Raw genomic sequence first — 288,358 nt, 5'->3', positions numbered from 1 at the left:
CAAGTCTGCTGCAGAAGAAGGAGAGAATTCCAAGGAAGAACAGAAGACTACAATGCAGTTTGGTTTCCAGCAATTTCCTAAAAGACTCTGAGAAGTCCATTGTGTCAATTCATCTCATCTCCTGTCTCTGAGGAGGGCCTGCTAGAGTTGCTTCTTGGTGCCGCCTGAAGAGGTTGGACTGTGTGCCAGTTTTGGTGCAGCGTATCTCATCTGCTGTTTTCTTCAGGAGTGGGCAAGTAATCTGCCTGGGTGTTTTTTTTGACTGTAACAGAGCTCTGATCCAAAAATCCCTTTTTTTTTTGGTTAACTGGTATACATATATGTGTGTGTGCATGATTGTGAGATGCTAAGGTAAAAAGGAACTTTAAAGTTTGGCTAAAGTAAAAAGGGAACTTTTAAAATTTAATATAATGTATTATTCAGTTCTGATGAAAGGTCACTGACCTGAAACGTTAACTCTGTTTCTCTCTCCACAGATGCTGCCAGACCTGCTGAGTATTTCCAGCATTTCTTGCTTTATTTCAGATTACCTGCAGTATTTTACTTTTATTTTAAAATGTAATGTTGGGATTCTCAAAAAATGTAATCTGTATATTTATGTTTTACTTCATTACTAGTTAAGACTTGTTTTATAATAAACTGACAATTTTGTTATTCAGTAAACAAACCTGGTTCGTGTGTTCTATTCTGGGTAAAATAGAGTATATGATTGACCGTTTGGATAAAATACATTGTGACCTGTGGAGAGGTGCGACTGAATTAACAGTGCACTCTCCCCACCTTGGTCATAACACTTTCAAAAGCATTTGCTAGAAGTACCTCATAATGGATTTCTTCAGACAATAGAAGCACATGACATTAAAGGGACGGTAGTAACTTGGATATGAAATTGACTAAAGGATAGGAAACAGAGAGTAGTGGTGAATGACTGTTGTTCTGCCTGGAGAGAATCCCCTGAGGTTGGTATTAGGACCTCTTGTTTCTTGTCATATATAAATAACCTGAACTTTGTTATAGGGAGTACAATTTTGAAGTTTGTGGGTGATACAAAACTTGGCAATGTAGTAAACAGTGAGCAGGATGGTGGCAGACTTCAGGAGGATACAGACGGACTGGTGAAATGGCAAATTTAATGCAGATAAGTGTGAAGTGATGTACTTTGGAAAAACAACACGCAGAGGCAGTATAATCTAAAAGTATTCTATTTTGAGTAGAGTTGAAAGAATGGTTGGGGAGATTTAAACTAAATTGGAAGGGGGATGGGCACCAGCATATAAAAGTATAAAAGAGTAGTGCAGTCTCAATCAATGGATGGGAATCAGAGAGTTTCCAATCAAATCTGGAGTCAGACAGGGCTATCCTCTCTCCCCTGTCTTGTTTGTTTGCTTTATCGAACACTTTGCTGAGTCCATTAGATTAGATTAGAGATACAGCACTGAAACAGGCCCTTCGGCCCACCGAGTCTGTGCCGACCATCAACCACCCATTTATACTAATCCTACACTAATCCCATATTCCTACCAAACATCCCCACCTGTCCCTATATTTCCCTACCACCTACCTATACTAGTGACAATTTATAATGGCCAATTTACCTACCAACCTGCAAGTCTTTTGGCTTGTGGGAGGAAACCGGAGCACCCGGAGAAAACCCACGCAGACACAGGGAGAACTTGCAAACTCCACACAGGCAGTACCCAGAATCGAACCCGGGTCCCTGGAGCTGTGAGGCTGCGGTGCTAACCACTGCGCCACTGTGCCGCCCAGGAAGGATGCAAGCATAAGAGGGGTGACAATCCCAGGCAGCGGAGGCACTCAGGTCAAAGCCTCCCTGGTACATGGACGACATCGCTGGCTTCTGCTCAGATCCGCCGTCCATAGGCAGGCTGATGAGCATCTGTGACCGGTTCGAACTGGCCTCAGGAGCCAAAGAAAATCGTGGCAAGAGTGAGGCCATGTTCTTTGGGAACTGGGCTGACCAATCCTTTGTCCCCTTCACTGTCAGGTCAGACTACCTGAAGGTGCTGGGGATATGGTTTGGCATGCGCCAAAACCCGGAAGGAGGGAGTAGCCAGGGTACACCCTAAACTGAGCATGTGGGAGCAGCGTTCTCTCTCCATTGTGGGTAGGAACCTGGTCATCATGCGCAAGGCGCTCACGCTGTTGCTATATGTGGCGCAGGTCTGGCCCATACCCCACTCCTGCACCATGGCGTTCAAACGAGGCTTTTTCTGCTTTATCTGGAGATCCAAAATGGACTGTGTCCGGAGGGACACGATGTTCAAACCTCTCGATAAAGGGGGAGAAAACGTACCCAATGTCGCCCTCATCCTGATGGCCACCTTAGTGTGTGGCTGCATCAAGCTGTGTGTAGAACCCCAGTACGCCAACACCAAGTGTCACTACATGCTAAGGTTCGATCTGTCCCCGGGTGTTGCGTAGGATGGGACTGGCTATATTGCCACGGAACGCTCCATTCAGTTGGACGATGCCATTCCACCTATCCTTCATGGAAAAATGTGTGCAGAAAAACACCTTTGACCACCAATCCATTAGGCAGTGGTCTGCATGGAATGTCCTCAAGGCCCTAGGGGAAAAGGAGATGGTGGATCCTGTCGGATGGTTCCCCGAACAGACTACCAAAGCCATTTGGCAAAATGCCTCATCACCAGAACTTTCAAACAAGCACCAAGACGTAGCTTGGCTGGTCAGATCCTTCCTGCACGCCCGCAATCTCACCACCTCCGTATGCTGCCCTTGAGGTGGCTGTGGTGGGGAAGAGACAGTTGCCCACCTCCTTCTGGAATATACATTTGCAAAGCAGGTGTGGAAAGAGATGCAGTGGTTTTTGTTGAGGTTCATCCCGAGCAGCTCTGTAACACAGGAGTCTATGCTTTACGGACTGTTCCCCGGCACACCGAGATAAACATCAACTGCTGCTGGAGGACCATCAACTCTGTGAAAGACGCTCTATGATCTGCCCGAAACTTGCTGGTAATCCAGTGCAAAGAGTTGTCCACGACTGAGTCTTGCAGACTGGCACATTCCAAGGTCCAGGATTATGTGCTGAGGGACGCACTAAAGCTTGGGGCCAGCGCCGCAAAGGCTCAATGGGGAAAGGCCCTGGTGTCAGGCCCTCCCATCATAATGAAACGTAGGGCTGGAACCTGTGTAAAACCCCTCAAGCTGTATTCACCAAAATATAGTTTTGCTGTGTAATGCAAATGAACATTGCGTGTAAAATGGAATAGAAGGGTTGTGAGGCAACTCACGTTCTGTATTGAAGAAAACTGATTTCTTTTGCACTTTCTGGAATGTCAATTTGGAACTGTTTTGAACTGTTTCATAATTATTTTTTATGAATAAAATATATTTTTCAAAAAAAAGGGCAGCCCAGACATCATCACCCTCATTTACAAGCGGAAGGGGGAGAGGGCGGAAATCAGAAATTGGCGGCCTATCTCACTGCTTAATGTTGACCACAAGATTCTGTCCAAAGTCATTGCCAGTCGGGTCAAGTCTTCTCTGGAGTTGGTGATTTGCCCTGACCAGACCTGTACTGCACCTGGCAGGAAGATCTCTCATATCCTGCGCTACTCAGGGATACGATCACCTATGTATGGGACAGGAGGGTGGACACCTCATCAGCTTGGACCAGGAGAAGGATTTTGACAGGATATCGCACACATGCATGATGGACGTGCTCTCCAAAATGGGGTTTGCGGAGGGAATCCGCAATTGGGTTAAACTGCTCTGCACAAACATCAGTAGCGCAGTCTCAATCAATGGGTGGGAGTCAGAAAATTTCCCGATCAAATCTGGGGTCAGACAAGGCTGTCCTCTCTCCCCGTCTTATTTGTTTGCTGCATCAAATCTTTTGCTGAGTCCATTAGGAAGGATGTGGCATAAGACGGGTGACAATCCCAGGCAGTGGAGGCACTCAGGTCAAAGCCTTCCTGTACATGGACGACGTCGCCGTCTTCTACTTGGATCTGCTGTCCATTCACAGGCTGATGAACTGGCCTCAGGAACCAAAGTAAATCGTGGCAGGAGCGAGGCCATGTTCTTTGGGAACTGGGCTGACCGATCCTTTGTTCCCTTCGCCATCAGGTTAGACTACCTGAAGATGCTGGGGATATGGTTCGGAGGGGCTGGGGTGTGTGCCAAAACCTGGAAGGAGCGAGTAGCCAGGGTACACCATAAACTAAGCATGTGGGAGCAGCGTTCTCTCTCCATTGTGGGTAAGAACCTGGTCATCAGGTGCGAGGCACTCACATTGTTGCTGTATGTGGTGTAGGTCTGGCCCATACCCCACTCCTGCGCCATGGTGGTTAGCCAAGCCATCTTTTGCTTTATCTGGAGATTCAAAATGGGCCGTGTCTGGAGGGACACGATGTTCAAACCTCTAAATAAAGGGACAGATAACGTACCCAATGTTGCCCTCATCCTGATGACCACCTTTGCGTGCGGCTGCATCAAGCTGTGCGTAAAACCCCAGTATGCCAACACCAAGTGTCACTACGTGCTGAGGTTCTGTCTGTCCCTGGTGTTGTAAAGGAAGGGTCTGGTCACATTGCCGTGAAACACACCATTCAGTTGGAATGTGTTGTACCACCTATCCTTCGTGGAAAAGCTTATGCAGAAAAACACCTTTGACCACCAGTCCACCAGGCAGTGGTCTGCACAGAATGTCCTCAAGGTCCTACGGGAAAAGGAGCTGGTGGATCCTGTCGAATGGTCGAGCAGACTGCCAAAGTCATTTCGTAAAATGCCTCATTATCAGAACTTTCAAACAAGCACTGTTATGACCAGGTGAGAAAGGTATCTAGGGTTCCCTCTCAGCCTTCACCTGGTCTTACTGTAACAGGGTTTAATTTTGAACACACAGTGTTTTTAGCTCCCCCTTGGTGAACCCTTGTTCACCGCTTTCCAATTATAAGGCGAAGAAACCAGCACAAACAAGTTTTTTGAGTTTTAAAGAAGAAAGATTGAAATTTATTAAACAGAACTTAAACTCTAATTCAGTTGACACCTATGGATACATGACATGCAAATAGAGGAAGAAAAGAGCAGCAGAAATAAAGTGGAAAAGTTTGAGGCAATATCTGAAGAGTTTTTGTTACGGTTCTTTGAGCTCACTGCAGAGTTCTTGATTGTAGGTAGATCTTGCTTTTCGTTGGGGCCCAGTATTATTCTTAAACCTTGTTCGTGTAGGATACTTTTATCTCATGGAGTTCATGTGTCTTCAGTGGAAACAGAGGCTTGTGAGAAAGAGATGGGAGCAGACAGGAGAGATCTTCTCAGTCCAGGAGCAAACAGACACTCTCAGTTCAAGCTGTTTGTAGAATTCAGAAAAACCCAGGTTGCCAGGCAGGGTAGTCATGTGGCTAACTGGTCTTCACATGTCTTGGATTGTATCACCTTAGTAGTCTCTGGAATGCTCCTCTTACACACAATACCTGGTGATCAAAGTCTATTGTGGGTTGAATGTGTCAAGGAACGTTTCTTTGTCCTTCCAATCACTGTCTGTTAATATGCAAATGTCTTTCCCAGCCACGACTGATCTGTTTAACAAGTCCTTTCTTCATTCCAGTAACAGTTTAAAATCAATGTCATGACAAAATTAATGTGCCTCATTCTTGGCAGGTGGGGCCTAGCATGACAAGCACCACGATGTAGCTTGGCTGGTGGTGAGAAGGGTCCTCCCCGTCAGATTCTTCCTGCATGCCCGCAATCTCACCATCTCCGCACACTGTCCTCGGGGTGTCTGTGGTGGGGAAGAGACAGTTGCCCACCTCCTTCTGGAATGTGCCTTTGCAAAGCAGGTGAGGAAAGAGATCTAGTGGTTTTGTCGAGGTTCATCCTCTGTAATACAGGACTCTGTGCTCTACGGTCTGTTCCCAGGGATACATACCGAGATAAAAATCAACTGCTGTTGGAGGACCATCAATTCTGTGAAAGATCCTCTTTGGTCTGCCCGAAACCTGCTGGTCTTCCAGTGCAAAGAGTTGTCCATGACCAAGTGTTGCAGACTGGCACATTCCAAGGTCCAGGACTACGTGCTGAGGGACGCACTAAAGCTTGGGGGTAGCCGCCACAAAAACTCAATGGGGAAAAGGCCACTGTGTAAGGTCCTCCAGCCATAGTGAACCGAGGGGCTGGAACCAGTGTAAAACCCTCGGTCTGTATGCACCAAAAGCGTTTTTGGTGTGTAATGCAAATGTACATTGTATACAAATGGAATGGCAAGAGTTGTGAGGCAACTCACGTTCTGTATCGAAGGAATCTGATCTCTATTGTTCTTTCTGAAATGTCAAATTTGAACTGTTGTGTAATGTATTTTTTACAAATTTTTATGTATATTTTTGGAAAAAGAAGTTTTGTGAGGAAGGGCAACTAGTTAATGTAATTGTTATTGGGAAGTGGGAAAGGGGCGTTAGAATTATATTTGAGAACTTTTGGTGGGGTGTAGCTTTAAAATTTAATTTTGCTGGCAGGCTGGCTGCCCTTTAAAAATGCTGCCAGCACCTGCACACAGGCAGCTGATGCCATTGCTGGCATTGGACAGCCTTCCCCCTCCATGTGATTGGGTAGGGTGGGCCGCCCTGGCTATTTAAGTTAGCCGCCTCGCGAGTGATTGTGGCAGCTCTTTGGCGTGCGTCCCACATGCGCGGGCCATTTTTTGAGCTTGCCGCCGGGATTGGCAGCGGGCTCTTAAAATCCAGCCCTATATGTTTTGCAGAATCAAGAATTTTCCTGACTGAGTAGAAATGCATGCTTAGAACTGCATTTGATCAAGAAGATTGATGAAGTCAAGCAAACACAGGTAAAAATCGCTTGGAAGACTAAAGACGGGAGTACTGAATCACACTTAAGGAAAGGGCCAGGCCAGAGTGTATTTTCACGCCCAGGAAGATTCCCCGTCCATTATTAAACCAAGTTCAAGACCAATTGGAGGAGATGACAAGAATGAGAGAAAAGATTCTCTCTTCTGTAACAAAACCAATAGTATTCGGCCATGGTTCCTGTTGCAACAAAAAATGGAACTCTGCGTATATGTGTGGATTTAACACAGCTCAGCAAGGCAGTAGCACGTGATGTTCACCTAATGTCCACATTTGATGACAGCTTAGCAAACTTCTCTCAGAGCACCATGTTTACAAAACTCAATGCCAATAGTGGGTTTTGGCTGGTACCCCTAGATAAGACCTCAAGATAACTGATTATGTTTATAATGCCTTTCGAGAGATTTTGTTTCAATAGGTTACGATTTGGAATAACTTCCGCACCAGAGATCTTTCAAAGGTCTATGTCTAACATCTTAGAAGGGCTCTTGGATGACATCCTGATACATGGGCAGTCAGTAACAGAACATGACCAAAAACTTCGAATAGTTTTACAATGATTTCAAGAAGCAGGACTTACTCTGAACGAGAAGTGCGAATTTTCCAAAAAAATCAGTTTGTTTCTTGGGACACATAGTGAGCAGTCAAGTGTAACGGCAGATCCACAGAAGACACGGCCGTTGCAGAATTTCCTACTCCTACTACCATTCAGCAGCTCCAGAGATTCCTGGGAACGGTAAATCAACTATCAAAGTTTCTACCTCACTTAGCACAGATAACTGATCCACTGAGACAACTTCACAGAAAACAGCAGGCATGGTGTTGGAATTCCCACCAAGAACAAGCATTCCAGAAGATTAAAGAGATACTTATATCACCGGACATCTTGACACACTACAATCCTACACTACCTACAACAATACCAGCAGATGCCTCCTCAACTGGATTAGGAGCTTTTTTTTTTCAGGAGCAACATGATGGTTTCCGTAGATGGATATTCTATGCATCAAGAGCTTTGTCAGACACAGAGACATGGTATGCATTTTAGAAAAAGAAGCCCTAGTCATCACATGGGCATGTGAAAAACTTTTTGACTACATAATTGGATTGAGTGTCGTCATTGAGACAGACCATAAACCTTTGGTATCTTCGTTAGATGAAAAGGAGATTGCAAAAATGCCTCCATGTATACAAAGATTTCGTTTAAGGTTAATGAGGCATACACATGAGACAGTTTACATCCAAGGGAAGTTGCAGACGGCAGCTGATGCACTATCAAGGGCAACCATCCAACACAGCAAGATGTGAATTTGACTGCGAGATCGAATCATATTCACAACATATAGCTCAAAATTGGCCAGCAAGCATACTGATGTTGCAAGAAATATGCCAAGCCCAAAAAAAGCAATGAGGAACACATCTGCATAAGGCAGTATTGCACACAAGGGTGGCCAAAAGAATGTCCAGGTGGGAGAACAATGAAAACGTTCTATGAGTATAGGAAATACTTTACCATTATCGCCGACATGTTAGTTTACAATGACAGACTAGTCATTCCTAGTTCACTGAGATCAGAGATCTTAGATCATCTACAACAAGGCCAGTTGGGTACAACCAAGTGCAGAGCATGGGCACAATCTTCTGTATGGTGGCCTGGAATATCTAAGGACTCAGAGAATGTAATCCAGAACTGTCAGAATTGTGCAATACAGAGGCCAGAACAGCATGAACCTCTCTTAACCACACAGTTTCAAGCCAAACCTTGTCAAAGGTTAGGTCTGGATTTAATCATGTTCGGTGGGAAGTCATACATACTCATCATTGATTACTTCTCAAGGTGGAAAGAAGTACAAAGATTGCATTCTATGACAACAGAAGCAGCTATCAGAATTCTTCAAGACATCTTTGCGACTTATGATATCCCAGATGAAATATCAGATAACAGACCTCAGTTCACGAATGAATATTTTGCTCATTTTGCGCCGAAGATGTGATTTCTACATCTCACAAGTTCACCGAGGTATCCATAGTCAAATGGTGAGGCGGAAAAAGGTGTAAGAACCATAAAGTCCTTACTGAAGAAGAATGAAGATCTTCCAACCTCACTTCTAATTTATCAATCTAAATTGTTGATGTGTGGATTATCACCTGCAAGATTACTGATGGGTAGGAAGACAAGAACAACAACAAAATTGCTTCCAGGATTGAATGTCCAAGATAATGAGAAAGTAAGAGATAGGGAAAACTCTTATAGAAGGCAACAAACCCAAAATTATAATAGAAGATTTTGAGCCAGAAGACTACCCAAATGATTAAGAGTCAGAGAGTATGGATACGTGACCTAGAAAGTGAATGTATAGTAATCTACAGACATGAGAACTACCAAGGATCGTAGTTGATACACACAACTGAAGGAAACATACAATAGAAATTTGAGGAATATCATTCCTATTCCCCAAAACAAAAGTCAATCATTCATTTGGAAGATCCAAATGAAGATGAACAATCCCAAACTGAAGAGAAGGCTACAATCTGTAATAAAGATCAACTAAGTCAGTGATCCAGACTTACAGGAAAGACTACTGATTGTCCCAGTCAGACTACAACCAGATCGGGGAGAGTTATCAAACCTCCTAATAGACTAAATCTGTGAAGTCAGGGACTTGGGGGAAGAGAGGGTAGTAGATAAGTCAAGTATGTAAATATGTTTTATAAAATGTTGGATAAAGACTTGGGGGGAGATGTAGTATAAGGATGTAAAGGGTTAATGATGAAGACAGTGAGAACAACCCCTCCCACTGCAAGAGTACCGATGCCATAGTCCCATGAGATTAAGTTTGGGAGAAGAGAGAGCAACACAAAGGATGCTAGCTTAGGTGGCTTGATGAAAGTGTATATAGTTTTATGTAAATAATAAAGGGTTCTTAGTTGACCTTATCCTGAGCCCAAGACTTTCTCCACAATGTCCAAGCAATGCAACTAAATATAACAACAACACGCAACAAATAATTCTTAGAATGATTTAAAATTGATTAGAGATAGGCTAGCTGTACTTAAAGTTGATAAGGCACCAGGACTGGATGAGATGGATCCAAGGATACTGAGGGAAGTGAGAATGGAAATTGCACAGGCACTGGCCATAATTTTCCAGTCTTCCTTAGCTTCAGGGGTGGTGCCAGAGGACTTGAAAATTGCAAATGTTACACCCTTGTTCAAAAAAGGGTGTAACGATAAGCCCAGCAACTATAAGCCAGTCAGTTTAACCTCGGTGGTGGGGAATCTTCGAGAAATTATAATTTCGGACAAAATTAATAGTCACCTGGGCAAATGCGGGTTAATAAGAGAAAGCCAGCAAGGATTTGTGAAAGGCACATTGTGTTTAACTAACTTGCTGGGGTTTTTTGTTAAGGTAATAGAGAAGGTTAATGGGGGTAATGCAGTTGATGTGTACATGGACTTCCTAAAAGCATTTGATAAAGTGCTACACAACAGACTTGTGAACAAAGTTATAGCTCATGGAATAAAAGGGACAGAAGCAACATGGATACGAAATTGGCTGAAAGACAGGAAACAGACTGTAGTGTTTAATGGATGGTTTTCGAACTGGAGGAAGGTTTGTAGTGGAGTTCCCCAAGGGGGTCAGTGTTAGGACCCTTGCTGTTTCTGATATATATTAATAACCTAGACCTTGGTGTACAGGGCACAATTTCAAAATTTGCGATGATACAAAACTTGGAAACATTGTGAACTGTGAGGAGGATGGTGTAGAATTTCAAAAGGACATAGAGAAGTTGGTGGAGTGGGTGGACAAGTGGCTGATGAAATTTAATGGAGAGAAGTGTGAAGTGATTCATTTTGGTAGGAAGAACGCTGAGAGACAATATAAAATAAAGGGTGCAATTCTAAAGGGGGTGCAGGAGCAGAGGGGCCTGGATGTATATGTGCATAAATAATTGAAGGTGGCAGGACAAGTTGAGAGAGCAATTAATAGAGCATACCACATCCTAGGCATCATTAATAGGGGCATAGAGTACAAAGGTAAGGAAGTTACATTAAACCTGTATAGAATACTGGTTCAGCCTCAACAGGAGTATTGTGTCCAGTTCTGGGTGCCACACGTTATGAAAGATGTGAAGGCATTAGAGAGAGTGCAGAAGAGATTCATGAGAATGGTTCCAGGGAGGAGGAACTTCAGTTATGAAGATAGATTGGAGAAGTTGGGACAGCTTTCCATGGAAAAGAGAAGGCTGAGAGGAGATTTGATCGAGGTATTCAAAATTATGAGGGGTCTGGACAGAGTAGATAGAGAGAAACAGTTCCCATTGGTGGAAGGATCGAGAACGAGAGGGCACAGATTTAATTGGCAAAAGATGCAATGGTGGCATGAGGAAAACTTTTTCATGGAGCCAGTGGTTTGGATCTGGAATGCACTGTCTGAAAGTGTGGTGGAGGCAGGTTCAATCGAGGCATTCAAGAGGGAATTGGATTGTTATCTGAAAAGGAAGAATGTGCAGGATTACGGGAAGAAGGCGGGGGAGTGGCATTAGGTAAATTGCACTTTCAGAGAGACAGTGCAGACACAGCGGGCTGAATGACCTCCTTCTGTGCTGTAACAATTCTGTGATTCTGTGATGCATTTGGCCTTTCAAGCCTGCTCCACCATTCAATAAGATCATGATTAATCTTCGACTTCAACTCCACCTTCCCGCACTATTCCCATATCCCTTGATTCCCTTATTATCCAAACATCTTTTGACCTCTGTCTTGAATATACTCAATGACTGAACATCCACAGTCCTCTGGGGTAGAGAATTTCAAAGGTTCACAACTGTTTAGTTGAAGCAATTTCTCCTCATCTCAATCCTAAATGGTTGACCCCTTTTATGAGACTGTGACTCCCCAGTTCTAAACTCCCCAGCCACCCTCTGAGTATCTACACTGTCAAGCCCCTTAAAAATGTTAATTGAGGTCACCTCTCGTTCTTCTAAAGTCTAAGGAATATAGGTCTAGTCTACTCAATCCCTCCTCAAAGGATGATCCCTTCATCCCAGGTATTAGTTGTGAACCTTTGTTGCACTCCAACTCAGGCAGAAAGGTAAGGAGAATAAAACTGTGCACAGTACTCCAGGTATGGTCTCACCAAGACCCTATCTAATTGCACTAAGGCCTCTTTACTCTTATACTCAAATTCCTTTGTAATAAAGGCTAATATATCATTTACTTTCCCAATTACTTGCTGTACCTGCATGTTAACTTTCTGTAATTCATGTAGAAGCATACTTAAATCCCTCTGGATACCAACATTTCCCAGTCTTTCATCATGTAAAAATATTCTGCTTTTCCATTCTTCTAACCAAAATGAATAACTTCACGCTTCTCCACATCATATTCCTTCTGCCATGTTCTTGCCCACTCACTTAACCTGTCTGTATCTGTGTCCTCCCCACCTAACTTGTACGTTTGGTAAACACTTTCATCAAAAAGGGTCTCTTTAACAAGTTGGAGATATGATAATCATATTACTGGGAGCATACCACTCTTGTCTTTCAGTGTTTGACAAAAAAATATATGGGGGCAAATCACCATCTTTAATGTTGTCAGCACGCACCGTTCTGTGCCGGGAATATGGAAGACAAAAGCTGGTCCCATGGGGATACGGGGTAACTAATGACCGCTTACTTGTAACTAACTTGTTTAGTGATCAGAATTGCTATGAATTTCTTGATTGGAAGGTGTAATGTTGTGGAAGAGCAGCAGAAATCCTGTTTATTTGTTTAGCGGAGTTTTCCACTGATTTTCCACTGCAGTTGCAGTAGCTGATTGAGAAGTACTTAAATTTCCCTTTTCCAAAGTGAATGGCTCCATCTCGTGGGGAAACTGTCTGTTACAAATACCTCTTTGATGAGTTGAGCACATGGTGATCTTGTGCAGAATCCAAAGAAATAATTGTAAACCAGCCAGTTACAACAAAGTAGCTCATGTAGGTATATGGTAGTTTACCATAGATTTTGCCCCTCACCACCCCAATTCTGGAACACATTATAAGTGTCTCATGAACACAGTTCCAAAACATTAGTTTGTCCAGATTGAGAGCCTGGTTTAAAAAAAATTCTTGTGCACTTTGATATAATTATCTTGCACTATCTTAGGAAGGTTAGAGTATTATAGCAATCAACTAAGGTAACAATGGTAAAATTCTACATTACCAAGTTTTACATGATCAAATATCATGTGATCAAATGTCAAGCGATTGAATGTTGCAGGATCAAATGTCACACAAGCAAACCTCCATAAATCTGTCCTGCCAGAATTGGCAACCCCAATTCAACTTCAAACATCACCATAAAATATAGCTAAACAATAAGAACTTCAACTGAACACATGTAGAAAAATAATCTCTCCACACAACCCAATACCAAGCATTTGGAAAGCATTCTGCTTCCCCTAAATAATTTTGGATGAAATGGAAAGAAGAATATGCAAAATTAATTCACAAAGTAATTAGTCATAACCTCTCAAAATACCTAAATACTTGACAGACTAAGACAACAAAAGAAGGTTTCAGACATAATTGAGTCCGAGAGTAACATAGGTCAAGGCAAAATGGACTGAAATTTTGTTCTGGGATCACCCCCTGATGCGGGTGAATTTCTGGGTCGCGACCCTGCACTGCAACAGAACCAGACGCCTGATGCAATTTTTGAAGCGCAGGCTCATTGGTGGTCAGGGTATGTGCTCGCCATCCAATTAAGGGCTCTCGAGGATGGAGGGCCAATAAGGGGCCCTCCAACACTCACAGATTGGCAGCCCCAGCGTCAGAAGGAGGTGCTGTCAATACAGGTAGGAGAGAGAGAAGGTGCCTCAAGATTGAGGTGCCCTCTGAAGAGAGTTTGAAAATTTTTAACATTAAACTCCTCCACTGGATGGTCAATAGCTGCAGATGTGGCCCTGTGGCTGTGGCGGATGCAGGGGTGGATAGGGGGGGAGGACGAGGGTTTCCTTGTAGGATGGAGGGCTGGCCCCTGGTCTGCTGCTGAGAGAGTGCTTCCATCCCTTGGCTCTACTCTATCTGTAAGCATACCAGCAGAGAAGACTGAAGCATTTACTGCCATCTTCAGCTAGAAATGCCGAGTGGATGATCCATCTCAGCCTCCTCCTGAAGTCCCCAGCATTACATTCCAGTCTTCAGCCAATTTGATTCACTCCATATGGTAATTTATCCTCTTATCAAAGTGAGCAATGTCATTGCTGGGCATGGCAACTTCTTTCCCACTTTTCTCAACAAACACTCACTAGGCAGGTATAGTAGGAACAGACACAGGGTAGAGTTCCCTTCCAAATCCAACAATGTGCCACTGGTACATCCCCACTTCTGTCCTTATGATGAAGCAGCTGAAGATGGTTGGCTCAGGACACCACCCTGAGGAACTCCAAGAACAACAGCCATCTTCCTTTGTGCCAGGTATGACTCCAACTAGTGGAGAGTTGTCCCCCTGATTTGCATTGACTTTAATTTTGCTAGGGCTCCTTGATGCCATACTTGGTCAAATGCTGCCTTAATATCAAGGGCAATCACTCTCACCTCACCTTTTGAGTTCAGTTCTTTTGTCATGTTTGGGCCAAGGCTGTAATGAGGTCTGGAGCTGAGCGGCCCTGGCAGAACCCAAACTGAGCATTAGTGAGCAGGTTGTTGCCAAGTAAGTGCTGAGTAACTTGATAGCACTGTCAAAGACACCTTCTATCACTTTGGTGATAATCGAATGGTGGTAATTGGCTGGATTGGATTTGACCTGCTTTTTGTCACAGGACGCACCTGGGCAATTTTCCACATTGCCAGGTAGATGCCAGTGTTGTAACTGTACTGGAACAGCTTGGCTACGGGCGTGGCTAGTTCTGCAGCACAAGTCTTCAGTACTACAGCCGGAATGTTGCCAGGACCCATAGCCTTTGCAGTATCTTTGTACTTTGCATCAGTATTCACCAAAGAGAAGGACTTGGTGGATGATGAGCCTAAGGAAGGGAGTGTAGATAGTCTCAGTCATCTCATTATCAAAAAGGAGGAGGTGTTGGGTGTCTTGCAAAGCATTAAAGTAGATAAGTCCCCAGGGCCTGATGGGATCTACCCCAGAATACTGAGGGAGGCAAGGGAAGAAATTGCTGGGGCCTTGACAGAAATCTTTGCATCCTCATTGGCTACAGGTGAGGTCCCAGAGGACTGGAGAATAGCCAATGTTGTTCCTTTGTTTAAGAAGGGTAGCAAGGATAATTCAGGAAATTATAGGCCGGTGAGCCTTGCATCAGTGGTAGGGAAATTATTAGAGAGGATTCTTTGGGACAGGATTTACTCCCATTTGGAAACAAACAAACTTATTAGCAAGAGGCAGCATGGTTTTGTGAAGGGGAGGTCGTGTCTCACTAATTTGATTGAGTTTTTTGAGGAAGTGACAAAGATGAGTGATGAAGGAAGGGCAGTGGATGTTATCTATATGGACTTCAGTAAAGCCTTTGACAAGGTCCCTCATGGCAGACTGGTACAAAAGGTGAAGTCACACGGGATCAGAGGTGAGCTGGTAAGATGGATACAGAACTGGCTCTGTCATAGAAGACAGAGGGTAGCAGTGGAAGGGTGATTTTCTGAATGGAGGGATGTGACTCGTGGTGTTCCACAGGGATCAGTGCTGGGACCTTTGCTGTTTGTAGTATATATAAATGATTTGGAGGAAAATGTAGCTGGTCTGATTAGTAAGTTTGCGGACGACACAAAGGTTGGTGGAGTTGCGGATAGTGATGAGGATTGTCAGAGGATACAGCAGGATATAGATCGGTTGGAGACTTGGGCGGAGAAATGGCAGATGGAGTTTAATCCGGACAAATGTGAGGTAATGCATTTTGGAAGGTCTAATGTAGGTGGGAAGTATACAGTAAATGGCAGAACCCTTAGGGGTATTGGCAGGCAGAGAGATCTGGACGCACAGGTCCACAGGTCACTGAAAGTGGCAACGCAGGTGGATAAGGTAGACAAGAAGGCATATGGCATGCTTGCCTTCATCGGCCGGGGCATAGAGTATAAAAATTGGCAAGTCATGCTGCAGCTGTACAGAACTTTAGTTAGGCCACACTTAGAATATTGCATGCAATTCTGGTCGCCACACTACCAGAAGGACGTGGAGGCTTTGGAGAGGGTACAGAAGAGGTTTACCAGGATGTTGCATGGTCTGGAGGGCATTAGCTATGAGGAGAGGTTGGATAAACTCGGATTGTTTTCACTGGAACGATGGAGGTGGAGGGGTGACATGATAGAGGTTTACAAAGTTATGAGCGGCATGGACGGAGTGGAGTCAGAAGCTTTTTCCCAGGATGGAAGAGTCAGTTACTAGGGGGCATAGGTTTAAGGTGCGAGGGGCAAAGTTTAGAGGGGATGTGCGAGGCAAGTTCTTTACACAGAGGGTGGTGAGTGCCTGGAACTTGCTGCCGGGGGAGGTGGTGGAAGCAGGTATGACAGTGATGTTTAAGAGGCATCTTGACAAATACATGAATAGGATGGGAATAGAGGGATACGGTCCCCGGAAGTGCAGAAGGTTTTAGTTTAGGCAGGCATCAAGATCGGCACAGGCTTGGAGGGCCGAATGGCCTGTTCCTGTGCTGTACTGTTCTTTGTTCTTTGTTCTATCCAGTACCTTCAGCCATTTCTTGAAATCATATGGAGTGAATCAAATTGGCTGAAGACTGGAATGTGATGCTGGGGACTTCAGGAGGAGACTGAGATGGATCATCCACTCGGTATTTCTAGCTGAAGATGGCAGTAAATGCTTCAGTCTTTTCTCTGCTTGTATACTTACAGATAGAGAAGAGCTGCTGCTTGCACAGCTTCAGCAAAAGCAGGAGGAGAGGATGAGCTACTCCACGAAAGTGACGAGGAAGCACAATCACCTGATCTTACACTTGCAGCCACTAGCTCAGATACTGGCACTGCAAGGACCTTGGAGGGTAGTATAGGGTTGCAGTCTGCACATGGTGAATCCTCGGGCACAAGTGGGCTGCAGCCAGGCTGGGGAAAGGGCAGCTCGTGTACCAGCAACACAGAGGGTGAGGTCTGCTGCAGGGGACACAGATGAGGACTTTAAAGGGATGGCCTACAGGTGAAGATCGATGAACATGCACACTGAGATGCGTGGGGCATTGGAAGACCTGCCAGACAGCCTCCTGTCACTGTTTAGGAGCATGGAGGAGTCTGGTTCCTTTGTGGTAGAGGGCACTGTGCAGAGCTTGGAGCCTGTCCTTTGCACTATGGAAGTGGTGGCCAACTCCACGAGAGCGCTGGTGGATTGACCCATGATGGAACTCTCTGAGCTTCCACTGCAGCATGGGTGGAATCCTCCTGATGTTTCAGTGCTGCAGTGGAAGTTCAGACAGAGGCCATGAGATCCATGCTGTTTTTGTGGATGTGGATCTCGCGGATGTGGCTCTGTGGGGCATGAGCCTGCTGTCCTCTCTCGGAATGATCGCATTCGTGCTCCCACCATTGCAACTCTGCCAATATCCTTGCGGTTGCCTTTCAGCCAGCCAGCCCATACTGCTGCCGCCCATGCTGAGATGGTGCAGTGTGAAGCCAAGCCTTCTCAGCCCAGAGTTGCTGGAGGCCATTCTGCAAGGCCACCTGCAAGTCTCCCCTAGTGAAAGTCAGCAACTTTCCACCAGCCATGCTGCTGCTAGAGGGGTATCACTATATAGGAGCACTAGGGAAGGACAAGCACAACGGGAATGAATTAGGGTGAATTGTTAAAACGTCAGGGTGTTAACGTTTCAGGTCACTGCACTTGGTCCCTCGATGTGGTTTCCCCAGAGCTTTCCCCAGAGCTTTCTGCTTTGCTGCCACATACTTACCCTGCTGTTTCCCAGTGTCCTGTGAAGTTGCGATCCTCTTCTCCCACTCAAGTGTTACATTGCTTCGTGTAGGCATGCCACACCGAGGTGAATAATCTTAATTTTGCACATTCCAGGACGTGAGTCTTAAATGTACCATAAAAGGCAAATACACAACAGAAATAAAACCATAATTGAAGAATATTTACATACTATGGGCTTCTAATCACCTGACTATGAAAAGCCACAGACTAATATGCATTTGGAAACTGTATTTATTTCTCTGCTATTATGTGAAAATACATTTTTAAATTTTTTTTATTTAGAGATACAGCACTGAAACAGGCCCTTTGGCCCACCGAGTCTGTGCCGACCAACAACCACCCATTTTATACTAATCCTACATTGACCCCATATTCTCTACCACATCCCCACCATTCTCCTACCACCTAGCTACACTAGGGGCAATTTACAATGGCCAATTTACCTATCAACCTGCAAGTCTTTGGCTGTGGGAGGAAACCGGAGCACCCGGCAGAAACCCACGCAGACACAGGGAGAACTTGCAAACTCCGCACAGGCAGTACCCAGAATTGAACCCGGGTCCCTGGAGCTGTGAGGCTGCAGTGCTAACCACTGCACCACTGTGCCACCCATAAATGTAACTGTAATTAAACGATCTTTGTTAGAAAAACAGGAACATATGTTAATATTCTAGCTGCGTTGCCAACTAGAAATATTACACCAATAAATATGATCAGCTGCTGCAGAAGCAAAGTGTTGGTGAACATGTGGCGCAGTGGTTAGCACCGCAGCCTCGCAGCTCCAGGGACCCGGGTTCGATTCCGGGTACTGCCTGTGTGGAGTTTGTAAGTTCTCCCTGTGTCTGCGTGGGTTTTCTCCGGGTGCTCCGGTTTCCTCCCACAAGCCAAAAGACTTGCAGGTTGATAGGTAAATTGGCCATTATAAATTGTCACTAGTATAGGTAGGTGGTAGGGAAATATAGGAACAGGTGGGGATGTTTGGTAGGAATATGGGATTAGTATAGGATTAGTATAAATGGGTGGTTGATGTTCGGCACAGACTCGGTGGGCCGAAGGGCCTGTTTCAGTGCTGTATCTCTAATCTAATCTAATCTAATGTGTCGATGTGTAATAGTTGAAAAACCATGACAACAGCACAGACTTCCTCACTAGTCCTGCATTGGTTTTCAAACATGTGCAAGACAAACCTTGCAGCCAGAAGTTAGAGCAGTTACATGGTGGAGTCACCTCTGCATTTAAAGGACCACATCAAAAGCCGAGGATGGCAGAGGGGTGCTCTGGAGTGGCCCCACAGTTCAGCGAAGCCTCCCTGCTTACTCTCCTCCAGGCTGTGTGGGCAAGGTGGGAGGTCCTTTTCACCAGAGGTGGTAAGAAGAGGCCCTCCCACCTGAACAAGGCCATCTGGCTGGAGATGGCAGAGGGGGTGAGTACCTGTGGCGCTATCCAGAATCAAAGGGTCCAATGCTGGAAGAGGATGAATGAACACTCCCCCAACCAGCCAGGGCCCTCTAGAACTCATGTGCACAGGGTACGAGTGCCAAAGTCATCCACAGCCAAAGGGCAATCAGATCAGAAGCCTTCCTCCAGTCAGGCTGCTAGCACAGAGGTTGCAACGAGAAGGGGCACTCGCAAGCGTTTACAAAGAACACACTGACACAAATGGGAATGCACGGCTGTCACAGCAATGTAAATACGTCTTTCACTAAATGTTCCTCACCAACATGTGTGTCCTTTTCCCTGTGTGAATGATGTGTGCCAGCATGTAGTGCCAATGTCACATCCCTTTGCACTGTTGTCCCTTCAGGAGAGCCAACATATGCAATAATATCATTGCCATGCCACCATTACTCATGAGCGTCTCCAAGGATACAGCGACATGGACATTGGCTCAGTCAGCTGCTGCCTCTAATGGTTTACACAGGGATGCTGCAGATGTGGACTGGTGCACAGCAGGTGAGCGAGGGTGATGTGTGGCTTGCAGAGCTCATGCCGGTTCCGATGGAGCAGACAGCTTTTGTCTGATAAGCCACTGCCGTACATCCCTAACTCACTGCTAGCCCTGCATGCAGAGCCTGGGTGCCGTCTGCCTTCCCATGCACCTTTCATATTGTAGGTCCTCAGCGTCTTCATGGCCCGAGGAGGAATCCCTGTTGACGTCTCTCCTCATCATGCCAAGCCTGCCCCCTAATGGGTGCGTAGTTGTGCCGAGCACAGCAAACAGCAAAGAAAGGAGCTGGCCTTTTCGGCCCCTAGTACGGGGCTCACCCTATCCAGACATTGGAAACGCTGTTTCAGCATGCTGATCGCCTACTCAATGGTGGCTCTTGTAGCTCAGTGGCTGGCATTGTATCTCTCCTCTGCAGCAGTGGTGGGGTCTCTCAATGGTGTCAGGAGCCATGTCTGCAAGGGATAGCCCTTGTCTCCAAGACGCCACCCCTCCATCTGAGCCAGTTCACTGAAAAGCAGTGGCAGCTGGGTCTGGTGCAGGAAACAGGTGTCATGGTAGCTGCCTGAGAAGCGGGCACAGATTTGCATGAAGCATCTCCAGTGATTACTTACCAGCTGCACCTCGATTGAGAGGATTCCTTTAATTGCAAGATCTGCAGGTGGTAGCCTGGCACAAGGCCTGATGGCTACATGAGTGCAGTCTATGAACCCTAAAACCTATAGTTCTCCGGCAATGGTGCCGAGACCGATGGCCCTTGGGCCTGGCTGGAACAGTCCATCCTGAAGCGAACATACTCACTGGCCTTCTGGTGCAGGGCATTGGTGACCTCCCTGCTGACTGTGTGACCCCACAAAGGTCTGCGGTGAGCCCCTGAAATGCTGCACAGGCATCAAGCTTAAGAACTGGTGCCACTATGAGGGCCACAGGCATAGGATGACTACAGAAACCCATGAGCTGCAAGTTGTTGAGCAGGGCACGGAGACATGTCACCACACTCTCTACATGCACAATCGCCTCTGAAACTGGTGCTCTGACATCCGATGGCATGTCATGTGAGGCCTGTAGATGCACGGCAACTGTAATAGTGAGCTCCCCTTGGGGGCTGCTGCTCACGGCCGGGGGCCTTTATGTGGACCACACCTGTTGATTTTGGCTCTGGCCTATACGGATCCTAGGGTGCAGAGGATCACACAATGTAGGATAAGCCATACCTACTACCATGTGATAAATAAAGTTGAACCCTTCATTTATTCGAAGGTTCCAAACAGGGCAGGGATGGGTGTTGACGGGTACATCAGGTCTTTCATGGATCAACTATATGGCTTGGCATGGCATCGCCCATCTTGGCCAACACTCAGAGTGGCACAGCATGACCACATCAAGATCCTACCAGCTGCATCGATTGCCCCCACCATCCATATAACCTCAACGTTCCTACCCTTTCTGGCACCCTACCCACACATAGGGTGACTAGAGTGCCATTGTGCCTTCACACACACAAATAAACACAGAGCATACACTGTTAATGGAGGGAGGCTACATTGTACCTCCCTTCATGCTTTCCATCCAGTAATCACACCCCCCCTCCCTCCTCCATTATAGAATGCAGAGTGAGACCCCTGAATATCACCCTCCCTTCTCCCTTGGAGTATGCAGAGTGAAACCCCTGAATATCTGAACTTACCATCGCTAGCGAAAACTTCTGCCTCTGATAGAAACATAGAAAAATAGGAGCAGGAGTAGGCCATTCAGCCCCTCGAGCCCGCTCCGCCATTCAATACAATCATGGCTGATCATCCAAACTCCCTATTCCCGCTTTCTCACCGTATCCCTTGATCCCTTTAGCCCTAAGAACTATATCTGACTCTTTCTTGAATATATTTAATGATTTGGCCTCAACTGCTTTCCGTGGTAGAGAATTCCACAGGTTCTCCACTCTCTGGATGAAGAAATCCCTCCTCATCTCAGTCCTAAATGGCTTACCCCTTATCCTTAGACTGTGGTCCCTGGTCCTGGACTCCCCCACTGTCGGGATGCATCCAGTCTGTCCAGTCCTGTCAGAATTTTGTAGGTTTCTATGAGATCCCCTCTCATTCTTCTAAACTCTAGCGAATAGAAGCCTAATCGACCCAATCTCTCTTCATACGTCAGTCCTGCCATCCCAGGAATCAGTCTGGTGAACCTTCGCTGCAATCCCTCCATATCAAGAACATCCTTCCTCAGATAAGGAGACTAAAACTGCACACAATACTCCAGATGTGGTCTCACCAAGGCCTTGTATAATTGCAGGAAGACATCCTTGCTCCTGTAATTGAATCCTCTTGCTATTAAGGCCTACATACCATTTGCCTTTTTAACTGCCTGCTGCACCTTCATTCTTACTTTCATCGACTGGTGCACAAGGCCACCCAAGTCTCGCTGCACCTCCCCTTTCCCAATCTATCGCTGTTCAGATAATAATCTGCTTTTTTTCCACAAAAGTGGATAACCTCACATTTATCCACATTATACGGCATCTGCCATGTATTTGCCCACTCACTCAACCTGTCCACATCGCACTGGAGCCTCTCTGCATCCTCCTCCCACTCCCACCCAGCTTTGTGTCGTCTGCAAACTTGGATATATAACATTTAATTCCCTCATCTATATCATTAACATATATTGTGAATAGCTGGGGTCCTAGCACTGATCCCTGTGGTACCCCACTAGTCACTGCCTGCCACTCGGAAAAAGACCCATTTATTCCTACTCTTTGTTTCCTGTCTGTCAACCAGTTCTCTATCCATGTCAGTACCTTGCCTCCAATCCCATATGCTTTAATTTTGCATGCTAATCTCTTATGTGGGCCCTTATCGAAAGCCTTCTGAAAGTCCAAATACACCACATCTAAGGGTTCTCCCTTATCTATTTTACTAGTTACATCGTCAAAAATTCCAGTAGATTTGTCAAGCATGATTTCCCTTTCGTAAATCCATGTTGACTTTGTCGGATCCTGTCACTGTTTTCCAAGTGCTCTGCTATTACATCTTTTATAATGGACTCCAGCATTTTCCCCACTACTGATGCCAGGCTAACCAGTTTATAATTCCCTATTTTCTCTCTACCTCCTTTTTTAAATAGTGGCGTAACATTACTACTCTCCAATCCATTGGAACTGTTCCAGAGTCTATAGAGTTTTGAAAAATGACCAGCAATGCACCTATTATTTCTTGGGCCACTTCCTTAAGTACTCTAGGATGTTGATTATCAGGCCCTGGGGTGTTATTGGCTTTCGATCCCGTCAATTTCCCTAGCACCATTTCCTTACTCACTCTGATTTCATACAGTTCCTCCTTCTCACAAGACCCTATGTTCCCCAACATTTCTGGGAGGTAATTTATGTCCTCCTTTGTGAAGACAGAACCAATGTATTTCATTGGTCTGCCATTTCTTTGTGTCCCATCATAAATTCCCCTGTTTCTGACTGTAAGGGACCCACATTTGTTTTCACTAATCTTTTTCTCTTCACATATCTATAGAAGCTTTTACAGTCAGTTTTTATGTTCTCTGCAAGTTTACTCTCATAGTCCATTTTCCCCTTCTTAATCAATCCCTTGGTCCTCCTTTGCTGAATTCTAAACTGCTCCCAATCCTCAGGTTTGCTGCTTGTTCTGGCCATTTTATATTTCTCCTCCTTGGATCTAATACAATCCCTAATTTCTTTCATAAGCCACAGTTGAGCCATCCTTCTTTAGATTAGATTAGATTAGAGATACAGCACTGAAACAGGCCCTTCGGCCCACCTAGTCTGTGCCGAACATCAACCACCCATTTATACTAATCCTACACTAAATCCCATATTCCTACCAAACATCCCCACCTGTCCCTATATTTCCCTACCACCTACCTATACTAGTGACAATTTATAATGGCCAATTTACCTGTCAACCTGCAAGTCTTTTGGCTTGTGGGAGGAAACCGGAGCACCCGGAGAAAACCCACGCAGACACAGGGAGAACTTGCAAACTCCACACAGGCAGTACCCGGAATCGAACCCGGGTCCCTGGAGCTGTGAGGCTGCGGTGCTAACCACTGCGCCACTGTGCCGCCCTTCTTGTTTATTTTTGCACCAGACAGGAATGAACAATTTTTGTAATTCATCCATGCGCTCTTTAAATGCTAGCCATTGCCTATCCACTGTCAACCCTTTAAGTAACGTTCCCCAATCTATCATAGCCAACTTGCACCTCATACCTTCATTGTTTCCTTTAATTAGATTCAGGACCCTAGTCTCAGAATCAACTCTCTCACTCTCCAGCTTAATGAAGAATTCTATCATGTTATGGTCGCTCTTCCCCAAGGGACCCCGCACAACAAGATTGTTAACTAATCCTTTCTCATTACACAATACCCAGTCTAGGATGGCCTGTTCTCTAGTTGGTTCCTCAATGTATTGGTCCAAACAACCATCACATACACACTCCAGGAATTCTTCCTCTGCAGTATTATTGCTAATTTGGTTTGCCCGATCTATATGTAGATCAAACTCACCCATAATTACAGTTGCACCTTTATTGCATGTGTCTCTAATTTTCTGTTTAATGCCATCCTCTACATCACCACTGCTGTTTAAGGGTCTATATATAATCCCCACCAACGTTTTCTGCCCCTTGGTGTTTCTTAGCTCCACCCATACAGATTCCACATCAGGATGCCCTGAGCTAATATCCTTCCTCACTATTGTATTGATTTACTCTTTTACTAACAACACTACTCCACCTCCTTTCCCTTTTTGCCTGTCCTTTCTAAATATTGAATACCCCTGGATGTTCAGTTCCCATCCTTGGTCCCCCTGTAGCCATGTCTCTGTAATCGCAACTATATTGTATCCATTTACATCTATTTGCATGGTTAATTCACCTACCTTAATGTGAATACTCCACGCATTGAGACACAATGCATTTAGGCTTGTCTTTTTAACATTCTTAGTTATCTTAGCATTATTTCGCACGATGGCCCTATTTGTTTCTTGCCCTTGACTTCTATGCCTCCCACCTTTGCCTTTTTGTTTCCTGTCTTTTGTTTCTATCCTTGTTTCCTCCTCCTCAGTCTCCCTGCTCAGGTACCCATCCCCCTGTCATTCTACTTTAAATCCTCCCCAACAGCACTAGCAAACCCCACTGCGAGAACATCAGTTCCAGACCTGCCTGGGTGTAACCCGTCCGGCTTGTACCAGTCCCACCTGCCTCAGAACTGGTCCCGATGTCCTAGGAATCTAAATCCCTCCCTCCTGCACCATTTCTTCAGCCATTTATTCATCTGGTCTATTCTCCTGTTCCTATACTCACTAACATGTGGCACAGGAAGTAATCCTGAGATTATTACCATTGAGATCCCGCCTTTTAATTTAGCTCCTAACTCCTTAAATTCATCTTGCAGGACCTCATCCCTTTTTCTACCTATGTCATTGGTACCGACATGTACCACGATCACTGGCTGTTCACCCTCCCCCTTCAGAATGTCCTGCAGCCACTCCAAGACATCTTTGACCCTAGCACCAGGGAGGTAATGTACCTTCCTGGAGTCTAATTTGTGGCCACAGAAATGCCTGTCTGTTCCCCTTATAATTGAATCTCCTATCACTATGGCTCTCCCACTCTTTTTCCTCCCCTCCCATGCAGCAGAGACATCCGTGGTGCCATGAACTTGGCTGTTGCTGCTTTCCCCTGGGAGGCCATCCCCCCCCCCCCGACCCCCAACAGTATTCAAAGTGATATATCTGTTTGAGAGGGGGATAGCCAAGGTGGACTCCTGCACTACCTGCCTGCGCCTACTACTCCACCTGGTGGTCATTCGTCCCTTTTCTGCCTGTTCAGCCATTACTTGCGGTGTGATCACTTCGCTAAATGTGCTATCCACGACATCCTCAGCATTGCGGATGCTCCACAGTGAATCCACCTGCAGCTCCAGCTCCGTAAGGCAGGTAGCCAGTAGCTGCAGATGGATACACTTCCTGCACACATGATGACCCACCGGCTTTTCTGTTTGAGAACGGGACAGCACATGATGTCCGCCCGTTCAACATAAAATCCGGAAGTGTGTATCGAGAGGTGGCGGGCTGCATAATCTGCAGAGGTAAGTACCGTTTTGAATATGGTAATGGGGTACGCTGGTATTATGTGGTGGGCCCTTCTCGACGTCAGGGTTCAAGGTGGGCCTCTCCCCACAGAATTTTACCGATCCCCCTGCCGCAACCCACGGCGTCGAAGGGCTGGTAAAATTCAGTCCTATGTGTTAGAAAAGTACTTAAGGACTAAATGATAGACAGGGAGCAATGAACTGCAGCACAGCGACAGTTGGTGTGGCATTAGTTCAACTATTACAGCTCTGACTAGACACGTCTATTCATTATCAGTTGGAGTAAGGATAAGTCCAACAGTAAGGAATGGCCCTTTCGGTGTGTCCCTTGCAATCATATCCATAATCATACTGTGCATTACCCGTCGTGTGACTAGATCTGCCACTTGTGCAATATTTCTTTCACTGCACATATTATTTTTAACTATCTGCTTGACAGAGAAGATTTGCAATAAGTTCCATGATACAGAGGAAAATGCTAGGCCTTTGCTGTCTTTATTCTCCACAACATTTCAATTTATTTATTTTTCATTTTTCAAATGGATACAAGGGTGTTGCATGCTATTAAGCTGCTGCCTCCATTATCCTAAACAAACTTAAGGCTAGGGAGATAGGCTTTCTGACAGAGTGCCAGAAATAAAAGAATGAATGGTTTCAGTTCTGAAGAACTGCATTGTCACAGTTAAAGCCCTGGTTACAGCCTGAAAAGTTGTAATAATCAGTGTTGCACTTGTATGACTTTGTTTCAAGGCATCTCCATAAACTGCAGAAAATTGTTAGTAAATGGATCAATGATGGAACTTGAAAAAATGTCTCCCAAGGAGGGTAAAGAGGATCCCTAGGGATTGGCCTCTCCAAACAACATTATTTCAAATATGTAGAATATATAGATGGATTGATAAGTGCAAGCAGGGCCACTGCACTGTTTCTTATTTTTTAAACTTTGAATATTTTAGAGTTTTGAACCCCTGGATCAGTTATATCAACACCCATAGGGTGGCTGGCAATATGATCAAAGTGAAGAAGGTAGCAGTGAGAAGGGCAGACATACAGAACCAGGTACCAACCATCTTTTACTCCCCACACAATGAGTTACTGAACAGATAAGCTGTTCCCTGAGAAGGACATCATTATCTAATTGCTCTGAGATGCTTGCTGTAAAATATCTCCAATTGTTCCCAGAAATTAAACTCTTAAAAGCATTTTGAACACTATCTAAATATCTGTTTTCAACTGCTTAATATTAAGCACAAGATAAATACCCAGCGATTATTGTATTAAACATGACCCCTTTACAATTCTTTTAACAAGTCTACGTTTTTAAATAGGGCACTTTAGCAAATCCTCAATGAGGAGCCTCCCATTATCCTTTTCATGCTGGGGGACAAGTGCAGTTAGTTGCAGTAAAGACCACAAAAGAGCATTTGTAATGAACTATTAAAGACTAAAGCCCCGATTTCCCTGACATTGCAAAATTAAGGTTATGGTCATGGGTCCAAGTAATGGAACATTCCTGTGATGAGCCCGACATTGATTCTGGTGCTGGCATCAGCTACATTGTATCTGTGCTGTACAGCAATATGAGATGTTCTAACTAGGGTTCAACAGTTTCCAGTTTCCTGGCCCTCACTGTCTCCTTTTCACCCTGGATATCCAACCCCTCTACACCTTCATCGCCCACCAGGATGGTCTGAGGGCTGACAACTTCTTCCTGGAACAGAAGCCCAACTAGTCCCCATCTACCACCACCTTCCCCAGCCTGGCTGAACTTGTTCTCACATTAAACAACTCCACTCACTTCCTCCAAAAAAATATGTTTCTATGGGTACCCACATGGCTCCTAGCTTGCCTGCCTTTTTTGTGGAATATGTGGAACTTTCTTTGCTCCGGTCCTACTCAAGCCCCTTCCTTCACCTCTTTTTCCAATACATTGATGTCTGCTTTGGTGCCGTTTCCTGCTCTCGCCTTGAACTGGAAAATTTAATCGACTTTGAATCCAAGTTCCACCCTTCTCTCACCTTAACATGGTCCATCTCCGACTCTTCCCTTTCCTTCCTTGACTTCTCTTTCTCCATGTCTGGGGATAGGTTATCAACCAATATTCACTACAAGCCTTCTGTCTCCCACAGCTATCTTGACTACACTTCCTCACACCACAATTCCTGTAAGGACTCTATCCCATTCTTCTAGTTTCTCTATCTTTGCCACATCTGTTCTGAAGATGCAACATTCTATACTAGCGCTTCCTTTATCCTCAACCAAAGAATCCCCCCCGGCCCCCACAGCCATGGTTGACAGGGCCCTCGACCGTGTCTGTTCCATTTCATGCAATTCTGCTCTCACACCTTCCCCTCTCTCTGAGAACCATGATAGGATTCTCCTTGTCCTCATTTTCCAGCCATTAGCCTTTGTATTCAATGGATCAACCTCCACCATTTCCGCCACCTCGATGGTCCTGCCACCACTAAACATATCTTCCCCACCCTTTCATCATTCCAATGGCACGATTCTCTCTGCGACATGCTGGTTCACTCTTCAGTCACCCACAACAACCTCTCACCTTCCCACGGCACCTTCCCATGCAAGTGCAGGAGATGCAACACCTGCCCTTTTATCTCCTCCCTTATCACTGTCCAAGGCCCCCAAACACTCCTTCCAGGTGAAACAGTGATTCACTTGTACTGCTTTCAATTTAGTATACTGTATTCACTGCTTACGATGTGGTGTCCACTATATTGGGGAAACCAAACACATATTGGGTGACTGCTTTGCGGAACACCTCCATTCAGTCCTCAAGCACGACCCCAAGCTTCCTGTCGCCTGTCATTTTATTTCTTCACCTTTTTCCCACACTGACCTCTCTGTCCTTGGCCTGCTGCAGTGTTCTAATGAAGCTCAACACAAGCTCAAGGAATAGAACCTTATCTTTCGACTGGGCACTTTAGAGTCTTCTGGATTCAATCATTTTAAATCGTAATGCCTGCCCCCTATTTTGTTTCCTTTTTCTTTGCTGTATCTTTTTCTCCCTTTTTTTCTTTTTCTTTGCTTTCAGATGGCAGCTATTCAGGATCCTGCCTTTCACACCTCCTCTAGACACATCTTTTGTTTCTTTACTTGTCCCATTATCACTCCCTTTGGCCCTGTACCAATAATCCTTTTGTCTTTTAATCTCTCCTGCCTTCCACACTATCACAGACTTTCCTTTTTGTTCTTTTTCCCACCCTCCCCCCTTTCACTTGCTCAAAACCTACTACATTTTGAACTGTTACCAATTCTAATGAGAGGTTATAGATCTGAAATGTTAAATCTGTTTCTCTTTCTACAGATACTCCCAAACTTGCCGAGTATTTCCAGCATTTTCTGTTTTTATTTCTAATTAGGGTTATCGGCCACAACTGCAAAGGGGAGTCGTGGATTCCCAATAACTTTCAATAATGCAGGTACCAAGCCATCTGGGTGCTCATTGGATAATAGTAAATAGTATCAGAAACCACCTATGGGAAGGAGTGGAGCTCCTTTTTATTGATGTAATCATTGGGGGTTGCTATTCCAAGTCCTAAAGATCAGATAGGTTCTATACATAATGCCCACACTCTTACATAATCGGGATTGAACTACAGAATCGCTTATCTTGATGATGTCCCTTGCGGTGACCTGGATAGTTGCTGATGTATAGAAGCTTAGTATCTCGGTGACCTCGGGAACTTCAGGAAAAGCCAATCCAGTCCTCGATGTTGTCTGTAAGTCAGTCAATAGCAGATGACATAGCTCAATCACTGTCTCTGTAGTGAAATGGAGATGTGAAAGACAGGTTTCCACTGATAGGCCCAAGTAGGAATGGCGTATGTCTATAAATATGGATCCGTGGCTATTGCAAAGAGCAAGCATACCATCTTTTGACCTGAAGATGTTGTCCACTTATGAATTGATCCTGATCCAAATCATACAATATTGTGGGAGTGAACAATGACCTAAAATTTATGATTGGCAGGCTGCACTAGCATGGCCATTCACACCCTAATGAACTCTGCAGGATTTCGTTTGTTGAAAGAAAGAATTGCATTGATAAGGTACTTTTCACAATCACCAGACATCTCAAAGTGCTTAACAGCCAATGAAGTGTAGTTACTGTTGTAATGTCGGAAATGCGGCAGCCTATTTGCACACAGCAATGCGAAATTAACCAGATAATCTGTTTTTTGTGATGTTGATTCAGGGATAAATATTGGCCACGTCACTGGGGATAACTCCCCTGCTCTTCAATATCATGCCATGGGATCTTCTACATCTATCCAAGCAGACAGATGGGGCTTTGATTTTTAGGCTCAGGCCCTGGAGTGGGACTTGGACCCCAAACTTCATGACTCAACAATAAGAGTACTACCCACTGAGCCACAGCTGACACAATAATAGCCAAGGCATACTCCTAGCACCATTAACACTCTCTATTAGAACCTTGCATCTGGAAGATCGCATAACACTTCTGGTGATCTCTATTTTCAGACTTATCTCTCCTTCATTTGATCTCTTGGCGAGAACATATGGAAGACAAGAATCCAACTAGCAACCAAGTTCATATTGTTCAACTATTTTTTACCCCTGACTTCACATATGGAGCAGAAACATGGGCTTTTACAGTTTGTGACCAAACAAGACTGATGGCCCCAATATTTACAGGGAGGGAGCAAGGCAAATTTTAGCAGCTGGGAAACCTGGAAATATGGGCAGAGCGGAGGTCCTGCTGAATTTTTCTTCTCCATTTTCCACTTGGCAGTTGGCCAGCTGAAAGGCTGGATAGTTATCAGGTGGGGAAGGCCTGTGGGAGGAGACCACAGCCTGGGATTAGAGAGGAGGGAGGGAGAGATTGCAGGGTTGGAGGGGAAAGAGAGATTGGGTGACAGTGGGGGGAGCTGTAGATCACCTCGTAGGGGTGTCAGCTGATTGTGGGGAAGGAGGCCAATCACAGCAGGTAAGTTTGAAGGACTGGGGGAAGAACACCTGCTCCTTCTGGCCCACAAGTATTGCTACATCTGGCATTCCTTGCCTCCCTTCTGCTATTGGGCTTCTCCAGTCCTGGGAAACCCAGCCCACAGCTGTTAAATCCAAATGGATGCTAAAATCTGAGGCACCTAGTTTTTGTTTAAACATTAAAATTCCTGACCCACTTTTTGAGACCTGGTTGTTCGCTCGATTCCCCACCCCCCACTTCCCCGGTTAAACTGGTCACACCATTCATCTTTTTTTGTCCTTTCAACTCCCACAGCACATATAATCTGTCATCATAATATACTGTGAACCCTTCATATATCTTCAAACTGCTGCTCAATTACCACCACTTACCCCTCGTTGTGACAACATTTTGATCTCTTTTAAAGGTTCATTTATGCGCTCCCGTCTGTGTGGCTCACAGAATTGCGTGTCACCTGCAAAAGGGGCACTCTCCCTTTTCTTGTTCATAACTTATGGAGGGGTGCAGGGGGAAATCGCAGACAGAAAAATTGCCCCCATTAGATTAAAGTTGAGCAGTCCACCACAAGTAAATCACCATATAGAAACAGGGAGCCCAGTTTAAAATTGATTGTTGCTGCATGGGTTTCCCAGGGGTTAGTAAACCCAGCAAAGAAAGGGCGGTGGAAGCGGTTGGCTCCACAAGGTAAATTACTTTTTCAGCACATCTTGTGGGCCAGGAGAATAGGAGTGCTCCCCTGGCCCCTCAAGGAAGCCTTTGGCTTCCCCCAGCCTGGATTGCCAGCTTCCCCTCTGGTTGATCTCTCTTCCCCCTTCCTGATTGTGGCCTCTCTGCCTCCTCTGGATTGCAGCCTCTCTCCTGCCTACTGATTGCCGATCTCCCTCATCCCAATTGCCAGGTTGTCTTCTGCTTTCCCGTTAAGTTCAGCAGGATCTCTGCCTTTCTGGCCTTGCTGGGTCCTTTGACCACTTTTGGTCTTCCTCGCACCCTCCCCACCTCTCTGTAAATCGCAGGACCAAAGTATATGATTTTAGGGGAGATGATGGCGTAGTGGTAAAGTTACTGAACTAGTAATCCAGAGGCCCAGGCTAATGCCTTGGGAAGACGGGTTCAAATCCCACCATGGCAGCTGGTGGAATTTAAATTCAATTAATTAATAAGAGTCTGGAATTGAAAGCCAGTCTCAGTAATGGTACCATGAAACTATCAATGATTGTTGTAAAACCCAACTGGTTCACTAATGTCCTATAGGAAAGGAAATCTGCTGTCTTTACCCAGTATGGCCTACATGTGATTCCAGACCCACAGCAAAGTGGTTGACTGCCCTCTGAAATGGCCTAGCGAGCCACTTAGTTGTCGAGGGAAATTAGGGATGGGCAACAAATGCTGGCCTTGCCAGCATAGCCCACATAGAAGGTGAACCTGCCATGAATGTATAATGAAGGTGTCCTGAGGAAAATTAGGTGGATTCTTAGCACTAACACCAACAGGTATAATAATAATTCAAATACATTTCCAGTGGTAAATCTGTTGAAGAAAATACAATACTGGGTTTACACCCCAAATATTATCGCATTTCCTTCTTTTCCACCCCTCAACTTCTATACTCCCTTTATACTGACAGCCTCGCACCACATCACAAGCACTCCTGCTCCAAAGAAAATGAAGGAGGTAGCTAAGATCTGAAGTTCCTAAACTCAATGTTCAGATGAGAGAGCTGCAGAGTACTCAGGAGAAAGGTGACATACTGGGCAACATTTCCTGAGAATCCATGCCACCAGCAATGGCTGGCACACAAGGAAGATATAAGCATGCATTGCCACTGGCTTTGCACCCATTAATATCAGTGGATACAAAATCAAGAAGGTGGGGGAAGCAATGCAGCCGCAATTTGCCAAGAAGCCACCCATGTGTGAGGCAATGGATCTCAGACAATCTTTGTTCACTTCCTGAAGCCTGCACTGGACTTGATTGGAGGTCTTTAAGAGGCCAAAGACAGAAAGGCCAGAGTGAGTATGGAAGGGGGAGTTAATGTGGTGAGCCACAGACAGCTCAGGTTCATACTTTGTACAGAAAGAAGGTGATTATCAAAGGGGTCACCGAATCTGCATTTGGTCTCCCTGCTTTAGAGAAAACAACACCAAAAGCAGTGAATGCTTTTTATTAGAAGAAGGAGTGTTTGGGGCCCTGGCCATCAGTGTGGGAGGCGGTAATGAAAAAGGAAGAATGAAAGAGGAAGGTGCCAGAGGAAGAATAGCTGAAAGTAGGGGTGGTTGAAGGACACCACCAGAGAGCCAAAGAGGTCAGAGGAAGGGAAAATGTGCTGGAATCGCAGGTGATGGAAATGACAGAAGTTGATCTGGAGAATGAGGTGGCAGGTGAGGATAAAAAGGACACTGCTGTTATGAGAGCAGGAGGAGTTCACAAGAACAGAGGCCCCGTAAAAGGGGTGGACATTTTTTTATTTCCAAAATATACTTTATTCATAAAAATCTGTAAAAAATACATTCCCAAACAGTTTAAAACAGCATCAAGTCAAAAAATACAAACAGTGCAAAGGTGATCAGTTTCCTTCAATACAATCATGAGTTGCCTAAAAGGGGTGGACATGATCAAGGGTCAATTCTATGGAAGAGAAACCTTAGCTGAGAAAAAGAACAATTTCGAAGCTATGGTGTGGGAAGTGGCGTCATCAAAGTCAATGTGATGGAGATAGAAAAGTGATCTATTATGTTCTTTATGGCTCCTAATTGTACTTGTCCCCCAGCATGAAAAGGATAATGGGAGGCTTCCTACTGAGGATTTTCTAAATAGCCTATTTCAAAATCTATGATTGTTAAAGGAATTATAAAGAAGTTAGGTTTAATACAATAATACTGGGGTACTTAACTTTAGATGTTTAATATGTTTTTGTCCTTAGCTAATTTGTAAATTTGTAGGAAAGGTTGGGGATAATTACTAAACATGCTTATTGAATGATTAACATAATACCATCCTTCTCAGGAAACAGAATAAAAAGCTGGCTCCCAGTGTATCTCTTCAGTCACTTGTTGTATACAGAGTGAGAGATGGCAGGTATCTGGCTCTGTGTGTGCGCCCTTCTTTCAGCTGCTTTCTTCACCTCAACCTCGGCCTCAGCACCTCCCAACGAAAGTCCTATTGGTCAGCGTGTGAAAGCGGAGGTGAATGATTCAGGTGTTCAAAGTGCTGCTATGTTTGCTGTTGAAAATGTCAGTGAGGAATTGAACGCCATCCTTAATTTAGTCCAAATAACGAAAGCTGAAGTGCAGGTAACAGTGCAGTGGGCCATGCCTACATCTATTATTTATCTATTTCTCTCTTTCTGCTTACTTCAGCCAGTATGGGGATGTGTGGGGATGTTTAGTACGAGGGACTTTCCTTATCCTCCTTAGTAAGCATAGGCTGGAGTCAACCAACAATTTTCCAAGGTTTATGAAAATTCCTTGAAAGCTGTGACAATGCTAGTCCCAAACTTTCACTGAGACTAGAATTCTCCAGAACTGAAATGATTAATTATTTTTGGATGCCAGAAAGTCCACTGTACAAGTCTTAAGTCTGCTAGGCTTAAGGTAATAATGTGCTGACTTGGATCCTCTGTATGGGCACATCATGGAAAAGCATGGAACCACATTGAGTTCACTCCCTTCAACAGTCCATACATGATTAGCAGGAGCTACTGGTTTCCATTTTCACGGAAAAGGGACAGAATGTCAGAAAACAATGCCCAAACCACGAGTAAAAATCTGGGAATGTCATCTATCAATGTCATTGTCTTATATTTGACTTTATTACCGTAAACCAGTAGCCCTAAGGATTAATGTTACTAAGAATTAGTCTCAATTTATTTAATCTTGTGAGGATGGTAAATAACTACAGATAACTGGAAATGTCCCTTCATGGTAATTGAGTAAAATCCAGGCTGATACAAGGTGAGGCTAATGCAGCTTAAATGTAAATAACAAATGTTACCTTAGTACTGTCACCTCTGAAGTAGGCAGTTGTGGGTTCAAACCAACAAATTGAGGCAGTGCTGCACTTTCTGATGAGATATTAAACCAAACTCTGCCTGCCTGTATAGGTGAATGTGAATGATCCCAAGATATTATTCAAAGAAATTCTCTTGGTGTCTTGGCCAACAAGATCAACATAATTACAGATTAGCTCGTCATTTATCTCATTGCTGTTTGTTGGATCCTGATGTGCACAAAATGCTTACTGTGTTTCCTACATGACAACAGTGACTACACTTTAAATCAATTTGTTGGCTGTAATGCACATTCTGACATCCTGAAGACATAATAGACAATATGCGGGTTTTTATCTTTAACCTGTTATATTGTTGCCTCTTCTATGTTTGTCAGTACTTATCCCTAGAAACTTAGACTTTGTTATTAACCAGATTCATCCAGGTTCGGATTCTCTGAAGTCCTAAAGAGACCCAATTTGGTAGTTTGTACATTTTTAGCTCAATTTTAAAATTCTCATCTCCTTGTTCAAATCCCACCCTGGCCTCACTCTTCCCTATCTCTGTAACCTCCTCCAGTCCTACAAGAGCTCTTTGTTCCTTTCCAATTTCCTTCAGCCGGTTAGTGCCTAAGCTCTGGAATTCCCTCCCCAAACCTCTTTGCCTCTTTACCTCTCTCCTCCTCCTCCTTTAAGATACTGCTTAAAATCTACCTCTTTGATCAAGCATTTGGCATTTAACCTAATATCTCCTTCTTTGGTCCATGTCAATTCCTGTTTGATAATGCATCTGTGAGGAGTATTGGAATATTTTACTATGCTAAAGGCACTATATAAATGCAAGTTCTTGTTGTTGCACAACACCAAACATATTCCAGGAACAATACAAAGGTCATTTTCAAACATCCTGAAGAACCTAATCCACACGATTCAGGCCTCGGTTTATCATTATCATTTTCAATTACTGAAGAACACTATCAGTTGCAATATTCATTATGATTCTTTGGGCTAATTTGAACTTATCAGAAGATTTAATAATACAGTAGTGTTATTGATCCATTAAGATTAAAAGATTAAATTTGTAAAGTTGGCTAATGTTCAATGTGTTTACTGCTATCAGGTTGTTGCTGGATTGAAATATTATTTATCGGCGAAGATTGAATTTCAAGGGAAAGGATCATTGCCAAACACAATGAAAGTAAGAAACGTTTTCCAGTATTACAAACCACATTGAGCAGGGGCTCAGATTTTTGTTGTACATGCATTTCCGACATGCTGGGACTTGCACCCGCGACAAAAATGCACTCCTGATCCTGTCCCAGTTAATCTTCTACATCAGGGTCATTTTATTGGTTTTTTGGAAGTTACCCAGCCTGTGCTAAGAAGTTTGATGGTGGTAGGGGTGGAGGTTTGTGGCGGCTGGGCTTGAGAAGTGACTGCAGCTGAGCACTGCTGACAACCACTGCAATGCAGATGATAAAGAAATCAATTGCACAGGTTTCCCAGCTTATAAACGTAACCCCCATCCCCAGACAATTTGATTGAGATTGCATATAATGCAATGGATAATATATATTTTAGTGTGAGTAGTATGTAGGGTCATTATACTCTATCCGGAGCAGTTTATTTTTGGTAGCACCAGGTCTCCTAATACACGCAGTGAACTAAATAAAAAACGCACTGGTTGACAATGATGTCCTCATTGAAGGATTAACGAAGTGAATTGAGAGGATGAGTGGCACCATATGTTGACCCAGATTTCAATCAAATCAGAGCAGTGGGATAAAATCTCTTTCCTGTAAAGGATGTGAGAGCCCTAACCTATATGAATAGTCTCAATCCAGTTTGCAGAGGATCCTAAGCACAGATATCCACAACTCGATACGAATTGGAAATGTCAGTTAGAAAAGTCATTGGTCTGGATTTTGTGTTGGAGGCGGGGTTCCCGACACCAGGCCAAAAAGGCGGGGTCAGCCTTTTCACACCCCTTCTCCCCAGAGCAATCATTTAAATCAACGTTTCACGAGCCGGTCCCGGTCCCTTTAAAGACGGGGATCCCGCCTCCAGGAGCTCCCGGCCAATCAGAGGGCAGGCAGCTCAGCAGTATCAGCAGTGCCACCAGGAGGCAGACCCAGCACTGGAAGCCCAGACAAGAGGTCAGTGAAATGGGGTCGCTGGGGTCAGTCTGGAAGGCCCTGACGAGTGGGATGGAGGGTGGTTGTGCAGTCCAGGGGAAAGGAGGGTCCTGGGGGGGTAAACTGGTTCCCGCTGAGGGTCCTCCATGGGCCACAGATTGCCCACAGAGGAGGGACCCCCCCCCCCCCCCCCCAAGCCTGCAGGGCGATTGTCTTGTGTTACAAGGCGACCTCCTAGTGTGGTGGAGTTCTCCCCCCCGCCCCTGGGAAGATCACTTGGTGACAGGGTGGTGACAGGGAGGTGACGGGTCTTCCGTGCCCCCTCTCCCCGCCACCTTTCATGATACTCTGTGCCACCCCCATCTCTGACCCCTCCTTTGTGCGGTGGGGGGGGGGGGGGAGCCCACAAAATCCCAGCCCTTATGTTGGCTGGTTTAAACAGTAAAAAAAATTCACATTGCTGCAGCATCTCCAAGAGTCGCACATTGTTGGGTCTGTTCATACCTGTCTAGCAAGTGTTGAGAAAAGTGGGAAAGATGTTACCATTCCCAGCAATGATATCCCTCACTTTGATAAGAGGATGGTTGGTTGGCATTCTTCCATCTACGGAAGATGATGGACATGCAGCAAACAACCCATTTAAATGGGGTGTCTTCTCGGCGCATCTTTGCTGATGGCTGTGAAGGCCAATCCTGAGAAGGAGTTTCTGCCACAAGTGCTGCACCTGAAGCTGCCAAATGACGTTGTGGGTTGTTGTTTTTGATGTTGGCGCCTGTTGCCAAGCTGCTGTAGCAACTGGTCATCGTGGTAGCGCACACCAGTCCACAGGATGTGTCGCCATTTCCCTCTTTCACCAGTTAGTGACTCCCAAGTGCTATAGTCGACATTTAGGGCCTTCATGTCACGCTTGCCAAAAAGAAGATAAAATTACAACATTTTATCTGGGCGACTGGGGTCTTGACCACCAGTAAAAGCGCCACAAGAGCCTTGTGTCGCCTCCTCTGGGGAAGGCCAATCAGAGGGCGGCAGCTCTTTAACTGAGCTGCGCCACGGCAGAGGCGGTGGCAGCTGCAGGTACAGCTTTCAACTAAGGCTCTGGAACCAGGCCACGGATAAGTCTCAGTGGGAGGGGTTTCGCGGGGTGTGGGCCGCGGGACAGGGTGTAGAGGGGTTGGCAGCAACGGCAGAAATGTGGCTGTTAGTGGGCCGTCTCCTTCCCGATGCCGGGTCCCTCATTCCACCACTGTTCCTTTTAAAGAGGGACCCCCCTCCCCCACCTCCCGGACCTGCAAGCAACCCGCACAGGTTTGCTTGACGTGCTCCCCGTGCGGTGACAGGCCCTCCGGCTGCTGGGCTACTTCCAGCAGCAGTGGGATGAGGCCCATAATTGGGTATTAATTGCCCACTTAAGGGTCTCAATTGGCAGCAGGGCCGACAGGCTGTTTACTGGCCTCCCCGCCTCAGACTTAATTTATGTGGAGGCGGGAAGGTGCTGTGGTCCCCGCCAGCCACCATCCTGCCCGATTACATGCTCCCCCTGCCCCCAAACGCGATGCGGGGGGGGAGAGCAAGAAATTCCACTCAGTGTGTTTCTGGAGTATTAAGTCAAAGGTTGATTACTGAGAAACAACACAAAGTAGATATTACATATTTTAGTTCTCAGAGTGTTAACATCGCTAGTGTTATAATTTGGATTTATCAGCAACAATGTTATATTTCACATTTCAAAACGTTTTGCAAATGTTTTTCTTTCCTTTCAGGGCTGTGATTTTCAGGTGTATGATCGCCCTTGGGTTCCTGAAAAGTTTCTTTTAAACTACGCCTGCTTGCTTGAGGAGTGAACAGCAGAATTCCTCATCAACTAAAGTACTTTTGATGGTAACAATGTTATAGTGTAAAGCTCCCCATGTAGTTCCTATTGTGCTCTTGTCCAGCTCTCATGCAATGTTGGTTATTCATGAAGCATTGGCATCTTGATTACAGTTAAAAATGCAATAAACATTTTCCCAAGCAAATGCTTTTCTTATTTGTCCTGAACACTGCCTAACTCTTACTAACAAATATACAGCTTCTATCAGCGCTCTTTATGAAGATGGCACCAATATCCTTTAAGTAGGTAAGAACCAGTCAAGGAATAAAATTCCAGCTTCCAATTTGAAGTGCTATTATATTTACCTATTCAAGATCGGGTCCCCTGTAGTTGAGTGCCTTTGCTCACTACGAGCTAAAGATATGTTTTTTCTCAGTGGCAGGGGTGGACTAGATATCGTGAAATTAGAGTTGTGCTCTCTGCTCTCGCATCAGCACTTTCTTTACACATTCTGTCTGACTTGCTGAGTGTTTTCTGTTTTTTTTGGTGATTGTTAGCATTTACAGTATTTTGTTATTTTTCTTTGGAATTTAAGTTGACTAAAGGAAACCTGCAATAAAAATAAGGCACATTTAAACAGGATTTAGTTGAGTTTTACTCTCAACCATGCAATTTAACTCCTTTTTAGACTAAAAACATTTAAAAATGCATCAGACAATAAAATCTAAAAAAAAGTAGAATCTGCTTGTAATGTTCACCAATTGTAGCAAGAACCAGAAGTAATGCTCAATTTTAAAATGTAAAAAAGACATTTGATTCAATACTGATTTTGTATACCCTCAACTCAAAACTAGGAAGGAAAACCATTTTCAGGATATTATTGGGTGGTCTCTGAGGAGGAGCTTTCTTTAATCCTAGAAAACTTACTGTCAACATATTTACATTTTTGATGTGGATCTGTCTGTGCATTTTGCTACAGCTTCCAGTTCTGAAACCTGAGAGAGAAGCAGTGGTACAAACACAGCAGGGATGTATCACTGGGCTCTTCAGAGGGTACAAGGTGCTTTTGCCTCCACTGTGATGGACAAGTTGTGATCGCACTATGGAATGTTGGAAGTAGCAGTTTCAGGAGCCAATTATTGCCATTAAAGCGTAGAAAATTTACTATGCTTGAATGGCCTTTTTTTCATTCATTCATGGGATGTGGGCATCGCTGGCTGTGCCAGCATTTATTGCCCATCCCTAATTGCCCTTGAGAAGGTGGTGATGAGCCGCCTTCGTGAACCGCTGCAGTCCATCTGGTGCAGGTACACCACAGTGCTGTTAGGAAAGGAGTTCCAGGATTTTGACCCAGTGACAGTGAAGCAACGGCCATATAGTTCCAAGTCAGGATGGTGTGTGGCTTGGAGGAGAACTTGCAGGTGATGATGTTCCCATGCATCTGCTGCCCTTGTTCTTCTAGGTGGTAGAGGTCGTGGGTTTGGAAGGTGCTGTTGGAGGAGCCTTGGTGAGTTGCTGCAGTGCATCTTGTAGATGGTACGCAGTACTGCCACTGTGCGTCAGTGGTGAAGGGAGTGAATGTTTAAAGTGGTGGATGGGGTGCTGATCAAGCGGGTTGCTTTGTCCTGGATGGTGTTGAGCTTCTTGAGTGTAGTTGGAGCTGCACCCATCCAGGTAAGTGGATAGTATTACATCACATTTCTGATTGTGCCTTGTAGATGGTGGACAGGCTTTTGGGAGTCAGGAGGTGAGTTACTTGTCACAGAATTCCCAGCCTCTGACCTGCTCTTGTAGCCACAGCATTTATGTGACTGGTCCGGTTAAGTTCTGGACAATGGTAACTCCCAGGATGTTGATGGTAGGAGAGTCAGTGATAGTAATGCCATTGAACACCAAGGAGAGATGATTGGATTCTCTCTTGTTTGAGATGGTCATTGCCTGGCACTTGTGTGGCACAAATGTTACTTGCCACTCATCAGCCCAAGCCTGGATGTTGTCCAGGTCTTGCTGCTCGCGGGCACGGACTGCTTCAGTGTCTGAGAAGTTATAAATGGTACTGAGCATTGTACAATGATCAGTGAACATCCTCACGTCTGACCTCATGTTGGAGGGGAGGTCATTGATGAAGCAGCTGAAGATGGTTGGACCTAGGACATCACCCTGTGGAACTCCTGCAGTGATGTCCTGGAGCTGAGATGATTGACCTCCAACAACCACAAGCATCTTCCTTTGTGCTCAGTATGACTCCAACCAGTGGCGACTTTTCTCCCTGATTCCCATTCCCAATTTTACTAGGGCTTCTCGATGCCACACTCAGTCAAATGCTGCCCTGATATCAAGGGCAGTCACTCTCACTCTCACCTCACCTCTGGAATTCAACTCTTTTGTCCATGTATGGACCAAGGTTGTAACCTCTATGTAACAATTCCTAAGAATTAATTGGTCTCTCCAGGAGTGGGAATTGCTGTAATTAGGCATCTTCATTGATCAGAGAGGGAGTAAGAGCTGAGGGTTGCTTGCAGCTGGACTTTTAGTCCATTGAGTGTGGGAGAGACAGAGACAAACAGACCAAGGCAACAATGCACAGTGGCGCAGTGGTTAGCACCGCAGCCTCACAGCTCCAGAGACCCGGGTTCGATTACGGGTACTGCCTGTGTGGAGTTTGCAAGTTCTCCCTGTGTCTGCGTGGGTTTTCTCCGGGTGCTCCGGTTTCCTCCCACAAGCCAAAAGACTTGCAGGTTGATAGGTAAATTGGCCATTATAAATTGTCACTCGTATAGGTAGGTGGTAGGGAAATATAGGGACAGGTGGGGATGTTTGGTAGGAAGATGGGATTAGTGTAGGATTAGTATAAATGGGTGGTTGATGTTCGGCACAGACTCGGTGGGCCGAAGGGCCTGTTTCAGTGCTGTATCTCTAATCTAATCTAAATGCACCTCATGTATTTACTCATAGGCTGTGGACTGCAAACTCTTATTTTCTCCCAAGTTTCTCACAGCTGTGTCTGGGAGATTAATCTTTCATTTTTGGAGACTCCAGACAACCTGGGACCCCCACAACCACTCACAACCACCAACCATGCACACATAGGCACTGGGAGCTGAAGGGTGGGAATTCAAAGCATCAATTTATACTCTGCAAATGAAAAATGACGGGGAGAGAAATAGTTTTGGGGAGGCAGGGGTGGGGAAAGTCCAGCAATGCTTTCAAAGCACCTTCATCCCCAAAATAAGTTGATAGTACAGTGGCCACCCTCATTCATCAGCATGTTACTGCTATGTCTAAAATACAAGCTCTTATTATTTGGGAATTATATTAACTTACAGTGTTCACACAAGCACGAGTGTAGCTTGTCTCACGTATAGACCCTACCCTCACCCTGTGCCAAGTGACCTTCACACCGTCCCATCAAAGTAGCTCTGCCACCTCTCATGATGCAATAGCACTGCCCAACAACTTTACTTTCTTATTTTCTCCTGCGTTGCAGATTCAACTGTCATTCTAGAAGATTCCCAGCCAATCTGTGACCCTGACAATGCTAATGCCGAGTTACTTGTTCTCACAGCTCAGCAATTTACCTTGTTGCCACCACCACCAACCCCCCCCAACTCTATCCCCTCCATGCCAATATACTCACAGCCTGCAATCTCCTCTCTGCCTCCCTGATATCCTCCACCACCCTCCACAAAGTCCCACTGACTCACCATCCCTCCTTTCTTTACACAAACCAGCTGCGGCTTGGTGTTCAAAGCCTTTCCACCCGATAGTCAGCCAACCTTAGGCTGTGAACTGGAAAAAATGGGGCAGGATTTTCCATTTTGGGTCAGGACCCCAACGTCGATCAACGTCAACTGTAGATCCTGACCACAAACCATGTTGGGAGCAGTCACCTGACATCAATATTGCCTTGATTGGCCAATTAGTGGTGAGACAGCAAACTCACTGTTCAATTAAGGATGGCGGTTGGGCTCTTGATACTAGAGGACTAATAGGAGGGCCTTCAGCATGGAAGGAGCTGCAGCCTGCTGTTTCAGGCAAGAAAATCAGAGGGAGCCTCCATCTTAAGGCATCCTGTCAGCACTTTTAAAAGATTTGAACGAAATAGTGGCCACAGTGGCTGGACCAGGTAGGCAGGGGAGGCCTCAGAGTCACCCCAGAGGACTGACCCCTCAGTCTGGCAGCTGCTGTGTTGCTGAGGTGCCCACAGGCCAAGTAGAAAATTCCAATTGGCTTCTGATCCATGGCTTTAATTGGCCTTTTAGTCATCTTAACAAGCGTTCTGTCCTGACTTGACCTTCCTGAAAATGGCTCGGGGGGTGGGATGGTGCTGGTAAACTTGAACACTAGCCGATGGTGTGAAATTACATGCTGGCCCACCTCCATTCCCGCCCCTATATCGGGGCAAATATTCTGCCCATGGTCAAGTAAATTTAAAAGAGGTTCTGCCGTTAAATTCGGCCACTGCGCTTCCCCCAGAGACTCACTGCTCCCTGGGAAAAGGAGGACAACTTGCATGTTAATGTTTAGTCACTTTGTATGTTAGCATTAAAGGAACATTGTTAATTTTGCCTATGCTCTTAAAATTTCTCCTTGGAGTATTCTGATTTAATGCCCACTCAAAACCTGATATTTGAACTACTTCGGACTTCTTCAGCACCAGTTAATGATTGTGCAATTATACTACTACCAGAGTGATAACCCACTTAAGGATTTAATGATTTGTTTTTTTTGGTGGGTTGTCCTAGAGAGAGCACTTATTCCTGCTCATACGCCAAACTGCAGATCCATATCAGTAAATCAATATTTACATCTTTTACACTGATACTGCTTTTACTCAGAAACACATACATTCTCAGTGGCTAGACTGTCCCACAGTACAGCCTTCACAACAGTGAAGTATCTGTTTAGTTAATTGAGTAACAGTAGCCCATTTACGTTTGGATTGGTCAGTCACTGGCAGAAAGCAGGCAGGTGAATAATAATAATCGACTGGGTGACTTAACCAAAGATGTACCACCTGGATCCCGTCATCTCCAATTATAACATGCCCTTCTCAGGGGCAACAGAGGCACCTGCCTCAACCTGGCAGATTGGGATCTGATGATATTATCAGGCCGGACTATGATTTTAACTCCAATCTAAATGACAAAGCCACTCCAGTTTTCTTGCAAGGTAAAGCCAAGTGAGAAGAGAATTGGAAGCAGGAGGCTATTCAAGGGAGTGATGGTGATGTAGTGGTAATGTCACTGAACTAGTAATTCAGAAGCTCAGGCTGAATATCCCTGGGGACACAGGTTCAAATCCCATCATGGTAGCTGGTGGAATTTAAGTTCAATTGTCAATTAAATCAACTGGAATAAAAAGCTAGTCACAGTAATGGTGACCATGAAACTACCAGATTGTCACAAAAGCCCATCTGGCTCACCTAATCCCCTTTAGGGAAGGAAATCTGCCATCCTTGCCTTGTCTGGCCTACATGTGACTCCAGACCCACAGTAATATGGTTGACTCTTAACTGCCCTCTGAAATGGCCTAGCAAGCCATTCAGTTCTCATGGGCAATTAGGGTTGGGCAACAAATGCTGGCCTTGCCAGTGATGCCCACATCACATGAAAGAATAAAAAAAATAGTATTTTTTCACTATCCTTTGTAGGCACATGATGAGAAATATTTCTCTGTACCCCACAAGGAAAGTTTAGGTCTCCTCTGCCTCAGACTTTCTGCCCCTTTCAGAACTCCAGCCCCCCCCCCCCACCACCCCCCACCCGCCCTGGGTCCCTGATCCCCACACTGACCTAAGTACCGCTGGGCTGCCAAGGGCTGCCCAAATTTCCAAAGGTTGGTAACTGCTTCCCGCCCACTTGTTGCTCATTCCAGGTGGGAAGTCAGCCAGTGGTATGTAAATGAAGCTCAGTGGCTGAAATCACCATGGCCTCACTCTACCATGGGCAGGTGGAGACTAACTGAAGCCAGTGGCTTCTCACCAGAAATCCACAGGGAGTTAAAATCCCACTTTAGTTTTAGCACACGTTAAAAGAAAGTGCATAGAGCGCTCCTGAAAATGCAATAATCAAATGGGAAATACAACACCTCCAGATGAGATCACAGGCCTAAAATTAGACATAATTCAAAATCAAAGACAAAGGATGGGAATGGAAAGGTCATGTGTTCTATAGCAAGCGACATTTGCAAATAAACATCTTATCCTCTAACCAGTGCTTTGGGCTAATGGCACTATCCAAAGGTTTCAAAGCTTATATTATCAGTAACAAAGACAGTGGGCCACCTTGTCCTATGCCCCTACCCAATTTAACTGCAGCGGTGATGTTTTAATTTAATGTAGTTCCTGTTTACCTAATGAACCCCAGAGAGGAAACAAGAATTCAAAATTTCTATAGTCCCGTTTCTCCGGTGGCGATGAGGCTTAATTGTACCAATGCTGAAGACTCTGAACTCACCCCAAATGTGTGCCAGAAATCATCAGCTCCAAAGGAGCTATTCTCGTGCTTCTGGAATCTAATCACTCCTCAGAATTAGTTATCTTTCTCATCTAAAGGCTTGTAGCCTTTTCCCCAGCTCTCAACAGAACTCATGTCAGCTCTTCACTCTGCCCCCAGCCACAGTATTGTATTGAATTCTGGGCACTACATTTTAAGAAGAAATTGAGGCTTTAGAGAGGATACAGAGGAGACTTTCTAGAATGGCTCCAGGGATGAGAGATTACAGACACGTTGAGAGACGGGAGAAATTAGGGTGATTCTCCTAGGAGCAAAGAAGGCTAAGAGAAGATTTGATAGAGGTGTTTAAAATCATGAATGGTTTAGATAGAGTAGATAAGAAGAAACTGTTTTCAATGGCCGGAGGACACAGATTTAAGGTGATTGGTAAAATAACCAGAGCGACATGAGGAAAAGCTTTTTGATGTAACAAGTGGTTAGGATTTAGAATGTACTGCCTGAGAGGGTTGGGGAAACAGATTCAATAGTAGCTTTTGGAAGGGAATTGGGTAAATACTCAAAGGAGTAAAAATTGCAAGGACATGGAGAAAGAGCTGGGGAGTGGGACTAGCTAGATTGCACTTCGAAAGAGCAGTGCAAACCCCATGGACTGAATGGCCTCCTTCTGTGCTGTATTATTCTATGATTCTAAATATTCTGCTGAGGCATTTTGAAGGTGGAGAGAGGGATTTTACAGGGCAGCTTGAAAACTGTCCCAGACACACACCCTTAGGGTGAGGGAGGTGCAGGAACAGGATCCATTCATTATCCTCAATGGAAAATGGCAGAACCAGAAACATAGAAAAGAATCCAGGTGCAACTTGATTTCATCACTGATCAGGCAATCGGACAGGGTCTGATCGGAATTTCAGGCCCCACATTTCTCTAGGCACTTAAATAGGTACTTTAATTTGATTCTGTCACATGCCAACATCTTTCAAAATGGCCATAATGGGCCACTTGTAATATGAGGAAGTGTGTAAGTTTCTTCAGGGTGTTGGACCTTTTGGAGATCTCACCCGACCACTGTGCATGATCTGTGGAGACACCATTTCCACTTGGCATGTGACCACCTTTGGCAATTAACATTTTAAAGCTCCTGCAGTGGGTGTGGTCCTTCCCTTTTATGGTCTGCATTGATGCCCTACTGTGTGTACAGTTGAAAAGCTCTCAGTAATGCATCTCCAACATGGACAGTAATTTGTGGTAGAGCACTACTATATACTTATATTAGTCCTAGGGCTTAGCCCCTTTCCACTTCAGATAGTTTATGGGTCACTCCAAACATAGAACATAGAACATAGAACAGTACAGCACAGTACAGGCCCTTCGGCCCACGATGTTGTGCCGAACCTTTAACCTACTCTAAGATCAAACTAACTACCTACCCTTCATTCTACTATCATCCATGTACCTATCCAAGAGTCGCTTAAATGTCCCTAATGTATTTGCTTCTACTACCACCGCTGGCAGTGCATTCCACGCACCCACCACTCTCTGTGTAAAGAACCTACCTCTGACATCTCCCCGAAACCTTCCTCCAATCACCTTAAAATTATGCCCCCTGGTGATAGCCCTTTCCACCCTAGGAAAAAGTCTCTGACTTTCCACTCTATCTATGCCTCTCATCATCTTGTACACCTCTATCAAGTCACCTCTCATCCTTCTTTGCTCCAATGAGAAAAGCCCTAGCTCCCTCAACATTTCTTCGTAAGACATGCCCTCCAGTCTAGGCAGCATCCTGGTAAATCTCCTCTGCACCCTCTCTAAAGCTTCCACATCCTTCCGATAATGAGGCGACCAGAACTGAACACAATATTCCAAGTGTGGTCGAACCAGAGCCTTAAAGAGCTGCAGCATAACCTCGCGGCTCTAAAACTCAATCCTCCTGTTAATGAAAGCCAACACACCATACGCTTTCTTAACAATCCTATCAACTTGGGTGGCAACTTTGAGCGATCTATGGACATGGACCCCAAGATCCCTCTGTTCCTCCACACTACCAAGAATCCTGTCTTTAAGCCTGTATTCTGCATTCAAATTCGACCTTCCAAAATGAATCACTTCACACTTTTCCAGGTTGAACTCCATCTGCCACTTCTCAGCCCAGCTCTGCATCCTGTCAATGTCCCGTTGCAACCTACAACAGCCTTCCACACTATCCACAACTCCAGCAACCTTCGTGTCATCGGCAAACTTGCTAACCCAGCCTTCCACTTCCTCATCCAAGTCATTTATAAAAATTACAAAGAGCAGAGGTCCCAGAACAGATCCCTGCGGAACACCACTGGTCACCGAGCTCCATGCTGAATACTTTCCATCTACTACCACCCTCTGTCTTCTATGGGCCAGCCAATTCTGTATCCAGACAGCCAACTTTCCCTGTATCCCATGCCTCCTTACTTTCTGAATGAGCCTACCATGGGGAACCTTATGAAACGCCTTGCTAAAATCCACATACACTACATCCACTGCTCTTCCTTCATCAATGTGTTTTGTCACATCTTCAAAGAATTCAATAAGGCTTGTGAGGCATGACCTGCCCCTTACAAAGCCATGTTGACTGTCTCTAATCAAACAATGCTTTTCCAAATAATCATAAATCCTGTCTCTCAGAATCCTCTCCAATAATTTGCCCACTACCGACGTAAGACTGACTGGTCTATAATTCCCAGGGTTATCCCTATTCCCTTTCTTGAACAAGGGAATAACATTTGTCACCCTCCAATCATCTGGTACTACTCCAGTGGACAGTGAGGACGCAAAGATCATTGCCAAAGGCGCGGCAATCTCTTCCCTCGCTTCCCTTAATATCCTTGGGTATATCCCGTCTGGCCCCGGGGACTTATCTGTCCTCATGTCTTTCAAAATTTCCAGCACATCCTCCCTCTTAACATCAACCTGTTCGAGCATATCAGCTGTTCCATGCTGTCCTCACAAACGACCAGGTCCCTCTCACTAGTGAATACCTCCTTCGACTCCAGGCACAAGTTCCCTCCAATATCCATGATCGGCCCTACCCTCACTGTGGCCATCCTCTTGTTCCTCACATAAGTGTAGAACGCCTTGGGATTTTCCTTAATCCTACCTGCCAAGACTTTTTCATGTCCCCTTCTAGCTCTCCTAAGTCCATTCTTCAGTTCCTTCCTGGCTACCTTGTAACCCTCTAGAGCCCTGTCTGATCCTTGCTTCCTCAACCTTAAGTAAGCTTCCTTCTTCCTCTTGATTAGCTGTTCCACATCTCTTGTCATCCAAGGTTCCTTCACCCTACCATCCCTTTCTTGCCTCATTGGGACAAAGCTACCCAGCAGTCGCAGCAAGTGCTCCCTAAACAACCTCCACATTTCTGTCGTGCATTTCCCTGAGAACATCTGTTCCCAATTTATGCTCCCCAGTTCCTGCCTAATAGCATTGTAATTTCCCCTCCCCCAATTAAATATTTTCCCATCCCGTCTGCTCCTGTCCCTCTGCATGACTATAGTAAAGGTCAGGGAGTTGTGATCACTATCACCGAAATGCTCTCCCACCGAGAGATCTGCCACCTGGCTTGGTTCGTTGCCAAGCACCAAATCCAACATAGCCTCCCCTCTCGTCGGCCTATCTACATATTGAGTCAGGAAACCTTCCTGGACACACCTGACAAAAACTGCTCCATCCAAACTATTTGCACTAAGGAGGTTCCAATCAATATTAGGGAAGTTGAAGTCACCCATGGCAACAACCCTGTTACTTCTGCACCTTTCCCAATCTGTTCCTCCGTGTTTCTGTTGCTATTGGGGGGTCTATAGAAAACTCCCAATAAAGTGACTGCTCCTTTCCTGTTTCTGACTTCCACCCATAATGACTCAGTAGACAAACCCTCCTCGACGACCTCCCTTTCTGCAGCTGCGATACTATCCCTGATTAGCAATGCCACTCCCCCACCTCTTTTACCTCCCTCCCTATTCCTTTTGAAACATCTAAACCCCAGAACATCCAACATCCATTCCTGCCCCTGTGATATCCAAGTCTCCGTAATGGCCACAACATCGTAGCTCCAAGTACTGATCCATGCTCTAAGTTCATCACCCTTATTCCTGACACTTTTGCATTAAAATAGACACACTTCAACCCATCATACTGGCTGCAACTTTGCCCTGTCAACTGTCTAACCTTCCTCACAGATTCTCTGCACTGTGTATCTGCCTGTTCAACAGCTACCCCATCCACTGATCCGTAGCTCCGGTTCCCATCCCCTTGCCAAACTAGTTTAAACCCTCCCGAAGAGCTCTAGCAAACCTCCCACCCAGGATATTGGTGCCCCTCCAGTTCAGATGCAACCCGTCCTTCTTGTACAGGTCCCACCTTCCCCAGAAGGTATCCCAATGATCCACATATCTGAAGCCGTCCCTCCTACACCAGCTCTGTAGCCACGTGTTCAGCTGCACTCGCTCTCTGTTTCTCGCCTCACTAGCACATGGCACCGGTATCAATCCTGAGATTACTATCCTGCTCGTCCTGTCTTTTAGCTTCCAACCTAACTCCCTATATTCGCTTTTCAGGTCCTCATCCCTTTTCCTAGCTATGTCATTGGTACCGATGTGTACCACGACTTCTGGCTGCTCCCCCTCCCACTTAAGAATCCCTTGGACTCGATCCGAGACATCCCTGACCCTGGCACCAGGGAGGCAACATGCCATCCGGTATTGGCAAAGTGATTGTTCCAGGAATCAGGATCTTAAGACTAAAAAAACCATCTCACTCAGAGGCTGCTGCTTAGGATCCTGATTGATACACCAGCCGATAAAACGAATTACAAGTCTTGTGATTTTAAGTGGGATCTGCCTTTAGTTCCTCCACCATATTCCCAATTAGAGATTGCTCTACCTGTTCTCCCTGATTTAGTTGTTTGCATAGTAATTTCCAAGCTTTTACCTCCAGAGTAAAGAAACTGATGCCCATCTGAAAATAGTATGAATCCAGTTTGTTTCTTTAGTAAAGAGTTAAGTGATGAGTAAGGTACCTCAGCACAATCAAGGACTTGGAATATATACCCTTTATATAGGTAGTAATAAGAAAATTCAAAGATAACACTATCCCAAAATCTGCTTAATGCCACACTTAGTTCTTCACCCTCTCTGTTTTGGTCTGTGTGCGTTTTGAATCGAGAGGACACATTTATTTAGCACCTTTCACATCCTGAAGACATCCCAAATAGCTATTGTTGAAGTGCTCGCCACTGTTGTTAAGTTGGTAAACACAACAGTCAATCTGCCCACAGGAAACAGCAATAAAATGTAAACCAGTTCATCTCTTTTTCTGTGGCGTGGTGAGGAAAAATAATCTACCAGTAAATTGTGAGGATTCTCCTGTTCTTCTTCAAATAATGTCATTTGATCTGCCACATCCAGCTATGCAGGTATATGAGAAAATACATTTTGAAAAAGTAAGACTTGCATTTATATAGTGCCTTCACAATCTCAGGACACCACAAAATTCTTCACAGCCAATGAAGTACTTTTAAAGTGTAGTCACTGTTGTAATGGATAAAGTACAGTAGCTAATTTATGCACAGCAAGGTCCCTCAAACAGTAATGTGACAATGACCAGCTAATCTGTTTTACTGATGTTGCTTGAGGAATACATATTGATTAGGATATCAGGATACCAGGGAAAGTGCTTGCTTTTCTTTGAAATAGTGCAATGGGATCTTTTCCATCCACCTGAGAGGCCAACGGGCCTTGGCTTAATATTTCATCTGAAAGGTGACGTCTCCAACAGTCCAGCACTCCCTCAGTACTGCACTAAGGCATGAACCTAGATTATGTGCTCAAGTCTCTGGACTAGGACTTGAATCTATAACCTGCTGAATTAGAGCCACTCATGACAAGCTGAATGGACTAGATATGATATTCAAGGCTGATTTCACTAACTTCTTATAAGAACTTAATATGATTTTGATTTGTAGCTTACCTTCTGGCAATGCAAATCGATGCCTTGTTTCTTAATATATGGATTATTTTTAGTTACTGTGTCAAAAAGGAAGGAAATATTCCTGGCTGTGGTGAAGTCATTTACTGTTCAGCACATATGGTAGAATAGATTTGTTTGCGAACTGAAATGGTTGCTGCCATCTATAAACCTGACTAGACAACCAATTGCATCCATGCTGATGTGGAAGACACTAGCTCTCTGAGATCCTCTGCCAGAAACCAAGATTCAGCCAGATAGGTACTCACAGAGATGTAACTCTGCTAGCTGGTGAGGTTGTTCACAAGCCCCTGATCACCATTCAAAGGATAGGCCATGGCCTAGGCTAATGACTTTGATTGTCAATTATTTTTGAGGTATTTGAGTGGAGGGAAAGGCCTTTGATTGGATGGAACTCTATGATTGACAACTTGGTGAGCAGAGACTTTTGGGCTAAAACTCCTGGGTTAGGGAAGGCGAAAAAGGTGACTTCTACATTCCAGAGAATTCCAGCCAGCACACGCTCTGATAGTTCCAGCTAACAGCTGGCATAGATCTCATACTGAGCCTGAGGAAGAGGCAATCAATCACCTTTAAAATGCTGGCACTTGGCTCTTTGAGGGTTCTATAGAAAAATTGGTTGCTATCTTTAGACTTTCTTAGACCTTGAATTCCCCATCAGAATGGCAGCATAATGGGGCAGGTATCTTTGATGTACCTTGCAGACATGGGCCACTTCCATGATATGGGATGGGGTCTATAATTCTGCTATGAGAACAGAAAGTGCTGGAAATACTCAGCAGTTCTGGCAGCATTTGTCTAAAGAGAAACAGAGTTAACATTTCAGGTTGTGACCTTTCATCAGAACTGGCAAAAGTTAGAAATGTAATCGGCTTTGAGCAAATGGTTGGGGGGTGGTGCGGAAGAAGAAGAACAAAAGGGGAAATCTGCAATAGGACAGAGGGTAGGAGAGATAAAATGACAGAGATTTCATGAAATAGAAGGAAATGGAGTGCTAAATAGTTGTAGCAAAAGACAAAGCATTTGTCCAGAGAGAGTGCTAATGGCAAAATAATGAACAGCTCTGTCTGAAAGCAAGAACATGAAAAACAACTTTATGGCTAGCACGTGGTTAAAAAATAAGTAATAAAATAAACTTTAAAATAAATAAATAAAAATAATGGGGCTCATGGTCTAAAATTATTGAACTCAATATTGAGTCCAGAAGGCTATAAGTGCCTAATCAGAAGATGAGGTACTGTTCCTCAAACTTGCAATGAGCTTCAGTGGAACATTGCAGCAGACTGAGGACAGAAATGTGGGTGTGAGAGCAGGTAGGTGAATTAAAATGACAAGCAACCGGAAGCTCGGGCTTCAGTTTTGATTATTGGTGGGTGGGAGTCTTGCTCCATTGCACACCCAGTAGCAGAGCTAGGGCCCTGAAATTTTGCAACCTTCATCTTGTAAATGTATATTTACGATTCACTGGCAGTCTAGAGAGAAGGAAAATTCACCAGGTGCGTTTGAAAGTCACATTTGCCTGCTGAAATGATAGCCCCTGGCTAGCTGGAAGGACGTAGGCTGGAGAAAGTTTACAGTAAAGGTCTGCTGTATAAGGGTCCAAGGTTAGAAAGAAAGTGAATTGCAGCTTTGTTGTTTCATATATCAATGGATACAACAATAACATAGTTATATAGTGCCTTTAACGTCTTAAAACATCCCAAGGTTCTTCACGGGAGCTTTATAAAGCAAAATTAGACACCGAGCCACATAAGGCAATATTAGGGCAGGTGACAAAAAGCTTGGTCAGACAGGTGGGTTTTAAGGAGTCTCTTAAAGGGAGAAAGCGAGGCAGAGAGGTGGAGAGATTTAGGGAGGGAATTCCAGAGCTTAGGGCCTAGACAGCTGAAGGCACGGCCATCAATTCTGGAGCGATTAAAATTGGGGATGCTCAAGAGGCCACAATTAGATGAGCTCAGATATCTCAGAGGGTTGTGGGGTTGGAGGGGACTACAGAGATAGGGAGGGGCGAGGCAATGGAGAATGCAGAGTACAACTGTGTTAAGCTATCTGCTATTTGTTCATATGTCTTACATAAATAAAACCACTTACTGGTTCAAAATTTGTGTCGCAAATTGGTTAAGGTGCTTATCCAGTCTACTGTTTGGAGAGAAAGGTAAATTCACATGGTGGTATATGATATGATCTAATAGTTGGCATAGAGAGTAGGCGTTCTCTGTTACAATCGCTGGGTTAGATTCCTGCTATTGTTTATATTGATATATAGATATTGGGTGAAAACATCACATTTGAGTGTGTAGGGGACACAGACTTGTTTACAGGAGTGGTATCTAACACTGAGCATAAGGAAACTATGAGTAAAACCTAAAAATATCATGCTCTTTGTGTCTACATGGGTGACTTACGGTCTAAGGGTATAATAATGGGCAGTCTAAGCATTTGAATAGAAAAGTGAATCATTTTGCAGTTTTTTGGCCAGATACTTTCTCAGATTCAGTGTCACTGGTTATTCCTCTATGCAGACCTCATGGGCTGGATTTTAAGCTGCCTTCGATGTCGAGATCTGTGGCGGTTGGGGGTGGGGCCTGAAGATGGCTCCAGATGAGGCCATGACCTCGGGCCCAGCCCGATCCACCCAGCGGTGGTGAGGCACTGTGGTGGCCCACCTGCCACTCGGCAATGGGACCACAATCACCATATTCAAATTAATAAAATTAATGCATTTACATACACTTACGTCAGATCTTAAGGGCCCACCGTGATCTTTGGCATGGCGGACAGCACTCCTGCACCTTTGATCTCCAACTGGGGAAACGAGGTGCCACACTGGTGGGGAGGGGGGAGGAGGTAGGTTTTTCAGTGCGGGGGTGAGGGGTTGGTGGAACGGGGTCAAATAAACGGCATGGGTGTAGGGGATGGTGGGAAGGGTTGCACTTTAAACTTTGTGCAGTTGGGGGGGGGAAGGTCAGATGTTAAAGGTAAGTGTTTTACGGGTGTACCATGGGCACATTGAGGCCCAATTTCAGAGACTAACATTCTCTGCCCCAAAGACACCTGAGAAATGTCCAACCTGAAATTGGATTGTGACATTTTTCAGTCATCTGGCAAGAATGCCTAAAACAGTTGTTTGGCCCCTTTCATATGTTCATGAGGGGATTAACGCCTGTTGTAAGACTTTTCAGGACAATTGAGCTGTCCGGTGTATAGCTGGTGCCAGGCTTTCCAGATGTGGATGCAGCCTACCCAATGGTCACCACTGAAAGGTAAGTAAATGTTTTATTCTTTTAAATTCACATAGAGTTAGGAGCAGCAGGAGTGGGCTTCTGGGCTCTCCACAACACTGGTAGTATCAATCAGTCCCCTTCCACTGTTCTCCCTCCCCTTCTCCAATCACCCACCACATCCCCTCAACATTTACCAGAGGCTGCTGATGAGGCAAACCATCTGAAATTCTTTCTCTGAGATTGGGGAGTGGCCTGTGGAGACACTTTCCAACTCAACATAAAATTCTATCATATTATGGTCATTCTTCACCAGAAGCTCCTTTACTAAAAGGTTATCAATTAACTTTTTCTCACTGCACAATACAAGATCTAAAATAGCCTGTTCCTAGTTGGTTCCTTGACATACTGATCTAGAAAAATATCTTGTATATATTTCATGAACTCATCCTCCACACTATTACTGCAAATTTGGTTTGCCAGTCTAGTGAGGATTAATGTCCCCCATGATTATTGTATTACCCTTGTTACATGTGCCTCTAAATTCCCGATTTATGTTCCACCCAACACTATGGTTACTATTAGGGGACTTATGAATCCAAAAATTATCAATCTTTTCTGACCCTTGCTGTTTCTTAGCTGCACCCAAACTGATTGTACATCCTGATTTTCTGAGCTCAGATCCTCTCTCTTTCTGTTTTCCCATCTTTTATTATCACAGCTGCCCCTTACCTTCCCATTTTGCTGATTGTAGTGTTGTAGTGTTTTGAGATTGCATTGTGCATTGTACATATTTGGGGCTGTTGTGGAACACACATGCTAGCAAAGGGAAAGTGAAAGTAAAACAGAATAAAGAAGACTCCAATATGTTCAAGAGCTGACTGCTGCAATCTCAGACTTTGCCTCACATATTTTATGCTAAACTTGGCTAAACCTCATTCAGGTCTCAAGAGACATCATAATGCCGATGAGGTCAAAAATAAAGGATGGTGAACAACAGGAAACATTGCTTTCAGGTATGACATTTTTGGAAGGTTTTTGTCTACTTTTACAGACAGCATTTTACGTTGCAGACTGTGTGTTAGAGTGGCACACAGGAAACTTGAACAGTGTATAAACACACACTGATCTCTCCAAAATAACTATCCAATCAAAAAAAATATAGAATCTCGGATCATTGTAGAGAAGTTTCCTTTGAAAGGAGTGTGATCCCAGATCCTTTATCACTGCATTGCTGATTGATATGTTGTTGTCTATGCCCAACCTATCACCTTTGGATGTACATTCAGAGCCATCACCTGCATCCCTATGTTGGCATGCGATGTTTCAAAGGTGCGACAACAGGTTTCGCAATCACAGACGGCACAAGGCAAAAGACCTTACTTCTACACTATGGAGGTGAAAAATTAGAGGATATCTTTGAGACACTTATGCCTGAGCAAAATGACTACAACACAGCAAAAAATGCACTGACGATCCACTTTACACCCAAGAAAAATATCATATATGAAACTATTGTCTTCTGAGGCACTAAGCAAGAAGCGAATGAGACAATTGACCAATATTGCATGTAATTGAGGCAACTAGCAACCAAATGTGACTTTGGTGATGTTGAACATGCCGAATGGGAAATGAAAGCATAAATAGTCGAATGCTGTCTCTCTGGTCAGCTATGCTGAAAAGCACTCAAGAAAGACAGAAAACTGTCAGAGCTGCTGGAGTTAGTAAGATCACTATTGCTCTCAGAGTCCAGAGCTACTGAAGTTGAGAGTGCTAATAGTAACTACCACACTCCAAGTTCAACTCCTGTGAACAATATTCATCACTCAAGTGCCTGGAAACCGCCAGCAAAGCAACAATAGCCATCTCACAAACAGAGCTGCCACTTATCCAAAGAATGTTTCTATTTTGACGGTGCTTACTCATACTGGACAGAGTGTCCTGCTACCAGTAAACAGTGTAAAGCCTGTGGAAAACACAACCATTTTGCTCGTGTTGGTCGGTCATCAGCAAAATCAACTACGGAGACCAATACCAACAGAAGGGTGCCACATATGCATACCACAGTAAAAAGGCAAGAGAATATAGCTAATGTAGAGGTGGTTGATCCTGAACATACTTTTGTCCTCTCTCTCAGACACAGCAAAAAGCGACGTGTGACAGAGACTATTGGCTGCTCGTAAATAGATGCTCTCATAGACGCAGGAGCATTTGTCAATGTCACAGGAGACAAAACATTAAAACAACTTCAGGATTGTCCCATTCTCTGCAAACCAGGAAACGTGAACAGTGTATAAACACACACTGATCGCTCCAAAATATTTTCCCTTACAACAGTGACAAACCGCAGAAAATTCTCAGGACTTTTGAAACGCCAGTTTCATTCAAAGACACTAGAATGAAAACTCTATTCTACATTATAATTGGAGAATGTAACACACTTATCAGTTTCTACACAGCATCAGATCTGCACGTGATTGCAGTCACAAGTGCAATTCCTTCGCACAACAAAAACATTCTCAAACTATATGCTGATCGCTTCACTGGTATCAGCAAGCTGAAAGGTGTTACATGCAAGCTGCAGGTAGAACCCTAACGTGCTCCCAGTTGCACATCAATGGCGACGAATACCATTTCATGTCAGAAACTGACAGAGAAGAAACTTCAACACCCACTTGATTTTGACATGATTGAGAAGATTGGGAATATTGGGAAGGGTGTTAGCGCGAAGGGTGTTAGCGTGTTAGCAGGGAGCACGGACCTGAAGTATGGAGAAGAGGCAGATCTTAATGTCAAGCAGTATGTAACACCGATTTGGTGCCAGCACTGCCATTTTGGAGCTCAGTGCTCCAGCTAGCACTTGCTCTTAACATGCACACAGCTGAAAATGTACTCAGCAGTAGGAAGGACCTCCCACCAGCACTATTTAAAGGAATCATCAACTATTTTCACGTTATTTGCCAACTGATTGCTACTGGCATTTGCTGAGTTTGTAGAAGTGTTTGGTGGCTTGTACTGTTATTTCAACTTTGTAACCCCTTTGGCCTGCTGCTTGACAGAGAGAATGAGCAGAGGTGACACAGAGGAGAACAAGCTGCTGGAAGAGGGAGGAAGGAGAGGACGGCTGTCAGCAGGAGGCCTTTTCTGCCTAGGGTGCTCAGGGAGGAATTCACCCACCTCAACCTCAGTGAGTAATAGTGGGCCAGATTTCTCTGCTTCACTAATGAGGTCATCGCTGAAATTTGCTAAGTGTTACAGCTGAACTTTAGCCTCAGAGCAGGGTAAGGACAGCATTGCCAGTGGCTGTGAAGGTGACCACGGCCATGAACTTTTATGCATCTGGCTCCTTTCAGGCTACAGTAGGTGATATTTGCAACATCTTGCAATTTGCCATCCACTGCTGCAAAGGGGAGGTCACTGAGGCTTTGGATGCAAAGACAGCTGAATACATTTCATTTTCTACTACCAAAGAGAAGCAGCAGAATGAGCAGGTGGCTTTGTGAGGATTGCAGGCTTTCCCATGGTGCAGAGTGATCTAAGGGTACTGCATGTCAATTCTGAGGTACACTGCAACCGGAAGGGATTCCAGTCCCTCAATGTCCAGGTAATGTGTAATCATACTCAATACATCATGCAGGCCAATACTTGGTCTTCTGACAGCAGTCATGATGCCTTTATTCTGTGGCAGTCCACTGTACCATCTGCACTGGAGCCACCATGACAAACCAGAGGGTAGCTTCTAGGCGACATGAGCTATCTGCGGACCCCTGGCTCATGACTTTGGTGCGCAACCCACACACAAGTGGGCATCGTAATTATAACAAAAGCCATGCTGTCACATGAAAAATAATTGAGCAGACCATTGGGGTGCTTGAACAATGTTTCCATTGCCTGGACTCAATTTGTATACCTCAATCATGTCCCCCCTCAGCCTTCTCTGCTCCAAGGAAAACAACCCTAGCCTTTTCAGTCTTTCTTCATAGCTGAAACGCTCCAGCCCAGGCAACATCCTGGTGAATCTCCTCTGCACCTTCTCCAATGCAATCACATCCTTCCTATAATGTGGTGCCCAGAACTGTACACAATACTCCAGCTGTGGCCTAACTAGCGTTTTATACAGCTCCATCATAACCTCCCTGCTCTTCTATTCTATGCCTCGGCTAATAAAGGCAAGTATCCCATATGCCTTCCTAACCACCTTATCTACCTGTGCTGCTGCCTTCAGTGATCTATGGACCAGTACTCTGCTCCGCCCATCTTACCAGCCCATCTATATCGTCCTGTAATCTAAGGCTGTCCTCCTCACTATTTACGACACCACCAATTTTTGTGTCATCTGCGAACTTACTGATCATAGCTCCTATATTCACATCTAAATCATTAATGTACACTACAAACAGCAAGGGTCCCAGCACCGATCCCTGTGGTGCACCACTGGTCACTATTCATCAACATCCCACACCTCACCTTCCCTCTGTCACTGACCATTACAGTGTCCTCTTGGCAACAATGCAAAAAGTGAAGCCACCACAAACCAAACATTTTAAGCCAAATTTGTAAATCAAACCATCCAATATTCCATAATAAAGGCAACTAATCACCCATGTGCATTCCCTTAGTGCCGGTGTGCAATGTACCTTTGCCTGGCCTAGTGCTCCTATGCAGTGCTACCCATTAGCTGCAGCATGGCTGGTGGAAGGCTGTGCACCACTGGGGTAGACTGCAGATGCCATCGAGCAGCTTTGGGCTTTGAGGGCCCGACTTTGGACTGCATCACCTTGGCATGAGCAGCAGTAGTCTGGGCTGGCTGACTGACAAACAACAGCAATGACACTGGCAGACTGGCAGTGGTGGGAAGACAAATGCTGTCATTCTGAGAGAGGACAGCAGGTTCGTGCTCCACGGTGCCACTGCCAGTCCCATGGGGTGGCACCTCAGCAATCCTCATAGTCTGTTGGAGCACAGATTGCGGGATTTCTGTGACACCTTGCAAGCCCCTTTGAAGACTGGTATCCGCAGTGATGATGGCAGCAGTCTGAGCTTGTGTGGCAGCAAGCTGAGATTTGCATGTCTTCAGTTTGAACTTCCACTGCAGCACCAAATTTTGGGTGGCTTTTGCTGCAATTGAAGCTGAGACATCAGCTATCAGATGCTGCATCAAGGATGGGCCCACGAGTGTTCTCATGGAATTGGTCAGCTCTGTGGACTGTCCTCTGCCAAGTTGGTGCCAGATTCCTCTATGCTCCTTGATGTTAACTGCAGACCTTCTGGCAGCCTGACAACGTATCAAACGTTTCACTGTGCATACCCATTAGCCTTCTTCTGTTGGCCTCCCCATTGAAGTCCTCATCTGAGTCCTGTGCAGCAGAACTCGTGTGCAATCTCGCCATCTGGCGAGCTGGCATCTGTGCTACCCTTGTTCCCTGCCCTAACTGCAGCCCACTCATGCTCGGTGTTTCACTACATGCAGATCCCACCTCTAAACTATCCTTTGAAGTACACATCGGGTTGAAATTTCTGGTGGGCGCAGGGTCTCATATTTCAGCACTCCCGCCAGCGCAACCTTCTGGGAGGGGGGGGGGGGGGGGTGGTGGCGTTGCTCCAATGTTAGTAAAATACCGGCAAAATGGCCCCTGAGTGAGGCCTTAATTGTCCTAATTGGCTGTACGCCTCTGTGGAGCACACAGCCAATCAGGTTTCCAGTCTGCCCTTCCTTGAGGCGGGAATGAGTCGGGTGCCGTTATGATGTGGCTGCCCTCTATTTTCCCGGCCACCCCCTGCCGTCTCCAACCACATCTCCACATGGCCAGGAAAATTCAGTCCACAGTGTCAGTGTCTGAGCTGGTTGCTGTGAGTGCAAGATTGAATGATGGTGTCTCTTCATATCTTTGTCTTCCTGCACTTCCACCTCTTTGTTTTCTCTGTCTGGCTAGGTTGAGGTTCTTGGGTATCTGAAAGGAGAAAGGCCCAAGGATAAGGTTATGTTTTGGGGACAGCCACTTCTAGCACCTGTTTCAGCCAAAATGCACCTCCCTTTTAAGAGATGCAGGCTGACTTTAAGTGGTACTGGTTTTGCACGAATTTGGTCCCCATGCTGAGGTGTGCAGCCACTCAAAAGTGCGTTTAGCACTGAGCTGCATGGTACAATCTTTTAAATGAGCAGGAAGCAATGAGCATGGGTGAATTGAGCATCGCAACCCCTATATTCAATTTTCTCCCCTAAGTTATTAATCAACTTATATTTTTAGGGTTTTTTTGTGTTCATTCCTGGGATGTGTGCATCGCTGACAAGGTGAGCATTTATTGCCCATCGCTAGTTGTCCTTGAGAAGGTGGTGATAAGCTGTCTTCTTGAATCACTGCAGTCCATGTGGTGCAAGTACATCCACAGTGCTGTTAGGAAGGGAGTTCCAGATTTTTGACCCAGCGACAGTGAAGGAACGGTGATATATTTCCAAGTCAGGATGGTGTGTGGCTTGGTGGGGAACTTGCAGGTGGTGGTGTTCCCATGCGTCTGCTGTCCTTGTCCTTCTAGGTGGTACAGGTCATGGGTTTGGAAGGTTCTGTCGCAGGAGGCTTGGTGAGTTGCTGCAGTGCATGTTGTAGATGATACACACTGCTGCCACTGTGTGTCAGTGGTGGAGGGAGTGAATGTTCAAGGTGGTGGATGTGGTGCCAGTCAAGCAGCTGCTTTGTGCTGAATGGTGTTGACCTTCTTGAGTGTTGTTAGAACTGCATTCATCCAGGCAAATGGAGTAGTTCTTTAACTAATTACTTGATCTAGTTTAAATTATTGGTAGATTAAGTTAAATATTTGCCTGTAAATTAACCCCACCACCTCTCTTTGTGCAGGGACGTCACTTGTTGATTTTTCTCCCTTGCGCTCCCAGACTCACAGACTGCCCTTTTCAATGCTCCACTCTCGGATTGACTTGTGGGTTAATGTAACCATAAACACTGCAATGGGGGTGGAGTAGGATCTGCTCCTGTTACCTTGCACAGAGCATTCTACTACAATAGCATCAGTGGCATGCAGTTCCTGTTAGGGCTGCAATTAGCAAAGTTTATCCAGAATGCACTTAACACTGCATTGGTTTTGCAGAAATTAAGTTGTGCTCAAGTGTCTGTGCAAACTCATTAGTTTAAGCGCAAATGTAAAATCTCCCATGTTAGCATAATTGATCATAATTGATTTGTGACTGGAATAAGGCATTCTCCAGCATCACAAAGGGGTGGGATTGCCAGGAAATGAGCTATTCTTCAAATGGCTAATTAATGCTCTTGGTTTTACTTTTTAATTGTTTTCATGCTGACCTGGGGGCATGACCAGTTTTGCAGGCGGCGACTGCTTCGACCAAATGAACTTTTGAACCAGTATAAAAGATCACAGATAGTCAGGTGTAAACAGATCATTGGAGCAACTTACTCACATTTAAAATCCTGCAGTCTTTTGCAATGTTTCTTTGCATTCTGCCCAGATTCCACCATTACCTGAGTGAAAATCATGTGGAAACACCGTTCCATTGTGTCCTGATTTATTTTAGAGAAATGAATTTCCACAGAATTCTGCGTCCAAATTAATACAGATACAAAAACAATGGTGTAATATTTTGTTAGTAAAATGAATACATTTAATTTTAACATGCACAAAATGCTTCCCTTTGTGTTGCTTTTCTCCATTTTGATGCCTTTAAATGTTTCACTTTCCTTTTTGATTAATTTGCCTTTTAAATTTTTTTTGATTTGAGAACCTTTTCATTGATTCTTTCTCACCAGCTATTTTCCTTACCGAAACATGAAGCACTGTCATTTTAAAACATACTACTGTCATTTTTTCATTGGGTTCTTTTTCTACTTGAGAAATTGTTAAACTTGATAATTAAATTTGATGTGCTCAGTAGTGTTATAGGTCGGAATTTACATTAATCATTAATGTTTATCATATTAGTCATAGCAACCAATCCATAATTGCTCATTTTTAGAATAAATCACAACAGGCTTCCATTTGATACAATAAAAAGTGGAAAATTATGCCTATTACTCCTTCAATTTTCTTTTTGCGTGAAACTCTAACAGCAAAATGAAGCTAATTGGTTGAAATATGATTGAAAAGTAAGGTTTCTTTTAAAGCCCCGATTTAGAACCCAACCACGCGATCTGGCATAACAAGGCCCTGCTTCTTTCTCCGATATGTTTCTTTTCATTATCTAGGTTGAAATGCGGAGGTTGATCATCTCTTTGCATTCATCTTGGTCATATTCATAAAGCCTGTAGATACAAAGTGGAACAGAATATGAACTAGTCGTCGCAGTTTGAAAGGAGCACAGCAACTAGCTCAGTATAGGCTCCAATTAATTACCGCATAATGTTTTCCACATCATCGACCGTTTCAGGTAATCTCGTGCCCTTTGTTTCAGGCAAAAGCTGCACCAAACCACCAGCTACCAGAGAAAGAGCACCTAGAGAAAAATGGAGACCAATTACAATGCACACTATTTGCCACAGTATTCTCCACTGTTTGACTTATGCAGAGTCTCCAACTGGTCAGGTCTAGGTTAGGAAACTTGCTTCATTGATTGACAAGTTGAATGCATAGAAAATGCCAACCTAACCTTGGCCGTCACAGGTAAAATAAAGTATAGATTGCAAGTCACATGGAAAATGTTAGAATTGGCTAACATGGTTGACTGTTAACTTCCCTGTGAAGTGGCCTAGCAAGTTGGACAGTTGTAACAAAACAACTACCTTTTCAGGGCAACTAGGGATGGGCAATAAATACCAGCCTTGCCAGTGACGCCCACGTTCCAAGAATGAATAATGAAAAATATGCAGCATCTGGTTTGTGTGGAACCCTTCTGTGTTCCTGACACATTAACCATTAGCCACAAAAGAACAAAATACAACACCACTATGGGTTATCTCCTTTCTAGATACTGTCTGGCATGTTGTACCTTTCCACTATTTTCTGCTTTTATTTCAGATTTCCAAAATCAACCATTTTTATTTTGTAAATCTTCTATTTTTATTATTTGTTTTGCTTTAGACCATACTGTTGGGATTCTGTGTTGTACTGTTGATGTGAGATGAAGCTTTCTCCTGGTATATTCCAACCTGTGTATTCAGGATATGAAATGGATGGAGATGGAGAAGGAAGAGATGTGTTAGCCCATACTGTTCATTCCTGTAGAGTAGCTATTACTGAAGGACTGGGTCAGCAGACAGGCAGAGGGAGTTCGGCCCCATGAGCTTGGTCTGCCATTCAATAAGATCATGGCTGATCTATATCTTAACCATCCGCCCGCCTTGCCTCCATAACCCTTAATGCCCTTTGCTAGCAAAAATCTATTGATTTCAGATTTAGGATTATTAACCGAGTTAGTATCTACTGCTTTTTGTGGGAGAGAGTTACACACTATTGACCACTGGGTCAAAATCCTGGAACTCCCTTCCTAACAGCACTGTGGATGTACCTACCTCACATGGACTGCAGCGGTTCAAGAAGGCAGCTCAGCACCACCTTCTCATGGGCAATTAGGGATGGGCAATAAATGCTGGTCTGGCCAATGATGCCCACATCCCATGAAATGAATTAAAAAAATTACTACCCTTTGTGTGAAAAAGCACTTCCTAACTTTTCTCCTGAATGGCCTGGCTCTGACTTTAAGGTTTGGTGCTCTTTTCTTAGATTTTCCCACCAAGAGAAAAGTCTTTCTCTCTCCACTCCTTCGATTCCTTTCAAAATCCTAAAAACCTTAATCAAATCACCCCTTGACCTTCTATGTTCCAGGGAGTATAAACCTAGTTTATGTAACCTTTCCTCATAATTTAACCTTTGTCGCCCTGGTAACATTCTGCTGAATAGACTCTACACTCTTTCCAGGCCAATATATCTTTTCTAAGGTGTGGTGCTCAAAACTGTATACAGTACTCCAGATATGATCTAACCAGGATGTTGTACAGCTTCCTTCCCTTTACATTCGATCCCTTTAAGGTGTAACGGCCAACGTTCCATTGGCCTTTCTGATTATTTTTTGTACCTGCCGACATCCTTTGAGTGTTTTGTGTATGTGAACCCCTAAAGTTCTTTTGACTATTCCTAGCTTTTCACTATTTAAAAAAATACTGATCTATCCTTTATTGGTCCAAAATGGATGAACTCATATTGTGTTGAAATCCATCTGCCACATTTCTGCCCCCTTACTTAATCTATCAATGTTCCTTTGTAATTTTATGCTCCTGTCTACAATAAATACCATTTCACCAATTTTTGTGGCTTCAGCAATCTTGGATATATGGTTCTCTATTGCACTAACTAAGTTATTAATAAATATAGTGAATAGTTTGAGTCCCTAGCACCGATTCTTGTGGAACGCCACCAGTTGCTTCCTTCCAATTCGAGTACCTAACCATTATCGCTTACTTTCTGTCTTCTATTTCCTAACTAATCTCCTAAAAAATGCCTTCTAGAAGTCCATATAAATTATATCCACAAACATTTCCCTAAACCACTTTAGTTACTTCCTCAAAAAAGGCAATTATGTTCACGAGACATGACCTACCCTGTACAAATCCTTGTTAGCTCTTTCTAATCAGCTCAAATTTCTCTAATTGCTCAATCCCTCTGCCCTTATAGGTTCCAATAATTTCCCCACCATAGATATTAGACGAAGAGGTCTATAATTTCCTGGTTTCTCACTCATGTTTGTTAAATAATGCAGTCATAGTTGCAACTTTCCATTCAAAAGGGACAATAACTTCACTGAGTTCCAGCTCTTGATTCATTAAGAATTTCTCTGGAATGTCAGGTATATTATTCTCTTCCTGTACTGTGAAGAGTAACACAAAATAATTATTCAAGTCCGTCATTACCTTAACATCATTTGCAATGTTACACGTGTCAGTTTTTAAAGAGCCCACATTACCCATTACTATCCTCTGTTCTAATATGATTGTAAAACCTTTGTGTTAATCTTGATATCCCTCAAGTTTCATTTTCTATTCTCCTTTTTCTGCTCTCACTATCTGTTTTTATCTTCCTTTGCTGTTCTTTATATTTCTCCTAGTCCCCTTGATCTACACTGTTCTTTGCACTTCTATATGCACTTCCCTTTTGTTTTATGTTATCCCTCACCTCATTGCTCAACCAGTTTTATTTGGTCAGTAGAGCTCTTGCCCCCCAGGGGTATATACACTGGTCCTGCATTAAGCTAAATTATTTTTTGAACACCTCTCACTTAGTTTTACCTGATAACAATTCTGATCAGTTTGTTGTTTTCAGTCTCTGTCTCATTCCATTAAAATGAGCCTTATCAAAATCTAGAATCTGAGTAACTGTGTTATGTTCCTGCTTTTCAAACTGATATTAAATTTGATCGAATTATGGTCACTGTTATATAAATGTTTGCTTACTGTTAGATTATAACCTAAATCTGGTTCATGACTAAATGCAGGGCAAGAGCACTGACATACGTTCTCATTTGGGGTACTTTGCATGATGCAGTGAAAGTAAAAATAAGGGAGAAAGTGAAGGAAATGAATTCTTTAAAATTCAATTTTTTTAATGTATCGTGGATTGTGCCCCACATAAGCATGTGTTCAAATACAGTAGCCATCTGTAATATTAACATTGTGACATACCAAAATGACAGAAACTTTAAGAGTCTGATGGGAATTGAAGTGAATGGACACAATTCAACAAGAAGTCATTTTCACCCTCACTCGGCCTTTACAGAACCCGCCTGATATTGTTCCATTGAGGCCAAGCGGGTGGATTCTACAATGGTCAGTTGATCCACTCCGCTAGGGTACTGCCCAGGCATTGAAAATTACCACCAGCAGCATTGATCGAATAAAACTGCCTGGTTACTATACAGATAAAGCTTATAAAATCTGAATAAAATCACAAATGCTACAGGGATTTAGGCCACAGAATTGGGGCTCTGTAGCTCTGCTGCTGCCAATGCCACTGAAGACCCAAACTCAAAACATGGTGGCCAGGATGCTTCCACCCACTTCCGGTGCAAACCACATGGCACACCCTAACTGACAGGGCACTAGCGCTGGCGTGCTGCACATGTGCCGGAATCATGCAGAGTTGAGGGATCATGACGTCAAACAGCCTCTAACACTGATGTGGTGCACGACTTGCCATTTCGGACCTCGCAGGTCCTGGTAACAGTCTTTCTTAAACACTCCCAGTTGAACATTCGTTCAGATGCACAAGAGACCCCTCCCTGCCACCCACCCCCCTTCCCCCCTCCACTGCCACGAGGGTTATTTAAAGGGCTAACCACACAACCTTCAGATGAGGTACATTTGACTTTCTTTCACTGATGCAGAGGCAGTGGAAGTGCTGTGTTGTATTGAAGGAGTTTTGCAATCTTTTTGGATTTACAAGGGAGTGGTTCTGGATCTTGACAAGGAGGTCAGTGGAGTTGGAAGGCCTGTCAGGAGAAAGCCTGCTTCAGTGATGGGGGCTATAGTTGCAGTACATCTTGGGTTGCAACAAGACTTGGGAATGAAGCACAGGCAGCAGAGCGGGGAAGCTCTGTGCAGGGGGAGGAGCAGGAGGGCTCTCAGCAGAAGGCCCTACCCATCAAGGGTCTTTAGGGAACACTTCTCCTACCTCCACCTCAGCCAGGACATGTCTGCATTTCACCAACAAGGTGGTCACTGAACTGTTCCACCTCCTGCAACCAGACCTGCAGCTTCACGGCAGGCATGGATGGTGCTACCAGTGGCGGTCACAGTCACCGTTGCCCTCAATATCTATGCCAGTGGATCCTTGCAGACAGAAGCAGGGGACATTAGCAAAATCTCACAGTTTGCTGTTCATCACTGCATCAGGGAGGTGACAGAGGCCCTTCCTAGAAGGACAGGGGTTTTCATTGTCTTCTCACTAACTTGAGAGAAGCAAGAGGAGAGAACACATGGATTTGTCAGGCTGGCGGGATTCCCAATGGTACAGGGTATAAATGATATGTTAACAAGGAGATTGTATGCAACCTCAAAGGCTAACATGCTATTAACGTCCACTTGGTATGCTACCTTGCCTAGAAGATCTTTTCAGTGAATGGCCGCTATCCTGGCAGGAACCACAATGCTTTCATCCTCTGGCAGTCAGCCATATCTGCCATCTTTGGTCCACCACACAAAGAACCAGTGACTAGTTGCTGGGTAACAACGGATACCCACTTTACACCTGGCTAATGTCTCGCCTCTGCCACCTAACCATACATGGACTGTGCGCCTATAATGAGAACCATGTGGCCACCAGAATGTTGTGGAGCAAGCCATCAGAGTGTGGAAGCAATGGGTCTGTGGCCTGGACAGCTCGGAGAAGCCTTCCAGTACTCACTGGAGTGTGTGTCCAAGTTTGTGGTGGTCAGATGTGTCCTCCATAATCTTGTTATCATGAGGGCTCAGGCCATGCCACCAGGCATATAGAGGACACCTCAGGAGGAGGAGGAGGAAGGGAGGAGGCATCTAGGAGCCCTTCGCTCAGACTCCAGTTCCCCTGAAATGTCATCCCCACACAATTGCTTCACAATTCACCGCATATCTATCTATCTGCTATGTACCATCACAACATCCTCTTGACCAAAACCCTGAAATAAAACCATTCTATAACAACTTTATCCAACAAGACTTACAATAATACACACAAGCTAAACTATTCAACTTAGTGTATTCCTTTGTCTGTTTTACAGGTGCCTTTGTCTGTCCTATGCAGTGCTATCCTTGTGGCTGCAGCATGGCTGGGGGGAGGCTGCTGATTTTCACTGGGGGAAACTGCAGATAGCCTTACAGGACAACATCATGCAGCTCTGGGCCTTGAGGGCCCAGTTTCAGACTGCAGCATTTCAGCATGGATGGCAGTAGACTGGGCTGGCTGGCTGAGAGGCAACAGCAAGGGCACTGGTGGGGCTGGATGTAATGGGCCCCCCAGAGACGGGCTATGAGGTGGGGGAGGCTCATACAATTGCAACGGGAGGTGGAGGCGGAGGGTCTGTCACCTTCCCATCACACCCCAATTTAATCATGGGCGGGATAGGCCGACGATGGTCTTCCTGTCCAGAGGCCAATTGAGGCCCTTAAGAGGCTTATTATCAGCCACTTAAGGGCCTTTTTCCACTACCGCTGGTATTAAGCCAGTGGGGTTGGGGGGGATCTCCGCCACATGGGGAGGTTGCCTAGTCAACTGAGGGCTTGTGGGGAGCCCTCCTCCATGGTCAATCTGTAGCCCATTGAGGGCCTCCACCAGCAAACAACCCACCTCCCTGAACCACCCCTCCTTCTGCACTCAACACACACCCTCCCTTCCCTCATCACTGGGGCCAGTCCAGCAGGCCCCAGTGGCCCTATCTCACTTATCTGGGGTCCTGGTCTCCAGCGCTGAGTCTAGTTGCCAGGCCTTCTGCATTATTGGCAGTGGCCACTGTTCTCAGTGGCACTATCAATAATACTGAGCTGCCAGCCTTCTGATTGGCTGACAGTTCTTGAAGGTGAGAGCTCCATCTTTAAAGGGACAGGGATCCTAGCACTGGGCAGTTAATTGCATGAGCGCCATTAAATAGAGCCGGGGTGTGAGGTGGAAGGGGAGGGGTGGATCCGAATGGCCGAGGCCCATTTCTCACCTCCTTTTCGGCCCAGTGCCAGGAGCCCCGCCAGCTCCACTAAATTCAGCCCATGGAGTGGAGTATTGGGGCGTGAATACTGTCATCATGAGAGGACAGCACATTTGTGCTCCATGGAATCTTTGCCACTCCACCAGGCGGTACCTCAGCAATGCTAATAATCTGCTGGAGGACAGAGCATTAGTATCTGTAGCCATGATGACAGCTGTCTGAGCCTGCATGGCACCATGCAGTCTGAGCTTCCACTGCGGCATTGAAACACTAGGTGCTTTTTACCTCTGCTGCAATGGAAGCTGAGACATCGGCCACCAGACACTGCTTCACGGGTGGGTCTGCAGATGTTGTCAAGGAGTTGGCCACCACTTCCATGCAAGGAAGGATGAGTCCCAAGCTCTGTGCTAAGCCCTGTGCCATGTTGGAGCCAGACTCCTCCATGTCCCTTGATAGTGGCAAGAAGCTCTGTGGCAGGCATCTGTGCGCATGCCCATCAACATTCTTCTGTACGCCACTCCATCGAATCCTCCTCTGAGTTCCCTGCAGAAGAACTCATGTGCAGCCTCACCTTCTGGTGAGCTGGCACACAAACTATCCTTTCCCCCCCCTGGCCTGGTTGCAGCCCTCTCACCCCTGGTGACTCACCATGTGCTGTCCTCCAAGGTACCTGCAGTGCCAGTATCAGAGCTGGTGGCTATGAGTGTCAGATCAAGTGAAGGTGCTTCTTCAGAGGTCTAGTGTAGCTCGCGCCCTTCATGGTGAGCCTGCACTGGCAGGCCAGGTCGCAGGTCTTGGGCATCTGAAAGTAGAAATGCAGAAGGGGAGGGTTGAGGTGAGGGAAGTGGAGTGGGGTGGAAAGTAAGAGGTTCATGGTCACACCATGATCTGCCAGACAGCAGGATGAGCATGAAGTGGGATTTGAGAAGAGACATAGATAGGAACATAGCCTTATACTGAAGGTTCTCGGTGACACCAGATGCAACGGCCTCAGTAATAAGCAGCCCCATGTTGCCCCATGTCTCCTCCAGAGGGCTCAGTCAATGCAGGCATGCCTGTTCTTGCTGGTAGCTGCTGCTCACTGTGGTTATGTGTGATCTTATCCCGCAAAGGAGGGGGAAGAATGACAGTGAGTGTGTTGCAATATGTTTGGGTTTGTGCCTCCCATAGCTAAATAACTAGAGGTATGTGGAAGCAGTGAGAATTGGTTGAGAGGCTCACAGCATTGGTAAGTGTGTGAGAGTAAGGTCGAGTATCTGAATGCTATATATGAGTCCTGATTGCTGATGGATGAACGATGAGAGTGTGTTTCATTGAGCAGCATGTGAGGTTGGTGGTGCAGTTGACAGGAAATGTCATTTGAAGATGCTAACGTTGACCTTGATCAACCGCGTGAAATATTTTGGCACTGCAGCCAGGTTCTCGAGGCCAGACTTATACTGACCTCCGTGGCTACCTGCTCCCATTCCCTTTTCAGGATGTGCTCTGAAGGCAAATTTGGGAAGGTGGCATCTCTCCCCCTTTCCATCTCCATCAGCAATGCCTCCGACACTACATCAGAAAACCTGGGATGCCTTTTCCTAGCATCATGCTCCATTTGCTGTGCTTTTACTTCTAGCCAAGCATTCCACAAACAGTCATGAGTGCAGCTCCCCTTTAAGAGGGGCAGACCGTCTTTAAAAGGCTCAGGATAGCTGTGTGTTCTTCTAGCCACACACACTGCTGGTCCAGTTGTCGAGTGTACAGCCAGTCAGTAGTGTGTTCCATGCTGGGATGCACATTGAAATAACTTAGATGAGGAGGCAGCACAATGTTTACATGCTGCCTGCCTCAACAGGACTGATAGTTGCGCATTGCGATCCTCGTACCTGAATATTGGCCCTATCCGATTTTTTCCCACTTAATCTTTATAAATATTGCTCCCTTAGTGTTGGGCTAGCACTGTGTGCTTTAAAAGCTGGGATGAAACACAGTCCAGCAGGTACAAGGCTGTAATGTGCCCAGACTGAAATTTCAGCCCTCTCCCCCCCACACCAATTACAAAGGAACAGGAGGAGGCCATTCAGCCCCTCAAGTCTGTTCCGCCATTCAGTTAGATCATGGCTGATCTATGTCTTAATTTTATCTACCCGCCTTGGTTCCATAACCCTTAATCGATCAATCTTGGTTTCAAAGCTTTCAATTGACTGAGCCTCAGCAGTTTCTTTTAGGATATCTCAGTGCTGTTTCTTAAAATATAACTCGTCAGGAAAAAAATGACTCAACAGTACTATTCTCCAATGAATGGATAAAATATATTTATTCATTTAAGTGCTTCTAAAAACTCACCAAAAGTTACCAGAGGAAGTTCACTCCAAATTGTTTCTAATCTGAAGAGCACAAATGGTGCTGCAATTCCACCAATGCCACTCAGGGATGAACATACTGAAACGCCAAAATTCCTGGGGGTTTTTAAACAAAAATGATTAGTTCACGAACTGGCACCCACACCATACACTGAGAAAAGAGCGAGCAAACAAAAGAACAAAACCAGAGAGAGAGAGAAGAAAATAGACAGAGATTGAAGTAAAAGGTTGCAGAGAGACAAGCAGAAGAGGAGAGACAGAAAAAAACAGAAGAGGAAAGAGAACCAGCAACTTAAAGATGGCAGAGACTGATGAAGGCAAAGAGCATATAGCTTGGAGTTACCATAAACAAAACAGGCCCTCTTTAAAACAAAGTTAATCTATTATATTCAGCTTTTTAATATTCCAAAAACAGCACTGCTGCCTTATTTCATTTTTTTTTGCCCTGAAAAATCTCGACATCTTCCCTTGCCAACCCTGCCATCCCCACTTCTCCCCCATGTCCCCCACCCCCACTGACTCTCTGATTTATTCTGAGAAGATCCAACAGTTACAAATAATACTATGTCATTCTGCCCCCGGCACAAATATGCTTTGAACACATCCATTTTGTTGCATTTACTGTTCTCTTTTTATCTCAGACGTTACATGGTGTTGATTCACTTCAGTTATGTGGAAAGACCTGAGGAACTGGGATTGTTCTCCTTCGAGCAGTGAGTGTTAAGGGGAGATTTAATAGAGGTGTTCAAATGTTCAATAGAGTAGATAGGAAGATAAGATTACACTAGCAGGAGGTTCAGTAACCAAAGGAAACAGATGTAAATTAATTGGCAAAATAACCAGGAGAAAATGAGGAGGGTCTTTTCACACACAGCGAGTTATTATGATTTGTAATACATGCCTGAAAGGATTCAGCCAGCAAGTTCAATAGTATCTTTCATAAGGGAAGTGGAGATGTTGATAAGGAAACCTTTACAATGCTACAGGAAAAGAGCAGGGGAGTGGGACTAATTGGATAGCTCTTACAAAGAGCTGGTGCAGGGCCAAAGGGCTGAATGGCCTCTTTCTACGCTGTAGGATTTTATGATTCTTGCCAATAAACGACCATCATTCTGATATCAGCTTGTTGGTGCTGGGTTCCTGGGAGTAATTACCAGCTATCCTTCATACTGGGATGCTCCATCCATCCTTTCAACATATAAGTTAAGATCATTGAAAAGGTTTTATTAGTTACCTTATTGATGTCGGCTGCAGCTCATTGGTCACAAGGAAAAGTATACTGAGTGACACAGTTATTCCAAACCTGCCCAACGTTGCGACAGCAGTTTTGAGCCAGTGCATATCTTTGAGATGAGAAAGGAAAGCTGAAGTAAGGTCCAGTTATTCAGAATAACAACACAGGAGAGCAGTCAGTGGAATCTGGCACGAGATTTACACAAAATATTAAACACACCCTTTAAATCAAGACACACCTTTAAGTGGATGCCCATAGACTGGGCAGTCAATAAATTCCTAAAAGGTAAACCAACCATCAAAATATCTGATTTTTAAAACAGTAATCAATTTTCTCCCCACTTACTTTGTGTTGCATGTAATGGAGAAATTGATCACTCAGGTTTTTGATGAATTTTCATCAGCAGCAAAGATGACAGGAAGTCACGCAACCCAACCCTAATCTGCTTTCTCCCGTGCTTTGGATTTAGCAGAATACGGCAATTCTAGGTCCAACAATGGCCTTTCCTTGGAGTTTTCCTTCAGGAAATAGATTCATGATTTACTGTTCTCTTTTTATCACAGATCTTACATGCTGTTGATTCACTTCAGTTACATGGGGAGAATCTTGTACTTTGACAGTTACAAGAGACTGAAATAGCAGGTGTTGAGATAAGTTGATAGCAGGTGTTGGGCTCATCAATTTAGCACTGGGCTGGGAGTGTGCAGTTTGCCGATGGATGTGTACTCCCAGCATGTACCGATCTGGCTTTGCCCACTAACAACTAGAATTCACTTTCTCTCAGTACACTTATATAACAGCCACGTTCTATATTGATACATTTTAGAGAATTTTGTCCAAGTGATTTCCGAAAAGCTGATTTCGACTAAGAAGTCGAAGTTTCCCATTCAGACCAAACCTTCAACAGAAAAATACGACAGTGAGACTGACATCTGCCTGTGAGATGTGAGTTGACCCCAATAGAGATCCTAGTGTAAACCAAATTAACATAATAACAGCAGACACCCAATATCAGGAACTCACTGCTTGGTTTGGGGAATGGTGGAGAGATTGTTGGGTGAGGGAGTGAGATCCGGCCTGCTGCTTAAGGGGGCTGCATGCCAAAGATCTGGGAGCTGAAAGTTTTGCAGAGAACTACAGTACAGCAGCAAGGCTATAGAAACACATCTCAATACAGTTAGGCAAAGGAGGGGCATATTGTTTGGAAACCTGCAATGTCATCCTGCAAGGAAAGCAGCCAGCATCAGTGGCATGAAGGTGACCAGGGCAGACAGTGCTGACCCTACAACCCCAGCCACCAGCAACTCAGTGCTGGAAAGAGTTTAATCACCTTACCCGATCTGGCACAGGAAGAGGAGTCAGCCATGCTTTCCAAGAATGCATGGAACTAAGCATGCCAGTCATTGCAGCCACCTCCCCCTTGTTGTGTTAAAATGTTCAAGGATGTTTAACCGTCAATGACAATGAGGTAACACAAGACCTTTACAGACCAGCCTTCACCTGCAAGTAAGTATTCCCTTACTCACATCCTTATATACTTTGACTGCACTAAAAGTTTTACATGAAATGCAGTTGATTAGTTCCCACACTGGCCAGCATCCCCATTATAACTTGCTTGTTGGCACCTAATTGGCAACGAGGGGTTATTCTCACTTTTTATGTTTCTTTCAACAAGGAAAAGGCAACCCAAACCAGCAAAAGGCAATTGACTTCTGTTTGTGGGGCCCTAAAACTCTGCCCTCTTACATCTGGAGGAGAAAGGATTGCTGCTCCTTAGGAGAGAGGCCCTAGGTAGAGTCAGAGACAGAGAGGTAGGAGGGAAGGTGCTAGTTGCAGGTTCATGATGATATTCTGGTTCTATCCCTTCTCATCTTACTGTACATGACATTACTTCAACACATGATATCATGAAACCTTCATGTCAGTCTGAGTGTAGATATGAACTTTGCTCCTCATCAATTCATTTTAATCTCTCCTTTCCTTCTCTAAATGTGCCCAGGGGAGAAGGAGAGAAGGAAGACAAACTAAGCCCCTCAGATCCAGATCTGCCAACACTTCATTGCACAGTCATCAATCTCACACTGTCCCAAAGTGAGTCAAAGGTCAGTGCACTGGGTGACATACAGAGCACGAGTGGGCAGGAGGAACTTGTGATGTCTCTCGGGACTGGAGTGAGGTTTACCTGGGTTTGATATAAGATATGTGAGACGGAGACTGAGACAGAAGCAGCAAGCTGTTGAACATAATGGAGTCTTTATTCTGTCTTACTTTCACTTTCCCTTTGCTGGCTCATGTGTTTTCTACAGCTGCCCCAAGTGTACACATTGCACAATGCAATTGCTAAACACTACAACACTACAGAACTGGATGTAGATTATAAGGAAGCAGACATTGGTGAACGGAATGTCAGGATGCGTCACCTCTCAACTGAAGAAGTCAGCAACGGCTGATCGTGCATGTCATGCTTTTAAAAGGATATTAGCAGAGCATCATGCAAGTAAAGTAAGGTAATTGGCAGAAGCACAAATAAACCCCCCAAAACATCCAAAATTGGTGGAAGGATCTATGTTTGGCTCTTTAAGTTTACATCCACCCTAGCAACCGTGGATGTCCATTCATTTTGGGCAAAATGTAGCTGAACGTAAACAAGGTGGTAATAATGGAAAATGAGAGGATGAAATAAAAACAGAAAATGCTGGAAATACTTGTAATGTGCTCTTTATGTTGGCTTGTGCAACTTAAATGAGATGCATGGAGTCCAGTTCATTGAAGATCTCTGACAGGTTTATTAACAGCTAAACTAGTATGTACAGTACAAACTATTTACAGAACCTTCATCCTGGTGCTACAGTTGCAGAATGACTACGGCTTGTAGTCACATGACTACATCCTGGTACTTAGCTCATTAGCGTACTAAGATCTTAAAGGGACATCACTCTTAAGGCGATCATACAATATCCCCTTTTTTTTCCAAAGATAAGTCTCGTATGCTACAAGTAAAACCACATAAAATTAGATAACATCAAAATTATTTACACAGGTATAGAGATGATGAACTTTACACATGCAGAAGCTTAAGAGTCCATATATCATTTTGCTGGTTTGACAACTCTTGCTGAGAATTTACATCGCATCTTTTGCTGTTTTTTCTGAAGTTTCTCCCTCTCTGCATTCAGTTTCTGTTGCTCTGCCTTCAGCCTGCTGTTGCTTTTCTCAAGATGACCACTTTTGAGGTCTTGTCATTCTCGGAAAGTTCCAGCACGTCATCTCAAAGAGCCAACAGACAATGCTTCAACTCATTCCTCCTCTGCCTCCTCAGGACATTGCGTGTCTTTCGCCTCTCCTCTTCCTCCATGTCTGAAGGCCTGGGGTTCAGGGTCGAGGACTTGTTCGGGAAGGAGTCTTTGGTCTTATGGAGGTATCTGTCCGTTTTGGTTCATTTTGGTGCTGGCGTATCTCTGGATAGCAGAGGTGAAAACGCAGCATAGTTGTGTTGTTGCTGGATTTCCAGACTGCACTGTTTGATGCTGGCCAGACTGTACGAGCAGGGTCTGGTCCTTGGAGATTTCCCCTTGGCAATGCGCCCCACTGCCAGCCTTTGCTTCTCAATGGTTACAATGTCAATCTCTTCTGAGTTGCTGGAGCATGAGGAAACACTGCCTGTTGACAAAGAACTTTCACCATCTGAATTTGGATCTTCATTCCCTTGGTGTGGCGTCTCTGAGAACTTTTCAAACATGAACCACTGCGATCCTGGAGGAACTGTGACTCAGTGCAGGTATTCTTGGTCTCTTCTGCTGTAATTGGTACCTTGGTGACCTTGTGGATAGTTATGATGTTGATGTTATGATGCTGGTAGTCCTGCCACTGATGGGGCAGCCACTAATTTTTTAAATACTTTTTATGTTTTTGCATTTTACTTTGCTTTTGATTTTTAAAAAAAACTGTATTAAACCTGTAGTGACTTTTTAAAGGTTACTTTGTAGACATTAATAGTGATTGTACTCTGAATAAATCAAGTAATTAATCAATTATGCAATCAATGGCAATCAATAGCATGAACTTGTTTTTCCCCCAAGAACTTTTTCTTTTTGTTTTCATGCTGGTCAGGGTAGGCCATGCCCAGCTGTTGTTTTGTCTAAACTACTGTTTATCGCTTCTTGAAAATAACCATTGCTTTACCATTGTTTAAACAGAGGTCAGTTCTTAAGATATTCGATGACCCTTGAAGTACGAGCCACGACAATGGATAACCTTGCACATGGGGTGGTCCACTGTAGTGTGGTGTCAGAAGATGGAGTTTAATTGATGGCAGGTGAGAGACACCATTAAAGGTTATGTAAACAGTCTGGCAGCTTCATAGTGCCTGTGAGAAGAATTTGATAAGGACTCTTGGTTGTCAGACTCTTGTTTTGAGAAAGTCTGACAGATGCCTTGGAAAGCTGGAATGGAGCCAGAAATTGGACTTAGTTTAGTTTAGTTTAGAGATACAGCACTGAAACAGGCCCTTCGGCCCACCGAGTCTGTGCCGACCATCAACCACCCATTTATACTAATCCTACACTAATTCCATATTCCTACCACATCCCCACCTGTCCCTATATTTTCCCTACCACCTACCTATACTAGGGGCAATTTCTAATGGCCAATTTACCTATCAACCTGCAAGTTTTTGGCATGTGGGAGGAAACCGGAGCACCCGGAGGAAACCCACGCAGACACAGGGAGAACTTGCAAACTCCACACAGGCAGTACCCGGAATTGAACCCAGGTCACTGGAGCTGTGAGGCTGCGGTGCTAACCACTGCGCCACTGTGCCGCCCTGGACTTAAAGGGGCACAGCATCCAACGTTTGAGGCTGCAGCCGGAGTGGACTAGTCATCCACTGAAGACTACAGAGGAAGGGATGTCAACGGAGTGACTGACCAGTGCACCCCCTTGCAAGGTTCTCCAGAGACTTAGTGATGTATGTACCCCAGAGGGGAACGGTACCATTTTAGGGAGCTGTCATGAACAGGCAAATTTGGGGTTATAGTGGTGTGCTATATTTTTTTGTCTTTCTATACTTTTTTCTTTCCTTTTGAATAAAGTTATCCTTATTTCCTTTCTTATTAATAATTGTTAATTACTTAATAATTACTCAATAAAATTACTGTTTTAACACATTATTTGGTGTTGAGTCACTCATTCCTATTATGTCCAGAGTTCAGCTCTGAACCTAAGTGAGACTCCGCAGGGAACTCACACGTCCTACATCATGCCGACTTGCCATAGCTGCATGGCATTGTTACTGTGCCACTGCAAGGGATGGATGACCCATTGTATGTAGATAACTTTGCACTTGTCGGTTGTATCATTAATTTCCAATGACTCCGGTACGTATCCTTCAAGATTCGGACTAGTGGGATAATTGCATTAGCTCCCGTGTCAATCTTAACCCTGAGTGTGTGTTTGCGGACTTTCTTTGGGCACGTGATGTTAATTGTAGCAAAAGCTTCCAGTTGTTTGACTTCATCAACACAAGGAGATTGATTTTAAGAGCCCACTGCCGATCTTGCGGCAGCTCATTTAAATGGGTGGGCGGCCTGCATCCCCTCTACCCAATCACATGGAGGAGGAGGGCTGTCCATCCCTGGCAATGGCATCAGCTGCCTGTGCACAGGCGCTGGCACCATTTTTAAAGAACAGCTAGCCCTGCCGGTCAATTTGAATTTTTAAAGCAGTATCCCCCCAAAATCTATCCAATAAATTTCTAACTCCCCTTTCCCACCCACCTCCAATAACAATTACATGAACTGTTTGCCATTCCCCCCCAATAAACTTAACTTTTAAATCTGACCTTCACCGCCCCCCCCACAAACTGCACAAAGTTTAAAATTCACCCCTTCCCACCATCCCTTACACCCATTACGTTTGTTTGAACCCATTCCCCCAGCTCCCGCACTGAAAGTCTTAATTCCTCCCCCCTCCCCACCAGTGTCACACCGGCTTTCCCCAGATGGGGAATTGAAGGGACAGGGGTGCCAGCCATCGTGCCGGAGATCGCGGCGGGCCTGGAAGATTTCGGGTAAGTTTATTTAACTTTATTCATGTTATTCATTTAAATATTGAAATGCTTTTCCCATCGCTCAGTGACGGGGGTGGGGGAGCCGTCACAGAGTCTCGGCACTGCTGGGTGGATTGGGCCAGGCTCTTCTGGCGTCTGCCTCCATGGCGGGTCATTGCCGGACCCATATTCTGCCCTCCACCCCCCACCCCCCCACCACGGATGACAATGTTGTGGGCTTGGTAAAATCCAGCCCAATGTGTCAGGTTTACAATGTGAAATGCCTGCTTGTCTTCTGGCTGAGAATCACTCCTCTCTGAGTCTTGTCTCAGGTCTGTTTTGCTGTGGACTTCATGTATTGGCTTGCGTTCCGCAGGTCTCTGGCACTCTCCTTGCTGCTATTGCCCTGTAACTGCACCTGTCCTCTGTTTGTTTGTGTCCTGCTGTGACTTCTACCTGCCTCTTTGGAGCCAGATTTCTTGCATAGGCGGGCCCAGTGTCCTTTTGCACCGCGCGCCTTGCACAGGTCTTGGCTGTGAGTGGGAACAACTACACTTACCACACAGCTTTCTTGCTCTTTTCGACCTGGTTATCATGCTGATACTGTCAGCTGCACCTAGTGCTTGCAGATGCTGTTGTCCAGCTACAATGGATTCATATTTCCTGCCATCTTCTAGCAGCACATGAATGCTGTGACCTTTCTTGTCCCCAAGTGGTCTTTCTGAAATTCTTCAATGGGTGTTGAGACAATCACAAGCTGAATTATTCAGTCTGACAGTTCAGCTTCTGAGAAATCACACTTGCCCTTACAATGGCACCTACTGATGAACTGGTCTATTGATTCCTGTGGCTGTTGCCTGTAGGACATCAATTCCAGGTGGTGAATTCAAAAATCCACTCTTAACCAGAGCTGATCTTCTTGCACTTTCCATATCTTTGAGGGATCTTTCTGGTCCTCTTCAGATCAGCCAGAGGCATTGATTCTATGTAACCCCTCATTTCCAACTGCTATTAGTATTTGCACAGCCTGTTCTCTAGTTCTACAGTCATTTGGTCTGTGAAGCATAAAGTTTGAACTCGGATAGGATGTCAATGGCCTTCCAGTTTATGCTGAGAAATTTGGTATCCATCTTTCTGCTGTTATTTTGATTTCTGCTCTATATTTAACTGTGTTCCATTCACTCTGCGCTGTTTTCCCTTTAAGAAATTCTCTGTTGTTTAGACTGGCAACTTGGATGGAGAGTAACAGGTGTTTGACAGTGTTTTCTTTTTATCTTGCTTGCAGCATTAAAGCTTGTCTGTTTACACAGCTGTTCAAAAGGGAGTTCAATTGCTCTTTTTGCTAGAGTTTCTTTACGTTCTTCACACTTGAGTGGTTTAATGGTTTTAAAAAAAAACTTTGGCTGCATGAAGACTCTTTTTCACACTCAATTGGTTTAATAAATTTTTAAATTTGGCTGTGTGAAAGGGGTCTCTGCAGTGTTTGGAGGATTCCCACGCTTTTCCTATCAGATGCCACCTGTAATGGCCCCGACCTCGATCATCTTGAGAAAGGAATTGGGTCTTCCCCAGTTTGTTTTTAGGGAGCCTTGAAAAAAAATCAACTTTCTAAGCACTGCAAAGCTTTTTTTAAAACTGGGATTTCTTGACCATTGGCATAATGACTCACCCAATCGCAGGAATTTATTTGCAGCCTGTCGTTCAGCGCTCTGTCTTCTATAGCTAGAGGTAAGTTCTTTTTTCTGTCCACTGTTTGGGCCTGTATTTCTGTTGAACTTTTTCTCTTTTGGCTGTGGGAGGGCTCATTTTCAAAGCTGTTTTACCCGTGGTCCTCAAACTTAGACTTTTCACCACAGCTGACACCATGTAATGTGTTCTTTATGTCATTTAATGCAACATAAATGAGATGCGTTGAGTCCAGTTTGTTGACAGTCTCTAACAGGTTTATTAACAGCTAAACTAGTATGTACAGTACAGAGCAAACTATTTAAAGAACCATCATCTGGGTGTTACAGTTGCAGAGTGACTATGACTTGTAGTCACATGACTACATCTTGGTACTTAGCTCATAGCATCTTCTTCTTCTTTGGCCGCCTTGTCTCAAGAGACAATGGGTAAGTGACTGGAGGTGGTCAGTGGTTTGTGGAACAGTGCCTGGAGTGGCTATAAAGGCCAATATTAGAGTAACAGACTCTTCCACAGGTGGTGCAGAAAAAATTATTTGTCGGGGCTGTTACACAGTTGGCTCTCCCCTTGCGCTTCTGTCTTTTTTCCTGCCAACTGCTAAGTCTCTTCGACTCGCCACACTTTAGCCCCGCCTTTACGGCTGCCCGCCAGCTCTGGCAATCGCTGGCAACTGACTCACACGACTTGTGATCAATGTCACAGGACTTCATGTCGCGTTTGCAGACGTCTTTAAAGCGGAGACATGGACGGCCGGTGGGTCTGATACCAGTGGCGAGCCCGCCGTACAATGTGTCTTTGGGGATCCTGCCATCTTCCATGTGGCTCACATGGCCAAGCCATCTTAAGCGCCGCTGACTCAGTAGGGTGTATAAGCTGGGGATGTTGGCCGCCTCGAGGACTTCTGTGTTGGAGATACGGTCCTGCCACCTGGTTCCAAGGATTCTCCGGAGGCAGCGAAGATGGAATGAATTGAGACATTGCTCTTGGCTGACGTATGTTGTCCAGGTTTCGCTGCCATAGAGCAAGGTACTGAGGACACAGGCTTGATACACTCGGACTTTTGTGTTCCATGTCAGTGCGCCATTTTCCCACACTCTCTTGGCCAGTCTGGACATAGCAGTGGAAGCCTTTCCCATGCGCTTGTTGATTTCTGCACCAGAGACAAGTTACTGGTGATAGTTGAGCCCAGGTAGGTGCACTCTTGAACCACTTCCAGAGCGTGGTCACCGATATTGATGGATGGAGCATTTCTGACGTCCTGTCCCATGATGTTCGTTTTCTTGAGGCTGATGGTTAGGCCAAATTCGCTGCAGGCAGCCGCAAACCTGTCGATGAGACTCTGCAGACACTCTTCAGTGTGAGATGTTAATGCAGCATCGTCAGCAAAGAGGAGTTCCCTGATGAGGACTTTCCGTACTTTGGTCTTTGCTCTTAAACGGGCAAGGTTGAACAACCTGCCACCTGATCTTGTGTGGAGGAAAATTCCTTCTTCTGAAGACTTGGACGCATGTGAGAGCAGCAGGGAGAAGAAAATCCCAAAGAGCGTGGGTGCGAGAACACAGCCTTGTTTCACGCCACTCAGGATAGGAAAGGGCTCTGATGAGGTGCCGCTATGCTGAATTATGCCTTTCATATTGTCATGGAATGAGGTGATGATACTTAGTATCTTTGGTGGACATCCGATCTTTTCTAATAGTCTGAAGAGACCATGTCTGCTGACGAGGTCAAAGGCCTTGGTGAGATCAATGAAAGCAATGTAGAGGGGCATCTGTTGTTCACGGCATTTCTCCTGTATCTGGCGAAGGGAGAACAGCATGTCAATGGTCGATCTCTCTGCTCGAAAGCCACACTGTGCCTCAGGGTAGACGCGCTCGGCCAGCTTCTGGAGCCTGTTTAAAGCAACTCGAGCAAAGACTTTCCCCACTATGCAGAGCAGGGAGATTCCACGGTAGTTGTTACAGTCACCGCGGTCACCTTTGTTTTTACAGAGGGTGATGATATTGGCATCGTGCATGTCCTGAGGTACTGCTCCCTCGTCCCAGTACAGGCAAAGCAGTTCATGGAGTGCTGAGAGTATAGCAGGCTTGGCACTCTTGATTATTTCAGGGGTAATGCCGTCCTTCCCAGGGGCTTTTCCGCTGGCTAGAGAATCAATGGCATCACTGAGTTCCGAATTTGTTGGCTGTACGTCCAGCTCATCCATAACTGGTCGAGGCTGGGCTGCAGTGAGGGCAGTCTCAGTGACAACATTCTCCCAGGAGTACAGTTTTAGGTAGTGGTCCACCCAGCGGTCCATTTGCTTGCGTTGGTCAGTGATTGTGTCCCCTGATTTAGATTTGAGTGGGGCGATCTTCTTGATGGTTGGCCCAAAAGCTCTCTTAAAGCCATCATACATTCCTCTGATGTTTCCGGTGTCTGAGGCCAGCTGAATATGACTGCATAGGTGTTGCCAGTAGTCATTTGCGCAGCACCTGGCTGTTCTTTGTGCAGTGCTTCTGGCTGCTTTAAGTGCTACGGATGTTAACTCACTGGGGGCTTTCTTGTAGTTCAACAGTGCAATGCGCTTAGCGGCTATGATAGGTTCCAGCTCTTCAAAATGAGATTGAAACCAGTCTGCATTTCTCTTCACATGTTTGCCATGACGACATGACTACATCTTGGTACTTAGCTCCTAGCATACTAAGATATTAAAGGGACATCACTCTTAAGGTGATCATACACAATACTCAGCAAGTCTGGCAGCATCTGTAGAGACAGACACAGAGTTAATGTTTCGTGTTGATGACCTTTCGTCAGAACTGAAATGTTAATTCTGTTTTGCTCTCCACATATGTTGCCAAACCTGCTGAGTATTTACAGCATTTTCTGTTTTTATTTCAGATTTCCAGCATCCGTAGTATTTTGTTTTTGTATTGATGGAAGGATGACATTGCCATGTGATGACTGCTTCATTTAGATAAGTGTATCCATTTAACGGTGTTATGACCGAAGCTGGAGGAGTGCACAGTCTTTCTCTAGTTTCACTTCTCCACAGGTCACAACATATATTTAAATGTTTACCCAGTTACCGATATGGCCAATGATATACTCTATTTTTATTTCAGAATAAAATCCACCAACCAGTTTTCTGTAATAAACAATAAAATTATCAACTTATTATAAAACAAGACTTATTCAGTAAAGATGCAAAGCATTAACACACAGATTGAAATATGAAAGTTCCCTTCCTACTTGGCCCAATGTACACACACACACAAACACACACGCATGCACAAAATAAAGACATTTTCTCTGCAGAGATCTCTTTACAAAAAAGACAAAAAAAACTTTGTCCAAATACTTGTTAATTCTTAATTGTTGAAGGAAAAGGAGAAGATATCAGTTGTCCCTTTATTCCGGCATTCCAAATACGCGTAGATGGCTGTAACTGGGATCTTTTTGGAGCAGTTCTTTACAGGTAACATCGAGGATTAGTCTGGCAGGCTTTCCAGGAGAAATGCAGCATCAGTTTCTCTATTTCTCACACTGGATTCTCTGTGTTTCTCAGAGAGGTGGAGAGAGGATGAGAACCATAGAACCATAGAAAAATTACAGCATAGAAGGAGGCCATTTAGCCCCTCGTGTCCGTGCCAACCAAAGAAAAACTAGCCGCCCAATCTAATCTCAATTTCCAACACCTGATCCATAGCCTTGCAGGTTACAGCACTTCAGGTACATGTCCAGGTACCATTTAAAAGAATTGAGGGTTTCTGCCTCCACCACCGACCTGGACAGTGAATTCCAGACACCCACCACCCTCTGGGTGAAAAGGTTTTTCCTCATGTCCCCTCTAATCCTTCTATCAATCACCTTAAATCTGTGCCCCCTGGTAATTGACCTTTCCACTAGGGGAAACAGGTCCTTCCTGCCTACTCTATCTTGGCTCCTTATAACTTTGTACACCTCCATTAAGTCACCCCTCAGTCTCCTCTGTTCTAAGGAAAACAACCTAGCCGATACAATCTTTCCTCATAGCTGCAACTTTCGAGCCCTGGCAACATTCTTGTAAATCTCTTCTGTACTCTCTCCAAAGCAATTATGTCCTTTCTGTAAAGTGGTGACCAGAACTGTACGCAATTCTCCAACTGTGGCCTCACCAGCGTTTTATACAGTTCCAGCATTACATCCCTGCTTTTGAATTCTATACCTCGGCCAATAAAGGAAAGCATTCATATGCCTTCTTCACGACTCTATCTACCTGTCCTGCCACCTTCAGGGACCTGTGGACAAACACTCCAAGGTCTCTCACTTCTTCTACCCCTTTCAATATCCTCCCGTTTATTGTGTATTCCCTCGCTTTATTTGCCCTCCCCAAATGCTTTACCTCATACTTTTCTGGATTGAATTTCATTTGCCACTTTTCCGCCCACTCAACCAAACCATTGATATCTTTACGGAGTCTACAGCTATCCTCTTCACTATCAATTACACGGCCAATTTTTGTGTCATCTTCAAATTTCCCAATCATGCCTCCCACATTTCAGTCCAAATCATTAATATATACCACAAACAGCATGGGACCCAACACTGAGCCCTGTGGAATGCCACTGGAAACAGCTTTCCATTCACAAAAACATCCATCGACTACTACCCTTTGTTTCCTGTCCCTGAGCCAATTCTGGATCCAACCTGCCACATTCTCCTGTATCCCAGGGGCTTTCATTTTACTGACCAGTCTGCCATGTGGGACCTTGTCAAATGCCTTATTAAAATCCATGTAGACCATATCCACTGCACTTCCCTCATCAATCCTTCTTGTTACTTCCTCAAAAAACTCAATTAAGTTAATAAGACATGACCTTCACTTAACAAATCCATGCTGACTATCCCTGATTAAGCCGTGCCTTTCTATGTGGCAGTTTATTCTGTCCCTCAGAATAGATTCTAACAATTTACCCACCACCGAGGTCAGACTGACCGGCCTATAATTATTTGGCCTACCCCTCGCACCCTTTTTAAACAATGGTACAATGTTCGCAGACCTCCAATTGTCTGGTACCTCTCCTGTATCTAGTGAGGATTTGAAGATGATCCTCAGCGCATCCACCATTTCCCCCCTGGCTTCCTTTAACAACCTGGGGTGCAATCCATCCAGCTCTGGCGATTTATCCACCTTCAAGGATGTCAGACCCTCCAGTACTTCCTCTCTCATTATGCTTATCATATCTAATATTTCACACTCCTCCTCTTTCACTACAATGTCTACATCAACCCTCTCCTTTGTGAAGACGAGACAAAAAACTCATTAAGAACCCTGCCCACATCCTTTGCATCCAGGCATATGTTCCCTTGTACATCTCTGATAGACCCTCCCTTTTCCTTAGTTATCCTCTTGCTCTTAATGTACTGATAAAACATCCTCAGGTTTTCCTTGATTTCACCTGCCATTAATTTTTCATGTCCTCTCTTTGCTTTTGTAATTTCCTTTTTTACTTCAGTCCTGCACCTTCTATACTCCTCTTGGTTTTCTAAAGTATTAAGATTTTTGTGATTGTCATAAGCTTTCTTTTTCTGCTTTAACTTATCTTGTAAGCTCCTAAATAACCAGGGGGCTCTAGATTTGGCAGTACCGCCCTTTATCTTAGTGGGGACATGCCTACACTGTGCCTGTAGTATCTCGCTTTTGAATGCCTCCCACTGGTTTACCACTGATTTTCCTTCAAGTAGCTGTATCCAGTCCACTTTCGCCAGGTGACCTCTCAGTTTTTTAAAATTTGCTTTCCCCCAATTTAGAACTTTTACTCCTGTTTTATCTTTGTCCTTTTCCATGATTATGCTAAAACTAACTGTATTATGGTCACTATCTCCAAAATGGTCACCCACTGTTATTTCCTCTACTTGCCCAGCTTCATTACTGAAGACTAAATCTCGAATGGCTTGTTACTTGCTGGCTAAAAAAGTTCCCTCTGTGCCCTTCACACTGTTTGCATCCCAGTTGATATTGGGGTAGTTGAAATCCCCAACTATTATTGCGCTATAGTTTTTGCACTCAGAAATTGCTGGGTGCCTCTCTCAGCAGGCTGCCATCCCAACTGACTCAAAACGATATCCAAAACAAAATCAACTCTTGACCGCTATAAATTTTGGCATGTCACTTCTCTGTAAACAGAAGACACCTACCGTTTACTTAGCTGAAGACATGTGACTTCCAGTAAGAGTGTTTCTAAACAAGGTTCCCCAAGTCTTTCCAGTGACCTCTTCTAAAAAAGAACAAAGTGCAGCAGCTATGGAATCTCTTCAGTTCCAATGAATCCAATTCCACACTCTTCAAACACGAGTCCTCAAAAAAATATTTTAAAAATGGAAGCACTTTCATAACACCAGGAGGGGCTTTTATTCTGCCATTGCCAAAAATGATGGTGGAAAATTTGACAATGATCATGGGAAAATCTAGGCTATAGTCAGAATGGTCTTAGTAACAGTAATACAATGAAGGCTTGTCAACTCTGAGTCTCACTGTTTGAGTGTAATTATGATTTAAGCACAGGAAGTGTAAGGTTCTGCACCAGCAGGGATCCTTGCAATTTCTGGCCTAACTGTTTAAGGCATGAAACAGATTTCACTCTAAGAATAAGACAAAGGTAGATGACAGTTTCTACCTCGCAGAAAAGACAGGATTTCAAAGAAAGAGTGAAGGACAAAGTGCAGATTGAAACTGAGTTTTTCAACATTTCTCCCACGGGTTACATAGATAAGTTTTCCTACATAGAATAGTTCAGCACATACCTTCTGAAATACATGCTGCCAATAGACAAAATGTTCCTGCCAGTATGTTGGAGACCACAAAGGGACTGTGCCGTCCTGCACGATCAACCACCAGAACACTAAGAATTGTTGCTGGCAGTTCTACTGCTCCAGCTACGAAAATGTCAATATAACTGTCACCTCTCTGGATTCCTAAACGCAAGAAAAGCCCAAGGTACACCACATTGTTTGTGAACCTGAAAGAAAGGAAACAGTCAAATAACTGCTAAATCCCTATAGCAATTGCTGCTTTGAACCCATGACTCTCATTATGCCCAGGTTACACATAGATCACCCTACATATTTTTCATTCACCTGACATCTTCACTGTGCTGAAATCAAAATTCAGCTCATACGGGTGATTTTTATCTCTTTAAAGTCCCAGTTACACTCAATAACAAGGGATGGCAGACAGACAATTAAGAGACTTTGTCCTGCGCATTTATCACTGTTTTTGTAGCTCCCTATACTTAGAAGCTCGTTAATGCTCTGGAGGTGTGGGGTGGATGGGTAGGGAAATTCAGCAGTATTGCAATGTTGAAAATGTTGCAGATTAGAGGGGCACACTTTTTTGACACGAAGCAGCAGAACAATGCCACATGAGTGAGGAAGGAGGAGTATTGGGGGCACAGCAGTAGGATTTACTGAAGTTTTGTTGGAAATCTTATAGCAGAAATAAGGTTCAGAATAGAAAGACTCCTGGGCACTGAGGCAGGAAGCCCCATAAGAGGGTGGTCCAGATTTTATAGAGGAAGGTGGCCAAGGCTGTTAGTGCAATCTCCAACACCTGAAGAACTGGCGCATGATGTGGAAAGTGGGCGAATATCCTTCCAACGTTGGCCAAGGTAAGTGAAGATACAGTTCACCATGGACTTCCTGTAGGAAGGAAAGACACACTCATCTCCTAATCTCTCATGTCCTGGGGTGCACTGGTCATATGGGAAATCAGGAGATCTCCCAGTACCCTCTGTGCATGGCTCCAAAGCACTCGACTATTGGCATGCCCCTTTTACTGTGAGAATCCCACAGAAACCTGTGCTCCCCTGCTCATGCCCACTTGGTGTCATTACCTGGGTGGCAAAATGATGAACCTATTCACAGGAAAGCTCTCGAAACAACAGTGCGTTATGTTAACTCAAGCCGCTGTGAAAACATTCACTGCCATGAGGTGGTAGCACTACTGTGGAATGAGAGACGTGTAATGGGAGAAACACCTGTAAACATTAAAATTAGGGAATGCATGCAGACACCTAGTGAAAAGAAGTGTGAATGGCAGTCAGATTCCTTGAACACTATTCACAAAGGAAAAGGTCATGCTTAAGCAGCTCCAAAGAACTACAATTAGAGGAGAAACTTTAGCTGGAAATAGTGACAGCATTGTTGTGTATGCATAGTTTTATGTAGAAAGCTTTGATAGGAACAAGTATAATCTTCAAAATTTTGAGTACGCACAATGAGGAAGGTTTTTCAACTTGCAGGCAGACAAACAGCCAGTGGGGGAAGAGGCACAGTGCCAAGATTAGGTTGGTAAGAACAGGGCAAGGGGGAGGAGAGACCATTTCAACTTCATGTGGATTGTCAAAGCAGAGCAATGGCCATGCTTTCTCTCAACCGCTATTTCTTCAAGAAGCCTTTTAAGTCATTAACACAAATAAATAAGCTTTTATGATTTTGAAATACAAGATTTTTTTCCAAAAATATACTTTCTTCATAAAAATCTGTAAAAAATACATTACAAAACAGATCCAAGTTGACACACCAAAACATGCAAAAGAAGGCGGCACAGTGGCGCAGTGGTTAGCACCGCAGCCTCACAGCTCCAGCGACCCGGGTTCAATTCTGGGTACTACCTGTGCGCAGTTTGCAAGTTCTCCCTGTGACCGTGTGGGTTTCCGCCGGGTGCTCCGGTTTCCTCCCACAGCCAAAGACTTGCAGGTTGATAGGTAAATTGGCAATTATAAATTGCCCCTAGTATAGGTAGGTGGGGATGTGGTAGGAATATGGGATTAATGTAGGATTGGTATAAATGGGTGGTTGATGGTCGGCACAGACTCGGTGGGCCGAAGGGCCTGTTTCAGTGCTGTATCTCTAAATAAAAATCAGTTTTCTGCAATACAGAACGTGAGTTGCCTCACAACCCTTCCATTCTATTTTACATGCATAGAAAATAGGAGCAGGAGAAGGCCATTCGGCCACTCGAGCCTGCTCTACCATTCATTATGATCATGGCTGATCATCCAACTCAGTAGCCTGTTCCCGCTTTCGCCCCATACCCTTTGATCCCTTTAGACCCAAGAGCTATATCTAACTCCTTCTTGAAAACATACAATGTTTTGTCTCAACTGCTTTCTGTGGTAGCGAATTCCACGGGCTCACCACTCTCTGGGTGAAGAAATTTCTCCTCATCTCAGTCCTGAAAGGTTTACCCCGTATCCTTAGACTATGACCCCTGGTTCTGGACTCCCCCACCATCGGGAACATCCTGTCAAGTCCTGTTAGAATTTTATAGATTTCTATGAAATCCCCCCTTACTCTTCTAAACTCCAGCGAATACAATCCTAACCGACTCAATTTCTCCTCATACGTCAGTCCCACCATCCCAGGAATCAGTCAGGTAAACTTTCGCTGCACTCCCTCTATAGCAAGAACATCCTTCCTCAGATAAGGAGACTAAAACTGCACACAATATTCGAGGTGTGGCCTCATAAAGGCCCTGTATAATTGCAGCAAGACATCCTTGCTCCTGTACTCGAATCCTCATGCGATGAAGGCCAACATACCATTTGCCTTTTTTACTGCCTGTTGGACCTGCATGCTTACTTTCAGTGACTTGTGTACAAGAACACCCAGGCCTCGCTGCATATTCCCCTCTCTCAGTTTATAGCCATTCAGATAATAATCTGCCTTCCTGTTTTTGCTACCAAAGTGGATAACCTCACATTTATCCACATTATACTGCATCTGCCATGCATTAGCCCACTCACTCAACTTGTCCAAATCACCCTGAAGCCTCTCTGCATCCTCCTCACAACTTACCCTCCCACCCAATTTTGTGTAATCTGCAAATTTGGAGATATTACATTTAGTTCCCTCATCTAAATCATTAATATATGTTGTGAATAGCTGGGGTCCTAGCACCGATCCCTGCGGTACCTCACTAGTCACTGCCTGCCATTTGGAAAAAGACCCATTTATCTCGACTCTTTGTTTACTGCCTGCCAACCAATTTTCTATCCATCACAATACACTACCCCAATCCCATGCGCTTTAATTTTACATGCTAATCTCTTATGTGGGACTTTGTCGAAAGCCTTCTGAAAGTCCAAATAAACCACATCCACTGGCTCCCCCTCATCAACTCTACAAGTTACATCCTCGAAGAATTCTAGTAGATTTGTCAAGCACGATTTCCCTTTCGTAAATCCATGCTGACTCTGCCCGATTCTACCACTGTTCTCTAAGTGCTCTGCTATTAAATCTTTGATAATGGACTCTATAACTTTCCCCACTACCGATATCAGGCTGACTGATCTATAATTCCCTGCTTTCTCTCCACCTCCCTTTTTAAATAGTGGGGTTACATTAGCTACCCTTCAATCTGAAAGGAACTGTTCCAGAGTCTATAGAATCTTGGAAGATGACCACCAATGTATCCAGATTTCTAGGGCCACTAAGTACTCTGGGATGCATAACATTAGGCCCCGGGGATTTATCGGCCTTCAATCCCATCAATTTCCCCAACACCATTTCTCTATTAATACTGATTTCCTTCAGTTCCTCCCTCTCACTAAACCCTGTGTTTCCCAACATTTCTGGTATGATATTTGTGTCCTCCTTTTTGAAGACAGAACCAAAATTTGCATTTAGTTGGTCAGCCATTTCTTTGTTCCCCATAATAAATTTCCCTGTTTCTGACGTAAGGGAGCTAAATTTGTCTTCACCAATCTTTTTCTCTTCACATACCTATGGAAACTTTTACAGTCAGATTTTATATTCCCCGCAAGCTTGCTCTCATACTCTATTTTCCCTTCTTAATCAATCCCTTGGTCCTCCTTTGCTGAATTCTAAACTGCTGCCAATCCTCAGGTCTGTTGTTTTTTCTGGCAAATTTATATGCTTCTTCCTTGGATCCAATACTATCTCTAATTTCCCTTGTAAGCCATGGTTTGGCTACCTTTCCCATTTTACTTTTGTGCCAGACAGGGATAAACAATTGTTGCAGTTCATCCATGTTGTCTTTAAATATTTGCCATTGCCTATCAACAGTAAGTAACGTTTCCCAATCCATCATAGCAAACTCGTGCCTCATACCTTCGTAGTTTCCTTTACTAAGATTCAGGACCCTAGTCTCAGAATCAACTACATCACTCTCCATGTTGAGGAAGAATTCTACCATAATTCTACCATATTATGGTCACTCATCCCCAAGGGGTCTCGCACCACTAGATTGTCAATTATTCCTCTCTCATTACACAATACCCAGTCTAGGATGGCCTGTTCTCTACTTGGTTCCTCAACGTATTGGTCCAGAAAACCATCCCTTACACACTCCAAGAATTCCTCCTCTACGGTATTATGACTAATTTGATTTGCCCAATCTATATGCAGATTAAAGTCACCCATAATTACAGATGTTCCTTTCTCACATGCGTCTCTAATTTCCTGTTTAATGCCATTCCCAACATCACCACAACAGTTTGGGGGTCTATATACAACCACCACTAACGTTTTTTGCCCCTTAGTGTTTCTCAGCTCTACCCATACAGATTCCACATCGTCAGAGCTAATATCTTTCCTCACTATTGCGTTAATTTCCTCTTTAAACAGCAATGCAACTCCACCGCCTTTTGCTTTTTGTGCATGCAATGTACATTTGCATTACACAGCAAAACCATATTTTGATGCATACAGTCTTTTGAAATCCAAGATGATTTCTTAGAGGAAGAGGCAAATCACCCAGAGGAACAGCTGTGCTCACCCAGATCCACGACACTTGTCTCATCCTCACCAACTTGTTCATGGCATCTTAGCTGCCTCAGCAGCAGCCCAGGTACACCCTTCCACGATGAAGTAGTTAATAGGTCAGGAGGGTTTTCTTTGGGTGAACCATCAAGCACTAGTCAAAATGAGGACCTGGGCCCTTTTTAAATTATTCGTTTATGGGATGTGGGATTTGCTGGCTAGGCCAGCATTTATTGCTCATCCCTAATTGTCCTTGAGAAGGTGTTGGTGAGCTGCCTTCTTGAACCGCTACAGTCCATGTGGGGTAGGTACACCCACAGTGCGTTAGGAAGGGAGTTCCAGGATTTTGACCCAGCGACAGTGAAGGAACAGTGATATATATTTCCAAGTCAGGATGGTGTGTGACTTGGAGGGGAACTTGCAGGTGGTGATGTTCCCATTCATCTGCTGCTCTTGTCCTTCAAGGTGGTAGAGGCCACGGGTTTGAAAGGTGCTGTCAAAGGACCTTTGCCAAGTTGCTGTAGTGCATCTTGTATGTGGTACACGCTGCTGCCACTGTGCGCCTGTGGTGGGGTGCCAATCAAGCAGGCTGCTTTGTCCTGGATGAGGTCGAGCTTCTAGAGTGTTGTTGGAGCTGCATTTATCCAGGCAAGTGGAGAGTATTCCATCACACTCCTGACATGTGCCTTGTAGATGATGGACAGGCTTTGGGGAATCAGGAAGTGGGTTACTCACTGCAGAATACCCAATCTCTGACCCGCTGCTGCAGTCACACTATTTATATGGCTGGGCCAGTTAAGTTTCTAGTAAATGGTAACCCCCAGGATGTTGATGGAGGGGGATTCTGCAATGGTAATGCCATTGAATGTCAAGGTAAGATAGTTAGATTCTCTCTTGTTGGAGATGGTCATTGTCTGGAACTTGTGTGGTACAAATGTTACCTGCCACTTATTAGCTCAAGCCTGAATGTTATCCGGGTCTTGTTACATGCAGGCACGGACTGCTTCAGTATCTGAGGAGTTGTGAATGGTGCTGAACATTGCAATCATCGGTGAACATCCCGACTCTGACCTTATGATGGAGGGAATGTCATTGATGAAACAGCTGAAGATGGTTGGGCCGAGGACACTACCCTGAGGAACTCCTGGAGTGATGTCCTGGGACTGAGATGATTGGCCTCCAACAACCATAATCATCTTCCTTTGCACTAAGTATGACTCCAACTAATGGAGAGTTTTCCTCCTAATTCCTATTGACCTCAGTTTTGCTAGAGCTGCTTGATGCCACACTTGGTCAAATGCGGCCCTGAAGTCAAGGGTAGTCACTCACACCTCACCTCTGGAGTTCAGCTCTTTTGTCCATGTTTGAACCAAGGCTGTAATGAGGTCAGGAGTTGAGTGGCCCTGGTGGAACCCAAACTGAGCGTCACTGAGTAGGTTATTGCTGAGCAAGTGCTGCTTGATAGTACTGTCAATGACATCTTCCATCACTTTACTGATGATTACAAATAGACTGACGGGGCTGTAACTGGCCAGATTGGATTTTTCCTGTTTTTTTGTGTACAGGACATACCTGGGCAATTTTGCACATTGTTGGGTAGGTGCCAGTGTTGTAACTGCAGTGGAACAGCTTGGCTAGGGGCACTGCAAGTTCTGGAGCACATGGCTTCAGTACTGCAGCCGGGTTGTTGCCAGGGCCCAGAGCCTTTGCAGTATACAGTGCCTTCAGCCATTTCTTGATATCACGTGAAGTGAATCGAAGGGCTGAATTTTGTTAGCCTCTCGGAGGTCCCAGCAGCAGCACCAGAAGCGGGTGCCATCATCACATGTCATATTCTAAGATATACTGCTGTAATATTGTCGAGGTTTAAATTTTGGATTCTTTTTAGAAATAGGATTATGTTTTAAATCTCTGAGCAATCTTTGATATTGTAGTATACTTATCCACTTAAAAGTGTATTGCATGTTAAATTCTTTAATAAATATATAAAAGTTAATAAATCGTCTCATGTAGCATTCTGTATACAACTACAAGAACTCCCTCTCTGTGTCTCTTTAAGTGGAGAGATACATATTGAATAGTTTCCTAGACCCTTATAATATCTGGGATATTTATGACTTAGCCATAATTATTTTAAAAATAGGCTATCTGAAAGATGGTATTATTCTCTGTTAGTTTTCTTTCTTTGAGGGAAAATTAGTTCAATTCTTTGGACCTAAATAAGTGTCTATAAGAGTTTGTCTGGTTTGAACATAATTAAATAATTAAACATAACATAATTAAAGGAGATTCATAGGGAAATATGAATAGGCGGGGTAGGCGGTGGCGTAGTGGTATTATCACTGGACTAGTAACCCAGAGACCCAGGTATTGCTCTGGAGACAAGGGTTCGAACCCCACCACAGCAGAAGGTGGAATTTGAATTTAATTAATAAATCTGGAATTAAATGCTAGTCTAATGATGGCCATGAAACCATTGTCGATTGTTGTAAAAACCCAAATGGTTCACTAATGTCCTTTAGGGAAGGAAATCTGCTGTCCTTACCTGGTCTGGCCTACATGTGACTCCAGACCCACAGCAATGTGGTTAACTCTTACATGCCCTCTGCAATGGCCTAGCAAGCCACTCAGTTGTACCTAACCGCTACGAAGTCAATAAAAAGGAATGAAACCGGACGGACCACCCAGCATCGAACTAGGCACCGGAAACGACAACGGCAAACCCAGCCCTGTCGACCCTGCAAAGTCCTCCTTACTAACATCTGGGGGCTTGTGCCAAAGTTGGGAGAGCTGTCCCACAGACTGGTCAAGCAACAGCCTGACATAGTCATACTCACGGAATCATACCTGACAGACAATGTCCCAGACACTGCCATCACCATCCCCGGGTATGTCCTGTCCCACCGGCAGGACAGACTCACCAGAGGTGGCGGGACAGTGGTATACAGTAGGGAGGGAGTTGCCCCTGGGAGTCCTCAATATCGACTCCGGACCCCATGAAGTCTCATGGCATCAGGTCAAACGTGGGCAAGGTAACCTCCTACTGATTACCACCTACCGCCCTCCCTCAGCTGATGACTCAGTACTCCACCATGTTGAACACCACTTGGAGGAAGCACTGAGGGTAGCAAGGGCACAAAATGTACTCTGGGTGGGGGACTTCAATGTCCATCACCAAGAGTGGCTCAGTAGCACCTCTACTGCAGGATTTCTAGCCTCTGACCTGCTCTTGTAGCCACGGTATTTATATGGCTACTCCAGTTCAGTTTCTGTTCAATGGTAGCCCCTAGGATGTTGATAGTGGGGGATTCAGCGATGGTAATACCATTGAATGTCAAGGGGAGATGGTTTGATTCTCTCTTGTTGGAGATGGTCATTGCCTGGCACTTGTGTGGCGCAAGTGCTACTTGCCACTTATCAGCCCAAGCCTGGATAGTGTCCAGGTCTTGCTGCATTTCTACACGGACTGCTTCAGTATTTGAGGAGTCACGAATGGTGCTGAACATTGTGCAATCATCAGCGAACATTCCCACTTCTGACCTTATGATTGAAGGAAGGTCATTGATGAAGCAGCTGAAGATGGTTGGGCCTAGGACACTACCCTGAGGAACTCCTGCAGTGATGTCCTGGAGCTCAGATGATAGACCTCCAACAACCACTGCCATCTTCCTTTGCGCTAGGTAGGACTCCAACCAATAGAGAATTTTACCCCTGATTCCCATTGACTCCAGTTTTGCTAGGGCTCCTTGATGCTATACTCGGTCAAATGCTGCCTTGATGTCAAGGGCAGTCACTTTCACCTCACCTCTGGAGTTCAGCTCTTTTGTCCATGTTTGAAGCTGAGTGGCCCTGGCGGAACCCAAACTGAGCGTCACTGAGCAGGTTATTGCTAAGCAAGTGCTGCTTGATGGGCACTATTGATGACACCCTCCATCACTTTACTGATGATTGAGAGTAGACTGATGGGGCGGTAATTGGCCGGGTTGGACTTGTCCTGCTTTTTGTGTACAGGACATACCTGGGCAATTTTCCACAATGCCGGGTAGATGCCAGTGTTGTAGCTATATTGGAACAGTTTGGCTAGCAGTGTGGCAAGGTCTGGAGCACAGGTCTTCAGTGCTATTGCCGGAATATACAGGTGTGGGTAGGCATGTCTGTAATGGGTAGTCCTTATCCCTGAGAATCCATCTCTGAAGGCGAGCGGGCGGCCTGAAAAGTTGTGGTACCTGAGACAGTCAAAATATGCAGGCATCATGGCTGCTTCCTGGGAGGTCATTCTAATAGAAGACTTTCACAGAACTTCCAAGACTTTACTTGGGACTATTTGGTCTGTAGTGACACTGACCAGTAGCATATCTGTGCCTGTGCTCTACAGTAGTGGGCTGCAATGAGTGGCAACAGATGTCATTGCTTCTCATAACAATGACAATAAGCCCACTTCCTTCAGCTGCTGACCTGGGCCTAACACCCATTGACAGAAGCAGATCACTCAGGAACAGAAGTTTAATTAAGACAAGAGTTACCTCAGTCCTCAAAGGCTCTAGAGGAATCTTCCGAGCCACCCACTTCTTAATCTTATATCACTCATGGAACACCTCTGCAAAAGAGAGGTTTGGAGCAAGAGCAAATAAGGAGCTGGCACAAAGGGTTGACATGGTGATAAGAAATATTTGCAGTTAGATTGCAGGAAATTATTGGAATCCTTTACTGAATTTGGTTCTGGACATATGCTTCAGTATTTATTTCTGGAGATGTTTGAAATTTAATGGGCTTGGATGATGACTTGGCTTCTGTCGTATAGAGGCAAGCTACAGAAACCTTTGGGAATGCAGATCTTTGTGTAACAGTTGGAAATGGGGGAGGAACAGCGGGGGTGGGTGGAAATATTTGGTTCGTCAATGGTTATTTACTGATAGCACTGGGATATAAATTCTCGGTTCCTTTTTCTGGTTTCAGGTTGATGACTCTCTTGTTTCACCTCCTCTCCTTTCCCCGCATCTTCCTCCTGATGTGGGCATCGACGACAATATCCATCTTCATCAGCAGCATTATCTTTCTGAGATTCCTGCGTAATGATATTATGGGCTAAATTTTACGGGCCCCCTGAGGTGGGGCTGGAGCCAGTGGCAGGGGGGTGGGGGGTGGGGTCACAGCGAATCGCAAAGCGTGGTGGGGGGCAGAGGGCCCGTTGCCTCCCTGTCGCCAAGCGATCTTCCCAGGCGTGATAGGCCAACATTGGCCTTGCCACCCCATGGCCAATTGAGGCCCTTAAGTGACCTATTAACGGCCAATTAAGAACCTCCTCCCCCCACTGCTGGGATCTTACGACAACCACCTTGCAGGCTTGGCAGGGGTCCCTCCTTTGTGGGCAATCTGTGGCCCACGGAGGATCCCCAATAGGAACCACTTCACCCCCCCAGACCCCCTCACTGGTGCCTTCCGTACTGGCCCTGGCGACCCAGCCTCACCTACCTCTGGTCAGAGGTTCCAGCACTGGGCCTGGGTCTGAGCCCTCTGCAGTACCGGCAGTTGCCATTGCTCCCAATGGCACTGCCGATACTGCTGAGCTACCAGCCCTCTGTTTGGTCGGCAGCTCATGGAGGCGATGGGGGTCCGGGCTCCTGAAACTTTGATAGGAAAAGATCGCTCTGGGGAGTAGAAAAAAGGCACAGGCAGAGTTCTCCCCGACTTTTCAGCCAGTTGCCGGGAAGCCCGCATCCAGCACAAAATCCAGCCCTGTGTAGTGTAATATAATGTACATAAGCTGCTGCTGGGTAGATTATGTATATAGACTTTAAGCATCATCGCAGGATGTGATATCACGAGTTTGTGTGCTGCTCAGTCAGTGTTCATGCAGATACCCCAGTAAGAAGAATGAATGTTTCTGGTGCAAGAGAAGGGGGCACTTTTAGTTGGTCTGTCCCAGCAGAAAACAAATGCTGCAGAGGGTTAAAAGATAAAGGAAATAGAAAAGGGACAGACAATTAATTCTCCCTTCCTAAGAGAAATACAGGGAACAAAATGAAGATTGCTGGAAGCAGAAATTCTAGTGGGAGGAAATAAAACTACTTTTAAATTGAATACAGGAGCAACGGTTTCTATCCTGTCTGATCAAAAACCTTGGCTGATGAAAGAAAGGCTTTGGAAAAACAACAAAATATTATACGGGCCAGGAAGAATTCAGTTGAAGGTTCTGGGAGAAATGTAGACAACCTTAACAGACAGAAGCAACACGATCCCAGAAACCCTATATATCATTAGGAACCAAGCCTGTCCAATCATGAGTAAAAAACATGCCCGGCCTTAGAGATGTTATGCAGGGTGGAAGAGATCAAGGAACAGGAGAAACAGCTCAGTGATTTAAGTCCAGAGTTCCTCAAACTATTTGAAGGCTTAGGGAAATTAAAAAGGGAGTTCCATATTACCCTCAATAAAGAGGCAGAATCGGTATGTTTATTCACACTGAGAAAGGTCCCACACACCCTCCACACTAAATCTCTGCAGTGACAAAACCCATTAGGTGGTGCTCTGGGATTGTTCTGGTAAAGAAACCAAATAGGTCTATTAGGATTTGTGTGGACCTTACCCAACTCAATAAAGTGGTACAGAGGGAAATTCACCCGATGGCATCAGTCGACAACAGCCTTATGAAATTGGGAAAAAGCTCCATATTCACAAGTTAAATAGTTAAATGCAAATAGCAGGTTCTGGCAGTTACCTTTAGATGAGATGGTTCCGCCAGGGCCACTCAGCTCCTGACCTCATTATAGCCTTGATCCAGAAATGGACAAAAGAGCTGAACTCCAGAGGTGAGGTGAGAATGACTGCACTTGACATCAAGGCAGCATTTGACTGAATATGGCATCAAGGAGCCCTAGCAAAACTGGAGTCAATGGGAATCAGGGGGGAAACTCTCCACTTGAGTCATCCTAGCTCAAAGGAAGATGGCAGTGGTTGTTGGAGGTCAATCATCTCAGTCCAGGACATCACTGCAGGAGTTCCTCAGGGTAGTGTCCTAGGCCCAACCATCTTCAGCTGCTTCATCAATGACCTTCTCTCCATCATAAGGTGAGAAGTGGGGATGTTCGCTGATTGCACAGTCTTCAGTACAATTCACAACTCCTCAGATACTGAAGCAGCTCATGTCCATATGCAGCAAGACCTGGACAACATCCAGGCTTGGACTGATAAGTGGCAAGTAACATGCTAACCACACAAGTGCCAGGCAATGACCATCTCAAACAAGAGAGAATCTAACCATCTCTCCTTGATGTTCAATGGTATCATTATCACTGAATTCCCTCACTATTAACATCCAGGGGGTTGCCAGAAACTGAACTGGACCAGCCGTATAAATACTGTGGCTACAAGAGCAGATCAGAGGCTCGAAATTCTGCAGTGAGTAACTCACCTCCTGTCTCCCCAGAGCCTGTCCACCATCTACAAGGCACAAGTCAGAAGTGTGATGGAATACCCTTCACTTGCCTGGATGAGGGCAGCTCCAACAACAGTCAAGCAGCTCGACACCATCTAGGACAAAGCAGCCCGCTTGATTGACACCCCATCCACCACCTTCAACATTCACTCACTCCACCACTGATGCACAGTGGCAGCAGTGCGTACCATCTACAAGATGCACTGCAACAACTCACCAAGGCTCCTCCGACAGCAGCTTCCAAACCCGTGACCTCTACCAACTAGAAGGACAAGGGCAGCAAATGCATGGGAACACCACGACCTGCAAGTTCCCCTCCAAACCACACACCATCCTGACGTGGAACTATATCGTCATTCCTTCACTGTCATTGGGTCAAAATCCTGGAACTCCCTTCCTAACGGCACTGTGGGTGTACCTACCCCACATGGACTGCAGCGGTTCAAGAAGGCAGCTCATCACCACCTTCTCAAGGGCAATTAGGGATAGGCAATAAATGCTGGCCTAGCCAGCGATGCCCACATCCCACGAATGAATGAAAATAAATGAGGAGTCTAAATTATTAACCACTTTTATCACACCCTTCGGCAGATTCTGCTTCAACAGATTTCCATTCGCTATTGAGTTGGCATCAGAGATATTCCTGCAGACGATGTCAGCAATCCTAGAAGGCTTGGAGGGAATCATCTGCCACATGGATGATGTTTTGACTCATGGGCCAAACCAAGAAGAGCATAATGCAACGGTAAGAGTGGTATTACACAGATTACAAGAGACAGGGCTCACATCAAATGACAACTGCAGATTCTCAGAGTTGACAGTGAGGTCCCTTGGCCACATAATTGATAGATTTGGAATCACAAAGGCAATAAAAGATTTCCTAGAGCCAAGGAATATAACAGATCTACAGTGATTCATGGGTATGGTTAACCAGGTAGGGAAATTCCCACCAAATCTAGCAACTATTAACGAGTCTCTACAACAAATGCTCAAGAACAGCAATGCCTGGTCCTGGGGAGACAGCCAGAAAAATTCTTTCAAGAAGATCAAGGAAATGTTGACTTCACCAAAAGTTTTGGCACATTCTGATCCGGAACTTGTGACCATTATTGCAGCAGATGCATTGTTAACAGGATTAGGTGCAGTCCTGTTCCAGATTCAAATAGATGGACATGCAGGCTGGTGTATCTTGCCTCTCGTTCGCTGTCAGAGACAGAAAGAAGGTACGCAGTGATTGAAAAGGAAGCATTAGTAGCAACAAGGGCGTGCGAGAATTATTCAGACTACGTACTGGGCCTCAAGGTCAAGATTGAAACTGATCACAAGCCACTAATAATGTTGCTTAGTTCCAAGGAGTTAGCAAAATTACCCCCAAGGGTACAGAGATTTTTCGACTACAACTTATTCAGTTCTTGTGTTATATCTGACATGTCCCAGAGAAGCAAGAGGTGACAGCTGCCGCATTATCAAGCACATCAAGCAATCTACCTGAACTGGGAGATGTCGCATTCCTGGAGGAAGTGGAAGTCTTTGCTTTAGCTATAACCAAAGATTTGCCAGCAACTGCTCAAAGGTTATGCCAAATTAGAAACCTACAGAAAGAGGACAAAGTCTGCGAGAAAGTAAGACAGTTTTGCCAAGAGGGTTGGCCAGAACATAAGCCAAATAACACAATCCTGAGAAAGTATTAAGAGCAGCGAAACCACCTTACTATTGTTGATGACCTACTAGTCTATGATGAAAGACTAGTTATTCCAAAGGCTTCAAGATTAGACATCCTAGAGAAACTACATCAAGGGCACAGGAATCACCAAGTGTAGAGGAACCTCATATGGTGGCCAGGGGTTTCCAAAGGGATCAAAGACATGATCTTCAATTACATTACATGTGCTACTACTAGACAGGACTCCAGAGAGCCATTGATGTCATCTTCATTTCCGTCTAGGCCATGGGAGCATCTAGGCATGGATTTCTTTGAATAATGAGGGAAGACTTTCCTCATTGTTGTGGATTACACTCTTGATGGGTTTAAGTCAAACCACTACATGACCAGAGTTCTGAAGCAGTAATAAAGTCACTGAAAGAGATTTTTGCCATACATGGCATTCCAGACCTAGTGATCTCTGATAATGGTCCACAATTTGCGAATGAAGCGTTCCAACATTTCGCAGAAACATATGGGTTTGCCCATGTTACAAGTTCACCGAGGTACCCCCAGGGCAATGGAGAAGCAGAGAGAGGCGTTCGAACCATGAAAATGCTACTGAAAAAGAGTCATGAAGATTTTCAGCTGGCACTGTTAAATTACCGATCAACACCACTCCTGAATCGGCTGGTTCCATGTGAGTTGCTACTGCGTTGAGGACACAATTATCCACATTCCCAAGCACCCATTAGCCACAAGTTGGTGCTGAGAACTGGGAAAGGGTGAGGGTGAGAGAAGGGAAAGAAAGGTCATCTAAAATGGAGAAACATGATAGACGTTACAGAGCAAAGAACCAAACAGACCAACGACCTGGAGATTTGGTTTAGATTAAAGACCAGGGTCGATATGGGGAAGTGATGGAGAAATCGTCATACATAGTTCAGAGAGACCAAGGATGGATAAGGAGAAATAGAAGATCTTTGGTACTGGCATATCTGAATAAAGAATTGATGAAAAATCAAGAGAATCAGCTACCAGAGGGAGATGATGACCCGGTGATACAACCAACAACAGGTCACTCAGATAACAGTGAAGACAGAGAACATGAGTCATCCAACAGTTTCACTCACCACAGGAAAGTAAGGGAAAAGAACTGAAAGACTCAATCTCCCAAAGAAGTGAAAGGAGAACATGCTATGGCAGGGTCATGAGAACCCCACAGCGTTACAGACCTAATGAATGAAGTCAGAGGGGAGAGATGTAGCATAATGATCACAAGCTATTGCTGGGTAGGTTATGTATATTGTTATGATCCTGTAGTTTTTTTTTTCAGGAAGAATGCAGTGTGCCTTTAAGGCTGGAAAAGGAGCCGTACTGCTTTAAGAAGGCTTTAGGCTTTAGTAAGCCTCCGGAGTTAGAGAAAGTGCATTTTGGTTGCCGTTGGATACAACCATATGGAGAAGGAACCAACCAGCTTCAAAGAATGCATTCTGGTTACCCGGCGACAGACATTCAGAGACCATAGACCGGATATACAATATGCTGGAACCACTCAGCAGGTCTGGCAGCATCTGTGAAAAGAGAAGCAGAGTTAACGTTTCGGGTCAGTGACCCTTCTTCGGAACTAACAAATATTAGAAAAGTCACAGGTTATAAGCAAGTGAGGTGGGGGTGGGGCAAAAGGTAACAAAGGAGAAGCTGTAGATTGGACAAGGCCACATAGCTGACCAAGAGGTCATGGAGCAAAGGCAAACAATATGTTAATGGTGTGTTGAAAGACAAAGCATTAGTACAGATTAGGTGTTAACGGACTGAATATTGAACAGCAGCAAGAGCAAACCTGAAAAAAAAAACTGGGTAAGCAAGCTGAACAAACTAAGATGAAATGAAACAAATGCAAAAAAAAAATTGTAAAAAATGTAAAAAAGAAAAAAAGAAAAAATAACAAAAAATGAAAGTAAAATGGGGGGCTGTCATGCTCTGAAATTATTGAACTCAGTGTTCAGTCCGGCAGGCTGTAGTGTGCCTAATCGGTAGATGGAATGCTGTTCCTCGAGCTTGCGTTTTTTGAAATCTTAGTTTGTTCAGCTTGCTTACCCACTGTTTTGTTTCAGGTTTGTACTTGCTGCTGTTCAATATTCAGTCCATTAACACCTAATCTGTACTAATGCTTTGTCTTTCAACACACCATTAACATATTGTTTGCCTTTGCTCCATGACCTTTTGGTCAGCTATGTGGCCTTGTCCAATCTACACCTTCTCCTTTGTTATCTCTTGCCCCACCCCCACCTCACTTGCTTATAACCTGTGACTTTTCTAATATTTGTCAGTTCCGAAGAAGGGTCACTGACCCAAAACGCTAACTCTGCTTCTCTTTTCACAGATGCTGCCAGACCTGCTGAGTGGTTTTCTTGTTTTTATTTCAGATTTCCAGCATCCGCAGTATTTTGCTTTTATTTTACCGGATATACAATGTTGCAATTATCTTTTGAACTGGCTTTTTAGTTGAAACAGACTGTTCTAACTGAGAAACAGGCAGACAGTGGTGAGTTAGCACCTGAAGGAGTGCTCTCAGACCATTTAAACTGAAGGAAGAGCGTTTAGTCTGTTTATTTATCATTCTCTCTCAAAATTCTAAAAAGTCAAGCCAAAACAGAGATCTCTGATATTTTAAACTGACGGAAGTTAGTTTGCAATTGAAACGCCATAGCATACAAGGCTACGGGCCAAATGCTGGAAAATGGGATTAGAATAAATAGGCGCTTGATGGCCAGCACAGACATGATGGGCTGAAGGGCCTGTTTCAGTACTGTATAACTCTATGAATAGACTGGCAATCTTTTATCACTTAAAAAAAACTCTAAAGCCAAACTGATTCATTAAAAAGTGTTTGCAAGTTTTTAATTGTTGAAATTCATCACTGGAAAAGGAGCAACTATTTTAACTTCTGAATTAGACTACGGACTGTTCTACTATTGAAGAACCTTTTATCCCCCATCAGACGGCTCTGAGGACTTCAAGCAACCTTGTACTGTTCCACATCCGGCAGGAACGTAAATCTGCAAGGACTTTAATTTTTTTCTATTTTAAATGTTGTTTATATCTTAAGTGTTTAAGAATTTAGTTTTTCCAATTAAACAGTTAATTTTTTGATTTAAAGACCCCTGGTTTGGTTAGCGTCATTCGGGGGGTAATAGATGGTACAATTTGGCTGGGTCTTTTTTTAATTTGGAAAGTTTAAAATTATATGTTAGGCAATCTGTGGAGGGATGGGTTTGAAATAACAGTGTGTTTCTCCTACCACAATCAGAATCGTATATTTTGATTGGGGGCTTTGACTGCAGCGGTCAGTCATAACAATAATGGGCAGCACAGTGGCGCAGTGGTAAGCACCGCAGCCTCACAGCTCCAGGGACCCGGGTTCGATTCTGGGTACTGCCTGTGCGGAGTTTGCAAGTTCTCCCTGTGTCTGCGTGGGTTTTCGCCGGGTGCTCCGGTTTCCTCCCACATCCAAAGACTTGCAGGTGATAGGTAAATTGGCTGTTGTAAATTGCCCCTAGTGTAGGGAGGTGATAGGAAATATGGAATTACTGTAGGGTTAGTATAAATGGGTGGTTGTTGGTCAGCACAGACTTGGTGGGCTGGAGGGCCTGTTTCAGTGCTGTATCTCTAAAAAAAAAGCATCATCACAGGATGTGATGTCACAAGTCTGTACCTCATGCTGCTCAGTTCTCAAGTAGATACCCTAATAAGGCATGAAGAAGTATCATGACAGCTTCCAAGGCATTAACATGTATGATAAAGTTAATATATTCCCAGCATAGCTGGGCATTTATTGAATAAAAGCCTTGCTTGTTCATGAAATTGATGGGTTGTTATATGAAGCTTTCAATGCCACATGTCATAGAATCATAGACTATAACAACACAGAGGAGGTCATTGGGCCCATGTATCTGCATCGACTCTTTTGAAGAGCATTCCCCATATCCCTGCAACTTTTTCTTCTTCAGGGATGACAATCCCAGGCAGCGGAGGCACTCAGGTCAAAACCTCCCTGTACATGGATGACGTCGCCGTTTTCTGCTCGGATCCGCTGTCCGTGCGCAGACAGATGAGCATCTGCGACCAGTTCGAACTGGCCTCGGGAGCCAAAGTCAACCACGGCAAGAGCGAGGCCATGTTCTTTGGCAACTGGGCTGACCGATCCTTTGGCCCCTTCACCGTCAGGTCAGGTTACCTGAAGGTGCTGGGGATATGGTTCGGAAGGGCCGGGGCGTGCACCAAAACATGGGAGGAGCGAGTAGCCAAGGTACGACAAAAGTTGGGCATGTGGGGGCAGCGATCTCTCTCCATTGTGGGTAAGAACCTGGTCATCAGGTGCGAGGCGCTCACGTTGTTGCTCTACGTGGCGCAGGTCTGGCCCATACCCCACTCCTGCGCCGTGGCAGTCACCCGAGCCATTTTCCGCTTCGTCTGGGGATGTAAAATGGACCGGGTCCGGAGGGACACGATGTTCAAATCTCTGGACAAGGGCGGGAAAAATGTACCCAACGTGGCCCTCATCCTGATGACCACCTTCGTGTGCGGCTGCATCAAGCTGTGTGTAGATCCCCAGTACGCAAACTCCAAGTGTCACTACGTGCTGAGGTTCTATCTGTCCCCGGTGTTGCGAAGGATGGGCCTGGTCACATTGCCGCGGAACGCTCCGTGCAGTTGGGCGGTGCCGTACCACCTATCCTTCGTGGAGCAGTTTCTGCGGGAAAACACCTTTGACCACCGGTCCATCAGGCAGTGGTCTGCACGGAATGTCCTCAAGGCCCTATGGGAAAAGGAAACGGTGGATCCTGTCGGATGGTTCCCCGAGCAGACCGTCAAAGTCATTTGGCGGAATGCCTCATCACCAGAACTTTCAAACAAGCACCAAGGCGTAGCTTGGCTGGTGGTGAGAAGGGCCCTCCCCGTCAGATCCTTCATGCACACCCGAAGTCTCGCCCCCTCCGCACAGTGCCCCCGCGTTGGCTGTGGTGGGGAAGAGACGGTCGCCCACCTCCTCCTGGAATGTGCCTTTGCAAAGCAGGTGTGGAAAGAGATGCAGTGGTTTTTGTCAAGGTTCATCCCAAGCAGCTCTGTAACACAGGAGTCTGTGCTCTACGGGCTGTTCCCAGGGACGCACACTGAGACAAACATCAACTGCTGCTGGAGGACTATCAATTCGGTGAAAGACGCCCTTTGGTCTGCCCGAAACTTGCTGGTCTTCCAGCGCAAAGAGTTGTCCACCACCGAATGTTGCAGACTGGCACATTCCAAGGTCCAGGACTACGTGCTGAGGGACGCACTAAAGCTTGGGGCAGCCGCAGCAAAGGCTCAATGGGGAAAGACCACAGTGTAAGGTTCCCCCACCAAGCTGGACTGAGGGGCTGAATCCATGGGAAACCCCTCGAACTGTATCGTTAATATTCTCAATTGCTGTAAATGTAAAACTGTAATTGACATGACAATTGTGAAACGGAAGGGTTGGGAAGAAACTCATGACAGTCTTGAAGGAAACTGATCTCCCTTGCAATGTTTGTATTTTTTGGTGCTGTTTGGAAACTGTTTGGCAATGTAATTTTTACAGATTTTTATGAATAAAGTATATTTTGGAAATAAAATTTAAAAAAAAAATTCTTCCAATTCCCTTTTGAAGGCTACAATTGAATCTGTTTCCACCAGCCTATCAGACAGTGCATTCAAAATGCTGATTACTCATTGTTAAGATAATTTTTCCTCATGTTGCCTCTGGTTCTCAACTCTTTAGCCACTGGAAACAGTTTCTTTCCTATGGTGTGGTGACCAGGATTTGACACAATACTCCAGCTGGGGCCAAACTAGTGTTTTGTATAAATTTAGCATAATTTCCTGGCTTTTGTATTGTACGCATCTATTTATATAGCCCAGGATCCCATTGGCTTTATTAACTGCTTTGTTAACCTGTCCTGCCACTTTAAAGCTGTGTCCACAAACACCTCCAAGTCTCTATATTCTTGCACTACCTTTAAAATTATACAATTTAGCTTGTATTGTCTCTCCTTATTCTTCCTACCAAAATGTGTTACACTTTTCTGTGTTAAATTTCATCTGCCATATGTCCACCCATTCCACCAGCCTTTCTATGTCCTTTTGTGTTCTATCAATTGCTGTCAGAGATGCGGGAATGCTGCTCACTGTCTTTGTTTTGCATGTTCGACGAGACTTGCCTAGATAGACCTTCTATATGTCATACTGTGTTGCTGCTTAACTGATGTAGAGGTCCTCCAAGACAATCTGGAAGGAACTAGTGACTAATAATAAATCAAAGCAGTGGTCACATTCACTTCTATTGACAGTGCTGCTTTCATAATGGAAAGGGGTTTTAGGTCTTCAGCCAGAGCCAGTCTAACTCTCCAATAGCTCCTGGGGAAAACATAGCCATCCGCACTGTAAGAACAGAGAAAGCTAAATAAGATCCCTAGGTCTATAAAACCTGTGAAGTAGATATTTTTATGTTGGAAATAAATTTCTTCTGTGATGCCTCACTCTAATTTCTCTAATCAATCTTCTTCAATGCTTTCCCCTTCATAACACAGGAAGAGAGGTAGTCCCATTGAGATGGTATTTTCCCTGTCAAAAATTAGGTTTTTTTTGTTTGTGGAATGTGGACTTCACTGGCTAGGCCAGCATTTATTGCCCATCCCTAATTGCCCTTGAACTGAGTGGCTTGCTGGACCATTTCAGAGAGCATTTAAGAATCAACCACATTGCTGTGGGTCTGGAGTCACATGTAGGCCAGACCAGGTAAGGATGGCAGATTTCCTTCCCGAAAGGACATTAGTGAACTAGAAAGGTTTTTTACAACAATCAACAATGGTTTCATGGTCTCCATTAATTGAATGCAAATTTCACCATGTACCAAGGTGGGAATCAAACCCATGTCCCCAGAGCATTAGCCTGGGATCTGGATTACTAGTCCAGTGGCATTACCACGACACCATCGCCTCCCCCCAGTACTTACTGTGAATGGCAGAAGCCTTCTGAGATGCTCGAAAGCACCAGGCAGCAAAAATCAACGTCGACACAAAACTTCAGAAAGGTTGATCATAATCAAGATCATTTCCTCAATGTGGCATCTTCCTCAGGGATGCCAGTGTGCTGTTTATATAGTCTCTTATGTAGTGACAGTGTTGTTAGAGGTCAGTTTGTGAGGCACTGATTGGCAGTAATGATCCAGAGAACAAAGCTATGCTCAGTCGCGGCTGGGTGGATGCTAACTGGCAGTTTTTCATCAGGAGAATTCTGGTGTAACACTCTTTGGGGCTAGATCATGGCTATATGCCACACCATTCCATTTTGCCTTTACCTTAACCAGCAGATAACTGAGTGGCAAAAAGAGTTAAAGTGTAGTAGACCACATAGGTATCATCCAATAACATCTGAATAAGTAAATGGTTTCCAGTAACAGACTGTACTCTTATACATGATATGCAAATTACCTGCTTACTTATTGTAATTGAATTATCTGTACAAATACTTCTGCATGCGTGATTGAGATACATCTTCATTTGTTCATATTGAATTATAGTATTCCTCCTGCCCCATTTATTTAATTTCATCGATACTGTTTGGACTCCAATCAAATCTGCATGGATATGTTCTGACATTAACACAATTGGTCATTCACCACAGCTCGATCCTATCCTCCCCACCATCCACACACCAGGCTGAATTTTATTATTGCCGGGAGCGGCCGCAGGCGAACAAAATGGCGGCCCATACACATCAGCCGTACGCCGCAATGCCGCCATGATCTTCCTCGCGGTGGCCCATGTTAATGACCCAGCCGAGCTGCCCCCTCCCCTCCCCAATCACGTGGAGGGGGCGGGCTCTCTGACACCACTAATGGTGTCAGCTGCCTGTGCGCAGACGCTGGCACCATTTTTAAAGGGCAACAGGCTAATTTAAATTTTCAAAGTTATATCCCCCCCCTGTATTGATTAAAAATCTGCTGCCCTTTTCCCCAAACCCCCAATAACAATAAAATTCATTATTTGCCCACTCCACCACCCCCCCCACAAAACACTTACCTTCCACACTTGACCTTCCCAACCCTCAAACTGAACAAAGTGCACAGGTCACCCCTTCCCACCATCCCCTACACTAATGATGCAAATTTGACGCCGCCCACCAACCCCCCATCTTACGTACCCCTCCCTTCCCCACCACTGCCGCGCCTGCTTTCCCCAGACGGGAAAGTGAAGGCACATGAGTGCCGGCTGCCACTCAGAATATCGCAGGTGTTCATTTAAATGTATGTATTTTGGTTATTTAAATATTCAAAGCCAGGTCCCGTCACCCAGCAGTGGGGGGACCGCCACGGAGCCTCACCGCCAGTGGGAGAATCGGGCCGGGCACTCCTGGCGTCGGGCACCGTGGCGGGCCTCTGCCAGAACCATCTTCCAGCACTCCCCTGCCACGGAGACTGACAGCAGGAGCTCAACAAAATTCAGCCCATGCACTTCCAATGGGAGTGATTGTTTAATGGTCAAGGGTAGGGACTGGCTGATTTTCCACTAGCTAACCTAAGAGCTTGTAGTGCTTGTAGAACCTAAGATCCTTCTACAATGGTTAACTGAGCACAGCCTTGGAGCTGAACCTGTGATCTTCCTGGTCTGTATGGATTTCTTATTCAATGGTGTTCAAAGTGACCCAAGTCCAAGGGTCATGCAAATATTTCTACATACGTGCTTGAGATACTTCTTCAGATTGAACAATATTGTAGTTAAGAGATCAAAGGTACCTTATTCATTCAGTAATACATTCAAGTTAACCACATACAGTCTCAATTTGTGATCTTACCAGGTGTACATTAAAATAAGTGTGCGCTTTCTCATTTGTGGCGTCCTAAACAAATCCAGTAAGGAAGGATTGTTTATCTCTTCAGAACTGTTCTCTCCGATTATCATCTGAAAAACACCAGTAAATCACATCATTGGAATAAAAGTTAATTTTACATAGGGCGAGCGATTTGTGGATGTGTGGTTAAGTGAGACTAATCCCACAAAATTCCATACTTATGTCCACCTTGCAGCCCAACTACCGTAGATTTACATCACAATTTTCAGAGGTGGCAAAATGCCAGGTCTGAGTAGATCTGAATGATAATAAAATATTCTGATTTAAATCAGCAAGATGTTTTCTTGCACCAGCTATATTATCAAAGCATACATTTTGCTCCTTCAGTTGTGCAGTTACTGAACATTTTAGCATGTCCATCGGATTCCTGGTAAACTAGGGGAAAAGAACAGCTCAGGGTATGGTACACACATAGCTTTAGATTTTCTGCATCTCAACTTAGCAGATATTGACCGATTGGCTCATAAATGCTGCAGGGCTTCTGACAATCTCCTGCCATATCTCTGTGGTAGAATCCCTTAAAAATGGCAGAAATACAACATAAATAGGTTGCCCTATGTCTTTGCTTTTGGGGGGATCTTCCAATCTTTTTTTTATTCATTCATGGGATGTGGGAGTCACTGGCCAGGCCAGCATTTGTTGCCCATCCCTAACTTCCCTTGAAAAGGTGGTGGTGAGCCACATTCCTGAACTGCTGTAGCTGGTGTGGTGTAGGTACACCCACAGTGCTGTTAGGAAGGTAGTTACAGCATTTTGACCCAGCAGCAGTGAAGAAATGGCAATATAGTTCCAAATCAGGATGGTGTGCAAGTTGGAGGGAAAGTTACAGGTGGTGGTGTTCCCATGCCCCTGCTGCCCTTTGACCTTATAGGTGGTAGAGATCGTGGGTTTGGAAGGTGCTGTCCATGGAGCCTTGGTGAGTTGCTGCAATGCATCTTGTAGATGGTACACACTGCTGCTACAGTGTGCCAGTAGAGGAGAGAGTGAATGTTTAAGGGTGGATGGGGTGCCAATCAAGCGGGCTTCTTTGTCCTGGAGAGTGTCAGGCTTCTTGAGTGTTGTTGGAGCTACAGTCATCCAGGTAAATGGAGAATATTTCAACACACTCCTGACTTGTGCCTTGTAGATGGTGGGCAGGCTTTGGGAAGTTAGAAGGTGAGTTGCTCGCCACAGAATTCTCAGACTCTGACCTGCTCTTATAGCCACGGTATTTATATGGCTACTCCAGTTCAGTTTCTGGTCAATGGTAACCCCCAGGATGTTGATGGTAGGGAATTCAGGATGGTAATGCCATTGAATATCAAGGCGAGGTAGTTAGATTCTCTCTTGTTGGAAATGGTCATTGCCTGGCACTGTGTCGCACGAACGTTACTTGCCATGCATCAGCCCAAGCCTAAATGTTGTCCAGGTCTTGCTGCGTGCAGGCACAGACAGCTTCGGTATCTGAGGAGCTATGAATGGTACTGCACACTGTGCAATCATCAGTGAACATCCCCACTTCTGACCTTATAATGAGAAGTTCATTGATAAAGCAGCTGAAGATGGTTGGGCCTAGGACACTACCCTGAGGAATTTATGCAGCAATGTTCTGGGGCTGAGATGTTTGGCCTCCAACTACCACAACCATCTTCCTTTGTGCTCGGGATGGCTCCAACCAGTGGAGAGACTTCCCTCTCAGTCTCATTGATTTCAACTTTATGAGGAGCTATGGTGTTTTGGAGTTATGGTGGAAGACTGAGAGAACCCCCATGGAAATGCAGGGCTATTGCAACAGTGACTCACCCAACCCATTGCCTCCTTTCTCTACAAGCATGGTTTCACTTAGTGGTGGCACTCTTGCTTCTAAATTAGGAGGATTTAGCTCCAAACCACACTCCAGAGACTTGACCACTTAATCTAGGCTGACACTCAGTGCAATACTGCAAGGGTGCTGCATTGCCAGAGGTAAAAATCATAGAATCGTACAGCACATGAGGAGATCTGTTGGGCCATCATTCCTGTGCCAACTCTCTGAAAAAGCTATCAATTAGTCTTCCTCCCTTCTCTTTCCCCATAGCAACATTTCTTCTAACTTCTGCTTGCTGTGTGTGGTTGGTTGTTGCACTGCACGATCCCTGATGCAAAGCCGTGTACGCGCGCATCTTAAAGTGAATGTTGCATGTGTGTTGCCTGTTTGTTCCCTGTGCAGTACATTCCCCAATTGCTGTGCAGCCATGCACCTACACAGCTTAGAGGGCGCATTGCCCCATAGCCTTGCAAATTGTTCATTTTTAAGTACATTTCCAATTTCCTTTTGAAATTTGAAATTGCTTCCACCACTCTTTTAGGTAACACATTCCACATTATGACAACTCACTGATCAAAAACAATTCTGCTCATCTCCGCCTTTGCTTTTTAATGAACTATGTTAAATCTATGCCCTCTGGTTAAGAACCCTCCTGCCAGTGGAAACAGTTTCTCCCTATCTACTCAATAATTTTAAACACCTCTATTAAATCTTCCCTGCTCTAATGAAAAGAAAAAGACTTGCATTGATATAGTGCCTTTCACGACATTGGGAAGTCCCAAAGCACTTTATCGCTAATGTAGTATTTTTGAAGTGTAGTTCCTGTTATAATGTAGGAAATGCAGCAGCCAATTTGCACACAGCAAGGTCCCACAAATAACAATGTTAAAATGGGCAGACAATGTATTTTTGTGATGTTGGTTGAGGGATAAATATTGGCCAGGAAACCAGGGATAACTCCCCTGCTGCTTTTGAGCATAGTGCCATGGGATCTTTTACATCCACCTGAGGGGGCAGATGGGGCCTCAGTTTAACTTCTCATCTAAAAGACAGCACCTCGAACAATGCAGCACTGGCTTGTCAGCCCATACTTTTGTGCTTAAGTCTCTGGGGTAGGACTTGAACCCACAACCAACTATTTCAGAGGTGAGAATGCTACCAAACGTATCTCAGCTAACACTATAGAGAATAATCACATGTTCTTTAGTGTCTCCATATAACTGAATTCTCACATCCCTGGTACTTCACCTTTGTTCTCTATCCAAGGCCTTGACATCCTTTCTAAGGCGTGCAGCCCAGAATTGGACACAACTGCAATTTTGTACTTTATGACTCTATTTATAAAGTTAAGGATCCCATATGTTTTTTTAATAGCTTTAGAAACTTGTCTTGCCATCTTCAAAGATGTTGTCCCTAAGGTAAGATGTTAGACTGAGGCCTGGGCAGTCTAATCAGGTGGATGTAAAAAATCCCATCGCATTTTTTTTTTGAAGAAGAACAGGAGAATTCTTTCAATTTCCTGGTCGACATTCTATCTCTCAATCAACACACCAAAAATGGATGAATTGGTCATTTACATAATTTTACGATTGTGGCATCTTTTTGTGAGCAGGGTACAAGGTATGCATACAAAGTGGCAATGACAACATCTTGAAAGTAATCCTTTGGCTATGTTTTGGGATGGCTTGAAGATGTGATAGTCACAATATAAATGTAAATTCTCCCTTTCCTTTTCTTGCTCTTTATGCAGCACAGATTAGGGTGAAAACTCAGCTCAGTCCCATAACATGCATTTTGTTTAATTGAGGCATGTGTGAACAGCTTCCTAGAATATTTCAGTTATAGACACCGATGAATTTTATGAACTATGAATTAATTGAGAAAGCAACACATTGCCATAATGGCCCGGAGCTTGTAGTCAGCAGTGAAGCAAGAGTGTTCACCGCTGCTAGCCTCGAAGTAAGCCTCACTGAAAAACCTAGCAGGCTCTCTGGCAAGTATTTCATCTCTATCTCTGTGCAATGGTACTGCAACTGATTGCAGCGTTCGTTACTGGGGATTTCCCAGCGTCCAGTGGAGTAATGTTGTCAAGCTGCCAAGCAGCCAATCACAATAAAGGATTTTCACCGACACCCAAACAGGAAAAAAAAAGCAGTAAAATAAAATCAAGAGAAGAGAACACAAAACACCAGGGAGAGGCAGAAAACCAGAGGTGGCCCTCCAGTCATGTTCATCTTGATAGCTGCATTGGAGGAGGTGACGAAGGTAAGCTGGGTCTCCATATATCCTTGATGCTCATATGGTGACAAAATTAAATATAACACAACTCCATGGTATACAACATTCACTCATGTTAACTTGATGTCAGCAGCCACTGAAATATGATAAGCTGTGCTATGATGACTTAAAACCCTCTCATCTTGTCAGTTCTGCTTCATGTCTTTTATCTCCCACAGGTTTCAAGTATCCCTCAGGATCTGGTGCCAGAGGAGGATGCAGACCTCTCAGGAGATCATCCATTCTGAGGGTGCACTGTCACAGGACTCATGCACACCCTTCACCAGCTTAAACACACATACAATCAGTAGGTAGCTGGGTTGTCATATGTGAAGCACACATCACAAGTGAGCAGGAGCAGGTGGTGGAGACATACAGCAGTAGAAACAGATACAGCAGTGGAGCATCCCTGTCAGAAGGCACAGGACACTCCGAGCACTGCCATGATGTCTCAGGCATTTGCGCTGATGTCTACGTCCATGGAAAGACTGGCCACCGGCATTGAGCATTAGACGTGGCAGTCAACTGAGTGCATGCTGACCCTCAGCAATGGCCTGCACTCTCAGAAAGCTACCTTATTGAGGAATAGGGATGAAGGATTTTTTTTTGAGGAGAGGGATGATGACGGAAGATTTGAAGGACACGGCAACAGAACCTGAGGAGAAAGAACCATTAACAATATCAGAAAACATGGGAACTAGGAAGGAAAGTTGTGTGGTTGGCAGTTCAGTGGGAATAGGGTTGAGGCACAGGAGATGGTGCTTATGGACAAGATGAGCTCGGAGTGGGCATGAGGGGAGATAGGAGATAAACTAGAAAAAGATGCGAGTTCAGGACTAGAGCGGGGGGAGCTTTCGAGGGGGTTTGATCCTGTAAGGAGTTTTCTTCCTTGCTCAAAGACACGCCACCCCCACACACTCAAATTTGTGATACCAGAATTACAAATGTATGACTTGAACAGAATAATAAGCGAGGCAAGGTTCTTCTGATAACTCATAACGCAAATGTCAACGACCACCTGATGGGAAAATCAGAGCTTCCTGAGGCACTGCTGCTCAGTCATGTCCAGGAAGCTTATCCTCTGCCTGTATAACCTGTGTTGGAGGGGTGGAGGGCTGCATATTGCCTTTTGCAAGATAGAGCTCTGTGCTCATCCCCTCTGCCCTGGGGAGAGGTAGTTGATCGAGTAGAAGGCTGCTGGTGCTGCTCTTCCTGCTGGTGCTGCTCCTCCTGCTGGTGCTGCTCCTCCTGCTGGTGCTCCTCTTGTTCCTCATCTAAGGTTCAAGGTAGAGCCATATAAGTGGCTCCCATGCTGCTGTGAAGGCTGACAGTAGGGAAGTGAAGATCAAAGGCAAAAAACTCCAAGCTTACAATTCCTGCAGTCCTCTCACTTTGCTTTCCTTGGCGTGCTCCGAAGCTTAGGAAATCCGTGGGCACAGAGTTCAGGTCAGTTAATGATCAAATAATGTATTAAATGGCAGTCCCACCTGTCCCATGGTGGTTTTCCACGTGCTGAAGAAGACTTCAGTTTAAAAGTAGAAGTTGGCATGTTCCTGCTGGCTTCCCGACTCAACAGCAGTTTCAGCTTCTGCCCATGTGGATAGGTTAAAATGACCCTTTATGGCTCTACTGTCTCCCCTCCTTTGTCCTCTCCCTCTAACCGTGCCCCGATACTCCTCCTTTTCCACATTCCTTCTCAGTACAAAGCTCTGATTCCCCAAACAGTGTCAGTTGTACATACATCGGAGTCAGCTGCCCAGCACCCTGCATGTGTCTCCCCTTACTCTCTCAACATACTTCCAAGCCTTTATTCCTACACATTTGTGTGTTTAAGTATACTCTCTTGCCCATATTGCATGTCTGTGACTTACCTTGCTCATTCATTCTTCATGATTTAAAGTTTCCCATCACGTTTCCTCTTTGTGACCTAGAACGTCTCAATCCACTCTTGCTCAAAGGTTTTCCATCCTTTCTGTTCTATGTGGCTTGATGGAAGACAGAATGCAGGGAACTGTGGGATTGGGCTCAACCCAACCCTAGAGGGACACATAAAGGGATGATTTTCAATGTAACTCAGTGGGGCAGTGGGCAGGATGTGTCCTAAAGGAGCCAACCTGAAGCCTGAGCCATTTTTGTGTTCGGTCCTCGTTAACCTGGTGAGCTGCTAGTGTGAAAATCATTCCTTATATCAGCGTGCTGATCTGGGATGGGAAATCTGATTTTGATAGCCCTGCAGCAGCACCTTATAAGGAATGGAAACATTGAAAGGGAACAACAGAATTGAGTACCAGACAAACTCCTTGTTGCACCTACAGCAACAAGAAGATGAAATATCGGAAGTCTTCAAAGCTCAAAACTAACGACTACAGTAAATTAAGTCCCAAACCTATTTGCAGCTTTATCTGACTGCTCTTTAATGGATACTCAAAAATGCTGCTTCCCAACTTCAACCGCTCATATTTGTCGAGTGGGAGCAGAAACTAATGGAAGCCACTCAGAGACAGGTCTGGCATCAGGCTTCATAACTACATCATCAGCAGTGATGGCCAAATATTTATGAGATTCGTGCCTGGTTCCAAATTGAACTCAGCATCTAGATTGAAGTCACCCAAAAATTGAACCGGTGGGTGGGGGGTTGGTCACGGAATGGTAAATGAGTGCTTCAACTCTACTTGCTTTTTTCGTCCCATTTCTGATCATTTTTAGGTGAAAACAGCAGTAGCGAAGTGTATTCAGGACTAGACATGTCCATGCTGAAAGGTTCATTCAGTGCTGGGTTTGCCTTTATATATTATAAGTATATATATTATATGTGATATTATTTCCTAATTGGATACAAGAGCCTTTTCTCATTCAAACTCATATTTCCTAATTCAAAAAGCATACAGAGGTAAACTTTTTATTTTACATGTGTCCCCAAAATCTTTAACCTTTTGCATAGTTCAGGCTCTATACAGCATCAAGGTTGGGGCATTTGAAATTCAGTGATGGCTTTCCAATCTTCCTAGTGTTAAAGCACAATCTATTACCTCTTTGTAAGTTGATGGGAGACTCTTGCCATTCTGTTCTGCAATATCCTGGGAGATTTTCAATGCTTCTTTGATTCTCTTGCGGGATAACAACCACCGAGGAGATTCTGGGATTAAGCTAAAAGGGGAAAGGGTCAAAAATGTAAAATTAATTCCATCATGCAGTATGTGATTATTGTACAATATTAATTAATGGGAAAGTTTTCTGTAAATTCAAATTACCAGCAGTAAAGCAGCAAAACCAAGTTTGGGACTGTAATGGCCATTTGGATTCCTTTCCAAGATTTAATCAAGTATGCAAAACCAGGGAGTAACATTATACCCAACGAGAAAACTGCCTGTGTTACAACTATAACAACTCTTCTGTATCTTGGTCCAACCAGTTCTGTGGCTGAAAGAGATAAGAATATAATTTGCTCTGAAGATTATAATTCAATGTACACAATAAAACATTACATTTATATGGTTATTTGCATTTAACTATAACTGAGGAGGGTTGGCCTTAAAGCTGCCAATGACAGAAGCATGGCATAAGAACCCTGGTCATGGCAGTGCATCGAAGGAATGAGTTAGGCTAATGCACCAACAGGAGGGATTTGTGCATGGAAAATGCAGCACTTTTGTGTCATGCTAGGCCACCACCTGCCAAGAATGAGGCACATTAATTTTTTCAGGAACATTGATTTTAAACTTTTACTGGAGTGAGGGGAGGACTTGTTGAACAGATCAGCCGTGACTGGAAAAGATATTTGCATATTAACAGACGGTGTTTGGAAGGACAAAGCAGCCATTCCCTGACATTCAACCCACAATGTACTTTTGATCACCAGACGTTGAAGGTGGGGGAGCTCGTATTCCAGGTTGACTGCTAAGATGGCCGAATACACAAACGGACATGGTCAAACCAGCTAATCTCATGACTAACCTGCTGGGCAACCTGTGTTTTTTAAATTTTGTACAAACAGTTTGGACAGAAAGCTGTTTGCTCCTGGACTGAGAAGATCTCTGTCCTGTCTGTTCCCATCTCTTTCTCACAAGCCTTTGAATCCACTGAAGACACATGAACCCCAAGAGAGAAAAGTCTCCTACAACAAACAAGGTTTAAGAAGAATACTGGGCCACAACGAAAAGCAAGATTTACCTACAATCAAGGACTCTACAGTGAGCTCAAAGAACTGTAAGTAAAACTCTTCAGATATTGCCTCAAACCTTTCCACTTTATTTCTTCTGCTCTGTTCTGTCTCTATCTGCATGTGTGTATCATGTATGCATGCCAGCGTGGGCGTGTCATGTATCCATAGGCATCAACTGAATTAGAGTTTAAGTTTAAGTTTAATAAATTTCAACTTTTCTTCTTTAAATCTAAGATAGCCTGTTTGTGCTGGTTTCTTTGCCGTACAATTGGAAAGCGATAAACAAGAATTCACCAAGGGGGAGCTAAAAACAGGGTGTGTTTAAAATTAAACCCTGTGACAGTAAGACCAGATGAAGCCTGAGAGGGACCCCGAGACACCTTTCTCACCTGGTCGTAACATTTGATACATTTAGAAAAACCCTGTTCAAAGCTACAGCATCATTACAATTCCTGGTGTTAATATCATACATCAAAATTTAGTGATGTTAATATCATATAATTGAATTCATGGGCGTTCATATATATGAGAATACATAGACATTAATAGCATATACTAGAATTCATGGAGTTAGTATCATATAGTAGCATGTATAGATGTTAATATCAATATACAACATTTATGGGGGTCTTAATATATTCCATCTGACCATCCCTCTCCCTGGTCACATTTTGAGACTGAACTACACGTTCACAACCTTGATGTCCTATTTAAACCTGAGATGAGTTTCCGACCCCATATCCACTCCATCACCAAGACTGGCTACTTCCACCTACACTATATCATCTGACTCCCCACTGCCTCAGCCCATCTGCTGCTGAAACCTTGATCCATGCCTTTGTTGCATTTAGACTTAACTATTCCAATGCTCTCCTGGCCAGCCTCCCACCTTGCACCGATCTCTGTGACATCCGATAGCCCTCCAAGTTTTCTGCACTCCTACAATTCTGGCCTCTTGTATATCCCTGATTTTCAAGTGCCAGCCATGCTGTCAACTGTTTGGATCCTAAGTCTTGGATCTAGGCATACCCTGATAGCTTCATCCTTCTTCAGAGAGCATGTAATTGAGCTGTACCAGGCTGTGTGATGATGCACACGATGGATGATGCCATTGCGTTCCACGTCATCCAACTCACGCTTAAGCTTTTCTTGAATGTGCACGCTGTACTTTCTGGGAGGGTCGATTGACGAAATTGCAACCTCTCTGAGGGGCAGTACGACATCACCTTTGAAATTTCCTATGGCGTTAAACCTGTCTGGGTACGTTTGTTGTAGGTTGTGGACTGTCTCAATGCGGGTACCCTTAGTTTCTTCTGCTGTATCGGGTACCTTGGTGACCTCATGGATGGCCACGATATTGAGATCCTTACACGTCGGTAGTCCTGCTACTGCCAGTCCACTTGTATCTACCGGGTAAAATATTTGTGGTATCCGTGCTGACTTATCATAGCTGCATTGCATTGTCAGTGTGCCACTGCAAGGGATGGGTGACTCATTGTATGCAGATAACTTGGTAGTTGTCAGTTGTATCCTTGATTTCCAACGACTCCGGTACATATCCTTCAGAATTTGGACTGGTAGGATATTTGCACTAGCCCTGGTGTCAATCTTTACCCTAAGTGTATGTTTGCCAGCTTTCTTTGGGCAGGTGATGTTAATGGTAACAAAAGCTTCCAGTTGTTTGACTTCATCAACGTGATGGGCTGGATGTTATGAGCGGCGGCTCATTTAAATAGCCGGGGCTGCCTGCACCCACCCCCACCAAATCACGTGGAGTGGGTGGGCTGTTTGTCCCCAGCAATGGCGTCTATTACCTATGGACAGGCACTGACGCCATATTTAAAGGCCAGCCAGTCCTGCCGGGGTATTTAAATATATATACCTCAAAATTAAATAAAGTTCCAATGCACCTTTCCCACACCCCCAATAACAATGACATTACCCATTCGCCCTTCCCCCCGCAAACTGACTTTCTGATGATCTGACTTTCCCCCACGCTCCCAAATGGCACAAAGTTTAAAGTACAACCCTTCCCACCATCCACTACACCCATTACATTGATTTGACCCCGTTCCCCACCCACCCCCGGCACTGAAATTCTTACCTCCTCCCCATTCACCACCAGTGTCGCGCCTTATTTCCCTGGACGGGGATCTGAAGGTATAGGAGTGCCAGCCACCACAGGCCCTCAAGATATGAGGTAAGTATATGTAAACGTATTAATTTAAATATGTTTATTGTGGTCATGTTGCCCAGTGGAAGGGGGGACCGCAGAGAGCCTCGCTGCCACCGGGAGGATTGGGCCGGGACCTGCCGGTGTCAAGGTCCACAGCGGGCCTCTTCCAGAGTTATCTTCTGGTATCCCGCCCCATAACAGATCACAATGTCATGTGCTTCTTAAAATCCAGCCCGAGGGAGAAAATCCGGAGGGCGGAGTTCTGGAGCGGTAAGTATAAAAACCTTACCTCGGGGATTTGTGGCCTACATCCAGGGAGAAGACTCGGAGGGCGGAGTTCCGGAGCGGTAAGTATAAACACCTTACCTCGGGGATTTGCGGCCTACATCCAGGGAGAAGACTCGGAGGGCGGAGTTCCGGAGCGGTAAGTATAAAAACCTTACCTCGGGGATTTGCAGCCTACATCCAGGGAGAAGACTCGGAGGGCGGAGTTCCGGAGCGGTAAGTATAAAAACCTTACCTCGGGGATTTGCGGCCTACATCCAGGGAGAAGACTCGGAGGGCGGAGTTCCGGAGCGGTAAGTATGAAAACCTTACCTCGGGGATTCGCGGCCTACATCCAGGGAGAAGACTCGGAGGGCGGAGTTCCAGACCGGTACGGTTACCTCGGGTAAAAAAAAACTGAAAAAAAACTTTAAAAAAAACCTGAAAAAGTGACAGGAAAGCTGTGACCTGATTGGCTGGTAGGGAATCTGTACTGAATTTGAAAATAAAACATTGATTAAAACCCTAATTAACTAATTAATTAATAAGTAGAGGAGTAACTAAACCGGAGGGAGGAGATTACTATATTTAGCATTTAATATTTATTGTAGAAATCTAGCACGAGGGACCCTATAGTTAATTATAACTTAATTTAGGAAGGATTTAAGTAATTATTTTAAATTAATTTATTAATTAGTGCTAGAAATGTCAGTTAGAGGGGTAAAGTGCTTCATCTGTGAGATGTGGGAGGTCCGTGTTGCTTCCAGCGTTCCGGAGGACTACATCTGCAGGATGTGTACCCAGTTCCAGCTCCTCACAGACCGCACGGATCGGTTGGAGCAGCAACTGGATGCACTTAGGAGCATGCAGGTTGTAGAAAGCGTCATACACAGGAGTTTTAGAGAAGTGGTTACACCCAAGGTGTAGGCAGATGGATGGGTGACCGCTAGAAGGGGCAGGCAGTCAGTGCAGGAATCCCCTGTGGCTATCCCTCTCTCTCACAAGTACACCGTTTTGGATACTGTTGTGGGGGGGGGGAGGGGGGGGTGGGATGGCCTATCAGGGGAAAACAACAGCAGCAGCCAGAGCAGTGGCACCACAGCTGGCTCTGTTGTTCAGCAGGGAGGGGCAAAGCGCAGAAGAGCAATAGTTATAGGCGACTCTATAGTCAGGGGCACAGATAGGCGCATATGTGGATGTGAAAGAGACTCCAGGATGGTATGTTGCCTCCCTGGTGCCAGGGTCAAGGATGTCTCTGAATGGACAGGGGGCATTCTGAAGGGGGAGGGTGAACAGCCAGAGGTTGTGATACACCAACAACATAGGCAGGAAGAGTGACGAGGTCCTGCAGGGGGAGTTTAGGGAGTTAGGTAGAAAGTTAAAAGGCAGGACCTCTAGGGTAGTAATCTCGGGATTACTCCCTGTGCCATGTGCCAGTGAGGCTCGAAATAGGAAGATAGTGCAGCTAAACATGTGTCCAAACAACTGGTGTAGGAGGGAGGGTTTCAGATATCTGGATCATTGGGATCTCTTCAGGGACAGGTGGGACCTGTACAAGAAGGACGGGTTGCATCTAAACTGGAGGGGCACAAATATCCTGGCTGCGAGGTTTGCTAGCATCACTCGGAAGGGTTTAAACTAGTGTAGCAGGGGGGTGAGAACCAGAGCAGTAGGTCAGCAGGTGAAATAACCGAAGGGGAACTAGTAAATAAGGCCAGTAAGACTAAGAGGAAGAGCAGACAGGGAGATGTTGCTGAGCACAGCGGGACTGGTGGTCTGAAGTGCATTTGTTTCAATGCGAGAATTATAACAGGTAAGGCAGATGAACTTAGAGCTTGGATTAGTACTTGGAACTATGATGTTGTTGCTATTACAGAGACTTGGTTGAGGGAAGGATAGGATTGGCAGCTAAATGTTCAGGTATTTAGAAGCTTCAGGCGGGATAGAGGGGGATGTAAAAGGGGTGGGAGAGTTGCATTACTGGTTAAGAAGAATATCACAGCTGTACTGCGGGAGGATACCTCGGAGGGGTCATGCAGCAAGGCAATATGGGTAGAGCTCAGGAATAGGAAGGGTGCAGTCACAATGTTGGGGGTTTACTACAGGCCTCCCAATAGCCAGCGGGAGGTAGAGGAGCAGATATGTAGACAGATTCTGGAAAGATGTAAAAGCAACAGGGTTGTAGTGGTGGGTGATTTTAACTTCCCCTATATTGACTGGGACTCACTTAGTGCTTGGATGGGGCAGAATTTGTGAGGAGCATCCAGGAGGGCTTCTTGAAACAATATGTAGATAGTCCAACTAGGGAAGGGTCCCTACTAGACCTGGTATTGGGGAATGAGCCCGGCCAGGTGGTCAAACTCTCAGTCGGGGAGCATTTCGGGAACAGTGACCATAATTCCGTAAGTTTTAAGGTACTTGTGGATCAGGATAAGAGTAGTCCTCGAGTGAAGGTGCTAAATTGGGGGAAGACTAATTATAACAATATTAGGCAGGAACTGAAGAATTTAAATTGGGGGCAGCTGTTTGAGGGTAAATCAACATCTGACATGTGGGAGTCTTTCAAATGTCAGTTGATTAGAATCCAGGACTGGCATGTTCCTGTGAGGAAGATGGATAAGTTTGGCAGGTTTCGGGAACCTTAGATAACGCGGGATATTGTGAGCCTAGTCAAAAAGAAAAGGGAAGCATTCGTAAGGGCTAGAAGGCTGGGAACAGATGAAGCCCTTGAGGAATATAAAGAAAGTAGGAAGGAACTTAAGCAAGGAGTCAGGAGGGCTAAAAGGGGTCATGAAAAGTCATCGACAAACAGGGTTAAGGAGAATCCCAAGGCTTTTTATACGTATATAAAGAGCAAGAGGGTAGCCAGGGAAAGGGTTGGCCCACTCAAGGACAGAGGAGGGAATCTACGCGTGGAGCTGAGGAAATGGGCGAGGTACTAAATGAGTACTTTGCATCAGTATTCACCAAAGAGAATGACTTGGTGGATGATGAGTCTAGGGAAGGGAGTGTATATAGTCTGGGTCATGTCGCTATCAAAAAGGAGGAGGTGTTGGGCGTCTTGCAAAGCATTAAGGTAGATAAGTCCCCAGGGCCTGATGGGATCTACCCCAGAATACTGAGGGAGGCAAGGGAAGAAATTGCTGGGGCCTTGACAGAAATCTTTGTATCCTCATTGGCTACAGATGAGGTCCCAGAGGACTGGGGAATAGCCAATGTTGTTCCTTTGTTTAAGAAGGGTGGCAAGGATAATCCAGGAAATTATAGGCTGATGAGCCTTATGTCAGTGGTAGGGAAATTATTAGAGAGGATTCTTCGGGACAGGATTTACTCCCACTTGGAAACAAATGGACTTATTAGCGAGAGGCAGCATGGTTTTGTGAAGGGGAGATGATTGATGAAAGAAGGGTGTGGATGTTGTCTACATGGACTTCAGTAAAGCCTTTGACAAGGTCCGTCATGGCAGACTGGTACAAATGCTGAAGTCACACAGGATCAGAGGTGAGCTGGCGAGATGGATAAAGAACTGGCTCGGTCATAGAAGACAGAGGGTAGCAGTGGAAGGGTGCTTTTCTGAATGGAGGGCTGTGACTAGTAGTGTTCCGCAGAGATCGGTGCTGGGACCTTTGCTGTTTGTAGTATATATAAATGATTTGGAGGAAAATGTAGCTGGTCTGATTAGTAAGTTTGCGAACGTCACAAAGGTTGGTGGAGTTGCGGATAGTGATGAGGATTGTCAGAGTATACAGCAGGATATAGATTGTTTGGAGACTTGGGCAGAGAAATGGCAGATGGAGTTTAATCCAGACAAATGTGAGGTGATGCATTTTGGAAGATCTAATGCAGGTGGGAAGCAAATGGCAGAACCCTTAGGAGTATTGACAGGCAGAGAGATCTGGGCGTACAGGTCCACAGGTCACTGAAAGTGGCAATGCATGTGGATAAGGTAGTCAAGAAGGCATACGGCATGCTTGCCTTCATCGGTCAGGGCATAGAGTATAAAAATTGGCAAGTCATGCTGCAGCTGTACAGAACTTTAGTTAGGCCACACTTAGAATATTACATGCAATTCTGGTCGCCACACTACCAGAAGGACGTGGAGGCTTTGGAGAGGGTACGGAAGAGGTTTACCAGGATGTTGCCTGGTCAGGAGGGTAGTAGCTATGAGGAGAGGCTGGATAAACTCGGATTGTTTTCACTGGAATGACGAAGGTGGAGGGGCGACATAATAGAGGTCTACAAAGTTATGAGTGGCATGGACAGAGTGGATAGTCAGAAGCTTTTTCCCAGGATGGAAGAGTCAGTTACTAGGGGACATAGGTTTAAGGTGCGAGGGGCAAAGTTTAGAGGGAATGTGCGAGGCAAGTTCTTTGCACAGAGGGTGGTGAGTACCTGGAACTTGCTGTCAGGGGAAGTGGTGGAAGCAGGTACGATAGTGACGTTTAAGGGCATTTTGACAAATACATGAATAGGATGGGAATAGAGGGATACAGACCCCGGAAGTGCAGAAGGTTTTAGTTTAGACAGGCATCAAGATCGGCGCAGGCTTGGAGGGCCAAATGGCCTGTTCCTGTGCTGTACTGTTCTTTGTTCTTTGTTAGGATCACAACGTGGAACACCTGCTCATCTTTTGGCTGAGAATTGCTTCTCTCTGAATCTTGTCTCATGTTTGTTCTGCTGTGGACTTCGTGTATCGGCTTGCATTTATGCAGGTCTCTGGCACTCTCCTTGCTGCTGTTGCCATATTGCTGCACCTGTCTTCTGTTTGCTTGTGTCCTACAGTGACTTCTGGCTGCATCTTTGGAGCCAAATTTCTTGCATAGGTGGGCTCAGTGTCCTTTTGCACTGCACGCCTTGCACAGGTCTTGAAATGCAGGACAACTTTGCAGTGAGTGGGACAGATTGCACTTACCACACAGATTGCCGATAATGTTGGCTGCAACTAGAGCTTGCAGATGCTGTTGTCCAGCTACAATAGCTACATATTTCCTACCATCTTCTCGCAGCGCATCAATGTTGTGACCTTTCTTTTTCCCCAAGAGGTCTTTCTGAAATGCTTCAATGGGTGTTGATACAATCACCAGCTCCATTATTCAGTCTAACAGCTCAGCTTCTGAGAAATTGCATTCGTTACCCATGCTACAGTATCTACTGATGAACTGATCGATTGATTCCTGTGGCTGTTGCCTGTAAGGCATCAATTCCAGGTGGTAAATTCTAAAATTCACTCTTTATTGGAGCTGATCTTCTAGCATCCTCCATATCTCTGTGGGATGTTTCTGACCCTCTTCAGAAAAGCCAAAGGTATTGATTCTGTGTATCCTCCATGTTGTATTTAAGTTGCCATATGGTGTTAAGCTGTTTTCAAATGTGGTGAATTCTCACCATATTTATTCATAAATATTCTTGAGTCATGAAGAGCCAAAATATTGCAATAGGGTCACCCATCGCCATATTCCCCTGGTCAACTGTGTCAATCATTATCAAAGATGGCGCCTGGAATACACTGGGACACTAGAAGAGTCTGGCAATAACACAAAGGGGTAAATTTTTTTCAGGCCTGTTTTGCAAGGTCAGCGTGTGCCTGAAGATGAAGACACCTGAAAAACCAGTGCAACACATGCTAATTTCTGCCCATCATCTGATAACTACTGCGTTGTATGCTGACTGGGTAGAACCAGGACCAATGCACTTAAATAACATTTTATGGGGAAAAATGAATGCCATTTGTTTATTTAAAGGACACAGTCTTTGTGAATAACTTACAACATCAACTATAGCTTTAAAAATTCAAAATAGCATTGGCATGGACTTTGTGATCGCAATGGTAAAACTGACGGCTTTCACCGCCATTACTCATCAGAAACTGAGTTACTTCTGGAGTCTGCAAATGTACGGTTAAACGTGGAAATCCAGAGTAACTGTCAGTGATTCTACGTTTCTCCAGACCGTTGACGTATCCCCAGATTGCAATCAATTAGAAATCACTGAACTTACAAGAACTTGCCCTATTCGTCTCTCTGTAAAAAACATTGAAAAAACTACACCTTGTTGAATGAGCTGTAACTGGGTTTTTAATGGAATATTAAGTATATACTTACTGCTTGAATGGCCCTAAAAAACTAATTTTATGTTTGTGGAATGTTGCTTTGCTGCTGACAATGAAATCTGGGCCATAGTGTTTACAGTCACAAATGCAAAATTATATTTATAAAAGGCATTCACTACACTCAAATCACTTTCAGGTTTAAGGCTTACCAATGACAGCATTGATCACACATATCCCTTTTCCAAACAAGCCTTGCAGGATTCGAAAAATCACAAACACTGGGTAAACAGGTGCAACTGCAACAACAATCCCAGAAACTCCTGTTCCAGTCAAACAGGCCAGTAAACAAAGCTTTCGACCAAACCTGCAAATAGAAAGATTTTTTTCACTTAGACAATGAAGGCGTCAAGCGGACAAGGTAATGGTCAAACTGTGGGCATCACGTACCTATCTGCTGCATAGCCTGTGATCAGTGCGCCAAGAAAAAAGCCTATTTCAATACTGGCTTGAGACATATCCACCTTCCAGGCATCTTCACATACAAGTTCATACTTTGAAAGAAGAAAATGCAGGGAGACAAAGGAGACAGTTTATTAATTGTATGGATTTTCAATGTCTTTACAAATCTTAGAAATTATAAATACAAGACTTCTTAGCCTAAAAATTACTCTTGACAATATTAGCAGATGAGCACTTATTGTGCATTTACTGTCATTCCTTTACCATAGGCTAAATGGGTTAGTTCCTGTGATGAAAAAGCAAAAAGAGGAATGTTGTGTAAGCATATTGTCCACAATAAAACTGAGATTGCCCAGAGCAATCTTAAGGCTATTATGAACAGCAGATGTTTAATGAGCAATATCTGAGGCTTCAGTCAAATGTAGTCACCCAATTAAAATTATTAACACTATTTTCCATTATCCATCCAAATAGTTTAACTGATTAACAACTTCTTCCTTGATTTTCTTTCAGCCAGAAGTCCCTTGTATGAAACTTTATCAAATAATTTCTCAAAATCAAGGCATGAAACGTAATTTTATTCTCATGTCTTTCAGGTAACACATGAAATCAATACTCCATCAACCTTTTCAGGAGATGGAAAAGGTTCCACAGCACTGTTCGTCAAAGATTACAAAGTTCTAGTCATGTGTCCAGGCCAACATTCATCATTGAACTAATACCATCAGAAAAAAAAAAGAATAACTGATTATTTATCTTACCTTGATGTTTGCAAATTGGCTGCCATATTTGTTGCAAAGCAACCTTGCTTGCACTTCAAAACTAATTCATTGGCATTGAAGTGGTTTGGGATGTCCTAATGATCTGAAAATTGCTGTATGAATGCAAGATTTTTTCTCTTTCATGTTCTGATAGATGTTGATTTAGGATCAATTCTGAAGTCTGCAACCTCAAATCCAAACATTGCATGTTTAGCAATCATGGAATTATACAACACAGAAGGAGGCCACTCGGTCCATCATGCTTGTGCTGACTCTTTGAAAGAGCTATCCAAATAGTTCCACTCCCCTGCTCTTCCCTCATAGACCTGATTCTTTTCCCTTATCAAGTTCTAACCCAATTGTCTTCAGAGAGCTGCAATTCAATCTGCTTCCACCACCCTTTCAGGGATTGCATTCCAACTGCGCATAATAAAATTCTCCTCACTTTCCTTTTGTTTCTTTTACCAGTGATCATATACTGTGCATGTAGCTCCAGACCAGGCTGACTGTCTATTTCTATGACCCAGATTATGCTAAAAACAGTAAAGGCGTCTGAACGATTCACACTGTTATTGATGTGCAAATAGGCCAGCGACTGGTGGCGAGGAAGAGATACCCCATGAATTGTGAATGGCCACAAGTTGCAGGCCAATCTTCATCATCCTGCTGTTAGCTCCTTGAAAAAAGCACCTCGCCCTTAACTGCCTGTGAGTTTCATAAAGTTCCTGCATTTGCACATTTGTTGACCATTAAACTTGCCACAGAAAGTTAAGCCTAGTTAATTTTAACGATGTGATAATTATTAATGACTGCCAATTACCTCTCTTGCCCAGAAAGTGAACAATTATAAGTGTGGAGTCTCATTCCTACAGGTTGTGATCTGTTGGACATTTTAAAAAATGTCAAATTTTAAATGTTACACTTTTTCTTACTCTTCCTTTGCATCTTTTTTCTTTCTTTTAATCCAATCTTTCTTTCCCTCTTTTCATTTGTCTTTCTGTACTTGATTTGGCATTGAATTCACCCACTCTAATTTACCCTCTTTCTCAGTCCTTCCTCTTGCTATTTCTCATTTTTAAAAATATAGTTAGTTAAAGAGATAGACTGTTTGTCCCATTGTTCACCAAGGTTACAGATTCCCTGTTGCCCTGACTACATCGTTATCAGCTCACACCTCCAGCAATTTTGTGGGCAAAAAATGTTAAAACCTAAACATACATGAACAAATCTAACTAACAGGGCATGTCACTAGATGCCCTGCCCCAGAAAATATGTGGCTATATTTTGTTGGATCCAAATAAAGCTGTATTACCTTCCCCTCTACGGTCAAAACCTCCAATTACTCCAGAGCCACCTTGTGGGAAAGGACACCACAAATAGTTTCCTCTGATCCTCTTTCCCACCTCCTCCATCCTCCAGTCTGACCTCCAATGTGAGGTCCTCATGGATTTGGCCTAAAAATTGGTCTGCACCTATTTTCAGGTGTGTGGGTCATGATTCCCAACATGCCTGCACCTGCTCCTGTTCAGGCAGATAGCACATAAACTTCATGCTGCCTCCTCATCTGCCTGATCGTAGTGTGGAGCCAAGCACTACCCCCCGCTGTTGGCTGGCTGCATGCTCATCAGGGAGCCTAGAAGCATGCAAGGTTCGCTCATGTTCTAGCTAGTCTCCAGCTCTTAAAGGCAGTCTGTTAAAGGGGATCGGAACTGACAGAAAGGAAGCTGCTGCTGATTGTCAGTACTGCGTGGTTGTAATTGGAAACAAAGAAAATGGGGAACCAAGGCAAGAGGTTCATGGATGTGCCACAGGAGGCCTTAGTCATGGAGCTCGACAGGAGGATGCAGGCTACATCCATAGAGGATTAAGAGATCATTAAGGAATGCCCTCTTATGGAAATGGGAGCAGGTGTCAAAGAGGTCAATGCAAGGAGTCTGTCACTGAGGACTTTGCAGCAGTGCCAGAAAATGTTTAATGACCTTATGTGGGTGGTCAAGGACAGTGAATGCATCTTCAAAAGTCATCTCCCACCCACCACAATACCAACCTCTCATATTGCTCAGTGCACCACACTCCCGTCACCCATCAGCAGTCCATTGCACTCAGGACTCAGGCCCAACATTTGCAAATGCCACCTCACCTTCACACACCTTCCAATGCTGCTAGCCTCACCCACATCTCACTGCCTCCACATACCTTCAGCTATCCATGTTGGGCACATACCCCAAATACAGTGCAACACAATTACTGACATTCTTCATTCTCTCTTGCAGGACGAGGTGGCACAAAATAGAAGCAAACAGTGCAGAAGCAGTGGGCACAGGCAAACCTGCATCCCCTGAGCCCTATGGAGCAGATGATGCTCCACATCCCTGGTCTGGCTGTGACAGAGCCCGTTGCATCCTGTATTACCAAGAACTTTGAGGATGACAGTATGTTACGGCCTTATGCCCCTTCTCAACTCCCACCTCATCCTCTTCCTGCTATATGGCATAAAGTGCAAGCTGCAGATGGCATGACCACCTCTCAGCCAGACAGCCCAGACTGCTGACCCCTGCCAAGATGGTGCACTCAAAGCCAGACCTTCTAGGCCCAAAGCCACTTGAGGTTGACCTGCAAGGCCATCTGTAGTTTCTCCCAGCCTTCAGCCAGCCTTGCTGCAGCCACAGTGCAGCACTGCGTAAGAGCACTCACCTGCAGAGGCATGTATGTGCAGCTGATGGCAGCCTGCATCATCGGGAATCCTGCTATCCTGGAAAATCCATGTTCATTTACCCCAGCTTAGAGAGAACACAATGTAATCAGCTCTTTTGGCATATAGGGCCTCCATCACCTCCCAGATGCAGAGATGGACGGGGTACTGGGAAGTGTTGGATATGTCACCTGCTCCTGCCTGGAACGATCCAGTTGCGTAGAAGTTTAATGTGACTGCGACCTTTATGACCTCTGGTGTGATGCTGTATGTCCTCTTCAAGGAGGTGGCCGCCTTCTTGTTGAATCTGAGTTGCCTCAGACATCGGTCCTGGCTGAGGTGAAGGTATGTGAAGTGGTCTCTGAAAACTGTGCTGGGTAGGATCTTCTGAGGAGATCCTTTTCACAGAGCTTCCCTTCGCTGCAGCCTCTGCTCCATTTCTCAGTCATACTGCCGATCCAGAGGCACTGCAACTACAGCCCCCTTACCTGTTGTGGACTTTTTGTGTGTACAGTAACCAAATCCTCTGCTCTCCCTGAATGTATGCACCAACTCACCAAAAGACTTCCACAAACAAGCTACAGTACTTCTACAAACTTTGCCACAGCAGAATAAGTTAAAAGCATCTCTCCTGCAAGTTGGATGTTTGTCCCTTTAAATAGCACTAGTGGGGGGTGGGGGAGTCCATTATTAGCATGTATGTACACGCGACCTGCATGGTCAAAGTTATGAAAAGGAGTGTCTAATCAGCTGAGACAGCAGTTTGATGTTATTATCAGACCCCTCCTGACTCTTCCAGCACACACGCAGCACATTGTGCTAGTGTCCCTCTCAGACAGGAATGTGCAAGAGGCCAGAATTAGAGGATTGTAGAGTTAGTGATGGGTTGTAGGGCTGGAGGAGGTTATAGATAGGGAGGGGCAAGGCCATGGAGAGACTTGAAAACAAGGATGAGAATTTTAAAACTGAGGTATTGCGGACCGGAAGCCAATGTAAACCATTGAGCACAGGGGTGACTTGGTGTGAGTTAGGTTAGGGGCAGCTGCTTCTGTTCTAATGTTCCCAGTCCCTACCCACCAATCTCAACACTGTGGTTGCTTTTCCTTCTTCCTCCTCCAACCTACTATCAAATAAATAAGTTCCAACATAATCAGTAGATGACTTTCAACAGCTTTGTCTGCTGTGTCACCTCCACCATGTCCCAAGGGTCACCTCAATCTTCAATGCCATCCTGCTCCTCACCTTATTTGCTGCTCTTTGGCGCCATGATCCATAAATGTAGGGTCAATGAGTTGAGCTTCAAACTCTGCGTCTGTTTCTTTGCTGAGTTCATTTCCTTGCATCTCAACAGCTCCCAGGAATTTTGCCTGCTCATACCCTTGCTTGCCCCTACCACTGCCAAAACCCTCATCCATTGATAATGAAGAGTTTCAATAAGGTAAATAGGGGGGAAAACAATTTCCAATGGGCAGTGATGTAAATGTAAGATCATAAGGAATAAAGGAAGACGTTCAGAGAAATGTGTTTTTCCACACTGGTTTGTTAGGCTATCGAAAGCTCTACCAGAAACAATGATAGAAGCAGAATCCATAATAGCTTTTAAAAGGGCAGAAAGAAGGTGGGTAGATATTTGAAAAAGGACATTTTAAAAGGGTAAAAGGAGAGGACTAAGTGGACAGCTCATTTAGAGAGTCAATGCAGAGGCGAGGGCCTGAATAGCTTCCATCTGTTCTGTAATATTCTGTGATTCTATTTTTTTATTACCTCAATGTTTTCAATGCCATTTTCATCAATTTCCACACCTCCGTCCTACACAAACTCCATCTCAAACTCTGTCCTCTGTGTCCCATCTATATAAAGGTCAGCACAACCCTTATCCCATGTTACTATTCAGACTCATTCCCCAATATATATTCACTGCAAAGGTCAGCTTCAATAAGCAAGTCTGCATTTCCTATGAAATGAGATTTGGCCTTATGTGTGAAGCGACTGGAATTACACATTATTAGATGAATAAAGAAGCCATATACTATGGGTATGTAGTAGTGCTGATCTGCCCAAGGGCAGGTCCTCTGCTCATTTCACCGCGCCTCACGGTCCTGTGTTTTCCTCTTTAGTTGCTCGTAAGAGCCTCCCATTTTTTAACTTCCATAAGAAATGAGCAATAAGACTAGGGGAAAAAGTACATGAGGTGGTTTCTCATTGTCTTCCTGGTTTGTGCTTTAAATGAAACACAAGTCCTCTTCCCAAAGCTGTCGTTGTCCCTCGAGATTCTAGCTCTTCCACCATCACCACCAAAAATTTGCTGCTTCCGCCATTGGCCATGGCTCGCAACCCTGAACTTGGGGCCCTTACCTGGGCCTGGGGCAACTCACAAAAGGGCAGGGACATCCACCCCCCTGTCGTCTCATGACCTTGCTACCCGAACTATGAGTATATGCATCAGAAATTGAACATGCTACCGACGCTTGATTTCTCTGATACCCTGCTCTTGGAGCCACAGCTTTGCATGGCTGGTCAGTGATGTTCTAAAATGTTTATGATGTGAAGTGAGGTAGTGCCATTGAAGGTCAAGGCTGGGCTTGTTGTTGTTTGAGAGAGTGTGAATGTTACTTGCCACTTATCAGCACAAGCATGGATGCTACTCAGGTTCTGTTGTAGGCGGAATGGGCTGCTTCATTCTCAAAGGAGTGGTGAACAAAACTGAGCATTGTGGAATTGTTAGCAAACAGCCCCACTCCTGATATTATGATGAGGGAAGCCATTGATGAAGTAGCTGAAGATGGCTGAACAGAATGGTACAATGGAATGAGGTTCTTTACCAAGAGGAAGTGTGAGCCAGAAAAGATCAGATTTCTCTTCAGGAGAGTTAACAACTGTATCATCAAAATGGAGAGGAGGGGTTGGTGGGCTGAATTTTCAATTGCTCATGGGGAGGGGCGGGGTGGGGGGGACGGGTTCAGGCGCAGGCAAGCCTGGAAAATTGTGCACTCAGAAGGCACCACTGGTTTCCAAAGCCTCAGCGATGTGATTAGATTTTCAAAGGGAGGGCGGGAGAGGGGAGCCAGCAAACCGCACGCCTCCAATTAATTGCTTGTTGAGCTCGATAGGAGTGTGGGGAGCACCAGTTAGCAATTCTCAAGTGGCAGGCATGGGGAGACACAAAGGGTCTGGGACATGTTTGAGCATAGCTGTCGAGAGCACAATGGGGAGGCATTAGTGCTCATGATTGGAGTGTAAAGAAATTATATAAAATGGAAAGTTTAAACACACTTGCTCATGCAGGGGCACAGAGTTGCCATTACGAGAGTTGAGAGGCTTGATTTTGTGAGGAGAGAGTGTTTGGACTCTTGAAAGGAACATGAGGCTGCTGGCAGCCTCTAGCCATGCCTGCTTGCTTGGGCTCACTGGAGCTCTTCTTCCAGATCGAGGGAAGAGTAGAGCTTTCCTATCCGCCACAGCCTCGATTAAGGCCTCATGGAAGGCATCAGGCAAACATGGGGCCAACAAGGGCCACTGCTGGCCCTCTGCTCACCCTGCTCATCCAATTCCAAAGGCAACTGCAAGCCCAGTCATGGCTGCCATTTGCCTTTTGAATTATCCCTCCATGCTTATCTCCTGCCTCTTGCCCAAGCTTGACGCCCCTAATTGGGCAACGAACTCGGCTCCGTGCCAATTTATGCCTAACATTTTGAAAATTGCGTTGCATCACTGATGCCGACATGGTGCGGGGTCAAGACCCGGAAATGTCCCGGGCATTGTGTCCCCAACCCTGGAATGAAAATTCTGCCCATTATAAGGGACATTTTTGGCCAGGAGTCATTAACTGGTGTTTCTAAGGTTTAAGTCTGAAACTAACTAATCCTTTTAAAGAAATTGTGATTAAAACAAAACCATTTATTTGGATGGTTATTTGCCACTATCTTCATGTATGGAGGATGGAGTCTTTAAAAATTTAAGTCAAGAAGTCAGCTAGCTCCAGACAATGACATTAGTACAACTGAATACACAACTACTGATCTGTCCTTTTTCATTCTTATCCACAATTCAGAATATGCAAAATTCAAGATATTGGATAGAAAAAGAGGAGAGAACTAAACATGAATGGCAATCACAGCCAGAATTCTGCTTCCGGACTCAGTACAGAGAGAGAAGAAAACAACTCGTTGGAGTGGTGCCAGGATAATAACGCAAGATTGTTTTTTGTCGGGAGAAAACTGGAGGATGTGCACTCTGTACTTTACTTCTACCTAACTAGTGGTGGGGACAAAAGGACATCTACTTTCCGTTAATTAGAAAACACCATACGAACAGATTGCAGAATGTATGAGTTACAATGATTTATTGGGATTTCTATAAATTATTCACAGTTATAAATGAGACTGTAAGTATTATCTCATACCAGAAGGAAAAACAGAGTCTTAGTTACTACTTTTTCAGGATCTACTGTCAATGAGTTACCAGGATGATACTGGGGATAAGGGACTTGAGTATGTGGAGAGATTGGAGAAACTGGGATTGTTCTCCTTAAAACAGATTGTTAAAAGGAAATCTGTTTAAAATTATGAGGGGTTTCGATAGTGCAAGTAGGAAGAAACTGTTTCCACTGGCAAGAGGGTTGGTAACCAGAGGTCACGGATTTAAAATAATTGGCATAAGAACTAGAGCGGAAATGAAGAGAATTTTTTTAACTAGACAGTTAAGATCAACTTGAAAGATAGGTCGAAGTAGAGGCTATAGGAACTTTCAAAAGGAAACCAGACATGTGGTTAGAGGATTAATTTGCAGGGTTATGAGGATAAAACTGAAGTGTGGGTTAAACTGGACAGCTCTTTCAAAGAGCCTGCACAGGAACGACAGGCTGAATGGTCTTCTTCTGTGTTGTAAAATTCTAAGATTCTATGAAGTCTCCTGTTATACTTAGCTATAGTCCACTTTAGAAAGATGCACCTTCATGATTAACTATACACGTGAAAGGAACAAACAAAATTATTACGTGTACGTGAATATACATTCTGCTATACATTAATGAAACAAATGTAATCGTATTTACCTCGCTTACGATTGTTGTACGTGAACCATCAAAATACCAACCATTCTTACATGTTGTGCGTAGTATATCACCAGAATTATTTGTGATTAATGACACTGGATATTCACAGCTGAGAAAAGTCGCATTCCAGTCTATATCATAACTTTCACACTGACTGTATGAGGAGCTGCCTGGTTTTTCCAGAGGCACTGTGTAATTCCTTTCCTCTTCCAGAGACCACCCACATTTTTCTCCCAGCGCCAAAGTGGCAGGAGGGCCCCTGCACCAATGATTGGGAATCGTTCCCAGAAAAACAAATACAACAATCAGGAATGAAAATGTTACCCCACTTAAAGACAGAAGCAGGATAATCCACTTCTGGCATCTTCCAAACTCTCCGATGTCCTTCAAAACATCATCAAATGTTAACATTTTTCAGGCTGTGTAGCAGTCTTGTGCGAACAGACAAAGATTTACTGCTGTCCAGCTTTGCAAGCTCATGTTCCTTGTCATGGGCTGTCACGGTTCACTGGTACAGAGTGAAACTAGTACATAGTTCATTAAACACCACCAGAGAAAACTCTGATAAACAGCTTCAAAAAAGGTTGATAACTCAAGGTGATTTAAGAAAAAGATTTTCAGAATGGGAGCAGCATGAGGCATATCTAAAAATGAGGTGTCAACCTGGTGAAGCTACAACACAGGACTACTTGTGTGCCAAACAGCGGAAGCAGCATGTAATAGACAGAGTGAAGTGATCCCACAACCAACAGATCAAATCTAAACTCTGCAGTCCTGCCACATCCAGTTGTGAATGGTGGTGGACAATTAAACAACTAACAGGAGGAGGAGGCTCCACAAATATCCCCATCATCAATGATGGGGGAGCCCAGCACATCAGTGCAAAATACAAGGCTAAAGCATTTGCATCCATCTTCAACCAGAAGTACCAAGTGGATGATCCATCTCAGCCTGCTCCTGAGGTCCCTAGTATCACAGATGCCAGTCTTCAGCCAATTCGATTCACTCCACGTGATATTACGAATTGGCTGAAGTCACTGGATACTGCAAAGGCTTGGGTCCTGACAACATCCTGGCAATAGTACTTGTTACGACCGAGGCAGGAGGAGTCCACTGTTAATTCATTCCCGCTTCTCCACAGGCCACAACATATCAATAAAATTTCCCACTTACCGAAACAGCCAATTAGATACTCTATTTGTCCCCAGAATAAAGCACACCAACCAGGTTTCTTTAATAAACAGCAAAATTATCCGTTTATTATAAAACCAAGTCTTAATCAATAATGAAGTAAATATATATGTGAATTGAGATATTAAAGCCCCGTATTATTTACCATAGTCCCACATACATCCAAAAATCGGTTAACCAGGAAAAAAGAGATTCTTGTTTACAGCTGTTGCAAAGGAATAAAAGGAATAAAATAAAACTTAGACTGCAATGATATGAAAGGAAGTTCTTTGGTTCGGCGAGGTGTCCTAAAGTCGAATAGTTGGATGCCACTTGAAGTCTTTCCAGGCAAGGTTGATGAACAGTCTGTGTTGGGTAGATGTTCAAAGAAATTCAACTGTAGAAGACTTCACATAGGTCTTCCATCAGGTGTGCAGCAACAGGTCGGTTCTCATACCCAATGCAAAAGTCCTTTCTTTATGAGGCACGATTTCTGCAAACATTCAGGGTTTCTTAAGAATGCAGGAGGTAACAGTACCACTTCATACAAGCTTTTGTTTTCCAAGAGCAAAGATTCTTTCCAGAGAGGTAATACTTGCCTGGTTCCTTTTCTGATCTCCTGCCAGGTCCATCTCAAATTCCAATTGCCTGCTTTAGTCCAAACCCACAGGCTTTTAAAGTTCAAAATGAAACTAAAATTTACTGAGCGAGTCCCATGGCAATAATAAATTCTCTCTTGTCACAACAGAGGGTAGCTCTTAGATCAAACCCCCTGCTGTTTTCCTTAAAATTACCTGGTTTCCAGTATTTGTTTACTGGTCAAAACCAGGAACCTCTTGTTGACCTTGTTTTTTTTTAAAGCATCCATAAAGTTCAGCTATCTCCAGATGTTTCAATGGCCATGAAATCTATTTTTATAGTTTTTTAAAAAAGTATAGATTTCAAGTTTTAGCAAAAATGTACAGCTATAACACTGGCATCTATCCAACAATGTGGAAAATTGCCCAGGTAAGTCCTATGTACAAAAAGCAGGACAAATCCAATCCTTTCAATTACCACATCAACATTCTCCCCTCGAGCATTAGCAAAGAAGATGTCGCCAACAGTACTGTCAAGTGGCACTTATACAGCAATAACCTCCTCACTGATGTTCGGGCTGGGATTTTATGTGACCCCCTGAGGCGGGGTCGGCGGCGGGAGGGCGCGGAATATCGTGTTGGGTGGTGGGGGCGGAGGCTCCGTTGCCAAGTGATCTTCCCAGGGATGGGATAGGCCGATGATGGCCTTTCCGCCCAGAGGCCAATTGAGGCTCTTAAGCGGTCTGTAAATGGCCAATTAAGGGCCTCTTCCCATCGGCGCTGGGATCTTACCACAGGCAGAGGGTACTTCCACCGAGGGCACCTTGTAACATGAGGCACTCTCCCTGCAGGCTTGGGAGGGGTGGTCCCTCCTCTGTGGGCAATTACACTTACCTGAGATCCAGGGTTCCAGCACTTTAAAGGGATGGGGATCCTGGCTCCTCAAACTTAAATTTAAAAAGACCAGAGAATTGCTCAGGGGTTGGGAGGTGGACACGAAAAGACAGAGGCAGGCTTTCCCACACCTATCGGCCCAGCATCAGGAGCCCTGCCTCTGACACAAAATCCAGCCTTCAGTTTGGGTTCTCAGGGCCACTCAGCTCCTGACCTCATTACAGCCTTGGTCAAAACATGGACAAAAGAGCTGAACTCCAGAGGTGAGGTGAGAGTGACTGCCCTTGACATCAAGGCAGCATTTGACCGAGTATGGCATCAAGGAGCCCTAACAAAACTGGAGTCAATGGGAATCGGGAGAAAACTCTCTGCTGGTTGGAGTCATATCTAGCACAAACGAAGATGGTTGTGGTTGTTGGAGGTCAATAACCTCAGTCCCAGGACATCACTGCAGGAGTTCCTCAGGGCAGTGTCCTAGGCCCAACCATCTTCAGCTGCTTCATTAATGACCTTCCTTCCATCATAAGGTTAGAAGTTTGCTGATGCTTGTATGATGTTCAGCACTATTTGCAACTCCTACTGAAGTAGTCGTGTCCATATGCAGCGAGACCTGGACAACATTCAGGCTTGGGCTGATAAGTGGCAAGTTACATTTGCTTCGCACAAGTGCCAGGCAATGACCATCTCCAACAAGAGAGAATGCAAATATCTCCCTTGATATGTAATGGCATTACCATCACTGAATCCCCCACTATCAACATCCTGGGGGCTACCATTGACCAGAAACTGAACTGGACCAACCACATAAATACTGTGGCTACAAGAGCAGGACAGAGACTGGAAATTCCAAGGCGAGTAACCCACCTCATGATTCCCCAAAGTCTGCCCACCATCTACAAGGCACAAATCAGGTGTGTGATGGAATACTCTCCACTTGCCTGGATGGGCGCAGCTCCAACAACACTCAAGAAGCTCAACACCATTCAGGACAAAGCAGCCCGCTTGATCGGCACCCCATCCCCCACCTTAAATATTCACGCCCTCCGCCACCGATGCACAGTGGCTGCAGTGCGTACCATCAACAAGATGCACGACAGCAACTCACCAAGCCTTAAACCCATGATCTCTACCATCTAAAAGGACAAGGGCAGCAGACACATGGGAACACCACCACCTGCAATTTCCACTCCAAGCCACACACCATCCTGACTTGGAACTATATCGCTGTTCCTCCACTGTCGCTGGGTCAAAATCATGGAAGTCCCTCCCTAACAACACTGTGGGAGTATCCGCACAGTGGACTGCAGCGGTCAAGAAGACGGCTAACCACAACCTTCTCAAAGGCAATTAGGCATGGGCAACAAATACTGGCCTTGCCATTAACGCCCACATCCCATGAAAAATGAAAAAAAGGATATTGCTGGCAAGGCCAGCATTTATTGCCCATCCCTTCTTGCCCTTGAGAAGGTCATGGTGGGCCTTTTTCTTGAACCTTTGCTGTCTATGTGGTGCACCCTCAATGCTGTTCGGTAGGATGTTCCAGAATTTTGACCCAGTAACAATGACGGAGCAGTGATATATGTCCAAGCTGGGATGATGTTTAACTTGAATAGGAACTTGAGACCTGCATTCCTTTCCCTTCTATGAGGTGAAAGTTATAGTTTAGGAGATGCTGCCAAAGGAGCATGGGTGAGTTGTTGCATTGCATCCTGTACTCACTAGTGCTACAGTATGCCACTAGTGGAGGGAATGAATGTTTAAGCCAGAGGATAAGTTAAAATTTAGTTTTTGTTAACATTAAATTTCAGAACTTTTACCATCATTTTGGAGACCACATTTCACAATTTGGTTCATTTTTCTACAAAACTTTGCGCCCCTGTTGAGAACTTTGCATTTTTTTTACATTGCATTTTATCTGTCACCTGTCTGCCTACGTTCCATGAGTTTGTTGTAACTTAAGCTGCAGGGATATCCAAATATCCATTGAAGTACATGTTTATGTTTTTGATGTAATAAATTTAGAAGTTTCTGAAGGGAGCATTTTCGAGATAATGGGCGGAATTGTATTGCAACAGACCCGCTCTCCGCGGAGGGAGAACTGGCAATGGGTCAGGAACCAGTTTGTCTCAGCAGAGGGCTTTGCTGTGACTGTTTAACTCAGTCACAACATCAGCATTCCACTTCCGGGTTTCTCGACCAATCACACAGTGCAGGCGTGATGACAAGGCGCACCTGTCATTGAAACGCTTCCTATTTAAAGGGACGCCGGCAGCGGTCAGAACGACTGCATCCGACATGCCTTGTGAAGGCAAAAGAAAGAAGATTGATGGTTGAAAGACATCAAGAGGTTCTTCATCCACAAAGGTGTTCAGAGGGCGAGAGAGAGACAGAGGGAAATGTCCCAACTCCAGGAAAGTATGCAAAATCTGCTCCGGTTGCAGTCAATGGGGGTCGAGGTCAAGGAGGACCTCCAAGAGGTGAAGAGCCAGCAGGCCTCGCTCTTTGCCAAGGAGGCCTCCAAGATCATCTTCCGGTCCAGAGTCCGCTCCATCGAGCAGGATGAGACGTGCTCGCGTTACTTCTTCCAAAAGGTACACAGAGAGAGCTCTGTTATCAGCAGCCTGAAGGAAGAAGATGGCTCGGAAACGTCTTCGCAGTCCGACATACTAAGGATCAGCAAATCCTTTTATGCTGGGCTGTATGACGCAAAGCCCACAGACAGCAGAGCCTCCCAGTCCTTTCTGTCATCTATCACAGAGGTCTTAGATGACAGCAGGAGGGAGAGACTGGACAAGCCGCTAACTCTGGACGAGCTGACAAAGGCCGTCGAGTCCTTCGAGATGAGTAAAACTCCCGGAAGCGACGGCTTACCGGTCGAGTTGTACTCGGCCCTGTGGGACTGGGTCGGCCCGGACCTGCTGGAAGTATACGAGAGTATGCTCCTGGCCGGCAGCATGTCAGAATCCATGAGGAAAGGCATCATCACCCTCATCTACAAGCGGAAGGGGGAGAGGGTAGAAATCAGGAACTGGCAGCCCATCTCACTGCTTAATGTTGACTACAAGATTCTGTCCAAAGTCATAGCCAGTCGAGTCAAATCTGCTCTGGAGTTGGTGATTCACCCCGATCAGACCTGCACTGTACCCGGCAGGAAGATCTCTGATAGTCTCACGCTACTCAGGGATACGATCGCCTACGTACGGGACAGGAGGGTGGACACCTGCCTCATCAGCCTGGACCAGGAGAAGGCTTTTGACAGGATATCGCACACCTACATGATGGATGTGCTTTCCAAAATGGGGTTTGGGGAGGGAATCTGCAATTGGATCAAACTGCTCGACACAAACATCAGTAGCGCAGTCTCAACCAATGGGTGGGAATCGGAAAATTTCCTGATCCAATCTGGAGTCAGGCAGGGCTGTCCTCTCTCCCCGGTCTTGTTTGTTTGCTGTATTGAACCCTTTGCTGAGTCTATTAGGAAGGATGCGAGCATAAGAGGGGTGACAATCCCAGGCAGCGGAGGCACTCAGGTTAAAACCTCCCTGTACATGGATGACGTCGCCGTCTTCTGTTCGGATCCGCTGTCTGTGCACAGACTGATGAACATCTGCAACCGTTTCGAACTGGCCTCGGGAGCCAAAGTTAACCACGGCAAGAGTGAGGCCACGTTGTTTGGGTACTGGGCTGACCGATCCTTTGTCCTCTTCACTGTCAGGTCAGACTACCTGAAGGTGCTGGGGATATGGTTCGGAAGGGCCGGGGCGTGCACCAAAACCAGGGAGGAGCGAGTAGCCAAGGTACAACAAAAGTTGAGCATGTGGGAGCAGCGATCTCTCTCCATTGTGGGTAAGAACCTGGTCATCAGCTGCGAGGCGCTCACGTTGTTGCTGTACGTGGCGCAGGTCTGGCCCATACCCCACTCCTGCGCTGTGGCGGTCACCCGAGCCATTTTCTGCTTCATCTGGGGATCTAAAATGGACCGGGTCCGGAGGGACACGATGTTCAAATCTCTGGACAAGGGCGGGAAAAATGTACCCAACGTGGCCCTCATCCTGATGACCACCTTCGTGTGCGGCTGTATCAAGCTGTCTGCAGACCTCCAGTACGCAAACTCCAAGTGTCACTACGTGCTGAGGTTCTATCTGTCCCCGGTGTTGCGAAGGATGGGCCTGGTCACATTGCCGTGGAACGCTCCATGCAGTTGGATCGTGCCGTACCACTTATCCTTCGTGGAGCAGTTTCTGCGGGAAAACACCTTTGACCACCGATCCATCAGGCAGTGGTCTGCACGGAATGTCCTCAAGGCCCTATGGGAAAAGGAGATGGTGGATCCTGTTGGATGGTTCCCCGAGCAGACTGTCAAAGTCATTTGGCGGAATGCCTCATCACCAGAACTTTCAAACAAGCACCAAGATGTAGCTTGGCTGGTGGCGAGAAGGGCCCTCCCTGTCAGATGCTTCATGCACGCCCGAAGTCTCGCCCCCTTCGCGCAATGCCCCCGCGGTGGCTGTGGTGGGGAAGAGACGGTCGCCCACCTACTCCTGGAATATGTCTTTGCAAAGCAGGTGTGGAAAGAGAAGCAGTGGTTTTTGTCGAGGTTCATCCCAAGCAGCTCCGTAACACAGGAGTCTGTGCTCTACGGGCTGTTCCCAGGGACACACACCGAGACAAACATCAACTGTTGCTGGAGGACTATCAATTCGGTGAAAGACACCCTTTGGTCTGCCCGAAACGTGCTGGTCTTCCAGCGCAAAGAGTCCACCACCGAATGTTGCAGACTGGCACATTCCAAGGTCCAGGACTACGTGCTGAGGGATGCACTAAAGCTTGGGGCAGCCGCAGCAAAGGCTCAATGGGGAAAGACCACAGTGTAAAGTCCCCCCACCAAGCTGAACTGAGGGGCTGGATTCATGGGAAACCCCTCGAACTGTATCGGAGAAATTTTGTGTGCTGTATATGTAAAAATGTATATGGCATGACAATGAAATGGAAGGGTTGTGAGGCAACTCATGATTGTATAGAAGGAAACTGATCACCTTTGCACTGTTTGTATTTTTTGACTTGATGCTGTTTTAAACTGTTTGGGAATGTAATTTTTACAGATTTTTATGAATAAAGTATATTTTGGAAATTTAAAAAAAATTGATGGCAGAAAGACACGGGAAGGCTGCCCCCCACCACCACCCACCCCCCCCCACCCTCGTCCTCTGAATCTTCCCTGGTGGTCATGCTGGAAGTGGTGAGCCAGAGACAGTAAATGTTGTTTCCCACAGAAAGGAGGAAGAGGCCAGCCACGTAAATCAAAAAGGTGTAGCTGGAGATCATTGAGCCAGGGAGCAGCAGGAATGTTGTCCCTTGCAGCTGGATGCAGTGCCTCAAGGGATTTAATGACCTAATTTGGGCAGGAAAGATGAATGGCATAACACTCTCAGGTCAGCCCCATTTCATTCTCCTGCACAGTGCTCCTTAGAACAAACACACCATGTGGCTCTCCTCATTCCTGCCTCTTGAGGCACCTCCTCACACCTCCATCTGATTAGTCACCACTGACACTCACCTTCATCCGATTGTCGTGTCACACCCACAAAATCCACAGTCAACCTCCACAAAAGCTCTCATGCCATCCCCTCCACTTCAAACACTCATAACTTGCTGCTTTCTCTCATTGCAGTAGAAGGGAGCACACAACTCCAGGGGGAGGCAGAGAACTGAGGATGGAGCGGCAATCTTAGGTACATTGACCTCTATGGAGGAACAGACATTAGAGATCAGCAAGGCAGTGCAGCTCATGGGTGCATGTCAAGAAGAGTCCGGGGTAACACACACACCTGGTGACAGCATTAGGTATCACACTGCCTTTCGCTCATAACACTCAATCATACTGAATTGATATCACCACTAACTGAAATGTCATGAAATACATAATGTCGAGTTTGAACCCTTTCCCCATGTCAGCAATAATTCATGTCTTTTATCTCGTTCAGGGTGACAGACGAGCAACAGTGGGCGAGGAGCCCTCAGAGTAGGGGCAAGCACTCTGAGGATGTGCCATCACATGACTCATGCACATTGTCCACCAGAGCAGATACACATACCATGGTGGGTACTGTGGTAGAGATAGGTGGATTGTCACTTGGTGAAGTGCACATCACATGTCAGCAGGTGTTGGAGACCGGGACAGCATTGAAGAGTCCTCATCGGAGGGTGCAAGACACTCCAAGCTCTGCTCAGTTGGATGTAGCTGCCGAGCTTGGGGGCTTATCTAAAATAAGAGAAGTTGTGAAGCAGCAATGGGAAATGTGTGTGGTTCTGTCAGCATTTCCAGAGGCAATGCCAACCCTTAGAGAGAGATTGGAGGAGTCTATCTCTAGCGTGAGTGCCATGATGTCTCAGGCATCTGCACAGATGTGCACTTCCATGGAAACAGTGGCTACTATGTGTAAACAACAAGCCATTGAGTGCATTATGGCCCAGACCAATGGTCTGCACACTCTGATGCCACTTTACACAGGAAAGAGCAAAACCTCGTCTTTATGACTCAATGCCTCACTGATATGAAGCCAAGTGCTCTTCAACTCTTGGCTGGCGGAGTGCAGGTGCCATGAACAGGAAGATGGAGAAAGGGCACATGACAGGGAGGATGCTTCTCAAGGCCCTCCCACTTCTCATCCTTTTTCTTCTCCACACCCTCACACAGAGACCAATATGCTACCTCCTGCCCTGGTCACAGAGTCTGCCCCTGTGCAGGTGCAGGTGTGGCAGTCTTTGGCAGGGTGCTCATGGGCTCCAAAACCCAAAGGACATCCACCACAGGCATCAGATGTGTCAGAGCAGGGGAAGGAGCAGTCAACCTACAGCGTTACTGAAGCCACAAGTTACATCAGGTAGGAGTAAAAGGAAGTGGATGAGAAAGACATGATGTGTATAACAATGTTCATAGCATTATGTTTATGTTTTATTTAAATTAATCAAACACTTTATTTGAACTCTTCATTCTCCTGCCGTCAACTTTGTCACATCCTGAATTCCAAAAGAACAGTATCTTTTAGATGAATGGCATGACCAGGTTGAAGATGAGGAAAGAGTGTGAATGTAATGGTTGGATTTTTTGACTGTGGGAATGATTTATGTTGGGAGTGGTGGGGGCACAGGGTTTATCACTGCACTGCCATATAGCCTGATGTGCTCACATTAGCTGAAGCGTGTGTCAAGAAAACATGCTATGCCAAATGAGGATTTTAATTCCTCGGTTGGAAACCTACATTAAATTTTTGAAAAGGAAAGCTGGGATCCTACATTTAACTTATAAAAAGCTGGCAGCCAAGATAGCCACCACAGTTTGCATTGAAGTACCTCACATTCCAGAACATCCAATTGGAGACACATGTCTAACAAAGATCCAATCTAGGACAATGCTTTGGATAACTGAGTAGGATATCCAATATCGCCCTCATTAGCAGGACATTCAAAGCCATCTTGATGCATTCATTAGTGGAGAAGTACCTCTGGCAGAAAACATTGAAACAATGAGACCCCAAGCGAGATTGAGAATCCTTAGACCTGAATCTAATTAAATTGCAAAAGAGGACACTGGACATTCATGTGAATGCCTCCCCATCTGTGAAAAAACTAGTAGCCTTTTGCTACAAAGGGACAAAGCTGCTGAGACTTTGTATACAGAAGATAGGGGGTCTCTTTCTCTTTTTCTCCCCCCATTCCCTTTCTCTCCAGGTGACCTTGGGGTGTTCGTAGCTTGCCTGCTGGCTGGAAAAGATCCCAGTCAAACACCCCAGGTAAGAAGACCACCTGCTCCACTGTCTCTAAGAACATCTACCAACCAAGAACTTCAGGACTCCAGGTTCAACCAGAAGGCAACTGAATTAACAGACACCACAGACTGTATATCATCTTTATTTGTTCTGCACTCTGATCCAACCCAAACTATTCTTCATCACTCTGTAATCTATTTGTGTGCGTGTGTGATTCTTGTTTGTGTGTGTGTGTGTGTGTGTGTGAATGAAAGTGTAGCATAGTTTTATTTTATTTAGGTCGGGTTTTTGGTTAAGTACAATAAACTCACTTCTTTCTTGTTTAAACTCAAGAAAACCTGTCCGATTGATTATTTTATGATCACAACAAAGGTAAAAGGTAAAGCACGCATTGAAGTGGTAATCATATCCACCGTTTAAAAAGGAATAAACCCTGTTGCGGTCAAAGAAGGAGATGGACAAGAGAGGAGACTTGTGACCCCTCCTCAACTGATTGTACCATGTGCCAATATGAGGTTGCTGTGGGCTGCTTTGGCAGCCAGGTAGGTGGCTGCAGACACCCGGCCACATAGATTCCTCATATTCCTCTACCTTCTCCTCCTTGGAAGATGCTGAGCGGTCAGCACCTTTCACCTCCTGCCAATCCATTCCTCTTTGTAGCACCATGTTGTGCAAGATGCAGCAGACCACAACCATTCTTGAGACCCTTGCTGCTACATATTGAAAGGTGCCCCCAGTTATGTCCAGGTACCTGAATCACATCTTCAGCAACCAACCCAATGATTGCTCAAGCACTCTTGTGGTCATGTGGCTCTTGTTGTACCTGTCCTATGCATCATTGATAGGGCACCTCACAGGAGTCATGAGCTAGTTCCTCAGAGAGTAGCCCTTGTTTCCAAGGAGGCACCTGCTCACGCTATGTTGAGATGCAAAATCTGGTGGGAGATGTGACTGTCATTGAATGAAGGTACGTTGGCAGCTTCCAGGATATCTTGCACAGACATACATGATAACCTTCCAGCAGTTACATACATTAAGGAACTGGAAACCCTTCAACTTGATAAATACTCCAAGCTAATGTGAGGGCTCCTTGATTGCCACATGTGCTCAGTCTATGACTCCTGTACCTGTGGGAATCCAGCCACTGCAGCAAATGGACTCATCAGTTAAAGTGGGTTTAAGTGGTGGCTTTGGCAAACATAGCCTCGGTCACCTGGGAGATACACTTGGAAACATAGAAACAGAACAAGTTATGGTATGGAAGGAGGCCGTTCAGCCCATCATGTCTGTGCCAGCCAACAAAGAGCTATCCAGCCTAATCCCACCTTCCATCTCTTGGTCCATAGCCATGTAGATTATGTCACCCCTAGTGTTATACAAGTATTTTTTACATGTTTTTTAAAAGTGTTTTTCAATGCTTGTGGGAGTGGATTGTGAAATCCTGCAGATGTCACCAGCAGAGCCCTGGAAGGAAACAGAGATGAAGAAATTCAGGGCTGTGATGACCTTGACAGCCAATATGTACTCACCTAGCCCTCTTGGAAGGAGGTCTTGATCCAGGAAGATGCAAATGTCAGCAACGACTTGCTTTGAAAACCTGAGCCTCCTGACGTCCTGTTGCTCCATTATGTCGAGGCGTTGGCATAGTGGTATTGCCACCGGACTAGTAACCCAGAAACCCAGGGTATTTTTTGGGGACATGGGTTCGACTCCCACCACAGCAAAAGGTGGAATTTGAATTAATAAATCTGGAATTAAAAGCTAGTCTAATGATAGCCATGAAACCATTGTCAATTGTTGTAAAACCCATCTGGTTCACTAATGTCCTTTAGAGAAAGAAATCTGCTGTCCTTACCTGGTCTGGTCTACATGCAATTCCAATGTGGTTGACTCTTACATGCCCTCTGAAATGGCCTAGAAAGCCACTCAGTTGTATCTAACTGCTACGAAGTCAATAAAACAGAATGAAACCGGACGGACCACCCGGCATCGTCCAAGGCGCTGGAAACGTCAATGGCAAACCCAACCCTGTTGACCCTGCAAATTCCTCCTCACTAACATCTGGGGCTTGTACCAAAGTTGGGAGAGCTGTCCAACAGCCTGACGTTGTCATACTCACGGAATCATACCTTACAGACAATTTCCCAGACACTGCCATCACCATCCCCAGGTATGTCCTGTCCCACCGGCAGGACAGACCCAGCAGAGGTGGCGGCACAGTGGTAAAAAGGCATGTTCAGGTCAGGAAAAAAAAACCCGATCCTGCCCGAGTCCCTCCATTTTTTCCCAAGCCCGACCTGACCACCAGAATGTTCACATTACCTACCTTCCGACTCCGAATCTGCAGGAAGCTGCAGCATGAGTGCAATGATGTCATAGAGACGCTCACTCACTCACCTCACAGACTCAGAGTTTCCCTCCTTGATGTCCCGGACTCCCAGCTCAGGTAGGCTTTTCAACTTTTGACACTTACCAGCAGAGCAAAATGTAATACTTACTGTGCGCGTCCGACCTGGACCCGGCCCGACCTGGACACAGCCCGAGCCTGAAAACAGGACCCGGAAGAGCGATCCAACCCGACCCAAACCCAAGACATGCCAAAGACTTGCAGGTTGATAGGTTAATTGGCCATTATAAATTGCCCCTAGTATAGGTAGGTGGTAGGGATTAGTGTAGGATTAGTATAAATGGGTGGTTGATGGTCGGCACAGACTCGGTGGGCCGAAGGGCCTGTTTCAGTGCTGTATCTCTAAACTAAACATGTCATCGGGTCCAGTTGGGTTCGGATCGGGTAGCAGGCCTTTACAGTGGTATAGAGTCGAGAGGGAGTTGCCCTGAGAGTCCTCAACATTGACTCCGGACCCCATGATGTCTCATGGCATCAGGTCAAACATGGGCAAGGAAACTTCCTGCTGATTACCACCTACCGCCCTCCCTCAGCTGATGAATCAGTACTCATAGATCATAGAGTTGTACAGCATAGAAACAGGCATTTCAGCCCACCGCGTCCATGCCGACCATAATGCCTATCTATACTAATCCCACCTACCTGCATTAATTCCATATCCCTCTATGCCTTGTTCATTCAAGTACCTGTCCAGATGCACCCCAAGGTCTCTCTGCTCAACAACACTCCCCAGGGCCCTACCATTCACTGTATCTGTCCTGCCCTGGTTTAACTTCCCAAAATGCATCACTTCGCCCTTGTCTGCATTAAGTTCCATTTGCCAATCCCTTGCCAACTTTCCCAGTTGATCGATATCCTGTTGTAACCTTAGACAACCTTCTTCACTGTCCACTATACCACCAATTTTGGTGTCATCTGCAAATGTACTAATCATGCCCCCTACATTCACATCCAAGTCATTAATATATATGACATTAATATATACTTCTCCATGTTGATCACCGCTTGGAGGAAGCACTGAGGGGAAAGGGCGCAGAATGTACTCTGGGTGGGGGACTTCAATGTCCATCACCAAGAGTGGCTCGGTAGCACCACTACTGACTGAGCTGGCTGAGTCCTAAAGGACATAGCTGCTAGACTGGGTCCGTGGCAGGTGGTGATGGAACCAACAAGAGGGAAAAACATACTTGACCTCGTCCTCACCAATCTGCCTGCCACAGATGCAACTGTCCATGACAGCATTGGTAGGAGTGACCACTGCACAGTCCTTGTGTAGACAAAGTCTTGCCTTCACATTGAGGATACCCTCCATCATGTTGTGTGGCACTACCACTGTGCCAAATGGGATAGATTTCAAATGGATCTAGCAATGCAAAACGGGGCATCCATGAGGCGCTTTGGGCCATCAGCAGTAGCAGAATTGCACTCAACCACAATCTGTAACGTCATGGCCCGGCAAATCCCCCACTCTACCATTACTATCAAGCCTGGAGACCAACCCTGGTTCAATGAAGAGTGCAGGAGGGCATGCCAGGAGCAGCATCAGGCATACCTCAAAATGAGGTGACAACCTGGTGAAGCTGCAACACAGGACTACTGGCACGTCGAACTGCGTAAGCAGCATGCAATAGACAGAGCTAAGCGATCCCATAACTAACGGATCAGATCTAAGCTCTGCAATCCTGCCACATCCAGCTGTGAATGGTGGTGGATAATTAAACAACTAACTGGAGGATGTGGCTCCACAAATATCCCCATCCTCAATGATGGGGGAGCCCAGCATATCAATGCGAAAGGTAAGACTGAAGCATTTGCAAAAACCTTCAGCCAGAGTGCCGAATTGATGACCCACCTTGGCCTCTTCCTGAAGTTCTCAGCATCACAGATGCCAGACTTCAGCCAATTGATTGACTCCGCATGATATCAAGAAATGACTGAAGGCATTGGATACTGCAAAGGCTACGGGCTCTGACAATATTCCGGCAATAGTACTGAAGACCTGTGCTCCAGAACTTGCCGCGCCCCTAGCCAAGCTGTTCCAGTACAACTACAACACTGGCACCTACTCTGCAATGTGAATAATTGCCCAGGTATGTCCTTTACACAAAAAGCAGGACAAGTCCAACCCGGCCAATTACCGTCCCATCAGTCTACTCTTGGTCATCAGTAAAGTGATGGAAGGTGTCATCGACAGTGCTAGCAAGCGGCACTTGTTTAGCAATAACCTGCTCAGTGACACTCAGTTTGGGTTCTGCCAGGGTCACTCAGCTCCTGACCTCATTACAGCCTTGGTTCAAACATGGACAAAAGAGCTGAACTCAAGAGGTGAGCTGAGAGTGACTGCCCTTGACATCAAGACCGAGTATGGCATCAAGGAGCCCTAGCAAAATTGGAGTTGATGGGAATCAGGGGGAAAACACTCTGCTGGTTGGAGTCATACCTAGCACAAACAAAGATGATTGTGGTTGTTGGAGGTCAATCATCTGAGCTCCAGGACATCACTGCAGGAGTTCCTCAGGGTCGTGTTCTAGGCCCAACCATCTTCAGCTGCTTCATCAATGACCTTCCTTCAATCATAAGGTCAGAATTGGGGATGTTCGCTGATGATTGCACAATGTTCAGCACCATTCGTGACTCCTCAGATACTGAAGCAGTCCCTGTAGAAATTCAGCAAGACCTGGGCAATATCCAGGCTTGGGTTGATAAGTGGCAAGTAACATTCGTGTCACACAATTGCCAGGCAATGACCATCTCCAACAAGAGAAAATCTAACCATCTCCCCTTGACATTCAATGGCATTACAATTGCTGAATCCCCCACTATCAACATCCTAGGGGTTACCATTGACCAGAAACTGAACTGGAGTAGCCATATAAATACCGTGGTTACAAGAGCAGGTCAGAGGTTAGGAATCCTGTGGCGAGTAACTCACATCCTGACTCCCCAAAGCCTCTCCACCATCTACAAGGCACAAGTCAGGAGTGTGATGGAATACTCTCCACTTGCCTGGATGGGTGCAGCTCCAACAACACTCAAGAAGCTCGACACCATCTAGGACAAAGCAGCCTACTTGATTGGCACCCCATTCACAAACATTCACTCCCTCCACCACCGACACACAGTGGCAGCAGTGTGTACCATCTACAAGATGCACTGCAGCAACGCACCAAGACTCCTTAGACAGCACCTTCCAAACCCATGTCCTCTACCAACTAGGACAAAGGCAGCAGATGCATGGGAACACCACCATCTGTAAGTTCCCCTCCAAGTCACACACCATCCTGACTTGGAACTATATCGCCATTCCTTCACTGTCACTGGCTCAAAATCCTGGAACTCCCTTCCTAACAGCACAGTGGGTGTATCTACCTCACGTGGACTGCAGCGGTTCAAGAAGGCAGCTCACCACCTCCTTCTCAAGGGCAGTTAGGGATGGGCAATAAATGCTGGCCTAGCCAGCAATACCCACATCCCATGAATGAATAAAAAGAAAAAAAGTTGATCCTCTGCCTGTATACCCTGTGCTAGGAGTATTGCCTCTTTTGGGCCGGAGCTGTGTGTGCTGTTGGTATTGTTGTTGCTCCTGCTGCTGCTGGTGCTCTTGCTGTTGGTGTGGCTGTTCCTGTTGTTCCTCATTAGAGGTCCATGTTATAGCTGCATAAGTTCCTCCCATGCTGCAGTGAAGGCTGATGGCAGGGAAGATCTGAACAAAGTGAGTAAAGACCAAGGTAGTGAAATGAGTTCCAAATATCGGTGCCAACGACATGGGTAGAAAGAGGGATGAGGTCCTTCAGGCAGAGGTTAGGCAGCTAGGAAAAAAACTAACAATCAGAACCTCAAAGGTCTCTGGATTATTTCAGGTACCATGTGCAAGTGATTAAAGAAATAGGATGATAGAAATGATGAATGCATATCTGGAGAGATGGTGCAGGAGGGAGGGCTTTGGGACGCTGGGAGCTGTTCTGGAGGAACGGGACCTGTACAGACCAGTCGGGTTGCACCTGAACAGAGCCAGGACCAATGTCCTTGCGAGGTGATTTGCTAGCGTTATTGGGAAAGGTTTAAACTAACTTGGCAGGGGTGTGGGAACCAGGAGGCAGAATTAAAGAGGAAAACCAAGGTGCACAGAGAATTGGGAGAGACAGATTGCACTAGAGCAGGAAATAGTAAGGTATTAGATGGGGTCAGAGTAAGAGGGAAGGTCTAAATTAGTTACACAGCAGATAACTGTGAATGCACGGTATATGGTAAAATAGATTAGTGAGATGCAGGTGCAGATAGCCACATGGAAGTATGATCTCATGGTGATAATGGTGACCTGGCTCAAAAAGGACAGGACTGGGTACTAAATATTCCTGGATACAAGGTGTTCAGAAAAGATAGGGAAGGGAAGAAAGGAGGAGGTGTAGCATTATTGATTAAGGAGAACATTACAGTACTGGAGAAAGAGGATGTCCTAGAGAGGTCAAGGACAGAATCAACTTGGATAGAGTTAAGAAACAATTGAGGTACCATTACATTGCTGGCTGTATTCTGTAGACCACCAACTAGTAGGAAAGATATAGAGGAACAAATTTGCAAGGATATTACAGAGAACTGCAAGAATTATAGAATAGTCATATTGGGGGACTTTTATTCTCCTATTATAGACTGGGATAATAATATTGTGAAGGGCAGAGTGGGGAAAGAGTTTATAGGGTGTGTTCAGGAGAATTTTCTACATCAATATGATTCCAGTCAAATGAGGAAGGAGGCATTGCTGGATGTGGTTCTGGAGAATGAGGTGGGTCAAGTGGATCAAGTGTCAGTAGGGGAATATTTAGGGGACAGTGATCATCGTATCCTAAGGTCTAGGTTGACAATGGAAAAGGACAAGGAGAAATCCAGAGTAAACATAAGTAATTGGGGGAGGGCCAACTTTATTGGGTTGAGAACGGATCTGGCCCAGGTAAATTGGAATCAAAGATTGGCAGGCAAAACTGCAGCTGAACAATGGTCTGCCTTTAAAGAGGAGATAGTTTGGGTACAATCAAGGTACATTCCCATGAGGGGGAATGGCAGGGCAAACAAATCCAGAGCTCCCTGGATGACAACAGAGATAGTGAATATGAAAAAGGTTGCATATGACAGATTTCAGGTGGATAATACAATTGAGAATCAGGCTAAATATAGAAGGTTCAGAGGGGAAGTGAAAAAACAAATAAAAGAAGCAAAGAGAGTTTGAGGAGAGACTGGCAGCTAACATAAAAGGGAATCAAAAAGTCTTCTATTGTGTTACGACCTCAGTGAGATGCTAAAAATATGAGATATGAACCCCCAGATCAATTTAGAGACTACACAAGATTTCACCTTATTAAGTTTTTTATCATAACAACTAAATTAAAAGAAATCCCCATTAATTAAATAGTACTTTGTATGTAGCTGACACCCCAAGTTACAAGGAAAGGTATTTTCTTTACTTATTAAAATATTTGAAAACCTCACAGGCCACTTATACATTGCACAGATGGCAAAATATTTGGGGTTAAAAATCCCAAACTCCACCCAGTTACATTGGGTTGGATATCCCAGACATTTCTCAAAGTCAATTTTCTCTTTGCTCACTTCTCGGAGCACTTTCAATCTGGATGTCCGTGAATAAGGTGATTCCTGGTGATCCCATTGGGCTTTAACTTCTCCGCATATATCAACTTTCAAAACAGGCTCAAGTCTTCACAGCCTTTCGCTGTATCAGTATTCTCTGAGAGCACGTTCCCTCTCTCTCCCATGAGGCTGCCACCCTGGTTGTCTTCCTTTCTTACTGCCTGCTCTGAGGCTGCCACTGCTCGTTTCCTTTCTTACAGCCTCTCTGCCTTCAGAAAATCTGTTAAATTTATCTGGAATCAAACATCAATAGCACATTATCCTTTATCAATGTGTAAAGTCCAGAAGTCTGGTTTCCACAGAGCCACCTGGGCCTTCCATTGTTCCCAGGTGTTAATAACTGCTGGTACATTTGCATCCTCAGAATTACTGACTCCTTGTTTACGATCTGAAAGTCTGGGAGGGCGAAACCCATTGTTCTTCAGCTGCTTTACCCCTGTAGTCTCTGTTTTAAAAAAAAATCTTTGATCTGTATTCTCTGTTGTCCTGGTAACCAAAATTTCTGTCTTGTCCTTAGGCAGAGTTGATGTGAAGTCACCTGACTTCTCAGCCTCCATCTTAAACTTTCAAAAATTAATTTTTAAAAAATAATCATGTTACAAAGTCCAGTATTCATAAAAATAGGTGTAGAAATAGTAAAAGGATGGTAAAAGAAGCAGTAAGGCTGATTAGGGACCTAAAAGGGGATTTGCACATGGAGTCAGGGGGAAGGGCTGAGGTATTAATTGATAAAGAGGAGGTATTAGAAAGGCTGGCTGTATCTAAGGTGATAAGTCACCAGGATTGGATCAGATACATCTGAAGATACTGAGGGAAGTAAGGGTGGAAATTGTGGAAGCACTGACCATAATCTTCCAAACCTCCTAAGATGCCGGGGTGGTGCCAGAGGACTGGAGAATTGCAAATGTTACACCCTTGTTCAAAAAAGGGTGTAAGGATAAGTCCAGCAACTACAGGCCAGTTAGTTTAACCCCAGTGGTGGGAAAGCTTTTAGAAATGATAATTCGGGACAAAGTTAACAGTCATGTGTGTGCATTAAGTAAGGAAAACCAGCACGGATTTGTTAAGGGCAAATCCTGTTTAGCTAACTTGCTTGAATTTTTTGATGAGGTAACAGAGAGGGTAAATGTGTTTAATGCAGTTGATGTGGTGTACATGGACTTCCAAAAGTCATTTGATAAAGTGCCACATAACATACTTGTCAGCAAAGTTAAAGCCCATGGAATTAAAGGGGCTGTAGCAGCATGGATATGAAATTGGTCAAGTGACAGAAAACAGAGAGTAGGGGGGAAAGGTTGTTTTTCGGACTGGAGGAAGGTATATAGTAGAGTTCCCCAGGGATCGATGTTAGGATTCCTGCTTTTCCTGATAAAAATTAATGACCTGGACTTGGGTTTACAGGGCTCAGTTTCAAAATTTGCAGATGACACAAAACTTAGAAGTATTTTGAACTTCAAGAGGACATAGACAGGCTAGTGGAATGGGCAAACAACTGATAGATGAAATTTAATGCACAGAAGTGTGAAGTGATTCATTTTGGTTGGAAGAATGAGGAGAGGAATTAGAAAATAAAAGATACAATTCTAAAGGGAGTGCAGGAGCAGAGGGACCTGGGGGTATATGTGCACAAATCACTGAAGGGGCAGGGCAAGTTGAGAAAGTCATTAAGAAAGTATACAGGATCCTGGGCTTTATAAATAAGGACATAGAGTACAAAATCAAGGAAGTTACAATAAACCTGTATAAAACACTGGTTTGGCCTCAACTGGAGTTTTGTGTCCGGTATTGGGCCCCACACTTTAGGAAGGATTTGAAGACAGAAGGTGCAGAAAAGATACATGAGAATGGTTCCAAGGAGAAGAAATTTCAGTTACGTATCTAGATTGGAGAATCTGGGACTGTTCACCTTGGAGAGAGACGATTAAGAAGAAGATTTGATAGAGGTGTTCAAAATCACGAAGGGTCTAGACAGAGTAGATAGAGAGAAACTGTTCCATTGGCAGAAGGATCAAGAACAAGGGGGTACCAATTTAAGGTGATTGACAAAAGAAACAACAGTGGCATGAGGAAAACCTTTTTACGCAGCGAGTGGTTATGATCTGGAGTGCACCGCCTGAGAGTGTGATGGAGGCAGCTTCAATCATGGCTTTTAAAACGGAATTGGATAATTATCGAAAGAGAAAGTATTTGCAGGGCTATGGGGAAAAGGCAGAAGAGTGGGACTAGGTGAGCTGCTCTTGCAGCGAGCCAGCACTGACACAATGGGCCGAATGACCTCCTTCTGTGCTGTAAACATTCTATGATTCAATCACTGGTGAAGCAGTGAAATCTGGATCTCTGAAGAAGTGAGAACAATCCTTTCACATAGGCAGGCCAGCAGTTAAGTAAGATTTGGTCCAGGAGTCACAGATTACCCAAAAAGAGGTTTTAAAGTCATTTATTAAAAAGCAACAGTTAGGTATGAAGCAAAAGCTAAATAGACATAAAAGCTTAGGACCCATAACAAGTAGTGAGTTCCTGTCCAGGTCGGGCAGGACAACTGGCATGCACAAACAACTCTTTCTTCTTTCTTCTTTTTCCTCTTCTCTCAGAATTCGTAAATTTCTGTCATCCTCGAGCATTCTCCTCCACTGCCTAGCTGCACTGAGGCCTTCCAAAGTCTCTTCCTTTATACCTTTTTCAGGGCAGACCTGGGTGTTGCATTGACAGGACTTTATTGTTCTATAAAAGTTCTCGTTAATACAAAATGCCCAATAGTATATCGTTGAAACCATGTGGTAAAAACCCTTATGTTATCTAGATCTTCTAGAGTCTTTGCACATTCCTTCTGTCCTTGGTCAACCAGGCATTTACACCATCTTCCCTTATCTCATCCTAGGCTCTTCCCCTAATTAGTTCCACAACTCTCTTGAAATAGTCTATCTCCGGCCTTATCAGTTATTTATTCCCAAAGCTGTTAATGAGCTGTTCATAATGGCTATTCAGTCCAACCATTCTTATTTCTTCTCAGGCTATTGAACCATGGAGTGACTCACTAAAGTAACTTCTACTCTATTTCCATATAACTAATTAACTTTCGAATTTCAGCAAGCATCTTAATTAGGCAAGGATAAGTGAAAAGCCTAACACAGCTTTGAAGTATAGTTCTTTGTTTTAAGTATCTATCAAGTTGCTCTCCCACTATTGCAGAAGCCTCATCTGACCTTTGCCCCTTTCTGGGTTATGTACAGCTTTCATTACCTCAGAATAATCATTCTACTTGCTTTGTTTGTAGAGCCACGAAACCTCAAAATTTTCAGCACTAACCTATTTCTTTACCTATTTCAAGCTGATTTTATACACTAGGCATCTTGTTAATTTCTAACAGCTATGTAGTTTTACCATATAAAAGTTTTCCATCCTGTCAGTTTCATTGACCCTGGCAAGTTCCGCACAGCTCAGGTAACCCATGCGCTGGCTGTTAAAGCCAGAATGTAGGGTTAAAGACAAAATTAATTGCTTATTTAAATATTTAAATGTCTGACCTGACACCTCTATAGGGGTTTCTCACTTACCTGGGAATGTGCCCCAGTGAAACCTGGAAGTGGGTGGGATCATGTTGGGTTTCCGACCCGCTGATATTTTTAGGGGATTTAACGACCCCACCTAAACCCAAACTTGCTCTATCCTACTCACCAACTCCCCCCCACCCCCGCCCCACCCCCCCTTCCTCCCACCTTTGGCAGTTAAAATTCTCCTCAATTTGTGTCCTCAAAGGATTCAGGTCAACTCAGGAAATTTTAATTGTTGCCACTTTCCTTGGGTATTTTCCAGAATTATTGTATTTGATTGTAATTCTTCCTTTGAAACCCAAAATAATTCATTCTGGAAGAGTAGTAGATATTTTATTTATGAAAATAAATTTTAGACTAGGCTCAATACATCCCAGACACAGACCTGATCCTTTTTCTGGGCTTTGTCCCTGGGAAAGTGTGTGGAAATGCAGTCACTGTTGCGGGTGGTGTCTCTACAAACAAAGCAAGTAGAATGATTATTCTGAGGTAATGATAGCTGTACATAACCCAGAAAGGGGCAATGGTCAGATGAGGCCTCTGCAATAGTGGGAGAGCAACTGGATAGATACTTAAAACAAAGAACCATACTTCAAAGCTGTGTTAGCCTTTTCACTTATCCTTGCCTAATTAGTTCTATGTTCTATTATGTAGGTAGTTTGATCTTCGAGTAGGTTAAAGGTTCGGCACAACATCGTGGGCCGAAGGGCCTGTACTGTGCTGTACTGTTCTATGTTCTATGTTCTAAGATGCTTGCTGAAATTCGAAAGTCAATGGGCAGCCAGAAGGCACCCTTGCTCAGATCCTCGCCCTGATGTTGCATAAATAAAAAGGCACTTACCTTTCCGAGTCCTGTCTTTGCTGCCTGCTTCTGTCTCACCCCATTGGACAGAGGTTGACCAGAAGGCCACTTCTTCTGTTCACCCCTCAAAATGGGAAACTTGCCAGCAATACAGGAGAAAAATAGAAAGATAGCTCCTTTCATGCCCTCAGGATATCCCAAAGTGCTCACAGACAATGAATTATCTTTTTCAAATGTCCTATAAACAGCAATGAGGTAAATGACTAGATATTCTGTTTTGGTGGGGTTGATTTGAGAGATAAACTTTGGTCAGGACACCAAGAAAATGCTTCCTCAAATAGTGTCATGGGATCTTTCATATGAAAGGTAAGATGCCTCAGTTTAGTATCACATTTGAAAGACAGCAACTCTGGCAGTGCAACACTCCCTCAGTACTGCACTAACATTTCAGCCTAGATTTTGTGTTCATGACACCGGAGTAGGACTTGAGCACAGTTTTCTGGCTCAGAGGACAGAATGCTACCACTGAGCCTTGGCAAACACCGTGGTGGAGGCCGAACCTATGTCAACATTCAAGATTAGATTGGATAGGCAGAACAAAGAAAATGGTCAAAAGGGGTTCAATGGTTCTGAGAACAGGACAAGTAAATATGACTAAGCCAATTTACTCGTGCAGGATAAATGTTGGCATGGACTGGTTGAACCGAGTAAATATATATACATCATATTTATATTTTAATACATATTCATCTGTTCATTGTTGAATAAATTTACAGAATGCTTGAAATGAGAACAATGCCTGGTGTAATATTAACTCTCATATTGAAAACTATGGAAACAGGAATAATTCCAGCAGCTTATAAATGATTAACAGGCCAGGGTTTCTCCTTTTTATCACAGGAATGTTACTCTTGAATCTGCTTCCACCACCCTTTGAGGGAGTGTATTCCAGCTCAGAGCTTCAGAAACCCAGGAGCATGAAATGGGGTCTTATTCCCAACCTTTGCTCCTGAGGAAGTGAGCACTGACTTGGGGGCTGGGGTAATGGGGCTTGTGTATATATTCATGCGAAAAGAAAATTTCAATATAAGCACATGTATTCCATATATATAAAATACTTTTTGCTTTTTGAAAAGCTCCCAGGAAATTCACCCCCGTGTACACGATCTACAATATTTTCTTAGATAAATAGGAGTTTGGAAAGGGAGGCACACAAAATACAAATTTAACTTTCATACTACCTGTCTGGTAATTTAACTGGTCCCAAGTCAGGCCCATTCAGATATATTTTACTTTCTCTTAAGTTTAGGTTGGGAACACTTTCTTTTCCTCTCATTGTGCTCTATTTAATTGTCACTCTATTTTTGAAAGATGCATGATAAAGTATGCTTGAATCTAAGAACCTGGGGGTGCACTTTCTGGTAGGCAACAGGCATAGGGGCCTATATTTCCAGGGACACAGGGAGCGGCCAGGGGCTCTGTGGTAGCTTGGGTGGTGGGAGGAACCTGGAAACCCCGGGGACACGCAGGTCCTGCCAATATTAACGGCAGGTCACCTTTATCATTTTTTTCCTTTGGTTTCCCACCCGGCAGATTGACAGGCTCACCTGCTGCCAGTCGGCAAAGCCAGCAGCAGGAAGCTGCAACCTGGGAATGTTGGGGCTGTCCCAGAAATTAGGAGAAAACATGACTTGACGGGGTGAAAGGGTCAGCCAATCGCGTGGCAGGCCAGTGATCGGGAGTTAGTAGGGGGATTGATCAATCGTGAGGCAGGCTAGTGATTGGGTGTTAGAAGGGGCATTGGCCAATTGCAGGGTAGGCCAGTGATCGGGAGTTAGGAGAGGGATTAGTCAATCGTGGGGCAGGCTGGTGATTGGGTGTTAGAAGGGGGATTGGCCAATTGCAGGGCAGGCCAGTGATCGGGAGTTAGGAGGGGGATTGGTCAATCGTGGGGCAGGCTGGTGATTGGGTGTTAGAACGGGGGATTGGTGGATCCTGTTTATTCTTAAAGGAGCTGTTGAGGCAGTGACAGAGATAAAGAGGTTGCAAGCTCATAGGGAAAGCTATGGTTTAGAGTGTTGGGAAATTCTAAACCAGAAGAAGATGGAATGAGATCAAGGTCAGAGTGTGCTTTAAAGGGAAATTTACAGGATTTACAATCATGCAGATTAGGGAGAAGCTGACATTATGGAACACTGCTTTTATAAATAAACCCTTCTCGCATTGGAAAACCAATTACTGATGTCTGTTCTTACATCATGCAAATGTAGATCCAACCCACCAGAATTTTACAATGATCCCTACAACACAGTATATGTAGTGAGGTAGGACCCTTCCTTATCTGCACATGCCTTTCAGGACCATATACAGACACAGCAGGCTTCAATTATCCATTCTCATACGTCTTACATGAAGATTCTATAAAAAGTGAACCATAATCATAAATCTTAAATCCCTAACTTTTGTGATTGCAGTAAAACTGAATTCTGAGTGAATTTTTAATAGGGTATGACACTGCATGCCTTTAAACCTGTGCATATACGATTAAATATTATTGACTATCAAATATATTCAATATTTGTTTCGATCAAGTTAATCTGATTCAAGGATGAAAGACTTCTCTGAAGCAGGTTGCTTGTTGTTACTTGTTTCTACTGCCCTTGGGATCATTTTCTTCTTTCTGGAGAAACAAGGAAATATTTTGTTATCAAACCCTGCAGCACATTTTACTCAAAACGAGTTACAGCAAAGCCTACCCGGCTCCAAACGTAAGGTGAGCTTCACACATGGTTCACCATTTACGTACCGTCCGATGTTTTCTGCCTCTTCAATGGTCTCCGGTAAGGTGATTCCCTTGGTTTCAGGTAAAAGCAAGACTAGTGCACCAGCTATCAAAGCAACCACCCCTGCAAATGAATAGGCACAATGTATTTGAATACTGGCAACAGTTTTTTCCTCTTGCAAAAAGCAGGTTGAGATTTAAAAGTACATTTTAGAAACACTGGCTGGAAATTGGCTCCTTAGCGCCTAGTTTTTCCGCACTAAGAGTGCCGTTTTGAGTTCAAATTGGCGTTCGAGCACACGTGCACACTACACTTCTGGCGCTGACCACTCTGGATGCCATTTTGGTGAGGGCATTAAAGAGCAGGCAGGGACCATATGCTGGAAGTATGCAGAGTAGGCAGATTGTGACGTCAATCAGCACGAACACTGATTTGATGCCAGCCTGCCATGTTGGAGCTCAACGCTCCAGCTAAGGCTGTCTCTTAAACACAAACAGCTGAAAATGCATTCAGCAGCAGGAAGGACCCCTCACCAGTGCTATTTAAAGGGATCACAGATTAGATGCTGATTGATTTCGACTGGCTCTTGCTGCATGGGTACAAGTGTTTGGTGCTTTCTAGGGTTCTTCAAAGTTACTAAAGTTTACAGGGAGTGGTATGGTGTGTGCTGAAGGACTTTGTCCTGACATCAAGGATTCTGCACAAACTACGTGCTCCCAAATGTGGGGCTGGATTTTGTGCTGGTGCCAGGACTCCCGATGCCAGGCCGAAAAGGCAGGGGGAAACCCGCCTTGGCCTTTTCACGGTTCCCCCACTCACTCCCAACATCACAGGAGTGATCCTCTGGTCTTTTAACTTCTACGTTTCAGGACCGGGAATCCCTGTCCCTTTAAAGATGGCGATCTCACCTCCAAGAGCTGCTGGCCAATGAGAGGGCTGGCAGCTCAGCAGTATTGACAGTGCCACCTAGAGCAGTGGCCACTGCCAGTACTGCAGAGTCTTGGACCCAGGCCCAGCGCTGGAACACTGGACCCAAGGTGAGTGAGATGGGGTCGCTGGGGCCAGTCTGGAAGGCCCCAGTGAGGGGGGACAGTGGGCTGGTTGTGCAGTCCAGGGGGTGGAGTGTCCTGGGGGGGAAAGTGGTTCCCGGTAGGGGTCTTCCGTGGGCCACAAATTGCCCACAAAGGAGGGACCCCCACCAAGCCCACAGGGAGGGCACCTCATGTTACAAGGTGTACTTCCTACATGGCACAGGCACTCCCCACCCCCACCACCATTAATGGGTCACTTAGGGCCTCAATTGACCTCTGGGCGGGAAGGCCATCATCGGCCTAACCTGCCCCCAGGAAGATCACTTGGCGTCAGGGTGGCAATGGGCCCTCCCCCCCCGCCACCCATCGCAGTACTCCGTGCACCCCCATGTCCAACCCCACCTCGGGGGGGCCACACAAAATCCCAACCATGGGTGCAGGGAATATTCATTCCCCTCGAACTACATCATGACAGGGAGAATGAGCATAGGTGGCACAGAGCACGACAAACTGCCGGAAGAGGGAGGTGGTGGAGGGGGGTAGGACTCTCAGCAGGAGGCCATATCTGCCCAGGGTGTTCAGGGAGCAATTCTCCTGCCTGAACCTCAGCGAAGAACAGTGTGTAAGATGTCTGTGTTTAAACAAGGATGTCCTCACTGCAAACTGTCACATGCTTCAACCAGAACTGCAACCTCAAAGAAATCCAAGGAAGGCTTTGCCAGTGGCTGTGAAGGTAACCATGGCCATAAACGTTCATGCATCGGGCTCCTTCCAGGCTAGAGTACGCGATATTTGTAACATCTCCCACTTTGCTGTCCATTGTTGCACATGTAAGGTCACTGAGGCTCTGTATTCTGAGAGAGCTGAATATATTTCATTTCTTGCTAGAGAGAAGCAGGCGGAGTGAACACATGGCTTTGCGAGGATTGCAGGCTTCCCCATAGTGCAGAGTGCCATTGACTGTACACACATTGCTTTGCGGGTGCTGCATATGAGCTCTAAGGTGCACTGCAACCAGAAGGGATTCTACTCCCTCAATGTCCGGCTGGTGTGTGATCATGCACAAGAATCATGCAGGTTAATGTTATTGTGAGAGCAGTCATGATGTCTTCATTCTGTGGTAGTCTGCTGTGCCACCTGCATTTGATTTACCATGACAAAACAGAGGGTGGCTACTGGGCAACAAGGGCTATCCATTGACAACATGATACATGACTCCAGTGTGCGACCCTCGTACACATGGGCAGCAGCACGCATATAATAAATGCCATGCTGCCATATGAAATGTGATAGAGCAGACCACTGGGGTGCTGAAACAACTATTCACTGCCTGGACCATTCTAAATGAGCCCTGCAGTACTACGGAGAGTGGGTATCAAGATTCATGGCGGTCTTCTGCATGCAATACAATGTCACCATCATGTAGGTACAGTCCTTGCCACCAGCTATAAGCTGACTAGCCAAGCAGCATGAGAAGGCAAAGGAAGAGGAAGGGAAGAAGGAACTGTTAGAATTTGCTTGTGTCCCATCAATGTTAATCACATCTCCATAGGATTATGAGAGAAGGATTTGTGTTAACATCGGAGGTTAGCTGGAACAACGGAGTTTCCTTACAGCAGCCAGTCATCACATTATCTATCTGGGAAGCCCAAGCATCTCCTTTCCCTTTGTATTGTCAGACAGGAGACATGGGATTAAACTGATTAATTCACTACCACCTTCTCAAGGGCAATTAGGAATGGGCAATAAATACTGGCCTAGCCAGCGACACCCACAACAAATAAAAAAACTATCAAAATGGCCATTATGTCGGCATCTGGAGGTCTGGTGAGAAGGAACCTCACTTCACTACACATTCTGGGCATCTTGTGAGAGAACTTAAGGTGAAGCCATAAGAACAAGTAACAAGCTTTTTGGGCTAAGAGAACAGTTGGAAGCCCAGCTTACAGACGCCAAGCCTGATCACCTCAGGTCTGCAAAAAAGCTTGGGTAGATAAGTGACAAGTAATATTCGCGGCACACAAGAGAGATTCTAACCATCTCCCCTTGACATTCAATGGCTTTACCAACACTTCACCCCCACTATCAACATCCTGGGGGTAACCATTGACCAGAAACTGAACTGGAGCAGCCACATAAATGCTGTGGCAACAAGAGCAGGTCAGAAGCTGGGAATTCTGCAGCAAGTAACTCACCTCCTAACACCCCAAAGCCTGTCCACCATCTACAAGGCACAAGTCAGGAGTGTGATGGAATACTCTCCACTTGCCTGGATGGGTGCAGCTCCAACAACACTTAAGAAGCTCGACACCATCCAGGACAAAGCAACCCGCTTGATTGGCACCTCATCCACCACCTTCAACATTCACTCCCTTCACAACCAATGCACAGTGGCAGCAGTGTGTACCATCAACAAGATGCAGAACAACAACTCACCAAGACTCCTTCGACAGCACCTTCCAAACCCACGACCCCTTCCACCTAAAAGGACAAGGGCAGCAGATGCATGGGAACACCATTATCTGCAAGTTCCCCTCCAAGCCACACACCATCCTGATTTGGAACTATATCACTGTTGTCTGGATCAAAATCCTGGAACTCCTTTCCTAACAGCACTGTGGGTGTACCTACACCCCACACACTACAGAGGTTCAAGAAGGCAGCTCACCACCACCTTCTCAAGGGCAGTTAGGTGTGGGCAATAAATGCTGGCCTAGCCAGTGACACCCACATCCCATGAACGAATAAAAAAAAGGTTGAATGAGTTTATTGTGTAACTGACTGTATTTTTATGTCAGTGATAAAGTTGCATTTGGAGAATGTACTCAACATGCCTGAACTGTGATGAATCATTTAACTAATTAAAGGAAAATTCCTTAGAGCAACCAATACAGTCCCTTTCTGGCCTGGCTGTCCATGAACGACTCGACTGACAGTGAAACCAATAAATTCACCCCAAATTCCTCATTCACCAACAGTGCCACACATTACCTTCCCTCAGTCACTGGCCATCACAGCTTCCACTTGGTCACAGTGCAAAAATAAAAGCCCACACAAAAATATTTCCAAGCCAAATTTATAAATCAAACCATGCCATATTGCAAAACAATCAACTAATCACTCTTAGCCATTCCCTTAGTGTCTTGCTTTTGTGTGCCTTCACCTGTCCTAGTGCTCCTACACAGTATGTCAGACATGGCTTAGTTGGTAGCTCTCTTGTCTCTAAGTACAAGGTTTCAAGTTTCATTCTAAAACTTGAGCATAAATATTAAGACTGACACTCCAGTGCGATACTGAGGGAGTGCTGCACTGTTGGAGGTGCTGTCTTTTGGATGGGATGTTAAACCAAGGCTCCTTCTTCCCTTTCAGGTGGACATTAAAGATCCCATGACACTATTTCAAAGAAGAGCTGGTGTTCTGGCCATTATTTATTTCTCCAACCCAATATTTAATATTATCCCTCAATTCAACTTGACAAAAACAGACTGATTATTGTCACATTGCTGTTTGTGGGAACTTACTGTGTTCAAATTGGCTGCCATGTTTCCTACATTACAACACTTCAGAAGTATTTCATTGACTATGGGATGTCCTGTCATTGTGAAAGGTGCTATATAAATTCAAGTCTTTCTTTCTGTTTTTCTAGTGCTGCCCATGTCACAGCAGCATGGCTGGTGGAAGGTTGCTGACTTTCAGTGGGGTGACTGAAGATGACCTTGCAGGACTACCTCCTGCAGCTCTGCCCGAGAAGGCCTTGCTGTAACCTGCACCACCTTGGCATTAGCGGCAGCTGTCTGGACTGCTGGCTGACAGATAACAGCAAGGGCACTGATAGAAGGGGTGGAAGAACAAATGCCATCATTCTGAGAGAGGCCAGCAGGTTCCTGGTCCACGGAGCCACTGTTACTCCTCCAGGGTAGTGCCGCAGTAATCCTAGCAATCTGTGGGAGGACAGATTGCTGGACTGCTGAGAGATCTTAGAGGCCCCTTTAAACACTGTTATCTGCAGCTATGATAGCAGCAATCTGGACTTGCATGCCTTCAGTCTGAGCTTCCACTGCAGCCCAGATATTGGATTACTTTTGCGTGTGCTGTGATGGAAGCTGAGATATCAGCCATCAGGGGTTGCATCATGATTTTGTCCACCTTTGCTCATGGAGTCGGCCACCACTTACATGCTGGAAAGGATGGGCTCCAAGCTCTGAGCAAAGTCCTGTACCAGGCTGCTGCCGGACTTCTCCATGCTCCTTGACATTACATGCAAGCTTTCTGCCAGGCCTGCCAATGCACCAAGCATTTCATTGTGCACACCCATCAGCCTTCTTCTGCATCCCACCCTATCGAAGTCATCTGAATCCTCTGCAGCAGAATTTGTTTGCAACCTCACTCCCTGCTCAGCTGGTACCCCCACTACCCTTGCCACCTGCCCTGGCTGCAGGCCGTTTGTGCTCGGTGTCTCACCACATGCAGATCCTGCCTCTGCGCTATCCTCTAAATTACATGGAGTGTCAGTGTCTGAGCTGGTGGCTGCAAGTGTGAAATTGAGTGATAGCATTTCTTCATCATCAGTGTCTTCTTGCTCTTCTACCTGTTGTCCTTCCACCACTGTCTGGCCAGGTGGTAGTTTTTGGGTATTTGAAAGGAGAAAGGCACAAAGTTAGGGATGTGATGAGGGGAGGGGGGGGGGAAAGCAAGAGGTGCATGCTTAAACCATCGGCAGCTTGGAAATCAGAACAGATTATGAGATGAGGAGAAAATGGAACGTAAGAAGGAGGATTAGGTGTGAGGATGCCAACATCTTCTATGGTTTCAGCTTCACTGCTGGCCACGGCCTCAGCAATGAGTACTGTGATGGCAGGCACTGTCTTCTCCATTGGGATAAGGATATGCAGCCATGCCTGTCACCTACTGGTTAGGTGCTGCTGTCCAGTTATGTGCTATCTTGAACTGCAAGGGAAAGGGAGTATGTCAGTGAGTGTGGTGCAATGTGTTGGATGGTATGGCTGTCATAGTTGAACAGCTGGCAGTGTGTGCAAGCTGTGAGATGTATGTGTGAGGTTGCAGCAGTTTTAAGTGCATGGGGGTGAGGTGAAGCTATGAATGTTAGGTAGGAGTCATGATTGATAGAGATTGTTGGTAGGTGAGTGATGGGGGTGTGGTGAATTGCGTGTGAAGCTAGTGGTGCAGTTTTTAGGATATAGAATTTGAAGATGAATTCACTGACCTTGACCACTCATGTGAGGTCATTGAACCTTTGTTGGCATTGCATCCAGGCCCTCGGACCTTTACACCTGGCAATGATCGCCATGGCTGTCTGCTCCCATTGCCTGTTTGGGTTAGAAATGCAATACTGTACTAATGTGCCTCCTGGCTTGCCATAGTCATATGACCTCTATCATAAGGCACTCACTGCAGGCAGCCATCACAAGGCCAGTTCAATAAAGACACAGTACAAGCAAGACTGTTGTCCTGTGAGCTTGTAGCATGGTGTCAGAGTGGAGCTGAGATTGAGTGTTGAAGAGCTGTATAGAAGCACAGCTACTAAAAGAGGAACATAGGAATATTCAGAGCTGATGAAAGCTGCTAAAAGCCCCAGGATGCCACGGAAAAGGAACAAAAAAGCAGGCCACAGCTGAAAGCACTGGGTAATACACAATGGTCGAAATGAAAGGTGACATGAAACAGAACTGGCAGTTTTTCCACTCGCAATGGCAAAATTATGAAATTGTGACAGATTTAATTAATGAACCAGAGCAGCTATGAGTAGTGCCATTTTATCACAGTTAGGGAGAGACTGTTACAAAATGTATGCCACCCTAAATCTTCTTGACCAACAGAACAGGACAGCAGAAATTTTGAACACCTTGAAGGCACGCTTTGAACCCCAAGTGAACGTAACTTATGAACGGTATGTGTTCAATATTAGGGCTCAAGGTGAAAAAGAGTGCATTGGTCAATATGTGACTGCATTAACACAGTTCAGAGAATCCTATGAAATTGCACAACTAACAGATGATCTAATTAAAGACAGGATTGTATTAGTCAGTAGAGATCCCGCAGTGAGCGCACGTCTACTGAGAGAGGAGAAACTGACTCCCAGGAAAGTGATCGACATGTGCAGAAGTGCTGAGGTTGTAAATCAGGAGATAGAGCATATTTATGGCAGAACAGACCAGGCCTTGCATTATGCTGATAGACATTCCAGGCCGAAAGGGAAGAAAGATCACAGACAAAGGGCAGAATGCAAACACTGCGGAGGACATCACACAAAGGAAAAGTAGTCATGTCCAGCGTGGGGAAAACAAGGCTCCCACTGCAAGAAGCCAAATCATTTTGCATACAAGTGTTTGGCTAGAAGGAAGCACAACAAGCAGGTACAGATGGCCACTGGAGAGATGTCAGCTGAAGATTCTGATGAATCACTATACAACATACGACAGGTTGGTTCAGTCAGGTCGATCGTTTATAAATGGTTTGTGACTGTTGGAATGATGACTGCAGAAGGAGAATATCAAGTCAACATAAAGTGCCAGATAAACACCTGTGCGCCATGTAACATCATGACCTTCACAGATCTGTGCAAAGTGGCTCAACATGGCGATCCAAAAATGAAGCCCTTGACAGTAAGTTTGAGGCTGTATGATGGCACCATACTAGTGCCAAGAGGGCAAGTTACTCTGAGAGCCCAATGCAATGATAAGAACGAAGATCTGGAATTCCAGATCATAGATGGCAAAGTGACAAAATCAAGGTGAAACGGCAGAAAGTCAAATATCATTTTGACAAATGTATAATCTACCCAATTGTGGGGGGGCCTGGGAGAAGTGATTTATGTTTGAAATGACATTTTATTGTTATATCCCAGAGATCGGGGCCTTTAAAGTTTAAAATGCAACCGGAGGGCTTGAGGCCCTTTAAAAATGGCGCTGACACCTGCGTGGTGGCACCGGATGCCATTGCCGGGGACATGGCGGCTGCCCCCCATCTTATGTCATCGGGTGCGGCCGCTCCGCCCCCTCTATTTAAATGAGCCCCCGCGCATAATATCACGGGGGCTCAGTGGCGGCATGAGCATTTAGAATGCGCCGCCACAAACTGCACGCACTCGGCAAATTCAGCCCTATGTGTGCAATGCATGTGCAGACACTGTTGTGTGCATAGTGGATAACTAGGACAACTCACAGTGTAAATGATAATACTTGTAATTTTTTTTGTTTCTTTTGTATGAAAAGGGGGATGTTTGGGTTAGAAATGCAATACTGTACTAATGTGCCTCCTGGCTTGCTGTAGTCATGTGATGTTACCATGAGGCACTGCAGGCAGCCATCACTAGGCCAGTTCAATGAAGACACAGTACAAGCAAAACAGTTGTCCTGTGAGCTCGTAGCACTGCCTTTGCAAAGTTTGGGCTGAATTTTATGGGCCCCCTGGAGACGGGCTAGGAAGTGGGGATCTGTAGAATTGTGACAGGAGGCAGGCAGCGGTGGGCCTGTCACCTACCTGTTGCACTGTAATTTATTGGGGCAGATTAGGACAACGACAGCTTTCCATCCAGAAGCCAATTGAGGCCCGTAAGAGGCCCATTAACAGTCACTTAAGCTACTCTTCCCCCGCTGCTGGTGTTAGGCCAGCGGCGGGGGGCGGGGGGCGGGGGGGGGTGGGCGGTGGTTGGGGGCGGGCATCTGCCATGCGGGCAGGTCACCCAGTAAAATGAGGTGACCTCCCTGCTAGCTTGGGGTGGGGGGGAGGGCCCCTGCAAGCAAACAACCCACCTCCCAAGGTCCCTCCTCCCTCTGTACTCAACACCCACCCCCATTACCAGGCCCTGCCAGACTGGCCCCGGCAACCCTGCCTCACTTACCTCAGGTCGGCTCCAGCACTGGGCCTGGGTCCAAGGCCTGGTAGAGTACTGGCAGTGGCCACGGTTTCTGGTGGTACTGCCAGTACTATTGAGCTGCTGGCCCTCTGATTGGCCAGCAGCTCTTGAAGGCTGGATCCCTGTCTTTAAAGGGATGGGAACCCTGGCATGGGGTAGTTATTTGGCCAGGTGCCGTAGAATCATGCCAGGGGGTCTCCAAATGGCTGAGGAGTAAATCCCTCTGCCTTTTTGGCCTGGTTCTGGGAGACCCGCCCGCACCATGAAATTCAACCCTTTGTCTGGAGGGCCCCCTGTAATTAGAGCACATCTCTCCTCCTCTCCACCTCCACCATCAAGGCCTCCAGTGCAGGATCTGAGAACCTTGGAGTGCGCTCTCTCCCTTTTGTGCCATAATTCATTCTTCTCCCTGCTCAGGCTCTCTTCCATAAACAGTTCCAGAACTTGTTCCAGCCAGAATGTACCTCCTTTTTAAGAGTGCATTGTGCCTTTAAGTAGTGCAGGCTAGCTTTGAGTGGTGTTTGCCTTGCATGAACCGATCCCCCTTCTGAGGCGTGCAGCTATTCAACAGTGTGTTTAACACTGGGTTGCATGCAGCAATCATGCAAATTAACAGGCAACAAGAAGTTGGCATGCTTCCTGCGTGGGAAGCAACGGACACAGACCAATTTCACATCGCGATCCCCACACCCATTTCAGAGGCTACTGAATTTTGCCCCCACTGAATCATGTACATTGTATTTGGATGTACAGTTGGATGTACAGCTCTTTTAGATCATGTTCAGGTATATCTGATGAATTAGGCCTCTCAGCAAACCCCAGTGAGGATGCTGGAAATGTGCCTCGTGTATTGATTTTATTTGGCTCCATAGGGAGTACAGTATATCAAAGGCTGAATGCTCTGAAAGAGTCATGATTGCAAACCTTCAGCAGTCTGAATCACGTGGGTAAGATGGTCATGAGAGGCTGGGCTTCTGTGTTCTGTGGTTTGATGTGGAGTAGGTGACAGCCCAGCGATACATGCTGTGGCAGTCTTGCTAAGTAACACCCGAAGAATGTGTGCCTCCACTGCAGCCAATGGAGATGTGAGCAACACAATGCATGAAGTGTAGGTATTGGTTTCAGTGCCAGACTGCCAACAGGAGGGATTGCAGTACTCACCTACATCCATTCTTCAGTGCTACAGCAGAACTGAAGCAGATCCTGCGGAAATTCCCTTTGGCAGTACAGGATGAGACAACATGGAAAGGTCGTCCTCAGCTCGCTCTCATATTGGCAGCAGTGCTGTGTAGACACCAAGCCTGGCACAAGTTGGCGGAATGGACCCCTGACCTCTTGGACATGGTGATGGCAACATCTCATGAGGCCCTGGGCTAATACTGGTGTGTCAGGGTTGCTCATGGCAAAGGCAGGGGCAGGAGTAGAAGTAGATAGTGACACTTCATCGTTACCATCTGCTGATAACACCCAGAGAACTGCAGTGTGCAGGGACATATTCAGATCCATCGGTTTGAGATGCAGCATTAGGTGTACAAGACCATTGCAATGCACATGCATGCCCTGCATTCACCTCAACCATTTCTTTTGCTGGTACTTATCCTCATGATGGTGCACATACATCTTGACACATATATACATCTTTTTGCCCATCATAATCTAGAGGTCAGTCACAGATTAATATGGAGTAAATGGTGTCACTACTTAAAGCATCACGCTGTTTGTACTTGCTCTGTGAACACCGTTGTCACACGCTCATGTTGATGAGTTACTGGTAAGATGCAGGGCAACGGTAGGAAAACAGGTGGGATGGACATCACTGCAGCTAATGCAAGATAAATGTCTCAGTGCAGCAACTCTGGGAATAAATAAAGCATCCATCAATTGCTACTGCTCATGTGCTGCCAGTGGTCCTTTTGCCTCAGAGCAGGTGTTCTCTTGTCCTTTTCTCATACTGCTACCTGCCGATCACTGATGTACTCCTTACTGCATGCTGCACAGCATCAATAACCACCTTCTCAGGAATGAGTCAGCCAAGCACAGCATACAGCTGAAGTGTTACCAAAGACCTGGGTGATCAGTCCACTGGTCTGCGCATTAGTTTCTTTGTACAACACTTCAGACCTGTCTGTGCATTGCAGCAAGGCCATTACGAGTTGTTGTGAGAATGCATATCACCCACCAGTTAACCATTGAGCCTTCCGTCTCCTTAGTATAACCCTATAATGTTGAATTGGTGCAGTAGGTATGAATGGTTTGAACTCACAGGAAAATTAGCATTAATGTGCACAATCCCAAGACAGAGTATGCAACAGCCATGATCTAATAGCAGGCTTGAGAGGCTGAATGGCCCACTGCCATTGTCAGTGAACATATACCACCTGCAAATTAAGCCAGTGAAAGACCTTTCATTCTCTGTACACTATGGCATTGCTGGATGCTGGTTGAATAGCAATATGGATGGTAACAATTTTTCCTTGTGCTCTAGTATTCTGCTTCAGGTGGTAGAAGTCTTACGGCCTTTAAGATTGTAGGCGCTATTGTGTACAACAGTTGATGAGCTGAACCTGGCCCAACAGTCCATCAGTCACCTACCTGTTTTATGGATTCATGGACCAAAAAGTGACCCTTCCCATGGAAAACAGCACCAAACATCTTTAGGAGCTGTAGTGTTCGATGGTTTGAATGTATTAGTCTGACCACTGATCAGTGTTCATGTGCTGGATTGCTTAAGCCTACAGGTGGAGCTTAAGAGTTTATGAAACTGAAACTAAAGAGACAGGCTGGAAGGTTCTCGTAAAAACAAAGACTGTGTTCTGATAGAGACATTGTACTGAAATCTTGTAAGTGCTGAGATATTTTAAAGCACTGTAAATAAACTCGTTGTTGACTTAGAACTAGTGTCATCTCTGTATTGCTCTGAGATAAATCAGATATATAAAATATCCAGCAAATGGCGAATACATAACAGGAGCCATTAACAAGCTATTAATTGACATTATTAAGCAGTAGAGAATAAAATAACAGTTGAATCATAACATTGTGAAGTTTTGTTTCCCAAGCCCTATCAGAAAGCTGCTAATGGCAACATAGCGACTGGAAATATGACGCTGATATGTTGACAAGCTTTCTGTGGATGCCTGGCAAAAAAGGATTAGTGAGATCATCTTACAGAGATGATGTGAGATAGTTACAGGAAGGAAAAATACAAATCCAGACTAGTACTTTAAATTGTGAGAGTAGAGCAAGGGGTCAGAGGTTCAAACTGGTAAAAGACTAAGTTAAGACCACTGTTTTTCTTTGCACAAGAATGATTAATACATGGAATGGACTCTGGGTCAAACACTCTACATCAGTTTAAGGAACAATTGGATGCTGTAATGGTATTAGAGGGTGTGGGAGTGGGGGGAACTGCGGGGTGTATCTGGATTGATGAATTAAGATGGACCACTGGATTTCCTCTGTAATTAGCTTGTTATCCTAACAGAAGAAAACTGTATTCAGTGGAGTTGTGGAAAGGAATGATTTGCTTCATTGAATATATTGGGTTAATTCATTTCAATAGAATTCAACTCACTCACCAAAAACCACAAGAGGCAGTTCTACCCAGATAGCTGCCAACCTGTACAGAATGAATGGTGAGACTATTCCCCCAACATCACACATTGCCGAGCACACTGAAACAGCCAGATTTCTGTTGGAGAAAATCGACATTTTGTAATTAGTAAATCTAATTCTCATTTCTAACTCAAAAGCTAATAACATTTATGTCTATATTACATCATATTTTCCATGGAAATATTATCTAGTTTAGACATATATATATGTACGTATTTGTGCTCGTGTGCATGCGTCTGTGTATGTGTGCGCACGTGCGTGTGTGTGCATGTCTGTGCGCACGTGGGCGTGTGTGTGTATCTGCGTGCGTGCGTGTGCGTGCATGCATTTATGTGTGCGTGACTGCATGTCTGTGTGTGCATATCTGTGTGCATGCGTGTGCGCACGTGCATGTGCATGTGTGTGTACGTGTGGCCGTGTGTTTGTGTGTGTGTGTGTGTGTCAGTGGTGGCTGACAGTTAAAAGGGCTGTTTCAGGTTTAAACGGAGCCTTAAACAATGGGCTGAATTTTCACAGTCCCGGGTGGCGGGCTAGAAGGCGGAGGTGCCAAGAAAATAGTGGGGGGCCGCATTGGGATGGCTCCACACACATTCCCGCCACCGGGGAAGTTTCCTGGGGGCGGACAAGCAGTTAGATTAGCTGCCCGTTCAATGGAGGCAGAAAGTCAATTGACGTCATTAAGGCCCCAGTTAGAGGTGATTTTTCGTGCTCGCTGACATTTTGCCCTGTGCGGAGGCTGCCAGCTTAATAGAGGCAACCTCCCTGCAGCAGTCCGAGGGCCATCAGAGCCAGAGGCTCCATTCCCTAAAGAGGGGGCTGGTGGCAGCAAAAGCTGCACTCACACCCAAACACTGTTGCCGGAGGGGTTTCCTGTCCGATCGGAGGGGCTTGCCTGCTTGGCTCCTCTAAAATATCTAATTAGTTATGTGCCTCCAAGGGCACCTCCATTTTGAGGTGGGCCGACAGCATCAGGAGCCCGTCCACCATCCTTAATTGGACGGCGAGCTCGGAGGTAGCCAATTAGAAGGCCACCCCTGGGAATATCCCTCTGCCGGTCTTGCTCCTGGCAAGTGGGGGTTGGGGGACTCCCATTTGGTCCCAGTGTTGGGGTCCTGAAGCCCGAGGAAAAATTCAGGCCAATACTTCTCATTTAGAAAGTGCATTTAAAGGAAAATTCCTCCCATCAATAATCTTAGTAAAAAAGCTTGGTGTAGGTACTAAACAGAATTCCCCACTTGCACTCACCCTTACATTTTGCCAAGATTATTTATAGGAATTAGGTAATTTTATTAAATTTGTACATTGACACTATAAATCCACAAACTTCTACAACAATCATCTTTCCATTTTAGACTTCTAAAGAGCTGGGTTCTGGAGTCAGGAACTCGACACCTGGAACATTTCCGGGTCGCAACCTTGCACTCTGACGTGATGTTATTTTCAAATGTAAAAGGCCTAATTGTCCCGAGGACGCGTCTGGCACCCAATTATAGGCGAGCCCGAGTTTCAGAGGGCGATTTTCAAAGGCAAGTGGCAGCCATGACTGGGCCTGCTGTTGCCTGCAGGTATGGAGCAGCAGGGAGCTCAGAGGGCCAGCACAGGCATGGGAATGTGTCCCCGGGCAACACCACGATTTTCTGATGCCTCCCTTGAAGCGTTAACGGAAATGTCAAAGTGGAGAGAGGTGTTCTTCCCAGCGTCCAGAAAGAGAAATCCACCCAGTGAGACCAGAGGAACTGGATGGAGGTGGCAATTGAGGTCAGCGGCCGGGGATTCACAAGAAGGATGTGCGTCCAGTGTAGGAAGAGATTCAATGAACTCTTGCGGTCTGGTAAGGTGAATGGACAGTGGCACCCAGATGATTGGTCACCAACGCTGTCAGCACCAGTATGCATATGAGCTGAACTCACAGAATGTCCATTCTCCATAACATTGTCAATTCAAGTGTCCAGTCGCATCACTGAGACAATAGCCACCCTCACATTTGGGGCACCATTCAGATGGGGCTATCACTGAGGGGCAGATCAGCCCACGTGGATGTCATGCTGAAAGAGATGAGGGAGGGCAGCCGAATGATGAATCATTCTCTTCTCATCCTGCAGAAGAAGAGAGCCCACAACACTCATGATGGCCAGAATGGGAGGTGGTGTGGCCCAGTTGCACACTTTGACCCCAATGGAGGAGGCAGCACTGGAGATCGCCTGGATGCCCTCGAGGCATTTAGTGGGGGATGGTGAGATGGAAGACCATGAGCACCAGTGTCATTGGAGGCTCATGCAGTCGATCTTTGACTGCTGTTATCTGAGGGGATGGCTGTGTTAGTGCAATTGTTCAGTAGGACCAGTCCTCAGTTCCACTTTCTTGTGTTTCCCTCAAGGCCAGTTGCAGAGGGGCAGCTAAGTGCACCTGCCAAATCGGCACTGCCATCCGCAGCGGGGGGAGATTACATGGAACCAGCACCGTTATATCTTACCTCGGCATCTTCCACTAGCACTGACACACTCACCTTGATTAGGCACCAGATTAGTGTAGAAACGGATGCCTGGGTGAACCTCACATCACATGTGAGCAGGAAGAGGAGGGTGAGGCAGAGTCAGCTGTGGGAAAACCCCCGCGGAGGATGGAGGACAGAGAACAGACACAGTGATGCTTTGCTGGCCGAAGATGCCGGGCCTTAGATGTCACAAACAAGGAGCGTCTTCCTTGAGAATCAGAAGCAGATAAGTTCCTGTCTATCAAAATTCCCTGAGGCCTTGAGAAGCTATGGGTAGGCAATGGAGCAGTTCATGCAACACATGTGCTCTGTCATGTGTTATGAAAATGCCTCTTTTTTTTAATCATTCATGGGATGTGAGCATCGCTGGCTAGGCCAGCATTTATTGCCCATTCCTAATTGCCCTTGAGAAGGCGGTGGTGAGCAACCTTCCTGAACTGCTGCAGTCCATGTGGGGTAGGTATACCCACAGTGCTGTTAGGAAAGGAGTTCCAGGATTTTGACCCAGCGACAGCCAAGGAACGGCAATATCGTTCCTAGTCAAGATGGTGTGTGACTTGGAGGGGAACTTACAGGTGGTGGTGTTCCCATGCATCTGCTTCCCATGTTCTTCTAGATGGTAGAGGTCGCGGGTTTGGAAGGTGCTGCAATGCATCTTGTAGTTGGTACACACTGTCGCCACTGTGCGTCGGTGGTGAAGAGATTGAATGTTTGTGGATGGGGTGTCAATCAAGCAGCTGCTTTGTCCTGGATGGTGTCGAGCTTCTTGAGTGTTGTTGCAGCTGCAACCATCCAGGCAAGTGGAGAGTATTCCATCACACCCCTGACTTGTGACTTGTGTCCTTGGCGGACAGACTTTGGGGAGCCAGGAGGGGAGTTACTCACCGCAGGATTCCTAGCCTCTGACCTGCTCATGTTGCCACAGTGTAAATGGCTACTCCAGTTCAGTTTCTGGTCAATGGTAACCCCAGGATGTTGATAGTGGGGGATTCAGCGATGGTAATGCCATTGAATGTCAAGGGGAGATGGTTAGATTCTCTCTTGTTGGAGATGGTCATTGCCTGGCACTTATGTGGCGCGAATGTTACTTGCCACTTATCAGCCCAAACCTGGATATAGTCCAGGTCTTGCTGCATTTCTACACGGACTGCTTCAGTATCTGAGGAGTTGCGAATGGTGCTGAACATTGTGCAATCATCAGCGAACATCCCCACCTATGACCTTGTTATTGAAGGAAGGTATTCGATGAAGCAGCTGAAGATGGTTTTTGAGGATTCATTTTTAAAAGATTGAAGAAATGTTAAACTTTGTGGTTTCAAAGGGGATCATGTAAAGGCCACTTGACTTTGAAAAACAGTCCTTGGAAATGTTTCTTAAAAGGGTCACTGAAAGGCCTTGTGAGGAAAACAAGCATTTCTGGGAAACCACCCGGCTTCCAGCAACAACAAGCCTTGCCGGGAAACCAACTGACTTCCAGCTCAATTAGCAACAGAGAACTTTGGACACCTGGAGAAGTTGTTTACAAGAAGTGACAAGTCAAGATTGATGGAGGTCAAAAGGTTGACCTGTTTGCGGTTTTGCTTTTGAATTGTTTTGAGTTGGGTTGAACTGTATAAAAAGAGAGGGAACTTCCAAGGAGAGAAGAGAATTCCCAAGGAAGGAGAGAAGATCACAACCAGTTCAACTTTCCAGCACCTCTCTAAAAGACACTGAGAAGTCCATTGTGGCAACTCATCTCGTCTCCTATTTTTGAAGAAAAACCTGCTAAATTAACTCTCAACGCTGCCTGAAAAGAACTGTTCGAAATGATCCCAGTGACCCATCTATGTGTATTTGGAGGCCAGACTGTATGCCAGTTTTGGAACAGAACATATCTCATCTGCTGTTTCTTCAAGAATGGGCAAGTATTCAGCCAAGGTTTTTTTGTCTGTAATAGAGATCTAAAAACAAAAATCACTTTATTTTTCCGGTTAACCGGTGTGTGTGTGTGTTTCGAGGTAAAAAGGTAATTTTAGCATTTCAATCTGTGTGTTTATGCTTTACTTCAGTACTGGTTAAGACTTGTTTTATAATAAACAGATAATTGTGTTGTTTATTCAAGAAATCTGGTTGGTGTGTTTTATTCTGGGATAAAAATAGAGTCCACGATTCACCGTATCAGTAAGTGGGAAAAAATTTAAATATATGTTGTGACCCGTGGAGAATCGGAACTAGAATAAGCAGTGCACTCCTCCCACCTCAGTCATAACACGTGATTCAGGGATTTGATTGCATGAACTCCTCCATTGAGAGGTTGGCAACCTCTTGAAGAGCCAAATGCACCACCACTCTGAGTGGGTGCAGGAGCAGCGTGCTGATATGCACAGGAAGAGTGAAACTTTCTGCAGCATAGACCACTCCGTCACTAATGGCACAGAGAGCTCGGAGTGGATGCTAGTTACGTCACAGTCAGCGGCTGTTTCAAACATCCACGGGTGCGAGGAAGGGGCTGAAACGATCGTCGAGCAGATGAAGGAGCCACCCCTCAGCGCAGCGACATCTCACTTCATCCCCTCACCCCCTTCAACTCAGGAACCAGCTGTGTGCCAGAGGTACCCCCTGCAATGACGCAGGCATGGCAGCCTGTGTAGGAGCCCACAGGGGCACCTCCTCCATGAAGGTGGAAGCCGTGGGCATCTCTGCCAGAGGCAGAAAGCAGGGAGCAGGCTGCCTCCACCTCATCCTCTATAGGGCGAGCACCTTGTAGAAGTGTTAGAGAAGGAAAGACGACAAACATTGATTTCACTTAATGGGTCACCTGGGTGCTGTTCTCCACATTTGTTTGCTGCTTTGTATTCCTCACTTGTTTATGTTATCAATCTGATTTGTGTGTTATTGATGTTTCATGTCAGAAGCATTGTGGGGACGGTGGCTGGGATGTTGGGCCCTGGGAATGTTACTTTTCCATGCCTTACGATGTTGGACAATGTTGGCGGAGGAAGCTGCATTCTCCATGCACATGGTTGGCAATGGGACCGCGCAGTTAAGGGTTATAATGGTATGATAGCTCTGTATGCTGGAAGGTGAGTTTTGGGGTCATCAGCCACAAGGGCTTGGGGGCAATCAGGTGAAACACTGCTGAATCAGTGTAGCCTTTGCAGCTATGCCAGCCTGCAGTTCACCCTGAGGTTTGGATGGCACTGCTGGGCATCCTGCATTACCTGGTCGCTGACCACCTCTTGAGCAAGCCCATCCTCCTCCTCTTCTTTCTCTTTTTCCTCCTCCCAGTCCTTCTCTGAGGTGGAGGGGCATTCCAGATGCTCCTCTTCATCCATCTTCAGGCCTCTTTGCAATGCCATTGTTACACAGGGCGCAGCAGACAACCATGATACGAGAGACTCTGGATTGTATTGGAAAGGACCACCTGACCAGTCAAGGCAATTGAAGTGCATCTTCAAGATGCCTGTTCAATGCAGGTCCCTGTTAGGAGATGGCTCTGGTTGTAGCACCTCTCCATTTGTGTCTGGGCTTCGAATGGGCTTCAGGAGCCACCTCCTTGGTGGATAACCCTTATCTCCCCGCAGCCATCCAGGGGGTCTGGATGTGGGCCTGAAGATGTGCAGCACCTGGGACTCTCGCAGGATGAAGGAGTCATGATAACTGCCCAGGAACCAGATGCAGACCTGTAAGATTCACTTCATGTGGTCACAGATCAGTTGGACAATTTATAAGTAGTAGCCCTTTCTGTTGAGGAATTTGACTGGCTGGTCTGTTGGTGCCTTGATGGCTACGGGTGCAATCAATAATGCCTTAGACCTGAGGGAATCCATCAATGGCAACAAAGGCCAATGCTCTCTGTGCCTGTGCTGGTCTATCTGTGTCAAGGTGGATATAGTCCCCCATCCTCTGGAATATGGCATCCGTATCCTGACTGATGGAGTGATCAGCTGCCAATGGCGACATGCCACTAGATCCGCAATTGATCTCTGGAATCACCCTGTTGCATAAATATTTAGGGTGATGGTGACCTTGATGGCTGCAGGTAAGGGACTGCCACAGGGGACGCAAGATGTCAGATCATTGTGGATCAGAGCACACAGGTCCGAGACCTTCTGCCTGGATAGGCGCAGTCTCTTATGACACTGTCACTTTGTCATTTCTAGGTAGCAGTCTCTTGGGTAGGGCAGACCCAATGTGCTGAGTAGAGCCTTTTCCCCTTGCAGCCCCTCACTGTGTTTCTCTGGCTTCCTCCTGTCCAAGAGGATGCATTTGCTGAAGCTCATCATGCCTGCTCTGTCCAATGTCAGGGTAGCTTGTTTCCATCTCAACTCCCTCAGCTGCTGCACGTCTGCTCACCAGGCCTTCCCCTGCCAACTCCAGCTACCCAAGTGATGCCAGCGGCCTCACATCCTTCTTCAGATTCCTACCACTACCACTGAGAAAAGCAAGTCTTTCAGCTCCAGCAATGGCTACTCTGTGGCACGTTTGGAGCAGCTGAGCATTATTTTGTGCCTCTGCAACATGTTAATCAGCCCTTCCCGTAGCCCTCATGGCCCTCCGCATTGTTCACGACTTCTACACCCTGCTGTGTTCCAGACATGGTGTTTTTCCCATGCCCTTTTATTGAAACTTGCAGACTGCTCCCAACAAGCCTTTGAAAGAGCTCCTCAATTAGCTCAACAGGCAATTAATTGGAGTCCCTTTAAAAATGGCTTCCGGTGGCAGCGGGACCCAGTGTCAACCTCCGAGAACGTGATCTTCAAAGTGTATGCACACTTACTCCAGCTCTCACCGGACTTTCAAAATCCAGCCCTTAATATCAGTTAAAAGAATGAGATATAATATTTGAATTCTTCTCCCAGCAATCTGTTCAGTACTGTTCAATGTCAATTGTAGCTGAATGGATTAGTAAAAAGTCAACTGTTGCGGTATATAAATACTTCCTATTCTATACCTACCTTAAAAATGTCGGATATAATTCGGTATTTACAAAACAGACCATTAAAAAGGAAATTGTAATTCCTAGCTTGCCCAAAGATGCGATTACTGCTTTCAGCCAGTATACATCTGAATTAGAAAGAAGTTAAGATGTATAATTTGTAAAAGAAAAAGCATTTGCTCAAACAAAATACTTCCAACTTAAAGATGCATTTAAAGGAAAATTCCTTCTATTAATAACCTAAGTTAAAAGCTTGCCACAGATACTAAACAGGATTAAAAGTTAGAATGAAAGTTTTTACTTGCTTATTATTTCAAATACCACAGGAAACCAAGCTACTGTTTTAGCAATTCATATTTCTTGAGCAGCACTTTAATTATTATTCTTTTGAGAAAAAGGTCTTATATTGGGAGGTTTAGGGGGGATTTGAGGAAGAACTTTTTTACATAGAGGGTGGTGATGGTCTGGAATGTCCTGCCTGGGAGGGTGGTAGAGGCGGGTTGCCTCACATCCTTTAAAAAGTACCTGGATGAGCACTTGGCACGTCATAACATTCAAGGCTATGGGCCAAGTGCTGGCAAATGGGATTAGGTAGACAGGTCAGGTGTCTTTAATGCATCGGTGCAGACTCGATGGGCCGAAGGGCCTCTTCTGCACTGTATTATTCTGTGATCCTGTGATTCTGCTGTTATTTGAAACATTTTATGTGAGGTGCAAAAAATTAATAGGCATTTGCACTTATTCAGTTCTGAAAATTAATTTTTAATGATGGAAAGATGTAGGAGCAACAGGGTGGTGGTGACAGGAGATTTTAATTTTCCCAACATTGACTGGGATTCACTTAGTGTTAGAGGTCTAGATGGAGCAGAATTTGTAAGGAGCATCCAGGAGCGTTTTCTAGAGCAGTATGTAAATAGTCCAACTCGGGAAGGGGCCATACTGGACCTGGTGTTGGGGAATGAGCCGGGCCAGGTGGTTGACGTTTCAGTAGGGGACTACTTTGGGAATAGTGATCACAATTCCGTAAGTTTTAGAATATTCATGGACAAAGACGAGAGTGGTCCTAAAGGAAGAGTGCTAAATTGGGGGAAGGCCAACTATACCAAAATTCGGCAGGAGCTGGGGAATGGAGATTGGGAGCAGCTGTTTGAAGGTAAATCCACATTTGATATGTGGGAGGCTTTTAAAGAGAGGTTGATTAGCGTGCAGGAGAGACATGTTCCTGTGAAAATGTGGGGTAGAAATGGCAAGATTAGGGAACCATGGATGACAGGTGAAATTGTGAGACTAGCTAAGAGGAAAAAGGAAGCATACATCAGGTCTAGGCGGCTGAAGAAAGACGAAGCTTTGAAAGAATATCGGGATTGTAGGCGCAATCTGAAACGAGGAATTAAGAGGGCTAAAAGGGGTCATGAAATATCTTTAGCAAACAGGGTTAAGGAAAATCCCAAAGCCTTTTATTCATATATAAGGAGCAAGAGGGTAACTAGAGAAAGGAATGGCCCACTCAAGGACAAAGGAGGAAAGTTATGCGTGGAGTCAGAGAAAATGGGTGAGATTCTAAACGAGTACTTTGCATCGGTATTCACCGAGGAGAGGGACATGACGGATGTTGAGGTTAGGGACAGATGTTTGATTACTCGAGGTCAAGTCAGCATAAGGAGGGAGGAAGTGTTGGGTATTCTAAAAGGCATTAAGGTGGACAAGTCCCCAGGTCCGGATGGGATTTATCCCAGGTTCGTGTGGGAAGCGAGAAAGGAAATAGCTGGGGCCTTAACAGATATCTGCAGCATCCTTAAACACGGGTGAGGTCCCGGAGGACTGGAGAATTGCTAATGTTGTCCCCTTGTTTAAGAAGGGTAGGAGGGATAATCCAGGTAATTATGGACCGGTGAGCCTGACGTCAGTGGTAGGGAAGCTGCTGGAGAAGATACTGAGGGATAGGATCTATTCCCATTTGGAAGAAAATGGGCTTATCAGTGATAGGCAACATGGTTTTGTACAGGGAAGGTCATGTCTTACCAACTTAATAGAATTCTTTGAGGAAGTGACAAAGTTGATTGATGAGGGAAGGGCTGTAGATGTCATATACATGGACTTCAGTAAGGCGTTTGATAAGGTTCCCCATGGTAGGCTGATGGAGAAAGTGAAGGCGCATGGTGTCCAAGGTGTACTAGCTAGATGGATAAAGAACTGGCTGGGCAACAGGAGACAGAGAGTAGCAGTGGAAGGGAGTTTCTCAAAATGGAGACGTGTGACCAGTGGTGTTCCACAGGGATCCGTGCTGGGACCACTGTTGTTTGTGATATACATCAATGATTTGGAGGAAAGTATAGGTGGTCTGATTAGCAAGTTTGCAGACGACACTAAGATTGGTGGAGTAGCAGATAGTGAAGGGGACTGTCAGAGAATACAGCAGAATATAGACAGACTGGAGAGTTGGGCAGAGAAATGGCAGATGGAGTTCAATCCGGGCAAATGCGAGGTGATGCATTTTGGAAGATCCAATTCAAGAGTGAACTATACAGTAAATGGAAAAGTCCTGGGGAAAATTGATGTACAGAGAGATTTGGGTGTTCAGGTCCATTGTTCCCTGAAGGTGGCAACGCAGGTCAATAGAGTGGTCAAGAAGGCATACGGCCTTCATCGGACGGGGTATTGAGTACAAGACAGGTCATGTTACAGTTGTATAGGACTTTGGTTCGGCCACATTTGGAATACTGCGTGCAGTTCTGTTTAGTTTAGTTTAGTTTAGTTTAGAGATACAGCACTGAAACAGGCCCTTCGGCCCACCAAGTCTGTGCCGACCATCAACCACCCATTTATACTAATCCTACACTAATCCCATATTCCTACCACATCCCCACCTGTCCCTATATTTCCCTACCACCTACCTACACGAGAGGCAATTTATAATGGCCAATGTACCTATCAACCTGCAAGTCTTTGGCATGTGTGAGGAAACCGGAGCACCCGGAGGAAACCCACGCAGACACAGGGAGAACTTGCAAACTCAACACAGGCAGTACCCAGAATTGAACCCGGGTCGCTGGAGCTGTGAGGCTGCGGTGCTAACCACTGTGCCACTGTGCCGCCCTGTCTGGTCGCCACATTACCAAAAGGATGTGGATGCTTTGGAGAGGGTGCAGAGGAGGTTCACCAGGATGTTGCCTGGTATGGAGGGCGCTAGCTATGAAGAGAGGTTGAGTAGATTAGGATTATTTTCATTAGAAAGACTGAGGTTGAGGGGGGACCTGATTGAGGTGTACAAAATCATGAGAGGTATAGACAGGGTGGATAGCAAGAAGCTTTTTCCCAGAGTGGGGGATTCAATTACAAGGGGACACGAGTTCAAAGTGAAAGGGGAAAAGTTTAGGGGGGATATGTGTGGAAAGTTCTTTACGCAGAGGGTGGTGGGTGCCTGGAACGCGTTGCCAGCGGAGGTGGTAGACGCGGGCACGATAGCGTCTTTTAAGATGTATATAGACAGATACATGAATGGGCAGGAAGTAAAGAGATACAGACCCTTAGAAAGTAGGCGACAGGTTTAGATAGAGGATTTGGATCAGCGTAGGCTTGGAGGGCCGAAGGGCCTGTTCCTGTGCTGTAATTTTCTTTGTTCTTTGTTCTTTGTTAATTTATACATTTCTGAAGAATCAAAGAAAGTTTTTCTTTTGTGTAGAGCTTTATCAGGTCTCTGAAAAAATCCTGCAAACATTTCATGCAATTACTTCAAAGTAAGTAGGGAAATTAGGGGTCAGTCTGTAAAATGGTGTTCTCAATAAATACAGGAACTACGTCTTGGGAAATCATGGCTGGCCAGTGATTCACTTTCTATTGCTTTCAATGTATGGAACTCGTGTTGTTGTACAATATCCCAAGGCTTATGATTGCAAAATCATGAGTTCTTCCCAAAAAGGTATCCACATTGCCTGATTTTTATGATCCGGTATTCTTATTTATTTTTTTTATTATTTATTTTTATTTTATTTATTTTGAGATACAGCACTGAAACAGGCCCTTCGGCCCACCGAGTCTGTGCCAACCATCAACCACCCATTTATACTAATTCTACATTAACCCCATTACCCTCTCACATCCCCACCTTCCCTCAATTCCCCTACCACCTATAGTAATAGTATACTATTAATATTTGTGGTGACATTTTAGTGGGTGAGTAGCAAGAGATGGTGCTAGAGCCAGAGGAATCAACATCCAGCTGTCTCATGTTGGAGCATCACCAAACAGTTTCATATTGCAACACAACCCAGATGTCTCAGATTGGAGTATCGATCAACTTATTGGAGCACATCTTGTTAATGAAAATCTTTTAAAAACATAATACCTATTCAAACATTTTGTTGTTCCTGCGTGAAAACCTATATTCTTGTGCTTAATTCCTCTGTTGTACTTTTTAGCAGACCTGTTTTTCCATTTTATTGAATAAAAATGATAGAGCAGGATTTAATATGCGAGTGGTAAGCATTCGTTTAGGAAAAGTGATCAGAAAGTGCCGATATCATTTAAAAATCTTATGTCTTTTGCCATGCACACAAGAAGTATGATGATACAAAAATTATGGAAAAATCTGAGGAGTTATAAAAACTGACTTTGTCTTTTTAAAAAATGGGCCTTTCTTTTAAAAAGTGAGCAATGCTCCAAAATGGCCAGCGAAGGAAAAGGGACTTGGCATTTACATATTCAACTGCTTGACAGGGACAAAGGAAAAGCTTCAAAGCTAAAAGGTGTCAATTGCACCCATCCCACACCAATCCTAAAATATTCCAGAATTGAATGGGTTCTTCTGAAACAAAGAAGGTGTGAAGTAGCCACATCCTGGGCCATTGTGCGATCACCATGGGGGAGAGACCAAAGTGTCTTCTACCCGGAGGCGATATGTAACACAGCTTTACCTTAAAAAGCAGCCGAGAGAGAGAGAGAGAGAAAGAGAGCCTGGAGAGAGACACCCAGAAAGCAGCACCCAAAAAGTTTGTTTCCAGTAAACCAGAAGGCACATGCCCTGCTGTAGAATTCTATGTCTATACTATACAGCAGTGAACTAGAAGTTATCCACTGACTTCAACTGAACTTTCAACCAAGAGAGAAATCTACAATCACCTCAGGCCTGCAACCAATGAGAACTTGACTTCCAAGAGAATTCAACAGGTTTACCATGACCTCCCCCCAAAAGCTATCCCCCACTTATAATCTCTTCCCCTTTTTCCTCTCTGTTCATGTGTGTGTGTGTGTGTGTGTGCGCGCGAATGCTTGAGTGGATGCAGTTGCGACAATTTGGGTTAAGGTGTATTGATCAATAAACAATTGATTTTCTGTTTGCTGCCTGTTTATTTGACAAATAAAACACAAAGGGGTTAAACCCTATTAACAAAATACACTTGCTGCAGTGAAGTGAACAGTGGGAACCACCCAAACCCTACCACGTGGCCTGACACTTTGTATCCAGGTCTATTTAACCTGTTGTATAATGTGGGGATAATCTGATATTGCCTGTTTTATACTACCACCAAAATTAAAAGTATTCCCTGCCCCCGCTGACACCATGTGAAATGCCATGTAGAGAGATGAATAGCTCCATATTTCATTAGCTTTAGCTGTACCATTGAATCAAAGACATCAGATTGAAGATTATATATATTAGGGACTGGATTAATGTGTAACTTACCATCAGATATGACGGCAGTTATCAAGCAGCATGCTCCTGCCAGCAGATTACCTGCTACAAAGGGAAAACGGCGCCCAACCCGATCAATAAGTAGAACAATAATGATTGCTGCTGGTATTTCCACAACTCCTGAGATGAAGAAATTGAGGTAAATATTTCCTCCCACAATTCCCAAACGTATGACAAGCCCGAGATACACCAGAGAACTTGTAAACCTGAAATGAAGAATTTTCATTTGAGTTGATTTATTGCTATGACGCTTAAATGCTGAGCCAATATTTGCCGTCACAAAGAAAACTGTGATAACATGATTACTTTTGGTAAGGTAATGATGTGCCCATGTTTGAATTTGTTATTGCAGTTATCTGTTTAACATAATAATAGATAATGCATCAGGGTAAATCTATCGTAAATAGTTAGACTACTACCTTCAGTATGCTTTCCCTCATTGGGTGATTCTAATTTATTCTTCATATATAGTAGAGGACAATCACAAGGGCATGGTCCTTTTAAGAGTTTGAAATATTATTGACTCACGAGCTGAGATTTTCATCTTCAGTGTGCTGGTATAGAACTTCACTCTCCAGAAGGACTGGTCAGAAATTTGGATGCAGGACTGTTCTCTTTCCATCAATTTCCAATAGGTTCTCCAAGTAGGTCAAGTATTAAACTGGGAAGCTGAAGGTGAAAATCCCAGCTTGTATGACCTCCTTCATTACAACATTTAGCACCTACTCATCTCACTGGCCAATCCTCAATTCTTTTCAAAGGATTCAAACTGTTATCTGTTTGGTTCTGTACACTGCCACCTTATTGAGTCTACCAGACAGGTTCTTAGACTGTAGTTTTTAAACATTAATATTTATTTCATAACAACTATATACACTCCACACTAGCCTGTGTGGCTCCTTCAAAAGCCACGATGTATCTGTTTTTGAGTTTCTCCCATGTGATCTTTTACATCATCATGGTGGGTGGTAAATCTTTACACTCTCTCAAGATTAACCCTTTCATCCCCTTACACTACAAAACACACAAGGGTTAAAATACAATTCTATAAAAACACTTGGCTGAAATTTATGGTGCTGTCGCCAATTACCATAGCGGACGTCAACAATGGAGGCTGCACTTCGCTGAGCCACTGCGATATTAAACACGGCGGCTCATTTAAATGGTCGGGGCGGACCGCACCCCCCCTTCCCGGGGACGTGTCCGGGGAGGGCGTTCTGACCCCGGCAATGGCGTCAGCTGCCTTTGGGCCAGCGCCATTTTTAAAGGTCTTCGAGCCCTAACTTGCAATTTAAATATTTAAACGAGAAATGATTGTAAAAAATTAATTACATTGATCTTGACCCTCTCCCACCCTGCCCCCAATAATCATAGAATTACTTACCTGCCCTCTGCCCCCTCACAAAACACTTACCGGGTGCACCTGACCTTCCCCCCCCCCACCACCCCCAGCCCCACCCCCAAATTCATAAACCTTAAACTTCCCACCATCCCTTACCCCAATGAAATTACTCTGACACTGCTCCTCCCTCCCCCACACTGAAAAACTTACCTGCTCCTCCCTCCCCACCAGTGTTCCGCCTCGGATCCCCGGACAGTGATCCAAAGGCATGGGAGTGCCAGCTACCGGCACCAGTATTGCAGCAGGACAGTCAGTGGGAGCGAGAAGGTAATATATTCATTAAGTTAAATTAATTAACATATTAAAATTCGCTCCCATCGCCGAGCGTTGGGGGTTCGCCATGAGGACCCCCCCACCCCCTCCCTCCACCACAACCCCCGACATCAGGGGTCTGTAAAAATTAGCCCACTGTCTTTGGTCAGTTGAGAGGTGAAGTAGGAGAATCATCTCTATCATTTACCACCTGTCTGTAACAACCTATAGACTCATTGCTTGGTCTCAAACCTTTTCATAAAAGAGTTGGAATAATAGACTCAAAACTAAGAGCTCCATACAGTTTATGACCCAACTGTGACTGAATCCATGCACTTCAAATTCTTATTCCAGATGCACATGCAAGGTAATGAAAGAGGTGTCTATCACTCGAGGGAGAGATGGTGGGGCACCCTGTTAACTTAATTTGCCTAATAGCTTTCCTTCTTGGACACTAATTGTTGACTCTTAGTCCACATCCATTTAGTGGAATGGCAAGTAATGATCAACAAACAATAACATGGTGCTAAAAGATTCAATTATAACAGCTTCACAACTGTGGCTGCCAGCATAGGTCTGTAAACAGGATACTACTCAAATTCTACTTCCAGGTGCTGTGGTTGATATGAAACCATTTAATGTGCATTCCACATGCTTTTGTCCAGTTGAGTTCTAAAATGGCATTGGGATTCTATTGATGTCATCGGACCTCAATTTAAATGACTAAATTAGCTTTGTGCTTGAATCCCAGCAAAATGTCGATGACTACATGGATGGTAGGAATGCAGCTGTAAGTTTTTCCACTCAAATTTCAGTGAGCCACTGCCTGTTTCCACCTGGTGAGAGGCCTCAAAATCTTCCCCAGTGTTATCCAGGCACATAAGCTAATTCATGTTAATATATATGAATTATAAAACGATCTCACCAGTTGTACATCAGAATAAGAGTATTCTTCCTTAACTGTGGTGTTTTTACCAGGTCTGAGACTGAGGGGCTCTTCAGCTCTTCATCGCAATCTTCAATTTGGACTGTCTGCCAAAAGAAAATCCCAAAATGATCAAATATCCTGGAACGTCATTCACTAATAAATGACATATGAAGAAAGGCTCGAATAAACAATCAGTTTTGGCCTAAAGTAATAATTGGCATCTCCTTGGGGTGACCAATGCACGTTAGATATTACAGTCCATTGCTTCATCATACTTGACAGCTAATACCAGATTTCAATAGTTTAGTTACAAACCAAATGCTTTGCTAGGTGTCCAAAATCAGGTGGTGCTGCATTATGGACATTGCACCAGGGATACTACTGTTTGTCTGTTGTAGGCTACAGTAGCATCATGACCACATGTAGTTTGTTGGGTTTTTTTCCTTATAATTCTAAACAGATATTTTGATCATAAACAAACAGGCACTCTCTGTCGGCGCAGTACTCAAGATGCTATGATTGGTCTCAGTGTCTTTAGTTAAGGTACAGGAAACCTCAACCGTGGCACCTTCTTCTGGTTGATCAATACCTAATGCCTCCTGCTCAAAGGTGCCTACACACTGATGTCAGTTGAGGACAGGTTAACTCTTGGATGTGATTTCTCTCCAAAGCCAAATAGTCTGCTTATATTCAGCGTCAAGACTCTCACAGGAAGAATAGCCCTCTGGGTGAGGGCTTCTGCTACTCATGGGATTTTACACCAGCACAAGTTACAAATTTCTGGAGAGCAAGATGGTAGAAAAGGAAAGAAGGATAGCTTTTGATGGATAATTGCCATGTTAGTCACCTCAACGTTTCTTGAGAAAACGTGCTTGTTCTTTTTTGCCATCTTCTGTAGAACTTTCATGGCTTTTCCTTTCTCCTTTCGAGACAGTAACCATCTCGGAGACTCTGGTATTAGCCTGTGAATGTAAGACAGTCGGGTTATTGTTATGGCACAGCTGCTTTCCATACCCAAGCAAACAATAAGTTTTCTTTCATAGACCTTACCAGTAGTATATCAGGAAGCAGAAGTTTGGTATGGTAGCCGTCAGTTGCAAGTTTCTCCAGGCAGGTATAAGATAAGCAATAGCAGAAAATATTATTATGCCAAAGCTGAAACACATCTGGTTCAGAATCCCCACTGTTCTTCTGTACTCTAATCCAACAAGTTCTGTAGCTAGGGGGTGAGGTGGAAAAAGCACATATTTCAGGACCTGCATTGCACATTTCCATTCCTGCTTGCTTTTGCAAGAAGTCCATACTCTATTGCCTCCTGTTGAATCAGCAATCTGTCTGCCTCCTTCTTGAATGTTTTAAATGACAGCATTCAATGCTGGATGCCAGCTTATTCCACCAGGCTGCAATTATTAAGTGTGCAAAAGATTTCCTTTACATCACAATCACTTTTCAGTTTTCTCTACTTATAATATTAAATATTACCAGTACTGGATGGCCTCCTTCTGTGCTGTAGATCTATTGTTTTATTGCGCTCATTTTCCTGATTTGCTTGCTTGCTGATTGTGTGGCTCAGTTGGTAGTATTCTTGCCACTTCAGCTTCAAGTCACATAGCAGTGAACAGCATAAAAATCAATGCTGACACCCCAGTGCAATACTGAGGGAGTGCTGCACTGTTGGAGGAGCTGTCTTTCAGATGAGATGTTAAACCAAGGCCCCATCTGCCCTTTCAGGTGGACATAAAAGATCCCATGACACTACTTTGAAGAAGAGCAGGGGAGGTCTCCTGGCCAATATTTATCCCTCAATCAACATCACAAAAAGCAGATTATCTGGGCATTATCACATTGCTGTTTATGGGAGCTTGCTGTGCACAAATTGGCTGCCGCATTTCCTAAATTGCAACAGTGACAACACGTCAAAACAAGTACTTCATTGATTGTAAAATGCTTTGAGACATTTGGCGATTGTGAAAGGTGCTATATAAATGCAAGACTTTTTCTTTCTTCTACTGAAGGTTGCCTCAACCTTGTCGATTTTTTTGTGACTTTAAACACCCAAAATTATATTTGAGGACACTGTTCGTTGATGGTAACCCTAGGTATGAGAAAAGAATGTTCCCAGAAGCCATAGCTACTGTAAGATTGGCACTAATAAATTGGAAGTTACATTCTAACTTGAATCTTGTACTTTGAATTGGATTCTTCACAAATTAACATCTAAATGTTTAAGGCAATCGTAGACATTGTTTTGTCCATTAGTTGAATAAACAGCTTAGTATCTCTGCTAAAATAATGGACAGGGGAATTAATGTATTTGCATGTTAACCTTTAAAGAGCCCAACTTAAAAGGCGGAAATCTGGTGTGGTCTTTTATGAAGTTTACCTAATTCGCCCGAAACGATTTTTGGCTTAATTTATAGTTATGACATTACTATAAATTTGCAGTTGGATAGTTGCAGTTCAGAAGGGAAAGCACTCCCAAAGATATACAAGCAGGCTGGGATGTTGGGCTGGATTTTATGGGCCCCCCTGAGACAGGGTTGGAGGCGAGGGGACCCATAGAATCGCGATGGGAAGTAGGGGACGGAGGGCATGTCACCTCCCCGTTGCCAAGCGAATGTGTCAGGGGCAAGATAGGCCAACGATGACCTTTCCACCCAAAGGCCAATTGACACCCTTAAATGGCCTATTAACAGCCACTTAAGGGTCTCTTCCCCCCGCTTCTGGGATTTAACCAGCAGCGGGGCAGGTGCCTTTGCCATATGGGGAGGTCACCCAGTAATACGAGGGACCCTCGCTGCGGGCTTGGGGGCTTGGGGAGGGGGGTCCCTCCTCTGTGAGCAATCTGTGGCCCATGGAGGACACCACCAGGAAAAAATCTGTCTCCCTGGAACCCCTCCCTCTGCACTTAACGTCCACCCTCCTACCCAACCTCGCCAGGGCTTTCTGGACAGGCCTGGGTGACCCCTGAGGTCCAGGATTCCACCACTGGGCCTGGGTCTAAGGCTTCTGCAGTACCGGCAGTGGCCACTGCTGTTGGTGGCACTGCCGATACTGCTGAGCTGCCAGCCCTGTGATTGGCCGGCAGCTCTTGGAGGTGGGATCCCTGTCTTAAAAGGGATGGGGATCCTGGCGCTGGCCACTTAAGTGCTGGAACAACGTAAGCTCGTGCCGGGGGCGGGGGGGTGGGGGTGCTTGGAAAGGCCGAGGCGGGGTTCCCGCTGCCTTTTTGGTCCAGCGCTGGGAGCCCTGCTGGCACCACATAATCCAGCCCATTGTATAGGACCAGTTATTTGGATTTGGAATACCAGCTAACTCAGAATTGTGCATTCTCATATAATTCCTTGAAAGAAAGAAAGGCTTGCATTTCTATAGCGCCTTTCACAATCTCAGGATGTCCCAAAGTGCTTTACAGTCAACAAAGTACTGTTGAATTGTAGGAAATGTAGCAGCCAATTTGCACACAGCAAGTTCCCACAAACAGCACTATGATAATGTCTAGATAATCTGTTTATGTGATGTTGATTGAGGGATACCGGGGATAACTCCCCTGATCTTTTTTATAGTGCCATGGGATCTTTAATGCCTATGTTAAAGAGCAGACATCTCATCTGAAAAATGGAACATCAGCCTAATTTTTGTGCTCAAGTCTCTGGGGTGGGACTTAAACTCGCAACCTTCTGACTTAGAGGTGAGATGGCTACCTATTGAACCATGTCTGACAAAGCTGTGGTATTTATACAGAAGCAAAATACACTCCACAGATGCTGCCTGACCTGCTGAGTATTTCCAGTATTTTGTGTTTTTCTTCCCTGAGATAGTTTTATGATATTGGAATGGTTTTCATTCTGAGTTGCCCACCCAGGGACTTAACCAACCAGAGAATGTGGTCAATGAGAGCAGTGAGGAAGATGGGTTCTTGTCCAAGGTGGTAACTTTGATTGGCAATTTGCTAAATCAATGCTGCACAGGGAAAGCTGAGGGCAGGTTTGGAGGTCAACCATTGTCTTCTCTTTCTCTGGAGAGTTGGAATCTGGAATGCCAGGTAAACCTATTAATCAGGATTGAGTTGCATATTTTGTTTCTGTTTGTGATACAAGGAGTAGTAGGGAATTGATTGAATCTTACTGGAAAACTGTATTGTTCATTCATAAATTAAAGTTGTTGGTTTACAATTGGCTTTGCCTTACAAGAATGCCAACCAATCCACTCTGATGATGCAGGCTCATCTAAGTACAAGTGTCCGTAAGTAACAAATGGGATCATAGCCTATTCAACAGGAGGATATACAACTGACAAATGATACTTGTCCAATACCCCAGAGGACTGTGGATGCTCAGACGTTGAGTATTCAAGACTGAGATAGATAGATTTTCGAACTCTAGGGGAAATCAAGGGATTATGGGATCAAGCGGAAAAGTGAAGTTGAGGTCAAAGATCAATAAATGGCGGAGCAGGCTTGAGGGGTTGTATGACTTACTTCTGCTCCTATTTCTTATGTTCTTATGTTCAATAGCTTATAAAATAGGAGTGTCTGCAACTAACAATTGAAACAGGTCTAATAACAAATTAAAAACAAAAAGGAAAGACATTTGTTTTTTAATATAGTGCCTTTCATGAGGACAACCCAAAGTGCTTGACAGCCAATGAAATACTTTTAAAAAGGTAAGAAAAGTAAAAGTGCTGCCTGCCAACAGGTAATTAAACAGGACTAATAGCAAATACAATCAGTGTCATTAATCATTGTGGGTAGAAATATTTATTACTAAGATAAGAAAGTAAAAGCTTACTTAAGACATAGACACTCAGCCAGCCACCCTTGCTGAACAATCCTTGCACAATGCGGAAGATGATGAACCAATTGTAATTTGATGCAAATGCCACTCCAAGCCCTGACACCGAGGTCACAAATATGGAAAGCAAGAAGATTCGTTTTCTACCATATCTTTGAAAAGCAGAGGTACGTTTTCATGTTTAAATATGTAAAAATTATTGAGTATCAGCAAATATGTAATTGGCAAATGGCAATGTAGATGTGAATTATACATACATGTCTGCTCCATAACCCAGCAATACTGTTCCAATCATAAATCCCAGATTTAGACAAGCGTGGGACAGGTCTACCTTCCAGGCATCAGCACACACAAGTCCAAACTGTACAAGTAATAAAGGTAGACAAGCATGACAATATAACATTATTAATCTGACATCTCATACTTTTTGAACTGTTTATTTATCACAGCTAAGCATGATATTGTGCTCATCGTATGCCCATACATGCCCACTTTCCAGCAAAACTCACTGGATATGTGATCGGGACAGTAACCTTTGCTAATGTTCCTTCTCTGTGGCTCAACCGGTTAAGTGTGATGTTTCCCTCACTGCTGCTTGAGCTGAGATAAGCTAACTCAGCACGGGCCATGGATCAAACCTAGGACTTGCCTAATCTGTATGGCTTAATTCCACTTAATTCCTTTATCAACTGATCCTTCAAGTAGTCCATCTGTGGAGCTTGAACTGGGCAAGTCTCAAGAACAGCTGCATTTATGGAAACTTAAAGGGGTGGAAATTGAGCCTGTTTAGCACTACCACCAAAGAACAATTCTACGTCCAACATTCAGAGCTTAAGGTCCCCAGATATCAATGTGTGGGGATATGGGCTTCCTGTTCCAGATTAAAGCTAAAGGGGGAGATTAGAAAGACTAAAAGCAAACATAAGGGGAAAAAACTAGCAAAAAAACAAAGGGCAAGAAAAAAGCATATTAGCAGTAATAGTCAGGAAGGAAGTAAGCCGAGTGAAAAATGGGGGAATGGCAGATACAAAATAAGTTGTCTCAATTTTCACAGATAGGGTGAGTATTGGAGGTTACAATTCCAAGAGAAATGGTATTCTACAAAAAGTTACTTCAACTCAAAAATCATCAGAACCTCTTGGCTTATCTTCAAGGCTCCTGAGGGAAGCTAGGAAAATATAGTAGATACACTGACTAATATTATCTAAAATTTTGTGGAAAGGAACATTGACCTTGAGGACTGAAAGCTTCCAAATGTGACTCTGCTCATCAAGAGATGGGTTAAACCAGGACATTGTTGCCCACTTTGTCTCACAGCAGTTGTTGGGAAACAACTAGAATCTGTTATTGGGAATTGAAGTTATTAAGCACTTGGCACAAGTTAATTAGGGTCAGTCAACATAGATGCCTAAAGGGCAAATTCTGCTTGACCAGCCTCATCAAATTCTTTAAAGAACTAACAGTGAGGTTAGATAAAGGAAATGCAGTGGGTTTTTTGCATTTTCAAAAAATATTTGATAAGGTATTACACAAGAACCTTATAAGACAAATATGGGCACATAAGAGAATGTGGCCACATGGATATAGAGATGCTTGAAGACAGAAAGCAAAGGTTAAGCGTAAAAGGAAGTCTACTGACAGCACCAAATTTATTGTGTGAATGGGTGGGTGGGAAGGCGGTATATCAAATTGTGATGAAGATTGTGGAAGACTGGATGAGGACATAGATGGGCGAGCAGGATTGGTGAAAGATTTTTTATTATTCATGGGATGTGGGCGTCGCTGGCTAGGCCAGCATTTATTGCCCATCCCTAATTACCCTTGAGAAGGTGGTGATGAGCTGCCTTCTGGAAACGCTGCAGTCCATGTGAGGTAGGTACACCCACAGTGCTGTTAGGAAGGAAGTTCCAGGATTTTGACCCAGCGACAGTGAAGGAACGGCGATATAGTTCCAAGTCAGGATGGTGTGTGACTTGGAGGGGAACTTGCAGGTGATGGTGTTCCCATGCATCTGCTGCTCTTGTCCTTCGAGGTGGTAGAGGTCGCGGGTTCGGAAGGTGCTGTCGAAGGAGCTTTGGTGCATTGCTGCAGTGCATCTTGTAGATGGTACACACTGCTGCCACTGTGCGTCGGTGGTGGAGGGCGTGATTGTTTGTGCATGGTGTGCCAATCAAGTGGGCTGCTTTGTCCTGGATGGTGTCGAGCTTCTTCAGTGTTGTTGGAGCTGCACGCATCCAGGCATGTGGAGAGTATTCTATCACACTCCTGACTTCTGCCTTGTAGATGGTGGACAGGCTTTGGGGAGTCAGGAGGTGAGTTAATCGCTGCAGGATTCCTAGCCTCTGACCTGCTCTTGTAGCCACAGTATTTATATGGCTACTCCAGTTCAGTTTCTGGTCAATGGTATCCCCCAGGATGTTGATCGTGGGGGATTCAGCGATGGTAATGCCATTGAATGTCAAGGGGAGATGGTTAGATTCTCTCTTGTTGGAGATGGACATTGCCTGGCACTTGTGTGGCACAAATGTTACTTGCCACTTATCAGCCCAAGCCTGGATATTGTCCAGGTCTTGCTGCATTTCTACATGGACTGCTTCAGTATTTGAGGAGTCGCGAATGGTGCTGAACATTGTGCAATCATCAGTGAACATCCCCACTTCTGACCTTATGACAGGAGGAAGGTCATTGATGAAGCAGCTGAAGATGGTTGGGCCTCGGACACTACCCTGAGGAACTCCTGCAGTGATGTCCTGGAGCTCAGATGTTTGACCTCCAACAACCACAGCCATCTTCCTTTGCGCTAGGTATGACTCCAACCAGAGGAGAGTTTTCCCCCTGATTCCCATTGACTCCAGTTTTGCTAGGGCTCCTTGATGCCATACTCGGTTAAATGCTGCCTTGATGTCAAGGGCAGTCACTCTCACCTCACCTGTTGAGTTCAGCTCTTTTGTCCACATTTGAACCAAGGCTGTAATGAGGGCAGGAGCTGAGTGGCCCTGGCGGAACCCAAACTGAGCATCACTGAGCAGGTTATTGCTAAGCAACTGCTGCTTGATGGCACTGTTGTTTACATCTTTCATCACTTTACTGATGATTGAGAGTAGACTGATGGGGCGGTAATTGGCCGGGTTGGACTTGTCCTGCTTTTTGTGTACAGGACATACCTGGGCAATTTTCCACATTGCCCGGTAGATGCCAGTGTTGTAGCTATACTGGGACAGCTTGGCTAGGGATGCGGCAAGTTCTGGAGCACAGGTCTTCAGTACTATTGCCAGAATATTGTCAGGACCCATAGCCTTTGCAGTATCCAGTGCTTTCAGTCGTTTCTTGATATCACGTGGAGTGAATCGAATTGGCTGAAGTCTGGCATCTGTAATGCTGGGGACTTCAGGAGGGGGCTAAGATGAATCATCAACTCGGCACTTCTGGCTGAAGATTGTTGCAAATGCTTCTGCCTTACCTTTCGCACTGATGTGCTGGGCTCCCCCATCATTGAGGATGGGGATATTTGTGGAGCCACATCCTCCAGTTAGTTGTTTAATTGTCCACCACCATTCACGACTGGATGTGGCAGGACTGCAGAGCTTAGATCTGATCCATTGGTTATGGGATCGCTTAGCTCTGTCTTTTGCATGCTGCTTATGCAGTTTGGCATGCAAGTAGTCCTGGGTAGTCGCTTCACCAGGTTGACACCTCATTTTGAGGCATTCCTGGTGCTGCTCCTGGCCTGCCCTCCTGCACTCTTCGTTGAACCAGGGTTGGTCTCCTGGCTTGATGGTAATGGTAGAGTGGGGGATATGCTGGGCCATGAGGTTACAGATTGTGGTTGAGTACAATTCTGCTGCTGATGGCCCACAGCGCCTCATGGATGCCCAGTTTTGCCTTGCTAGATCTGTTCGAAATCTATCCCATTTAGCACGGTGACAGTGCCACACAACACGATGGACGGTATCCTCAATGTGAAGGCGGGGCTTCGTCTCCACAAGGACTGTGCGGTAGTCACTCGTACCAATACTGTCATGGACAGAAGCATCTGCGGCAGGCAGATTGGTGAGGACGAGGTCAAGTATGTTTTTCCCTCGTGTTGGTTCCCCCTACCACCTGCTGCAGACCCAGTCTAGCAGCTTTAGTACTCGGCCAGCTCGGTCAGTAGTGGTGCTACCGAGCCACTCTTGGTGATGGACATTGAAGTCCCCCACCCAGTGTACATTTTGTGCCCTTGCCACCCTCAGTGCTTCCTCCAAGTGGTGTTCAACATGGAGGAGTACTGATTCATCAGCTGAGGGAGGGCAGTAGGTGGTAATCAGTAGGCGGTTACCTTGCCCATGTTTGACCTGATGCCATGAGCCTGCATGGGGTCCAGAGTCGATGTTGAGGACTCCCAGGGCAATCCCTCTCTACTGTAGACCACTGTCCCGCCACCTCTGGTGGGTCTGTCCTGCCGATGGGACAGGACATACCCAGGGATTGTGATTGCAGTGTCTGGGACATTGTCTGTCAGGTATGAATCAGTTCATTGTGGAAAAATATGATGTTATACATTTTGGAAGTAAGAATAAGAAAAATAATTAAAGCCTAAATGGTCAATTTTTAATGAAGTAGAGCAGCAGACCGGCCTTACTAAGCAGATACACTGCTCTAAAGGTGGCAGCATAAGAAGATAAATACATTAAAAAGGCAAGCAGGATTGTTGGTTTTAGAGACAGAAGTATTGAATATCATAGGAAGGAGGTGACATGCAATTTGTACAAGACCTTAATTAGAATACAGCTGGTGTGTTGTGTAAAGATTTTGGCGCCTATTCTCGAAAGAATATGAAAGCAATGGGAAAAATTGCAACAGAGATTCACTAGGCATGAACCAGGAATGAAAGGGTTACTGTAAGAAAAGAGGTTTGAGCATGAGCAGTTAAGATTTTTTTCACTGGAACCAAGAAGGTTAAAAGAAAGCCTTACAGAGGGCATCAAGGTTATAATGTTATCGGTGATAAATTGTTTCCACTAGTCAACGAGAGGCCACAAATTTAAGATAATCACAAAAAGAATTAGACAGGAATTTAGGGGGGGGGGGGGAAAGCATTCTTTAGATAGTGGGTGTTTGGAATGTAACATTTGCTTCCAAAACACATTGTTGAGGGCAGAGCCAATAAAGCCTTTTAAAAGGGAATGAAAATATTAAGTTAGACGTGAGGAGAGACCAAGAATGAGATTAGACCAGATGATTTGACCAGAAGAACTTCAGTTCATCTCACCTGTGCCTGTACCAGATCTTCAGCTGCAGCTATCTACTGTAATCTGATTTCCCTGTCCTTTCCCCCTGTGCTTGAGACTTGCCATTTGGGTGCACAGATTAGGTATTTGGTGAAGTACAGATAGGTGTGAAGATATCTAAGCTACACTAAGACGATGATGACTGACAAGTGCTTGGTGAAGCCTTTCGCTGACTTTGCAGTTTGGGTATGCATTTGATGCGTCTGTGGATTCTGCTGGACAAACTGTTTGGCTTCACTCCATAATCACATGGGATAATGACTTCTTCAATTTCATCAGCACTGTGTCGGGTTCAGACCATCCAATACCACTCAGTTTTAACCACTAGATATTGTGCAAGGGTTGTAGCCTTGGTCTGACTGTCAAATGTCTTCTTAATGGTTGCTGCTAAGTTCCTAACATTCTTGGCATGATCTCCAGTAAGCAAACCTACCTCCGTCACAATGCTCGGGAACGAACCATCTTCAAAAACCCATCCGTCCTTGCACGTTGTACGTGGTAGGTCTGCCGAGCTATTTTTGAGAAATGAAAGAGGATTTTCACAGTTGAGTGAAGTGACATTCCATTCTATATCATATCTCTCACAACGACTGTACGAGGAGCTGTTAGCACTGTCAGGGGGAACTGTATAATTCCTTTCTTCCTCAAGGGACCAACCACACCTTTTGCTCAACTCAGACACTCCAGGGCCCCTGCACCAATGGTCCGGAGTGACAGTTAAAAGAACTACTCCAACATACAAGTAGGAGGATGTTGTTGTTGCTAAGCATATCAGAAAGAAAACTGTCTTTTGGTAAATACCAAACTCTCCTGCTTCCTCCAAAAGATCATCAAAGGTGATCATCGCCCAAGATATTTTCACCAGCACCTTATTTAGCAAATGGCTTCAGTTGACTATGTTACCAGCACAATGATTTTTATACCTGCAGGACAGTAGTTGAGCTGAAGTGGTTTGGGATCAAAGGTCTTTAAACAAATTGTGTAAATAATAAATAAAGGATAAACTGTGTTTGGGCTAACTACTTCATATCAGAGTTATAAATTAACAACATTAATCTCTTTTGCAAACTACTGCAGCTAGAAAGGGCTGACCATTGTAAAGCTGGACAATGGTATGTTTCTCCATCTCGCCGTTCCTCTCTGTCTCGACAGCCTTTCTCCCAATAATGCATGCCAACTTTGAGAGCTAGTAAAAGTAGCAACATTCAGAAAAAGCTGACACATTGTAAACAATCAAACTCTATGAGATGTGAAGTAGGGCACTTACGCTGCATGTAAACCCGCCACCGTGCTATTGGGAGAGTGGGAAATTGGGGCAAATACTTTGAGCATTTTTCCTCCTTTGGGACAAAGAAGTTATGGACTTTGAGAATGTGGATGAGTATTCTGTGCTGCTATGTTTGAATGTTAAATTGTTTTAAACTTACCATCTGGGAGAGGAGCAGAGAGGAACGGACCTGCAGGAAGAACATGGAGCGGGAAGCCGATAAATAGAGCACGGGGAGCCAACAAATAGAGCCTGAGGATCGTGGCCTCGAGCACTTACCGTCTGGGAGAGGAGCGGGGAGGAGCGGACCTGCGGGAAGAACACGGAGTGGGGAGCTGATAAATGGAGCCCGAGGATCGTGGCCTAGAGCACTTACCATCCGGGAGAGGAGCGGAGAGGAGTCCAGGTGCGCCAGAGTTTGAAAATAAAGTGAGCGGTGACATCACACCAAGGTGTTTGGTTGGCGAGTAACTGCTGATAGTATCAGTAAATAGTTAGGTTGGTAACTAAAGTAAAGAGAAAGGTAAAGTCTACAGTTTTTTTTAATATAGTAAGTAGTATGTTTTCGGGAATTAAGGTCCCTAGTGTAAATAACCCCTAATTTTTGAGTAATTTAAGGGAGTAATTAAGGGTAAGTCATGGCAGGGCAGTTCAGCAGTGTGAGTGCTCCTCCTGTGCAATGTGGGAAGTCAGGGACACTTCCAGTGTCTAGGCTGAACACGTGTGCAGGAAGTGTCTCCAGCTGCAACTACTCGAAATCCACGTTTCGGATCTGAAGCAGCGGCTGGGGACACTGTGGAGCATCCGTGAAGCTTTCATCGTGGATAGCAGGCATAGGGAGGTGGTCACATTGCAGGTAAAGACTGCTCAGGCAGAAAGGGAATGGGTGACTGCCAGACAGAATAGAACTAGGCAGGTAGTGCAGGAGTCCCCTGGATCCATCTCCCTCTCTAACAGATTTTCCTCTTTGGATACTGTTGGGGGAGAAAGCTTCTCAGGGGAATGCAGCAAGAGTCTAATCAGTGGCACCACGGGTGGCTCAGCTGCACAGGAGGGGAGGAAAAAGAGTGGGAGAGGTATAGTGATAGGGGATTAGGAGATTCCATAATAAAGGGTACAGATAGGCGATTCTGCGGCAGCAAATGTGACTCCAGGATGGTATGTTGCCTCCCTGGTGCTAGGGTCAAGGATGTCACAGAGCGGTTACAGGACAGTCTGAAGGGGGAGGGTGAACAGTCAGAGATCGTGGTTCACATTGGTACCAACGACATAGGTAGAAAGAGAAATGAGGTCCTGCAACAAAACTTTAGGGAGCGAGGTAGCAGATTAAAAAGCAAGACCTCAAAGGTTGCAATCTCTGGATTACTCCCGGTGCCACATGCTAGTGAGTATAGGAATAGGAGGATAGAGCAGATGAATGCGTAGCTGAAGAGGTGGTGCAGGACGGAGGGCTTTAGTTTCCTGGATCACTGGGTCTGTTTCTGGCGAAGGTGGGACCTGTACAAGTCAGACAGGTTGCACCTAAACCGGAACGGGACCAACATCCTTGCTGGGAGATTTGCTAGTGTTGTTGGAGGGGGGGTTTAAACTAATTGGGCAGGGAACTGGGATACAGAGTGGAGGTACAGTAGGGGGTGAGGCACGGCTAAATATAGAAGAGAAACTAAGTCAGTCTGGAAGGCAGAGCAAATATAGACCTGTTAAAGCAAGGCTGGATTGCATCTATTTGAACGCAAGGAGTCTTATAAGTAAGGCAGATGAATTGAGGGCATTGATTAACACATGGGAATATATTATTGCTATCACAGAGACATGGTTGAGGGAAGGGCAGGACTGACAGCTCAATATTGCAGGGTATAGAAACTTCAGGCATGATGGCGGGCGTGTAGAAGAGGAGGTGGCATTGCATTATTGATCAAGAGTCAATTACTGCAGTAAGGAGGGATGATATCTTAGAAGGTTCCTCAAATGAGGCCATATGGGTAGAACTAAAAAACAAAAAGGGGGCAATCACTTTGCTGGGAGTGTACTACAAGCCTCCAAACAGTCATAGAAACATAGAAATATAGAAAATAGGAGCAGGAGTAGGCCATTCGGCCCTTCGATCCTGCTCCACCATTCATTATGATCATGGCTGATCATCCAACTCAGTAGCCTGTTCCAGCTTTCGCCCCATACCCTTTGATCCCTTTAGACCCAAGAGCTATTTCTAACTCCTTCTTGAAAACATACAATGTTTTGGCCTCAACTGCTTTCTGTGGTAGTGAATTCCACAGGTTCACCACTCTCTGGGTGAAGAAATTTCTCCTCATCTCAGTCCTGAAAGGTTTACCCCATATCTTTAGACTATGACCCCTGGTTCTGAACTCCCCCACCATCGGGAACATCCTTCCTGCATCTACCCTGTCAAGTCCTCTTAGAATTTTATAGGTTTCAATGAGATCCCCCTCACTCTTCTGAACTCCAGCAAATATAATCCTAACCGACTCAATCTCTCCTCATACATCAGTCCCGCCATCCCAGGAATCACTCTGATAAACCTTCGGTGCACTCCCTTTATAGCAAAAACATCCTTCCTCAGACAAGGAGACCAAAACTGCACACGGTATTCCAGGTGTGGCTTCACCAAGGCCCAGTATAATTGCAGCAAGACATCCCTGCTCCTGTACTTGAATCCTCTCGCTATGAAGGCCAACATATCATTTGTCTTTTTTACTGCCTGTTGCACCTGCATGCTTACCTTCAGCGACTGGTGTACGAGAACACCCAGGTCTCGCTGCATATTCCCCTCTCTCAGTTTATAGCCGTTCAGATAATAATCTGCCTTCCTGTTTTTGCTACCAAAGTAGATAACCTCACATTTATCCACATTATACTGACATCTGCCATGCATTAGCCCACTCACTCAACTTGTCCAAATCACCCTGAAGCCTCTCTGCATCCTCCTCAAAACTCACCCTCCCACCCAGTTTTGTGTCATCTGCAAATTTGGAAATATTACATTTAGTTCCCTCATCTAAATCATTAATATATGTTGTGAATAGCTGGGGTCCTAGCACCGATCCCTGCGGTACCCCACTAGTCACTCCCTGACATTTGGAAAAAGACACATCTATCCCTACTCTTTGTTTCCTGTCCGCCAACCAATTTTCTATCCATCGCAATACACTACCCCCAATCCCATGCACTTTAATTTTAATTTTACACGCTAATCTCTGATGTGGGATTTGTTGAAAGCCTTCTGAAAGTCCAAATAAACCACATCCACTGGCTCCCCCTTATCAACTCTACTAGTTACATCCCCAAAGAATTCTAGTAGATTTGTCAAGCATGATTTCCCTTTCATAAATCCATGCTGACTCTGCCCAATTCTACCACTGTTCTCTAAGTGCTCTGCTATAAAATCTTTGATAATGGACTCTAGAATTTTCCCTACTACCGACGTCAGGCTGACTGGTCTATAATTCCCTGCTTTCTCTCTACCTCTCTTTTTAAATAGTGGGGTTACATTAGCTACCCACCAATCTGAAAGGAACTGTTCCAGAGTCTATAGAATCTTGGAAAATGAGCACCAATGCATCCACTATTTCTAGGGCCACTTCCTTAAGTACTCTGGGCTGCATACCATCAGGCCCTGGGGATTTATCGGCCTTCAATCCCATCAATTTCCCCAACACCATTTCTCTATTAATACGCCAGTCAGGGTGAGATAGAGGAGCAGATAAACAGCCAAATCTCAGAGAGGTGTAAAAATAATATGGTAATAATAGCAGGGGAATTCAACTTCACCAATATTAACTGGGATAGTCTTAGTGCAAAAGGCTTAAAGGGGCGGAATTCTCAAAGTGCATCCAAGAGAGCTTTTTGAGCCAGCACGTAGAAAGTCCTACAAGAGAAGGGGCGGTACTGGATCTAATCTTAGGGAATGAAGCCGGATAAGTGGTAGAATATTTCGGGAATCGTGACCCTAACACTGTAAGATTTAAGGTAGTTATGGAAAAGGACAAAGATGGACCGGAAATAAAGGTACTGAATTGGGGGAAAGCAGATTTCAATATGATAAAACAGGATCTGGCCAAAGTGAACTGGGAGGAGCTACTTGTAGGAAATTCTACATCAGACCAGTGGGAGTCAGTCAGAAAGGAAATAGTAAGAGTTCAGGGCCAACATGTTCCCGTAAAGGTAAAGGGGAAGACCAACAAGTCCAGAGAACCCTGGATGTCAAGGGATATAGAGGATTAGATAAGGAAAAAAAGGAGGCTTATGGCAGATTCAGAGGGCTGAAAAATAGCATAGGCCCTAGAGGAGTATAGAAAGTGCAGAGAGGTACTTAAAAAAGTAATTCGGGGAGCGAAGAGGGGACATGAACAAACACGGCGGGCAAGATGAAGAAAAATCCCAAGGCTTTTTATAAGTATATTAAGGACAAGAGGATATCCAGGGAAAGAGTAGGGCCCATTAGAGACCAAAGTGGCAATCTGTGTGTGGAGCCGGAGGACATAGGTGACGTTTTAAATGATTACTTTTCATCTGTGTTCACTATGGAGGAGGACGATGTAGGTGTAGAGATCAGGGAGGGGGATTGTGATATACTTGAACAAATTAGCATTGAAAGGGAGTAGGTATTAGTGGTTTTAGAGGGCTTAAAAGTGGATAAATCCCAAGCCTAGATGAGATGTATCCCAGACTGCTATGTGAGGCAAGGAGGAGATAGCAGGGGCTCTGACACAAATTTTCAAATCCTCTGCGGCCACAGGAGAGGTACCAGAGGACTTGAGGACAGCGAATATGTGGTACCATTATTTAAGAAGGGTAGCAGGGATAAACCAGGTAATTACATGCCAATGAGTCCAACATCAGTGATAGGGAAACTATTGGAAAAAATTCTGAGGGACAGGATTAAGGTCCACTTGGAGAGACAGGGATTACTCAAGGACAGTCAGCATGGTTTTGTCAGGGACAGATCATGTCCAACAAACTTGATTGAATTTTTCGAGGTGGTGAGTAGATGTGTAGATGAGGGTAAAGCAGTTGATGTAGTCTACATGGACTTCAGTAAGGCTTTTGATAAGGTCCCGCATGAGAGATTGGTTAAGAAGGTAAGAGCCCAGGGGATCCAGGGCAATTTGGCAAATTGGATCCAAAACTGCTTAGTGGCAGGAGGCAGAGGGTTGATGGTCAAGGGTTGTTTTTGTGAGTGGAAGCCTGTGACCAGTGGTGTACCGCAGGGATCAGTGCTGGGACCCTTGCTGTTTGTAGTCTACATTAATGATTTAGACATGAATATAGGAGGTATGATCAGTAAGTTCGCAGACGACACGAAAATTGGTGGTGTCGTAAATAGTGAGGAGGAAAGCCTTAGATTGCAGGATGATATAGATGGGCTGGTAAGATGGGCGGAGCAGTGGCAAATGGAATTTAATCCTGAGAAGTGTGAGGTGATCCACTTTGGGAGGACTAACAAGGCAAGGGAATATACAATGGATGGTAGGACCCTGGAAAGTACAGAGGGTCAGAGGGACCTTGGTGTACTTGTTCATAGATCACTGAAGGTAGCAGCACAGGTAGATAAGGTGGTTAGGAAGGCATATGGGATACTTGCCTTTATTAGCTAAGGCATAGAATACAAGAGCAGGGAGGTTACGATGGAGCTATATAAAACGCTAGTTAGGCCATAGCTTGCGTACTGTGTACAGTTCTAGTCGCCACACTATAGGAAGGATGTGATTGCACTGAAGAGGGTGCAGAGGAGATTCACCAGGATGTTGCCTGAGCTGGAACATTTCAGCTATGAAGAGAGACTGGATTGGCTCGGATTGTTTTCCTTCGAGCAGAGAAGGCTAAGTGGGGACCTGATTGAGGGATACAAAATTATGAGGGGCATAGATAGGGTAAATAGGAAGAAACTTTTTCCCTTAGTGGAGGTGTCAATAACCAGGGAGAATAGACTTAAGGTCAGGGGCAGGAGGTTTAGAGGGGATTTGAGGAAAAAAAATTTCACCCAGAAGGTGGTTGGAATCTGGAAAACACTGCCTGAAGGGATGGTAGAGGCAGAAACCCTCACAACATTTAAGAAGTATTTAGAAGAGCACTTGAAACGTCATAGCATACAAGGCTACGGGCCAAGTGCTGGAAAATGGGATTAGAATAGGAAGGTGCTTGATGGCTGGCATGGACACGATGGGCCGAAGGGCCTGTTTCTGTGCTGTGTAACTCTATGACTCTTTGACTCTGTATGCTTGTAACAGTCACATGAAGAACCTCCTCTTCATGCTTGCATTCTTCACCTCTTCCCACGGGTTCACCCTCACACTCCATCCTCTTCCACCAGTACAACCCTCAGTCCCTCCCACCGATTCACACTGGTACGCTTCACCTCATCTCCTCATTTAGCCTTGGCAATCTTTACTTCCTTCCTAGTTTATGCTGGCACACTCCTTCCCCAGTTCATGCTGACATTCACTCCCCTAGTTCACTTTGACTGTCTTCACCTCCTCCCACCAGTTCACACTGGCATTGCACCCTTGCCCACCCAATCCACACTGGCACAATTCACCCTTTCCCTTTGTAGGTTCCCTAGCTATAATCTTCCAAAGTTCTCTCGAATCGGGAACGATCTAAAATTGGAAAATTGCAAATGTCACTCTGCTGTTTAAGAAATTTGAGGGAGGAAACCAGAGATTTATAGAGCAGTTCACCGAACATCTGTTGTCAGGAAATTGCTTGAGTCTATAATTAAGGATGCAGTGACTAAACATCTTGAAAATGTTCAGCTGATTGGAGAGGGCTAGTATGGATTTGTAAAAGGTAGGTCATGCCTGATGAAACTAACAAAAATTTTTGAAGGGCTGACTGAAGTAGTGGAGAGGGGAATGTCTTTGGATGTTATTTTTATGGACTTCCGGAAGGCATTTGATCAAATCCCTCATAAGAGATTGTTAGCTAAAGTTGAAACTCATGGAATTGAGAACAAGTTATTGACCTGATCAGGAAATTGGCTGAGCAGCAGGAGACAGAGAGTAGAGATAATGGGCAGATATTCCAATTGGCGTAGTGTGACTAGTGGTGTCCTGCAAGAATCTGTGATGGGGGCCTCAACTATTCACCTTATTTATTAATGACGTCGATGATGGGATAGAAAGCCACATATCCAAGTTTGCCAAAGACACAAAGATAAGCGGTGTTGTAAGCAATGTAGATGCAAGTGTAAAATTACAAAGAGATTTTTTAGATTAAATGAACGGGCAAAACTATGGCAAATAAATTTCATAGTCGGTAAGTGTGTGGTCATCCCACTCTGCTCTAAAATGGATGGAACAGAGTACTTTCTAAATGATGAACCGCTGGAGACACTGGAGATCCAAAGGGACTGGTGATCCAGGCACATAGATTACTAAAATATCATGAACAGGTACAGAAAATAATAAAACAAGGTTTTCATATCTAGAGGAATAGAATACAAGGAGGTCGAAGTCATGCTTCAGTTATACAAAGCCCTGGGTGGACCACACCTGGAGTACTGTGAGCAGTTCTGGGAACAATACTTTAGGAAGGATATTTTGGCTTTGGAGGGAGTGCAGCATAGATTTACTGGAATGATCTCTGGACTCTAGTGGTTAAATTACAACTTGGGTTGTATTCCCTGAAATTTATAAGGTTATGCAGTGATTTGGTCAAAGTTTACAAGCTAGTAAGGGGAACTGATCGGGTACTTACAGAGAAACTATTTCCACTGTTTTGGGGTGGCTAGGAGTAGAGGACATAGCCTAAAAACTATAGCCAGACCTTTCGGGAATGAAATTAGGAAACGCTTCTCTACACAAAGTGCGGTGGAAGTTTGGATAGCAAATAGCAATTGATGTTAGATCAATTGTTAATTTCAAATCTGAGATTGATAGATATTTGTTAACTAAAGATATTATGGGATATGAGGCAAAGGCTAATATATGAAGTTAAGTCACAGATCAACCATGGTCTCATTGGATGGCAGAATAGACTTGAGGTGCTAAATAGCCTTCTCCTGTTCCTATGTTCCCATGTTCCATCCAGCTCACATTGGCACTCTTCAGCCTTTGCCACCTCGCTGAAGTGTTCCTGATCTGGCAAGAGACCCTACCCAATACTTAGGAAGAGCTTTAGGAGGTATAAGTCAGGGCCAATATTGAGGGGTAGGAGAGTGTAGTGCTACTGATGGGTGGAACAGGAGCTGCTACCGATTTCATCTGCAAAAAAAGAGAAGTGGATTCATCCTCGAAAACACATTGAGCTGGATTTTGCTGTGAAAGAAATGGTGAGGCTAAGAACCCTATCCATTATTTATGTGCAAATTGGAGATGGTTCCGGATGAGGGCTGCCACGGAGCTCGAAGCCAGGAAGGCCTGGCCTGTTCCTCCCGGCACTGGAGGCGAGGGCTCCGTGGCAGCCCCCCACTGCTGAGTGTTGGGACCTCAATTAAAATATTCAAGTCAATAAAATGAATACATTTAAATAGACTTACCTGTGATCTTGAGGGCCCGCCGCGAGGTGGGTGTAGGGGATGGTGGGAAGAGTTGAACTTTAAACTTTGTGCAGTTTGTGGGGGGACAGGTCAGATGTGAAAGGTAAGTGTTTTGGTGGGGGGGGGGTGGGGAAGGGCAAATTGTTACTCTAACTGTTATTGGGGGTGGGAAATGGGCGTTATAAATTTATTTATTTAATTTTGGGAGGTTACATCTTTAAAAATTTAAAAGTGCTGGCAGGGCTGGCTGCCCTTTAAAAATGACACCAACGCCTACACACATGTATCTGAATACCACTGCCGATGACAGACACGCATCCCTGCCACGTGATTGGATGGGAGGGCGGGACACCCCAGTTATTTAAATGAGCTGCCACGCAGGAGATTGCGGCGGCTCTTTAGCATGCAGCCCGCATGGGCGGGTTGCCATCTTGTGCGCTTGCTGCCCTTTAAGTCTAACAAATAGCTGGTGCTGTTTTTGCCTCACACAGCAAAATCTGGCTCATTGTTTGAAATGTGCTGTCTCTCAGTTACTCTCTCCTTGTCTCACACAGACAAATTATCTTATGTCTCAAGTGTAAACACACACATATGCTCTTTCCATCTTGCTCAGAACCACATGCTGTATGTCTTTATCTATCTACTTTGCTCAAATCTCTCCACATCTGTAACTGACACAAACATCGACCCTTAGTCTCAAGGTTGAGTTTTGAAAAAAAAGGTTAAACAAACATCACTTTGCAAAACATTGTAAGTCAACAAGCTTTGGTTTTAGGATTGTTTCAGCTGTTACCTAACATCACACTTTATGGTAACTTCAGATTTTTGGCAGGTAAGCTGTAAATCTGTTAATAAGATATGATTTGCAGCATCAGTTCCGTGCTAAATCTGAGATTCACAGCTACCTTTTAGTCCAGAGAAACTACTTGTTACTCCATTTCTAACACTTACAAAACTTTGCATTAGGGATTTAGCCTTTGTCAAAGGTAGCCTAATAAAACAGTTCTATTGTCAATTGGCTTCTCATGTACATCCAGGCAACCATACGGCATCTAAGAGAGAAATACACTGGGGTAAAGTTATGGCAACTCTGCACTTTGTATAACGTCTCATTTATCAGAAGTACAAATTGTAGAATTGGTTGTAGAGGTGAATGTGCGCAATTTGTGGCATTTCCAATTTTCTGGTATTTCATTTTAAATTAATAACAATTTAACAGTAATGTAAATGGATTAAATTAATTTAAAAATAAAAGCTGGGAAAATTAGCCTTTGATAAGGTGTCACATAGGAGACTCAGGACAAAGGTCAGGGCATGTGGAGTCAGGGGCCAGGTAGCAGAATGGATTGAAAAATGATCTGATTGCAAGCCACTCATGCCCTGTGCAGATGTTTAGATGCAACCTCTATGCTATCTTCGAAAGAACACAGACTGTCAGTATCTGAGCTGGCGGCTGCAGGTGTGAGAGTGAGTGATGGTGTTTCTCCTTCATCAAGGTTTTCCTGCTCTTCCAGTTCTTGCTCCACCACCACTGCCTGCAGGTTTTGTTCTTGGGTATCTGAAAGGAGAAAGGCACCAGGGTATGGTTGTGGTGCAGGGAGGGGGAGAAAGTAAGAGGTGCAAGCTTACACCATCTGCATCTTATAAATGAAAGTGACTGTGGGATGAAGGGGAAGTGGGATGTGAGAAGGAGGATTAGGTATCAGGACACCATAATCCTCGATGGCTTAAGCCCCGCTGCTGACCATGGCCTCAGTGATAGTTACTCCAATGATGGCAAGCAGTGTCTCCTCCATTGAGGTTAGAACATACAGCCATGCCAATCCCAGGCCAGTTTCTTCATCCGCTTATATGCAGCCTTGTCCTGTGAGAATGGAAGTGTGTCAGTTAGTATGGTGCAATTTGTTTGGATGATTTGGCTGTCATCGTTGAATAGCTGCCAGTGTGTGCAAGCTGTGGGTGTGAGGCAGCAATGCTAAGTATGTTAAAGTGAGGTGAAGCTATGAATATGAGATAAGACTCTTGGTTGATAGAGATTATTGGTCAGTGTGGAATAGGGGTGTAGTGCACGGGGCAATGAGTGATAGGGGTGTAGTGCACTGAGCAGTGTAGGATAGGGATGTGCTGCATTGAGCAGTGAGCGATAGGGATGTGGTGCATTGAGCAGTGAGCGATAGGGATGTGGTGCAATGAGCAGTGAGTGATAGGGATGTGGTGCATTGAGCAGTGTGGGATAGGGATGTGGTGCATTGAGCAGTGAGTGATAGGCGTGTGGTGCATTGAGCAATGAGTGATAGGGATGTGGTGCATTGAGCAGTGAGTGATAGGGGTGTGGTGCATTGAGCAGTGTGGGATAGTGGTGTGGTGCATTGAGCAGGGAGCGATAGGGATGTGGTGCATTGAGCAGGGAGCGATAGGGATGTGGTGCATTGAGCAGTGAGTGGTAGGTATGTGGTGCATTGAGCAGTGAGCGATAGGGGTGTGGTGCAATGAGCAGTGAGTGATAGGGATGTGGTGCATTGAGCAGTGTGGGATAGGGGTGTGGTGCATTGAGCAGTGAGTGATAGGGATGTGGTGCATTGAGCAGTGAGTGATAGGGGTGTGGTGCATTGAGCAGTGAGTGATAGGCGTGTGGTGCAATGAGCAGTGAGTGATAGGGATGTGGTGCATTGAGCAGTGAGTGATAGGCGTGTGGTGCAATGAGCAGTGAGTGATAGGGATGTGGTGCATTGAGCAGTGTGGGATAGGGGTGTGGTGCATTGAGCAGTGAGTGATAGGGATGTGGTGCATTGAGCAGTGAGTGATAGGGGTGTGGTGCATTGAGCAGTGTGGGATAGTGGTGTGGTGCATTGAGCAGTGAGCGATAGGGATGTGGTGCATTGAGCAGTGAGTGATAGGGGTGTGGTGCATTGAGCAGTGTGGGATAGTGGTGTGGTGCATTGAGCAGTGAGTGATAGGGATGTGGTGCATTGAGCAGGGAGCGATAGGGGTGTGGTGCATTGAGCAGTGAGTGATAGGGATGTGGTGCATTGAGCAGTGAGTGATAGGGGTGTGGTGCATTGAGCAGTGTGGGATAGTGGTGTGGTGCATTGAGCAGTGAGTGATAGGCGTGTGGTGCATTGAGCAGTGAGTGATAGGGGTGTGGTGCATTGAGCAGTGAGTGATAGGCGTGTGGTGCATTGAGCAGTGAGTGATAGGGGTGTGGTGCATTGAGCAGTGAGTGATAGGGGTGTGGTGCATTGAGCAGTGAGTGATAGGCGTGTGGTGCATGGAGCAGTGAGTGATAGGGGTGTGGTGCATTGAGCAGGGAGCGATAGTGGTGTGGTGCATTGAGCAGTGAGTGATAGGCATGTGGTGCATTGAGCAGTGAGTGATAGGGATGTGGTGCATTGAGCAGTGAGTGATAGGCGTGTGGTGCATCGAGCAGTGAGTGATAGGCGTGTGGTGCATTGAGCAGTGAATGATAGGGATGTGGTGCATTGAGCAGGGAGCGATAGGCGTGTGGTGCATTGAGCAGTGAGTGATAGGGATGTGGTGCATTGAGCAGTGAGTGATAGGCGTGTGGTGCATTGAGCAGTGAGTGATAGGGGTGTGGTGCATTGAGCAGTGAGTGATAGGGATGTGGTGCATTGAGCAGTGAGTGATAGGGATGTGGTGCATTGAGCAGTGAGTGATAGGGGTGTGGTGCATTGAGCAGTGAGTGATAGGGATGTGGTGCATTGAGCAGTGAGTGATAGGCGTGTGGTGCATTGAGCAGTGAGTGATAGGGGTGTGGTGCATTGAGCAGTGAGTGATAGGCGTGTGGTGCATTGAGCAGTGAGTGATAGGGATGTGGTGCATTGAGCAGGGAGCGATAGGCGTGTGGTGCATTGAGCAGTGAGTGATAGGGATGTGGTGCATTGAGCAGTGAGTGATAGGCATGTGGTGCATTGAGCAGTGAGTGATAGGGGTGTGGTGCATTGAGCAGGGAGCGATAGGGATGTGGTGCATTGAGCAGTGAGTGGTAGGGACTTGGTGCATTGAGCAGTGAGCGATAGACATGTGGTGCATTGAGCAGTGAGAGATAGGGATGTGGTGCATTGAGCAGGGAGCGATAGGGGTGTGGTGCATTGAGCAGTGAGTGGTAGGGACGGTGCATTGAGCAGTGAGCGATAGAGATGTGGTGCATTGAGCAGTGAGAGATAGGGATGTGGTGCATTGAGCAGTGAGTGGTAGGGACTTGGTGCATTGAGCAGTGAGTGATGGGGGCTTGGGGCATTAAGCAGTGAGTGGTAGAGGCTTGGTGAATTGAGCAGTGAGTGGTAGGGGCTTGGTGCATTGAGCAGTGAGTGGTGGGAGCTTGGTGCCTTGAGCAGTGAGTGGTAGGGGCTTGGTGCATTGAGCAGTGAGTGGTGGGGGCTTGGTGCATTAAGCAGTGAGTGATAGGGGATTGGTGCATTGATCAGTGAGTGGTAGGGGCTTGGTGCATTGAGCAGTGAGTGGTAGGGGCTTGGTGCATTGAGCAGTGAGTGATAGGGGCTTGGTGCATTAAGCAGTGAGTGGTAGGGGCTTGGTGCATTGATCAGTGAATGATGGGGGTTTGGTGCATTAAGGAGTGAGTGGTAGGGGCTTGGTGCATTGATCAGTGAGTGATGGGGGCTTGGTACATTGAGCAGTGAGTGGTAGGGTCTTGGTGCATTGAGCAGTGAGTGGTAGGGGCTTGATGCATTGAGCAGTGAGTGGTGGGGGCTTGGTGCATTGAGCAGTGAATGGTAGGGGCTTGGTGTATTAAGAAGTGAGTGGTGGGGCCTTGGTGCATTGAGCAGTGAGTGGTAGGGGCTTGGTGCATTGAGCAGTGAGTGGTAGGGGCTTGGTGCATTGAGCAGTGAGTGATAGGGGCTTGGTGCATTGAGCAGTGAGCGGTCGGGGCTTGGTGCATTGAGCAGTGAGTGGTAGGGGCTTGGTGCATTGAGCAGTGAGCGGTAGGGGCTTGGTGCATTGAGCAGCGAGTGGTAGGGGCTTGGTGCATTAAGCAGTGAGTGATTGTGGTGTGATGTATTGAGAAGTAAGTGGTAGGGGCTTGGTGCATTGAGCAGTGAGTGGTGGGGGCTTGGTGCATTAAGCAGTGAGTGGTAGGGGCTTGGTGCATTGAGCAGTGAGTGGTGGGGGCTTGGTGCATTAAGCAGTGAGTGGTAGGGGCTTGGTGCATTGAGCAGTGAGTGGTAGGGGCTTGGTGCATTGAGCAGTGAATGTTAGGGGCTTGGTGCATTAAGCAGTGAGTGGTAGGGGCTTGGTGCATTGAGCAGTGAGTGATTGTGGTGTGACGTATTGAGAAGTGAGTGGTAGGGGCATGGTGCATTGAGGAGTGTGGAGATAGGGGTGTGATGCATTGAGCAGTGAGTGATAGGACTTGATGCATTGAACAGTGTGGGAGGCAAGTGGTGCAGTTGGTGGGATATGGCATTGAAGAAGAATTCACTGACCTCGATAATTTCTGAGACCATTGAACTTCTTGCAACACTGCATCCAGGTCCTCAGGGCTAGACACGTGGCATAAACCACCAAGGTTATCTGCTCCCATTGCCTCCACACAGTTTTTCTGGAGGGCCTCTTGGCCCCCTGTGGATAAAGGACCTCCTTACTCTGAGCCCACCTTGTCCACCAAGGCAGCCAGTGCTGTGTCGAGGAACTTTCGAGCATGCTCTCTACCCTGTTACACCGTAATTCAATGTTCTTCTTGCTCACCCTCACTTCCAGAGCTGCACCAGCCAGAATGCACCTTCCCTTTAAGAGATGCAGGCTGACTTTAAGTAGTGTTAGCATCGCACTAACCTGGATAACACAGTTGGGGCATATAGCTCCTCATGTCATTGCAATACCTGCACCGTTTTTTGGGCCCTGTTCAATTATGCAGCCAAAAGGTGCAAAGTACCAAGGTTCATTTCTAGAGGAGTGGAATATAAAAGCAATAATGTTAAATGTATATAGAACCATGGTTAGACCACACTGTGTGCAGTTCTGGCCTCCATATTACAGAAGGGATATTGAAGTACTAGAGATAGTGCAGGAAAAGATTTGAAAGAATGTTACCAGAATTGACAGGATGCAACGAGCAGGAAAGATTGAGCAGGCAGGGACTCTTTTCTCTGGAACAAGGAAGATTAGGAGTGAACCTGTTAGGAGCCTTCAAATTATGAAGGGGTTTGATTGGGTGGATCTGGCGAAACTGTTTCCACTTGTGGGTGAGTCCAGAATAAGGGGGCATAATGATAAGATAATGACTAACAGGTTAAATAGAGTTTAGGAGGAATTTCTTTATACAGAGTGTGGTGAGAATGTGGAACTTGCTGCCACATGGAGTGGTTGAAGCAGATAGTATTGATGAATTTATGGAGAGACTCGACGTATACATGAGGGAGAAGGGAATAGAGGGATACGAGGGCAGGGAGGGAAGAGATAATTAGAATGGAAGGAGACTTGTACGGAGTATAACCACCACATGGACTACTTGACCTGCTTCTGTGCTATAACCCTATGCCGTACCCAGCATGACTCCCTCTTAGAAAAGCCAACATTCTCTGAATGGCCCATCAAGGCACTCAGCACTGCCTCGTTATAAGCACCAACCCTAACTGCCCAATCCTGTTCTCTTGCCACTGGGAGCTAATCTCGCCAATCTCTTTCCTGTCCAACACACCACTCCCTCTGCTGACCCTCTGGATTCTGCCAGTGGATCAGCTCTCACCGCCCCTTTAGGCATCTCCCTCCAGAATGGCCACTCACTTGTGGATGATTGCATCGACGTTAAGGCCTTAATGGAAACATTGCTGAGGGGTGATGACATCTTCCCCTAAATGAAACCTTCCTGCCTGGATATACCTTCCATCACTTTCCCCACCCAGACTGTTGTGATGGTGGTGTGGCTCTTATCACCAAATCACACCATGGTCGCCTTTGCCACTTGCTCCTTCTTTGAGCACCTCACTGTGTTCCACCCTCTCACCTCTCACTTAAAATCCTCGTTCTCTACCACCCACCCAAGTACAATAAAATTTTTCTCATTGAGATATATTCATTGCTTTCTTATCTCAGCCTCTGAATCATCTTTTCAACCTCAGTGATTTTAGCCTCCATTTCAATTAATCATGCTCACTGCCCTCTTAGCCTCCCTTCATCTTGTCCTCCATGTGAAATCTCCAACCCATATTCACAGACACCCGTTGACCTTGCCATCTTTTGTAATCTCACTACTCCCATCATATCGTATTTTTTTATTAGCTCGTGGGATGTGGGCGTCACTGGCTAGGCCAGCATTTATTGCCCATCCCTAATTGTCCTTGAGAAGGTGGTGGTAAGCTGACTTCTTGAACTGCTGCAGTCCATGTAGGGTAGGTACACCCACAGTGATGTTAGGAAGAGAGTTCCAGAATTTTGACCCAGCGACAGTGAAAGAACGGTGATATAGTTCCAAGTCAGGATGGTATGTGGTTTGGAGGGGAACCTGAAGGTGGTGGTGGGCTTATGCATCTGCTGCCCTTGTCCTTCTAGGTGGTAGAGTCTAAGGAGCCTTGGTGCGTTGCTGCAGTGCATCTTGTAGATGGTACACACTGCTGCCACTGTGCATCGGTGGTGGAGGGAGTGAATATTAGTGGATGGGGTGCCAATCAAGCTGGCTGCTTTGTCCTGGATGGTGTTGAGCTTCTTGAGTGTTGTTGGAACTGCACCCATCCAGGCAAGTGGAGAGTATTCCATTACTCTCCTGACTTGTGCCTTGTAGATGGTGGACAGGATTTGGGGAGTCAGGAGGTGAGTTACTCGCCACAGGATTCCTAGCCTTTGACCTGCTCTTGTCGTCAAGGTATTTATATGGCTACTCTAGTTCAGTTTCTGGTCAATGGTAACCTCCAGGATGTTGATATTGGGGGATTCAGTGGTCGTAATGCCATTGAATGCCAAGGGGAGATGGTTAGATTCTCTCTTGTTTAAGATGGTCATTGCCTGGCACTTGCTTTTATTTATTTATTTATTTTTATTTAGAGATACAGCATTGAAACAGGCCCTTCAGCCCACCAAGTCAGTGCTGACCAACAACCACCCATTTATACTGCTTTTGGATCAGCGATAGTGCGAGCGAGGTGGCAGCTGGAAAGGTGAGTTTCAGTTTAAAGTAACTAATCTTTTGTTTCGGCGGACACGGGGACTGCTGGGTAAGTAAACTTATATATTCGGGCAGTGGCTAAACCCGAAACACTACACGTGTAGTGTCTCCCGCCCATCCTCCTCCTCTAACCAAAAAAAAGGACTCTTGTGTGGAGGGTTTGGTAAGGTAAGGTTTTCCTTTTTCTTTAATCTCTGTTGTCAATTTAATGCGGAGGGGATGAAAGTTAGGGCAGTTGCATGCTCCTCTTGCAGGATGTGGGAAATGAGGGTCACCACTTGTGTCCCTGCTGACTTCACCTGTGAGAAGTGCACCCAACTCCAGCTCCTCGCAGACCGCGTTAGGGAACTGGAGCTGGAGCTGGATGAACTTCGGATCATTCAGGATGCTGAGGGGGTGATAGAGAGCAGTTATAGGGAAGTAGTGACACCTAAGTTACAGGATAAAGGTAGCTGGGTGACTGTCAGGGGAGGGAAAGGGAATAGGCGCACAGTGCAGGGATCCCCTGTGGCTGTTCCCCTCAATAATAAGTATACCGTTTTGGATACGGTTGGGGGGAACAACCTAACAGGGTAAAGCCACAGCGGCTAGGTCTCTGGCACTGAGCCTGGCTCAGTGGCTCAGAAGGGAAGGGGGAAGAATAGGAGAGTGATAGTGATAGGAGATTCAATGGTTAGAGGAACAGACAGGAGATTCTGTGGTCGCGAACGAGACTCCCAGATGGTATGTTGCCTCCCGGGTGCCAGGGTCAGGGATGTCTCGGATCGAGTCTACAGGATTCTTAAGGGGGAGGGGGAGCAGCCAGAGGTCGTGGTACAGATCGGTACCAATGACATAGCTAGGAAAAGGGATGAGGACCTGAAAAGCGAATATAGGGAGTTAGGTTGGAAGCTAAAAGGCAGGACGAGCAGAGTAGTAATCTCAGGATTGATACCGGTGCCACGTGCTAGTGAGGCTAGAAATAGGGAGCGAGTGCAGCTGAACACGTGGCTACAGAGCTGGTGTAGGAGGGAGGGCTTCAGATATGTGGATCATTGGGATACGTTCTGAGGAAGGTGGGACCTGTACAAGAGGGACGGGTTGCATCTGAACTGGAGGGGCACCAATATCCTGGGCGGGAGGTTTGCTAGAGCTCTTCGGGAGGGTTTAAACTAGTTTGGCAGGGGGATGGGGTAGCTGTTGAACAGGCAGATATCGAGTGCAGAGAGTCTGTGAGGAAGGTTAGACAATTGACACGACAAAGTTGCAGCCAGTATGATGGGTTGAAGTGTGTCTATTTTAACGCAAGAAGTGTCAGGAATAAGGGTGATGAACTTAGAGCATGGATCAGTACTTGGAGCTACGATGTCGTGGCCATTACGGAGACATGGATATCACAGGGGCAGGAATGGATGTTGGATGTTCCGGGGTTTAGATGTTTCAAAAGGAATAGGGAGGGAGGTAAAAGAGGTGGGGGAGTGGCATTGCTAATCAGGGATAGTATCACAGCTGCAGAAAGGGAGGTCGTCGAGGAGGGTTTGTCTACTGAGTCATTATGGGTGGAAGTCAGAAACAGGAAATGAGCAGTCACTTTGTTGGGAGTTTTCTATAGACCCCCCCCAATAGCAACAGAGACACGGAGGAACAGATTGGGAGGCAGATTTTGGAAAGGTGCAGAAGTAACAGGGTTGTTGTCATGGGTGACTTCAACTTCCCTAATATTAATTGGAACCTCCTTAGTGCAAATAGTTTGGATGGAGCAGTTTTTGTCAGGTGTGTCCAGGACGGTTTCCTGACTCAATATGTAGATAGGCCGACTAGAGGGGAGGCTATGTTGGACTTGGTGCTTGGCAACGAACCAGGCCAGGTGGCAGATCTCTCGGTGGAAGAGCATTTCGGTGATAGTGATCACAACTCCCTGACCTTTACTATAGTTATGGAGAGGGACAGGAGCAGATGGGATGGGAAAATATTTAATTGGGGGAGGGGGAATTACAATGCTATTAGGCAGGAACTGGGGAGCATAAACTGGGAACAGATGTTCTCAGGGAAATGCACGACAGAAATGTGGAGGTTGTTTAGGGAGCACTTGCTGCGACTGCTGGATAGGTTTGTCCCGATGAGGCAAGGAAGGGATGGTAGGGTGAAGGAACCTTGGATGACAAGAGATGTGGAACAGCTAGTCAAGAGGAAGAAGGAAGCTTACTTAAGGCTGAGGAAGCAAGGATCAGACAGGGCTCTAGAGGGTTACAAGGTAGCCAGGAAGGAACTGAAGAATGGACTTAGGAGAGCTAGAAGGGGACATGAAAAAGTCTTGGCGGGTAGGATTAAGGAAAATCCCAAGGCATTCTACACTTATGTGAGGAACAAGAGGATGGCCAGAGTGAGGGTAGGGCTGATCAGGGATAGTGGAGGGAACTTGTGCCTGGAGTCAGAGGAGGTAGGGGAGGTCCTAAATGAATACTTTGCTTCAGTATTCACTAGTGAGAGGGACCTGGTCGTTTATGAGGACAGCGTGGAACAGGCTGATATGCTCGAACAGGTTGCGGTTAAGAGGGAGGATGTGCTGGAAATTTTGAATGATATGAGGATAGATAAGTCCCTGGGGCCAGACGGGATATACCCAAGGATTTTACGGGAAGCGAGGGAAGAGATTGCTGCGCCTTTGGCAATGATCTTTGCGTCCTCACTGTCCACTGGAGTAGTACCGGATGATTGGAGGGTGGCAAATGTTGTTCCCTTGTTCAAGAAAGGGAATAGGGATAACCTTGGGAATTATAGACCAGTCTTACGTCGGTAGTGGGAAAATTATTGGAGAGGATTCTGAGAGACAGGATTTATGATTATTTGGAAAAGCATGGTTTGATTAGAGACAGTCAGCATGGCTTTGTGAGGGGCAGGTCATGCCTCACAAGCCTTATTGAATTCTTTGAAGATGTGACAAAACACATTGATGAAGGAAGAGCACTGGATGTGGTGTATATGGATTTTAGCAAGGCGTTTGATAAGGTTTCCCATGGTAGGCTCATTCAGAAAGTGAGGAGGCATGGGATCCAGGGGAAGTTGGCTGTCTGGATACAAAATTGGCTGGCCCATAGAAGACAGAGGGTGGTAGTAGATGGAAAGTATTCAGCATGGAGCTCGGTGACCAGTGGTGTTCCGCAGGGATCTGTTCTGGGACCTCTGCTCTTTGTGATTTTTATAAATGACTTGGATGAGGAAGTGGAAGGCTGGGTTAGCAAGTTTGCCGATGACACGAAGGTTGCTGGAGTTGTGGATAGTGTGGAAGGCTGTTGTAGGTTGCAACGGGACATTGACAGGATGCAGAGCTGGGCTGAGAAGTGGCAGATGGAGTTCAACCTGGAAAAGTGTGAAGTGATTCATTTTGGAAGGTCGAATTTGAATGCAGAATACAGGCTTAAAGACAGGATTCTTGATAGTGTGGAGGAACAGAGGGATCTTGGGGTCCATGTCCATAGATCGCTCAAAGTTGCCACCCAAGTTGATAGGGTTGTTAAGAAGGCGTATGGTGTGTTGGCTTTCATTAACAGGGGGATTGAGTTTAAGAGCCGCGAGGTTATGCTGCAGCTCTATAAGGCTCTGGTTCGACCACACTTGGAATATTGTGTTCAGTTCTGGTCGCCTCATTATAGGAAGGATGTGGAAGCTTTGGAGAGGCTGCAGAGGAGATTTACCAGGATGCTGCCTGGATTGGAGGGCATGTCTTACGAAGAAAGATTGAGGGAGCTAGGGCTTTTCTCATTGGAGCGAAGAAGGATGAGAGGTGACTTGATAGAGGGGTACAAGATGATGAGAGGCATAGATAGAGTGGATAGCCAGAGACTTTTTCCTAGGGCGGAAACGGCTATCACCAGGGGGCATAATTTTAAGGTGATTGGAGGAAGGTTTCGGGGAGATGTCAGAGGTAGGTTCTTTACACAGAGAGTGGTGGGTGCGTGGAATGCGCTGCCAGCGGTGGTAGTAGAAGCAGATACATTAGGGACATTTAAGCGACTCTTAGATAGGTACATGGATGATAGTAGAATGAAGGGTATGTAGGTAGTTTGATCTTAGAGTAGGTTAAAGGTTCAGCACAACACCGTGGGCCAAAGGGCCTGTACTGCGCTGTACTGTTCTATGTTCTTTACTAATCCTATATTAATCCCATATGCCCTACCACATCCCCATCATTTTGCTACCACCGAGCTACACTGGGGGCAATTTACAATGGCCAATTTACCTATCAACCTGCAAGTCTTTGGCTGTGGGAGGAAACCGGAGCACCCGGCGGAAACCCACGCGGTCACAGGGAGAACTTGCAAGCTCCACACAAGCAGTACCCAGAACTGAACCTGGGTCACTGGACCTGTGAGGCTGCGGTGCTAACCACTACACCACTGTGCCGCCCACCACTTGTGTGGCACAAATGTTACTTGCCACTTATCAGCCCAAACCTGGATATAGTCCAGGTCGTGCTGCATTTCTACATGGACTGCTTCAGTATCTGAGGAGTTGCGAATGGTGCTGAACATTGTGCAATCATCAGCAATCATATCCACTTCTGACCTTATGATTGAAGGAAGGTCATTAATGAAACAGCTGAAGATAGTTGGGCCTAGGACAATTACAATTACAATCAATTACAGATAACGCCATCCAGTTCCTTGTGTCACTCTCCACCTACATCCCCCTTCCCCCTCCCAACCCTACTTCATTCTGAGACTGCCCCTGGAAAAAACTCTCTCCCGATTCACTTACAACTCCACTTTCAAAATCCTAACTGCCTAGCTTTTGTTCCTCCGTTCACTGCAACATTTCTGCACCTACAGATTTGCTCAACTGCACCATCATCTCCACCTTTGATGCCATAGATCCCATTAAAAACATTACTCTCACACCCTGCCCGTTCATCCTGGTACAACCGTCATTTCTGCTCCCTTAAGTCCGAGATGCATACATGAACCGATATGGCGGACAACTGGTTTAGCCATTCAACGGCAAATCTGGCTGGACCACATAAATCATTATCGGGTCCTCCTCCTGTCTGCTAGAACTACTCACTATTCCAGGATTTTGGAAAAATAGCCCCTGGCTTCTTTCATACTGCAAATGGCCTTCTTAAACCTCTGTTTACAGCCTTTGACACGATTGATCATAGCATCCTCCTCCAACGCCTCTTCCCCATCATCCAGCAGGGTGGGACTGCACTCACCTGGTTCCTCTCTGACTTATCTTATCATAGCCAGAGAATCACCTGCAATGGTTTCTCTTCCCGCTCTCAAACTGATACCTCCACTGTTCTCCCCATGGATCTTCCCCCCTTTTATTTCTCATCGACATGCTGCCCCTCAGCAACATCATCCAAAAACATAGTGTCAATTTCCATACGTACACTAACAACGCCCAGCTTTAATTCATCACCACCTCTCTTGACTCGTCCACTGTCTCTAATTTGTCAGAGTGCTTGCCCAACATCCAGTACTGGATGAGGACAAATTTCCTCCAATTATGTATTAGGAAGACCGAAGCATTTGCTTTTGGTCCCCGTTAAAATTCCGTTCCCTCACCACCAAATCCATCCCTCTCCCTGACGGACTGTTTGAGGCTGAACCAGACTGTTCGCAACTTGGTGCTGTATTTGACCTGAGAAGAGTTATCTTCTTCTTCTTTGGCCTCCTTGTCTCGAGAGACAATGGGTAAGCACCTGGAGGTGGTCAGTGGTTTGTGGAGCAGCGCCTTAAGTGGCTATAAAGGCCAATTCTAGAGTGACAGGCTCTTCCACAGGTGCTGCAGATAAAATTGGTTGTCGGGGCTGTTACACAGTTGGCTCTCCCCTTGTGCTTCTGTCTTTTTTTCTGCCAACTGCTAAGTCTCTTTGACTCGCCACACTTTAGCCCCGTCTTTATGGCTGCCCGCCAGCTCTGGCGATCACTGGCAACTGACTTGCACAACTTGTGATCAATGTCACAGGATTTCATGTCGCGTTTGCAGACGTCTTTAAAGCGGAGACATGGACGGCTGGTGGATCTGATACCAGTGACGAGCTCACTGTACAATGTGTCCTTGGGGATCCTACCATCTTCCATGCGGCTCACATGGCCAAGCCATCTCAAGTGCCGCTGGCTAAGTAGGGTGTATATGCTGGGGTTGTTGGCCGCCTGATGCCAAGGATTCTCCGGAGGCAGCGAAGATGGAATGAATTGAGACGTCAGTCTTGGCTGACATACGTTGTCCAGGCCTCGCTGCCATAGAGCAAGGTACTGAGGACACAGGCTTCATACACTTGGACTTCTGTGTTCCATGTCAGTGCGCCATTTTCCCACACTCTCTTGGCCAGTCTGGACATAGCAGTGGAAGCCTTTCCCATGCGCTTGTCGATTTCTGCATCGAGAGACAGGTTACTGGTGATAGTTGAGCCTAGGTAGGTGAACTCTTGAACCACTTCCAGAGCATGGTTGCCGATATTGATGGATGGAGCATTTCTGACGTCCTGTCCCATGATGTTCGTTTTCTTGAGGCTGATGGTTAGGCCAAATTCGTTGCAGGCAGCCGCAAACCTGTCAATGAGTCTCTGCAGACATTCTTCAGTGTGAGATGTTAATGCAGCATCGTCAGCAAAGAGGAGTTCCCTGATGAGGACTTTCCGTACTTTGGTCTTCGCTCTTAGATGGGCAAGGTTGAACAACCTGCCACCCAATCGTGCATGGAGGAAAATTCCTTCTTCTGAAGACTTGAACACATGTGAGAGCAGCAGGAAGAAGAAAATCCCAAAAAGTGTGGGTGCGAGAACACAGCCCTGTTTCACGCCACTCAGGATGGGAAAGGGGTCTGATGAGGTGCCGCTATGCTGAATTGTACCTTTCATATTGTCATGGAATGAGGTGATGACACTTCGTAGCTTTGGTGGCTATCCGATCTTTTCGAGTAGTCTGAAGAGACCATGTCTGCTGACGAGGTCAAAGGCTTTGGTGAGATCAATGAAAGCAACGTAGAGGGGCATCTGTTGTTCGCGGCATTTCTCCTGTAGCTGGCGAAGGGAGAACAGCATGTCAATGGTGGATCGCTCTGCTCGAAAGCCACACTGTGCCTCAGGGTAGACGCGCTCGGCCAGCTTCTGGAGCCTGTTTAAAGTGACTCGAGCAAAGACTTTCCCCACTATGCTGAGCAGGGAGATTCCACAGTAGTTGTTGCAGTCACCGCGGTCACCTTTGTTTTTATAGAGGGTGATGATATTGTCATCGTGCATGTCCTGTGGTACTGCTCCCTCGTCCCAGCACAGGCAAAGCAGTTTGTAGAGTGCTGAAGGTATAGCAGGCTTGGCACTCTTGATTATTTCAGGGGTAATGCCGTCCTTCCCAGGGGCTTTTCCACTGGCTAGAGAATCAATGGCATCACTGACTTCCGATTTTGTTGGCTGTACGTCCAGCTCATCCACGACTGGCGGAGACTGGGCTGCATTGAGGGAAGTCTCAGTGACAACATTTTCCCTGGAGTACAGTTCTAGGTAGTGCTCCACCCAACGGTCCATTTGCTTGCGTTGGTCAGTGATTGTGTCTCCTGATTTAGATTTGAGGGGGGCAATCTTCTTGATGGTTGGCCCAAAAGCTCTCTTAATGCCATCATACATTCCTCTGATGTTTCCGGTGTCAGAGGCCAGCTGAATATGACTGCATAGGTTTTGCCAGTAGTCATTTGTGCAGTGCCTGGCTGTTCTTTGTGCAGTGCTTCTGGCTGCTTTAAGTGCTACGGATATTAACTCGCTGGGGACTTTCTTGTAGTTCAACAGTGCAATGCACTTAGCAGCTATGACAGGTTCCAGCTCTTCAAAGTGAAATTGAAACCAGTCTGCATTCTGCTTCTCACGTTTGCCAAAGGTGGTCATTGCTGAGTCATAGATAGCATCTCTGATGTGGACCCACTTGGTCTCTGCATCCCCTGTAGGAGTGTTTTGAAGGGCTTTTTCAAGTGAATTTAGAAACTTATGTAACAGCTATGGATAAGAAATTCTGCTAGTGTTGATGCGCGGGCGGCCCTTCTGCTTGGAGTGATGCAGCTTCTTTGGTTTGAGTCTAACCTTGCTGCACACCAGGGAGTGGTCGGTGTCGCAGTCCGCACTGTGGAAGCTGCGTGTGATTTGAACACTGTTTAAAGAGGCTTACCTTGTGACAATGAGGTCTAGCTGGTGCCAACGACATGATCTTGGGTGCCTCCAGAAAACCTGATGACAGGGTTTAGCATGAAAGGATGAGTTGATGATGCAGAGGTTATGATAGGTACACAACTCAAGCAGTCTCTGCCCATTTTCATTCATCCTTCCAACGCCATAGCGCCCAAGGCAGGAGGGCCATGAGTCATGGTCAGCCCCAACCCTGGCATTAAAGTCCCCCAGCAGGAACAGATGTTCAGTATTGGGGATGCTACTAATGATATTATGGAGTTCCTCGTAGAACTGGTCTTTAGCTTCAGGTGGGGAGCAGAGTGTTGGAGCATAGATGCTGAGTAGGTGTACTGGACCAGAGGTGGTGAACAGTCGGATGGACAGTATACGTTCTGAGCCATTTGAAGGTGGGTCTATCATGCTGAGCAAAGAGTTTCTGATAGCGAAACCCACTCCATACTGTCTTGGTTCTTCAGTATCCCTACCCTGCCAGAAGAAGGTGTAGTCTTGCTCTCTTAGAGATCGCTCGCAGGGAGGCGTGTCTCCTGAAGTGCTGCAATGTCTACATTGAGTCTACTGAGCTCGTTGTTAATGATGACGGTCTCCCGTGAATCGTTGATTTGTGTAAGGTCTTCCGACAGGCCAGGACACATAGTTCTGACATTCCAGCTTGCAAAACGAAGGGCTGGTACCTTCTTTCCCTTTTTTGTCGTGCTGTTTGGTGCGGTGTTGCAGTCCACTTTTCGGGCAATGACCCTGAGCTCCAAGCACCCATTGAAGCAGGTAGACTGTGGCGGGACAGAACCTTACTGACCGGGGGCTGCCCGGTTTGAGGCGGGCGGTAGCTGTCCAGTGAGATGCGATGACCTCTCCCACCGACAAAGGCAACCCGTGGCGCCCAATCTCTGCGCTAATTGAGCTGGATTTATAACCCGTAACTGTTGCCTTCCGTGTTGTTTTGGTCGCTGTGAGGCGACTATGGAGTGACCTCTCCATGGTGCATGCCTGGGCGGATGTATGGAGGTTGTGAGTTGCCCAAGCGTCAACACCCCCCTCTCAACCTTCCTGGTGGGGTCCAAAGGAGTGCAGAGCACAACGCTTGGCACCGGTATGGCTGCAGGAACTGCCGGAAACATGCCAAAAGTGACACATGACCGCTTTCGGGGTTCCACTCCAGATTTTCTTTTAGGGTTTACTCCCTTCGACTTGGTGTCTCCCGAGACGGCCCACAAGGCAGTGAGGCTGTTAGGGCCCCTGCTCAAGGATAGGTGGATGCCAGTGGGAGGAGGTGGGGGGAAGGGGGTGCGGGGAGAGGAGGGGCTGCGAGGGGGAGGGGTGCAGTGGGGTGGAGGGAAGGGGGTGCGAGGGGGAGCTGGGAAGGGGGCTGCAGGGGAAGGGGGAGCGAGGGGAAGATGGTGTGAGGGGGGAGCTGGGAAGGGTGTGTGAGGGGTGGGGGGAAGGGAGTTCGAGGGGGGTGAGCTGTGAGGGGGGTGTGAGGGGGGAGCTGGGAAGGGAGTTCGAGGGGGGTGAGCTGTGAGGGGGGTGTGAGGGGGGAGCTGGGAAGGGGGAGTGGGGGGAAGGGGGTGGAGGAAGGGGGTGCAGGTAATAAAACATTTCATCAGCTCCCACCATTGTCCTCTAGTGATCTGAATGCTGGTGAGGTACCTTCATTAATTGGTTAGTAGTAATGCACTTAAGAAAGGACCTCATCAGGGTAATCAGGCTCTCGGTGAACCTGTTCGCTTCCATCTGCATTGTCTTTGTCAACACGTGGATCGCGACCCTGGTGGGCAGGGAGCAGAGAAGAGCATACAGAGTAGGATAAGGCAAAAAATGAAAGTTTATGACAGATACCAAGAGCTCAATACTGCAGAAAGCCTGGAGGTGTAGAGGAAGTGCCAGGGTGAAATTAAAAAGGAAAGCAAAGAGAGGGCATAATAAAATATTGGCAAATAAAATCAAGAAAATCCAAACATGTTTTATAAATACATAAAGAGCAAGAGGGTAACTAAGAAAAGAATAGGCCGCTTAGAGACCAAAAAGGTAACTTGTGTGTGGAGGTGCAAGACGTGGGCATGGTTCTTAATGATGTCACCTCCACGCAATCCAAATTTATGAACTATAAAATGAACTTATGAAGTAAACCCGAAATGGACACTTTTCTTGTAAACAAAAGGGAGTAAGAGGTCAGGTGACCATTTCCCTTCCTCCCAATACACATAGAACTACAAGAACCCTGAAGTAATTTTCATGTCCGAACAAGTCTTGGAGGAGTCATTAAAATACATATGACCTTTCTGAACACATCCCTGAAAAATGATTAAAATGCAAACGACCTTTTCTGTGGTGATGGCTGCTTCTCTCCAGCTTGTTGGGTTAACAATACCATTGCAAACTTCTTGACTCCAAACTTAAATTTGGATGGGTGTGGAAAGACCTACTTTATCAAGGTCAGATGAGGATGAATAACACCCGGACTCCATTGTCTAACAATGGTCCCACCATCAGAAACCATTTATGGCGACAATGAAAGGAGAAACTATGGTTACATGACAGAAACTAGGTTTTTGATAAGGAGCTTTAATAAATGTATATTCTGGACAGACATCTATAGATGTCATAGACATCTATGCCATTGAAGAGACAGAACCCTGCCTAAGATTACCAGCTTTGAACTACATGTAGGCAGTGACTGGAGTTTGGCCTTGAACGTCCTAACTGAGAAATCATACCTTTGGTTGGAATATAACAGGGACAGTCTGCAACAGTGTATCCATCTTCCTGAACTTCCCAAGTCTTTCTTCAGTGAACAAGGGAAAAGATTACAGGCCTGCACCGTTTTAAGTCTTCATTCCAGAGAAAAGTACGTTTAACAGAGGACTCTTTAAAAATCATCAGACCTAACACATGTTATCTTTATAATCTCTATCTCTTCTTGCGTGTGTGTGTAACTGTAGGAGTGTGAGAGTGGATGTTGTTGCATATATTTCGGGTGTTGTAAAATAAAGATCGATCTTTTAAACTTACGAGAAAACCTGTTATTTGTCTGTTCTTGACAATTAAAGCACTCAGGGGTTAAAAAAACACCTTTGTTTTTATAAAATACTGTCTTCAGTAAGACGATGGGAGGAAAAAGGGGAACCATCCCTATCATCTCTCATCTGTCCCTAACAATGAATACTTTGCATCTGTTTTTACAAAAGAGGAGGATGAAGCAGACATTGTAGTTAAGGAGGAGGAGTATGAAATATTGAATGGGATAAACATAGTAAGGGAGGAAATATTAAGGTGTTTAATATCTTTGAAAGTGGATAAATCACCAGGCCCAGATGAAATGTAGCCGAGGTAGCTAACAGAAGCAAAGGAAGACATAACGGAAGCTCTGACCATCATTTTCCAATCTTCTCTGGCTAAAGGTGTGGTGCTGAAGACTGGAGGACTGTTAACGTTGTTAAAAAAGGAAGGAAGTGGTAGCCCGAGTAATTTCAGGCCAATCAGCCTAATCTCAGTGGTGGGCAAATTATTGGAAACATTTTGAGAGACAAACCTAGATCATCATTTGGAAAGGCACAGATTAATCAAGGAGAGTCAGTATGGATTTGTTAAGGAAAGGTCATGTCAGACTAACTTGATTGAATTTTTTGAGGAAGTGACAAGGAGGGTCGATGAAGATGGTGCATTTGATGTAGTCTACATAGATTTTAGTAAAGCTTTTAACAAGGTTACATATGGCAGACCTGTCAGAAAATTCAAAGCTCATGGGATCCAAGGGAAAGTGGCAAGTTGGATGCAAAATTGGCTCAGTGGCAGGAAGATAAGGTTTATGGTCAACAGGTGTTTTCATGACTGGAAGGCTGTTTCCAGTGGGGTTCTGCAGGGCTCAGTACTACGTCCTTTGCTGTGTGTGGTATATATCCACGATAAATGCTTCAATGTAGGTGCATGGTTAAAATGATTACAGGTGATATGAAAATTGGTTGTGTTGTTGACAGTGAGGAAGAAAGTTATAGACTGCAGGGAGATTTCAATGAACTGGTCAGGTGGACAGAAAAGTGGCAATTGGAATTCAATTTGGAGAAGTGTGAGGTACGGTTCTCGTCACTGTATTGCAGGAAGGATGTGATCGCACAGAGGAGATTTGCCAAGAATGGAAAATTTTAGTTATGAGAAAAGATTGGATAGGCTGGGCTTGTTTTCTTTTGATTGAAAGGCTGAGGGGAAATTTAGGTGAGGTGTACAAAATTATGAGGGGCCTAGATAGAGTGGACAGGAAAGACCTATTTCCATTAGTGGAGAGATTAATACCCAGGGAGCATAGATTTAAAGTAAATGGTAGAAGGAGTAGAGTGGAGTTGGGGAGGAAATATTTTTCACTGAGAGGGTGGTGATGGTTTGGAACTCATTGACTGAAAGTGTGAGTAGAGGCAGAAACCATCACCTCATTTAAAAAATACTTGGATATGCATTTGAAGTGAGGTAACCTACAGGACTACAGACCAAGATTTGGAAAATGGGATTAAGCTGGATAACTCTTTTGTGGCTGGCACAAACACTGAATGGCCTCCTTCTGTTCTATACATTTTCTGTTTCTTTATCTGTGCCATCAGCACAGTGGCGCAGTGGTTAGCACCGCAGCCTCACAGCTCCAGCGACCCGGGTTCAATTCTGGGTACTGCCTGTGTGCAGTTTGCAAGTTCTCCCTGTGTCTGCGTGGGTTTCCTCCGGGTGCTCCGGTTTCCTCCCACATGCCAAAGACTTGCTGGTTGATAGGTAAATTGGCCATTATAAATTGCCCCTAGTATAGGTAGGTGGTAGGGAAATATAGGGACAGGTGGGGATGTGGTAGGAATATGGAATTAGTGTAGGATTAGTATAAATGGGTGGTTGATGGTCGGCACAGACTTGGTGGGCCGAAGGGCCTGTTTCAGTGCTGTATCTCTAAACTAAACTAAACCTAATTCCACCTCCATAATATCACCCAACTTCGCCCCTGCCTCAGCTTATCTGATGCTGAAACCCTCATCCATGCCTTTATTACCTCGAGACTTGACTATTGCAATTCAGTCCTGGCTGGCCTACCACATGCTACCTTCCATAAACTTGAGGTCATCCAAAACTCTGCTGCCCATGTCCTAACTCATACTAAGTCCTGTTCACCTATCAGCCCTGTGCTTGCTGACCTATGTTGGCTCCCGATCAAACAACATCTTGATTTAAAAAATTCTCAACCTTGTTTTCAAATCCTTCTGTGGCCTCACCCCTCCCTATCTCTGTAATCTTCCTCCAGCCCCACAACCCTCTGAGATATCTCCGCTCCTCCAGTTCTGGCCTCTTGGACATCCCAGATTTTAATTGCTCCACCATTGGTGGCTGTGCCTTCATTTGACTTGGCCCTAAGCTCTGGAATCCTCTCCCTAAACCTCTCTGCCTCTTCACCTTGCTTTCCTCCTTTCGGGAACCTTGGATAACGTGGGATATTGTGAGCCTAGTAAAAGAAAAAGGAAGTATTCGTAAGAGCTGGAAGGCTAGGAACAGACGAATCCCTTGAAGAATATAAAGACAGTAGAAAGGAACTTAAGCAAGGAGTCAGGAGGGCTAAAAGGGGTCATGAAAAGTCATTGGCAAACAGGATTAAGGATAATCCCAAGGCTTTTTATACATATATAAAGAGCAAGAGGGTAACTAGGGAAAGGGTTGGCCCGCTCAAGGACAGAGAAGGGAATCTATGTGTGGAGCCAGAGGAAATGGGCGAGGTACTAAATGAGTTCTTTGCATCAGTATTCACCAAAGAGAAGGACTTGGTGGATGATGAGCCTAGGGAAGGGAGTGTAGATAGTCTCAGTCATCTCATTATCAAAAAGGAGGAGGTGTTGGGTGTCTTGCAAAGCATTAAGGTAGATAAGTCCCCAGGGCCTGATGGGATCTACCCCAGAATACTGCGGGAGGCAAGGGAAGAAATTGCTGGGGCCTTGACAGAAATCTTTGCATCCTCATTGGCTACAGGTGAGGTCCAAGAGGACTGGAGAATAGCCAATGTTGTTCCTGTGTTTAAGAAGGGTAGCAAGGATAATCCAGGAAATTATAGGCCGGTGAGCGTTACATCAGTGGTAGGGAAATTATTAGAGAGGATTCTTCGGGACAGGATTTACTCCCATTTGGAAACAAACAAACTTATTAGTGAGAGGCAGCATGGTTTTGTGAAGAGGAGGTCGTGTCTCACTAATTTGATTGAGTTTTTTGAGGAAGTGACAAAGATGATTGATGAAGGATGGGCAGTAGATGTTGTCTATATGGACTTCAGTAAAGCCTTTGACTAGGTCCCTCATGGCAGACTGGTTCAAAAGGTGAAGTCACATGGGATCAGAGGTGAGCTGGCAAGATGGATACAGAACTGGCTCTGTCATAGGAGACAGAGGGTAACAGTGGAAGGGTGATTTTCTGAATGGAGGGCTGTGACTAGTAGTGTTCCGCAGGGATCAGTGCTGGGACCTTTGCTGTTTATATTATATATAAATGATTTGGAGGAAAATGTAGCTGGTCTGATTAGTAAGTTTGCGGACGACACAAAGGTTGGTGGAGTTGCGGATAGTGATGAGGATTGTCAGAGGATACAGCAGGATATAGATCGGTTGGAGACTTGGGCGGAGAAATGGCAGATGGAGTTTAATCCGGACAAATGTGGGGTAATGCATTTTGGAAGGTCTAATGCAGGTGGGAGGTATACAGTAAATGGCAGAACCCTTAGGAGTATTGACAGGCAGAGAGATCTGGGCATACAGGTCCACAGGTCACTGAAAGTGGCAACGCAGGTGGATAAGGTAGTCAAGAAGGCATACGGCATACTTGCCTTAATCGGTCAGGGCATAGAGTAGAAAAATTGGCAAGTCATGCTGCAGCTGTACAGAACTTTAGTTAGGCCACACTTAGAATATTGCATGCAATTCTGGTCGCCACACTACCAGAAGGACGTGGAGGCTTTGGAGAGGGTACAGAAGAGGTTTACCAGGATGTTGCCTGGTCTGGAGGGCATTAGCTATGAGGAGAGGTTGGAAAGACTCGGATTGTTTTCACTGGAACGATGGAGGTGGAGGGGTGACATGAGCAAGTGCCGCTTGATAGTTCTGTTGACGACACCTTCCATCACTTTGCTGATGATTGGGAGGAGACTGGTGGGGCAGTAATTCGCCGGATTGGATTTGTCCTGCTTTTTCTGGACAGGACATACCTGGGCAATTTTCCACATTGTCGGATATATGCCAGTGTTGTAGCTGTACCGGAACAGCTTAGCTAGGGGCACAGTTAGTTCTGGAGCACAAGTGATATCACAATATAAATGGTATTATTAATCCTGAGCTTGCTATCTCAGACATGGTATGCATAAGAGTACAGTTCACTTATAAAAAATGCCCCTTTGCATGAGCACTTTTACACTATAAACTAGCGGAGTTGATTTTCCTGCCCTCCATCACCACTGAGGAACACTGCTGGCCATCAGACCCTGACAAGTGTCCACCTGTATTTTCAGATTCATGTCATTGCCTTAGGCCTCATGTTCCCCTCACACAAGCCTGCCTCTTAACAGAGGCCTTCACCCATTAGCAGAAGAGGAAAAAGAGCTGCTACTGCAGGCTGGAGAGAGACCAGCAGCATCAATAACGACCTCTGGCTTTGCGGCCTACTGGTCGGCCCCTTGAGCCTGTTCCACCAAACAATTAGATCAAGGTTTATCCATAGCTTGACTTCATCTACCCATTCTGGTTTTGCAACCTTTAATACCTTTGTGTAACAAAAACCTATCAATCTCAATTTTGAAATTTTTAATAGACTTGCTTCAACAACTGTCGGGGGAGAGAGTTTCTGATTTCCACTACCCTTTGTGTGAAGAAGTGCTTCATGACATCACCCCTAAGCGGCCTGCCTCTAATTTTAAAATTGTTCTCCCCTTGCTCTGGACTCCCCACCAGAGGAAATAGGCTGGAATTTTTTGCATGGCGGATGGGAGCCGTCCACTGACTGAAAAGTTGGTGGCGATCCAGCCTCCGTCAGACCTGGGGATCCAGTCCATATTTTACGGTCCCCAGCCCCTTAATTGGTCTTAGGTGGGTCTTCCACTTCATTGAGGGAGGAAGTCCCGCCTAACAGAGCTGCCAGCCAATCAGCGGGCCAGCAGCTCTTAGTCCCAGCAGTGCCACTGGGAGTGGTGGCCACTGCTGGGACTACACCCAGCTTCAAGATGAAAAGGAAGGATGGCCCGGAAAAGAGGTACGTTTTTGAGGCCTTTCAGGGGGTGATCGGTCTGGCCCCAGCGAGGCAAGGGGGGGTCGATTGGGGATGACGGGGCACGTTGGGTGTTGGGGGTGGTTGGGGCATCGGGGGTAGCCCTCTCTGGGGCACAGGGTGCCCAATCAGGAGGGCCTCCCTCTCAGGCCGTCAGATGGCTGCCTGCTTTGGTCAGGCACCTTTTCTCAGGCCTGGGCCACCCCCCTGCCAAAGGTAAAAAGGTAAAATCCCCATGGCGGTAGGCAGAGGCCCTGAAGTGGCTGCCAACTGGCCACTTAAGGGCCTTGATTGGAGGCAGGAGTGGGTCAGGAAGGGCCCCCCGAGCCTCCCACTCCATTTTACATCCCACTGCACCCCAATCCCCCTCCCCACCAGCCCGCTCTTTGGGGGAGGGGGGGCATAAAATTCCGGCCATAGTTTTTCTATAGCTACTCTATCAAATCCTTTATTCATATTAAACACGTCAATCAGATAACCCCTTAATCTTCTCTACTCAAGGGAATAACTATGCAAGCTGTCCTCATAATGTAACCCTTTTAGCTCCAGCATCATTCTGGAAAAACTGCCCTGCAGCCCCCTAAAGCCAATATATCCTTCCTGAGGTGCAGCGCCCGTGAACTGAAGCAGGTCGAGAAGCACCAGCTGGAAGGCTTCACCTCTTCGAGTTTTGAAAGAAAAAGGGCTTCAAAATTTTGACACCAGAAGGACTTAACTGCTCAACCCCATCCAATTTGAGAGGACTGTGTGCAAGCGGTAAGGCACCTCAACGTGCTCCTGTCCAGCAGCAGCAGCTGAAAGGCTTCATCTCTGTTGGTCCATCCCACTGGCCTTGAAAGAGAAAGGGAGTCCCTTTTTTCACCCAGGCATTTTCACCCAGCCTCTCTCAGATCCTCTGGTTTGAGGAAACTGGGTGCACGCAGTAAGGCACCTCAATGTGTGTGAGCCAAGCGCAGACCCAGAATCACGGGCAGGAGATATGGTGATAGCACTGCCACCTTATTCAAATAGTCATTGAAGGTTTGCGGCTGCTTCAGCTGCAAGCATTCTGTCTATCATTGTATGGAAACCCCCTGAACGTACTCAAACAATGCAAATGAAGCAGAGACCGGGCGACAGCTGCTTCTTCTTCAGCTTTCCGCTCAGGGAAATAAAGCACAAACTGGTCACCATTTGGCAGAAATTGGCATGATTATGTTGTGCAAGGTTTTACAGAGAATGAACAAATTAAAAGCGGGTATGTTGCTGTTACAACAAAAGGTGATCTGACAACTCCACAGTAAATCTGCAGCATATCTATGCAATAAATGGCAGTGTAATATAACAAGCCATACAAAATTTAAATAAGAAGTCGATAACTGTAATAGTCGTGGTATGTAGACATATGTATTGTTTAATGGGAATATTTGATTGCAGCGGTCCGATAGGCCAGCTAGATTATTTCACTGGAATACATGCGCCCCCGTTGTCTACATTTGAAATTACTCATGTGTCTGGAGTTGAGCCCAAGTGTGACAAAGGACACACATTGTTCATCTCCTACTTGTTGACTGGGTTGCAGTGGTTTTGCAGGAGGTCTCTTTCGTCACGCCAAAACGCACTCAACACTTCAAAATGGCAGAGGACATTCTGAAATTAAAAAAAAAGAGATTCATAATATTTCCAATATTCATGAGGTTGAAAATGATTTAATTGGAATCAGCAGGACTGGTTGGTGCAACTGGTTAGCACATCGCCCTTTCACCTCTGACCCCAAAACAGGTCTGAGTTTTTTTTCTGGCCTGAAAATCCATATTTGATATTAATATGCAGGATGCCAACACTGGGCATGCTGCATGTGGAGTAAAGAAAAGTGCCGAAGTGGTTCTTTGTGAAAGTGCTGGTCATTTTGCTACATGTAACATACAGAGAGCTCTGCCTCCTGTCAGCAAAACTGTTTCTCTTGATTAAAATTAAGTTGAACTTTCAGGAAAACTTTTGCAGTTCAGTGTTCCTAGCTGAGAGTTTCACATGCTGGGAGTATTTATCATGAATTCAGGGCAGGCTATTTGATTTAACTGTGTGGGCACACTGACCTCCAAGCTGTTTTGCGCTCCCTTCATACAAAACTGTGCCTCTTTAATGCAAAACTGTAAAATGCAAAGCCTTTGTGTTAACCTTGAATTTTCCCAGTATTATTCTGGCTGCTACCTCTTGTACATTTTCATGTGTATGTACCTGAGGATTTTCTTTGCTTAATGAGGTAGCCTTGGCTCAGTTGGTAACACTTTTGCCTTTGAGTCAGAAAGTAATGGGTCCACGCCCATTCCAGACACTTGAGCACATAATTTTGGCTAACATTGCAGTCTCAGTCATGAGGGAGTGTTGGAAGTAAATATAGAAAATTCTGGAAATTATTCTGGTCTCCACATCCAGAAAGAGCAATACCAAGATCCCCATGTCACCTCTTCACTGGAAGGCCCATCGAAGCTAGTGAAAATAAGGCACTTAAGTGGACAGCAGAGGGACTTCCACAGGATCAAGGACCCCATCATCAGAAGTCCCGCCCTCAGAGATTTGCCAGCCAATCAGAGGCTGGCAGCTGTAGCACTGCCGCAGAAGCAATGGCTACTGCTGGAGGAGCACCACTGGACCTAGGCCACAGGTAGGTGAGGGTGGGAGGGGTCTTGCGGGGTGGGGATCATGGGGGAGGGGGAGTCGCTAGCAAGGACTCCAACTAGAAAGTAGCAAATATAACCCCTCTAATCAAGAAAGGTGGATGGGGGAGGCAGAAAACAGGTAACTATAGGCTGGTTAGCTTGAGGTCTGTCATGGGGAAGGTGTTAGAATGGATCATTAAGGAGGCTATAGCTGGGCACTTAGAAAAACTCAAGGTAATCGGGAATAGTCAGCATGTTTTTGTGAAAGGGAAATCATGTTTAACCAATTTATTGGAGTTCTTTGAAGGAGTAACATGCGCTGTGGATAAAGGGGAGCCCATTAACATACTGTCCTTGGATTTCCAGAAGGCATTTGACAAGATGCCACATAAAAGGTTATTGCGCAAAGTAGGAGCTTATGGTATGGGGGTAACATATTAGCATGGATAGAAGATTGGCTGGCCGGCAGAAAACAGAGAGTATGGATAAATGGGTCCTTTTCTGATTGGCAGGATGTGATGAGTGGAGTCCCGCAAGGATCTGTGCTGGGGCCTCAACTTTTTACAATGTATATCAATGACTTAGATGAGGGGAGCGATGGCATGGTAGCTAAATTTGCAGATGACACAAAGATAGGTAGGAAAGTATGTTGTGAAGAGAGGGTTGCAGACCGATATAGATAGGTTGAGTGAGTGGGCAAAAATCTGACAGATGTAGTATAATGTAGGAAAATGTGAACTTGTGCACTTGGGCAGGAAGAATAAAAAAGCAGAGTATTACTTAAATGGAGAATAACTGCAGAAGTCCGAGGTGCAGAGGGATCTAGGTGTTCTAGTGCAGGAGTCACAAAAGGTTAGTATGCAGGTACAGCAAGTAATAAAGAAGGCTAATGGAATGCTATCTTTTATTATGAGAGGAATTAAAAATAAAAGTAAGGATGTTATTCTTCAGTTATACAGGGCATTGGTGAGACCACATCTCGAATACTATGTGCAGTTTTGGTCTCCTTATTTAAGGAAGGATATGAATGCGTTGGAGGTAGTTCAGAGGAGGTTTACTGGTTTGAAAACAGGAATGAGCAGGTTGTCTTATGAGGAAAAGTTGGACAGACTGGGCTTGTTTTCACTGGAGTTTAGAAGAGTGAGGGGAGACTTGACTGAAGTTTATAAGATCCTGAAGTTCTTGACAAGGTGGATGTGAAGCAGATGTCTCCTCATGTGGGTGAGTCCAGAACTAGGGGGCACTGTTTTAAAATTAGGGGTCGCCCTTTAAGGACAGAGATGAGGAGAATTTTTTTCTCTCAGAGGGTTGTGCAACTTTAGAAATCTCTGCCTCAGAAGGTGGTGGAGGCGGGGTCATTGAATATTTTTAAGGCGGAGGTAGATAGATTCTTGTTAGGCAAGAGAGTCAAAGGTTATTGGGGGTAGATGGGAGTGTGGAATTCCAAACACAAACCATTCAGCCATGATCTTATTGAATGGTGGAGCAGTCTAAAGGCAGCGAATGGCCCACTTCTGCTCCTAATTCGTATGTTTGTAAGTGGAGGGAGGTGGCTGTCAGTGGGCCCCCGCTCCTGATGCTGGGTCCCTCGTTTAAGCACTAAGTGCCTTTTAACAAGGGACCCACCCCCCACCTCCGACCTCCGCCCACACCCGCAACCTCCGGAGCCGGAAAGCAGCCTGTACTTTCTATGCCATGTTTCCCATGTGGCAACAGGGCCGCCCACCACATGGCTAATTGAGGCTATGGTGAGAAGAGGCCCTTAATTGGGGTTAATTCCCCACTTCAGGGCCTCAATTAATGGTGGGGTGGGCTTTCCCACTCCAGACTAAATTTTGGCAAAGGTGGCATGGTGGCAGGAACCACTCCCACCACCATCCCACCCAATTCTATGCTCTTCCCACCTCCAAACTCGCTGTGGGGGAGAGCATAAAATTCCCCCCAATGTTTCAGGTCTGTAACCGTTCATCAGAACTGGATAAAGTTAGAAATGCAATAGCTTTAAAGCAAGTGGAAGAGGGGAAGCTGGGAAAAAGAACAAAAGGGAAGGTCTGAAATTAGGTGGAAAACAGGAGAGATTAAATGATAAAAGAGATGGTGGTGGAAGGTCAAAGGGACTGGTAATGGGAAAGGTAAAGAAACAAAATATCTGTCTAGATGGTTCTCGCTCCACTGATGCTATCGGAACTCTGAGTATTTCCAGTATTTTCAGTTTTAGATTTGCAGCATCTGCAGTATTTTGCTTTTGTGGAAAGGTTGGAGGTGCCAACTTTTGGATGCGATGTATAAACTGAGACCCTTTTATAAACCCTGTCTGCCCTCTCAGGTGAATATAAAAGATCCCATGGCACCACAGAACAGGGGTGTTCTCCCCAGTGTCCTGGCCAATATTTATTCCTTATTACTTAATTGGTTGTAAAGTGCTTTGGGATGTCCTCAGGTTGTAAAAGGCGCTGTATAAATAAATGCAAGTCTTTTTTTAATGTCTTCTCACTCTTAGACGAAGAAAACGAATGAGAAAATATATATTGAAATATCACTCACCTAATCTTTTATTTCACTTATCTTTTGAGCCATTTTGGCTGGGATTTTGCCAGCCCATTGGAAAATGGCAGCGAAAGGCATCGGGAGCAAGGCCCAACACAGTCCTGCTGCCAGGCCATTCTCCCAGGGGCAGGAATGACAGCAGCGTGGCCACCTGCCGACCAGAGGCTGGCGGCCAATTTAAATAATCAAAAGGCCAATTGACGCGATTTTCCGGGGCCACCAGCATTTGCTGGCGGCAGCACAACTCCCTGCCGCATGGGGAGGCCACCAGCTGCATGGAGGTGGCTTCCCAGCAGCTTCCCATGGGGGCCCTTAGTTCCAGAGGCTCCATGCCCTGAGGAGGGTGCTCCCAGTGACAATGGCTGCCCCTGCGACTCCGTGCAGCTACTGGAGGGGTTACCCCTCTGATCGCTAGGGCCTGCCCGCCAGCGCCCGGCACAGAAATAAATGTTTCCACTCCATTGCGAGGGTGCCTCAATATGGAGGTGCCCCTCTTTCCCCTTGCAGCCTCAGCAGTGGCCACCTCTATCAGTGGCAGAGCCAAGGCTGTGGGGTTACTGGCCCAATGCTTGGAGAGGCAGCCCACCTTCCTTAATTGGACAGAGGGCCCTTTAGGCAGCCACTTAATTGGCCACTGCTGGGAAGATTGCTGCCATGTTCCTGCTGTCCTCCCACGTTGGTGCGTGACCCACATTGGGTCCTGAGGTCCAGGCTATTAATAAGCCACTTCAGGGTATCAATTGACCTCTGGGTGGGAAGGCAGTCTTTGGCCTGTCCTGCCCCCGACAAAACTGCGTTGCGATGGGGAGGTGATGAACCCTCCGCACCCTGCCTCCCATCGCAATATTCTATGGGCACCCCCCCCCCCCCCCCACCTCCGAACCTGTCTCAGGGGGACCCATAAAATTCAAAGAAGCCCATAGGTTCAGCTATATGGGAAAATTATTTTCTGTTTCTATTTTTCATCTAGATGCATTCCCCACCCACACCCCCAACCCCAACCCCCGTACCTCAAACCCACAAAAACAGGATTACATCAGATAATGATCTGTCCTCTCCAGATAAAGTGCCCCTCTTACCTCAGAAGTTCCTGCAGTCTTGGCTATGGAGCAAGACTTCAAATTTTCATCAGCTCCCTTCCTGCACTGCGTCCTTCCCAGCTCAACATCCATAATGTACAATAATCCACCTAAATCCTAGCAAAATACAAGTATAAACAATACTTATTCAGTGACTGCAGTCTGTGAACCATATCTACTATCCTCAGCCTATGAATCCTCCTCAATACTAAATTTTAGCTGTAGCTGTCAATCACATTAGGAATATGTTGGTCATTGGCAAAGCAGTCATTCCAAGTTACCATAATGGCTAAATGCGTTAATGCAAATTTCTGCTCCTGCTTACAGTGGAGCAGGCACTTTCTGTGCTGACAGGAAGCATTTCAAAGTGCACCAGCTGTGTTTGAAGACAATCAAAGAGTGAAATTAGCCTTGACTTGAATCTTGGACAGACAGCAGCAGAATGATGGTCAGACATCATTTTTGATGTCCGTCTAGCCATACAGGCATAATCCTCCAATAATAATTCACATAAATCACCTTCTATTATTGTTGCCTGGAGGAGTAGTGAGCTGCTAGTTGTTCCAAGCAACCCAGCTCCACCCCAGTTTTCAGATGTATGAGCACAGCTACATAGGCAGCAAAGGATGCAGTTCGTGAGTTTGAGGAGGTGGCATCAGGTGAACCCCAAGGCATAGAGTCTTAGAGGCACTGAAGGAGGCCATTTACTCCATCAAGTCCATGGCTGCTCTCTGTGGATCAATCCAGTCAGTCCCATTTCCCCACTCTATCCCCATAGCTCTGCCAGTTTATTAGAGTCATAGAGTCATACAGCACTGAAGCAGGCCCTTCAGCCCATCGTCTCTGTGCCAGCCATCAAGCACCTTCCTATTCTAATCCCATTTTCCAGCACTTGGCCCGTAGCCTTGTATGCTATGGCATTTCAAGTGCTCATCTAAATACTACTTAAATGTTGTGAGGGTTCCTGCCTCTACCACCACTTCAGGCATTGTGTTCCAGATTCCAACCACCCTCTGGGTTAAAAACTTTTTCCTCAAATCCCCTCTAAACCTCCTGCCCTTCACCTTAAATCTATGCCCCCCGGTTATTGACCCCTCCACTAAGGGAAAAAGTTTCTTCCTATCTAATCTATCTATGCCCCTCATAATTTTGTATACCTCAATCATGTCTCCCCTCAGCCTTCTCTGCTCCAAGAAAAACAACCTAGCCTTTTCATGCTCTCTTCATAGCTGAAATGCTCCAGCCCAAGCAACATCCTGGTGAATCTCCTCTGCACCCTCTCCAGTGCAATCACATCCTTCCTATAGTGTGGTGCCCAGAACTGTACACAGTACTCCAGCTGTGACCTAACTAGCATTTTATACAGCTACATCATAACCTCCCTGCTCTTATATTCTATGCCTCGGCCAATAAAGGCAAGTATCCCATATGCCTTCCTAACCACCTTATCTACCTGTGCTGCTGCCTTCAGTGATCTATGAACAAGTACACCAAGGTCCCTCTGACCTTCTGTACTTCCTAGGTCCTACCATCCATTGTATATTCCCTTGCCTTGTTAGTCCTCTCAAAATGCATCACCTCTCACTTCTCAGGATTAAATTCCATTTGTCACTGCTCCACTCATCTTACCAGCCCATCTATATTGTCCTGCAATCTAAGGCTTTCCTCCTCACTATTTACAACACCACCAATTTTCGTGGCATCCGCGAACTTACTGATCATACCTCCTATATTCACGTCTAAATTATTAATGTAGACTACAAACAGCAAGGGTCCCAGCATCGAACCCTGCGGTACACCACTGGTCACAGGCTTCCACTCGCAGAAACAACCCTCGACCATCACCCTCTGCCTCCTGACACCAAGCCAATTTTTAATCCAATTTGCCAAATTGCCCTGGATCCCATGGGCTCTTACCTTCTTAACCAATCTCCCATGTGGGACCTTATCAAAAGCCTGACTGAAGTACATGTAGACTACATCAACTGCTTTACCCTCATCTACACATCTAGTCACCTCCTAGAAAAATTCAATCAGGTTAGTTAGACACAATCTCCCCCTGACAAAGCCATGCTGACTATCCCTGACTAATCCCTGCCTCTCCGTGGAGATTAATCCTGTGTCTCAGAATTTTTTCCAATAGTTTCCCAACCACTGATGTTAGACTCACCAGCCTGTAATTACCTGGTTTATCCTTGCTACCCTTCTTGAATAATGATACCACATTCACTGTCTTCCAGTCCTCTGGTACCTCTCCTGTGGCCAGAGAGGATTTGAAATTTGTGTCAGTGCCCCTTCTATCTCCTCCCTTGCCTCACATAGCAGCCTGGGATACATCTCATCTGGGCCTGGGGATTTACCAACTTTTAAGCCTGCTAAAACAGCTAATACTTCTTCCCTTTCAATTCTAATATGTTTGTATATCACAATCCCCCTTCCTTCTCCATAGTGAATACAGATGAAAAGTAATCATTTAAAACCTCACCTATATCCTCCGGCTCCACACACAGACTGCCACTTTGGTCCCTAATGGGCCCGATTCTTTCCTTGCTTATCCTCTTGCCCTTAATATACTTATAAAATGCCTTAGGATTTTCCTTTATCTTGCCTGCCTGTGTTTTTTCATGTCCCCTCTTCGCTCTCCTAATTCCCTCAAGTGTCTAACCAATTTCCTTTTGAAATCGTTCATCATCTCCGCTTCCACCAAGCTGGTAGGCAGAGAGTTCCCAGTCATTACCATTCGCTGCCTAAAAAAGTTCTTCCTCACATCCACCCTGCATCCCTTGCCCAAAACCTTCAATCTGTCTCCCCTAGTCCTTGGTACCATCAGTTAATGGGAACAGCTTTTCTTTGGGTACCTTATCCAAACCTGTCATAATCTTGTACACCTCTTGCTTTGTTAGCAACTCTCTCCATATGTCCTGCTACCTTCAAAGATCTATGCACATGCACTGCCAGATCCCTCTGTTCTTGCATACTCTTTAGAACTGTACCATTAAGTCTATAGTGCATCTCACTATCCCTTTTTCCAAAATGCACCACCTCACATTTCTCTGTATTAAATTCCATCTGCCACCTGTCTGTCCATTCTGCTAGCCAATCTATGTCCTGTTGCAGTCGATTGGTATCATCCTCACTGTTTGCATCCCCTCCAAGTTTCGCATCAGTGGCAATTTTTTAAATTTTACTCTGTATTCCAATATCCAAGTCATTTATATATATCAGAAGAGCAGTGGTCTGAGCACTGAACTTTGAGGAACAGCACTGTCTAACATCCTCCACTCTGAAAAACATTTACCCAGACCCTCCATTTTCTGTCCTTAAGCCGATTTTTTATCCAAGCTGACACTGACCCTCCTATTCCATGAGCCTCAACTTTGTTAACCAGCCTTTTATGTGGTACTCTGTCAGACACTTTCTTAAAATCCTTATAGACAACATCCATTACATTCCCTTCATTAACCTTCACTGTTACTTCAACAAAAATTTCAATTAAATTAGTCAAGCATGATCTGCCTTTTACAAATCTGTGCTGGCTATCTTTAATAAACTCAAACCTCTCCAAGTGTTTGCTGATTTTTTTCTCTGATTATTGTTTCTAAACCCTTACCCACCACTGATGTTAAACTGGCCAGCCTGTAGTTGTTAGGAATGTCTTTACACCCTTTCTTGTAGGAGGATGTTGCCTTTGTCATTTTCCAATCCTTTGGCACCTCCCGTCTTTCTAGGGGAGATTGGAAGATTATAGCAAGCCCTTCCGCTATCTCCACCCCCACTTCCTTTAGCAACCTGGAATGCAAGCCATCTGAAGCAGACAACTTATCCACTCTAAGCTTAGCCAGCCTTTCCAGTACCTCCTATCAATTTTCACCCCATCCATTACCTCTAAATTCCCACTTCTTCTGATTATTTTGTCAGCATGTTCTTCCTTAGTAAACACAGATACAAAGTACTCATTACAAATTCTAGCCTTGCCCTGGGCCTCTAAGGATATATTAACGTTAATGTTATGAAACATTAACTCTGCTTCTCTCTCCACAGATGCTGCCAGACCTGCTGAGTATTTCCAGCATTTCTTGTTTTTATTAAGGATATATCGCCTTCTTTGTCCCTAATAGGCCCCACCCTGCCTCTTACTACCTGTTTATTATTTATATGCTGGTAGAAGACTTTTGCGTTCTGTAATGTATTCCTATTTTATGAGTATGCCCAGTGCATTACGACAGCAACTCAGCATCACGTGATCTGGCCATCTTGTCCTCGATACTTGAGTGAGGTTTAGCCGAGTTTGATATGAGGCAAAGACAGAGAGATGAAGACTGCAACAACTCAACAGAAAGGATTCTTCATTTATTTTGACTTAGTTTCACTTTCTCTTTGCTACAGCAGCCTCTAGAATGCACAATGAATTTCAAAACACTACAACACCACATCACCACACCAACATTTAAAATAGAAAAAATTAGAGTCCTTGCAAATTTACAGTCCAATATTGCTTGAAGTCCTTACAAAATGTTGCTTGAAGTCCTCACAGTCATCTGATGTGGGAAAAAGGTTCTTCCACAGTAGAACAGTCCATAGTCTAGCTTCAGAAGTAGGTGAAGCTTTCCTTCTCCAGCGAATTTCAACAATTAACGACTTGCAAAAACTTACAATGGAATCAAGCTGACTTTAGAGTTTTTGAGAAGTAAAAGATGTCACAGTTTAACTTCCCTTTCTTCAATTTAAATTACCAGAGATCTCTGTTTTGGCTTGCCTTTTTTTTAGAATTTTGAGAGATAATTAAACAGACTAAAATCCTATTCTTTCAATTTAAATGGTTCAGAGCTCTTTTTCAGGTGTGCTAAACACCACAGCTGTCTGTGTCCTCTGTGTCTGTATTCTGTTGGAACAAACTGTCTTCAACTTAAAAGCCAGTTCAGAATTGAATTGTAACAAATGTATCACTTGCCACTCACTCCCAGTGGCCGTATCTATGCTAACAAGAATGCACTCTTTGAATCGCAGTCTCCAAATGGTTGTTTCTAAGGCAATGAAAATGCACCTTCCTATAACTCCTGAGGCTTGCTGGTTCTTAAAACAATACTGATCTTTTGCAAGCCTTAAAGGTAAACCACATATTCCAGGAAACAAAAAATTCAGGTCCATGACAACATGACCTCCTGCCTCCAATCAAGCCGCCGCACTTTCTTGCTACTGCTCATCAGATGTAGTCATAGAATGAGCGAATCATAGAAAGTTTAAGGCACAGAAAGAGGCCACTTGGCTCATGGTGTCTATGCCAGCTGAAAAATGATCCACCCATTCTAATTCCACCTTCCATCATTTGGTCCATAGCCCTGCAGATTATGACACTTGAGGTGCATATCCAAACTCCTTTTGAATGAGTTGAGAGTTTCTGCTTCAACTACCCTTTCAGGTAGTGAGTTTCAGACCCCCACTACCCTCTGGTTGAAAGACCTTTTCCTCATCTCCCCTCTAATTTTTCTACCAATCACTTTAAATCTATGCCCCCAGTCACTGACCTCACTGCTAAGGTGAATAGACCCTTCACCTCCATTCTATCCAGGCCTCTCAAAATTTTGTACATTTCAATCAAATCTTCCCTCAGTCTTCTCTGGTCCATGGAGAACAATCCCAGCCTGTGTAACCTTTCGTCATAGCTGCATTTTTCCAGTCCTGGCAACATCCTCATAAATCTCCTCTGTACCCTCTCTGGTGCAATTACATCCTTTCTGTAATGAGGTGACCAGAACTGCGCACATCTGAGTTGTACAGATCCAGCATAACCTCCTGCTCATATTCTATACCCCAGCTAATAAAGGAAAGGATTCCATATGCCCTGTTAACCACCTTTTCGACCTGTCCTGCTACCTTCAAGGATCTAAGGACATTCACTCCAAGGTCCCTTACTTCTATTCTTCTCAGTATTTTCCCATTAATTGTGTATTCCTTTGCCTTGTTTGACCTCCCCAAATGCATCATCTCACACTTCTCCAAGTTGAATTCCATTTGCCACTTTTCTGCTCATCTGACCAGACCATCAATATCTTCCTGCAGCCGACAGCTATCCTCCTCGCTGTCTACCACACGACCAATCTTTGTGTCATCTGCAAACTTCTTCATCATGCACCCTACATTTACGTCCAAATCATTAACATATACAACAAAAAGCAGGGGACCCAGTACTGAGCCCTGTGAAACGCCGTTGGAAACATCCCTCCAGTTACAAAAACAGCCGTCAACTATTACCCTTTGTTTCCTGCCACTGAGCCAATTTTGAATCCACTTTGCTGCATTTCCCTGGTTCCTATGAGATTTTACTTTTTAAACCAGTCTGCCATATAGGATCTTGTCAAAAGCCTTGCTAAAATCCATGTAAACCACATCAACTACACTATCCTCATCTATCTTCCACGTTACTTCTTCAAAAAAATTCAATCAAGTTGGTTAAACAAGATCTACCCTTAACAGATCCATGCTGACTATCCTTGATTAACCTGTGCCTTTCTAAGTGACAGTTTATCCTGTCTCTCAGAATAGATTCCAATAATTTGCCCACTACTGAGGTTAGACTGACTGGCCTGTAATTATTCGGTCTATCCCTCGCTCCCTTTTTTAACAGAGGTACGTTAGCAGTTCTCCAATCCTCTGGCACCACACCTGTATCCAGTGAGGACTGGAAAATGATGGTCAGACCCCTCTGCTATTTCCTCTCTTGATTCTTTCAACAGCCTGGGATATATTTCATCTGGCCCTGGTGATATATCAACTTTTAAGGATGCTAATCCCATTAATACTTCCTCTCTCCCTATGTTTATCACATCCAATACTTCACACCCCTCTTCCTTAACTACAATATCTGCATTGTCCCCCTCTTTTGTGAAGACAGACGCAAAGTATTCATTAAGAACAATACCAACATCTTCCTCCCTTACACATAGGTTACCTTTTTGGTCTTTTATGGGCCCTACGCTCTCCTTAGTTATCCTCTTACTCTTAATGTATTGATAAACATCTTTGGGTTCACCTTGATTTTGCTTGCCAATATTCTTTCATGCCCTCTCTTTGCTTTCCTAATTTCCTTTTTGATTTTACCCCTTCACTTTCTATACCCCTCTCAGCTTTCTGTAATATTGTTCTCGGTGTCAGACATAAGCATTCCTTTTCTGCCTTATCTTACCCTGTAATCTCTAGACTTAGCCGTCCCACACTTTTTCTTTGTGGGAACATGCTTACTCTAAACCCCTTGAATCTCCCCTTTGTATACCTCCCACTGCTCTGACACTGATTTACCTTGAAGTAGATGTCTCCAGTCCACTTTCACTAAATCACTCCTCAGTTTAGTAAAATTGGCCTTGCCCCAATTGAGAACTCTAACTTTTGTTCTATCTCTGTCCTTTTCCATAATTATGTTAAAATTGACTGAATTATGATCACTACTGCCAAAATGCTCTCCCACTACCACTCCTTCCATCTGCCCAGCTTCATTTCCTAAAACTAAGTCTAAAACAGTGCCCTCTCTTGTTGGACTTGCTACATTCTCCTGAATGCACCACAAGAATTCTGCTCCCTCAATTCCTTTCACACTAAAACGATCCCAGTTAATATTGGGGTAGTTAAAATCTCCTACTATTACTGCCCTATTGTTCTTGCACTTCTGAGAGATGTGCCTACATATTTGCTCTTCTATCTCCCTCTGACTGTTTGGCAGTCTACAGTACACTCCTAGCAGTGTGATTGCCCTTGTTTTGTTCCTTAGCTCAATCCAAATGGCCTTATTTGATGAATCTTCCAACATATCATCCCTCCTCACATCTGTAATAGTTTCTTTGCCCAAAATTGCCACTCCCTCTTCTTTCTTATCCCCCTCCCTATCACGTCTGAAAACCCTGTAACCAGGAACATAGAGCTGCCATTCATGTCCCTCCTTAAGCCATGTTTCTGTAATAACTATGATATCATACTGCCACGTGTCTATTTGTGCCCTCAGCTCATTTGCTTTATTTGCGATACTCCTTGCATTGAAATAGATACCCTTGAGCACTGCCAAACTCTTTTTTTATTTTCTAACCTTTGTTTCTTCTGCCTTCCAGACTCATCCATTAATTTTCTGCCTTCCATTTTCATTTCTGATTTTGTCCCAACTAAGTCTACCCTCAGGTCCCCACCCCCCTGCCAAACTAGTTTCAACCCTCTCCAACAGCACTGGCAAAACCACTTGCAAGGAACTCAGTCCTGGCTCTGTTCAGGTGAAATCCTTCCGGCCTGTACAGGTCCCATCTCCCCAGAGCCAGTTTCAATGTCCACCCTCACAATGCCTTCCCAGTTCAATAGGGAGGGAATTCCAGAGTGTGGGGGCCAGACAGCTGAAGCAGAAGGAGGGAAGAATTCAAAGAAGGCCATAGTGTATGCTGGGACACAAGATTGGAGGATGTTGCAGAGGTAGGGTGGGGTGAGACAGTGGAGAGATGCATAAATGATCACAAGGATTTTCATTCAATGTGGAAAGAGAAGCAGAGTTAACGTTTCGGGTCAGTGACCCTTCTTCGGAACTGACAAATATTAGAAAAGTCACAGATTATAAGCAAGTGAGGTGGGGGTGGGGCAAGAGATAACAAAGGAGAAGGTGTAGATTGGACCAGGCCACATAGCTGACCAAAAGGTCACGGAGCAAAGGCAAACAATATGTTAATGGTGTGTTGAAAGACAAAGCATTCGTACAGATTAGGTGTAAATACACTGAATATTGAACAGCAGCAAGTGCAAACCTGAAAAAAAAACCTGAAAAAAAAACAGTGGGTAAGCAAACTGAACAAACTAAGATGAAATGAAATAAATGCAAAAAAAAAATTGTAAAAAATGTAAAAAAGAATGTAAAAAAAAAGGAAGAAAAAATAACTAAAAATGAAAGTAAAATGGGGGGCTGTCATGCTCTGAAATTATTGAACTCAATGTTCAGTCCAGCAGGCTGAAGTGTGCCTAATCGGTAGATGAGATGCTGTTCCTCGAGCTTGCGTTGATGTTCACTGGAACACTGCAGCAATCCCAGGACAGAGATGTGAGCATGAGAGCAGGGGGGAGTGTTGAAATGGCATGCAACCGGAAGCTCAGGGTCCTGCTTGCGGACTGAGCAGAGATGTTCTGCAAAGCGGTCACCCAGTCTGCGCTTGGTCTCCCCAATGTAGAGGAGACCACACTGTGAGCAGCGAATACAGTATACTACATTGAAAGAAGTACAAGTAAATCGCTGCTTCACCTGAAAGGAGTGTTTGGGGCCTGGGATAGTGAGGAGAGAGGAGGTAAATGGGCAGGTATTACACCTCCTGCGATTGCAGGGGAAGGTGCCCTGGGACGGGGACGAGGTGGTGGGGGTAATGGAGGAGGGGACCAGGGTGTCGCGGAGGGAACGATCCCTTCGGAATGCTGACAGGGGAAGGGAGGGGAAGATGCGACTGGTAGTGGCATCACGCTGGAGGTGGCGAAAATGGCGGAGGATGATCCTTTGGATGTGGAGGCTGGTGGGATGAAAAGTGAGGACAAGGGGAACCCTGTCACGGTTCTGGGAGGGAGGGGAAGGGGTGAGGGTAGAGGTGCGGGGAATGGGTCGGACACGGTTGAGGGCCCTGTCAACCACAGTGGGGGGAAATCCTCGGTTGAGGAAAAAGGAGGTCATATCAGAAGCACCGTCATGGAAGGTAGCATCATCAGAGCAGATGCGTCGTAGACGGAGAAACTGGGAGAATGGAATGGAGTCCTTACAGGAGGTAGGGTGTGAAGAAGTGTAGTCGAGGTAGCTGTGGGAGTCGGTGGGCTTATAATGGATATTGGTAGACAACCTATCCCCAGAGATGGAGACAGAGAAGTCGAGGAAGGGAAGGGAAGTGTCAGAGATGGACCATGTAAAGGTGAGAGAAGGGTGGAAATTGGAAGCAAAGTTGATAAAGTTTTCTAGTTCGGGGCGGGAGCAGGAAACGGCACTGATACAGTCATCAATGTACCGGAAAAAGAGTTGGGGGAGGGGGCCTGAGTAGGACTGGAACAAAGAATGCTCGACATATCCCACAAAAAGACAGGCATAACTAGGACCCATGCGGGTACCCATAGCGACACCTTTTACTTGAAGGAATTGCGTGGAGTTGAAGGAGAAGTTGTTCAATGTGAGAACAAGTTCAGCCAGGCGGAGGAGGGTGGTGGTGGATGGGGACTGGTTGGGCCTCTGTTCCAGGAAGAAGCGGAGAGCCCTCAAACCATCCTGGTGGGGGATGGAGGTGTAGAGCGATTGGACGTCCATAGTGAAGAGGAGGCGGTTGGGACCAGGAAACTGGAAATTGTCAAAATGACGTAGGGCGTCAGAAGAGTCGCGGATGTAGGTGGGAAGAGACTGGACCAGCGGAGAAAAGATAGAGTCTAGATAGGAAGAAATAAGTTCAGTGGGGCAGGAGCAGGCTGACACAATGGGTCTGCCGGGACAGTCCCGTTTGTGGATTTTGGGAAGGAGGTAGAAGCGGGCTGTCCCGGGCTGTCGCATCTTCCCCTCCCTTCCCCTGTCAGCATTCCGAAGGGATCATTCCCTCCGCGACACCCTGGTCCACTCCTCCATTACCCCCACCACCTCGTCCCCGTCCCAGGGCACCTTCCCCTGCAATCGCAGGAGGTGTAATACCTGCCCATTTACCTCCTCTCTCCTCACTATCCCAGGCCCCAAACACTCCTTTCAGGTGAAGCAGCGATTTACTTGTACTTCTTTCAATGTAGTATACTGTATTCGCTGCTCACAGTGTGGTCTCCTCTACATTGGGGAGACCAAGCGCAGACTGGGTGACCGCTTTGCGGAACATCTCCGCTCAGTCCGCAAGCAGGACCCTGAGCTTCCGGTTGCTTGCCATTTCAACACTCCCCCCTGCTCTCATGCTCACATCTCTGTCCTGGGATTGCTGCAGTGTTCCAGTGAACATCAACGCAAGCTCGAGGAACAGCATCTCATCTACCGATTAGGCACACTTCAGCCTGCCGGACTGAACATTGAGTTCAATAATTTCAGAGCATGACAGCCCCCCATTTTACTTTCATTTTTAGTTATTTTTTCTTTTTTTTTAAAATTTTTTACATTTTTTACTATCTTTTTTTTGCATTTATTTCATTTCATCTTAGTTTGTTCAGTTTGCTTACCCACTGTTTTTTTTCAGGTTTTTTTTTTTCAGGTTTGCACTTGCTGCTGTTCAATATTCAGTGTATTTACACCTAATCTATACTAATGCTTTGCCTTTTAACACACCATTAACATATTGTTTGCCTTTGCTCCGTGACCTTTTGGTCAGCTATGTGGCCTAGTCCAATCTGCACCTTCTCCTTTGTTATCTCTTGCCCCACCCCCACCTCACTTGCTTATAATCTGTGACTTTTCTAATATTTGTCAGTTCCGAAGAAGGGTCACTGACCCGAAACGTTAACTCTGCTTCTCTTTCCACAGATGCTGCCAGACCTGCTGAGTGATTCCAGCATTTCTTGTTTTTGTATCAGATTTCCAGCATCCGCAGTATTTTGCTTTTATTTTCATTCAATGTGTTGGGGGAAAAGGAGGTGGGGACAGAAGCAGTAGGTGAACGGGACTTTGTATGAGATGGGATGCAGACCCCAGAGCTTTAGAGGAGTTGATGTGGGGTGGAGGGTGAGAGACTGGTGAAGACAGTGTTAGAGACGTTATACTTGGGGGTGACAAAGGTGAGAGTGAGGGTTTTGATGGCAGTGGGGTAAGGTAAGATAAGGGAAGAACTGATGTGACAGTCTAGCAACCACTGCTCGGACTCTGCAGTCCTGTGTTTGCTCCAGATTTATAGTACTCATCCTATCTACCTCACCAAGTTGAATTGCTGAGTGAAGCCACTAGGGCTCAAGACCTCTGGTGCATAGCTACCTGAATTGCCCACCCTACCAACCTTTCTGAGTTTAAGTCCAGTGTCCTGAAGGATTTCCACCACTGCTCGTCAATGTGCACTGCCACCATGTGCCATTTACTGCACTACCAGCACTGCTGAGAAAAGAACCACTTTGCATCACAATGCCCGACTTCCTCCTCAAGAATATCATTACATCACAGACCACAATGTGTCATGACAACCAGACATCTCCATCTCTGGCTGTTTGTGAACCACCATTTTCCTGAACAATCTGTTTGATAACAAAACAACAAGAGTGCCTTTAATACAGTAAAATGTCCCAAGTTGCTTCACATGAGAAATTTGACACCAAGCCACATAAGGAGACATTAGGGCAGATGATCAAAAGCTTGGTCAAACAGGTTTTGAGGAGCATTTTAAAAGAGAAAAGAGAAGTAGCAAGCTTTAGAGAGTGGCAGCTGAAGGAACATGTGCCAATGGCAGAGCGATTAAAATCGGGTATTCTCAAGAGGCCAAAATTGGTAGAATACAGAATTCTTGGAGGGTTGTAGAGGATTACAGAGTTAGGGAGGGGTGAGAACATGGAAGGATTTGAAAACAAGTATGAGAACACAGATAAGACGCATGGAAGAAAACACTGCAAATATTTTGGATACTTCTCCTTCGTTTTGGGGCGGCACAGTGACGCAGTGGTTAGCACCGCAGCCTCGTAGCTCTAGAGACCCGGGTTCGATTCTGGGTACTGCCTGTGCGGAGTTTGCAAGTTGTCCCTGTGACCGTGTGGGTTTTCGCCGGGTGCTCCGGTTTCCTCCCACAGCCAAAAACTTGCAGGTTGATAGGTAAATTGGCCATTGTAAATTGCCCCTAGTGTAGGTAGGCGGTAGGGAATATGGGATTACTGTAGGGTTAGTATAAATGGGTGGTTGTTGGTCGGCACAGACTCGGTGGGCCGAAGGGCCTGTTTCAGTGCTGTATCTCTAAATAAATAAAAAAATAAATAAATTACAACATTCTCCTTGTAAAACAGGAGTGGGCCCAAGTTGCTAATGGAGGGGGTGGGGGGAATAAAACAAGCGTCACAACCCATGTGAAGCCAGAGGTGACAACCATGTGACCTTTTAAGGCACGATAAAGCCAGCGGTGCTGCCTATGTGACCTTTTAAGATGTGATGTGACCTTCTCTTTCCTACTGTATACAGATTTCACCTTACCGTTTAAAAGATTCTGAATCCTGGTTTAGTTACCTGCACCTGTGCTGACAGAACTCTAGTGGCTTTGAAAAGATGATCATCCTTTGAGAACGAGTTGTACGACTGTACTGCAAAATCTAGTGAGCTCTGGACTCCCTTGTTATTAGCATCAATGGGTACAGATCCTAATCCCTCCTTCACGGCAGAGACTGAAATGAAAACAATGTTGAAAAGGACACAGCGACATTTCCAGCTGACATCCATGTTTCATGCAGCAAAATGGAATGACTCAACAGCAAGCAACGGCAAGCCCTTATTTGATTGTTTGCTCATTCAACAGAGTGCGTCAGACTACTGCTTTACATCCAGTTGTGTTGTATCCTCTCGCCTGTCTGCATTCTGCTGGACTAATTGGCCTAATCTGCACTTTCTAAGATGCTGATTGTCAAGATGAATAATTAAAATTCAGGAGAAATCGAGTTGCTTAGCTTCTTTCTGAATATAATCATTAACAGAATCACAAATCTCAGACACCAGTTTAACATTTAAATACTGGATTGTTTGCTCAATGGAAGAAATGTTGAGAAACTATACTTTCATCATTAAAGAAAATGTTTAAATAAGGAGACATTCTTAAAAGTGGGTGGCCATTTCTTTAAATAAGATGTTATAAAATGACTGAATTAACAACAGTATTTTGTAAATGTTACTGATTTCATTGGCTGCTTCTGTTTTCCTATGGTTATGTGTTATTTTCCATACAGGTGACCTGAGCCATTCCAAAACCCAATCCATAAATTTAAGAATTTGTAACAGAAGCAATCAACAAGAGTCGATTCTCCTTTCTGGGAGAGCTGAATGCCTGAAGGAGCAGTATACCAAAGGCCACTGTCCCTGTTAGGAGACCAACGGATGCAATCTTCTGGGAATTTGCATAGGTTGGGTGCACTCCTGGCACAGGCCTGCCATCCCAGGCAAGGCCTTGCACTGACAGGCATGTAGCTTTACACCCTTGGCAGCCAACATTAGCAGTTTGAAAGCAGCAGCCAGAAGGTCCTTAGTCCCAAAGAGCATCCTGGTTGCACAGTGTGGGGAGCGGAGAATTTAAAATAACTTGATCATTCTTCTTTTGGGGTGCTCTTCAGACCCCCACAGACACTCCAGTCCTTTGCCAAGGGCCAATTCAAGCCCCAGCTTGTTTAGGCACTCACACAGATGCAGAGAAACTGGAATGTGAGACCTCTGGGAAATCTATGGATAGCCTTCCCCTCCCCCAGCTCTTTCGTAATGCTCATGATGGGTCTGCACCTACTGCAGCCACAGACCACCCTTCACCCGTTTGATGAAGCCCCAGATATCCTGGTGTGGAGACCTGAGGCAACAAAGTTACTGCCCGCCATTTCTTCTCCATTGTACTTGGTGACGGTGCGTTTCCCAAAGGAAACACAAAGGAAAATGGGCCCTCCACCGAGTGGAAATTATTCACAAAAAATTACTAGGCCTAGCCTAGTGCCTGAATCAAAATTTTCCTGTGCAACTTTCAATATCATTGTGCGTACATTCAAACATGAAGCATCAGTCTGCATATCATTAAAAGTCTTGTGTCTAAAGGAGAAAAACTTTCATTTATATAGCACCTTTCAAGACCTCAGGATGCTCTAAAAGACTTTACAGCCAATCAAGTAATTTTGAAGTGTAGTGACTGCTTTAATGTGAGAAACACAGCAGCCAGTTAATGAAGTAGTGATGAAGTAAATGATCAGATCATTTGCTTTTGGTGTTGTTTGAGAGATAAATGTTGGTCACGACACTGAGGAGAACTCCCCTGCTCTTCTCCGAATGGTGCCATGGGATCTTTTACATCCACCTGAGAGAGCAGAGGTGAGCATCTGGGTTTAACTGGAAAATGGCAATGCAGTTCTCCCTCAGTTTGTACTTGTGTCTAGTACCTGTTCATTATGTCCTGACTAGGGACCTACCAAATTCACTGTCGAATTTAACAAATTTCGCGTTCACAGCATTTTAAGAATCATGGATTTCACATAGTTAAATCATAATTTCACAGTGTCATGAAACCATGAAGATGATCTACTTAAAACAAAAAAAAGACGAGGCAGGTTTCTGGTTTCAAATGGCATTTATTGTATACTGAAAAATTATTGTAAAAAGCTGACTATACAGGTCACATTAATTACTCACTGAAGTCAGTGGTTGTGTGATGGAATATAGGTATAATAGGCTTAATTAAGTAGAATTTGGAAATAGTTCGTGTATTATGCCTTTTAGAGTTAAGAATTGAATGGATGATCAGTTTTTAGAACTTACTGACAAGAAGGTAGAGTTAAATATCTCAAGGTCCCTGTTAGAATAGGATTTCTGTTGCCAAGAAATTAGAAGGTAAGCACACACATTGAAATATCCTGTGTGACATCTTAATTAGTTTATGGAGTTGTTGATACACACAAATTGGCTCCGGAGGTGGCTTAAAGGCACCATAAAAAGGCAATTATTGGAATAAGAAGTCAACACAATTATAAACACAATTATAAACATTTTGACCAGATAAAGGCTACAACTTCAGAAAACAGGGGGTTTCCAGTAAAACATTAAGTGGAGAATTAGTTCATGATACTATCAAATATGGATTTTAAAAGGAACACGGGAAAGTCACATAAAAGCTGGAAGTCAGATGACATCTTAGAAATAATATAAAAATGAGAGGTTTTGAAAGCAATGTTTAGGGGTGCTGTATCCTCAAACAACACTTCTCATCCCATGCCTTACTTGAAAGATTTAAGGTAAAAGTTTACTTTAAATTTTAATGGATATTCTGGATATTCTAGGATAATTTTGCTGTAACAGCAAGGTTAAACTTTGGATTCTATGTTAGAAATAAGAATTCTATGTTAGAAATAAGAATGTGTGTTACATTTCTCAGTAATATTTGATATTGTGATATACTTATCCACTTAAGAATTTTATTGCATGTTAAATTCTTTAATAAATCTATAAAAGTTAATAAAACATCTCGTGTAGTATTCTGTATACAACTACAAGAACCCCCTCTCTGTGTCTCTTTAAGTGGAGAGATACGTATTGGAGAGTTTCCCAGACCCTTATAATATCTGGGATATTTATGACTTAGCCATAAATATTAAAAATAGGCTATTCTAGAGAAGGTAATATTCTCTGTTGGTTTTATTTCTTTGAGGGAAAGCTAGTACAATTCTATGGACCCAAATAAGTGTCTGAGAATTTGTCTGGGTTGAACTTCATTAAAGGAGATTTGTACAGATGTACTCCTGTTTTGGTTTAGTCCCTACAAGGGGTTAAATTCATAAATCACTTCAGTTGAATGTGAGCATGGAGCAACCTGCAACTGTCTCTTTCTTCATTCTCGGTCTCTATGCTGTGACCACCTGTTCATGTTTAGACACAGCTCTCTCCACGTCCACAGACTTTGTTGGAATTGTCAGACAGTGCTGTGCTTGCCTTGCATTCCACAGAATTCAAAAACTGCAGCACAGGCAAAATACAATCAGCTGCTTTTGCAATGTTCTTACAATCAGGAATCCACAGCCTACATCTCCAAATTTGCAGATGACACAAAACTGGGTGGGTGGGTGAGTTGTGAGGAGGATGCAGAGAGGCTTCAGGGTGATTTGGACAAGTTGAGTGAGTGGGCTAATGCATGGCAGATGTCAGTATAATGTGGATAAATGTGAGGTTATCTACTTTGGTAGCAAAAACAGGAAGGCAGATTATTACCTGAACGGCTATAAACTGAGAGAGGGGAATATGCAGCGAGACCTGGATGTTCTCGTATACCAGTCGCTGAAGGTAAGCATGCAGGTCCAACAGGCAATAAAAAAGACAAATAGTATGTTGGCCTTCAAAGCAAGAGGATTTGAGTCCAGAAACAGGGATGTCTTGCTGCAATTATACAGGGCCTTGATGAGGCCACACCTGGCATATTGTGTGCAGTTTTGGTCTCCTTATCTGAGGAAGGATGTTCTTGCTATAGAGGGAGTGCAGCGAAGGTTTACCAGACTGATTCCTGGGATGGCGGGACTGATGTATGAGGAGAGATTGAGTCGGTTAGGATTATATTCGCTGGAGTTCAGAAGAGTGAAGGGGGATCTCATAGAAATCTATAAAATTCTAACAGGACTTGACAGGGTAGATGTAGGAAGAATGTTCCCGATGGTGGGGGAGTCCAGAACCAGGGGTCATAGTTTAAGGATATGGGGTAAACCATTCAGGACTGAGTTGAGGAGACATTTCTTCACCCAGAGAGTGGTGAACCTGTGGAATTCGCTACCACAGAAAGCAGTTGAGGTCAAAACATTGTATGTTTTCAAGAATGAGTTAGATGTAGCTCTTGGGTTTAAAGGGATCAAAGGATATGGGGCGAAAGCGGGAACAGGTTACTGAGTTGGATGATCAGCCATGATCATAATGAATGGCGGAGCAGGCTCGAAGGCCGAATGGCCTACTCCTGCTCCTATTTTCTATGTTTCTATGTTACAGATCTTGTCAAAGCCAGAAATTGCATCGAACGAGTTTAAATCCAACATCAACAGGTACATTTGTGCAGGGTCAAAGATACGCATAGCTTTCAGGAATGCCGCAGAAGGTTGTTGAAACCTCTAAGCTGATTTTTCTTCACTACTTGACTCTTCCCCATAGCAGTAATATTGTTTGAGCTTCTTTGCTATGCAAGAAAACACCTGTTGAGCACAGGCATTTAATTCAGCATCATTGGAGTGTTGTTTGTTTTACTGTGCTTCAGCCCAGAACAGTACATCCATTATCTTATTGTAAGCTTTGTGGATTGTGACATGTCGAGATTCAAACCAAGTGATTAAATCCATCAGTCGTGTAGCAATCTTGGCAACAAATGGAACCTCCTCATTAAGCTGAGCATGGTTTAGAAGGGTCACAATGTCTGTTGAAACCTGTGTTTTTCATGTCAGTGTGAGTTCTTCTGAGACAAAGTCTGAGTAGTATTTCTGGTGAGCTGCAGGATATGGTACTGCCTGAAACAAGAATTCCAATGTGTAGTCACTGGCTCTGGAGGAAGGGTGATTTTCTGCACCAATTTCGGCCATTTCAGCCGCATTTACAAATGTGTTGCCTGTTTTGAAGCTTATAGCTCAGGCAGTGTTTAAAGTAGCTGACTAGTTTGTTGACTCTACCAAGCTTGCTTTTCCACAGTTCACTGACAAGAGAAATTATATGTGCATGACCTGTAATATGGACAGCCTTAGGCATTACACATTGGAGCACAGATTTGAAAGATTTTGTCATGTAAGTTGCATTGTCACTAATGAAAGCAGACACTTTGTTGAAATGTTTGTGGCCATTTTTGATTTGCTCATTCTGGCATTCTCACTTGTCTGCTAATATTTGAGAATACTTCTCTCAAAACTGCACCAGAAGCCCTCCCTCATCTATCAATCAGCAAGTTGAAAGGTGTGTAAATCACTAAAATGCACGAAACTCACAACATGCCAAGCAATCAGTGAGGTGAGCCACGTGTCAATGAATAAAATGTGAAAAGTTCACAAAATGGCCCATTTCACAGAGGACCCTAAATTTCATGGAGGAGCCGAGACATCACGGTCCGTGATACATTTTCCATGGCCATGCATTTGGTCAGGCTCTAGTTATGACTATTAAAAGATCTCACAGTATCACTTTTCTATATTGTGAAGATTTGCATTTGTCCAAAGCAAGGGGCTTGATTTTTAACCCTATCCACATGGCAGTGTGGACAGTTAAAAATGAGTGGATTATTTACTTTCCTTCCCTTTCCCACTGTCTGATATTAAACTATAGGGTTCTGCTGGTGGATGAGGTCCTTCCTATAGTCTCAAGCGGTTAAGCAAGTCAGGATCCTATGGCATCAATGGTGTTGTATCTGAAGCCTAAGCAGGGAAACTGCTAATAGGATGGACAAAGAGGCCCTTCAAGGTAAGTCAGAAAATGCCCTCCATTGGTCAGCAGAAGCAGGATTGCTTCTCTAGTTTCCAAAAGGAAAGTCACAGCCTCCCTGTCCCAGGCTGCCTCCTTTCCCTCCTGCAACTTCCTGCTGAAAAACCCTTGCCCTGCCACTTAACTGGAAGTTGGCTAGCCAAGAGCTGCCCGATCTTTGCCAGATGCCAGTTGTTCTGCAGCCACTTCCCGTCAATTCCAGCTAGGAAGTGAACAGGTGATGTTTAAATAAGGTCTGGGAGTTAAAATATGCTAGGCCTGAAATCCAGGCTTATCCCATGCCCCCGCCTGCCAGAAACCTGCTCCAGGTTAAAATTAACCCTAAGGATTTATTTGTTGAATCACCGATCAAACAATTTAATTGACTAAACGTGAATAAATCAAAAGTTGCTCGAATCAGTTAGTAAGTAGCAATGAGGAACAAACAAGCAGCTGAAAACAGCAACTAAATTACCTGATTCTGTTTTCTAAAAAAATCTAGCAATCTCATCAGGGATATGTCAACTTAAATTGTGTCAAAACATTTCTTTGTGCTGTTGACTTGAGACTTTCCCCCAGGTAAAACTTTATTGGTAACAGAGATAGTAATAAAGCAAGAAAGCCATAAAAAGGTTATCAACAAAATCCAAATCCTTACTAAAATTCAGACAGCCTGTTCTCCATGCTACCTTCAACAGCCCTTCCTCTGTGTTTCCCTTGAGTCTGTCTAGCTTCTAGCCATTCCAACCCGAGTAAATGATGGCCTACTTGCTTGTTTGCCCACCCATGTGCTTCTTGGCCTATTAACCCTGAGTTCATCTCAGCCCACTCACCCATTTGTGTGGCCTGAATATTTTGTAGCTCCTTCCGCCCTCCTGCTTCCAGCTCACCTACCCTGATTACATCCTAACCTGCCTTGGCCATGTGCCCCAAGTCTTTCTCACCTGCCCACATGCTTCATAGCCCACCAAGACTGAAAAAATTAAGAGTGAGAGAATCCAAGAGGGGGAGGTAGAGAATGAAAAAGGCAGGAGGGAAAGAGAGAGAATAAAAGAAAGTGGGAGGTGAAGGAGTAAATTAGAAATATTTAACTTTAAAGACTGAGTACGCAAACAAGTAGAAGGTGGGGTTAATAAACAAAATGAATAACAGAGGTTGCAAAGGCACTTATTAAGGTTGGGCAATATGTGCTGGCCTTGCCCGTGATGCCCACATCCCCCAAATGAATAAAAAAAAAGTGAATGTCATAGTAAGTCAGTATTAACTGCTTGCTGATTAAAAATTTATATTTGAGATTAATATCAGACATTGTTATAAATTGGTGGGGTTAATTTAGAATTAGTCACTTTAGATAGCTGACGAGTTACCAGCATTGGATGACAAATCTATTGAAAGATTAAATTCTATATCCATTGTTTGTAGAAATTATTCAACCTTGCCCTTATGAGCTAACGTGGATGAACTGATGCCTCACCTTCCCCTGGGAGGATTGTATTGATTTTCTGAAACATCAGCATGATGAATCTGGCTTAACTGTTGTGTGAAATCCTGTTCTTTTGGGCTCAAGTGTTGTATGAATTCCACTTCTTCCTTTCTTAACTATTGCTTAAGTTCTAGTTCCTTTGGGTTAGCTGCTGTTTAAGTTTCTTCGAAGTTCTCTCCTTAGCTCTAGTTAATCGCACATTTGTATAATACAGCAGAGTTTGGTCTTGAGCCATCAACATGGATTTTGCATTTTGATCTGGTCAAACCTTTTTTTATGTCTTATTGCTTCATGTCCCCTTTGCTGTTAGCTTCTTTCCTAAAGTACCACATCTATTCCAGATTGGAGTGAGGTCAGGTAATATCAAATGGAGCTTTTCATTCCATAAGGTTGATGCAGGTGAGTGGTGATTCTATCATGGCAGGGCTCCAGTCCTAAATAAACTTCTAGATGGTGCTAAAAATGTATAAAACATATATATTATATATATTACACAAATAAATAATACATAGCCTCATTACAGGAGTATGTGATCACACTAGAGAGGATAGAGAGATTTACAAAGATATTGCCAGGAATGGAGATTTTTAGCAATAAGGAAAGTTTGGATAGGCTGGGACTATTTTCTTTGGAACAGAGGAGGCTGAGGGGAGATTTAATTGAAGTGTACATAGAGTGGATAGGAAGGACCTATTTCCCTTAGCAGAGATGTTGATAACCAAGGAGCATAAATTTAATATAATTGGCAGAAGGAGTTGAGAAATATTTTTTCACCTAGAGAGTGGTGAGGGTCTGGAACTCACTGCCTGAAAGGGCGCTACAAGATGTATTCCAGAAAGCCAGTTGGTGAAGAACGGAACTGGAGCCGATCCTTACACACTTACATATTTATTTAGAGTTGCACATTACAAGCATACACCTCCTCACTCAAACAACCACAGTTTTAGTCTGTGTCTTTTTATAAGGATTCAAGTGAGTCACTAGTTAATGCCCACCACCTGCACATAATACATTATTAATAGGAGAGGCAGAAACCCTCATCCTATTAAAAAAATATTTGGATATGTACTTGAAGTTTTGTAACCTACAGGGATATGGACTAAGACCTGGAAACTGGGATTAGGCTGAATAGCTCTTTTATTAGCCGACACAGACATAATGGACTGAATAGCTTCCTTCTGTGCTGTAAATTTTCTATGTCTCTATTGAATTTCTAAGCTGTTTGTTGGAATGAGCTCCACCCCTGTTTATACGGACAGCTCTGCACGCTTCTTCTTTTGGGCCTCCTTATCTCGAGAGACAATGGATACGCGCCTGGAGGTGGTCAGTGGTTTGTGAAGCAGCGCCTGGAGTGGCTATAAAGGCCAATTCTGGAGTGACAGGCTCTTCCACAGGTGCTGCAGAGAAATTTGTTTGTTGGGGCTGTTGCACAGTTGGCTCTCCCCTTGCGCCTCTGTCTTTTTTCCTGCCAACTACTAAGTCTCTTCGACTCGCCACAATTTAGCCCTGTCTTTATGGCTGCCCGCCAGCTCTGGCGAATGCTGGCAACTGACTCCCACGACTTGTGATCAATGTCACACGATTTCATGTCGCGTTTGCAGACGTCTTTATAACGGAGACATGGACGGCCGGTGGGTCTGATACCAGTGGCGAGCTCGCTGTACAATGTGTCTTTGGGGATCCTACCATCTTCCATGCGGCTCACATGGCCAAGCCATCTCAAGCGCCGCTGACTCAGTAGTGTGTATAAGCTGGGGATGTTGGCCGCTTCAAGGACTTCTGTGTTGGAGATATAGTCCTGCCACCTGATGCCAAGTATTCTCCGAAGGCAGCGAAGATGGAATGAATTGAGACGTCGCTCTTGGCTGGCATACGTTGTCCAGGCCTCGCTGCCGTAGAGCAAGGTACTGAGGACACAGGCCTGATACACTCGGACTTTTGTGTTCCGTGTCAGTGCGCCATTTTCCCACACTCTCTTGGCCAGTCTGGACATAGCAGTGGAAGCCTTACCCATGCGCTTGTTGATTTCTGCATCTAGAGACAGGTTACTGGTGATAGTTGAGCCTAGGTAGGTGAACTCTTGAACCACTTCCAGAGCGTGGTCGCCAATATTGATGGATGGAGCATTTCTGACATCCTGCCCCATGATGTTCGTTTTCTTGAGGCTGATGGTTAGGCCAAATTCATTGCAGGCAGACGCAAACCTGTCGATGAGACTCTGCAGGCATTCTTCAGTGTGAGATGTTAAAGCAGCATCGTCAGCAAAGAGGAGTTCTCTGATGAGGACTTTCCGTACTTTGGACTTCGCTCTTAGACGGGCAAGGTTGAACAACCTGCCCCCTGATCTTGTGTGGAGGAAAATTCCTTCTTCAGAGGATTTGAACGCATGTGAAAGCAGCAGGGAGAAGAAAATCCCAAAAAGTGTGGGTGCGAGAACACAGCCCTGTTTCACACCACTCAGGATAGGAAAGGGCTCTGATGAGGAGCCACCATGTTGAATTGTGCCTTTCATATTGTCATGGAATGAGGTGATGATACTTAGTAGCTTTGGTGGACATCCAATCTTTTCTAGTAGTCTGAAGAGACCACGTCTGCTGACGAGGTCAAAGGCTTTGGTGAGATCAATGAAAGCAATGTAGAGGGGCATCTGTTGTTCACGGCATTTCTCCTGTATCTGACGAAGGGAGAACAGCATGTCAATAGTCGATCTCTCTGCACGAAAGCCACACTGTGCCTCAGGGTAGACGCGCTCGGCCAGCTTCTGGAGCCTGTTCAGAGCGACTCGAGCAAAGACTTTCCCCACTATGCTGAGCAGGGAGATTCCACGGTAGTTGTTGCAGTCACCGCGGTCACCTTTGTTTTTATAGAGGGTGATGATGTTGGCATCGCGCATGTCCTGGGGTACTGCTCCCTCATCCCAGCACAGGCATAGCAGTTCATGTAATGCTGAGAGTATAGCAGGCTTGGCACTCTTGATTATTTCAGGGGTAATGCTGTCCTTCCCAGGGGCTTTTCCGCTGGCTAGGGAATCAATGGCATCACTGAGTTCCGATTTGGTTGGCTGTATGTCCAGCTCATCCATGACTGGTAGAGGCTGGGCTGCATTGAGGGCAGTCTCAGTGACAGCATTCTCCCTGGAGTACAGTTCTAGGTAGTGCTCAACCCAGCGGTCCATCTGTTTGCGTTGGTCAGTGATTATGTCCCCCGATTTAGATTTGAGGGGGGGTGATCTTCTTGATGGTTGGCCCAAGAGCTCTCTTCATGCCATCATACATTCCTCTGATGTTTCCGGTGTCTGAGGCCAGCTGAATATGACTGCATAGGTGTTGCCAGTAGTCGTTTGCGCAACGCCTAGCTGTTCTTTGTGCAGTACTTCTGGCTGCTTTAAGTGCTGCGGATGTTAAATCGCTGGGGGCTTTCTTGTAGTTCAAAAGTGCAATGCGCTTAGCGGCTATGACAGGTTCCAGCTCTTCATTATGAGATTGAAACCAGTCTGCATTTCTCTTCGCACTTTTGCCGTAGGTGGTCAAAGCTGACTCATAGATGGCGTCTCTGATGTGGGCCCACTTGGTCTCAGCATCCCCTGTGGGAGTGTTTTGAAGGGCTGTTACAAGTGAATTTAGAAATTTTTGTAACAGCTGTGGGTGAGAAATTCTGCTCGTGTTGATGCGCGGGTGGCCCTTCTGCTTGGAATGATGCAACTTCTTTGGTCTGAGTCTAACCTTGCTGCACACCAGGGAGTGGTCGGTGTCGCAGTCCGCACTGTGGAAGCTGCGTGTGATTTGAACACTGTTTAAGGCGGCTCGCCTTGTGACAATGAGGTCTAGCTGGTGCCAACGACGTGATCTTGGGTGCCTCCATGAAACCTGGTGACAGGGTTTAGTGTGAAAGAACGAGTTGGTGATGCAGAGGTTATGATAGGTACACAACTCAAGCAGTCTCTGCCCGTTCTCATTCATCCTTCCAACGCCATAGCGCCCAAGGCAGGAGGGCCATGAGTCATGGTCGGCCCCAACCCTGGCATTAAAGTCCCCCAGCAGGAATAGGTGTTCGGTGTTGGGGATGCTGCTAATGATGTTATGGAGTTGTTCATAGAACTGGTCTTTAGCTTCAGGTGCGGAACAGAGTGTTGGAGCATAGATGCTGAGTAGGTGTACTGGACCAGAGGTGGTGAGCAGTCGGATGGACAGTATGCGTTCCGAGCCATTTGAGGGAGGCTCTATCATGCTGAGCAAGGAGTTTCTGATGGCGAAGCCCACTCCATGCTGTCTTGGTTCTTCAGGATCCCTGCCCTGCCAGAAGAAGGTGTAGTCTTGCTCTGCTAGAGAGCCACTCGCGGGGAGGCGAGTCTCCTGAAGTGCTGCAATGTCCACATTGAGTCTACTGAGCTCGTTGTTAATGATGGCGGTCTTCCGAGAATCGTTGATTTGTGTAAGGTCTTCCGACAGGCCAGGACACATAGTTCTGACGTTCCAGCTTGCAAAGCGAAGGGCTGGTACCTTCTTTCCTTTTTTCATGTTGTTTGGTGCGGTGTGTCAGTCCACCTTTCGGGCAATGACCCTGAGCTCCAAGCACCCATTGAAGCAGGCAGACTGTGGCGGGACAGAACCTTATTGACCGGGGGCTGCCCGGTTTGAGGCGGGCGGTAGCTGTCCAGTGAGGTGCAATGACCTCTCCCACCGACAAAGGCAACCCGTGGCGCCCAGTTTCTACGCCAATTTATCTGGACTTATAACCCGTAACTGCTGCCTTCCGTGTTGTTTCAGTCGCTGTGAGGCAACTATGGAGTGACCTCTCCATGGCGCATGCCTGGGCAAATTTATGGAGGTTGAGAGTTGCCCAGTCGTCAAAACCCCCCTCTCGGCCTTTCTGGTGGGGTCCAAAGGAGTGCAGGACACGACGTTTGGCACCAGTATGGCTGCAGGAACTGCCGGAAACATGCCAAAGGTGACACATGACCGCCTACGGGGTTCCGCTCCGGATTTTCTGTTAGGGTTTACTCCCTTAGCCTTGGTCTCTCCCGAGACGCCCACAAGGCAGTGGGGTTGTTGGGGCCCCTACACAGGTGTAGGATGGTGCCGGTGGGAGGAGGGGATGCAAGGGGGAGGGGTAGAGGGAGGGGGTGGGGGGGGGGTGCAGGGGAAGGGGGTGCGGGGTGAAGATGGTGCGAGGGGGGGGCGGGCTGGGACGGGGTTGTGAGGGGGTGAGCTGAGAGGGTGGAGCAGGGAAGGGGACGGGGGTGGGGGGGGGGGTGGAAGGGGGGTAAAGGGGGGGGGAGGGGGGGTGGAATCTGGTGCAGGTAATAAGCCATTTCCTCAGTGCCCACCATCGACGTCCGGAAAGCTCATCCACGTCCTTCGGGAGGTGAAGCATCATTTGGCAGACTTAGAGGTGATTACATTTGCTAAGGGTTTTTTTTTTTTGCAGTGGTTTAAATAAAGGCATGCAGCATTGCCGACAGTGCGCTGCAGATGCTCTCCGAGCCATCTCCCGCGGGCGCTTTGAAGTTGCGGCCGGGGGTGCCGTTCGTGGATGTTTTGGGTGTTCGGGGCACCTTTTCACAGGACTTCTCTCGGGTCCCGCAGCTCCTTCTAGCTATTAGTAGTAATTAATCCTGCCCTTCTATAGGCAGCTTCATGTTTACCTAATACAGCAATAGAACAGCCAGCACAACCTAAAATCATACAGGCACTTCTACCCTTAGTATCTAGCAAGAATTCAATTCACTCAGCTATACTTAACTGGTTTGTCAGCAAATTACCAGTCATCAAGTTAAATTATAGCTTTAAAAGGTTAATCCCAGTTTAATATTGCCCCCCCCCTCCCCCCGCAAAACCTTGAAAGATTCAAATCCTGGCCATAAGCTCAAATAAATATGAAGCCATTGGGATATACACCCTTAAGGGCACCAGACAAATTCTTAAGCTTTTCCTCCTCTGGCATTTATCACCCAGTTGATGCTTAGGTGTGAATGATGCCCAAAATTCCTCGAACTGTCTTACATTGACAATTCAGATCATAGCTTAAGCTTTACCAACCTCCAAATAGGACACACACAAGCTCCTATGTGAATGGGTTCAGCTTTTCTTACCAGTTATCAAAGAACAAATTAGACATCTAGTTAAAATCTATCTATTTATTACCCTCAGAAACACGATGAGCTTTACTTCAGCTGAAACACGAGGGGTGATTTAAACTGGGAGCGGGCTTTGGGTGGGCGGGTGGGCGGGGAAAGCATCAAGCCTGCCCAGTGTCATGCGTTTGAGGTCTGAGCCACTTAAAATCTTAGCCCTCATTCACATACAGCAGACCAGCTGGCCGGATTTAGGCAGGTCCAAATCGAGGGGACCTGTGGCCACCTCCTGACATAAAGTTAGTCGTGGGGAGTGAATTGCAGGTGGGAAAAGGGGTGGGGGGGGGGTGCGGTGTGGCAGCAGAGCCAAGATCTTGTTTGTGGGCCCCAGACGGAAACTCCTGTTTCTCCTGGTCCCATTGAGGAAATATTTAGACTTGCCTTAGCAGACCTTCTCTAATACCTCACCAGATTTTACTGAGAGGAGCACCCTTGGCGAGCACTCACTCAGCAGGCAGTTAAAGTATCATTGGAGTCATAATGATGTCATAGGATCCTGAATTGCAAGCATTATTGAGGCACCTGCCTGGGCCCAGTTCAGATGGTGGCAGGTGGAAATCGATGGGAGACAGGGTGGTAAGTCTTTGCATGGCCATTCTAACTGGAGCCTGCCCTGTTCTTGCTGGATGGCGTGGGTTAAATTTGCCCTTTGAGTATGCAAATTATTAGTACATAACATTAATTCCCAAAATAAATAAGAGGTTACAGAGGTAGTTAGTCATATTATAGTAATTCAGCATTATCTACTTGCAGGTTCAAAATTTTCAGTTAAGTTTGGTGTCTGAGCTCATATAAATTGCTCAGGTTAATTTAGAGTTAGACACTTCAGAGAACTGACAGGTTAATAGCAATATATAGCAAGTGTAGCAGTATCAGCACTGGCTGGCTTAAATATCTTCTCCCATGGTCTCAGGGAAACAGTTTATGCTTTGTATAGACACATCCCTCTGTTAGAGATACATGGCCTGAATTTTATGAGCCCTTTGATGTCAGGGGCCCGTAATATTCTGCTGGGAGAGGCCCGCCTCGGCCCCCGATGTCGAGAAGGCCCCGCCGGATATTAGAGTTGGAGTTGGAGTTCTGAGGCATGACACTGGTGGGGAGGGGGGAGGAATAAAATTATCAGGGCAGGAGGGGTGGGGGAGCGGGGAAAACAGTTTTTATTGGCTGTGGGGATGGTGGGAAGGGGTTGAAGGGCAAATGTGAGAGGGTTGGGGGTAAGTCCGGGTGGGGAATAAAATAAGTTTTCAGAATATAGGGCAGTGAAAAGACCATTGGGAAAGTACCTCCATCTTCTAATTATTTATGATAAACATATGAAATGTAATATCCCTTTATAAATTGAAAATTTTTGCTAAGGGCGTGAGCCCTTTAAAGATGGCACCAGTGCCTGTGCGGTGGCGCCAGATGCCATTTCCGGGGACACGGTGGCTGCCCCCTCTTTGTAATCAGAGGCGGCCGCTCCAACCCCTCCATTTAAATCAGCCCCCATGCGTAATATCACGAGGGCTGTGCGGCAGCACTTTTATATAAAATTCAGCCCACGTTTTCCAACCCTACTGGCCTCTTGAGCATCCCCGATTTTAATCATTCCACCATTGCCAGCCGTGCCTTCAGCTGTCTAGCTCCTAAATTCTGGAATTCCTTCCCTACACCTCTCCTCATCTCTCGTTCTCTTTCCTCCTTTAAGATACTCCTTGTGTGGCTTGGAGTCAAATTTTGTTCCATAACCCTCCTATAAAGCACTTTGGGACCTTTATTACTTTAAGGGCATTATATAAATGCAAGTTGATGTTGATACTGAAACACTATTCTACGTAAATAAAACAAAGCACGATCAAAAAAAGGAGACATGATCTAAGAGCTAAGAACTAAAGACCGAACATTGAAAATTGATGCTGAATGTAAGCATAAAAAAAAACTGAAGACTGACAGCAAGGAAATTGAGATGAAGCTGAGTGTACTCGAAGACACTTGGAAGTACCTCAAACAAAGTTGAAATTGACAGTCAAAGTAGTTTATTCAGGCTGACAGAGGTGATCCTGCAAGCACAACCTTTCATGATCAGAAGCTTTGCAATTTCATTCTTTAACGTCTCCCAGCACATCAATTTCACTAAACACTCTCTGCTGTCCTCTCACCTTGTCGACCCTGGTGAACTGCAGAGAGCTCAGGGAATCTTAGCGCTGGCTGGTAAAACCAGAATGCAGGGTTAAATTCACACTTAGTTAATTTAGTTTTAGTTTAGAGATACAGCACTGAAACAGGCCCTTCGGCCCACCGAGTCTGTGCCGACCATCAACCACCCGTTTATACTAATCCTACACTAATCCCATATTCCTACCACATCCCCACCTGTCCCTATATTTCCCTAACACCTACCTATACTAGGGGCAATTTACAATGGCCAATTTACCTACCAACCTGCAAGTCTTTTGGCTTGTGGGAGGAAACCGGAGCACCCGGAGAAAACCCACGCAGACACAGGGAGAACTTGCAAACTCCACATAAGCAGTACCCAGATTGAACCCGGGTCGCTGGAGCTGTGAGGCTGCGGTGCTAACCACTGCGCCTCTTACTTACCTGACAGTTGAACAGGGGCTCACCTGCGAACCCACCTGGGCCAAACCCAGAAGTGGGTGGGATCATATTGGGTTCCCGACCCAATGTCACTTTTCGGGGATTTATCCCAAACCGCATCTGTCTTTGTCTCCCGTTTGTTGTATGATTGCCTTTAAGAGTGATATCCCTTTAAGATCTTAGTATGTTAATGAACTAAGCACCAGGATACAGTCATGTGACAAGCCAGTGTCACTCTGCAACTGTAACATCTAGAGGAAGGCTCAAGGCTCTAAATAGTTTGCTCTGTACTGTATATAACAGTTTAACTGTAATAAACCTGTTTGAGATCTTCAGCATAACAGGAAACCGCACATCTCATTTATGTCACCTCAGACAACATAAAGAACACATTACATGGTGGCAGCTGTGGTGACCAGACAAAATCTGAGATTGAAGACCACAGGTAAAACAGCTGTAAAAACTACCCTTTCTAAAGTCACTGGAGAGAAGGTCAACAGAAATATTGGCCCAAGGGTGGAAACAAGAAAGAACTTACCTCCAGTTGTAACAGACAGAGCACAGAATAACAGGCTGCAGTTAAATCAGGTGAGTCATTGTGCCAATGATCGGGGATAATGGTTTTAAAAAAAACAGCTTTGAAGTGCTTAATAGATTGATTTTTTTTCTAAAGACTCCATGAAAAAAACAAGATCTGACTCCTCTCGGGTCTATTTTCAAAGCACACCCACTCCAGTTCTCACGCCCACGGGCAATTGAAAATCCTGGCCATTAACTCTGTTTCTGTCTCCACAGATGCTGCCTGACCTGTGGAGTACTCCCAGCAGTTTCTGTTTTCACATGCAAGAACGGACTTGTCTATCAAATCAACTTTTTGTATCCTGGCCAGAACAGTAATAAGAATGTTCGGAGAGTACACCCAGTATTTAAGCCTGGCCTGTGCCTTGGTCTTATACAGAATTAAGGGGGAAAAGCCTTTTAAACATAATCAGTTGACATTCCTGTCAAGAGGGATGTTTTGTGGATTCGGAATGAATTGATCATTGCAATGAAAAACATATGGCATAAAGCGAGTCAGCTTATTCCTGTACTGACAAGAGTAGGCCTGTGAGGGCTGAAACTGCTGCCTCACCCTCCTCATAGGAAATGCATGGCAGGAAAATCACAGAGCCCACCTGCCACTAGCTACCATGCAGCCCTGTGTGTGTCACTTCCTTCCAGGAGCTTAGAACTGGCCCTGCTCATCTACAGGGTCCCAAAGCTAACATTGATATCCAGGCTCTTTGTTAATCTTTCAGGCCCAATTAAAATACGGCAAGTTTCCACTCCAGGGTAAAGAACTCTGTTGACTCCCTCAATAAATCCAATTGCCTCCCACCACATGATTGACCTTTTAGCGAGTCAATAGGACAGGACTCCTGTACTACACCAGCATCTGGAGCAACTCCATCTGAAGCCTAACCCTCCCCAGTTGAGAAGATCTATTGATATATTATTTTGCTGCTTCAGAAATAAATATTAAAAAAAAGGGAGCAGCACCCACTCTGGAATTAGGATCATGCTCAGTATCTTGTTCCTTTGTTTTTATTCTCCTGTAGTGCACTGCCAGGTTTAGTGATCAAAGCAAAGACCTTTGAAGAGGTTAGGAAAGTGCTTGACAGAAAGAGGAATAACCGGATGTGGGAACAGGGCACATGAGATTAGGAATACAGTTCATCTGGGGGATGAACACAAACAAGGACTAGTGCAGACCAAACAGCTTGTTTCCGTGTTGTAATTTCTACATAATTCTATGTAACTGGCAAAATCTCTAGAGGACATTTTAGTCAGTGCAATGAAATGGAAGGCAGTGTGGTTGTTGATCAACACCAATAGAGGACAGAGCCACCTTACTTCACTGCCATACACCACTTCATCTGCTATTGAGTTTGTAGAGGTGACATGTGCGTTACACCACTGTTTAGCTTCTGAACTTCATGTCATAAGTTGACTAATGTTCTTATCTGAAATTGCTTTTGATTATAAATAATCCACGATTGAATGAAACAAGAGTAATGTTATTAACATTTACAACAAAATTATATGCAGCGCCTCAGTCTCAGAGGACAAATGCTATCTTCAATCCAAGGTTAGAGCGATCAAAATGCAAACCTAATTGATACATTAGTGCTGAATGCTAAGGGGATGTCTCTAAACTGCATATTCAAAATGATTTGAAAGAAAGACACTCACTGAGGTCACCTTGTGTGTGGCTAACTGTACGCAATCTGTCCAAGCTACACAGCCTGAACTATAGCTATATGGTCAGTTGTAGCTCAGTGGTAGCATTCTTGCCTCTGAGGCAGAAAGTTGTGAGTTCAAGTGTCACTCTACAGATTTGAGCACAAAATCTAGGCTGGCACAACTTGTGATCAATGTCACAGGATTTCATGTCGCGTTTGCAGACGTCTTTAAAGCGGAGACATGGACAGCTGGTGGATCTGATACCAGTGACGAGCTCACTGTACAATGTGTCCTTGGGGATCCTACCATCTTCCATGCGGCTCACATGGCCAAGCCATCTCAAGTGCCGCTGGCTAAGTAGGGTGTATATGCTGGGGTTGTTGGCCGCCTCGAGGACTTCTGTGTTGGAGATACAGACCTGCCACCTGATGCCAAGTATTCTCCGGAGGCAGCGAAGATGGAATGAATTGAGACATCGCTCTTGGCTGACATACGTTGTCCAGGCCTCGCTGCCATAGAGCAAGGTACTGAGGACACAGGCTTGATACACTCGGACTTTTGTGTTCCGTGTCAGTGTGCCATTTTCCCATACTCTCTTGGCCAGTCTGGACATAGCAGCGGAAGCCTTTCCCATGCGCTTGTTGATTTCTGCATCGAGAGACAGGTTACTGGTGATAGTTGAGCCTAGGTAGGTGAACTCTTGAACCACTTCCAGAGCGTGGTCGCCAATATTGATGGATGGAGCATTTCTGACGTCCTGCCCCATGATGTTCGTTTTCTTGAGGCTGATGGTTAGGCCAAACTCATTGCAGGCAGCCGCAAACCTGTCGATGAGACTCTGCAGGCACTCTTCAGTGTGAGATGTTAAAGCAGCATCGTCAGCAAAGAGGAGTTCCCTGATGAGGACTTTCCGTACTTTGGACTTCGCTCTTAGACAGGCAAGGTTGAACAACCTTCCCCCTGATCTTGTGTGGAGGAAAATTCCTTCTTCAGAGGACTTGAATGCATGTGAGAGCAGCAGGGAGAAGAAAATCCCAAAGAGCGTGGGTGCGAGAACACAGCCCTGTTTCACGCCACTCAGGATAGGAAAGGGGTCTGATGAGGTGCTGCTATGTTGAATTGTACCTTTCATATTGTCATGGAATGAGGTGATGATAGTTAGTAGCTTTGGTGGGCATCCGATCTTTTCTAGTAGTCTGAAGAGACCACGTCTGCTGACGAGGTCAAAGGCTTTGGTGAGATCAATGAAAGCAATGTAGAGGGGCATCTGTTGTTCACGGCATTTCTCTGTATCTGACGAAGGGAGAACAGCATGTCAACGGTCGATCTCTCTGCATGAAAGCCACACTGTGCTTCAGGGTAGACGCGCTCGGCCAGCTTCTGGATCCTGTTTAAAGTGACTCGAGCAAAGACTTTCCCCACTATGCTGAGCAGGGAGATTCCACGGTAGTTGTTGCAGTCACCGCGGTCACCTTTGTTTTTATAGAGGGTGATGATATTGTCATCGCGCATGTCCTGAGGTACTGCTCCCTCGTCCCAGCACAGGCATAGCAGTTCATGTAGTGCTGAGAGTATAGCAGGCTTGGCACTCTTGATTATTTCAGGGGTAATGCTGTCCTTCCCAGGTGCTTTTCCGCTGGCTAGAGAATCAATGGCATCACTGAGTTCCGAATTTGTTGGCTGTACGTCCAGCTCATCCATAACTGGTAGAGGCTGGGCTGCATTGAGGGCAGTCTCAGTGACAACATTCTCCCTGGAGTACAGTTTTAGGTAGTGCTCAACCCAGCAGTCTATTTGCTTGCGTTGGTCAATGATTATGTCCCCTGATTTAGATTTGAGGGGGGCGATCTTCTTGATGGTTGGCCCAAAAGCTCTCTTAATGCCATCATACATTCCTCTGATGTTTCCGGTGTCGGAGGCCAGCTGAATATGACTGCATAGGTGTTGCCAGTAGTCATTTGCGCAGCGCCTGGCTGTTCTTTGTGCAGTGCTTCTGGCTGCTTTAAGTGCTACGGATGTTAACTCGCTGGGGGCTTTCTTGTAGTTCAACAGTGCAATGCGCTTAGTGGCTATGACAGGTTCCAGCTCTTCAATATGAGATTGAAACCAGTCTGCATTTCTCTTTGCGCGTTTGACGTAGGTGGTCAAAGCTGACTCATAGATGGCGTCTCTGATGTGGGCCCACTTGGTCTCAGCATCCCCTGTGGGAGTGTTTTGAAGGGCTGTTACAAGTGAATTTAGAAATTTTTGTAACAGCTGTGGATGAGAAATTCTGCTCGTGTTGATGCGCGGGTGGCCCTTCTGCTTGGAATGATGCAACTTCTTTGGTCTGAGTCTAACCTTGCTGCACACCAGGGAGTGGTTGGTGTCGCAGTCCGCACTGTGGAAGCTGCGTATGATTTGAACACTGTTTAAGGAGGCTCGCCTTTTGACGATGAGGTCTAGCTGGTGCCAATGACGCAATCTTGGGTGCCTCCATGAAACCTGGTGACAGGGTTTAGTGTGAAAGAACGAGTTGGTGATGCAGAGGTTGTGATAGGTACACAACTCAAGCAGTCTCTGTCCATTCTCATTCATCCTTCCAATGCCATAGCGCCCAAGGCAGGGGGGCCATGAGTCATGGTCGGCCCCAACCCTGGCATTAAAGTCCCCCAGCAGGAACAGGTGTTCGGTGTTGGGGATGTTACTAATGATATTATGGAGTTCCTCGTAGAACTGGTCTTTAGCTTCAGGTGGGGAGCAGAGTGTTGGAGCATAAATGCTGAGTAGGTGTACTGGACCAGAGGCGGTGAGCAGTCGGATGGACAGTATGTGTTCCGAGCCATTTGAGGGAGGCTCTATCATGCTGAGCAAGGAGTTTCTGATGGCGAAGCCCACTCCATGCTGTGTTGGTTCTTCAGGATCCCTGCCCTGCCAGAAGAAGGTGTAGTCTTGCTCTGCGAAAGATCCACTCGCGAGGAGGCGTGTCTCCTAAAGTGCTGCAATGTCTGCATTGAGTCTACTGAGCTCGTTGTTAATGATGGCGGTCTTCCGAGAATCGTTGATTTGTGTAAGGTCTTCCGACAGGCCAGGACACATAGTTCTGACATTCCAGCTTGCAAAGCGAAGGGCTGGTACCTTCTTTCCTTTTTTTGTGCTGTTTGGTGCTGTGTTGCAGTCCGCTTTTCAGGCAATGACCCTGAGCTCCAAGCACCCATTGAAGCAGGTGGACTGTGGCGTGACAGAACCTTATTGACCGGGGGCTGCCCGGTTTGAGGTGGGCGGTAGCTGTCCAGTGAGATGCGATGACCTCTCCCACCGACAAAGGCAACTATGGAGTGACCTCTCCATGGCGCATGCCGGGGCGAATGTATGGAGGTTGAGAGTTGCCCAAGTGTCAAAACCCCCCTCTCGGCCTTCCTGGTGGGGTCCAAAGAAGTGCAGAGCACGACGTTTGGCACCGGTATGGCTGCAGGAACTGCCAGAAACATGCCAAGGGTGACACATGACCGCCTATGGGGTTCCGCTCCGGATTTTCTGTTAGGGTTTACTCCCTTAGCCTTAGTCTCTCCCAAGACACCCACAAGGCAGTGGGGTTGTTAGGGCCCCTAGGAGGATGCCGGTGCGAGGGGGAGGGGTGGAGGGAAGGGTATGCGAGGGGGAGCTGGGAAGGGGGCTGTAAGGGGGTGGGGGGGGGGTGCAGGGGGAAGATGGTGCGAGTGGGGGGCTGGGAAGGGGTTGTGAGGGGGGAGGGGGTGCGGAGGGGTGGTGAGCTGAGAAAGTGGAGCTGGGAAGGGGAAGGGGGGTGGAAGGGGGGGAAGGGGAAGGGGGGGTGGAAGGGGGGGAAGAGGAAGGGGGGATAGGGGGTGCAGGTAATAAGCCTGGAAAGCTCATCCGCGTCCTTCGGGAGGTGAGCGACATCTTCGGGCGCCGGTACCAGCCTTGCCGACATTGTGCTGCAGATGCTCTCCGAGCCATCTCCCGCGGGCGCTTTGATGGTGTAGACAGCAGGATCGGAGATCAAAGTATCACCAGCTGTACTTTGCAATTTCGTCCCGATTTCGTTCAATTTCATTGAGAAAACAAAGAGCAGGTATGGCTGGGGGAAGGCAGCGGGCCCAGGTAACATAAACTAGCTGTTCGCTTGTAGTTAGGGCTAAAATGAACTGATTAAAGAGCCAGGGGAGTTTAAACAGTTTAAGAGGGTAGATTGGGGGAGAAAACACTAAGAATGGGAGCAGATGGCCATGGATAGAGTTGAACAGCAAGGGAGCTTCCTAGGGAGCTTACAGCCCAGGAGCCATCTTGCCTTTTCAGTACTTCTACCTCCATAAAAAAAAACCTCGGTGGGCAAAGCAACAAAAAAGAGGACAAGGTGAATAGCAAAACAGGGAAGGACATTTCAGCAAACTGACAAACCCAGAAGAGCAGCCCTCAACCTCCTCTAGAGCAGACAGACTCAATGGGAGAGGAGACAGTAGAAGAACAACTGGGAGACTGGCAGGTGGTCGAGAAAAAGAATGTAAAGAAAATTATCCAGCAAAGGGAAAAGGTCACCATACAAACCAGTGGCAACATATGACTGATGTCTCAAACAGACAACAGTGACTACTCCACGTTGGACAAGGAACAGCAAGAAAGCCGCCAGCAGCACAAAAAGCGGCAAAGCACGAAGGCGGTAAAGGGGTTAAACAGTCCCCAACTTCGAAACAATGGAAGCAGCCAAGAGCCCAGTGCATCCCACCTCCAGGACAGTGGGAGCAGCAAAGTGCCCAGTGCACCCCATATCTGGGAAGCCAGGAGCAGCAGCATCCTCGATGAGGAAGATGGGCACGAAAGAAATTAACTTGCAGGTCTATGGGAATAGAGCGGGGGAATTGCACTGACTGGATTTCTCTACTGAGAACGAGCATGGACTTCGAGGGGCAGAATGACCTCCTATGTGCCACAAGGAGTCCATGGGCTGCATTTTCAGTCCAGGCTCAGGAACTGGAAGTCGGGATCAGTTCTGGGTCCCGACCCTGCGAGGCTTAGTACAGACACGGACAAGCGGATTTTTAAAGGGCGAGGCCAATTAAAGGCAGGGAGCTGGTTCGCTGTCCAATTAAGGATGGCAGGCGGGCTCCTGAGACTGGAGGGCCAAAGGGAGGCCCTTCAGCACTGACACATCAGCAGCCCCACCAGCTGAGGTTGGAGCTGCTAATTCACGATGCGGAGAGACAGAGAGAAAGAGAAGACGGCTCAAAATAGAGGCACTCTCTGCAGAAGAGGTCAGTTTTTAAAAATTTGAGATGGACACAGCTGCCTGGCCATAATCATGGAGGGACAACCCTCCAGGGGACAGCCAACAGCTGCAGCTGTGGCTCAGTGGCCATGACTAGTGCAGGTTGCAGGGATGGGGGTCCCTCGCGGGGTGAGGTGCAACCCCCCTTCCCGACATGAGCCCGCCATTGTTGCTGTGGTCCAGGCCAATGGCTCTTGCTCACATTGGCAACTGGAAATCCCACACAACGCAGGAACAAGGCCCTGTAATTGGCCCTAATTGCCCTCAATTGGATACCCTCCGCTTGAGGGCGTGTAGTCATTCTGACTCCGACCTGGCCTCTCCAAAATGGCCCGGGGTTGGGATCGTGCTGCTGAACCAGCACAACAACAGGGGGCTTGAAATCACCGGTCCGCATACCTCCAATCCCAACCCCGAAATGCTTTTAAAATCCACCCCCATGACTCTATGACTCTGTAAAAGACAGCAGCAACTGAAAACCACTCAAATCTCCCCAGTTATACAAGACCCCTGCCCTGCACCCCTGATGATGTCATCCTGGTAGAGCAATCCCTCAGCGGAAGACCAGGACTGGCATCTCGTCCCAGCGATGGTGCAACAGTTCACAAACACTAAAGGGATACAGGAACATACCCAAGGGCCAGGACCAGCACAGACAATTGGACTGCTGAACTCTGCACATATTAAATGGGTTTAAAGATTGCCTCTGAACGTACGCAGTGTTAAGGTCACTATGCAATTTGTTTCGATCTTGGGGTTGTTTCTGCAGGCATGTGGACTATCGCACCTCAGAGCCTAATGGCAAGGGTCACGATGGTGGTCCCATGGGCCATTGATCTGGTCAGGATGAAACGATTGCTGCTCTTCTGGCCTGGGTATTCTGCTGCGGGGAAGCAACTTCACCATCTTCCAAGTTAAGGAGGTAATCAATGTATACACCCGGTTCAAAACAGTGAGTGACTGTCAGGCCGGTCATTCTTGGCAGTGCCTTCAACTGCATCATTGATGTGGCTGGACAGTCCAGCAGGGCTGACAGTCAAATGGACGCCGCGTCCAGACTCCTGATGGAAACAGTAAAAGAAGCCAAGCTGTAGGATGTCTTCAGCAACCCTGCAGACGGAGCACAACAAAGATAGATACACATGGTCGAGGTCAGGCGGTCCATCCATTCCAGGATTGACTTCCCGTTTGTATCCCAAGCACTCATGGTCAGATCCATCGATGTCAAGCCAGTGTTCTTCTCTGACCACTGCATCGTGCTGGCCGACTGTCACTTACAGGACAACCAGTGGGTTGGCAGAGGGACATGGAAGCTCAATGCTACACTGCTAACCCCAGAGAACATTGAGGAACTCAAAAGGGATTACAAAGGTTGGAGAACCATGAAACCCCTCTTTGAGTCTCCAGTTCACTGATGGGAAGCGATCAAGGAGAACATCAAGGGGTTCTTTATCCTCAAAAGGTGTTCAGAGGGCGAGAGAGAGTGACAGACGGAAATGTCCAGAAAAGAATGCAGAATCTGCTCTAGGCGCAGTCAATGGGGGTGGGGGGGGGGGGGGTGGTCAAGTTCAAAGAAGATATCCAAGAGGTGAAGAGCCAGTAGGCTTCGCTCTTTGCCACGGAGGCCTCCAAGATCATCTTCCGGTCCAGAGTCTGCTCCATTGAGCAGGATGAGACGTACTCGTGTTTCTTCTTCCAAAAGGTACACAGAGAGTTCTGTGATCAGCAGCTTGAAGGAAGAGGATGGCTCAATAATGTCATCGCAGTCTGACATACTAAGGATGCGCAAATCCTTTTATGCTGGGCTGTACAACGTGAAGCGCGCAGACAGCATGGCCGCCCCCTAGACCTTCATGTCCTCCATCAATGAGGTCTTAGATGGCAGATGAGAGTCTGGACAAACCATTAACTCTGGACGAGCTGACAAAGGCAGTCAGGTCCTTTAGGACGAGTAAAACTCCAGGAGGCAACAGTATACCAGTCAAGATGTATCTGTCTGTGTGGAACTACATCAGCCCAGACCTGCTGGAAGCACACAAGAGTATGCTTCTGGCTGGCAGCATGTCAGAACCTATGAGAAAAGGCAGCATCACCCTCATCTACAAGTGGAAGGGGGAGAGGGCGGAAATCAGAATTTCGCTGCTTAATGTGGACTGCAAAATCTGTCCAAGCAATCGGGTTAAGTCTGCTCTGGAATTGGTGATTCCCACCCGGCAGGAAGATCTCTGATGGCCTCGCACTACTCAGGATTATACACAAATATCAGTTGCACAGTATCAATCAAAAGGTAGGAATTGGAAAGCTTTCAGATCAAATCTGGATTCAGGCAGGGCAGTTATTTCTCCCCTGTCTTGTTCATGTTGTTGTGATCAAGTGAGGAAGGGACTCAAGGTTCCCCTCTTATTCTTCTCCTTGTTTGACTGCAACAGAGTTTATTCCTTTTAAAGCAGTGGATGTGCTTGCCACTCCAATGAGTGTTTAACCTTTTACCTTTGTTGCGATCATAAAAGAACCAATGGGACAGGTTTTCTTGAGTTTAAACAAGAAAGAGGTGAGTTTATTTTACTTAACCAAAAACCCGATCAAAATAAAATAATAAACTATGCTGCACTTTCACTCACACACACACATATACATGAGAAAAGTTTACACAGTGATGAAGGATGGTTTTTGTTTGGATTAGAGTGCAGAAAATGTAAAAATAATATATCGTCTGTGGTGTCTGTTAATTCAGTTGTCTTCCAGCAGAATCTGGAGTTCTAGCGTTCCTGGCTGATTGATGTTCTTGGAGACATTGGAGCAGGTGGCCTTCTTCCCGGGGGTCTTTGTCTTGGATCTTTTCCAGCCAGCAAACAAGCTTTGAATGCCCCTAAGGTCACCTGGAGGGATAGGGGGAGAGAGAGAGAGAGAGAGAGAGAGAGTGACGCCCCCCCCCCATGTGTTCTCCTTGCTTCAGCAGCTTGTGTCCTTGTAGCAAAAGGCTGCTAGTTCTTCACAGATTGGGAGGCAGTCACATGATTGTCCAGTGTTCTCCTTTGCCATTTAATTAAATTCAAGTCTAGGAATCCTCAATCTCTCTCGGGTCTCATTGTTCACTCCCTGGAGGTACGTCTCCACTATTAATGTTCCAAGATGGCTTTGAATGTTTTGTCATTATAAGTGAAGCTGTTAGAAGAGTCCAGATTCATGAAGTATTGTTCTAGTGGTGGATAGCTGAGACATCATTCTCTCCTTTGATATCTTGATGGGTAAGGTATTCAGATGCAAATTGTGGTGGCTGTCTTGGCTGCCAACTTTTTTAGAAGTTAAATGTCAGATCCCAACTTTCCTTTTTAAAACTTTAATATAGGTTTCCAACCGATAAATTAAAAATCCTCATTTGGTATAGCATATTTTCTTGACAGTGTGCTTTATTGAACCGTTTGCCTAGTCCATTAGGAAGGATACGGGCATAAGAGGGGTGACAATCCCAGGCAGCAGATGCACTCAGGTCAAAGCCTCCCTGTACATGAACAGTGGCATCGTCTTCTGTTCAGATCTGCTATCTATTCGCAGGCCGAGGAGCATCTGCGACCAGTTCAAACTGGCCTCAGGAGACAAAGTAAATTGCGGCAAGAGCAAGGTTATGTTCTTGAGTAAGTGAGCCAACCGATCCTTTGTCCCCTTCACCATCAGGTCAGACAACCTGAAGGTGCTGAGGATATGGTTCGGAGGGGCCGGGGTATGCACCAAAAACAGGGAGGAGCGAGTAGCCATGGTTAAACAGAAACTGGGCATTTGGGAGTGATGCTCCATCTCCATTGTGACTAAGAACTTGGTCATCAGGTGCAAGGCGCTCTTGGTGTTGCTGTACATGGTGCAGGTCTGGCCCATACCCCGCTCCTGTGTCGCGGCAGTCTCCTTTGCTGTCTTGCACTTTATCTGGAGATCGCAAATGGACCGTGTCCGCAGGGACACAATGTTGAAATCTCTGGACAATGGGGGAAAAACCGTACCCAAACATCGCCCTCATCCTAATGGCCACCTTTGTGAGCGGCTGCATCAAGCTGTGTGTAGAATCCCAGTACGCAAACACCAAGTGTCACTACGTGCTGAGCTTCTATCAGTCCCCGGTGTTGCATAGGATGGTTCTGGCCATGTTGCCCAGGAATGCTCCATTCAGTTGGACCATGCTGCATCACCTGTCCCTCGCAGAAAAGTTTGTACAGAAAAACACCTTTGACTACAAGTCCATCAGGCAATGGTCCGCATGTAACTTCCTCAAGACCCCGAGGGAAAGGTGATGCGGATGGTTCCCCGAGCGGACTGTCAAACTCATTTGATAAAATGCCTCATCGACAGAACTTTCAAACAAGCACCAAGACAGCTTGGCTGGTGGTGAGAAGGGCCATCGCTATCAAATCCTTCCTGCACTACTTGAGTCTCGTTGCCACTGATTAGAATCATAGAATCATACACATTTACAGCACACAAGGAGGCCATTAGGCCCATCGTATCTGTGCTGGTTGACAAGTAGCCATCCAGACTAATCCCACTTTCCAGCTCTTGGTTCGTATGCTTATAGGTTATGACACTTCAAGTGCATACCCAAGTACCTTTAAATCTTATGAAGGTTTCTGCCTCTACCAACCTTTCAGGCAGTGAGTTCCAGATCCCCACCATCCTCTGGGTGCAAAAATCTTCTCTCGAATCCCCTCTAAACCTCCTACTGCTTACCATAAATCTATGCCCCTGGTTATAGATCCCTCAAGCAAGGGTAAATAGGATCTTTCTATCCACTCTATCTAGACCCCCCCCCCCCAATACTTTTATACACTTCAATTAGGTCTCTCCTCAGCCTCCTCTGTTCCAAAGAAAACAACAAAGCCTATCCAATCTTTCCTCATAACTAAAATTCTCCAGTCCAGGCAACGTCCTTGTAAATTTCCTCTGTACCCTCTCGAGTGTAATCATATCTTTCTTATAGTGCGGTGACCAGAACTGTACACAATACTCCAGCTGTGGACTAACCAGTGTTTTATATAGTTCCAGCGTAATCTCCCTGCTCTTATATTCTGTGCCTCAACTAATAAAAGCAAATATTCTGTATGCCTTATTAATCACCTTATTTACCTATCCAGCCAGCTTCAGGGATCTGTGGACATGCACTCCAAGGTCCCTCTGTTCATCTACACTTCTCAGAATCCCATCATTTATTGTGTATTCCCTTGCCTTGTTAGCCTTCTCCAAATGCATTATCTCGCATTTCTCTGGATTGACCTCCATTTGCCACTATTCCATCCATCTGACTAGTCCATTGATATCTTCCAGCAACCTACAGCTTTCTTCTTCATTATCCCACATGGACAGTTTTTGTATCATCTGCAAACCTTTTAATCTACCACCTACATTCAAGTCCAAATCATTGATACATACCACAAAAAGCCCACTAGAAACAGCCCTCCGGTCACAAAAAAACACCCATTGACAATTACCCTTTGCTGTCTTCTTCTGAGCCAATTTTGGATTCAACTTGTCGATTTGCCTTGGATCCCATTGGCTTTTACTTTTGTGACCAGTCTTCCATGTGGGACCTTATCAAAAGCCTTGCTAAAATTCATATAGACTACATAAAATGAGTTACCCTCATTGACCCTCCCTGTTACCTCCTCAAAAAATTCAAACATGTTAGTCAGACATGACTTTCCCTTAGAAATCTGTGCTGACTGTCTTTGATTAAGCTTTATTTTTCTAAGTGAAAACATATCCAGTTCCTCAGAAATTTTCCAGTAACCTTCCCACCACCGAGGCTGACTGGCCTGTAATTACTTGGTCTATTGCTTTCTCCCTTTTAAAACAATGGTACAATGTTAGCAGTCTCTCAGTCCTCTGGCACCATACCTGTAGTCAGAGAGGATTGCAAAATGATGGTCAGAGGCTCTGTTATTTCTTCTCTTGCTTCCCTTAACAGCCTAGGATACATTTCATACGAACCTGGGGATTTATCGACTTTCAAAGATGTTAAACCTCTTAATACTTCCTCTCACTATGTTAATTACATCTAATATTTCACACTCCTACTCCCTGATTGCAATGTCTGTATCATCCCTCTCTTTTGTGAAAACAGACATACAGAACCATACCCCACATCATCCACCCCCACACACAGGTTACCCTAATGGTCCCTAATAGGCTCTACTCTTTCTTTAATTAGCCTCTTTCTCTTTATGTATTTATAAAAAACGTCTTTGGGTTTTCCTTAATTTTATTTGGCTAATATTTTTTCATGCCCTCTCTTTGCTTTCCTAATTTCCTTTTTAATTTCACCTCTACATCTTTTATATTCCTCTAGGTTTTCTGCAATATTGAGCCATCTGTATCATCATAAGCTTCCCTTTCTTTCTTTATCCTCTCCTTTAAGCCCCTTGTCATCCAGGGGCTCTGGATTTGTTCATCCCACAATTTTTCTTTAAGGGAATATTCTTCCTCTGAACCCTCACCATTTCTTCCTTGAATACTGCCCCCTGATCTGGCACTGATTTACCTTCAAGTCATTGTTTCCAAATCACATCTCAGCTTAGCAAAATTAGTTTATCCCCAATTGAGAAGTTTTATTTCTGGTCTATCTTTGTTCTTTCCATTACTGCCTTAAATCAAACTGAATTATGATCATTTCTATCAAAGTGCTCACCAACAGATACCTCTTCCACGTGCCCAGCTTCGTTCCCTAAAACTAAGTCCAGAACCATGCCCTCCCTTCTTAGGCCTGCTACATACTGGCTAAAAAAGTTCTCCTGAATGCATTTTAAGAATTCTGCTCCCCTGTGCCTTTCACACTAATTCTATTCCAGTTCATACTAGGGTAGTTGAAATCCCCCACTATTACTGTCCTATTGGTTTTGCATTTCTTAAAGATTTTCACACATATTTGCTCTTCTCTCTCCCTCTGACTGTTTGGGGGTCTACAGTACACTTCCAGTAGTGTGATTGCCCCTTTTTCATTCCTCAGTTCAACACATATGGCCTCATTTGATGATCCTTCTACCATATCATTCTTCCTTACATCTATGATTGTTCCTTTAATCAATATTGCAACCACCCTCTCATTTTTATCCCCCTCTCTATCTCCTCTGAAAACTTTGTAACCACAAATGTTGAGCTGCCATTCCTGCCCTCTTTTCAGCCATGTCTCAGTAATAACTATGATATTATACTCTCGTATGTCAATGTGTGCTGTCAGCTCATCTGCCTTATTACCTAGACTTCTTGCATTGAAATATATACTGCTTAGCATTGCTAAACTCACTTTTGTCTATTTTCTAGCCTTTGTTTCCTCTGCCTTCCAAACATGTTTATTAAAATTCTGCCTACCATTTCCAACTTTTCTTCTCTCCCTTCTAAATCTACTCTCAGATTCCCATTTGCAGCGAGCATATTGATCCTGGCTTTGTTGAGGTGCAACCTATCCCGCTTGTATAGGTCCCACCTCCCCCAGAAGTGGTCCCAATGCCTCAGGAATCTAATGCCCTCCCTCCTGCACCATCCCTCCAGCCACATATCCATCAGTTCTATCTTCCTATTTCTGTTCCTACAAGCACGTGGCACTGGGAGTAATCAGAGATTACTAACTTGGACGTCCTGCTTTTCAATCTCTTTCCTAGCTCCCTAAATTCTGCCTTCAGGACTGCATCCCTCTTTCTGCCTATATCATTGGTGCCAATATGGGCCACAATCTCCCCCCTTGAAATGTCCTGCAACCACACAGTGATGTCCTTGAACCTGGCACCAGGGAGGCAACGTACCATCCTGCAGTCACGTCTACAGCCACAGAAACACCTGTCTGTTCCCCTTACTATCAAATCCTTTACCACTATTGTTCTTCCATTCTTCTTCCTCCCCCCCATCACCATGCAGCAGAGGCACCCATGGTGCCATACACTGCCTTCGAGGTGGCTGTGGTGGGGAAAACACAGTCAGCCACCTCCTTCTGGAATGTGCCTTTGCAAAGCAAGTCTAGAAAGAGATGCAAGACTAAGTGCGATATGGGCTGTTGCCAGGGACACACAGTGAGATAAACTTCAACTGCTGCTGGAGGACTATCAGCCTGGTGAAAGACGCTCTTTGGTCTGCTCAAAACTTGCTGGTCCTCCAGTGCAAAGAGTTGTCCATGACCGAGTGTTGCAGACTGGCTCATTCCAAGGTCCAGGAATATGTGCTGAGGGACGCACTAAAGCTTGGGGCAGCTGCCGCAAAGACTCAAAGGCCATTGTGTAAGGTCCTCCCGCCATAGTGAACCGAGGGGCTGGAACCCGTGTAAAACCCCTCGAGCTGTATGTGCCAGAAAATGTTTGACAGGAAATGTGAATGTAAATTATAAATAAAACTGTAATTGTAAGCGTAGTGATGCATCACAATGTGCCACATTCTGTATAGAAAGAAATTGAACTGTTATATAATGTATTTTAACAAATGTTATGAGTGAAATATATTTTTTAAATAAAAAAGTGAAATTCCCCAGGGCTTTGTGCTCTTTCCTGTGCTGTTGTTTATTCCTGTTAATGGCGTTGACGAGGGCATCAATAGTAATATTATTACATTAATTGATGGTATGAAATATGTGCAAGACTTGGCAATAAGGAGGAGATTAGTGAGCTACAAGCTATTTTGGATAAATTAGTGGTGGCCAACAGTGAATTTACTGTGCACTCGGCAGGAGCTCCAGAATGAGGTAAGTTAAAAAAGAATATCTGGAGGTAGCTCCCTGCAGTCCATTTAAGGACCATTGGTTTGGCTAACTAGTGCCTGAAGCAACTGACAGCAGCAGGCACTGCCGTTGTGCCCAATCCAACTTTTCAAAGGGGGCCTCAAAATGGTGTTAGCCCCCTGCTTGCATATAGGCCTATCGTCAGTTTCAGGTGTGCTCCCTGGATGCCTATGGAGGAGCCTTGACTCAAAAAGTAGCCCACTTCTAGCTACCCGCCATATTTGACTCTGAACCCCTATTTAAGGGGTGTAAATTGGTGCCGTGATACTATTTTTAGGTTCATGTGCAAAATATGAAATGTATGGGGATTGTGAAAATCAATTAAGGAGCTTGGTGAATCATGAATCGGATTGTAAGCAAGCTCAGAGGGACATAGGCTGTTTGTAGATTGGGCAATTAGATGTGAGAGAAAATATAATGCACAGATACGGAAGGCAATATATTTGGAGGAGAGAAAAGGAAAGAACATGCACACTTAATGGCCAAACATTAAACTGAGTAGAGGTACAAAAAGACTTGGTGTTCAGATACACCAATCTTTAAAAGTAGGCCGACAAGTTGATGAAGCTATTAAAAAAGGATATAGAATTCTCGAGCTTATAAACTGAGCCACAGAGTCCAGAAGTAACTAAATCTATGCAAACCATGAGCTGACCCATGATCAAATCTGCCACAGAGTCCACGGCATTTGCTAGCAGGTGTTGCTGACATTGGCTTTGAGATACCGCTGAACTCTACAGGCCCTGGTCGTGAGTAAACCATTTCCACCAAGTGGGAGCCTTCAAAATCTCCCCCTTCCCCAATTCCATAATACTAGCGTCATTGTGACATTAGAGCCCTGAAAAATGGCGGGCAACGATGTACCATCCTGTTCCTGTTGTCACTCTGGCAGCCGGAACCTTCGCCAGACCTAAAACGGGGTCAAGCAACTACCTGAGTCAGGCGGCAAGCCCTTTTCCGATAGACCTGTCTTATCCCTCCCTTTTATCCCAATTGCTGCTCATTATTTGCTATATTATTACTAAAATGCACATCAGCCTTGAATATCTTTCCACATATAAAAGATTTATGGAGTTCCTTTTAAATTTTTGGTGGTACTGGAGAGGCCAATAACCTGAGGAGAGGGAGAAAGGACTGGGTGAGAGGGCATAGATGCAGGTAGTTAGTACAATAGAACCTGATCAATATTTTATTGGCCAGTTTTTGCCTTCCTTTGAATCAGATCTGGAAGAAGGTATATTCTTGAAGCCTGGGCTAGTTGAGTCTGATTTAAAATTAAAGCATTTGGATCATCTAAAATAGCAAACAAAGTACAGCTTTCACAATGAATGCCACGTCTGTATTGTTATATCTGAGGTATTAGTCCCTTTCTATCACACTGCCTTTGGGAATCACACAAGTGTGGTTCTAATAACAGAGGCCGTGGAGAGGTTGATTTGGTTTCCTTCATTGGAGAAACTGAAGGAATGTGCACTATTGGGTAGAAATGATCATTCACACTTTTTCCCTGCTCATACAAATTCAATTCTCTGCTACTTTAATGTCTATACCCCAGAAAACTGGATTTAATTTATAGCCTTACTTCAGCTGTGCTGTTATGTTAAATAGTATTATAGTAAAGAGCTGGAGTTTTACAAAAGAGGTAACATCTCAGTGTAATGCTAGGCATTTCTTTTAAGCAAAATTATCCTCGAAATCATGCTTTTCAATATTAACGTATGAATTCCAAACATGTTTGTGTTGGATTTACTTTGTCTTCTATTTAACAGAGGCATTAACTCATTTAGTTAACTCATGAAGTGTTAAATGATTCGCTACTGGTTTGGAAGCAAGGACTGTCGCAGGTTCTTAATTGTACCTGTTTGCTACACAGTACAACATAGCTGTGAATGATAGTTTACCAGCAGCAGAGGGAGCTGTAGGCAATGATTTCATCTATTAGTGAATCAAAACATAACTACTGACTTTAAAAATGCTCCCTTCATATCTTGCACATTGTGGACAGAAAGATGTGACAAGGACTGTCCTGGGCCTCAGAACTCGAAGTCCTAAAGACAGGCCACCAGAGGACAAGTTGCATAAACTTGGGTTGTACTCCCTTGAGCTAAGACAGTGTTTTGATAAGGTCGGTAAATGGAAACTATTTCCTCTGGTAGGAAGATCTAGAACAAGGGGGCATAACCTTAAAATTAAGGTTTGGCCATTTAGGAGAGAAATCAGGAAGGATTTTTCACACACAGAATAATAGAAAGACCATGCATGCTGTATCAATAGAAAATTTCAAGGCTGAGACTGAAAGATATTTATTGGGAAGGGTATCAAGTGATTATGGAGCAAAGGCGGGTAAATGGAGTTGAGGTACAGATCAGCTATGATCTGATCGAATGGCAGAATAGACTTGAGGGGCTGAATGACCTCTTCCTGTTCCAATGATCATCGAGATGAATATGTTCTAATTGGAGGAAAGAAGCAGATAAAGAGAGAACATGGTCCATGTCCTCTGAAAGCTGAAAGGCATGGATAATGTGTTGGCAAGTCATAGAAATATAGGATCACTCGTTTTAGTAATTTTCATATATGAACATCTAAAGCCCTTTGCTCCTCCAGAGCTCCAAATAGTTCACAATGAAGAAAATATTCCGACATG

General features: G+C 45.3%; 4 protein-coding genes and 1 long non-coding RNA gene across 7 annotated transcripts; 2 read left to right on the top strand and 3 right to left on the bottom strand.

Annotated features, from left to right (window-relative positions):
• Positions 1-33,130: 33,130 nt before the first annotated feature.
• Positions 33,131-38,746, top strand: LOC137376698 (cystatin-like). Its single transcript, XM_068045673.1, has 5 exons — positions 33,131-33,164; positions 33,895-34,076; positions 35,891-35,968; positions 37,372-37,488; positions 38,666-38,746. Exons 1-5 carry the CDS (start codon positions 33,131-33,133, stop codon positions 38,744-38,746), a joined length of 492 nt encoding a protein of 163 aa, XP_067901774.1.
• Positions 38,747-61,920: 23,174 nt separating this feature from the next.
• On the bottom strand, positions 61,921-136,333 carry LOC137376300 (solute carrier family 22 member 3-like). Its single transcript, XM_068044569.1, has 11 exons — positions 135,773-136,333; positions 127,255-127,358; positions 127,017-127,171; positions 117,408-117,576; positions 117,186-117,303; positions 110,037-110,143; positions 87,106-87,320; positions 72,609-72,717; positions 71,358-71,470; positions 62,762-62,861; positions 61,921-62,670 (listed from the first exon to the last, which is right to left on the bottom strand). Exons 1-11 carry the CDS (start codon positions 136,181-136,183, stop codon positions 62,610-62,612), a joined length of 1,662 nt encoding a protein of 553 aa, XP_067900670.1. The 5' UTR covers positions 136,184-136,333; the 3' UTR covers positions 61,921-62,609.
• Positions 136,334-156,654: 20,321 nt separating this feature from the next.
• Positions 156,655-200,556, bottom strand: LOC137376297 (solute carrier family 22 member 2-like). Of its 3 annotated transcripts, XR_010976163.1 has the most exons (12): positions 200,074-200,556; positions 194,628-194,731; positions 194,368-194,522; positions 190,628-190,796; positions 190,425-190,539; positions 189,575-189,681; positions 186,987-187,201; positions 181,323-181,431; positions 173,855-173,967; positions 161,393-161,492; positions 158,626-161,266; positions 156,655-156,923 (listed from the first exon to the last, which is right to left on the bottom strand). XR_010976163.1 is itself a non-coding variant. In XM_068044566.1 (11 exons), the coding sequence occupies exons 1-11, from the start codon at positions 200,482-200,484 to the stop codon at positions 161,179-161,181; spliced, it is 1,686 nt and encodes a 561-aa protein (XP_067900667.1). In that variant the 5' UTR covers positions 200,485-200,556; the 3' UTR covers positions 158,372-161,178. The 3 variants fall into 3 exon arrangements, 2 of the variants coding, with proteins under 2 accessions (XP_067900667.1, XP_067900668.1); XM_068044566.1 differs by lacking the exon at positions 156,655-156,923 and having other exon boundaries at positions 158,372-161,266; XM_068044567.1 differs by lacking the exons at positions 156,655-156,923; positions 173,855-173,967; positions 181,323-181,431 and having other exon boundaries at positions 158,372-161,266.
• A 200-nt stretch (positions 200,557-200,756) lies between these two features.
• LOC137376299 (uncharacterized) lies at positions 200,757-253,890 on the top strand. The gene is made up of 3 exons (XR_010976165.1): positions 200,757-201,313; positions 217,421-217,533; positions 253,320-253,890. It is a non-coding gene; the product is annotated as an uncharacterized lncRNA (long non-coding RNA).
• LOC137376298 (cystatin-like) lies at positions 235,331-253,723 on the bottom strand. Its single transcript, XM_068044568.1, has 3 exons — positions 253,365-253,723; positions 240,221-240,337; positions 235,331-235,584 (listed from the first exon to the last, which is right to left on the bottom strand). The coding sequence occupies exons 1-3, from the start codon at positions 253,572-253,574 to the stop codon at positions 235,495-235,497; spliced, it is 417 nt and encodes a 138-aa protein (XP_067900669.1). The 5' UTR covers positions 253,575-253,723; the 3' UTR covers positions 235,331-235,494.
• Positions 253,891-288,358: the final 34,468 nt, after the last annotated feature.

This window comes from Heterodontus francisci, chromosome 13, assembly GCF_036365525.1.
Source record: "Heterodontus francisci isolate sHetFra1 chromosome 13, sHetFra1.hap1, whole genome shotgun sequence".
NCBI lineage: Eukaryota > Metazoa > Chordata > Chondrichthyes > Heterodontiformes > Heterodontidae > Heterodontus > Heterodontus francisci.
Note: the sequence above shows the minus strand (reverse complement) of the source record. Positions and strands in the feature narration are given on the sequence as shown.

Bases quoted from the DNA above. Each gene is read 5' to 3' on its own strand.
- LOC137376698 (XM_068045673.1), top strand. From the start codon at position 33,131: ATGACAGAAGTTGATCTGGAGAATGAGGTGGCAG. The intron at 33,165-33,894 runs GTGAGGATAAAA...CCCTTCTTTCAG, and splicing joins TCTGGAGAATGAGGTGGCAG to CTGCTTTCTTCACCTCAACC. The intron at 34,077-35,890 runs GTAACAGTGCAG...TACTGCTATCAG, and splicing joins TAACGAAAGCTGAAGTGCAG to GTTGTTGCTGGATTGAAATA.
- LOC137376300 (XM_068044569.1), bottom strand. From the start codon at position 136,183: ATGTTAACATTTGATGATGTTTTGAAGGACATCGGAGAGTTTGGAAGA. The intron at 117,304-117,407 runs GTAATTTGAATT...TTCCCCTTTTAG, and splicing joins GTTTTGCTGCTTTACTGCTG to CTTAATCCCAGAATCTCCTC. The intron at 62,862-71,357 runs GTGAGTTTTTAG...ATTTTTCTCTAG, and splicing joins ACTTCCTCTGGTAACTTTTG to GTGCTCTTTCTCTGGTAGCT.
- LOC137376297 (XM_068044566.1), bottom strand. From the start codon at position 200,484: ATGATCACCTTTGATGATCTTTTGGAGGAAGCAGGAGAGTTTGGTATT. The intron at 194,523-194,627 runs GTATGTATAATT...TGCTTTTCAAAG, and splicing joins CTGGGTTATGGAGCAGACAT to ATATGGTAGAAAACGAATCT. The intron at 181,432-186,986 runs GTAAGTTACACA...TTTCTAATTCAG, and splicing joins AACTGCCGTCATATCTGATG to ATGTATACTGGCTGAAAGCA.
- LOC137376298 (XM_068044568.1), bottom strand. From the start codon at position 253,574: ATGGATGTCAGCTGGAAATGTCGCTGTGTCCTTTTCAACATTGTTTTC. The intron at 240,338-253,364 runs GTAACTAAACCA...GTATTTTGCTAG, and splicing joins TTCTGTCAGCACAGGTGCAG to GATTTAGGTGGATTATTGTA. The intron at 235,585-240,220 runs GTAAGAGGGGCA...TTTTAATTTCAG, and splicing joins AGACTGCAGGAACTTCTGAG to AATGTCCTCTGCCATTTTGA.